Here is a 288,358-nt window from a genome sequence, read left to right as displayed (position 1 = left end):
ATGGCTTGGAAGCTGTGTTACCCATTGAATGCGAAATCCCATCACTTCAAATGGCTGTCGAATTACTCCCAGCTACTTCCGAAGAGGAGAAACGTTTATTATACTTAGCTCAATTAGATGAGACTCGATGTGACGCTGCATTGGCAATCGAGACTCACGCGAAGCGAATGAAAGCTCAGTATGATAGAAATGTGACCCCTCGAAGTTTTTCGGAGGGAGACCTAGTGCTATTATATGATCAAGCTAACGATAAGCTAGGTGCTGGAAAATTCGTTCCTATGTGGCATGGACCCTACATTCTAAAGCGAAAGCTAGCAAAAGGGGCCTATGAGCTGGTAGATTTTGATGGGGACTCTTTGGGTAAACCCAGAAATGGACTTTACCTAAAGAGGTATTATGCTTAAATGGTGGGTATGGAGAATTTTTAGTTAGGTTAGGTTTTCTTTCTAGCTAGTATGTTTGTTAGTTTAGATAGTATGCTTAGCTTAGAAAGTGTGTTTTTTCGTCGTTATTCTGGCTTATCTTGGTTTTACTCTTGATATTGCAGATGTCGACGCCTCTCCAAACGTACATTGGATTTTCCGATGGTGCTTGTCGTAGTACACGGAATATCTCTTTCGCAACTTGGGTTATCTATTCGCCCTCTGACGAGTTAGTTTCTATGCATGGGGTGAGCCTCGGTCAAAAAACGAACAACATTGCAGAATACAATGCAGTGGTTGAATTGTTGTCTGAATCTATTTCATTTGGAATTCGACGTTTGATAGTGAGGTTAGATTCTGAACTCGTTGTATTACAGCTTAATAGAGTATATGCCATTAGAAATCCTGTGTTATTAAGGTTGTTTTTGAGAGTGCGTCTCTTGGAACGTGAATTTGATTACATTGAATATCAGCATATTCCAAGGTCTTTAAATACATTAGCAGATGCAATTGCTTCTCGAATGTTGGACAGACATTTGCGATAATCATGCAAGTAAATTTAAAAACATTTCATCACATATGTTAAAACAAGATAAGCCGGTAATAATGATATATATATATAGATAGGAGTGTGTCAAAATATACATCGTCTTCGATCATAGGTTGAAAAACACCTTATGATCGGCAAAAATGATAAGTACAAAAAACCAAAAATGTCATCTGTGTCTACAAAAGTGACTAGCCAATCACTGGTGGTGCTCTCTATACGAGACCACTGCCCGCGCTACCCTACACAGGAACCTCCTAAAAGGTCCTGGGACTGCGACCACATAGCGCTGAAGTTGAATAGGAATGTCATCTATGGTGGTCTCTGGTATACCCGCCGTCAGACGCTCTAGATCCTGTTCCAGCTCGGCTAAGGTCTCTGCGGCCGCATCCCGTGGGGCTGGTGCTGGTACTGCTGGTACTCTCCTCTCAAAAGCCCGGAGGTTGGCCGGACGCGTGGACCTACATCTGCATTTTGGAAATTTTTGCTGTCAGTTTTGAGACGATATATAAAAAACAAAAAAAATAGATAATTTAAAAACTTGTGAAAAATGAAATACCTCTGTCGTCCCACTGTTCTCCCTGTGGAAGAACCATGTCCGGATCATTCCGAAAATCCATTCCGGCATAAGGAAAATCCTGAATAGCAAAGACCTGGCCCTCTAGCCAGTGAAAGTAACCATCAGGAAATCAAACAACTGTCGCGCCCTCATCAGGATGCCGGGCCATTACCGCAACCCATCTCGTCAACTTAGGCTCCCGAGGAGCCCCAACTGGAACAGTAAGATGCTGGGGGATCAACATTGGAACTCTCTCTAGGGCAAAGCTCACAACTAAAGGCCCATATCCAAAGGTATTCAATTGTCCGTTCTTTGCCCTGGTTAGTTGGCCCTTCATATTGGCCAACACAACATCGCACCAGTTGAAAATGGTGCCTCGGTAGCAATCTATTGCCATCCGCATTTGGGACCCGGTGGCAATGTGCAAGGCGGCTGCGCCGCAAAGTCTAGTAACAGTAAAGGTTATCACCATAAGTTCGGGCAGGGATATATACTTGATTTCTATCCCTTTCTCCTGGTTCTGATTGTTGCACCACTCTAGCCGGAGGCTAGCAAGGGATTGGCCACCCGGCCTAGTCCCGGACAGAGTCAGTTGCTTGCCCCTATTAGGCAAGCCAGAGAGAAAATATATGTCGGAGGGCTATATCTCGAGCTGGTTCTCTCCGATGTAGAAGCATTGATCCTGAATGTTCCACCTTTCAACCAGCCACTCAAGGAATGGCACCTGGCCCCTCATGCCAGGTATGGCCCAGTATTTGTACAGTCCTCATGCTTTTAACACATCAATAGAAGGTTGATGACCAATTGCGGCCAAATCAACGTCCTCGTGTTCTCTTTCTCTCCAATCTAGCATGGTGACTGCCCTACACACCAAAAAACAATAGTTAGAATTCATAAAATAAAATTTGGTTGGTTGAAATTGGAGTTTTGGGTTTCAAAATGCGTGTTTCACGGGGTATGCACCCCGTGTTCAGAACACAGAGCGGTGGTACGCAGCGGGTCTGAAGGCGGGCTACGTACCCCGACCTTTTTCTTGTATATGAAAAAGGTCGGGGTACGCAGGTCGCCCATGGGGCACCTGCGTACCCCGAGAAACATATCCTAAAACCCTAAACCCCCTAAAAAATCAAACTAAAACTTGAAATGAAATTCTAAACGGATGAAATTGAAGAGGAGGATGTTGTGGAATACCTGAAAGAGATGGCGCTCGATTCTGACGGTCAGATTCTCCGCAATGTCCACGGGAAGTTTTCTTGTCAAAAGCCCTTTTCTCAACCTCAACAGTAAAATGGTAAAAATGACATGGTAAAAAGTCTTTTTATAGGTTTTTTGGATAAATGAATGCTAAGTTTGTTTATTTTTCACCATGGAAAGATGTTTTTCAATGTATTTTTGCCTATCTTAAACAGGTATGAGTAATGTGTCGTTTTTGTGCAGGATAAAAGGATTTAGAGGGAAAATTGTCATTTTTCACGAACCAAAATGTCAGAGTCATCTTTTAAGCCATTTTCTGACTCCTAAAACATGAAAAGATTGCCGAGCGTTTCTTTTACACTCGTTAAAATGGAATTAAAAGACGGTCCCCTTATAGCTCTTTTCTGACCGTAAAAAACAGGAAAAGATTGTCGGGTTTTTGTCGTTTCAAACTCGATACTGAAATAAAACGACGTGTCCTTGATCGCTTTTTACTTTTCAGGTCAGTGGCACTAATCATGAAAGTACTCCTTGGTCGCAAGATCAAGCGGTTCTCCCAGGTATTATTTTATACTTTTTCGGGCTTGGGGGACACAAATTTACGAAAAAGTTCAACCTGGAGTCTTCTTAAGTTTTTCAGACTCTCTAAAATTGAAAAACGTCGAGTTTCTCCTATACTGGGCTCGTTAAAATTTCACAGTAAAGGGCCTGTTCAATTACAAATAGGAACGAACCACTCCTTCCTAGGGTTCGCATCAAAACTAGGTTGGACTCATCCGAAGGATGAGCTTATAATCAAGCGTATGTTATCCTCCTCAAGCTTGTAAAAAATAAAGAGGTACTTGCCAGAAATGGTGGGGGAAAAGAGAGAAGAATGAGCCTATTTGTTATCCTTTGTCTCAGAAGAAACCTTATTACCACTCTTGAACATGACACTTTTCATTCACGTGGGTTGGGAGATCCTTTGCCTCACAGTTGATCAAACCACATTGAAAGTCTTCAGCCGGGTTTTGGGGATTAACTTTGAGTCATTTGTTACCAAGCCATCTGTTGTGTCGTTATGTGTTCAAGATGTCTGCAAACAAAACTTTCATCTGCAAAAATACTTGTCATCCATTTGACCATCCCTGAGTCAGTCCTTACAACAACATTTCTTCAACTTGAACAATGATTTCGTGTTGTGGGCTTGCCTGCAACGGGTCGCTTTCTATCGACATCAGCACATTATCTAGAGAGATGACTTAGAAATCGTCAGTACCTTGAAGTCTGCATGCATCAATGGCAGGTTTCTCGCCTTTGACGTCAGTTTACATCATTGACTTTCGATCGAAGGATTCCGTGAAATTTTCGACATCAACTCATTCATTCACATCTCATGGATTGTACTGGGTACTTTGAGAACCATTGACATTACTGGTGGTCTCTCTCACACTTGTTAACAATTTACATCATCGACTGGTAATCAAGTGGTTTCTACCATGTTCGACATCAACTCATTTATTCGCATGGCTAGAATCGTACCAATTCGAGAAGTAGAAATGAAGACCCTGGATCTAGTTCCCACCATCCAGGCTGCGAGGAGTTTTGTATTCATTATACAGTAGACCAATTATAAACAGATGGTTGCGTCCATAATGTGTCTACAAAAGTCTATGATTATGATGTACTGCAAGATCATTCCTGTATCAGAGTAGTTAGTCTGTTAGTTAAAGTTTTGATCTGAGTATGGGAATGCCTACCTCAGCGATGATATAATCTTATACATGTATTTTGTGTTGAAAATTGCAGGTTCTGACCAGGCTCTCCACGAGATAATCCTTGAAATGATAAAGCGCCTCACCCTTCCTAGATAATACAGGTCCTTGGAGTTATTGAGGTATATCCTTTGTCTTAAGAAGGAGAAACCTAAGATTTAGAGATTCATCATTGGGTTGTCGGTAACATTCAAGGACAAGATTTATATTAATGAGCCTAGATCTTTGGAGGAAGCCATAAAAAAATTAAAGTGCGGTTATGAGAAATCGAAATATATGTATGAATCCAAATAGGAGTGTAATGGTAATGACAATAAAAAGGGAAAGTGGGATAAGAAGCGAGGAAGATTACTGGATACAAGCAACAAAGAGAACGTAGTGTCACACAAGAGGTTCAATACAACTAACAAAGGACAAGGATTTTAGTTTGAGGAGTAGAACAAGGGTGATGGCAAGAAGACTTTATAGTATTGGATTGGTGGCCAAGAACATCACATAAGAGATTGTGTGCAACATTAGGGTGGAATACTGCAGATTTACAGTGCTCAAGAAGCACAGACAGTTGGGGATGTTGGACAAAGTATTCCTCGAATTTATGCATCTTTGGATAATAATGAGATTGATCAGCATGCATATATTATTGAGATGGAAGGTAAGCTTTATAATCAAGTTGTTTCTATTTTGATTGACCTTAGATATAACTATAGTTATATTAGTCCTAACCTGGTGGATAAGAGTGGTTTGAATAAAGAAGTACATGCATATTCTTGGTTAGTGAAGTTAGCTACAAGTACTAAGAAATGATTTCAACATTGGGTAAGAGTTTGTGCATTTGAGCTGAATGGTATGTCTACATCAACGCATATGAATGTACTTCCATTGGGTTTGTACAGTATGCTTCTAGGTATGGATTGGTTTTATCTTCACAGCACTAAGGTGGACTGCTATGATAAGGCTACTAAATGCTTTGATGACAATGGAGAGTAGAGATTCTTGCACGATAAGAATAAGGCGACACGAGTTAGAATGGTTACAACTATGTAGGCAAAGCACAATTGTAGGAAAGGGTGTGTCTTATTTGCGGTGCATATTTCCAGTGACAGAGGTAAGGATGTTGAGGATGTTGAGGTCTTGAACAGGTACCCAGTTTTACAATAGTTTTGGGATTTATTCCCATCAAATATCTCAAATTTATTGCCTCACAGGGAAGTGGAATTTTCTATTGAGTTGGTACCAAGTGTAGCACCAACATCAAAGGCACTATACAAGATGAGCACTCTAGAGTTAGTGGAATTGAAGTTGCAGTTGAAGGAAATTCTTGACAAGGAATACATTAGGCCAAGTGTGTTCCCTTGGGGTGCACCAATGTTGTTTGTGAAGAATAAATATGGTGCCCTCAAGTTATTCATCAATTATGGGCAATTGAGTAAGGTGACGATTAAGAATAGGTACTCTTTGTTGAGGATTGATGACTTGTTTGATCAGCTGAAGGGAGAGGCTTTGTTCTCGAAGATTAAGGATTAGTTTTTAACCCTCGATCGAGCTTTTTTTTTGAGCGCCCAGATATGAATCGAGTGCTTGAATAGATCAATTGAGCCATTGTTTTTTCCACCAAAACATAACCTATTTCACCAAAAAAATTAACCCAGCTCCATGCTTTTGCCCATAATTGATATTAATACATCACTTTATATAATTGGCATGAATACATTAAAAGAATTGTCAAGGCCACCTCAATATAATGATCTTCATTTATGTGTTTGCTAAGAAAATCCTTAGGTAGCATGTAGAATCCCAATGAGGCATCAGTTAGTGGCTCTTAATTGAATGTGGATGGATTGATAGGATTGCAGTGAGCAAGTTGATGCATGGGTACAGTACTGTGACAAATTACATACCTTTGTGTATCTCTTAAAGTGTTTGTTTGCATGGGTTTCCTTGTAACAATGGTTGTCATGCTATTCATTACATGAATGTTCTCTAGGGTGGGGGGAGGGGTGTTGCCACGTCACATCAAGTCATCGGCTGATGGGTCAATAAAAACACAACCTCCCCCATTCCCCCCTCCCTTTTTCCACCTTAGTCACCCCATATGCAAATAGTAAATGTCTTATTTATTATTATTGAATAGTTTATTAATGTCAGTAAATTACATAGATCATAAATCTTAGGTTTCTATGTAATCATGTGATTCATGATGACTGTATGGATGGGATGGTCCATTGTGATACATTGATATTGTTGGGGGGTGATAACCCTTATATAAAACGATATCAAAGTAAGAAGAGCCTATGAAATGGGAAGAATAAAATAAAAATGAGGAAGCAAATGTTATGTTAACAGAGGATAAGATGATGTTGCATAAGGAAGATTTGTTGCTAGACTTGTTGGAAATGTAACTAGTTTTGGTCTTCATAATTATTGTTGTACTCATTTCAATATGTATTTTATGTAACGAATAAGAGAAGAAAAGAAAAAGTTATTATTTTAAAGCATAGGTTTCATGCTCATTATTGATGGTATTCTAGGTAAAGGCATGTTCTTCATGCTTCTAGGATTTGTTAGGTCATAGGAGTCACTGTCATGAGTCAAGAAAGTGAACATCATGTTTATAAGACCCTTCTAGGAAAAATGTAATTAAATAAGGAATTATTTTTTAGTCTAGAAAGTCCTGGAAACTCCAAAAGTACAAGTCGTCCCTGGCAGCTTCAAGTCAGCCTAAAGAAGGCAATTCAACCCCTTGGAAAGGCTATAAATACAAGTACTTCGACCCCATTTGTGACTCACTCACTCACAAGTTCAATTTCAAGAAGGAAGTTGGATCTGTAGGTGGGAAGCAAGAGAAAAAGATAGTGTAGGCCTAAAAGAAGAAAGGAAGGACAAAAATCTTGTGTTTGGGCTCTATCTCTCACATACATGCAAAGGATTAGGGTTTCTGTAGCTTCCAAGAAGGCCAAAATTGCAAGTTCGAGTTGCAGTATCAATTAGCTGGGAGAGAAAGATATTTTGGTTTGACTTTGTTGATCTTGGAAGGAGATGCCTTGATCAAGGAAGAGTTCTTGAAGCGTTCAATTAAATTTTCTACAACAACTACAGGGCTAAAGTTCTAGGTCAAAGCAATAGTACTAAAGATGGAAAGTCGAAGTTGCAGTTTGAAGTTGGTTGGTGCTAGATTATGGAAAGACATGACTAGAAGGGCTAACTTGGTACTTGGAGGAGGACTTGGTCTAGGGATTGGGTCTTTGCTATCTCATTTGAAGTAGATCCTATAGAAAGAGAATATTTTATTGGGTTTTCCCATTGGAGGGGTTTTTCCTTGGCTGAGAGCCTGATTTCTGTGTCCTCTATTCTACTATTTTTGTTCTTGATATTTGTTTGATAATAATATCTAAATAAATAACAACAAGAAGACTAACTAAGTTCACAATCAAATATTAAGGTTAAGGAAAGTTGGAATTAATAGCTGCCACTTTGCATTTTTCCAACAAAACTAAGAGAAGGGGAGGAAAGTACCATTCATGAGGTGTTGGACATGGAAGTTGTAAGATGTAGGAACAAGAGGAACCCATGACGAAAGAAATGGTTGAAGAATGAATAGACTAAAGAATGGTTGAGGCTACAATGCTCTTTAGCTTGACAACCCAATGATCTTTGAAATTAAGAAGAAGAAGGAATTAAGGCCCATTTTTTAATATCTATGTAGAAAATGATTAATAAATAAAGAAATTAGGCTAAGCACGTTGTTAGTGTTTTTTTCCTTTGAGTCTCCACATTTAATGTATCATGTTTATATGATGATATCATTATTTATTACAACAAATGATCTATTAATTATAGTTGTCCAAACTTAATTAACATGATTAAATGATATAGGTCATACATGTTGTTGAGGTTTTGTATAACCATGGGATTCATAAAGACAATGTAGAAGTAATTTATTATAAAAAATTGACATGGTAGGAAACGGTTTCTCTTACATCACTTTCTCATACCTACACACAATTAGCACTACCATTTCCTTAAAAGTTTTATATTAAATTACATTTGAAATTTTCGAAGTCACTTCATTAATTTTATTGAAGTAGTGGTTGAATTTCCTTGAATTTATGACATTTGTACTTAATTTAAAGAGATCATTTTCGTTTCTCTATTATTGCTTTTGAATTTTTCAACTCAGCTTTTTATAGTCTTCTCACATTTATACCTAAATTTTTGATGATATAAAAAGTATATACTACTAAAGTGGCTATATATATAAAATGGTTGGTACATATTGATAGCTTTAAAAACACTTACATTATGATACATCTCAAATTGCCAAATTTAAAAAATTCATAAAAAATAACTAAATTACAATTTTATTTAAAAAAAATCATTATAAAAAGATGTGGTATATGAGTTAAACATATATACATTTTTAAAAATAGGTAGCAAAATTCTTAATCATGGATATCGTTCCCCACTTTATTATGGAGATTCTTAACTTGTAAATTGATTTTGTTACAATACTATAGGCCAATACCGTGACTCACTAATACCACATTGCCTAAAAAATCATAACTAATGTTGATATGACACATGTTAATATGACATTTTTTTATTAATCATTTTAATTAAAAAAAATTAAGATAAATCTCAATCTTTATTTTGTGACTATTTTAAAATATTGTAAAAGTTAAAACCATATCATTCACTTATTAATTAAACTAGACTATTATAAACTAAATACACACCCTAAACCTAAGTAGTGAAATATATAAACTTAAACAACTTCATTCACTTAAAGATCGAAACTTACCTCTTTCAACCAATATTATTGTCTCAAGCTATCTAAAATAAATTAATTAACCCATTAACATTTATTTAAAAATTCAAATAAAACACGTTATTGTAATAATTCAAATAAAACACGTTATTGTAATAGTAAAATAAAATAAAAGTTGAAAGCATTTTGTTCTGAAAGAAACAAATAAAGACACATCACCACTTATTTTTATAATTTTTTTGAACTGAACTGAATATATATACATGGTTTTATTGTAAAAAGATTGATATTATAAAATGTTTTAGTGTCCCATCTTACGCGCATCTTTCCCTAATTTTTCCCACTCACGAAAAGACCGGAAGCATTTATCTTTCCACTTTCTCATCGCATTTTCTCGAATGGCATCTCTCATCGTTTCAGTCAAATTTTTAGCCACACGCACTCTGTCACGCCATTTCTCGTGACCTGTCACTCACCACCCACCTAGGACTCAATAGGTCGAGTTACTTTATATCTCCCGCTCTATACCGCACTTTCCGCGTTTTTACGGCCCCACCCCTGACGCTATATCTCCCGCTCTATAGGAGTCAATAGGTCTTTCTATCTCCCGCTCTATACGCCAATTTCCGTGTTTATCGCTGCAAGACCAGCAGTCAATACCTCAACTTCTTCCTTCACCCCTCCCTCTCCTCTCCCGCTCAATACGGCGATTTCTCTATCCCTTCCTTCCGTGTTATTGCAGTCAATACCTCCAATACGCCAATTTCCCGCTCTATACGCCAATTTCCGTGTTTATCGCTGCAAGACCAGCAGTCAATACCTCAACTTCTTCCTTGTGACAGCCGCTCTCCTTATAAATATGTACATATGTCTAGCAACACAACTCACTCAACTTTGCACGGCGTTTTGAGTTTCTGAGACGGAGAAATGGATCCTAAAGGCGTTGTTATTGTGATGCTACCCTGCTTCCTATTCATGGTGGCCACTCTAACTGTAAGTGCAGCAGCTGTTAATTTGAGTAATGATTCTGCTTCTTCTTCTGATGAATTTGCTTTTAATGGACGTGCTGTGCTGGACGAGAAAAGTGACAAATTCCGATCATCAATGGACCGTCACGAGAAAAGGGATATTGAAGCTCTTCTGGCTTTTAAAAGACACATCAAATCGGATCCATCTGGAATGTTGTCCAACTGGAAAGCAGAGAACTCACAGCAGGTGTGCTCCTGGCATGGTATTACCTGCAGGAAACACACTAGAAGAGTTGTCGCTGTAATACTTCCTAATACCAGATTCTATGAGGATGAGATTTTCAATGAGGATCACAGATTGAATGGTACCCTTTCCCCATTTCTGGCCAACCTCTCCTTATTGCACACGCTGGATCTCTCTCGTAACAATTTTACAGGAGGTATTCCAGCTGGATTCGGGCAGCTTAAAGCGCTGAGAATACTTGATCTTAGCGGCAATTGGAACCTGGGAGGATCTATTCCAAAAGCACTGTCTAATTGCACACGCCTCAAAAGGATGGACCTTTCAGAAAGCAACTTCGCAGGGACCATACCAGCAGACTTTGGTAGCCTGATCGAGTTGGAACAGCTCAGCGTCTATGATAATGATCTGGGTGGAAGTATTCCAACTTCTTTGAGCAACTGCACATCTCTCCGTACATTATCCATTGGAGGTAATTATTTCACAGGAGGAATTCCACCTGGATTCGGGCAGCTTAAAGCGCTGAGAATACTTGATCTTAAGATAAATCAGTACCTGCGAGGATCTATTCCCAAAGCACTGTGTAATTGCACACGCCTCAAAAGGATCGACCTTTCAGGGAGCAACTTCACAGGGACCATACCAGCAGAGTTTGGTCGCCTGATCGAGTTGGAACAGCTCATCGTCGAAGGTAATAATCTGGGTGGAAGTATTCCAACTTCTTTGAGCAACTGCACATCTCTCCGCACATTATCCATTTCAGGTAACAATTTCAGTGGTCCTCTCCCATACATGAGAAGCCTCTCTCATCTTTACCTCAGACATAACAATTTCAGTGGTCCTCTCCCTTCCACCTTAAGCTACATGAGAAACCTCTCTTATCTTTACCTCTCACATAACAATTTCAGTGGTGTACTCCCTTCCACCTTGGGTTCGCTGAGAAACCTATCTTGCCTTGACCTTTCATCTAACCATTTTAGTGGTCCAATCCCTTCGACTTTGGGTTACCTAAGAAACCTACGTTACCTTTATCTCCAAAGAAATTATTTAAATGGTCACATCCCTATGCATTTGGGCAATTGCACTGCACTTACGCAACTGCATTTATTTCATAATATTTTGGATGGCAGAATACCAAATGAATTAGGGTTATTGCATAACTTAGAGGGGCTTGGTTTAGAAGAAAACAAATTGTTTGGCACAATACCATTTCAATTGGGTAATTTGAGCAATCTTTTGTTTCTGACATTGCAAAATAATAATCTAAGTGGTGAAATTCCAAAGGATTTAGGAAATCTTCATTCCATCCAATATCTAAATTTAAATTCAAATAATTTAACTGCCATCCCATATAGTATAGGTCAATTAAAATCTCTTCTGGTTTTGCGCATAAGCGATAACAATATTTATTGCCCTATTCCTAATACTATTATTGGTCTAGTTTCATTGAGCATTTTAGATCTATCTCAAAATAGTATAGAGGGACCAATTCCTAAGGGCTTTGGCAATTACACTTCTCTACAATGGCTAGATTTAAGTGCAAATAGGTTGACAGGGGAATTGCCTAATCACCTTGCATTATTCCATAACATGGTGATATTAAATATTAGTTATAATAATATCCATGGTGATATTCCTAAATGGATTACAAATCTCACAAAGTTGAGTTACTTGAATTTATCCAACAATAAATTTAGTGGAAGAATGCCATTTCACCTTGAGAAACTTAGGGGATTTGCAACCAATGTATCTTCCCTTGGACAAAAAAATGAAATAGATGACACATTTCGATATTTATTATTCGAAACCTATACACTATTCGAATCCTATACTGGATTTGTTGATGTTTATGTGGAAAACACTATCTTTGATTTGTCTAACAACAATCTTGTAGGAGAAATACCTACAAGCATAGGGAGTATGAGCAGCTTGCGATGGCTAAATCTGTCTGGGAACCAATTTGAAGGGTCAATACCTACATCTCTTAGTAACATATCTGCTTTGGAGGTGTTGGACTTGGCCAAAAATAATTTGAGTGGAAAAATTCCTCAAGAACTCTCTAACTTACATTGGTTGCGGGTTCTAGATGTTTCATGTAACAGCTTATGCGGACCAATTCCAACAGGGACACAATTTTCAACTTTTGATGTGGCTTCATTTCAAAGTAATAAATGCTTATGGGGGTGTCCTATAGATCGATGTAGTAATCAAAAGGAAAACCCTATGATAGAGGGTAATAGTACTAGCAATAATCCTCATGTTAAAGTGGGATGGTTGAGTCGTGTAAATGAAAATATGTCATTGTTAGCATTGAGTATAGGAATAGGGATTGGATTTGGGGGAGTTGTTGCTATGTTCATATTGTGGGAGAAAGCTAGGTTTTGGGTGTTAGCTTTAACCCCAAAAAAGCCACAAGTCTTTTATGGAGTGTATAGACTCCCTACATAGTAAGTAAGACATTGTATCTCATTACATCAAAAGATGAATAAAAAGAACTAGTACCATGTGTTGTTATGTGCTATTATGAGATATATATGCTTGTCTGTTAAAATAGAAAATAAAAAAGACAAAATTGTAACTAATAAGCAAGAAAAAAATTCTTCCACAATTAAGTTATTGTGCAAATCATAATACATATAAAATTAGATATTTAAATTTTTCCAATTTAAAAGAAAAATAATTGTCATTTCAAAATACAAAATGATACTTATAAAACACAAAATCGTTCTCATTTTGATATTATATATAAATGTTTATACTATTAAATATAATATGGTCTATTTTTTTTTAAGAAATGAAATATATATACTTTAAATATATATTTTTGTTTCCCTCTAAATCCCACTACTCGAGCACCACTTTCTTCACCCTACACCATGCGCAGTTTCCATCCATTCTTTAACACTCACGCCATCTGTCTTTGTACGTTCACTTGACTTTTCCAACACACCCGTTACTGTACGGCTTACAACGCGACACCCACTACTGTATGGCTTTACAATTGTTTTCTGGCTCTAAAGGCCATTTTCATTACTCTAAAGGCCATTTTCAAGCCCCAACATATGCTGAGCTCCAAAGTGGCTCCCAAGATTCCACCTTTTGCCCCAACATATGCTGAGCTCCAAAGTGGCTCCCAAGATTCCACCTTTTGTATTTACTTGCAAAATGTTTTTCACTTAACAAAAAAATTAATATTTCAATCGCATTCACATATCGATTCCATAAACAAATGTCTGATTAACTGCCATCAAAATTAATTTATTGATAACAAACCGCACCAAAAAAATTAACATATTGTCTTTATTTATAAAGAAGCTCACAAATAATAACAAAACCTTAATTAAAATCTTGCGCAGTAATTTTTCTTAAAAAGATAAAAAATACAACAGAAAATGTAAGTAGAAATAAAAAAGTAGGTTTTAGGTAAATGTGTATTCATTGCTCTACAACCCAGCCTTTACCCTTGCGCAGGGATTAACAACGCAATGGAATAATTTTAAAAATATTGGTATGATGAAAAACAAGATGGAAAGGAATATCTTAATTACAATGATTTGTTTTGATTTTTAGATAGACATGATCTTTGCATAGAGACAAATCAATAGTGCAATATGAGAAAGATTTGCTTGATATCTTCCTAATTGAGTTCGATGTAACGACCTTCCGTAAAAGATGTTAATACATTGTTGAGAATATATGATTCATTTTTAACATATTTCAGAATATTTTACAGTTATTGAAGAGAAATATTACTAAAAATAACTTGAGTTTAAATATCTTTTAATAAATATAACTTGGGATTTTCATGTTCATCACAACTCTCTTTCTCTCTATATATATAATAAATAAGAAAAAAATTAACAATACTTTTTTATTTGGAACAACTCTCTTTCTATATATATAACAAATAAGCAAAAAATTAACAATATTTTTTTTTTTTGCTTTTTGGAAAAACCGCATTTGAACAAATTACATATAGAGACAAACACCAGCACAACAAAGAGATTTTGCAATACGTATTCTTAGGGCGGCCTGTGATGTTGATTTCTCTTATGTTGATAGTTGCTTGTGTCATTCTTTTACTTGATTGATTAAATTTGTCTTTTGCTTATTATTATTATGTCCTTCATCATAAAACAAATACCAAAACATGAAGATCATCAAAGACAATTACACACCAAATGTAGGCTATAAGTCAAGGCTAAAACCTCTCCTAGAGAGGAAAACCCAAACAAATCTCTTATTTTGTTCAGGAACCAAAAGAAATGAGACAACCAAGACCTTTTGACTAATAGTATGACCTCCAACAATCCACTAACTCAACTTCCAACGAATACTAGTCAATATCTCAAAAGTCAACACAATTGCATCTACAATATCCAAGTCAAATGGAGTTTCAGCCTCTTCTGCAACTTCTGAAGTTATAGGCCTATATCTTTAGTCCTACAACTTCACACATTTTCTTTAGTCGTTCCACACGTGTGGATAGACCAAGAATAAATTCTAATTCTCTTCCACTTCGCTAGCCTTGTTTATTCTTGTAATGGAGTAGACCTTCCTTTCTAAGCATTTCACACTTCTTTCTTCCTTAAATTGCAGATTGAATTACTTCACGAGATTGATGTCATACTAGTTATAAATCTCTACTTATATATAACCTATTGTGGGGTTGAATCATCTTTAATGGAGCCAACTTGCTTGATGAGGAAGCTGAGTTGCTTGATGAGGAAGATGACTTGGTGGAGGAGGAAATAGAAACATTTTGATACACATACATTTTTCTTTCTTCGACATAAAGAGCCCAAGAAGGTTCTAAACATGGAAAATAACTTATGAATCAACCCTATAAGCCTTCAATGGAGGCTTGAACTAGAAACAAAAATACATAAAGCATGAAACCCATGCTTACAAATAAATTTTCTTTTACAATAAATTTTCCTTTTTCTTTCTTTTGACAAATATATTACATCATGATCGAAATACAATTATGAAGATCGATGCTAGTTACATTTCTCAACACTCCCTCTTAACTAGGGAGGTATTCATAATTGTTCAATTCATACTAGGTTGATATCAATTTGAAATGTTCTTAAAAAGAGTACAACAACATACATAATGCTTGGGATACTATCACTACCAAGGTATCCTCTCAAAATGGGCTAAGGTGTCATCTAGGAAATTTCCACTATAGGTACCATCAGGCTACAACAATGGTATCCATCCAACAAGATATAGATACCATCTAGTCCTCCATGCCTTGACACCAACCCTTACAAGGATCCAGGTATTAGTACTAAACCTGAGCTCCACATGATACCCTCCCTCTGGGATCTAGACGTCAACTGAGATCTCAATATTAACTAGGCCATGCTATCCTCCCAAGTACCATCATACAAGCGGTTTTATGGTACTTCATCTCTCCTCTCAACCAAAGTAGTGATATCCACCAATCTGAGCATCCTCCTAAACTAAACTAACTTGTTGTTGGGAAGAGATTTCATCAACACATCAACTACTTGTTCATTTTTTGGCACGTACAATAGCTTCACGACCCCAACCAATATCAAACTTTATTGTATATGTTCTTGTATGCTAGCACAAAACTTTAGGGTCTTCAACTATTCTGATGTTACTTAGTTCATCATATTTTCACAAAATATTTCTTCTTCAACTTCTCCAACAACACCAAACTCAGCCTCAACACTTTTACAAAACATCTAATTCTTGTTCACAACTTCATCAATCACAAATTTATTAATCATGAATACAACTCATGAATTACCATCTGTAGTGTTGTAGCCTTTCTTTGATCTCACTCTTTCTCCAAGGTATTTACTATGGCTGTTACAATATTCCCTCCCTCTTAACTGGGGAGTTATACACTTTCTTTATCTGAGCTTCTTCTCTATTAGGGGATAAATCAATCAACAACTCAGCCACACATGCTTTATCATATATCATTAGATAACTTTCAACCTTTCGGAAGATCATTCCTTCTCACATGGAAACAAGGTCATCTATTAATCATCAATGTACACTTTAATGCTATCAAGATTCTTACAACTCCCTATTTTCATCATGCTCAACATCATCATCAATTCATCAAGTACGTGGTAAGCATCTTCCATATCTTGAAGACTATGTACCTGCAAATCTTCATCAACAAGTACAACCAAGAAGAAATATATAGGAGCATGAAAAGTCAAACTAAGATTATCAAATTATAATAGAGAGAGCATCTAGGGTTACCAAAAAAACTTTGAACTCTAAATATCAAGTTCTAAACTTAGATAGCAAAAAGAAAAGCAATCGACTAGGGTTACATTTTCATACCCTAGACTTCTCATAACAACCTTTGCTAGGGTTTTTGTCACAAACCCTAGATTCCATCATCAAAACTAAACTTTAGATATCAATAATTTATTTCAATCATAGTGAAAGCATTATTACATCTAGGGTTTCATTATCATTCCCAAGAGACTTATATCAATTTCTATTGGGGTTTTGACATAAACCTTATATATAATTGTCAAAGATACGCAACAACTCAACCAAGTTAGGGTTTCAATCATATGGAAGCATATACACCTAGTGTTTCATTCCTAGGTTTAACAATCACAAGGATTTTGTCATAAACCCTAATTCATCAAGCCCTAAAAATCTAGGGTTTCATCATAAAACATAGACAACAACAACAAACCCCAAAAAAATAGGGTTTTATATCAACAAATCTTAAACATCAAGAGATTAGGATTTCATTATATGTTCTAGATTTTATCAACAAACCCTAAGTAGGAGAGGGTTTTATAATGAACCCTAAATATTATGGTTTTACCAAAGTTAACAAAGGAGAGATAGTATGAGAAGGATTGATTTGATCTAAAGGTCAATTATCTTCAACAACATAAGAATATTTATAGTGAAACCTTGGACATGAAAGTTAGTAAAAGTAAAATGATTGTGTGTTTTTATATGAAGATTATCTGCTACAAGTCTTTAAGCATTCCTTGAGTTGTTCCTTTCACAAACCTTGTAGGGTTTCTTCTGCAACAAGGCTTCTTTCATGATACAAGACTTTCCTTTGAAATCTCCCTCTGAATCTAGCCATAATCCCTATACCTGCAAGTTTAGTCCTTCCAAGGAAAGGATAATGATCAAGTAACAAAGGTAAAGCTAAATATATACGAAATAAAAAATAATACTTATATATTATGAGAATGTGGAATATTCTACTTGGATGATTCCTTTATTACTATTTATATATCAACATTTCTATATGTATCTGCAATATTTACTTGACAAGTACCAAAAGTATACAAGTACAAGAGTATGATCTAACAAACTCCAAACCCTAAGATATCAATTCTAGGGTTTCAAATTCAATTCTATACTTACTAGGGCTTTTAATTTCTCCTGAGACTACCTACAAACCCTATAAACCAAAACTAGGGCTTCTATGAGGGAACAAAATAAAATAGGGTTAGGGTTTCTCAATCAACTAGGTTTTACAAGAACTTGGATGCCAACAACGTTTTCAATATTACAAACACTAGAACAAAAAAAAGAGATTTCAAAACCCTAATATAATAAGGATTAGATAATTATATAATAAAAAAAATTATACGTACCTCAAGGATTTCTTACCTGAGCCCTCCATGTCTATTGCAAAGGATTCTTCTAGATGCCTCTTATTGTTCTAATTTCATCCTTGAGGTATTTGTTCCAATCTTGATTTTTAATATGATCTTCAAGGTTCCTTGGTGCAATATGCTTGATGCTTCTTACATCACTTGATCCTTTTCAATGTTCCACAACTTGAATAATAAAGTTGATTTTAACCTTGATTTATGGTTAGCGCGATCCTGTAGGTGCTACTACAAGCCTTCAAATAGATGTCTTATTTTAGTGTTATAGATAAAGATTTAATGATATTCTTGTACTACTTTTGGAAATATATCTGATCCTTTTTCCGGTTTTCAATACTTCTCCAAACAAGTACAATCTTCTAGACTTGAAGTGATTAGTATAGAAATGAGGTTGTAAACCCTTCAGATAGGGTTCCCACAACCATCGAAATAGATTTCTCAAGTGGCCCAATATACTTTGCAAAAACACACTATGATTTTTCTATTATTCCTAGGATGGCTTCTCTGTCACTTATAGGCCTCAACCTCTTTATATATATCCACATTTCTTCTCAGATATTAGACCTCATATACTTCCTTTGCTGGTTTATGGAGCTATACTTTCAAATCCTTCAAAATATGCTTCCTATCTTCTTTAAATCCTTCGCTCCACTAGCTAGGTCTGCGACCCTAATCTTAGTGTTTATGACTTATGAAGATGCCCAGAATTATGTTTTTTGAGTTTGGTCTTCAAATATTATGAATCCAGTGGTCCTTTTGATAGATTTTGAAGTTTCTTGTTCTGCAAACGGTGATCTTCTAGCTCCCTTATTCCATTGACCTTAACTTTGATATATTGTTGGGAAATACCTAGGGAAACTTATTATGTTGATTTCTCCTAGCTTGATATTTTCTTGTGTCATTCTTTTACGTGATTGATTAGATTCTTCTTCTTATTATTATTGTTGTGTTCTTTATCATCAAAGACAAGTGGACACCAAATGTAGGCTATAAGCCAAGGCCAAAACCTCTCTTAGAGAGGAAAACCAAAAAAATTCTCATTTTTTCTTTAGGAACCAAAAGAAATGAGAAAACCAAGACATTTTGACCAATAGTATGACCTCATCCAATCCACTAGTTAGCTTCCAAAGAAGACTATTCAATATCTCCAAAGTCAACAAGAATCCATCTCCAATATCCAAGTCAAATGGAGTTGCGACCTCTTATGCAATTTCTGAACTTCTTGGCCTGTATATTTAGTCCCACAACTTCACACATTTTCTTTAGTCCTTTCACACATGTGGATAGAACCAAGAATAAATTTTAATCCTCTTACACTTCACTAGACTTCTTTCTTCTTGTAATGGAGTAGACCTTCCTTTCCAATCATTTCACACTTGATTCTTCCTTAAATTTCAGATTGAATTATTTCACAATATGGATTTCATACTAGGTCAAAATCTCTGCTTAAATATAGCCTTTTATGGGGTCAAATCATCTTTAATGGAGCTGACTTTCTTGATGAGGAAGCATACTTGGTGGAGGAGGAACTAGATACATTTTGATACATATATTTTTTTTCTTTGACATAGAGAGCCCAAGAAGGGTCTACACATTTACAATGAATTATGACTCAACCCTAAAAACCTTCAATGGGGGCTTGACCTAGAAACAAAAATACACAAAGCACCTGTGCTTATAAATAAATTTTATTTTATAAATTTTTTTCCCTTTTCTTACTTTTGCTAAATATATTACATCATGACTCAAATACAATTATGAATACTGATACTAGTTACATTTCTCAATGGTTGTTTTGATTGAAATTCTATCAAATAAATATGAAGCCTTTAGGAAACGCAAATTCAAAATATTCTTAAACATAATATGGATTTTTATAATCTAATAATATTTTTTATAGTCACAAAGATAAAGATCATCAGTCGCCAGTAGGCCATAGTATCTCTTAAAAGCAATCATTAAGCTTTGTGGATGTTTTAAAAATAATTAAATTCTTTTGCACAGATAAAGAGAAAGTGTTCAACCACCCAATTCACCAACAGAAGACATGTTCTTCTTAGGGTCTTTTGGTACCATCATATTCTAGTATGGAAAGATCGATCAATAAATTTTAATCTATTTTTACATATACAACACACAATTCAATGTTTTCCATGAAAAATCTCTCTTCTATGACGAAATTACGAAATCATCATTGAAGATAAAATTCATCAGATCGACAACCCATGGTTTAATCACCTGGTTATCAGCTATTCTATTTGGCATAAGAAAATATATATAGAGAAGGCATGTTAGGTCCCTATACTACTAGTGTAACCCCTTATTGTTATTAGTATAACCCCCTTATTATATTGTTGTGCCCATGTAGTCCCCATATTGTTATTATTGTGCCCCATAGATGCCCACTATTGTTATTATTATGCCCTTACATTATTATTGTTATGTCGGATCTGATTATATTATGACCCCTTAGACTCCTATATATAGAAAGGAGGTCTTGTCATTTGTATCATCCAAGAATTGTTCATTTGTGTAATGTAAAGGAGGTTGCCCCCTCGAAGAGGCTTATTTTGAAGGCATTTATCTATCTTTTCTATCTTTTTGTGAGTTGGTTTCATAACAAGGCACCTCGTCTGATGATGATCAAGCCACTTATCTAGGAAATTCCTATGAAATATATGATGGAAATTTCACAATTCTTTCATATGCTCCTTTTCCTCAAAGGAGTTCAAGCAAAAACCACACATGAGATCATCTCCTATTAATTCACATAATCTTTCTGCAAACTTCCTGAATGTAACGACAGACAAGTTGTGTCTAATTGTATTAGCATGGATCGAAAGAACAATCAAAGAGGAATTGATGTCCATACCTGAGCTATTTCCAGCAAGAGAACCACAACCAACAATAACCTCTCTAAGTCGCTAAACATGAAAGCCATATTGAGAAGTGACAAAGGATAAAGAAAACGAAGCAATAACTCATTGTTGTTGTTAGACAGAAGGAAATAATGTGTTCTATTGGTTTCATAATTGTAAAGCTCGAGAGCCATAGATATAGAAACAATAAAATCAAACTTATCTCTTGTACTAAAAATTGTCACGTATGAGCAAGTGGTAACATGAAAGCAGAGTACTTCGAGCAACTGAAAGAGTTATTGCAAAAGCATGATGATTGTAAATATTGGGCTAACAAAAGTTATCATTGACATGGGACATATGACACCAAGCCTAAAATAAAAGGTCCGATTTTTTGTCCAATTAAATGTTAACAAATTATTTTTTTCAATAATAAGAAAAAATAATTTATTCATTTCTAAAGTTAAATCTTATCATTTGCACTACTCAATGCTAAACAAATAATGATCAAAAGGTGAATAAATTGTTAGAGTCATGCCTAGGGAGAGGGACTGATAAGAAGGTGGTTGAAATGTCTAATAAATTTTCTCCTTATTCGTAAAGATAAAGATTTTTGGATATGTGGTATTAGTGAACCATGGTATTGGCCCATGGTATTGTAATAAAACATATTTATAAAATAAGAATCTTCGTGATAAAGTAAGAGTGAATCTCCATAATTACAAATCTTGTTACATGATTATTTTTCAATATACATATAACTCACACACACACACACACACACACATATATATATATATATATATATATATATATATATATATATATATATATTTCATAATAGCAATAATAATGATAAAATTTAATTTAATAAAAATAAATAAAACATCAAATATATCATAAAATATCTATTAATATTTATTGATTATTTAATTTATAATAATATTAAATATATATGAAAATATTATAACATTTTTAATCTTATAATATCAAATTTATGATATCTCTAATTGTATAAGTCTAATTTATGATCAATGGATGCATGATCATGTATATATCTCTTACTTTCCAAATATATTTAAGGATGACTGTGATGTGTATTTATTTGTTCGTGGAAAGCAAAATGTTTTTATTTTTATTTATTTATTATAATAATAATATTTTTTTTTGGAATTCAAAAAATAGTGTTAACGCGTTAATTATATTATTTTATATAAATTTGGAGAATAATATTGGATGAAAAAGTGAAACTTAGATTCACTTAGAAATGAGGTTGATTAATGTTTTAGATATAATAACTTAAGTTTAGTTGATATATTTATTTTATAATTTCTATTAAAAATGAGAATAAGAGAAGGAAATAAAAAATTTATATAAATAATGTCATCTTTTAATTTTAGTTTTATTTATTATTATTATTATTATTATTATTAGGTGGATGACATAAATTTAACTTTTATGAATATTTTAGAATATTTTTAGCACCAGTCACAAATTAAAGTTTGATAATTATCTCAAATGCAGTTATGCTCTTTTTCATTTTTAATTAAATTGATTAATTAAAAACAGGGTCAAATGAGCATATATCATATTAACATTAGTTATAGTTTTTGGGTATATATTATTAGTAAGCCATGGTATTGGCCTCATGGTATTATAACAAATTCTATTTATATGCTACGATTTTCCCTGGTAAATTTGGGTTGAATCCTTATGGTTAAGAATCTTGTGCTTCTTTTTTTTAATGTATATATGTTTAACTCATATATTAATTATTTTTATAATTAGTGATAATAATAATTTAAAAAAAGTTATAATTTAGTTAGTTCTTATGATTTTCTTAAAGTTTGGCAACACCAGAAGTATCATTAGGTAAGTGTTTTGATACCTATATATATTTTCCAACCTTTTGATTTATATAGTTACACTAGTAGTAAATGTCTTTTGATATAACTCTGAGAAAATCATAGAAAATTAAAGGAACTACTATTATAAAGGAAATTTTAAAGTGAGTTGAAAAATACAAAGGAAACCATAGAGAAAGGAAAATGATGTTATTGAATTAAGTACAAATGTATAAAATTCAAGGAAAATCAACTACTACTTAAAAATTATGAAATGACTTTAACATTTCAAATGTAACTTAATATAAAAATTTTAAGGAAATAGTGGTACTAATTATGTGTAGGTGTGAGAAAGTGATGTAAGAGGAACCATCCCATACAATGTCAAAGTTTTATAATGGACCACTTCTACACATTCTTCATGAATCACACGACTATACAAAAACCCAATAATAACTATGACCTATATCATTTAATAATGTTAATGAACTACGCACAAGAAAAAATGATAGATCATTTGTTGTAAATAAACAATGCTATCATCATATAAACATGAGAAATTAAATGTGGAGACTTGAAGGTAAAAAACACTAACAATGTGCTTAACTTTTTTTTTATTCATTAATCTTTTTCTACATAAATATTACAAATCTAGCCTCAATGGCATCTTCATCTAATTTTAAGATATTCTTGCTCTATCAAACCAAATACCATTGTTGTGATTGGTGCCTGTGCATGGTGTTGGAGCATCCTTTCAGTTGGAGCTGATAAAGTCAGGGTGTTGGAGCATGGACAATCAGTTGGAGTTGATAAACCAAGGGGTCAGAGCCTCCTTCTAGTCATTACTAGTAAACCAAGGGGTTAATGCGTCTTTTAATTGGTGTTGTAAATCTTGGAAGTTGGTGCTTCCTATTGATGTAATTTTTCAAGACATATATTAAAAGCATTCTGTGGTTTTTCTCCCGAGAAGGTTTCTACCTGAAAATTATTATGTACTATTCATGTCATGTGATGCTTATTTATGTTTTGATATGATGTTAATGATGTTTAATTCTATAAAGATAAAAATTAACTAATCGAATTGAAATATTGATTCACCCCCTCTTAGTATTTCGAACATAAACAAGTTGGCCAACAAGATTTCAAGGTCGCCCACATTAAAGATGACAACTTTGGGAGCTCTAATGCACATGGATTCATTCACCTATGATGCATATAAAGAGGCATATTCAGAGGATAAGGACTTCAAGGAGGTGTTTCAACAGTTGCAGAGTCAGAGTCATGTGCACAATGGTGACAAAACTGTTAACTACCATCTTTAGGACAAGTTACTCTATAGGTTGGATAAGTTATGTATTCGTAAAGGTGAAAGATTGTATCCAATTAGATAGGCTCACTCCTCCAAGGTTGTAGGTGTAACACCCCCTCCTCCTAGGTCTACCTAAGAAACCAACCATCTAGGGTAAACATGTGATGAGAGAGGCCACTATAAGGGATTCAACATCCTTGGTGACCTTAAGGAAATGGAATCAACAGAACACATCAACCAAACCCATCCACATCAACAACAACATCCTCAGGAGACATGTCAGCCACTTAGACATCCTGTCCCTGAGTCCCACTGATGTTTTAAACCTTTTAACCCCTTATCTCTCTCATGTTATAGGCATGACAATGTCTAGAACCCAAAGTCGCTCTCACAAGCCTATGTGCCAACGTCCATGGACTCTTTTCAGTAGACTTGTGCCAGCGTCCCCGAGATTTGAGCCACTTTTCTAGCCCAGAATCTCGCCCTTTGCCCAAAACTTGTTATACCCTCTAGAATCCATCAAAGACATGATGAAAATTCTAATATATCAAAATCGACCTCAGGATTAGGCCTGAGCATCCCCAATTGGGACTAACATTATGTCAAACACTTGTCATCAATGCAACTTATAGGTATAGGATACAAGAAAAAGCATGAATGACTTAATGCACTTATGAAATATAACTAGAAGGATCACCACCTTCTCCATTGAACAATTATAACATCAATTAGGTCTTGCATCCATCAATTTAGCAATTACAAGCAAACACATGAAATAACCATGACATGGACCAGTCATATAACCATGGTTATAACCATCATGAAACCATATAAATATCAGAGATGTGACAACCACTAAATCCATACATAAACAAGTGAAAAAGTAAGAGAACTTAGCTTTTATTAATCATAGGAAAATCTGACCAGGTTTGGGACTTCCACCTACCCCCCGACCATAGACATGGCTGAACCAAATCTCTCTTTCAGCAAGTCACCCTCGTGCCATATTCCAAGCATGAATGTGAGATCTCACAGAAGAACAAATCCTAGAATAACTAAGGGAATCCAAAGGTTAAACCATCTCCACCCTCATCAAACCATGATCACACCAAAATCTGTTCTCTGATCGCAACCAAACCAAACTTGGAATGCCATCTAGAATCCATCACTGTCCTTGAGGAATTTTCTATATCCTTGTCTCTTAGGCTTTACGACAATCCAATCCTGGATCACTAGGCATTAAATTGAGACTAGTCTCTTAGGGTTTACTGCAATCCAAACCCAGATCACTAGGTTGTAAATCAAGATTTCTCCCTCAAGATTTACCGTGTATCCCACCAAAAACGGTCAAGGGATTCCTAGGCCTTTGGGAATGAAACTTGAGACCACCTCCACCCCAAATTCTGAAATCCATCCGACAAACCAAATCTAAAAAAACGAAGTAAACATCCCAACACCATGGCATCCAGAAAAAAGAAAGGATAGGCTGAAAACCATTGTCATAGCCTGACAAAACCATGCCACCGACATCAAGAGAACCATACACCAACATGCAAAGACATGCATGTCCAAACCAGCTAGGAAATCACACATGTAAAAGGTTACCTACAAGTATTCTTGTTGAAGTTGTGTCATCCTTGTAACAAGCCTGGTGAAAATCCCATGTAATAAAAGTTAATGAATGAAAAATAATAACCACAGTTGATGGGACACTTATTACAATTCAAATGTTGGTAAAAATCCTAGTGACGGGATGACTTGTGATTGTTAATGGCTAGGGAGATTGGCAAAGGCAATGGCTAAGTTTTCGGAAAGGAAAAATGGCATCTTTGACACAATTATTTATGAAAATAATGGAAATTAGGAGAAAAAGGAAGTGAAAGGTCACAGGTTGCATGTGAGGAGGAAAATGAAGGAAAATAATGGAAAATAAAGAAAATAGAGGCCTCATCCATAAAAAGGCTTCTAAGGATCAATTGGTAACCTTTTGTCATTTCAGCGTTGGAGCTCTCTCTCATTATTTTCTCTCTCTCTAATACTCTTGGATACTTATAGTTTTCTTGGAGCACTCTTGCAGGGTGTGGCATACTTAGATTTTTGGAGTAAGAAGGCAAAGGAAGAGCAGGAAAGCACAAGAAGGTATTGAGATCAACATCTACATCATATTTGGTTGCAGGTACCAAGTTGCATGTATGATTTCTTCACTACTTTTGGCATGCATGGAATATGGATGTGGTTTCTTAGTTGTGATATGTCATTGGAATGGAGGATTGCCTCAATCAACAATGGATTGCCTAGCCTTGCAATTTCCCAGAAAGCCATGGTGATTGTGGGTTTACTTGTATTGTTTGTTGTTGGTTGGTTCTCATGTTTCCTTAGCTTGGGTTGAGTTATTAGTTCATGGAATCCCTGTAATAGTTTGGGTTGAGTTACTTGTCCTGGAAGCCTTGGTTGGAAAAATGGTCTGGAATCCCTTGGGGGGTTGAGTTACTAGACCTGGAAGCCTTGCTTGGACAAACACTCTAGAAGCCTGGCACCAGTTGTGGGTTGATTTACTAGCCTTGGAAGCCTTGGTTGGAAAAAACACTCTGGAAGTCATGGAAGGATTGGATGGAAACTAATCTGATGATGGTGTTGTGATGTCCTACTGTGAGGTGAAATCACTATTTGATGGGTTGAGGTGGATTTCCTCTGGAAGCCCTAGATGAGTTTTGATTGATGCATTCTATGAGGTACCACATTCATGCTTGGAATATAGCACGGGGGTGAATTCCCGAAGAGATATTTGGCTCAACCATTCTACAGTTGGGAGGAACGTGGTAGTCCCATCTCGGGTTGGTTCATTTTATTCATTAATGAGAAATTCATACCATTTATTTTCATGTGTAAATGTAATAATGTATATGTGGATTTGGATGGTTGATATGTTTATGGTATTTATGTTCTTATTATGCTGGCATTGACAATGTTGTACCCGCCAACATGTCAGGGGATATTCCTAGTAAAAAGTCCTAACTAAACCTCAGATCGTTTGGAGTAGGAGTCCCAGTAGTGGGTAGTACATTAGTGCCTTAATTGTAGTAGCGCGCAGAGGTAACTGTGATATCTTTGTCAGAAGCAAGTTTGTGACCTTGCGCCAAGTCAAGGGAGATGCATGGGGGGCTATGACACATGAAGGGGAAAAGGAAGTGTATCCCTTAGAAGCCTGTAATAGTACACAACCTGAAAGGAACACATGATTAGAAGGACATCACGGGCTGGAAGCAGAGTAGTCCACAATCCAAGGTGACGGGTTAAACCAACAACACGTCTCCAACAAGATTCATACAATCATATACAAAATAGTTCATAAAATAATGCGTAAGTTAAGTAACATACATTGCTAAAGCAACCAAAATAGTCCAAATACAATAACAACATATGCATGAAAACGTGCTGGCTCTGTTATATTATATAAAGTGAAAGTTCCATCCATACATACACCATGACAACCACTAACCCCAATAGTGGAACATTACAGTCAACACTACCTGCTCCTCCAAAGGGATGTACTCTCTCTGAACTGTGGATAAGGCAAGGCTCATCACAATACTCTCCAAGCCTTCTCTAAGCAATGCCTAGTCAAAATCTTGGCTCCCAAAAGACTCTACTATGAGTTATGAGGTTCTATATATAACAAAAGGGGAGACAATTGACATTCTCCTTTGACTCTTCGACTTACCTCATGACTCTTGTTGGGATAGGGTCCCATGGGTCAGTTTTGGGGTTAAAAACCCATGTCTTGATGTTAATTTTGGTAAAAAGAAGTAAAGTCTCCACAATTTGTGGATGCGCAACACATAGATAGTTAGAACTCAAAAGGGGTTTGTTATAGACATTTTTGGGCCCTACAACCCCAAGCATGAAATGTCCATAAACCAAGGGCTCATAAGTCCCTAAAAGTGTTGTTCTAACCCCTAAAGGAACAAGGTCAACAGATTACAGCTTCTCCCAAAAGTTCTCCATGAGAAACTGCTCAGAATTGGTCAAAATAGGATCATTGCAGCTGCTCCACTGGCTAAGTGCGTTGCATCTCACCCAAATACACTGTGAGGGTGCATTGCATTTCAAAAGTCCCTTCTGTGGGGTGTGATGGGCAAGAAATGACAAATGGCAGTGTCATTCCGTGAGGTGGAGAGGCAATGGAAGCTTCCAAAATCTTCTCCTGTGACACTTGCCTCACTGAATTCGACTAAGGATGAGTAAGAGGCCATCAGTCTCCAAGTGGAAGCAAGAACTATCAGAGAGAACACAATAATCAAATCACAAGCTGACTCATCCCCCTTACAGATATTTATATATGGATCCCTCATCTAGAGATCCAAAGGCTGGAATTTTGCATATTGTAAGGAATTGATGTTGGTTTCTTGAGACAAACATCAGATTGTTGGGTGATCTAAGCTTTGTTTGAGGTGAAGAGGGGCTTCTTTGCTGGGAGGTTGATGCTGGGTCAGAATAACCGGTTGTAACTCCTCTTGGCTCTTTTCTTGTTTATCAATAAAAGCTATTTGAGTTTTCCTCCATGCTTTTGTGTCATTGATGCTTGTTACATTTGTATGGTCAATTTACATCTGACCCTAAATTGTTTATGATTATAGATCCATGTCTTTGTATAGTGCTATGCTTCTGTGCTCTTACAGGTACTTTCTGAAGCTGGGCGTGCAAGGGAGCAGGTAGCTGAGGACTATCAAAGAAGAGAGGGATCAAATCAGGAGATTGGCGCAAGACAGAGGTTGGTCTTTCTGTTCCTCTCTATTTGTAATTCATAAAGGAAAAACGAAAGTAGCTTTTATCTGTTTGTTTCTAAGGCAGCTGTCACACCTTAGTGGGATAGAGCAGTTCTAAATAGACACTTTTCCCTGTAACAAAATGGCGACTCCACTGGGGAACTAATTAGTTTGTTTGTTTATCATTCTTTGTTGTTTGTTTCATAAACTTACAAGTAGCATTCAAACTGCATTTGCCATAAAAAATGCAAAGTAGACAACTGCTACTTCAATCCATCTACTGGATCTGTTTATGGTTTAAACAACTGATTCACAAACTATCTGATTGCCCTTATGGTAGCTCTTAGATCCTTCTTAGATCTACCCCTGATTATTGCATTACTGATTGCTTTTTTCTTGGCCAAGACCCAAGAACTAAACTGGAAACTGTGACTCGGAACCCGAACAAAGTCTCGTTTCTGGCCCAGCACAGGTACTGTTCAGAGATTCTGAATTTCAGCGCACTTCCCGAGTGGACAATCTGCGCTGCATTTCAGATTCTCTGTGTTACAGGTGCGCTGATCAGACTAGCTCTGTGCAGTTGTGGCTTATGTGATTCATTCTTTCCAGTTCTATTCCTGAATTTTGCTGCCTATGATCAGTATATGTCTGTTTGAAACTCCTTTTCCTTACTGTTATTCCGCCTCCTTTGTACAAAAGAACTGTAGATGTTTTTGTGTGTTTGTTGAGTCGTTTACAGTTCTCCTTTGCAAAAGTAGCGTAATTGTACTGTTGTCCTTTGATTTGAATCTGTCGCAAGTGTCAATTTCAATCGTAGGAAAGAGTTTGATTGCTGTTGATGGTCGATTATCTTGTTACTATTGCTTTTGGTCTGAATTTGTAATTTTTCTAGTGTCGAGAACAAGTATTCATTTCAAAATCGTAAGGTGTTGTAATCGTCTCCATTTTTTGATTTCGAAAAAAGCTTGTTGATATTTGTCGCTTGAAAAGAAATTCAGATTTGTGCATCAACTTTCTTTTTAGCATTCATATACTAAGAAAGTCGAAAACAAATACAAGCATGTGCATTTGCATATAGACAGTCTGATTGGCTTGATTTAGGAAAGTGCATTTAGAGTGTGCTCTTCGCTCTTTGTGAAAAGATTCTGTCTTTATTTTCCCTAGTAGCTAGGATTTTCATTGCATAAAAGAGATAAAAAGTTTGTTTATCATCTTAGATTGCATTTTAGGAATTACATCTACATCTCGTGGTGAACCCGAAAGGCAAACTTCATAAACAAGATCAACTTAAAATAAATTCAATGAATCTAACAACGCTTTGGAACTTAATGCAGAACATTTAGAAGTCTAGGCTAGAGATGTATTCCGGCGTCGTAAAGCCTGGTAACTGTTGTTCTCACTGATGGTTGGGTGATTCCTCCACTTTGAGACGATAAGTGCCAGTACAGACTTGTGCTCCCACATACCGTCGAGTATATTTTGGGAGACGCCAATAGGCTTAATCCTTTATCCATAGGAAGCCGTGTTTGCCGCCCTATCGATTGCAATGCACTGAACACAGTATTCAGGAAGATTGACTGCCGTACCGTAAAAAGTATTCTGCAGTTTTGCGATTGGTTTGGTAATCCCTCTACCTAGATTTCCAGAGCAGTCCCTTTCGTTCCTTTTCAGACTCCTTAACAAAAAAGGTCCATCTGAGCACTTGTCACTTCAGGCTCATTAAAAATCGAAGGAGACTAGAGTCATCTTTTGTTTTTTCTCGACTCTTAAAAATTGAAAAAACAAGCTGTGTCAAAGCATCTAAAATTTATTTTAAATGGAATATTCATTACCCTTTCCTATGTTGATCTTGGGTTGAGAAAATGGAATCCACCAACCAAGGAATTCCCCCTGGAGGAAATCCTGGTCCCTTCTCCTCTTGGGGAGATGTTGGTACACCCCATATGGCCACATTGTCGCTTCCAGGACTGACAATTGGTTTGCATGTATGGCTCTTCTCAATCTCTGTCGTTCAAAACACCACAATTCTTGAACAATCGAATCAGCAATTAGACGAGTCCAGAGTTACCCACCAACCTTCTACTTCCTCTAATTCTTCCTCTCCTCCTTCCTCTTCGCTTGATGGGGCTGGTAAAGCCAAAAGTCAAGTACCTAAGGAGAAGAAGGAAAAGAAGAAGAAAGAGAAGAAGAAGAAGGAGCCAAAAGCGAATGGGGGCAAACGAGTGTCGTCTAGTGAAAATCCACACACTGCACCGACCAGGCCTAAATCACCATGTGTCATTTGCAAAGGAGACCACTATCACAGAGATTGTCCTTGCATCCCTGGGATCTTAAAGGACATAAAATAAAAAACATAAAACTAACAAAATTATTTTTTATTTTAAATTATTATTATAAATTATAAAAAGAATTAATATATGAGTTAAACATATATACATTTTAAAAAATAGGTAACAAGATTCTTAACCATGGATTTGATTCCCACTTTATCGTGGAGGATTTTAATCTGTAAGGAGAATTTTTAAAAATATCATGGGCCAATACCATGGCTTACTAATACCACCTACCCAAAAAACCATAATTCATGTTGATATAAAATATGTTCATGTGACGTTTTTTTATTAATGAGTCTAATTAAAAGAGAAAAAAGAGCATAACTACTTTTGAGATAAATCTCAATCTTTGATTTGTGATTTTATTAATAATAAAAATTAAAATCATGAAGCCCTATTCCAAAATAAACATGTATATCAACATAATTACATTAAGAAAATAATCAAATAACAATAATACATCTTAAAATGATAAAAAATAATAAAATATAACATTATTCATAATTTAAACATTAAAAATTTTATTGCTTTTTAATATATTTCGAACATTTTTTAAATTTATTTCAAAACGTTGTAAACTAAATACAACCTTGTTAACGTGGACATTGACACACCTATGTCAACAAAGGAGAAACGACCCAGATCAAGGCTCTTCACAGATCCCCAACTATTTGGGATGGTCATTCTCGATGGGTTTTAAGGCTCTGTTAGCCTTTGGTCTCCTCCTCCTTATGAAGAAGAACACCGGTAAACTACCCTAAGAATATATCTAAGTTAATAGTATCTAAGCCTACCTAAATTGAAGAAATTTCTAGAATCCTAAATCTAGAGGAAATTTTAGCTTTCTATTATGAAATCAGTAATTATATTACAACATTTACAATATAATACAGAGAAAAAATAAGGCTAGAACATTAATGTAACTAGCACTATAAAAAGAATGAAATATAATCAATTGTTTTCAAGAAATTATAATCAATCTAACTACTAACAGAAAGAATGAATATTTCTTCTCTTAATGTGATAAAGAACAAAATGAACAAAAGAATTAAATCATGATACTCATATTGTTATATAAACATAACATTCAGAAAATATAAGAACTATTATAACTAGCCTACAATTAGCACTTGGCCAAGACTTATGAGAAAAAGAGCATCAAAAACAAATGATATCCTTTTAAGTAAAATTCATTCCTTAACTTATAATTAACGAATCAAATCAATTAATCATCAGATCAAGACTGAAATAAGTAATTAGGATAACATTTAGAATGAATAATCTACTATAGATTCATTAATAAAATATAGATAGTATAATTAGCTTGACAAATCTCTCAAACCAATGAACTATAGAAATCAATTTGTTCCTCTAAGGACACCAGTCACTAAAGACTAAAAAATTGATTAATGAAACAGATAAATCTGACTAGATGGAATTTTAAACAACAAAGAAATGAAACTAAGAGAATTCACTTGTTAATGCAAAAATACAATTAACAAACACAGATATATTTTGTAAACCAACAGATATTACGTAACCACAACAATGACTCATGGAAATAAAAATTTCAAACACTAGATATGACTCATGGAAATAAAAATTTCAAACATGAGCTATCAGAAAATATCATTCATTCCATATTCAAACACTTCTCTATTCTTAAAACAATCATTCTTTCACCCTACGGGTCCCTCCCCTTCTCTATCCAAAATAGGAGTTTTTTATACATTTTTTTTAACATTCATATTGAAATCCAAACTAAATTAAAAATGTATCTTTACAAAAATAATATAATCATTTGTTTTAGCCTCATCACCAATCAAGTAACCAAAACAATAATAACAGGAGCATTGGTGATAACGTGTTCCACTTTCAGGTAGATACATCTTGTGAGCGAAGTAATCGGTATATTTTATCAACAAATTCACCTGTGATAAATATAGACAAATGCTAAGAGAATAATATAACACAAAATAGGAATATTACAAAATTTATAATTTTGTAACATTATTTTGTTTTATTTTATAAAATTTGAAATGATAACAAGTCATAACTTATTAATAGTTCGCAAGCAATAACAAACTATGACTTTATTTATTGATCCTTGTGATATTTCAAGAGATTTGATTGATTTTTGCTACCTTAAATTTACATGACAGTTACAAGAGACTTTAATTTGGTAATTTTCCCTATTTATATGTTTAATTTGATGAGTAATTCACGGTACAATTATAAGATATTGTTGTTGTCAATAAAGGTTTAGCAAGGATTTAGAGGTGATTTTTTCTACTTTACAATTTGATTAAGGTGAAACATGCACATCACATGGACTTGAATGGTCGGTGGTGGTCTACAACTTGAATTTCTTAGGCACAGACTCCTCAAGGTCAACAATACTTTGATTATAAGAGGTTTTTTTCCTATACGCTAAATTCGAGAAATTTTGCAATTTAACAACTTATCTTTTATGTGAATTATTATCCTGCCTTGATTGATTGTGTGTATACTCATTTGCAGGTTCTAGATCAAAGGAATCTAGTTGGGGTTTGTCCTTTATAGGTTTATATTTTCCCCGACAAGTATATTCCTTTCGAACCTTGTTTTGCTTTTCAGGAATGCTTTCACGGCATAGTTCAATAATATGAGATTTTAAAACCTTATACCCTTTCTCAATAGAAAGGACTATTGCAAGTGTCGACTCAGGGTCACTAATGTGTGCATCATCACTCGAAGGCTCAACAAGAATATTACTAGGTATTAAACAAGGATTGGAAGAAGAATTACAATAAATCTCCTCAATAGGAGGGTTTTCGAGAAAATTGTTTCTTAACAAAAAATATTCCCATTCTAACCCTAGTTTACTCAATTTGTATTTAACCAACATAGCGATAAGACTATGATGAAATAGAGAGCGATGTGCATCAGTGCAACATTTCCGATATGTCAAGGACATCTTAACCAGAGACATATAAAGAAAGTATGGAAAATTTAATGGATACCCAAGAAAGATCTTCAATAACCTGATGTGATACCAAAAAACAAGGTTATATCTACCCTCGCAGGTAATATAACTTTGTATAAACAACATCATGTTTATCCATTAGGATTTTTTGCAGCTGCTACAACCATCCTCCAAAAGTTTTCTCGTACTTTGGTTTTGGAGCCTCCTTTCTGTCCATAAGAGCTAATATTTCACTGTCCTCAAATATTCATGTTGTGACCAAGGCTTATATTTTTATGTTGTGCTTGTGTTTTTTTTATTATTAGGATATGAACCTTTTAAGTCACAAGCAGACTTTTGCATTGACCTTTCAGCAATGTTGGGCTTCCCTCCAGAAACTATGCAATCATGGAGGGTAATCCAGCCTTCATAATGGAAATTGTGCAATCTAGAATGGAATCTCAACCTTGATCTTGAGAACTATGTAGTTCTAGATGGTAGCCTAGCACTAAGCTTAGAAATTGTTCAATGCACTGAGCTGAGAAGTTTCCTTGTCCTTAGAAACTAGGCAATCCTCTTTGGTAGTGTGCATGCTCGGTTTTACCTTAAGAAGTAGAAAAGAAAAAAACATCCCTAGAAAATAGGGAATCATAATTAGTTTCTTGAAGGTGACACAATTACTATTTTTAGAACTTTCTGCCATGTGTCTCTTTTTCCTTGATTTTAGGCATGCACGTCATAATCCCTAATCAATTCATATCTATATAAGAGACACCTATAGAGCTCATTTTCACATTCAATCTTGGAGCTATAACATTCCTAAGGAGATCAAGGAGCCTTCAGTGGAGTTTGCGCTACTTTCTTGGCGAGTTTTTCTTTTGTCACATTTTGCCGCTTTTTCTATCGCTTTTGTGAGTGTTGTTTTTATTGTTTCTCTTCATGGTTGCTAGAATTTTACTTTATATTAGTTTATACAAGCATTGGTTTGGTCTGTCATTTTCTTTTTACAAGTGTCGCATCAGTTTTCTTATTTTTCCCCATTATAAATTTGTCATTTTGGTGACCCTCCATGCATGTTTGTGGTGAAGCCTGGTATTGCACCAAGAATGTTGAAACTCCCAATGGTTCCTCAACTCAAATTATCAACCCAAGTTTCGTACAAAATTAGAGGTGACGATGTTATATGCACGACAAATTGGATTCTACTCAAGCCACCCTCGGTCATGACATTAGATCAAAGTGCTCAGAGACCATTCCTCCTACTAAACTATAGTGAAATCTTGTTGATGAAAGTACAATTGAAAGATTATTCTAGCTATGAAAGTGGAAATTCCATTTTCTCAACTTGTATATATTAATTAATCATTTCGTGAAAGGACAAGGGTTAATCTAGTTACAGAAAGAAAGCTACTTTATCTTACACAATTCATCAAACTACCTACATAATTGCATGTATCATCTACCTAGTTCACACTTGCCTGAAAATCAGAAACCTAACTTGCATCATACTTGTGATTAAAAAACTATTTCTACTCAGTTTTGCAGTGACTAAAAGGAATTACTAGAATGGCCTAGGAGTTCAATTCCTTGGCTATATTACAATGGATAAAATTATGGGTACTACCTGAAGCAATCAGCATTGTTACCTTTTTATTCTTGATATATCCTTCTATCTTGAGAGTTTGAGGATGGTAATTCCCACCAACACATTTGAAGATATGGTCGGATTCATTTATTCTTTCTCTAGGGTTGGTTCCTAGTGTATATCCTCTTCTTTTAATGTTTCTTGTTCATTTTCTTCCTCCTCTTCACAATCTATGTAAAATAATTTCTTCTCGACACACTTATGACCTTTAGTGTATTTTCTATCACAATTGTAACAAGGCCCTTTTTTTCCACCAATTGTTGTGGTGTCAACCTTGTAGGTTGTGGAAGGCTTGGAGCAGCATCACTTCCATCTTTGTAATTGTGGGAGGTAGAATTCCTTGTTGCCATAATTGTTCTTTCAACTTTTCTTGCCATCTTGAATGCTTTCTCTAATGAATCAGGTTACCAAAGGTGATCCTCATGTTGGATGTTATCCGTTAAAGTCCCTATGAAGAAAACAATCATATGCTCCTCTAGAATATCATTTACCTTGATATTCAATTTTTGGAAGTCCTCAATGTGCTCCACCATTGAACCATTTTGTTTGAGATTTATCAATTGGCTAAAGAAGGTGTTGCTCTTTGTATCCTCATAATGTGCTATCATTTATTCAGTAAAAATTGTCCAAGTGACAAGTGGTTTATGAGAACAAATCCATTGATACCATATAAATTGATTGGGTTCTAAATATAAATACGCAATGCGTACCTTTTGTGTGTGTTTCACATCATGTACATAAAAATATTCCTCCATATTTAGTATCCATGCTACTGGATCTTTTCCATCAAACTTACTCATATCGATCTTTGGAATGTGGTTGGTCTTCAATCTAAAGTTAGAGTCTCTAAAATCATGATTAAAATTCCTTTTGTTCTCCTCATGAGTTTTGAGAAATACCTCTTCTCCATTGGGAAGAATTTCTTGTAGCAATTTTTTCAAACCTTCCTTCAAACCTTCCATGTCTTCTTTTAAACTATTCTTCGAATCATCTATCTTAACTTCCATGTCAAGTTTTAATCCATCCTCCAAGCCTTCCATGTTGCCTTTTATTTTTTCTTCTAAATCATCCATCTTAGATTCTAGTTCATTTTTGGTTACTCTTTGCGAGATCAAAATTTGTTACACTTGGTCTCGTAATTTTGATATACATGTTGTTTTTCTTCCTCTTGTTCATGTGTCATAGTGGATCTTTCTGGTTGCTTACTAGGTGTGTCCATTTTTTTTTGAGGCATTTTGGAATCAAACAATGGTATATATGCTTGACTATTCCCTTTTAATCACTTCAAACTAATTTTTCAAACAAAAGTTACGCAAAATTTTAAAAAATACACACATTTTACTTGCTTTTTAGGAGCTCGATATTGAAATTGTTGTATTTCTATAATTTCGGATCTCCAAGGTCTAAAATTTCATCCTCTGGTAGCACTTTGAATCTTCTTTTGAACCGCAAAAGTCATACTAAGATTGTATTCTATAAGAAAGAATCATACCAAATGTCTAACAATGAACTCATTATAGATTGGTTCAATAGAGAAAATTTTTATGAAATTGCATGTGTCATTGTTTCGACCTTTAGTCCTCAAAATGATACAAAAAAAACTAATGTTCATGCACTTTCAGTCACTTTTTACGAAATTCAAATCCAATCCTTGGAGAGAAAGCTATGAAAATTTTCCCTAGGTCACCTGTTTGAGATTGAATTCTAGAGCCTGCAATAACCCTAAATTATTTCGGCCATTTTTCATAAACTATAGCAAACCAAGATCTGAAATTGTTACAAAAGTTTCACCAAGGTGTTGGCTCCACATGGTCCAAATTTTAGCTTCGGAAGCCTCATAGAAAAAAAAAAGTATAGCCAACATTCCAAGACGACCTCTTTGAAGCAGTGAAACCCTAAACTCTAAAGCTTTGACCAAGTGTTATGCAACCATATGACCAAACAGAAGGAAAGATAGATCAATGACTTGAAAATCAGCCTATGCAAGGGGGGAAACTCATTTACATCACATAAATGAATAATTCTTGGATGAAACACATGAAAAGAGCTCCTTGGTATATATATAGGAGTCTAAGGGTTGCAATATAATCAAATCCTACATAATAATAATAATATTATAAGGACACAAAATTAACAATAGGGGGCTACACTAGTATTATAGCAAACTAACATTTAATGTGTGTTATAAATCAAATATTTCATTTTGCATATTGAGTAAAATATTTTAACACCAAATGAGAAAGAATGAGAAACAATTTATTCCATTGATAAGTGGTTTCATGGAAGAGATATTTGTAATTTTCTCAATATATGGATAGATAAACCTTTAACATTTTAAAAAATATTAACAACAAAAATATTATATCCTATGGAAGTATGTTTTCTACTTCAAAATATAAAGAAACATGTATTAACATTTTAATGTGAATAATTTAAAGCATTAAAAAAAAACTCAATGTCAACTATACCTATATTCTATAAAATAAGTGGAAAAAAAAAAAAAAACTTATAGTTAAAACATTTTATGAGTGTGCTTCTCAAAACCTCCATAGATCCATTTTAACTCCATATTTACCAAGAGTCAATAGGAATTAAATCTCCGAGGTGCGCTCAAAAAGAGGTTTGCATTTTGAGCAATTTTATCCCTCTTAGGGCTTGGGGAATCCAGAGTTAAAACAAATATATTCTAATCATTTAAAAGTATGAAATCACAAAACTATATATATTAATATTTAAAATTTTTTTTCCAAGTTCATTTATATTAAATTATCTTAGTTTAGATACTTATAAATTATCAACAAATTTATGAAATCAATTCACCATATCAATAAAATTTTCTTTATTTTTCTATATTCTAAATTGTTAAATTTATATGCAATGAATACAACTTAATGCTTGAGAAAAACATATTTATGAATTATACAAATATTATAATAACAACTAAGAATATTATAATAACTAGTAGAGGAAATGACTCTACTATTTGTCAACAAAATGAGACCAAAGGAAGCAAGGAGATGATTACAATGTAAGCCAATGAAAGAGTTTCTTCTTGTAATAGAGATTTTATTCAGTTGGTAAGTCCTTTCATACGTGGGAGATTTGTAAATCCTTCAACTTTTAAAATGGAGTTGACACGTAACATTTAAAAAATATTAACAATAAAAAGATTTTATCCTATGGATGTATGTTTTCTACAACATTTTAATGTGCAGAATTTAAAATAAATAAATAAATAAAAATGTCAACTATACATATATTATATAAGTGAAAATAAAAAAATCTTATAATTAAAACATTTTATGAGTGTGTTTTTCAAAACCTGTATAGATCCATATTAACTCTAGATTTACCAAGAGTCAAGAGGAATGAAATATAGATCCATATTAACTCTAGATTTACCAAGAGTCAAGAAGAATGAAATCTCTTGAGGTGTGCTCAAAAATAGTTTTTCATTTTGAGAGATTTGATCTCTCTTGGAGCTTGGGAGATACAAAGTTAAAAGATGAAATCACACAACTATCTATATTAATATTTGGAATATTTTTCAAGCTTATTTAAATTAAATTATTTTTATTTAAATAATTAAAATTTATTAATGAATTTATGAAATTCCTTCACCATATCAATAAAATCATATTTAATTTTATACCTTTTAAGTTGTTAAATTTATATGCAATAACAACAACCTCATATGTGAGAAAAATATATTTATGAATTATACAAATATTACAATAACCAACCTAGATCCATCTTAACCCCAGACCTATCAAGCGCTGAGAGGGACGAAATATCTCGAGGTACAAACCCCTTTTTTGAGTGCAAAACTTGAGGAAAGGTTTTCACCTCGAGAGATTTGATCCCTCTCGACACTTGATAGAGTCGGGGTTAAAATGGATCTAGTATGATTTCAGTCATGTGCGGTCATACAAAATTTGTTGAACATCTAATTTTTTATTATTATTTTAAATATGCTAAATTTGTCTAAGATTAATTTGGTCATTTTAATTTTAAATTTTCTTAGATAGCTCAGTTTGTTGATGTTAGGATATTTCGACACATAGGAAATAATTAAGTATAACTTCGTCTAGTATATAGTTAGGTAAAGTGTGTTTCTTTAGTATGTACTTTTTGGAACTTACAATCTGATGGTCATGATATGTTCTAGACATGAAGTGATTTGGCGGTTCATTCTCTCCTTGGTATTACAGATACTTGATCTGTGGCTTGACACCTGATTGGTCCATGATCTCTATTTAAAGAGCATGGAAGGTCATTTTTCCGATGACCGTTTATGAGAGAAGCTTATGTAAATTTTATTTCTTTTTATTAATAATATCGTCTAAAGTGGCCGCCTTGTCTCAGGCCATGGAATATTTCCCTGTTTGAGGGTTTTAACCATGTCAAGAATATTGGTGTACTGATCTATGATATGTTTATGAGCAGTGTACTTTGGTGTTATATTTAAGGAATTTTCCCTATAAATTCCTACATGGTATCAGAGCCATTTGAGGGTCGCATCCATTGGTGATCCAAATCCGAAGTCGGTACAATTGTATCTGATTTTCGTTCCCTATATATACTATTTCTGACAACTTTCGAGACGAGAGGACTGCTCTATTGTGTTAGGAGCATCGGTTCTAGTGAGGAACCCCTTTCGTTTTACCTGAAAAGGTTTCCGATAGCCCTAGCTACATCATTTTTAAGATCTGGAGGTATACAGTCTTTATTTGCAGTTATAGTTATTTATCTCTCTGCTTATTTTGGTTTATAGTCATCTATAAAAATTTTTATTACCGGATATATACCTTTCATTTTTGTGTATATTCTTTGCCCCGTGGCTCTGTGCGATCTAGGCAAACCAGAAATAGAAAGAAAAGTTGTTTTCTCATTTGTATGCTCTTTTCCACTACGCCTTAGTGTGATCTCGGAAAATCATAAACGTTAGAGGAAAAGATTTAGTTTCCAGGGGACTAACCCCTAATCTAACTTTAAGACGTAAGGCTTGCATACTTTTTCTTGTTTGGTTGGTTTGTGTGGTTGTTTTTTTATATTTTGTAGGCAAAAGGGTGTTTTTTAAGCAAGCATGCACCCAAAATACCTTGGAATGATTGTCACTCCGGGTAAAAATTATGGGTTCTCACCTCCGAGCCACACAATTTAGTGATCCACACCCTTGTGCGATCCTCAGTCTCGATTGGGACACGTGGTGACACTATGACTTCATCTTGCGCTAGTCATCCCACTCCCTTCTGCCTTCGCCCCTTCGTGAATGCTCTCGGATGGATCTAATGGGATGACCTATCATGGGGGCCCGACTTTGACCAATCATGAAAATCCCAAGCTGACATGGCTTCGAGCTTATCCCAGTTAATTCCCATTGCCTCCCTTCATAACCTTCCATGTTAACCCTTCTGGGACACATCAACATTCTCGTAACCAATCACGTAAGGGAAAAATCGGCTATGCCAATAGAAGGCTTTCCTAGCTAGATTTTTGATCCGCGAAAGGACAAGGTTGCATGATCTTTTCTTATAAGTTTAGTTCTTGATCCCTTTGTGCTGCAACAAGTTTTTCTTTAGTCTCAGCCATGGTTCAGCCAAGGGACTTTGGTCCTCCCTTAAGTGAGGTTTTAGAACATGATCTTCGCAATCGCCCCAAAGGCAAGCTTTGTCGTTGCACAAACCTCTTTGAGTCAGTCTTATCGATCATACCTTCATATTAGAGTTTTGAAAAACCTAAGGATCAACGTCAAGGATTCACGTCGACACCAATAGTTTATTAAGGTTTATCATGGTGCTACCCCTCCTACTACAGGCTTGGTGAGCTCTTAGGATGTTTCCACCTCACTTTCCCCACCACAATAGTACTAGAACCCTTGTCGACCTTGTAAGTGGCCCTATGGAGATATGCAGAGCCTTCTGGTGCCTAGACAGTAACACTGGGACGCCATCATAAGATATCTAGCCTACTGAAAATGTAAGGTTGGGGTGCCATTTAGGTAAAGCTTATGGGCTCGATGAGCCCAAGGGAAACGACCCTTAACAACAATGTAATGCTTTCCATGTGACACAACTTGTAAATCATGCCAATAAGTTGATACCAAAAAATGAAGACCATGTTAAGCAGATGGTCTTCCATGTAATCTTTTATATTAATAAAAAGGGTCTCTGAGCCCACATTTTCAAGTTTCATTTCAAGTTCTTATGGCTTTGATAAGGCCTGTAACATGGCCTGCTATTTCTCTATTATTTACTTATGTGTTGCTAACATCACAATTACACATTTTTTCAAAGTAATGTTCAACTTAATAGTATAGCATGGTCCTCATTATCATGTGGTTTATTTACACTTTTATGCATCAAAGGTTTTGTGTTTAATTCCAACGAATTGATCACACAACATTTGTTTTCATTTTAGTAACTCGTATGGACTATTCATCAATGTCATTCATTCGAGAGATAACGCACGCACAAACACATTCAACACATCTATCAGTGACAAATTTGCATAAAGGTTTAACTACATGCTTAAGCATATACAACTCAAATAAAGTCCCTAAATCTAGAACAATGACAAATAACAATGCATCATGATTCACCAACAGGTAACAAGAATATACAAATTTTTATCTTTGAACTTGCAGGGTAACAGAGTCTAGGACAATGACTCTCCACCCAACCATAGACAACTTGAGCCACAGTCACTTGCAGTTATCACTCGCGAGCCAGATTCTTTCTTGAGAACTTGAATACAAGCTCCCAAATAAAACAAGGACTCTAAAGGACCATCTTCCTCAATCCCACTAGCTGATTAACACTTCTTTTCTCACATAAAGAGTCCAGAGGTACTCTACCTCACCCCTTGGTGCACGCATAGTGATTCATCCCCTTCCAGGGAGTCCATAATCCACTGCAATGATAATGTAGTCACCAAAAGTCTTCAACCAGGTCTTCCTTTGATGATACTTCAAGATGGCCTCTTCCAAAGCTGTTACAGGGCTGTAGATTCTGTTATCTCAACCCACAGCCTCAAAGGGACCAAATCTGTTACAGGGCTCCAGATATTCCATTCCAACCCACAGCCTCTAGGGACCCTAGTTGTTACAGGTATCCAAAGACCTCTGTCTCAACCCACATCCTCTAGGGAACAGACAACCAATGCCCTTCTCTTCTCTATAGAGATGCCTATTGAGTTCTCTCACTAGATGCTTGCATTCCTCTATCTTCTCTATATACCTCTAGTCTACATGAGTTTGAATGCCTCACTCCTTCAGAGCTACACTCCAATGGTCTCTTTCTTTTTTTCATTTACTATTGCATCCTTGTTGACTGCAATGTGCAATTCCTCTATTGGACTTCTTGTCCTATTTTCTTGTTTTTTTTTTTTCTCAAGCCACATGGGCCTGCATACTTTTTGTTTCACCCCATTTAATTTCAAAATCCATTTCATTCAATTCATGCACCAACTAGCCTTTAATGGTTTTCCAAACAATTCAGGTTTCCTACCGAAGAAACCACAACATCCCAAGCAAGCAATCCTCCTCCTGAGCTCTGGAATATGTGTCCCTTTGACTCAATCCCATTTTTCCCCTTTTTTATTTTAATATTGTGAAATATTTACATGTATTTTGTGAGAGGGCCATGGGTGGGTTTGTCATAGTCTCCTCCTTGTTGAGCGAACACTGCCCTCGGTGTTGATCTAACCATATGCAACACGAAACTAAAACACAACACATACTATTTAATGGAGATTTATACACACAACTCTATTCAATATTTACAATCATATACACAATTGTTTTAACTAGTAAACATGAAGGGATAATTAACACTCATGGCATTGTCTGTTTCCAATGTGGCCTTATTTGGCCCAAATTGCTTCCACTACACCTGGTCGGATCCTCTCAATGATCCGGATCTTGAGAGGAGGCCCCCAAGATCTAAAATATTGAATTGGATCTTGGGAGGAGAGACCCCCAAGATCTGAAAACTTGCATTTCCAGAAGAAAAATAAGAGAATGCCCAATAAACAAAACCACAAAGAAACTTTTTTATTAAAACCGATAATAACTGTAAAGGCTACATTGTGGCAGACACCCTGTCCTTTTACAAAATGTGACTTGTTACTTATAGTATTTTTCAGTTACAATACCACGGGTCAATTCCATGGGTGAATGAATACCATGGGTGGATTTTACAATACCACATGCAGATGCCATTTACAATACCATGGGTAAATTCCATGGGTGAATGAATACCATGGGTGAATGAATACCATGGGTGGATTTTACAATACCACGGGCGGATGCCATTTACAATACCATGGGTAAATTCCATGGGTCGATGAATAATATGGGTCGATGAGTACCATGGGTTGATGCCATTTTCCATTCGGATCATTCCTCCCTCCTTAAGAAGCAATGGTCCCCATTGCGTAAAGTTCCCTCCTGCAAAGCCTTTGTTGAATATGAAGATCCACTGAAGATAAGGGTTTTATGTGGTTAACCCAAAACCTTGAAGATCCGAGGATAGAGATACCCTGTAATGCTTGTGACCAACTGTGATTCTGACAGTGTGTGGCCTAGCAAATGGACTTCGATGAACCGTGGGTTTGTGGATGACCCACAACCATGATGTTGGTTGCTGATGAAGTAGCAGGTGCCTACATAGCCTGGGGTGGGAGGGCACATCTCCAAATAACCCAAGCCGATTGCTGCTATGTTGAAACTGATGAATGTGAAGCAGGTGCCTACTAAAGTGGGCTGGGAGGGCACGTCTCCAATGGAAACCCACTCCGAATGCTGCTCCAGAATTAAAATGGACATAACTCGGCCAATATAACTCAGAATATTTATTATAACCTGTTTTTGGAAGCAGAAAGACCATTTTGCATCTGCCCATATGATAGAAATCCTGATCCAGGCACTAGAATTCCAGATCTGCGCTGCAACTCTCCCGCCGTCACCAAAATTTCTGCAAAAAAGAGCTGATTTTAAATCAGCGATATCTCCCTCATCCGGACTCCGATACGACTGATTTTTTTTTTTAAGTTGGGTAGTCTTTCCAAAAGAATCCATATCTGCAATTAGATTTTGCAGATCTTGTACCGGGACATCTAGATCTGCGCTGCAAAATCGCTGCCCTGAAAATTGTCTGCAACCCCACTGATTTTTAAATCAGCGATATCTTCTTCATCTGGACTCCGATTCAACCGATTTTTTTTGAAATCGGCTATTTTTTCACCAGGAATACAGATCTGCAATTATATTTTGCAGATCTTGCACCAAAATGTACAGATCTGATCTGCAAAGTCGCCGCCCAAAAAAAATTCTGCAAAAAAAATGAGAAAAGAAAAATTCTTCCTGCTTGACCCAAGAAAGTGCTCTGTGGAGGTTGTAGCACATGCTTGAAGTTTGTTGAATATTGCTGCAAAATTTGAAATTGAAACATGCATCAAACCCTCGTTCCCATGGAATCATAACCTGCTCCGATACCACTGATCCGAATCTTGAGAGGAGGCCCCCAAGATCTAAAAGATTGAATTGGATCTTGGGAGGAGAGACCCCCAAGATCTGAAAACTTGCATTGCCAGAAGAAAAATAAGAGAATGCCCAATAAACAAAACCACAAAGAAACTTTTTTATTAAAACCGATAATAACTGTAAAGGCTACATTGTGGCGGACAACCTGTCCTTTTACAAAATGTGACTTGTTACTTATAGTATTTTTCAGTTACAATACCACGGGTCAATTCCATGGGTGAATGAATACCATGGGTGGATTTTACAATACCACATGCAGATGCCATTTACAATACCATGGGTAAATTCCATGGGTGAATGAATACCATGGGTGGATTTTACAATACCACGGGCGGATGCCATTTACAATACCATGGGTAAATTCCATGGGTCGATGAATAATATGGGTCGATGAGTACCATGGGTTGATGCCATTTTCCATTCGGATCACTCAAGGATCTCACAATTTCCACAATGTCATGGTGCGAACTTGGTGATGAGCCTCAATATTGCAGCAAGGATGTTGCAACTCCTAGGGTTACCAACTTTACTTTATCAACCCGAGGTTTCGTACAAACTTGGAAGTGACAATGCTATATACACAACAGATGCATCATTCTACTCATGTCACTTCTCAACTGGAGCGATAAACCATTAGGGTACTAGACCAATCCTCTATTGACTAGAAGGATTCTCACTATTGACAGTGAATGTAAATCTAGTTATAATGTAGGAAATGAAAGCTACTAAATGGGAAATTATATGAAATGTGATAAATCGTCTTGCTATGAAATAACACAAATCACTTGCAGAAAAGAACTATGGTAACCTTGCAATTTATCATCTAGCTAATAGGACTGTTTGAAAATGGAAAGTTGTTCTATCATTTTAGGATTCATACATACATGCACTAACTATCTCATTTTACATTTGCAGAAAAAATAGTCTTTTAATTGCTAAATCGAGAAATATAAATGCTATGCTATTCTGTTTGATCTTGCAGGAGGAAAAGGATTGGGAAGGTTGGTTTAGGTGGCACTGATGGGCATGGAATCCAATATGAGGGCCTAACCTACTCTTATACTAGGCTATCCTATCATTTCTAGTCAAAATAGGGTCAAACAGGCTGCTATAGGAGATCTTGTAGCTGCTACAGGAAACTGCTAAAGGAGATCTTGTAGCTACTATAGGATGTTCTCAATTTCTAATGGAAGTTATCTGAAGGGTTTTGGAGGGAAATAATAGTGATATGAGTTGTTGGAGAGGTGTATAACAATGGTAGAAGGTGTAGGGTAGGTGCACATTGCCCAAGGCTAAGCCCAACACTCCAAGGAGGTTGGATTCACCTAAGGTGGCTTCAAACTAATGGTTCATACTATGGGATGGTATGCCTCAGTAGAATGTGGAGAGGACCTAGGTGAAGCTGGTTGGATGAGTCCCTTCCTGCAGATCAACAATCACTGCAACAAAACCTGTTTTTTCTTTTGATTTATCAAAAATATCAATTGAATTTGAGGAAGTTGATCTATCTACTGTCAAGGAATAGATATATGAAATGGAATGCTTTTTAAGCTACAACAAACTTAAGGAAACAAGATAACAACTGCAGGTGCTTCCAAGAAATCATAAACAATGGTCTAGATAAGAATGAATCCTAATCTGTGCAATGATCAAAAAACAAACTCTGTTTTTTGGGCTGTGAGAGTGGGGTCCTCTAATCATGATCCCATGTGGCAGATGAGATAGAGGTCACTGTCACAATATTTTTTGGAGTAATTTGCTTCACTAAACAACACCACTGATCTATCTCTTCAACCTAGTGGAAACAAGGTTAAGCAACAATTCAAATACCTGTTAAGCTAAAAATAAATAAACTTCAACAACTAACTATCATTCTAAGCTAAGAATACAGATACAAAAGAGGAACTTTTGTTGCTAGGGTTGGGCCCTAACCCAAAATATTCAACCCTCTGAGTCAACTCAGTGCTGGATCAAGGTAGAATTTCTCATTATCTTCAAAATGTCAATCACAACATAACAATAACAGTCACAATGTTTCAGCTCAAATGGCCTCTTGGGTACAACAAAAAATTGAATCCTAATGAGTCCCTTGGCTCTCTTATTTATAAAAAATTGGAGCTACTAATAGCTCCCTAGAAAATAGGGATACTTGGCTCCCTAACTCGAGAATAACTTTTCCTTGATTGTCACTAGCTTGGCTACCAATGAACTCAGTTTTCTTGGATGCCAGTGACACTGAGCTAATGAGATATGGTGGAGGAATCTTCAAATGATTTGAGGAGTTAAGGAGGAATACCAACTCCTAAAATCTCTCTTGCTTTCTCACTTTGAATTCCTGCACTTAAGTCAACCCAAAACTGCTCCAATTCCTACATTTAACACACATTAGGCCACATGACATAGTAACTCACCTTTACTCTTCTCACTAACCAAAATATGACAAAATATGTAAATAAATGTGAGAAACGTCAATTTAATAAGCTGGAGAGTGGCATTGTGACCCATATAGTTTACCTATTGATGAGCCTCATCATCACCCCCCTACAGAATTTGTTGCTCATCCTCTGACCAACCTAGTCATCTATATCCATATCTTTCATAGCCCTGGTGGCCTCTCTGACATCCCAAGCTTTTGTGGATGGTATCACTTCTTGAGGATAGAACCCTGCATTTTTCTCTATCTCTTCCCACTACTTTCTTTCCTCTTCTTCCTTCCTACCTGTTATCCTCCACAATATCCCAAGGCTAAGAAGGGAGATCGAAGGAGGTAACCTCAAACCACTTAGGGTTCAACAACTAGCCCTGCTAAACTAGAGAGGGATCTCTCTATGAATTCACAGCCAATAATGACTAGAATGGGAAAATATGTTAGGCTAGATATGTTTTAGCTCTAGGGTTTTGAAGATTTTAGGGTTTTGCTAGATCAGGAGTGAAAATCAGGGAACTAGGTCAAAAGATCAAAGGTTTCAACTACAAGGGATATAGAGGAGCATGGTAGGTATGCTTTTGTGATACTTTGGGGTTTTTTCGATGTAGTGTAGGGCAAAAAAGCAGAGATCAAAATGAGCATGGAAAGCATGAATTCATTTATCAAAAGACAAGTGACATAAACATGAAGTTCCTAACAAAACAAAGCTTAAAACTAAGAATTCTATTTAAAACCTCTTAGGAAAATCACTGAAAAGCATAGACATGGAAAGAAGATGAATTTATCATTCATATAAAAATATAACAGAGAGAAAAAATTATCACAAAATCGCAACACAAGAATTCCTGAATAATAGCTGCAATTGTCCTTTGATTTTCTGTAAAAATGATGAAGTACAAGCTCCAAGAGTTCTACTCACTGATGTCCAACATGTTCTATAACTTAAAACCAGATACATGTAGACTAAAACCCATCTTCTCCTCTCTCAAGGTCCAATCCTTCAGTTTAGGAACTGATTACATGAGGTTTTCAACAAAACCCTAATGTCTAGGAAGGTTAAAACAAATCCTCCACTTAAACTTTGACTGAACTGCCCTCATAAATCAGGTCTAAATTTACATGAAAACAACCTAACAAGCTTATTTACCTTTCATTACATCATAATTAAATCAAAGACAAGTAATTACATCATGATAACTCGAATCTAGCTGATAAAACTAAGAAATAGGAGTTTCAGGCAAAAGCGCAGCGTGCCAGGAGAAAGTGCAGCGAAATTGGTAGAATTAACTTTTGGAGGTCTTCTGGGGGTCCAAATACTAATCTGAAGAGTTATGGAGATATCTTTGGATGTCTGTTACATGATAGAATCCTCAAGCACTAAAAAAGGTTGCTCATATCCCTCCAAAACTTGATTCTCCCAGAGGTACTCCAAAAGCGTAGCGAGCTCTTCAAAAAGAGGGCAGAGAGGTGATTTTTGAGTAGTTTTTGGCCTTTTCCACCTACTAGAACCTGCTAAAATTTTGTTCCCAAGGGAAAGAAGTGATGTAAAAGTGATGAAAAATATAAATATGCAAACCAAATGTCATTTGGAGCTCCCCATCAAAATCGTTTTTGACCTAGTGACTGTCTCAAAAATTTCCAAAATTTCACAAAAACCAAAATTTCTTCAAAATTGGTCCAGAGTTGCTCCATGAAGACCTGGAATTCTATGATATGCTATGAGGGAAGCATCAGTAAGAAAATCCAACTTAACCTTCTCTTTTTGCCTGATTAGGGTTTCCTTGAGTTTTTCCTTCAACTACTTGATCTTGACTTTGGAGACTTCATTCCTTGTATAGTAATGAACATCCATGTGTCTTTGAAATTTGTTGTCTCTGTTGGCCCTCTTAAGAATATTTTCCAAATGGAAATTTACTTTGTCAAGCCAAAACTCCCTATTTTCATTGATTTCTGCTGCAATTAGGTCAACTGAAGACATTTTCTCTTTTGGTGGAGATTGTTCTCTTTGTTGCTGAAGTGCCCTTTGGAGGCCTCTAGTCCTTGGCCTCTTCCTTGTCATATGCTCTTGATGCTCATCTGAATTATATTTTTCAACTACTTATTTTCCCTTTACATCTTCTTTGCTAACATCAACCTTATGCTTATCCAAGAGTAGTTGATTTACCTTCAATTGCTTATTCTCCTGCTCTAGGAATGAAATCATGAAATTGGCCTTAGACAAGTTGTCCTTAAGCTCTTTGATCTCAACATATTTCTCCATGATGACCTTCTCTACTACCTTATGCCCTTCATTAACCTTCAAGTACACTATATTAGGGTCAAGAAGGAATGACTCCTCATCTTGCAAAGGTGTCTCATGTTGTGATGGTGATCCTTGTTCTGTTGATGTAAGCTTGGCCCCTTCCACAATGTTTGGAGCAGACACACGTCTCCTTCCTCTCTGATATTTCTAAGTCACCTCAGTCCTAGGTGCCCTCTTGACTGACATTCTACTAGATGAGCCAATCTCCATATGCTTGGATGGTTCTGATGGTGTACTTTGGCTTGTAGATTGACTAGCAAAAGAAAAAAAGACATTTGACTGAATGAAAGTCTCCCAAGTGATATTATTTTGTGCAAGCTGATGAAATACAATGATTTTGATGAGGGCATGGTGAAAAAGGCTGGTTTGATGATCACTTTGTTTATGTTGCACCTTCTCTACCATTTTAGCCAAGCTCTTGTAGAGGTACTAGGGTAGGTTAAGTGGATTTACCCCTGTGAAATGCATGAGCAATCTAACATGATACTTGTACAATCTCGAAAATATGCCCTCACGTGTAAAATACTTCATAATGATCCTCATCGATGGAGAAAACTTCTCAAGGAGCTGTCTAAAAGGAAAACCTTTCTGAATGTTGTGCTTATAGTGACCTTTGATGAAGGGTTTGTAGTTTTGCACATCCAAGCCCAGGCTCTTAAACCACTTCTCTCCACTGTTTGGTATCCCTATGGTTGCTACTATGGCTTCAGTTGAAATGGTGAAGCTAACCCCTACAACAGTAACCTTATCTCTCCTAAGATTAGTGGCAAACAAGATGGTCAACCTAGCATGATACTTGACTTGTTGAACTTGCTCACAGAACCCTAAACACCCTACATTTTGAAAGCATTGCTTGGACAATGAGGAGGACATCATCTCATGGGTGTTGAGTGGTTCATACCTTGATATTTGACCTCCATTATTATAAGATTTATTTTCTTCCTCCATGTTGATAGTGTGCAAGAGAAAACCCTAGTGGAAAAAACAGGGGAAGTGAGTGAGGGGATAGGATGAAGGGTTTATGGAAGGGAAACGAGGGTAGGAAAATTTAGGGAAGTAGGTAGGAGTTTTAGTTAACTTTGGGAAGTGGAAAGGGATGAAATGGGCATAGGATTTATTCTAGGAAATTTTTATAGAGTCCCAGCTAGGAAAACTGCCAAAAACGCAGCGTGGGGATAAATGGAGGCTATTCACCATACAAAAAAGGAAATAAAGTTGATGGAGGTATCAAGGGACCTGAAATTACTTGTGGAATGTTGATGAAGACTTCAATTTCCCTCAAGAACCCCTGAAAACACGTTTTATTGTTGTTGGAGTGAAAATGCAGCATGGCTGCTTGGAATCACCTTTTCAAGTATCCTTTGGCCCTGAAAACGTTGAGGAAGTGGCTTTCTGGTGAGTGAGAGCTCTTTTCTAATGAAATGAGTGAGAGAAATGAATTGGTGTGGTCTCTTATAGCTTGTGGAAGTCAATTTCTTCATAGTGGTAGGGTGGCCCACCATGTGTTTTTCACTTTTGCTTTGAAAACTATGTAGCTTTGGCATACTCAATGCAGCTTTGGAACATTAGAACTTATTACATCATATTTAAAATAAATTACACTTTGAAACAAAAACTTTTTGATCAAATTCCCTATTACTACTCCTTCATTTGCCAGATTTATGAATGAAATGACAGATTTTGATGACTTTGACCCTAATGACCTAATGGTGACACTAAGCTGAATGAGGACCATGATGATATGACTGAGATGATGATGATGACCTTTTAATGATGGCACATCCAACTGAGTGATGGAAATGACCGGAACATGAAAATTTTGAAAGGTGCAGTAATAGACATAGACCCACCATGTTCCAAAGATCGATATGAGGAAGTTTGATGACAAGGATCTCGTAACATGGATACTACAGATGGAGAAATATTTCGATCTCCATAATGCACAAAACACACAAAAGGTACGCATTTCAACTTTATATTTGGAACCCAATCAGTTTGTATGGTATTGATGGCTTTGCTCTTGTAAAGAAATTATCACTTGGGAAATTTTTACAGAAGAAATGATAGCACATTATGAGGATACAAAAAGCAACACCTTTTTTTCCAATTATTAAATCTCAAACAAAAAGGTTGGATGGTGGAGCACATTGAGGACTTCCAAAAATTGAATATGATGCCGAGCTATACCCAACATCAACCATACTTAGCCAAAACTGATGCCAGGGTAACACTGCCCTCACAAACCCACAGTATGCATTTACTCAATGATGCATCCACAACTGTCCCAGGATATTTAACTCTGCAATGGAGTTAAATCTACAGACCATAAATGTCAAGAGGCCATTCCTCTATACCTGTATAATGGAACCCAATCACCCACCAATACTTCCTCTCAAAACTATATATGAAATCCCATATATCGACACTTTTATTCCATTTGTAATCCTTATACAAAGGATTAACACACAATAGGCATACTTTCCGCTGCGCTTACAAGTTTAACACAAACTTCGAGGTTAAAACCTTATCACAATCGGCCATCGCACTGTGCAGTAGTCATATATATATGAGCCACCACCTTTCTCCAACTCTGATCTCCGATATCAGAGCGATAACACATATTTTCGCTTTTAAAATCCCGCACCATATAAACTATCGGAAATATAATTAGTTGGGAATACAAAGGAATTCTCGCTCCTTACGGTTCTTCCGGATTCCAAACCTTATACATTCACATTCACGAATATCGTCGGGTCCGCCTTCCCTTTACACTACTCCTTCGGTCTCCGACACTCCGATATGTCCATCGCCGATATGTCCGATCGGCGATATTGCTTATTGGTGACTCCAACCTCCGATCACCGATTACATTGGGACTCCACCATGTTGATCGCCGATTAGATCAGAACCGTCGGTCTGGATTCACGATCCAACGATTGAGGTGTAATCGCAACATCGCATCACTATTTCGCTAACTGTTGGCCTTTATCCCCTCTGATTGCCGATATGTGATTTAATTGTGACCCTTGATCTGGCCACGATCCAATGGTCTACGATTAATCACCATTTACTCTTCGCAAATCTTCAAGGTTCCCTTCGATCACCTTAAAAAGGTCTTCGCCGATGCGACACGCTCTCAGTCGTTGATCTAACTGATCCAACCGTTGCTGAGTGTCAATACTTCTCCATTTATTCCTTTTACTTAGGAATTCCACTAAGTCTTAAGTATTTCCTCTGCGACATGGTTTCTTACAGGGTTCTGGACCTGTGTTACTTCACTGGGCACTATCTCTTCTGAGCTTAGACTTGCGCTCACACTCCTTTGATCTATGGCCTTCTTGTGGAACTCTGATGGAGCCAACGATCCATTATAACTCTCTGTTTTGTTGTTTCTCCAGAGCTTCACTCTGCTACTTTATTTATACACGATGAAGTATTTTGATTCCTCTGAATTGCTCTCCTCTCTCTCTATGCTTCACCCTCGACTGTGTTTCCTTACAATTATTTCCACCCTACCGTTCCACATCATAAACAATCACAGAACACGCATTTCATACGTTCTGACATAGTTAGGAAAGCTCTCCATATATTAATATGAAAGCACCAATTTACATTAAAGGCACTTCAGTCTCATGCACACATACACACAGGCCTGATTTTCCTCATTAGTGGCCTCTCCCCCTGTCCGTAGGCTTACATATGTTTATATGTAACTGGGATTGGATTACTGATCCCATCCCTTCCTTAAATCACTCAAATAAAGCTCTAAAGCTCCACATGCATGCATACATGGCAGAAAAGCCTCCTTGAGACTTTATTCCAACTTTTCTCTGTTTTAAAATAGAAAATCCTCCTCGGTCCACATCTATTCCTTTTATGCCTGAAAGCTCTCCCTTGCTCCTAGAATCATGGAACTACTCATGTTCTTATTTATTTATTTTGAGAGCATTTAATTAAATCACACTTAAAGGCCTAAATATTACTTTGACTTGGAACTTAGGAAACTAATTCCTAAAATGCATGACCCCTTATGTCTACTATTTACAATGATTTTCCTTGGGCTGAATTCTCCTGCATCAGACTCCCAAAGTAGAAAATATTCATGATCTCCTGATCATGTGTCTTCTGGTCTTGTGCTTCCTGGATCCCACACTTTGTTTTGTAGCTATCTAGATGCTTTATTCCTTTGTTGCTGCTGCATTTTTGCTGTCTTTTGCTCCATTTTCTTCTTCCTGTCAATCAGGTTCAACTTCTGATTGATCTTGCTTGTTGTTGCTACCATTTTCCTCCATTTGAATTGCTTCATCATCTGCTGCCATATTTCTTCAATTTCTATGTCCAGCATATCTTTGAATTGGTCTATCTTCTGCTTCTTACTTCTGTCTTCTTCTCTTTGTTTCAGGTTACTGTTGCAATCTTCTATGTTGAATTTTCTTTTACTTGCTTCATTCTTTGGTTTACTTGCTCTTGCTTTACTTGCTGCCATTTTGCTACCTCCCTATCTTCCTTACCCTCTCTCATGATTGAATCATGACTGTTCAGCATTTCCTCCAGCAATTTAATATCTTTGTTCCATGGATTGAATTTTTCCATGAAGTCTTCTTCGTTCATCTTTACTTGGCTCCTCACTTGTGCCAAATCTCCTCCAGCAATTGCAACAAAACCTGCATTCACAAAACACTTGTTAAAATTAAAAACATGATGCCTTGGTGCCTCTTCTTTCTTTGGCAACATTTCAGTTTGTTGCTCTATTTCCTCTTCCTCTGTCAGCATATCAGTATGCTGATTCGAATTCTCAGCAGAATTCATGAGGCTGTCCATTAGTCTTTCTTCCACACCATTTGTTCTAATGATGCCTTCCTGCTCTTGTCCACTGTAGTGAACTTCTCCTCCTTTAACCTGCTGCTGGTTATCTTTACTTTGAAATTGTTTGATTCCTACCACTTCTTTACCATCTTCAAACAATCTCTTCTCAATCTCTTTGATCACATACTCATACTCATTCATGCTTTTTAATGAATCTGCAAACAAATTACTGCGTCTTTCTGTCTCCATGCCTACTTGAGACACATCTTCTTCTTCAGAAGCTGTAACTGCAACTTCTGTTCTACCATCAGGTTCTCTCATCAGTTTCTCCAGCAATTTAATCTCTTCTTCACACTTAGCAAGCACTTCATCACAATGCTCTTTCCTTCCAGCTTCATCCTTCACATGTTGTGTTACAGTATTAAAATATTGTCTTCCTTCGACCCTTGTATTCTCAAGGTCTTTCTGTTGTAGCAATCCACTACTTCCCTCATTCAAGAGGTCTTCTCCATCATACTCTGTTCTCCTAGAGTACTCCTCCAGACTTTCGACATCTTCAAAAGTTTGTCCACCCTCTTCAAAACACTTCTTTGTTAGTGTCCTTTCCCCCTTTGCTAAGTCTTTTGCATAGACTTCTTCCTTCTTAACATCTTTTAGTAGATGTCCAGCTTCCCTACTGTCTATCTCAACAGTTTCCATGGCTATCTTCACTGTGCCTATCATCATAGTGAATTGATGATCCTTTCCTATGTTTTCAGCTAACATAGTCTCTTCCTCAAGTTTGCCTTCAGTCCCTGGCTGTTTATCTTCTCTGAAGATATCCTCGAATGGTTGTTTTTCTCCTGCAATATCTGCCATCATACATAAACTATCAGTTTTAAAAATATAAGACCCTATGATGATTCAGCCATCATATCTCCTTGTTGTTCTATATGAATCAGAAATTCTTTGATGGTCTCTTCTTCAATCTCCTCAAGCCCTTCACTTAGTTGCTTGACATCTTCCACCAGCTGTATATGAGATCTATCTACCTCATCTTCTTCCAGGATAGAATTTTGATTCTGCTGGTCTTTTTCCTTCTTCATGACAATATCAGCCAATTGTCCTTCACCTGCAAACATACAAAAATTGTCAGATTTAAAACCATGTGACCCTTCGGCCTTACTTGAAGTTTCAGTCTTCAAGTCTTCATCTTCACTATCTCCCAGAAATTCTCCTTGTTCTGGTTCACAAATGGATTCTTCCATTTCAACTTCCTTGAGTTTTCCCTTCAACCACTTCACTTCCTTTTGCTGCAACCTTCTCTACAACTTATGCCACTTTACTGGCTTCTTACTTAAGACCCAACCTAGTCTCTGGCTTTCCTCAAGCATTCTCCTTAATGCATTGAGTTGTTCTTTTAATTCAGCAACCTCTTTGTCAATTTCCTCTTGACTCATCTTCTTGCCATTTGCCTTGGTATCCTCTTTCTTATATCCTCTATTGTGGCTTTTGTCTAAACCTCTGTTATGACTATTAGTAGTCATCTTCTTCTCTTCTTTCTTCATGAGCTCCTTTGCAACAAGCCTCTGCAACAACTAGTCCTCCTGGCTGCAATCTTACCTCACTAAGCTCTCCTCACTCAGTATTTTGGTAAGCACGAGTCCTCTGTCTGGAACCTCTTCTTGAGAAACACCTTTTCTCCTTCTACGCTTCTGCAATCTCTCACTCTCTCTTGAGAACACTTCAGTTATCATCTCTATCCAATTTCTTATTGGATTCTTTGGGTTCATTGCCACTTCTCTATAAGAGTATTCTCCTTACTCTATCTTTAAGAACTCACCTGGTTCTTCTCTCACAGCTTCTCTTGCTATCACCTATGCATTAGCATAAAAACACACATTCTTAATTTAAAACAGAATATTCCTTCAAGATCTCAGCATGATCTTGTTCCACCCATTCTTCTGCACTTTGAATGGCTTGTCCTCTGGTTGGTTTCTCAAGTCCTTTTTCCTTCAGAACTTGCATTAAGAAATCTTGCTTTCTCTTTCCTTTAAGGAATTCTCTATTCCTGTTTGCTCCAATCCTCTGTTGGAATGCTTCAGTCTTCCAAGAACTTCAAAAGTTCTACTTTTACAAATTATAAATCTGCTCTGATACAAACTTCGGCTTTGATACCACTAATGATGCCGGGCTATACCCAACATCAACCATACTTAGCCAAAACTGATGCCAGGGTAACACCGCCCGCACAAACCCACAGTATGCATTTACTCAATGATGCATCCACAACTATCCCAGGATATTTAACTCTGCAATGGAGTTAAATCTACAGACCATAAATGTTAAGAGGCCATTCCTCTATACCTGTATAATGGAGCCCAATCATCCGCCAATACTTCCTCTCAGAACTATATATGAAATCCCATATATCGGCACTTTTATTCCATTTGTAATCCTTATACAGAGGATTAACACACAATACGCATACTTTCCGCTGCGCTTACAAGTTTAACACAAACTTCGAGGTTAGAACCTCATCGCAATCGGCCATCGCAATGTTCAGTAGTCATATATATATGAGCCACCACCTTTCTCCGACTCCGATCTCCGATATCGGAGCGATAACACATATTTTCACTTTTAAAAGCCCGCACCATATAAACTATCGGAAATATAATTAGTTGGGAATACAAAGGAATTCTCGCTCCTTACGGTTCTTCCGGATTCCAAACCTTATACATTCGCGTTCACGAATATCGTCAGGTCCGCCTTCCCTTTACACTACTCCTTCAGTCTCTAACACTTTGATATGCCGATCGCCGATATGTTCGATCGGTAATATTGCTTATTGGCGACTCCAACCTCTGATGACCGATTACATTAGGACTCCACCATGTCGATCACCGATTAGATCAAAACCATCGGTCCGGATTCGTGATCCAATGGTTGAGGTGTAATCGCAACATCGCATCACTATTTCGCTAACTGTTGGCCTTTATCCCCTCCGATCGCTGATATGCGATTTAATCGTGACCGTTGATCTGGACACGATCCAACGATCTACGATTAATTGCCATTTACTCTTCACAAATCTTCAAGGTTCCCTTCGATCACCTTAAAAAGGTCTTCGCCAATGCGACACGCTCTTAGCTGTTGATCTAACTGATCCAACCATTGCTGAGCATCAATACTTCTCCGTTTATTCCTTTTACTTAGGAATTCCACTAAGTCTTCAGTATTTCCTCTGCGACATGGTTTCTTACAGGGTTCTGGACCTTTGTTACTTCACTGGGCACTATCTCTTCTGAGCTTAGACTTGCGCTCACACTCCTTTGATCTCTGTCCTTCTTGCAGAACTCTGATGGAGCCAATGATCCATTATAACTCTCTGTTTTGTTGTTTCTCCAGAGCTTCACTCTACTACTTCATTTATACTCGATGAAGTATTTCGATTCTTCTGAATCGCTCTCCTCTCTCTCTATGCTTCACCCTCGACTGTGTTTGCTTACAATTATTTCCACCCTACCGTTTCACATCATAAACAATCACAGAACACGCATTTCATACGTTCTGACATAGTCAGGAAAACTCTGCATATATTAATATGAAAGCACCAATTTACATTCGAGACACTTCGGTCTCATGCACACACACACAGGCCTGATTTTCCTCATTAGTGGCCTCTCCCCCTGCCCGTAGGCTTACATATGTTTATATGTAACTGGGATTGGATTACTGATCCCATCCTTTCCTTAAATCACTCAAATAAAGCTCTAAAGCTCCACATGCATGCATACATGGCAGAAAAGCCTCCTTGAGACTTTATTCCATCTTTTCTCTGTTTTAAAACAGAAAAGCCTCCTCGGTCCACATCTATTCCTTTTATGCCTAAAAGCTCTCCCTTGCTCCTAGAATCATGGAACTACTCATGTTCTTATTTATTTATTTTGAGAGCATCTAATTAAATCACACTTAAAGGCCTAAATATTACTTTGACTTGGAACTTAGGAAACTAATTCCTAAAATGCATGACCCCCTATGTCTACTATTTACAATGATTTTCCTTGAGCTGAATGCTCCTGCATCAGAATATAAGGGTAAAAGATATTCCAGAGGAGCATAGGATTGATGTGTTCATAGGGACATTAAAGGATAACATCCAACATGAGGTTCACATTTGGGAGCCTGATTCATTGGAGAAGGCATTCAGGTTGGCAAGAAAAATTGAAAACAAAATTATGGCAACAAGGAAGCCTACCAATCACAACTATAAAGATGGAAGTGTTGTCCCACCTAGTCTTCCATAACCTACAAGGTTGAAACCAAAACAATTGGAAGAAAAAAGAGCAAAAAGGCTTTGTTACAGTTGTGATATCAAATACACTAAAGGTCATAAGTGTGCTGAGAAGAAATTATTTTACATAGATTGTGAAGAGGAAGAAGAAAAGGAACAAGAAACATCAAAAGAAGAGGATACACACCAGGAACAGCCTAGAGAAATAATAAATTAAACTGACCATATCTTGTAATGCATTGGTCGGAATAACCACTCCTAAAACTATCAAGATAGAAGGACATATCAAGAAGAAAAAGGTAATAGTGTTGATTATTTCAGGAAGTACCCATAATTTTATTCATTGTAAGATAGCGAAGGAATTGAATTGCTTCCTATATCCAACACCAGAGTGTCAAGCGATGGTTTCAAATGGAAGAACCATAAATTTCTCTGGAAAGTGCCACAATAACAAGCTATCCATGGGAGAATATGTGTTGAATAGTCCAATGTTTTCCATTCCAATGGGTGGTGTTGATGTTGTACTAGGAGCCTAATGGATACAACCGTTGGGTATGATAGATTTTAATTTTCAAGAAATTTTCTTGATTATTTTTTCAGAATGAAAGGAAGTTGAATTAAGGGGTATCACAGGGAAACCGGGAAAGATAATCAGCTCTAATAGCATGATGAAACTTCTAAATAAAGAACAACGTGGTGTAATTGCACAATTATGTTCGCTAGAGGTTCCCACGTCGAAATCATCTATTTCTCCATATCTCCAAAAAGTATTGGATAATCATTCCAAGGTATTTGAGACTCCCAAAGGCCAATGAGGAGGCAACAAAGGGGCCAGTTGTCGAGGTAAGCCCAAAATAAAGAAGCCAATGGGTAGCAAAACGTGGAGTTTAGGAACCACCAGGAGAGGGTGAGCAGGGTGACGTGTCCAAAGGGACCCACAACAAGTAAAGGAAATGACTCTATTATTTGTCAAGAAAATGAAGCCGGAGGAATTACATTGTGAATCAATAATAGAGTTGCTTCTTGTATTCTCTTATATTAGTGAATATTGAAGACTTTTCACATCCATTGAATTGTGATCAAAGCCTTGGGTATTTGTGGTCCCATTTTGTTACATAGTAATTGGTTTTGTAGAGCATGAACCTAAGCACTACAAAAATTTGAAGAAAGGGGACAAAACACATCACCTATCCCATATTCCAATGCTTATAAGAAAAAAACAATGTTTTTTTTGCAGATTTATCCCATATTCCGATGCTTATAAGAAAAAAGCAATGTTTTTTTTGGAGATTTATTTATACATAACATGAGTAGGAAAGAAAAATATCCGTGACATTGGATAAGGATGGAAAAATCATAAACATTTAATGCATTGCCTTTCATAAATTGAGAATACAAAATGTGAAAAATGTGGGAGAAGATAAATGTGGCCATACACATAATTTTCCAACCTTTAAATACTCTTAAAATGAAAAATAATAAGCATGATTATATAAATACTCTTAAAATGAAAAATAATGGGCATTGTTATATAATTACACATGAAATAATGAAAAAAAATGAGCAGTATTATATAATTAGGTAACTTATGATTAAATACATTTATAAACTATAAAAGCTCTACATGGTGGGAAGGAGCACAAAAAGAACACTACATTGTTATCAAAGAAGAATACTCTAGAGAAAACTCTGAATCACAAGAAATCGGGCAAGAAAGAAACAACTCTCAAGACCAGCATGGAAAAAGCCCCGCTCAGCAACAAAAAAGTGAACTCAACAACTCCTCAAGCATCAACAGTTATGAGGATTCGAATATTGCACAAAATAAATCTTCATTTAGCAGCAAAGTAGATCTCCTAGAACAAACTTCTTCTCCGTCTATCTTCAAGAGGACGAACACAATAGATCGCGAAGCTAAGACATCAATGTCCCAAGAACCAGAAGAGATGAAGGAGATGCAAGATAAAAGAAGTTGGAAGATTGTAGAGAAAAAAAGAAAGCTACTGCATCAATCTCTCCAAGAAAGACGAGGAGCCAGATAATTAAAAACTAAGAAAATTCAAGGTCCGATAGACCAATTTGGTCTCAATGGATGTTAACCATCATCATCATCATCACTAAATCTCTATCATACTTCTTTCTATCTTGGAACTAAAATGAAAAAAAAAAAAAAAACACTAATTATTTTGTTTCCAAATGGTGATATGGTTTATTACCCAAATTAATATTGAAATGCAAAATTCATATTTATATAAACTATATTTCTATTTAAGAATTAATTTTTATTTATATTATTTAAGAATTAATTTTTATTTATATTATAAAAATGTATGGTGTATTTTTAAATTTAAAAACCTCAGATTTCAAAAATAATAATAATAATAGAAATACAAATATTGGGGACGTTGGTTGGTGAGAAGATAATTAAGAATGAGTTTTACTTTCGGTGTCATTGTCGTCGTGTCGGATATCTGTCGCTCTAGTTGAGCAACTCTAAGGCTTAAATCGTTGATTAATTTATGCTTGATACAACTTTCCTGCAGAGATCTGCCAACACCTTCTCGAGTGCCTCATTCTCCATTCTGTCTCCTGCTCGTCCTTTCGATATGCCCTGGCCATCCCAGTAGTGAATGCGATCAGCCCCTATATGATGTTCTTCATTCGCCGGAACTGTCTCTGAGGAGGAGAGATCCAAGCCGTTGAGTTCTTCGCACTTATCTTCATTCTCCGACTTTTTCATAACCTCTTCTTTCTCGGGTTGCGTTTCTGGTAATTCAGGAGTACCATTCTTTGGGTAAGGCTGAGAATCCATTTCAGGGATATGCACATGATCACTCTTACCTGCCCCCTCCATAGACATAGATTTTCCTGCAATTATGGCATCGAGTGTCTCTTGCAGCTGAAACACTCGACGGTTTACAGTCGTCCTTGCCTCCCGCACAAATGATTTCACCCCTGAGCTTAAGTCGATTACATGAGTGCCATCAAAAAATTAACCGCCCACAGAAAAAGGAGCATATATTATTTAGTTAAACATAATGGTAAATGATATCATGTAATATTAAGGTTTCATACCCCTTTTAATTATTAAAGGCAGTCAAAATAAATACCTGAATCGCATCGAGTCTGAGAAAAAGAGACATGATCTGGTGGTCAAGTTTTAGTCACTCGTAATCATTTCCACGTATCAACTGAGTTTGTGTTGCAAGACGCCTCCTTATTTCATCAGCTTCTGAAATCACTTGCAAGACTTCCGAACACAAAACCCTCTGAACGTGGACTGTATTTTCACAGCGGCAACGACCTGCTCCATCCTGGGAGCGGCCACCTTTGCTGTTTTCGTAGACACAGATGGTGATTCGGTGCCTGCATCATAAACGGGAATCGAAATCACTCTCCCCTTTCTACTTGTAGTTGGTTCTGCGTTCTTCTTTGCTGGATGAGCGTTTGTAGTTGGTTCTGCGTTGTTCTTCTTTGCTGGATGAGCGTTGGTTCTACTTGTAGTTTGGGGTCATTGCGTGATCCGTGGCCGGGAACCTCGAACGGCCAGCCCCACGAGCTGTTCTCATGCACTGGTTGTGGAGGAGTTTGGTTGTTCGGAGGAAATGAGCTGCCTTGGTTCTGCGTTCTTCTTTGTGGAAATGGATGCCTATCACCTCGGATTGGATTCATGATGTACCTCGTTAACAGCAGGCCAGATATTCGCTTTTCAATAAACACTTTAAATCAATTTATGGTTGAGTCCAGGCATATACAATGGATGATAGAAAAGCACATGGTACTTGTGTTGTACAGTTAGATGTTATTTGAGATAGGTCTCATGAGGTGAGGTTAGTCTTTGTGGAAATATAACGAGTCATGAACCGATGAGGCTTCAAAATTCAGAAGAATATGGTCGGGTCACTTCATGTGAGACGTAATGCAAAGAGGAGTAGTAGAGCTCCAGTACTTATCCATATAGGAGTAGATTGTAGAAAAAAACGAGCTTAGTATGATGTTGAATGTCTCATTGGAAGAGAATGATGAGGCATTTGCAGGATTAGGCTAACCATCTCTTGAAGCCATAAATGAATTTGGTTGGGTCATAAAGGACTTTAACCAAGAGGAGATGAATACATTCACCTTTGAAGCTAGAAGGACTTGGCTAGGTCATAAAGGACTCTAACCAGAAAGGTGAATGGGCCAAGGCATTTACTGAGGCAATTATAGGATAGTGATGAGCCTTAGTATCTCAACAAGAATGTTGAGATTCCCAGGGCTACCAACTTTAATTATCAACCCAGGGTTTGTACAAACTTAAAGGATAGTAGGTCAAGCTCTACCCATGCCACCTTCAAGCAATGGACCAGATCAAGGCATACAAAGACCAGTCCTTCAACTAGCCTAGAGAAAGAAATTGCATGAAAAGAGAGAGTTCTACTCTATTTGCAGGAATGAAAACATTACTCTAATTGAAAAAATGAAAGTACTATTCATCCAAATGCCAAGACTAGATCTAGTTGCAAGAAAACTATGCTATTTGCATAAATGAAAAGTGTTATTCTACTTGCAGATTGTAAATCAATACCCTATTTGAAAAATGTAGAAAGTTATTGTGAAAAAGGAAAATTGATCTTTCCAACAACAATGTGTGTGACTAAAATCCTAAGAAATCATAAATTGAAGAATCATATATAATCTACTTTACATTGGTGAATCATCTTTTTTATCAGTGTGTTCAATGAAATTTAGCCTTGGTAACAGAATCCATGTTCAGTTCATAAGAAAACATGAATTTCTATTCAAATGTGGAAACTTGTCTTATAATTCTAATTGCATATTTGTACTTGCAGTGAAGGAAAGGTGTGTCTAGAGTGGTCTTTGGTCCTCCCCAGTCATGGATTCAGAGCCTGTGGGTCATTATTCAGTCCCAAGGGGAAAAAATCAAGCTCCTAGAGAAAATATGGTCAAGTTTGGGCAATGCTACAAGATGTTACAGGACTGCTATAGGATGCTACAAGATTTCCCTGTTTTGCTACATGATTGGATTTGTGAGCATCCTGAGGGTATAAAAAGTGTTTTGAAGGTGGATAAAGGTAGATGAAGGTGTATGAAGGTTATGTGAGACATTTTCCAAGCTTAGCACCCCTCAGAGGCCCATCTTGCACAAAATAAAATGCTCACGATGTCCTTCAATGACCCAGAAATGTAGTCTCGGTGGCAGAGTTTTGAGGGAAATGTGAGATGTCAAGGAAGAGGTTGATGATAACAAAAGAGATGTAGGATGAGTGTGCCAACCCTACAAGCCACTAGTAGTACTTGCATACCAACAATGAATCCCTTCTTGTTCTTGAAAAGAGTGTCAAACTAATGATCAAATTACCGCAAAACAAACTAAGCAAGAAAGGATGAGTCAAATTTTATGAAATAAAAAAAAGAAGGGTTTTATTTCATTATGAACTAATTCACCTTACAACATGCATCTAGCCTACATACATGAAAACTTGATAGAGAATATTTTAACTCCTATATTGCAAAAACAGAGTATCCAAGAGACAATGAACTAAAGCCTAGGAATTTGCAAAAGAATGCAACCACATATTTTTGGCTTGTTGATGTAGACTCCTCAACCACACTTCCCAAAAGACAGGTGGTAATCAAGCCTGCAACCACAATTTTTATGGAAAATAAACTTCTACTCAAACAAGGAAGGAAATGTTGCTACTAAATAATGTATAAATAAGATACATAAAGAGAGACTGAAGCCTCTAGGTTAGGCCCTAACTCAAGGGGACGCATCCATTTGCAACAAACTCAAATGTGAAGCAATAGTAGACCTTTCATTAACATAAAATGGAGTTCAAATACATCATGCAAATAAAAATGGAATTGACAGTCTTGAGCACTTAGATCTTAGAAGCTCTCCTTGCTCCAAAAGTTTGAATCCTAATGAGCTCTTAGGCTTGTTGATTTATACAAAGATGATTGAGGGGCAGCCTCCTTGGAAAGAGGGTTACTTCCATCCAAAATCTCGAGAAAAGTGGATCTATCTCCCCTAGATCCTTACAATTACTTGAGTTCATTGGCTGCCAGTAGACCTCGAGTTGTTGATGAGTGATTCTAGGGATCAAGTCAAGTTGAAGGAGGGTCAATGCAGGGGACAAGGCTCCTACATCTCCTCTAGATGCCTCCAATGTTCCTCTACATAGTAAATGCACTCAAAACTGCTCTTTGCCTGCACATTAACCACATTAGGCCACAAAGTATGACAAACACCCTTTAGTCTTCCTACTAAGCACATTATAGCCAAAGAGATGCTAATTAATGTGAGAAAAGGAGAATTTATAGGCTGGAGGATGGAAAAATGGCTTTATAATATACCTATTGATGGGACCCATCAAATACATTCACCTCTAAAGCCAAAAGGACTTGGCTAAGTTGACCAGAGGCGAATGTCCCAAGGAAATTATAGGATTGGACATATCTTCTCCTTAGAAGTCGGAAGGACTTGGCTGCCAGAATTTCATCAAAACTATTTCCTCAAAATTATTTCTTTAAATTATTTCATCTAAATTACAAAAAGTAGTTAGAAGGTACAAATAAACCCTACTCTAGCAATTCCATGAATATGATATTGTATTCAAGTAATAAGAAGAATATTTTATTTCATATAACAACCTTCAATTTATCAATGTTTTCCATTTGTATGAAGCATATACTTTCATCAATTAGCCAATATCTTATTCAATATGAGTTTCAGAGGTGTGGCGATAGAATTTATTTATAATAAGAGGTGTATATATTATATATAAATAAATAAAAACTCATTCTTTCAATTTTCATTGGGCATTAAGTTTGGGTTCTTATTATAGTCTCCATTCCTCCCAATGTATATTTTTCATGGGAAATATTATATTATCATAGCTCCTCTTGACATATATTTTTCATTGGAAATATTGAATTACCTAAAATTTTTAGTTTTATGGATTCTAGTATCAAGTTTTATGCATCCAAATTCAAATTTCTGTAATTTCAATTAACTCCTTTCACATTCAAACCAAGATCAATTAAATCTTTTGACATTCAATATGTTTTCACTGCCCAGACAACATTCCATCATCAACCAACACCTATATAATCACCAAGGAAATTTCAGCATAAAATTAGCCTCCTAGGAAAATAATAAAATAATAGTTAAAATAATAAAATAAGAGTTACGAATTTTGGAGGGAAAAGAAGAAAACTACTTTTTTTAATTGTATTTTTGGCTTATCTCTATATAATTTTACTCAAATTTCAAGTGTAGATACTCGTTGGATGCTAAATTAAATTCCACATCCAACGAGTACCCTTTATACATACTTCTCATAAGATACAAGTTGATAAAAATTGAAAATACATTAAGAAAAACATGTTCAACATATTTTTTTAATGTATTTTCATTTTTTATCAATGTAGGTTTTCTCAAAAGTATGCATAATGGGTACTCGTTGGATGTGGAATTTAATTTTGCATCCAATGAGTGTCTACATTTGAAATTTAAATAAACCTATAAGGAGATAAATCAAAAATACAATTAAAAAAAAAATAGTTTTTCTTCTTTTTCCTCTAAAATATTTATATGTAGCTCATTTAAATTTAAAGAATTTTGATTGGTTTACATATTATAACATGAAAATTTCATGGGCACCTTTAGGCTAAAATTTCCTCTGATAGGCTATTCATAACACTGATCAACTTACTCAAAGCTTGATCTACCTTGACTTACACAATGATTCGAGGGGCATTCAAAGGTCCAATTATAAACAAATCTGCAAATTGAGGTCTCCACTTTGCTCTTACCTTCTTTGTTATTGTTTATGCTCATGTCTTTGTTCATTGTAGATGTGTTGTTAGCTTTACTTCCACTACTACAAGCTATGGATTTGGTTCTTTAATGTTTGTGTGTCGATGTGGAATAAAACCACTAGTGAAACTACCAATGGTACTAGCTTTGTTATTGGTATTATTGGATATACTGCCACTAGTGTCTGTGTTGATGGTACTTTTAATGGATCTATTGTTGCATCCATTTTCTAAATTGTTTGAATATTTTTCTTACTCAATACCAAAAAACTAAAATTAATACTCCAAACCACTAAACTAACTAGAATGATTATACCATAAGACTAGAAACATACAAACAATATATTAAAGAACTATATGGCTCTTTTACCAATCAATTCTAAAAATTATTGTAGGAATTTACTGCTTCCAAATTCTAAGAAATTATCATCGAGATGTAGACCTATCAATTGTAGTATGCCTTTTTCTTAATCCTATGCAACCATAGAGAATATTAACATCATAAGGAATAACATTTTGTATGAAATATAGAACAACTTCAATTTATGGATACTTATTAATTACTATTATGGATTTAACAATAGCAACAGAAAACTAAACAAAATAATGATGAGTAGTGGATGGCTTAATTTCATTTCCTGCTGACACAAGTATTATTACATACTATGCTTGGCCTGCACAAGAAACCTACCTATGAAAGTGCAATGGATATCCTCTCTACTTTTTCACAATTTCTCCAATGCACATTCATTCTTCAACACCTTCACCTTATGGCCCAAACACCAAGAATCCCATCATTACATTCATTGGAGGAGGCCATCAACACTGGACCTCTAAAAGTATTCTCCTCCAATCCCTAAAACAAGTGATCATCAGGTTTCCCCAAAGTAGACTCCCACCATGCTTTTCTATCAGCATCTGCTCATTCTCTTAATAAATGTCCATGTTATGAAACCAGCTCACAAAAAGATAGAAAAGATAGATCAACACCTTAGAATTCAACCTCTTTGAGGGAGAAACCTCCTTTACATTACATAGATGAACAATTCTTGGATGATTAAAATGACAAAACCTCCTTTCTATATATAGGAGTCTAAGGACTCACAATATAACCAAGCTGACCTAACAATAATAATATAAAGGCACAAAAATAACAATAGAGGGATTCTATGGGGTACAGTAATAACAATATGGGGACAATAGGGGCACAACAATATTAATAAGGGATACAACTACAATAGTAATGGGGGCACCATTAGTATGATATGGACCTAACATGCCCCTCTCCTTCAAAAAATTGTTGTCCTCAACGCTTGAGTAGTTCTGGATGCTTCTATATAAAATTCTTATCCTCCCATGTGGAATCTTCAGCGGATAAGTTCTTCCACTTGATGAGATACTCCGAAATGAATCGATTTCGTAGTTGTCGAGTTCTTGTTTCTATGACTGCTTCAGGTTCCAATATAATTTTTCCTTCCTCATCAAGTTCTGGAAATATTGTTTGAATAGGGAGCTTGTCGCCTATAACCTTCTTTAAACATGAAACATGGAAAACTGGGTGCACTCGAGAAGTTGCAGGAAGCTCCAATTTGTATGCCATAGTACCAATCTTTTGCAGCACCTTGTACGGACCATAATACTTTGGTGATAATTTATTATCCTTCTTAGCTTGCTTGAGGGACATTTGTTTATATGGTTGTAGCCATAGGAATACCCAATCACCTACATCAAAACTTCTTTCGGTACGATGTTGATCTGCTTGTTGTTTCATTCTATTATGTTCCAACACAAGGTTATCCTTTAAGAGTTGGAGAACTTGTTGTTGATGCTCGATGTGATGTTCCACTACTTGAACCTTAGAATTTTCTCTTAAATATGATGTGATGGATGGTGGCTGATATCCATAAAGTGCCATAAATGGGGTCATTATTGTTTTAGTATGGAAGGAAGTGTTATACCACCATTCAGCCAGAGGCAACCATTTGACCCATTTTGTCTGTTTATTAGATACAAAGCAACAAATATATCCTTCCAAACATTTGTTTACTATCTTAGTTTGCCCATTAGATTGAGGATGATAAGTTGAGCTATGAGCTAACAGAGTACCAGGACAAGAAAATAATTATGTCCAAAAATTTCCAATAAAAATGGGATATTTGTCACTTACAATAATCTTTGGGTTTCCATGTAGCTTTTGAATTGTTTCCATAAATGAAGTAGAAACTGTATTGGCTTTAAATGGATATGATAATGAAAGAAAGTGTGCATACTTGGTAAGTTTGTCAACTACCACAATGATGACACTCTTTCCCTCAGACTTGGGTAAACCTATGATAAAATCCATTGAAACCTCTTCCCAACATTGGCTTGGAATGGATAAAGGTTGTAATAGACCTGGTGTCTTAATTGTTTCAACTTTATTTTGTTGGAAAACCAAACATTTCGTCACAAACTTTTGAATATCTGATTTATGGCCATCCCAAAAAAATTTCTTCTTAACCCTGTGGTAAGTTTTTAAAAACCCTGAGTGCCCTCCTAAGGGAGAAGCATGCAATTCCAGAAGAATATTTTGTTTGAGTTGGGAATTCTTACAGAGGTATAAGTGATCTTTGTACGAGAACGAATCATTTTTCCAGCTAAATGTATCAGATGTACTTGAATCTTGTTGTAACTTTCGAATAAGTGCCCACACTTCTTTTCCATTCTTCCATTCCCCCCTCGCTTCTTTTATCCAATTTGATTGGATAATAGAAATGGCACACAACAATGCTTCCACATCCTCATCCTTTCTTGAGAGTGCATTTGCCACAACATTTTGCTTCCCTTTTTTGTAGATGATTTCAAAGTCATAACCCAACATCTTTGTGACCCAATTTTTTTGTTCTTCAGAGGATAATCTTTGTTCTAAAAAGTATTTAAGGCTATCATGATCCGTTTTTACCTTGAAGTATCTTCCCATTAGGTAGGGTTGCCATTTCTTAAGTGCATGTAGTATTGCCAACATTTCCGTCTCATAAATAGCTTTGTGTAAATACTTTCCCTTGACTGGACAACTTTTGAAAGCAATGGGTCTTTCATCTTGCATTAAAACACCACCAATTCCATTTCCTGAACCATCACATTCCACAATAAAGGTTTTTGTGAAGTCTCGTGTAGCTAAGACCGGTGCTTGGCACATTGACTCTTTAAGATGTTCAAAGGCCTTTGTTTCTTCTGGAGTCCATGAAAATGCATCTTTATTCAATAATGTTGTTAGAGGTGCTGCTATTTTCCCATAATTCTTAACGAACTTGCGATAATACCCTGTCAACCCAAGAAATCCTCGCAAATGCTTTATGGATGTGGGGATTTTCCATTCCTTAATGGCTTTAATTTTGTTAGGGTCTGCCTTAACTCCTTCATGAGATACAATATTACCTAGATATTCCACCTCTTGTACTCCAAAGAAACATTTGGATATTTTTGCATATAATTGTTTCTCCTCCAATAGTTGTAGCACCCTGTCAACATGTTCAACATTATCCTTCTAAGACTTGTTGTAGATTAGTATATCATCAAAAAATACTAACACAAATTTTCTAAGGAAGGGTTTTAAAATGGAATTCATCAAACCTTGAAATGTAGAAGCTGCATTGGTAAGAACAAAAGGCATGACCAAAAATTCATAGTGACCCTCATGAGTTATAAATGTTGTTTTCAGAATGTCTTCAGTCTTCATTCTGATTTGATGATATCCTAAACAAAGATCCAACTTGGTGAAGTAAATTGGTCCATGAAATTGATCCAATAATTTGTCAATGACAGGAATGGGAAACTTATCTTTAGTAGTGAGCTTGTTGAGCTCCCTATAATCCAGACACATGCGCCATGATCCATCCTTCTTGTGCACCAATATTACTGGAGCAGAGAAAAAACTTTGGCTAGGTTGAATTATACCAGCCTCTAGCATTTTTGCAACCATACATTCAATTTCACTCTTTTGGGAATAGGGATATTTGTACGGCCTGATGTTTGGAGGAACACTTCCTGGAATCAAATGAATAGCATGATCATGATCACGAATAGGAGGGAGACCTTTGGGAGTCTCAAATACCTTTGAATGATTGTCCAAGACTTTTGGAGATCTAGATAAATAGATGATTTCGATGTGGAAACATCTAGCGAACATAATTGTGCAATTACACCTCGTTGTTCCTTTTTTAGAAGCTTTGTCATACCGTTAGAGCTTATTATCTTTCCCGGTTTCCCTGCAATGCCCCTTAATTCAATTTCCTTTCCTTCCGCATAAAATTTCATGAAAATTTCTTGAAAGTTAAAAGCTATTGTACCCAAGGATTGTAGCCATTGAACTCCTAGTACAACATCAACACCTCCCATTGGAATGGAAAGCATTGGGCTATTCAATACATATTCTCCCATGGATAGCTTGATATTATGGCACTTTTTAGAGCAATTTATCGTTCCTCCACTTGCAACCATCACTTGACACTCTGGTGCTGGATATAGGAAGTAATTCAATTCTTTTGCTATCTTACAATGAATAAAATTGTGGGTACTTCCTGAATCAATCAACACTATTACCTTTTTCTTCTTGATATGTCCTTCTATCTTAATGGTTTGAGGAGTGGTAATTCCAGGCATATACAATGGATGATAGAAAAGCACATGGTACCTGTGTTGTACAGTTAGATGTTATTTGAGATAGGTCTCATGAGGTGAGGTTAGTCTTTGTGGAAATATAGCGAGTCATGAACCGATGAGGCTTCAAAATTCAGAAGAAGATGGTCGGGTCACTTCATGTGAGACGTAATGGAAAGAGGAGTAGTAGAGCTCCAGTACTTATCCATATAGGAGTAGATTGTAGAAAAAAACGAGCTTAGTATGATGTTGAATGTCTCATTGGAAGAGAATGATGAGGCATTTGCAGGATTAGGCTAACCATCTCTTGAAACCGTAAATGAATTTGGTTGGGTCATAAAGGACTTTAACCAAGAGGAGATGAATACATTCACCTTTGAAGCTAGAAGGACTTGGCTAGGTCATAAAGGACTCTAACCAGAAAGGTGAATGGGCCAAGGCATTTACTGAGGCAATTATAGGATAGTGGTGAGCCATATTATCTCAACAAGAATGTTGAGATTCCCAAGGCTACCAACTTTAATTATCAACCCAGGGTTTGTACAAACTTAAAGGATAGTAGGTCAACCTCTACCCATGCCACCTTCAAGCAATGGACCAGATCAAGGCATACAAAGACCGGTCCTTCAACTAGCCTAGAGAAAGAAATTGCATGAAAAGAGAGAGTTCTACTCTATTTGCAGGAATGAAAACATTACTCTAATTGAAAAAATGAAAGTACTATTCATCCAAATGCCAAGACTAGATCTAGTTGCAAGAAAACTATGCTATTTGCATAAATGAAAATTGTTATTCTACTTGCAGATTGCAAATCAATACCCTATTTGAAAAATGTAGAAAGTTATTGTGAAAAAGGAAAATTGATCTTTCCAACAACAATGCGTGTGACTAAAATCCTAAGAAAGCATAAATTGAAGAATCATATCTAATCTACTTTACATTGGTGAATCATCTTTTTTATCAGTGTGTTCAATGAAATTTAGCCTTGGTAACAGAATCCATGTTCAGTTCATAAGAAAACATGAATTTCTATTCAAATGTGGAAACTTGTCTTATAATTCTAATTGCATATTTGTACTTGCAGTGAAGGAAAGGTATGTCTAGAGTGGTCTTTGGTCCTCCCCAGTCATGGATTCAGAGCCTGTGGGTCATTATTCAGTCCCAAGGGGAAAAAATCAAGCTCCTAAAGAAAATATGGTCAAGTTTGGGCAATGCTACAAGATGTTACAGGACTGCTATAGGATGCTACAGGATTTCCTTGTTTTGCTACATGATTGGATTTGTGAGCATCCTGAGGGTATAAAAAGTGTTTTGAAGGTGGATAAAGGTAGATAAACATGTATGATGGTTATGTGAGACATTTTCCAAGCTTGGCACCCCTCAGAGGCCCATCTTGCACAAAATAAAATGCTCACGATGTCCTTCAATGACCCAAAAATGTAGTCTCGGTGGCAGAGTTTTGAGGGAAATGTGAGATGTCAAGGAAGAGGTTGATGATAACAAAAGAGATGTAGGATGAGTGTGCCAACCCTACAAGCCACTAGTAGTACTTGCATACCAACAACGAATCCCTTCTTGTTCTTGAAAAGAGTGTCAAACTAATGATCAAATTACCGCAAAACAAACTAAGCAAGAAAGGATGAGTCAAATTTTATGAAATAAAAAAAAGAAGGGTTTTATTTCATTATGAACTAATTCACCTTACAACATGCATCTAGCCTACATACATGAAAACTTGATAGAGAAGATTTTAACTCCTATATTGCAAAAATAGAGTATCCAAGAGACAATGAACTAAAGCCTAGGAATTTGCAAAAGATTGCAACCACATATTTTTGGCTTGTTGATGTAGACTCCTCAACCACACTTCCCAAAAGACAGGTGGTAATCAAGCCTGCAACCACAACTTTTATGGAAAATAAACTTCTACTCAAACAAGGAAGGAAATGTTGCTACTAAATAATGTATAAATAAGATATATAAAGAGAGACTGAAGCCTCTAGGTTAGGCCCTAACTCAAGGGGACGCATCCATTTGCAACAAACTCAAATGTGAAGCAATAGTAGACCTTTCATTAACATAAAATGGAGTTCAAATACATCATGCAAATAAAAATGGAAATGACAGTCTTGAGCACTTAGATCTTAGTAGCTCTCCTTGCTCCAAAAGTTTGAATCCTAATGAGCTCTTGGGCTTGTTGATTTATACAAAGATGATTGAGGGGCCGCCTCCTTGTAAATAGGGTTACTTCCATCCAAAATCTCGAGAAAAGTGGATCTATCTCCCCTAGATCCTTACAATTACTTGAGTTCATTGGCTGCCAGTAGACCTCGAGTTGTTGATGAGTGATTCTAGGGATCAAGTCAAGTTGAAGGAGGGTAAATGCAGGGGACAAGGCTCCTACATCTCCTCTAGATGCCTCCAATGTGCCTCTACATAGTAAATGCACTCAAAACTGCTCTTTGCCTACACATTAACCACATTAGGCAACAAAGTATGACCAACACCCTTTAGTCTTCCTACTAAGCACATTATAGCCAAAGAGATGCTAATTAATGTGAGAAAAGGAGAATTTACAGGCTGGAGGATGGAAAAATGGCTTTATAATATATCTATTGATGGGACCCATCAAATACATTCACCTCTAAAGCCAAAAATACTTGGCTAAGTTGACCAGAGGCAAATGTCCCAAGGAAATTATAGGATTGGACATATTTTCTCCTTAGAAGTCGGAAGGACTTGGCTGCTAGAATTTCATCAAAACTATTTCTTCAAAATTATTTCATCTAAATTACAAAAAGTAGTTAGAAGGTACAAATAAACCCTACTCTAGAAATTCCATGAATATGATATTGTATTCAAGTAATAAGAAGAATATTTTATTTCATATAACAACCTTCAATTTATCAATGTTTTCCATTTGTATGAAGCATATACTTTCATCAATTAGCCAATATCTTATTCAATATGAGTTTCAGAGCTGTGGTGATAGAATTTATTTATAATAAGAGGTGTATATATTATATATAAATAAATAAAAACTCATTCTTTCAATTTTCATTGGGCATTAAGTTTGGGTTCTTATTATAGTCTTCATTCCTCCCAATGTATATTTTTCATGGGAAATATTATATTATCATAGCTCCTCTTGACATATATTTTTCATTGGAAATATTGAATTACCTAAAAATTTTAGTTTTATGGATTCTAGTATCAAGTTTTATGCATCCAAATTCAAATTTCTGTCATTTCAATTAACTCCTTTCACATTCAAACCAAGATCAATTAAATCTTTTGACATTCAATATGTTTTCACTGCCTAGACAACATTCCATCATCAACCAACACCTATATAATCACCAAGGAAATTTCAGCATAAAATTAGCCTCCTAGGAAAATAATAAAATAATAGTTAAAATAATAAAATAAGGGTTACGAATTTTGAAGGGAAAAGAAGAAAACTACTTTTTTTAATTGTATTTTTGGCTTATCTCTATATAATTTTACTCAAATTTCAAGTGTAGATACTCGTTGGATGCTAAATTAAATTCCACATCCAACAAGTACCCTTTATACATACTTCTCATAAGATAACGTTGATAAAAATTGAAAATACATTAAGAAAAACATGTTCAACATATTTTTTTAATGTATTTTCATTTTTTATCAATGTAGGTTTTCTCAAAAGTATGCATAATGGGTACTCGTTGGATGTGGAATTTAATTTTGCATCCAATGAGTGTCTACATTTGAAATTTAAATAAACCTATAAGGAGATAAATCAAAAATACAATTAAAAAAAAAAATAGTTTTTCTTCTTTTTCCTCTAAAATATTTATATGTAGCTCATTTAAATTTAAAGAATTTTGATTGGTTTACATATTATAACATGAAAATTTCATGGGCACCTTTAGGCTAAAATTTCCTCTAATAGGCTATTCATAACACTGATCAACTTACTCAAACCTTGATCTACCTTGACTTACACAATGATTCGAGGGGCATTCAAAGGTCCAGTTATAAACAAATCTGCAAATTGAGGTCTCCACTTTTCTCTTACCTTCTTTGTTATTTTTTATGCTCATGTCTTTTTTCATTGTAGATGTGTTGTTAGCTTTACTTCCACTACTACAAGCTATGGATTTGGTTCTTTAATGTTTGTGTGTCGATGTGGAATAAAACCACTAGTGAAACTGCCAATGGTACTAGCTTTGTTATTGGTATTATTGGATATACTGCCACTAGTGTCTGTGTTGATGGTACTTTTAACGGATCTATTGTTGCATCCATTTTTCTAAATTGTTTGAATATTTTTCTTACTCAATACAAAAAAACTAAAATTAATACTCCAAACCACTAAACTAACTAGAATGATTATACCGTAAGACTAGAAACATACAAACAATATATTAAAGAACTATATGGCTCTTTTACCAATCAATTCTAAAAATTATTGTAGGAATTTACTGCTTCCAAATTCTAAGAAATTATCATCGAGATGTAGACCTATCAATTGTGGTATGCCTTTTTCTTAATCCTATGCAACCATAGAGAATATTAACATCATAAGGAATAACATTTTGTTTGACATATAGAACAACTTCAATTTATGGATACTTATTAATTACTATTATGGATTTAACAGTAGCAACAGAAAACTAAACAAAATAATGATGAGTAGTGGATGGATTAATTTCCTTTCCTGCTGACACAAGTATTATTACATACTATGCTTGGCCTGCACAAGAAACCTACCTATGAAAGTGCAATGGATATCCTCTCTACTTTTGCACAATTTCTCCAATGCACATTCATTCTTCAACACCTTCACCTTATGGCCCCAACACCAAGAATCCCATCATTACATTCATTGGAGGAGGCCATCAACACTGAACCTCTAAAAGTATTCTCCTCCAATCCCTAGAACAAGTGATCATCAGGTTTCCCCAAAGTAGACTCCCACCATGCTTTTCTATCAGCATCTGCTCATTCTCTTAATAAATGTCCATGTTATGAAACCAGCTCACAAAAAGATAGAAAAGATAGATCAACACCTTAGAATTCAACCTCTTTGAGGGAGAAACCTCCTTTACATTACATAAATGAACAATTCTTGGATGATTAAAATGACAAAACCTCATTTCTATATATAGGAGTCTAAGGAGTCACAATATAACCAAGCTGACCTAACAATAATAATATAAAGGCACAAAAATAACAATAGAGGGATTATATGGGGTACAGTAATAACAATACGGGGACAATAGGGGCACAACAATATTAATAAGGGATACAACTACAATAGTAATGGGGGCACCATTAGTATGATATGGACCTAACATGCCCCTCTCCTTCAAAAAATTGTTGTCCTCAACGCTTGAGTAGTTCTGGATGCTTCTATATAAAACTCTCATCCTCCCATGTGGAATGTTCAGCGGATAAGTTCTTCCACTTGATGAGATACTCCGAAATGGATCGATTTCATAGTTGTCGAGTTCTTGTTTCTATGACTGCTTCAGGTTCCAATATAATTTTTCCTTCCTCGTCAAGTTCTGGAAATATTGTTTGAACAGGGAGCTTGTCGCCTATAACCTTCTTTAAACATGAAACATGGAAAACTGGGTGCACTCGAGAAGTTGCAGGAAGCTCCAATTTGTGTGCCATAGTACCAATCTTTTGCAGCACCTTGTACGGACCATAATACTTTGGTGATAATTTATTATCCTTCTTAGCTTGCTTGAGGGACATTTGTTTATATGGTTGTAGCCATAGGAATACCCAAACACCTACATCAAAACTTATTTCGCTACGATGTTGATCTACTTGTTGTTTCATTCTATTATGTGCCAACACAAGGTTATCCTTTAAGAGTTGGAGAACTTGTTGTTGATGCTCGATGTGATGTTCCACTACTTGAACCTTAGAATTTTCTCTTAAATATGATGTGATGGATGGTGGCTGATATCCATAAAGTGCCATAAATTGGGTCATTTTTGTTTTAGTATGGAAGGAAGTGTTATACCACCATTCAGCCAGAGGCAACCATTTGACCCATTTTGTCTGTTTATTAGATACAAAGCAACAAATATATCCTTCCAAACATTTGTTTACTATCTTAGTTTGCCCATTAGATTGAGGATGATAAGTTGAGCTATGAGCTAACCGAGTACCAGGACAAGAAAATAATTATGTCCAAAAATTTCCAGTAAAAATGGGATATCTGTCACTTACAATAATCTTTGGGTTTCCATGTAGCTTTTGAATTGTTTCCATAAATGAAGTAGAAACTGTATTGGCTTTAAATGGATATGATAATGAAAGAAAGTGTGCATACTTGGTAAGTTTGTCAACTACCACCATGATGACACTCTTTCCGTCAGACTTGGGTAAACCTATGATAAATTCCATTGAAACCTCTTCCCAACATTGGCTTGGAATGGATAAAGGTTGTAATAGACCTGGTGTCTTAATTGTTTTAGCTTTATTTTGTTGGAAAACCAAACATTTCGTCACAAGCTTTTGAATATCTGATTTATGGCCATCCCAAAAAAATTTCTTCTTAACCCTGTGGTAAGTTTTTAAAAACCCTGAGTGCCCTCCTAAGGGAGAAGCGTGCAATTCCAGAAGAATATTTTGTTTGAGTTGGGAATTCTTACATAGGTATAAGTGATCTTTGTACGAGAACGAATCATTTTTCCAACTAAATGTATCAGATGTACTTGAATCTTGTTGTAACTTTCGAATAAGTGCCCACACTTCTTTGTCATTCTTCCATTCCCCCCTCGCTTCTTTTATCCAATTTGATTGGATAATAGAAATGGAACACAACAATGCTTCCACATCCTCATCCTTTCTTGAGAGTGCATCTGCCACAACATTTTACTTCCCTTTTTTGTAGATGATTTCAAAGTCATAACCCAACATCTTTGTGACCCAATTTTTTTGTTCTTCAGAGGATAATATTTGTTCTAAAAAGTATTTAAGGCTATCATGATCCGTTTTTACCTTGAAGTGTCTTCCCATTAGGTAGGGTTGCCATTTCTTAAGTGCATGTAGTATTGCCAACATTTCCTTCTCATAAATAGCTTTGTGTAAATACTTTCCCTTGACTGGACAACTTTTGAAAGCAATGGGTCTTTCATCTTGCATTAAAACACCACCAATTCCATTTCCTGAACCATCACATTCCACAATAAAGGTTTTTGTGAATTCTGGTGTAGCTAAGACCGGTGCTTGGCACATTGACTCTTTAAGATGTTCAAAGGCCTTTGTTTCTTCTGGAGTCCATGAAAATGCATCTTTATTCAATAATGTTGTTAGAGGTGCTGCTATTTTCCCATAATTATTAACGAACTTGCGATAATACCCTGTCAACCCAAGAAATCCTCGCAAATGCTTTATGGATGTGGGGATTTTCCATTCCTTAATGGCTTTAATTTTGTTAGGGTCTACCTTAACTCCTTCATGAGATACAATATTACCTAGATATTCCACCTCTTGTACTCCAAAGAAACATTTGGATATTTTTGCATATAATTGTTTCTCCTCCAATAGTTGTAGCACCCTGTCAACATGTTCAACATTATCCTTCTAAGACTTGATGTAGATTAGTATATCATCAAAAAATACTAACACAAATTTTCTAAGGAAGGGTTTTAAAATGGAATTCATCAAACCTTGAAATGTAGAAGTTGCATTGGTAAGAACAAAAGGCATGACCAAAAATTCATAGTGACCCTCATGAGTTATAAATGTTGTTTTCGGAATGTCTTCAGTCTTCATTCTGATTTGATGATATCCTAAACAAAGATCCAACTTGGTGAAGTAAATAGGTCCATGAAATTGATCCAATAATTTGTCAATGACAGGAATGGGAAACTTATCTTTAGTAGTGAGCTTGTTGAGCTCCCTATAATCCAGACACATGCGCCATGATCCATCCTTCTTGTGCACCAATATTACTGGAGTAGAGAAAAAGCTTTGGCTAGGTTGAATTATACCAGCCTCTAGCATTTTTGCAACCATACATTCAATTTCACTCTTTTGGGAATAGGGATATCTGTATGGCCTGATGTTTGGAGGAACACTTCCTGGAATCAAATGAATAGCATGATCATGATCACGAATAGGAGGGAGACCTTTGGGAGTCTCAAATACCTTGGAATGATTGTCCAAGACTTTTGGAGATCTAGATAAATAGATGATTTCGATGTGGAAACATCTAGCGAACATAATTGTGCAATTACACCTCGTTGTTCCTTTTTTATAAGCTTTGTCATACCGTTAGAGCTTATTATCTTTCCCGGTTTCCCTGCAATGCCCCTTAATTCAATTTCCGTTCCTTCCGCATAAAATTTCAGGAAAATTTCTTGAAAGTTAAAAGCTATTGTACCCAAGGATTGTAGCCATTGAACTCCTAGTACAACATCAACACCTCCCATTGGAATGGAAAGCATTGGGCTATTCAATACATATTCTCCCATGGATAGCTTGATATTATGGCACTTTTTAGAGCAATTTATCGTTCCTCCACTTGCAACCATCACTTGACACTCTGGTGCTGGATATAGGAAGTAATTCAATTCTTTTGCTATCTTACAATGAATAAAATTGTGGGTACTTCCTGAATCAATCAACACTATTACCTTTTTCTTCTTGATATGTCCTTCTATCTTAATGGTTTGAGGAGTGGTAATTCCAGTCAATGCATTACAAGATATGGTTGGATTCATTTCTTCTTTATCTAGGATTTGTTCCTGTAGTATATCCTCTTCTTTTGACCTTTCTTGTTCCTTTTCTTATTCCTCTTCAAAATCTATGTAGAATAATTTCTTCTCAGCACACTTATGACCTTTAGTGTATTTGCTATCACAACTGTAACAAAGCCCTTTTTCTCTCTTTTTTTCCAATTGTTGTGGTGTCAACCTTATAGGTTGTGGAAGGCTAGGGGCAACAACACTTCCATATTTATAGTTATGAGTGGTAGGCTTCCTGGTTGCCATAATTTTGCTTTCCATTTTTCTTGCTAACCTGAATGCCTTCTCCAATGAATCAGGTTCCCAAAGGTGAACATCATGTTGGATATTCTCCTTTAAAGTCCCTATGAACACATCAATCCTATGCTCTTCTAGAATATTTTTTACCCTTATGTTCAATTTTTGGAACTCCTCAATGTGCTCCATCATTGAACCCTTTTGTTTGAGACTTATCAATTGGCTAAAAAAGGTGTTGCTTTTTGTATCCTCATAATGTGTTGTCATTTCTTCCATAAAAATTTCCCAAGTGATAATTTGTTTACGAGAGAAAAGCCATTGATACCATACAAACTGATTTGGTTCCAAATATAAAGTTGTAATGCGTACCTTTTGTGTGTTTTGCACACTATTGAGATCGAAAAATTACTCCATTTGCAGTATCCATGTTGCGGGATCCTTGCCATCAAACTTCCTCATATCGATTTTTGGAATATGGTGGGTCTTCGATCCAACATTAGAGTATATGAAATCATGATTAACATTTCTTTTATTATCATCATGAGTTTCCTTTACTACCCTTCCACCATTAGTGACCATTTCTTGTAGTAACTTATTCAAATTTATCTTCAATTCTTCCATCTTAGCATCCATGCCATTCATCTTAGCTTCCATGCCATTCATCTTAGTTTCCACGCCATTCATCTTAGCTTCCACACCCTTTATCTTAGATTCCACACCATTTATCTTAGCTTCTATTAGCTTTTGTGAGAGTGACATTTGTTGCACTTGGTCTTGTAATTTTGATATATCATGTAGCATTTCTTCCTCTTCTTCATGAGTCATGCTAGAGCTTTCAAGTTGTCTACTAGGTGTTTCCATTTTCTTTCTTCGAGGCATCAATTACCGATAATAATTCTTCACTATTCCCTTTGAATTCCTTCAAACTAATTTTTCAAACTAAGCTTATGCAAATATTAAAAAAAATAGACACATTTTTTCACTTTGTAGGCACTCGATATTGAATATGATGTATCTCTGTAATTTTGTATCTTTCAGTTATGAATTTATGACCTATAGTAGCCCTCTATGTCCTCTTTCCAATGCCACCAATCTGATCGAATTTAGATTCTCCAAGAAAGAGTTATGCACAATCTCCCAAGATGACCTGATTATATACCTTTTCAGAAGAACAAACTTGTATGAGGTGCCACGTGTCACTGTTTTGACCTTCAGGTCTAAAAAATATACACAGGAAACTACAGTTCGTCCTCTTTCTGTAACTTCTTATGCAATTGCAATCTGATGCTCAAAACAAAAGTTATTATGATTTTCCCAAGGTCACCTGTTTGGAATGTAATTTAGGAGTCTGCAAAAAGACCAACTTCCTCAGATCATATCTCCGCAAATATAGTGTGAAAAGCTCTGAAATTCAGATCTGAGGTTCAACACGATTTTGTTTCAAATGGGTTTTTTTGTTCGCTTTTGAAACGTCGCAGAAAAAGAGTTATGGCCAAAATGCCACGATGACCTATTTGGAGCAGCGAAACCCTAGAATCCAAACCTCTGATACCAAATTTTATGAAACTAGCTTACAAAAAGATAGAAAAGATAGATCAACGCCTTAGAATTCAGCCTCTTCAAGGGGGCAACCTCCTTTACATTACATAAATGAAAAATTCTTGGATGATTCAAATGACAAAACCTCCTTTCTATATATAGGAGTCTAAGGAGTCACAATATAACCAAGCTGACCTAACAATAATAATATAAAGGCACAAAAATAACAATAGAGGGATTCTATGGGGCACAATAATAACAATATGGGGACAATAGGGGCACAACAATATTAATGAGGGATACAACTACAATAGTAATGGGGGCATCATTAGTATTATAAGGACCTAACAATCCATGTCCCATGTAGGTTTCCAAAACGGATGGTAAATTATCTCAAATGTCAGAAATGGCGTAAATAAATTTTCTCTGATTTCTTAATCATTTGTCTAACAATTCCCCACCCTTCGAGCACCCAAAGAGCCTCGGGATTTAGAGCTCTTATTTTTTCACATACGAGACAACCTCTCTGCCTCGAGAAAGGGGACTTTGATTTCCATATCAAACAACAATCTTCCTCATGCTTTTCGATCCTAGGAGGAGATGAGTTGGTTCTGGTCTATGATCTATAAGGTGGTGCAGCTTGATTGGTCATCATGCTCTTAATGGTAGTCCTTGCAACCACCCGAGGTGACCAATCCATGGTTGAATCTGACAATGGGATCATTCAAAAATCCATTGACATCGCTAACTGGAATTTTCATCAATGTCCCTATCATGTTACACAACTTATTTTCATCCTCTACTACTTGAATGGCCTTATTTTCATTCTCACATAATCAAATATAAGAACTCTAAAGATGTACAAAATTTGATCATTAATACAACGATTTTCCATGGAATGTATAATTAATCAATAAAATATACATTGTGTACTCACAATTTGAAGCGTTTTTCTTGACATTGAAGACCGTGATGGGTTGGTAGAAGGCTCCAGTGTCATCTTGTTACACGTCATTTTGTCACCATGACACTTGACTGGTAAAATGGATCTCTCGTCATCCATAAACATGTTCCATTGCACTACCTTAGAAGTCAAATAATAAAAAACCCTTGAAGAAGATGTGAATTTTGGGTAAAATGGATTTTATAACTCATTAAGTATGACCTGCTTACTTTTCCTAGCCAGTTTCCATGCTTGTGTAGTTTCTACCCCTGAAATCTGCACAGAACTGCACTTTTTCTTCCACTATAGACTGAGCAATCAATTCAAAGAAAAAGAAAAAATAAAAAGTGAATTCCAAAAGCATAGTTGGGCAAATATATCCCAACTGAAAGCTTCTGAGGTCATGTCTATTCGAGCCATACCACTCAGGTCATGGAGCTAATTCCCTTTCATCAAGGAACGCTAATCCCCCAATTAGAGGATCTCATCATCCTCTTTTGGATCTGAAACTTCTTTCTCTTGGTCTATAAATTGACTACAGGTTAGAGGGATTAGATATTTCAGAGAAGACACACTTATGTTGTTGGATTTAGATTGGAAAGCTTATCATCTAAGGAGAGGGTTGGAGGCATTTGGGAGGAATCTCATGACATCAAGGAAGAAGTTATAAGGCTCTTCTTTATCCTTGAATTAATACAAATGAATCATTTCTTCCATTGTATTATCTAACTGAAATGATGAATGATTTGTCTCTTTTGATATTCATTAAGATGATTTCAATTTCTAATCTCCTTGATCATTAGATTTAGCTTGTTTGAATTGTTATGTTGCATATGCCTTTGATATTTCTTATGTCTGTGGTTGTAGATATTTTCAAGCATTGAGAAGCTACATCGAGACAAAGCAAGAATCTTCATCAAGCATTTCGCAAATAGATAAGAGGCTTATTCTTCTTCTCTTATATTTACAATTCAAATGAAGTAAGCTTAGGAAAATAGTTATTCAATTGTTTGTTTGTTTCTAGTTTCCTTTAGGATCTAAGGAGATCGGTCTTGTTAGCAAGAGGGATTTATCTGCCTAACACATCCTCTGAGTGCAAGGAAATGGAACACTTGAACATGGGCTGCAGAGTGAAGCTAATCTTGGATATGGCTCAAAAAAATTCCAGCACGAATATAGTGGCCTTGAGATATTCATCCTTCTCTATCAATTTAATGGCCTTTGCATACCCCTTAGACACATGGGCATAGAGATAACCAAGTGCATGCCCACAACATATTCGTTGATGGTAGAACCCTTGCCTACAAGGTCATTGCCATGGGCATCAGTTCTCACATACCCGGGGAGGATGTAGCCAAGAAGAAGTAGGTGAGTTCAAGAAGGCATCTCCCAAGAGGCATCTTATGTCAATTGCAGATTCCAGGAATATCTCATAATCTAACAGTTAATAGAGAGTTCAATTAAATAATTGACTCCTCTCCTCACTATCAAATTCTGAGATATTCCCAAAATCTACGATCCAAATAAGTTTAGAATCTCGGAAACCCATCCAATATCACCTAAATAACCTAAATAGTTGGAAGCACATGCAAGTGGATTATCTATTCACCTTATGTATACACACTTATACATGTTGGGTGTTAGAATTTGGAACTCATAAAAAGATGCATGTTCATCAAGTGACACATCCCCACTACCCCATGATCATCATTTGCTTATATGTTTGTTAGAATTGGATACCAGCTTTGTTGTTGGTATTATTGGATATACTTCCACTAGTGTCTGTGTTGATGGTACTTTTAATGGATCTATTGTTTCATCCATTTTGCTAAATTGTTCGAATATTTTTCTTACTCAATACCAAAAAACTAAAATTAATACTCCAGACCATTAAACTAACTAGAATGATTATACCATAAGACTAGAAATATACAAACAATATATTAAAGAACTATACGGCTCTTTTACCAATCAATTCTAAAAATTATTGTAGGAATTTACTGCTTCCAAATTCTAAGAAATTATTATCGAGATGTAGACCTATCAATTGTGGTATGCCTTTTTCTTAATCCTATGCAACCATAGAGAATATTAACATCATAAGGAATAACATTTTGTGTGAAATACAGAACAACTTCAATCTATGGATACTTATTAATTACTATTATGGATTTAATAGTAGCAACAAAAAACTAAACAAAATAATGATGAGTGGTGGATGGATTAATTTCCTTTCCTGCAAACACAAGTGTTATTACATATTATGCTTGGCCTACACAAGAAACCTACCTATGAAAGTGCAATGGATATCTTCTCTTCTTTTGCACAATTTCTCCAATGCACATTCATTCTTCAACACCTCCGCCTTAAGGCCCCAACACCAAGAATCCCATCATTACATTCATTAGAGGAGGCCATCAAGACTGAACCTCTAAAAATATTCTCCTCCAATCCCTTGAACAAGTGATCATCAGGTTTTCCCATAGTAGACTCCCACCATGCTTTTCTATCAACATCTGCTCATTCTCTTAATGAATTTCCCATGTAGGTTTCCAAAACTGATGGTAAATTATCTCAAATGGTGTAAATAATTTTTCTCTGATTTCTTAATCATTTGTCTAACAATTCCCCACCCTTCGAGCGCCCAAAAATCCTCGAGATTTAGAGCTCTCACTTTTTCACATACAGGACAGCCTCTCTACCTCAAGAAAGGGGACTCGGATTTCCATATCGAACGACAATATTCCCCATGCTTTTAGATCCTAGGAGGATATGTGTTGGTTCCAGTCTATTATCTATAAGGTTGTGCAGCTTGATTGGTCTTCATGCTCCTGATGGTAGTCCTTGCAACCACCCAAAGTGACCAGTCCATGGTTGAATCTGACAATGGGATCATTAAAAAATCCACTGACATTGCTGACTGGATTGTTCATCGATGTCCATATCATGTTACACAACTTATTTTCATCTTCTACTACTTGAATGGCTTTGTCTGCCTTCTCACATAATCAAATATAAGAACTCTAAATATGTACAAAATTTGATCATTAATACAGTGATTCTCCATGGAATGTATAGTTAATCAATAAAATATACATTGTGTACTCATAACTTGAAGCGTTTTTCTTGACATTGAAGACCATGATGGGTTGGTAGAAGGCTCCAGTGTCATCCTGTTACACATCATTTTGTCACCATGACACTTGACTGGTAAAATGGATCTGTCGTCATCCATAAACATCTTCCATTGCACTACCTTAGAAGTCAAATAATAAAAAAACCCTTGAAGAACATGTGAATTTTGGGTAAAATGTCTTTTGTAACTCATTAAGTATGACCTATGCACTTTTCCTATTCATTTTCCATGCTTGTGCAGTTTCTATCCCTAAAATCTGCACAGAACTGTGCTTTCTCTTCCACTATAGACTAAGCAGCCAATTCAAAGAAAAGTAAAAATAAAAAATGAATTCCAGAAGAATAGTTGGGTGAATATATCCCAACCGAAAACTTCTGAGGTCATATCTATTCGAGCCATACCCCTCAAATCATGAAGCTAATTCTCTTTCGTCAAGGAACCCTAATCCCCCAATTAGAGGATCTTATCATTCTCTTTTGGATCTGAAACTTCTTCCTCTTGGTCTATAAATTGACTACAGGTTAGAGGGATTAAAGAGTTCAGAGAAGATACACTTATGTTGTTGGATTTAGATTGGAAAGTTTATCATCTAAGGAGAGGGTTGGAGGCATTTGGGACGAACCTCATGACATCAATGCAGAAGTTGTAAGGCTCTTCTTTATCCTTGAATTAACACAAATGAATCATTTTTTCCATTGTATTATCTTACTAAAATGATGAATGATTTATGCCTCTTTTGATATTCATTAAGATGATTTCAATTTCTAATCTCCTTGATCATTAGATTTAGCTTGTTTGAATTGTTATGTTGCATATGTCTTTGATCTTTCTTATGCCTATGGTTGCAAGTCTTTTTGAGCATTGAGAAGCTACATTGAAACGAAGCAAGAATCTTCATCAAACATTTCACAAATAGGTAAGAGGTTTATTCTCCTTCTCTTGTATTTACAATTCAAGTGAAGTAAGCTTAGGAAAAGAATTATTCAATTGTCTGTTTGTTTCTAGTTTCCTTTAGGATCTAGGGAGATCTCTCTTGTCAGCAAGAGGGATTTATCTGCCTAACAAACCCTCCGAGCACAAGGAAATGGAATGCTTGAACATGGGCTACAGAGTGAAGCTAATCTTGGATATGGCTCAAAAAATTCCCAACACGAATATAGTGGCCTTGAGATATTCATCTTTCTTTATCAATTTAATGGCCTTTGCATACCCCTTAGACGTGGGGATAGAGATAACCAAGCACATGCCCACAACATATTCATTGATGGCAGAACCCTTGCCTACAAGGTCATTGCCATGGGCATCAGTGCTCACATACCTGGGGAGGACGTAGCCAAGAGGAAGTAGGTGAGTTTAGGTAGGCATCTCTCAAGATTCATCCTATGTCAATTGCAGATTCCAGGAATATCTCAGAATCTAATGGTCAAGAGAGGGGTCAATTAAACAATTGACTCCTCTCCTCACTATCAAATTCTGAGATATTCCCAAAATCTACAATCCAAATAAGTTTAGAATCTCAGAAACCCATTCAATATCACCTAAATAGTTGAAAACACATGCAGGTGGAGTATTCATTCATCGTATTGTTGAGATTTTCAGTTTTATTAAAATAGGCAAAAATCTCAGTAGGTGACAACAATAAGATTGAGTTGCTATATTAGCTCTATTTTGTTGGGAGAGAGTTAATGCAGTCTATATCTGTTGTAAGAGGATTTATGAGGTAGTTATATTCTCTTGGCTATAAAGCAGGTGTCCATACGGATTGGTGTGAGCATTTTGAGAGGAAATTGATTCTCTTGTAATCTCCTTTTTTTGATAATAAAGATTGTCGATGCCTATGTTTAGTGGACGTAGCCCAGAATGGTTGGGTGAACCACGTTAATCTTTTGTGCCTTTTGTGTATGCTTTTATGTTGTTGTTGTCTCTGGTTTTTTGCTGCGCACTGATTGCTCCAACAAGTGGTATCAGAGCATGTTGGAGGCATGGCAATTTACCAATTTACCTGTGTGCTGAATGGACCTGTCGTGGCGGTGGTTTGGTCTGGTGATGCTGAGTAGGAAGTCGATTTGAATGTGTGAACACATTAAAACGATTAAGTCTGTACATAGCGCTGGGCCTACGGTGGACTGTGAGACTGCATATATCCAATACTAAGCCCATTCACACACCACCAAATATACAATTGCTACGTGGACCTTGCGGTGGACCGGCGGTGGACCTGCAGTGGACAAATTGGCGTGTTGACATTGCTGCATGGACCAGCTGCGTGGGAGGATTAAAACCAAAAGTGACAGCATGTAACGTGGCTGTCAATACACTGCGCTTCCTAAATACAGTGCATGTGGCTATGTATGCGTGGCTGTCTATGAACTGCGGATGTGTGGCTGTCTATGGGTTGCGTATGCGTGGCTATCTTCACAAATCAATAAGAGAACTGGAATGTGTCAAAGGTCTCCTAATACAGTTCTAGAACACGTTGCATCGTAACCACACTAGCCAACGGTTTTTTAAAAAGACTTCGTATTGTGATGATTGTATACATATGTTGGGAGAACATACCATAAACAGACCTTGTGCGTACGTGGAGTAGCTGGTCAGTAAGTGCGTTCACGGTGATCGGTGTATTCTTTTTTGAATTTTTTTTTTTTTTGCGATCGGCGCGAGTTATGTCAAAACAGTCGCGCTAATGTAGAAAGGCGCAGATAAGATTTGATTAAGTGCGCCAATGCGCCAATTTCTTAATTAGTGCGGATACGAAGGGGATAGACGCGCCATTTTTCATACTCTAAGCGTTTTTGTTGCCGGCGCGGATTTGTTGGAGTGACGATAGTGCCAACGCGCCAATTTTGTTGGTAAAATATGCTGCTCAGTTTTGTACTGTAATTTGCATAGCAAAAAGTTTTTTTTTGAAAAGCAAAGGCAGTGTAATATAAGGCATAGGCACTTTGTAAATATTAACTTCTTGTATTTAAAAGTTGGATTTGGAGATTGTTTGTTTTAAACGAGATGGCGAAAACTCAGAGTGCCCGGTTTGAAATCGAGAAGTTTAACGACAAAAACAATTTCGAGATCTGGAAGGTAAAGATGCATGATCTCTTAGTACAACAAGGTTTGGCAAAGGCGCTGTCGGGAAGATCCAAATTGCCGTACCCGGTGACAGATGATGAATGGAATGAATCGGATGGAAGAGCCTTAAGCAGTATTTGACTGTGTTTGGCTGATGATGTTTTATTTAACATCGTGTCAGAGAAGACTGTTGCTGGTTTGTGGACGAAGTTGGAGAAGCTGTATATGACAAAATCCTTGACAAATCAGATTCTCCTAAAGCAGTAGCTATACAGTTTGCGAATGAAGGAAGGTACTTCCATTACTAATCATTTGAATGTTTTTAATACTCTAATGGTACAATTAGAAAGCATAGAAGTAAAATTTGAATCCGAGGATAAAGCCATAACTTTATTGTGCTCGTTGCCCGAGTCGTGGGATCATTTTGTTACTTCTATAAGTCTTAGTTCATCCGAAACCATTGAATTTGATGATGTTGTCGGAGCTTTGTTGTCCGAAGAGACCAGGAAGCGGTCGAATGCTGACACCTCTACATCAGAGGCAATGATGGCTAGAGGTCGTTCTATAGAAAGACGCTCTGGTAAGCACAGCGATTCGCGTTCAAAGTCAAAAGGAAAGAAGAGTAAAGTAAAGTGTTGGTTCTGCGGAAAATCGGGGCATTTGAAGAAGGATTGCTGGAAGCGACAACAATCTTCTAAAGAAGCTTCATCAATAGAAAAGAAGGAAGCAAACGCGACCGATACAGGTTCAGCATCTAGTTCAGGTATGAGCGACGAAGTCTTATCAGTTAATTTGTCAAATCATGATCAACATTGGTTGTTAGATTCCGGAGCATCAAACCACATGTGTATTCATAGAGAATGGTTTAAGACATATAGATCAGTTAATGATGGAGTCGTGTACATGGGTAATGATGTCACGTCTAATATTGTGGGAATAGGGAGTATACAGCTGCAAATGTTTGATGGGACAACAAAAATGTTAACTGATGTAAGACATGTACCAGATTTAAGGAAAAATTTAATTTCACTGGGGGCACTTGACACAAATGGATATAAAACTGCCATTCAAGGTGGAGTAATGAAAATTTACAAAGGTATTTGACTAGTAATGAAAGCTAAGAAAGTAGGAAATCTGTTTCAGTTAGAAGGAAGAACAGGGTCAGTTCATGTGTCTATGGTGTCTGAACATGACAGTAGTTCCATTCGCCTATGGCATCAAAGGTTGGGCCATATGAGCAAAAGAGGGTTAAATATTTTGGCTGATCGCAAGTTACTTCATATTCTAAGGTTTGGAAAGTTAGATTTCTGTAAACATTATCTATTTGGCAAACAAAGTAAAAAAAATTTAAAATAGGCAAACATACTAGTAAAGGAACACTTGATTATATCCATTCAGATGTTTGGGGTCCAGCACCTACAACCTCGTATGGTGGCTCGTCATATTTTGTATCATTTATTGATGACTTTTTTAGGAAAGTGTGGGTCTACATGTTGAAAAGGAAGTCTGATGTTTTTACAGTTTTCAAGCAGTTTAGAGCATTGGTAGAAAACATCACTGGTAGAACTATAAAATGTTTAAGAACTAACAATGGTGGTGAATTTACTTCCAAGGAGTTTGACAACTATTGCAAGGATGCAAGGATCGAGAGACATAAGACTACTGTTTATACTCCTCAGCAAAATGGAGTTGCTGAACGCATGAACAGGACTCTTTTGGAGAGAGAAAGGAGTATCCTGAGTAACGCTGGTTTGCAGAAGGAGTTATGGACAGAAGCGGTGGCTACAACTTGTTATGTGATAAATCGGTCACCTTCGATAGCGATAGGTTGCAAGATTCCTCAAGAGGTATGGAAAGGTCACCCTTGTGATTATTCTAAACTCAGAGTGTTTGGTTGTGATGCATATGCTCTAGTGCCTAAACATCAGCGAACTAAATTAGATCCAAAATCAAAAAGGTATATCTTTGTTGGGTATGGTGATGGAACAAAGGGATTTAGATTATGGGATCCTAATACCCGCAAAATCATCATCAACAGAGATGTAAAGTTTGATGAATCCTCTCTTGTACAGTTAGATGTAGATAATAAATTGAAACAAGATGATGTATCTGATTTTCAGCACATTCAGTTTGACAGCACTTCTAATGATAATCATGATGACCATAGTTCAGATTCTAGTCATGAACAGGTTTCAGAATCATATTATGAACAGGGTTCAAATGTAGGTCATGAACAAGTCTCAGATGGTGATCATGAAGAAGTTCCTACAGATGGTAGTCAGCCAATTGTGGAAGCACCAGAAACATCCTTAAGGAGGTCTACAAGGATCAAAAGTCCTCCAAAAAGGTATGATGATTATGTCACTTCAGTTGCATTTACCGCTAATGATGATGAATCTCTGCGCTATCAGGAAGCTATAGAAGGTTCGAAAAGTGACAAATGGAAAGCAGCTATGAAGGACGAAATGATGGCCTTAGGTAAGAATGGCACATGGGATCTGGTTGAACTTCCCAAAGGTAGGAAAAATGTGGGATGTAAATGGGTTTTCAAGTTGAAACGGGGTGTGAATGATACAGAGGACAGATACAAAGCGAGGCTGGTTGCAAAAGGGTTTTCTCAGAAAGCAGGCATTGACTTTCATGAGATTTTTTCACCAGTTGTTAAAATAGTTTCAAATAGAATTGTGTTAGCGTTAGTTGCTTTGCTTGATTTAGAATTACAGCAACTAGATGTTAAGACCGCATTTTTACATGGAGATTTTCAGAGACAGAAGCAATGGTAAGCTGTGGCTATCACAACAAAAGTATATTGAGAAAATACTTGTGAGGTTTGGTATGAACAATGTGAAGCCTGTGACAGTCCCTTTAGCTTACCATTTTAAGCTTTCTTCCAGTTTATGTCCTAATACAGATGAAGAAAAGGAATATATGTCTCGAATTCCATATGCCAATGTAGTAGGATGTTTGATGTATGCGATGGTTTGTACTCGACCAGATATTTCACATGCAGTTGGGGTTGTCAACAGGTATATGGCAAATCCGGGTAAAGAACACTGGTTAGCAATGAAATGGGTGCTTCAGTATTTGAGAGGCACAAGTAGTTATTGTATTACTTACAATAAGAGTAGTGAATCTGTTTGCGGGTATGTTGATTCTGATTTTGCAGGTGATTTAGATAAGAGAAGGTCAACTTCAGGGTATGTCTTTACTCTTGCAGGTGGAGCTATTAGCTGGATGTCAAAGCTACAAAACATTGTTGCTTTATCCACTACTGAAGCAGAATACATTGCTGCTTCGCATGCTTGCAAAGAAGCGGTTTGGCTGAGAGGTTTGCTTGGTGAGTTTGGTAGGTTACAGGACAACATCAAGTTACTTTGTGATAGTCAAAGTGCAATACATTTGGCTAAGAATCCGGCCTATCATAGTAAATCAAAGCATATTCCAATAAAGTACCATTTTGTAAGACGGGTTATCACTGAAAGGGGAGTCTCTCTTGAAAAGGTGCATACAAAGGAAAATTGTGTAGACATGTTCAGGAGACCAGTTTTGTTAAAGAAGCTGCGTTGGTGTTTGGCTTCTCTTGGCTTGCAGAAAAAATAAATAATAAAGAAACAGGGCATTAGGCTAATTGTTGTCAAGGTGGAGATTGTTGAGATTTTCAGTTTTATTAAAATAGGAAAAAATCTCAGTAGGTGACAACAATAAGATTGAGTTGCTATATTAGCTCTATTTTGTTGGGAGAGAGTTAATGCAGCCTATATCTGTTGTAAGAGGATTTATGAGGCAGTTAGATTCTCTTGGCTATAAAGCAGGTGTCCATACGGATTGGTGTGAGCATTTTGAGAGGAAATTGATTCTCTTGTAATCTCCTGTTTTGATAATAAAGATTGCTGATGCCTATGTTTGGTGGACGTAGCCCAGAATAGTTGGGTGAACCACGTTAATCTTCTGTGTCTTTTGTGTATGCTTTTATGCTGTTGTTGTCTCTGGTTTTTTGTTGTGCACTGATTGCTCCAACACGTATGTATACACACATGCTGGGTGTTAAAATTGGGAACTCCTAAAAAGATGCATGTTCATCAAGTGACACATTCCCACTACCCCATGATCACCATTTACTTATATGTGGTAGTCCATGCAGACAGATCCGAGGGGAGTCACAAAGAACATAAAATTTATTATTTGCATCTTTCACTTTGGTATAGAATCTAGGGACTCACACCGCTTTGCTTAAGATGAAACACTCATGGAAATTTTCTATGATGGCTTGGTAAAGCTCTAACCTAGGCCCTTACCAGAGCAAAACATCCCAATTCCAGTGAAACCATAAAAGAATACACATCATATGCAGGGGCCATCGACCAAGATCAAATTAGTTGACGTTGCAAACCATTTTGGCATGCTATATCCAAGTGCGTAACTTTTGAGGTTCTAACTTGTATAAAAATCCTCTTCTTGTAATGGTCTATACACAATCTCTCATGTTATCCTTATACCGGGAGATAATTCCAAATAATACTAGTTCTTTCCAAGAATTTCCTCATTTAATATTCAGATCTCTTTTCAAATGTGTTTTGAATTTTTATTTATCCTTTATTTTCAAAACTGTGTTGCATTTTTCTTAGTCATTCCTGTTTAGATTTTATGTTTCACTGGCCCTTGTCATGTTTTTATTTATTATATTTTTTTTTGTGATTTATCCAAAGGTTTAGGACAGTTAAAGTCACCTATCATCCATATCATCGCTTATTATTCAAAAATTTACTTTATTCTAGATATGCTTACAATGCTAACAACTTCATCTTACTAAAAAAAGAATTCCCTATTGTCGTTGGTGCAGTGTGACCCTCAGAAATTGCAGAGTCTCTTCCTGTGCGAGATCAGTTCATCGAGGTAACAAGTTCATTGGCTCTGTTATTGTTTATGAAATTCTGTTGATGGTATCTCAATCAAGCTTTCACAGACTCATTTATTGTTTCTTGGAAACCCTTTTTACATACTTAGAGTTCATGGATCTAAGTTTTCATTTTTATTTTTTGGATTAAATCTCCAACAAGAGATTCCTCCACTCTATTTTTCGACTAAGCACATTAACTCTGAAAACAGGGCTATGTTATTTTTTTCACAATTAATAAAAAAAAAGCAAATACAATAGAGTAATCAACCAAGCATGTAACAACAACTTCTAAACAATATGATCATTGGAATTAGGACCAGTATATATTTATCTTAAGCACCGATTTAACAAGAGTCGAAAGAGATCAAATTTCTACATGTGAAAACTTATTTTAAAGTGCAAAAAGTAATATGTAATTTTTTATTGTTTAAATTGTATTCTTAAATGCTATATATTTTTAAGTATAGGTCAATATTAATTTATATTAAAATATGTTATTCATAACTTACATTGCATATTTTATTATATACAACATTAAACTATTTTCTTTTAGCATTATTTTCTACATATAGATATATATATGAAGTTGATATTTACATAAGTTATTTAACACAGATCTTAAAATAATGCGTCAAAATATTTTTGAAAAGTACAAGGTTTAAACATCTTATTCACTTACATTTTTTAGTTTTAATTATTTTACATGAAATTATATAAGGTCATATAGACAATTAATTAAACATGCATAGCATATTTTTTTTCTTTTTTATTAGAGTTGACATTGCTTTTCTATTTAGTGAATATTTTACTTTTATTTTATTTTAAGAGGGACATGTGTCAACTCCAAGTTGAACACGGGCATACTTACATATCGCCTTCACAATGGACTTTAAGAGGCACACCTATTAGGACACATGTTAACTCCAAGTTGAGCACGGACATTCTTACACATCACATTCATATTGGGTTGTAAAATGAGTCTCGGCTCAAAAAGCTTTTCACAATCATATTAACATTGAACGAAATCAATTTTACAATAAATTAGCAAAAACTTTGTTATGAAGTATTGTGTAAACTATGTGATTAGAATTTCAAATCTACATCCATCAAACCCAAAAACAAACATGAAAAAACATCACCTTATATATGACTATGACTTTGGCACCTATGACTTTGTATTAATCACATTAATGGAAAACAAATTATGTTTATTTGAATTTATTCCTAATAACACACACTTGGGATTTGAGGCAAAAGTAAATTTTTTGGTTTTTTTTCCTCGGGCCAAATTACTCATGCAATTTCATTTCCTATACTTAAAATTAAGAGTAAAGTGCAATTTCATTTCCTATACTTAAAATTAAGAGTAAAGTGAAATCTCATTCAAAAATGTAATTTATATTTCTTTTAAATAGATTTAGTTAACTCGTCAAAACTCCAATATTAATATTTAGGAATCAAAATGACTTTGAAAAATTCAAAGTCAATCTCTCGCACAGAAAATCTCCATAAGTAGCAACTAATTGTGATTTCTCTCGCACAGTATCTGAATTATAGAAACTTAAAAATTCCTTAAAACTTTCACACAATTGAGGATATTTAACAAAATAATTGCATCAAACACTTGGATATGCCATGTCTTCAGTATGCAGACTTAACTTTAAACCAAGGTATAATCGCTAGCATCCTGGATAGTACTTTTAATTTAATTCTTTTGGCATGGTTTAATAATATATGACATACAATTTCAATTGGCTTTTTGTAGTGGGTATAAAACAGGTGGAATTAATTTTGATAGTAGAATTTGTAACTCTAGTGTCCATGTATAAGGAAATTGGGTAAATTTATTTATTATTTATGATTGTGTGAAAGTAAAGTTAAGTGTAAAAGTGATGACAGCACAAGTGTTTTTAAACACAGTTTATTAAATGAGAAAAAAATTACCAATTCATATTAAAAAATAGTGTTTTCATGAAAATACAAATTTTAAATAATTTCATCATATTAATTTCCTAATCTAATTATGTTCTATAAAACTTATCATATAATGATATGAGTATGACAAGTTTCTATTTACTTAAATAAAAATAAATAAATAAATTGATAGTATAAAAAATTTTCATTCATTTTAAATAAAAATAATAATAATAATAATAATAATAATAATTAACAATATTTTTCTAAATATATTATCTAAATTAATAATATTTAATCTAAAAATATCGTAATTACAATAAAATATTATATTAACTTAAATATATTTAAGATCTTAATCTCTAATCGTTAAGAACATCACCAATTGAAAAAACATTCACATCTCTTACTATTTGGTAGTCAATAATATGTTTTAGATTCTTGCATTCTAACTAACATTTACACCTCTTACCATTTGATAGCACCAGTTAACTAGCATCCCTTCATGTACCATTCATTGGGTGTCCAAGGTCCATGCAAATCTTGTAAAAATATCAAACGAATATGGAACAACGCTGAGAGAAGCCCATGTATATGGTTAAGGCAGATTCTGCAGTGAATATAAACTTTTCCAGAGTCATCAGAAACAACACTACTGCAATAGCACTTATTTAGACAATGTAATTATTTCTTTTACAGTTTTAGTTTTTGTCATATTCCATTTGTTGGAAATCATTATTAAAGAGATCATGTATAAACTCTAACACCAACCAATATGTTTCTATTGATGCTTTGGAAATTAATTTTGGATAATACCATTTAATGTTGCTGATAATACTATTGATATTTTGATCAATGTAATGTTGCTTATAATACTATCTATATTTTGATTAATGAAAGGAGAATGCATTTAATCTATCTATTTAATTAGGAATTATTATATAATATAGAATGTATAAATTACATTGAATATTTTTAGTAAGTTTAGATTGTATGGGAAAATGGAAATTTTTATTATAATTTACATTTATTTAATATAAGTAATATTTAAAATTGGAAGTTGGGTGGACTCTCAGGTACAAGTTTTGTGACTCTGAATATATGTGAACTAGGGTTTTCCTCGTTGGATTAGGAGACTACTATAGCGAGTTCGTCCTCCTCTTCATTCACGTTTATAGAGCTATGTTGGAACTTATGGAGGAAGAATTGATTGATTATTCGGAGGACCTATATGAGGGCCTCCAAATTTGGTCCCATTCAGGAGTTTATGCGTCACTCTTACACTTGTCAATACCTAGGAAGACCCCTATTACAAGTTTGCACTCTCCTCCTGGTACAACTCTCTTCGTTGACCCCACGCCTCTTATTCTCATCACATGCACTTCCAGTTGTGATCCTGTTAGCCCTCCTCTTTCCTCCATTCCCTCTTGGACAGAGGGCCCCCACTCTCCCCACCTTACTCTAGATCTAACTTTACTTGTTTCTTTCGTAGAGTTGGACCTTGCTCTTTCGCCATTCGCAATCTTTCCTCAAGTTGTCTCGAAATTGGTAGAACCATCTACTCTCCCCACTTTCACGTCAATAACTACCTACGACACCCTCCTTCTCCTTTCGATTTTTTGTGCGAACTCTTCACGTGGGAAATACAAAGTGGGGATTTTTCACATTCTAACTGATCATCATCTCCCTAGCTGGAAGTAAAGGAGGCTTCAAAACCTAGCAAAAAATGCATTAAGTGAAAAATGGAGGAACCTAACCTAGACCTGGGATCTAGAGTTAAGCCAAATGACATTGCAAAAATGGAGGAGACTGTTGTGGTCGGACATTTTGCCAATAAAAAGATGGTCATAACAATTATGAAAAATTGGATGAGTAAGCACTTCTCTCTTATTTTTGGATACTTTCCTTGCTACCTTATCTTGGCCAAAGGTTGGATGGGATGGCTCACGGAATCAAAGGAAGATGTGAAAAATCTCCTTTAACGTTGTTGGAAATGGAGAACATAGACTTTATTTCTGAAAAAATGGTCGGTCGATATTGATGCCAGAACTAAAAGGCTCTTGGTGATTCCCATTTGGGTTTCCCTCCTGACTATTCCATTACATTTCTACATGGAATAAGTTTTTCAAGAGATTGGAAACATCTTTGGTTTCTTTTATGAAATGGACACATCTTACAAAACAACGTGATACATGGCTATTGCAAGGATCCTTGTGGGAGTAAATATGACTTTTGTACTTCCAGACTCCATCTCAATTCAGGTTGGCTCCAATACCTAATGTAAAAATGATCTTGATTATGAGGATTTTCCATCTAAATGTGTGGGATGTCACTCTTATGGACATATTAGGGAAGATTGTCTCCACGAGAATGCCAAAAAAAATTGGGTCAAGAAATCTTTAGGGGGAATTGTTGGGTCGTTAATATGCCATTATTATTATCACTCTTGAACACTTATTCCACCCATTTCTATTATTCTTCATCATGTCATTTATTATAATTTATCATTTAAATCCATTTTATAAATGATTTATGCTCTCATGGATGAATATTATTTATTCTCTTTTATTTCTAATAAATTGATGATTATGCATGATTTTATCAATGATAGTTTTAATAAATCAGTTGTAACATTATTCGCCATTTTTAGCCTCCAAGATAATTTCCAGATTGAAGATTTGATAATTAAAAGTGCCAACTCATAAATTCGCTGGAATAAGAAGTGACGGTTTTGCGGTTGAGATTCTGAGCAAATGAAGCAGAATCTGGAAAATCCGGAACATGGGTTTTGTCCAGAACGGGCCCAATTAACTTTGTCAAAGAACGGTTTGCCCAAATTCGGCTTACTGGGAGAAACGTAGGGTTCTTTGAGCACGATTTTCTGAGATTTATTGTTGCGGACGTCCTCCAAATCTTAGCTGCAAAGCCAAATTCGCCTTGTTCTTATTGATCAATTGGTTAGAAGAAAACCAATTTTGTAATAGAGATCATGTTGTACTTATCTTTATTGTAACTGCTATCTGATCTCTCTTTATTTAAATCAGAACAGAGATCAGAGATGGAAAAATTCGAATGATGGAAGAATGATAGAAAAATGATGAAGAATGATGGTGGATTATCCATGATAGGATAGGGATTGTTGCATGCTGTAATTCTCAAGCATTTGTTGTTGTAATGATTCCACAATTTGCTGATTAATACATGGTTTGGGAGTTGCTGTTCATTCTTTTCCTTCTGAAGTAACCCAGCAGTGTCCGCTGGCAGCTAAGGGCCCAACCTCTGGTGGAGTACGCTGTTGCTGCTACTGTATATTATATTCTTTTGATTTCTGCGTGGTTTGCTTATCTTTATTGATCGGTAATCTGACATGCTTTTTCATATGCTATTCCATGCTCTGCTACGATTAATTCATTAATGGTTTCTTCAGGAAATTTATGTAGTGACTCTGTATTGTATGAGTGAATCTTTTTAGAGTTGATTGCATGTTATTTGTCTAAACCATCTATTTCTGTTACAGAGCATTTGTACTGAATATTACTGTTATTGGATTCATTTGAAATCCTGATTATTGGAATCCGAAAAGTGATATTATTCTATTTGGAAACATAGTCGTATTCACCTTAATCGTCAGATTACCATATTAGTGTGTCGTGTGTATGTATGGTTGATTCTTGCTAATTCATCAGTGAGTGTTGTTCCATAAAGTACATTCCATCCAATTTTCCTTAAGAAAGAAGATTTCTATTTTATTGCAGAATGTGAGTTTGGTTCAATAGAGCAAGTTTAGTTCTGACTCGCGAGACTTAGTTTATTTGATTGTTGTTCCATTTACTGCTGTTCCATTTTAGACTTGCTGTTCCATTTTACTTTCTGTCGTTCCATTTACTTGCATTTTCTTCTTTGGTGTGAGAGAAGGTCTAAGGCTGTAGTGAGCCTCAGCAGTCGCTGCCTAGCTCCCAGACCTATGGTCCATGCTCTAATTTCCTTTCCATTAGTTTCTAGAGGAATGGGTTATTGCTACCGAACCTTCGACTGATGCAATGCTTGGTGTGATTTAGCCTTTTGAAGTAGTTAAGTTGTAGACATGCACCCATTTACTTTGTTGTTCATTTCTATTGATTAATTGCACTAGTTTTCTTTTAATGAGTTTTCCTAGTTTACTTTCAATGGCAGCTTTAGTTCAAGTTCGATTTCCTTTTGATTGCTTTAAAGCAGGACTGTCAACTGTAGAGAACATTGGTTATTTCTTCCTCGTTCCCAGATTGATTTTCTTGTTCCAGTTTGATTTCAATTGCATCAATATCCAGAGGAATGAGTTATTGCTACTGTATCCTCAATTGATGTTTGTTGAGTGAATAGTTGGATTTCAGAGTATTTGAGTTTATGTTGTTGTTATATTTCTTTTTCAAGCTTTCATTTACTTTTGCATTTTAAGCACTCTACTGCAAAACATTACTCTTGATTAAATAGCCACCTCAGACTGAGTACACTCTTGAAATAAAAAGTCGTCAACTGTAGAGAACATTGGTTATTGCTTCCTCGTTCCCAGATTGATTGTCTTGTTCCAGTTTGATTTCAATTGCATCAATATCCAGAGGAATGAGTTATTTCTACTGTATCCTCAATTGATGTTTGTTGAGTGAATAGTTGGATTTCAGAGTATTTGAGTTTATGTTGTTGTTAGATTTCTTTTTCAAGATTTCATTTACTTTTGCATTTTAAGCACTATACTGCAAAACATTACTCTTGAGTAAATAGACGCCTCAGACTGAGTACACTTGAAATAAAAAGTCATCCCTGGGTTGATAATCAATGTGAAGGTAATTAGGAGTTTAAAAGACACCTTTTTATCGCTCCACATTTTGGCGCTGTTGCCGGGGAGAGTGTAGCCATTTCTAAAGAGTAGTGTGAATCTGATGAGTGCCTGTTAGGGAAGAGTTGGATATTAAAAACGGAAGGTAAGAACCTGCGTACGGAGCATGTAAAAGCCCTGCTCCACTGTCCACTTTCCTAACATATTTGCTGTTGCTTTCTTGTATAGAAATAGATGTTTGAATTTTTGTGTGAATGACTAGGAAAAAAATAGAAATTTTGAAAAATAAATCACATAATTTCACTCAAGTGGTGATGTAAGCACCACCCATTTCACTAACTAATTGACAGGAACATTGGAAGGAGGAGCTTCGAAGGAACACATGAAGAACATCTTCTGTTATGGTAAGAAACTGCCCAACATTTTTTGAATTTCCTGCTCAACTAATTCCACACCTTCACCGCAATAAACCAGTACAACATGCTTACAGTGTTGAACTGCCAAATTTACCCACCCTTCCCACCCATTCTATCTCACATGCGCTATCAAAGAAAATTTACAATGAGATTCAGAATGTTTTAAATTCAAAAATTGTAGAAGCTATGGAAGAAAATGAGGTTTCTTGTAGGTTGCACCAACAAACCATTTTAAAAGCTCAAGAACTTCATGGTATGATGAGAAATCAAGAAATTAACGGATATATTGAAGATTTGTTTCACTCCATCACGTGTTTGCATCATCACTCCATACTTCAAAAAATTTTGAAACCATCTTTTCAAGGGAAGTTGGCTTCTCATACCCTAATTTTTATCAACATGCATTTTTCGAATTTGGGTATGTGCATACATGAGGCCTTATTTCTAACATGGTTCCACTGGAAATACTCTTATACATAAACATATTCAATTCTCAAAGAAGAGTAGGATAGTGGAGAAAATAAAATAAATAAATAAATAAAACAAACAATTTTTTTTTTATGTTTGTAAAACTAGTTTTTTTGTTGCAACATGCTATGCAAATCAACATCGGTGATAATTTTTTTTAAATCATTTGTGTATGTAGATGAATCATAATGGAAATAATAAATTCTACAAACACTCATTTTTATTTTTATCACCAATTTGAAAAAATGCTTGAATATCATTTTTTTGGCTTGCGGGCTTGATGAAATTTCTGGAAAAACAGTCGGGACAGTCATGTTTTGAGGGACCAAAAGTGAATATTTTTAAAACCTGTTTCTACCCTAGGTAGCCCTTGATGTCTACTTTCTAACCCAATTTGAACCACTCAATTTGGATTTGAAACGAAAAAGTTAGAAACAAAACATTGACAGGGTGTCTAGTGGGCAGCTCAAGAACAGAGTTGGGACAGTCAGTTTTCGGAGGCCTAAATGTTTGAATTTTTAAAACCTGTTTCTATGGTAGATTCCCCTATGAATCTTATTTCTCTTTTGATAACATTATGGATGAATATTATTTATTCTCCTTTATTTCTAATAAATTGATGATTATGCATGATTTTATCAATGATAGTTTTAATAAATCAGTTGTAACATTATTCGCCATTTTTAGCCTCCAAGATAATTTCCAGATTGAAGATTTGATAATTAAAAGTGCCAACTCATAAATTCGCTGGAATAAGAAGTGACGGTTTTGCGGTTGAGATTCTAAGCAAATGAAGCAGAATCTGGAAAATCCGAAACATGGGTTTTGTCCAGAACGGGCCCAATTAACTTTGTTAAAGAACGGTTTGCCCAAATTCGGCTTGTACTGGGAGAAACGTAGGGTTCTTTGAGCACGATTTTCTGAGATTTATTGTTGCGGCCGTCCTCCAAATCTTAGCTGCAAAGCCAAATTCGCCTTGTTCTTGTTGATCAATTGGTTAGAAGCAAACCAATTTTGTAATAGAGATCATGTTGTACTTATCTTTATTGTAACTACTCTCTGATCTCTCTTTATTTAAATCAGAACAGAGATCAGAGATGGAAAAATTCGAATGATGGAAGAATGATAGAAAAATGATGAAGAATGATGGTGGATTATCCATGATAGGATAGGGATTGTTGCATGTTGTAATTCTCAAGCATTTGTTGTTGTAATGATTCCACAATTTGTTGATTAATACATGGTTTGGGAGTTGCTGTTCATTCTTTTCCTTCTGAAGTAACCTAGCAGCGTCCGCTGGCGACTAAGGGCCCAGCCTCTCGTGGAGTACGCTGCTGCTGCTACTGTATATTATATTCTTTTGATTTCTGCGTGGTTTGCCTATCTTTATTGCTCGGTAATCTGACATGCTTTTTCATATGCTATTCCATGCTCTGCTACGATTAATTCATTAATGGTTTCTTCAGGACTGTCAACTGTAGAGAACATTGGTTATTGCTTCCTCGTTCCCAGATTGATTGTCTTGTTCCAGTTTGATTTCAATTGCATCAATATCCAGAGGAATGAGTTATTGCTACTGTACCCTCAATTGATGTTTGCTGACTGAATAGTTGGATTTCAGAGTATTTGAGTTTATGTTGTTGTTAGATTTCTTTTTCAAGCTTTCATTTACTTTTGCATTTTAAGCACTATACTGCAAAACATTACTCTTTAGTAAATAGCCGCCTCAGACTGAGTACACTCTTGAAATAAAAAGTCGTCCCTGGTTTGATAATTAATGTGAAGGTAATTAGGATTTTAAAAGACACCTTTTTATCACTCCACAGGAATCGAACTCTGGAAGCTCACCATCGTAGAATTTAGCTGGAGGTGCACAATGATCGAGAAAAAGGGACTTTCCCCCTCTTCTAAATCATTTTAACCTAGACTAGATCAAGTGAATGCACCACAGGGCATGCTGACAATTCCTTCTAGGCCAACCCCCAAGTTCAAGGATTCACACAAATCGATTGTAGTGGCTTCCTCGAAAGGTATGAATTCCCCCCCTCCCCACACCCCCCATCCATTCTTTTTCTTTTGGTGTTTTAGATTCTCTTTTCTTCTCTCGTCCCCTCCCTGTCATGACTACATCTTGTCATTGTCCATTATCTGAACTACAAAATATTTCCTTCCCCCCATCCCCCTTCCATTACCTCTTGCTCTTCCTCTATTCCTTTTAAACCCTTAACTCCCTTATCGAACCTATCGCTTATCCTAATCGAAAACCTCCCTCCTCCTGCCTTTATTTCCCCTCACATCTATAGGTTCAAATCACAATCTTCTCTTCCTCTTGATTAAAATATGCCCCATCAGGTTTTCGCTCTAAAGACAAGAGGGAATATCAAAATGTGGGATGATCAAATTACTTATAACTCTGATCGAGGAAGGAAGCCCCTTATTTCCATAACCATGAAGTATGCCTCCTTGGAGGTAAAGCAGGGAAAACAAAAATCCATTATCCAAACACTTAGAGAATCAGCCCCTGCAAAGGAGTTGGGATGAGAGTTATTTCTCTCAACATAAGGGGTTTGACCAACCCTTCCAAAACTATGGAACTTTGAAGATTGATTACTACCCTTTCTCCACAAATTATTCTCCTTTAAGATATTATGATCAAAGGCACAAAGTCCTAATCTATCCTTTCATCCCTTCTTCCATTCTAGTACTTTTAACATACAGATGCTTCAGGAAGATTAGGAGGTCTCATATCGAGAGGGAAAGCCTCCCATCTGCATTGCACTCAAGCTTGGTCCTCCTAGTATCGTTTGGTAACATATTTTACCCAAAGGGATATTGGTTTATCCTTCACTATTTTGAATATATATGGTCCATATCTAGAGATGAAGACCTTCTAGAAAAACATCTTCAATTTTCCATGTTTTGGATAGGATCACATCTATCTTACAGGGGAACTAAACTTTATAGTTTTCCAATCTGAAATATGGGGGGCCTTTTCTCACTCAAACTTAATGGAAGATTATTTTGTGGACAGTCTTGAGACTTTCGAGCTGGTGGACATTTTTCCTATAAAGATCCTTCCCACATGGACAAACAATAGGATTGGGAACACATATATAACTAAGAGGCTAGATCAATTTCTTATTTTGGAATATTTATTGGATCAGAATCTACAAATCTGGTAATGAGTTTCTTCAGGAGGCTATTTTGATCACAAGCCAATTATTCTAGATATGGAACTAGGGCCTCCTAAACCTATGGGCCCTTTCAAGCTAAATCCAAGATGACCAGATCACCCTTCCCTCATGGAAAAAATTAAGGAGGCTTAGGTCGCTTATCATCCTTCTCTTAGATCCTCTCCTCCAATCCAGTTCCAAGAAAACCTAAAAAAGGAAAAGAAAATCATTTTCTTTTGGGCCAAAGAGAATAAACTACAAGATGAAAGGCTCCTTATTGAGATTGAGGACAAGCTTCAAGATCTTCTCTCTAACTCAAATCACTCCTCGGATGAGCAAAAATCAATACTCAAATTTCTATAGGAGAAAAAAAAATGATGACTAAGAGTAGATCTCTATGGCTCAAGGTTGGGGATGATAAAACAAAATTATTTCAAAGAATTTCCAATCATAAGAAATCCATAAATACCATTTGGGGAATCACAAAAGTAGATTGATAAAAGGCTACTACTTTCAATGATATTGCGGAGAAAGGATGCTCCTTCAAATCCATTTTCAAAAGGGATGACAAAGTAAATATAAATAAAATTATCCATATAGAAGATTACTTCCCAAGATTTATTGATGAGGATTGAAATGAAGATATGATGAGAGAAGTAACGAAGGAAGAACTTAAAATGGTGTTGCAAATCTTTCAAAAAATACAAAAGCCTCAGTCCATATGGTCTCCCCAGTGAGTTTTATCAAACATGCTTTGATTTTTTCAATGACTATGTGTTGGGAATGGTAGAATATTCTAGGAAAAATGGGAGGATGTTAGCCCCCTTTAACTCTACATGCTTGGCTCTCATCCCCAAATCTGATAATCCTCATCACCAAATCTAGGATGGGAAGGCTTGTACTATGCAAGGCGGTTCTAGAAGCAATTCCAGTTTATTGGGCATATTTATCTTGGATACCAATGGGCATCCTCAATAAAATTAATCAAATATTTCCAAAACATCTATGGGTTGGAAGAAAATATCAAAGACCATTTGATTTAACTGCATGGTCTTCCATTGCTATCCCAAAATACTTAAAATAATGCGGATTAAAAAATCTTACATGGTTTTCCAAAGCATTGGCAGCAAAAGGGGCTTGGAAACTTTTAAAAGGCAATGATATTTGGTCAGGGGTCATGAAAAAAATATATCTTTCATTTCTCAATCTTGAGTGGCTCAAATCCCCCAAGAAATATTCTTTATATGGATCTATTGTTTGGAAGGTTATCATTAACTCGGTGGACATCATCACAAAAGGCCTCAGACGGAAAATTGGAGATGGAAAAAATCTCCTTATTTGGAAAGACTTGTGGACTAGGAGTAAGGATACGCATTCCCTTTATGACCAATTCATTCAAATAGTAAATAATCAAGGAATTTTCTATCTACATCAAGTTTCAAATATGATGGGTTACATTGGGAAACAAACTTGGAAAGGGGCTCGAACTCTACATTTAGAGGGAGATCTAGCTATGGAATGGTCACACTACTAATTCTCTACAACAAAGTCTCATCTCTATATCCCCATCAGAGGATCTCTTGGTTTTGTCATATGCTCCTTCAAGTTTCTATAGCCCAAAATTTGGGTACCTTTCCCTATATTAGCATCCAAATGCACATCCCCCTCCTTGGTGGGCAAAGTGATTATGGAAATTGAATTTCCTGCCAAAAACAAAGAGTTTCATGTGGTTATTGTTAGAAAATAAAGCTCCCACCTGGTACATACTCTAGAAAATATCCTTTTATGGTCCTGGCCTATGATCTCTTTTCCTTGAGGACGTTAAACCAATTTCACACTTAATTATTCATTTCCCCTTCTCCAAAAGATTCATATGGAATGAAATCTAAAAATTAAAGGAGTGGAATATTCATGGAAGAGGATTACAATAGAGGATTTTATAAAATCTTGGCTTGGAAAAAAACCAAAATCTAAGTTAAAATCCCTCCCTTTGGTCATTTGTTGGGGCATTTGGCTTAAGAGGAACTTTGTTGCTTTTTAAGAACAATGCCAATCCTTCATCAAGGTGGTCTGCAATATCCTTGCTTTACTATATTCTCTCCCCAAAAATTTTCCCACTCAATCTCAACAAAATCGCTCTAGAGAAAACATTCAAAAAGACAAGCTTTGGGATTTCTTTGATGGAGCAGCCTAGCAAAATCCTTCCATTGGTGGAGCAAGATGAATCATTCATTTACCAGATACACACCTCTACTCTTTTTCATATAACATCGGATTGGAAACAAAAAAATGTGTTAAATTATTTGCACTGGAACTTCTTCTAGAATTAGTTGAATTTCTAGAAATCAATGACATCACACTACAACAAAACCCTGTGATTAACGTCCCTTTTTTCTTCCTTTTTTTGCTTCTAGAGCCCATATTTGGTGCTATTTGTGTCCATTTATCAAATATGGTGCAAAAATTGATGTAAAGTTTGCACTGAGTTTTGCACCAAGTCTTACACCAAGTTTAGCACCAGATATTGTAATAGGTTTTGCACCAGGTTTTACGCCAAGTTTTATGCCAAGTTTTGTGCAATCCTTTGCACCATGTTTTGCATCAAGTTTGGCACCTAATTTTGTTTCACCAAATTTTTCATCCTCTATTGCATCCACTTTTTGCGCCTACACTTGCATCAACTTTTGCATCATCTCGTCCATCATCTTTTGCATCATTTTTAAATCATTTTTTGCATCCATTTTTGCATCATTTTTTGCATCCCCTTTGCGCCAAGTTTTGCATCGAGGTTTGTGTCTAGTTTTGCATCTAATTTTTCATCTACTTTTGTTGCATCCACTTTTACATCTTGTTTTGCATCCATATTTACATCCTCTTTTTCATTTGTTATTGTGTCCACTATTGCATCCAATTTTCTTGTGCCATAATTTGCACCTAGTTTGGCACCTCCCTTTGCACCCATTTTTGCTTCTAAATTTGCATCCACGATTGAATCCTCATATACATCTAGGTTTTCATCAACTTTTACGTCTATTTTTTCATCCCTTTTTGTATCCAGTTTTGCGTCAAGATTTGCATCATGTTTTGTGTCTCATATTGCATCTACTTTTGCATCGAATTTTGTTGCATCAACTTTTGCATCCATTGTTGCACCCATGTTTACATCCACTTTTGCATCCATTTTTTGCCTCTTATTTTGCATCTATCATTACATCCACTTTTGTTTTGACACAATTTGTTCATGTTTTGTACTTACTATTGTACCCATGTTTGCATCCAATTTTGCATCCATCTTAACATCTTCTTTTGCATCAAATATTGCATCTATTTTTGCATCCACTTTTGTGTTGGGTTTCGCGTCTCATTTTGTATATTATTTTGCATCTAATTCCATTGCCTCCATATTTTGCATCCAATTTCATTTCTCCTATTGTACCCATGTTTGCATCCACTTTTACATCCCTTACTGCATCTTGTCTTGCATCTTTTTTTGTGTCTATTATTACATCCACTTTCTCATCCACTTTTATTGTGCCACAATTTGTGCCTATCGTTGCAACCGACATTTTCTTCCACGTTTGCATCCTCTTTTCTGTCCAAGTTTGCATCAAATATTTTTTATGTTTTTTGCATCCCATTTTGCATCTACTTTTACATCCACTTCTGATGCCTCCAATTCTTCATCTAATTTTGTGTCCACTATTGCACCCATTTTTACATCCCTTTTTGCATCCAAGTTTGCCTCCTTTTTGCATCCAATTTTGTATCTTTTTTTGCATTCGTTGTTGTATCCACATTTGTTTCACCACAATTCATGCTATGTTTTATGCCTACTATTGCACCCATGTTTTTTTCCACTTTTTTATCCATGTTTGCATCCTATTTTGTGTCCATGTTTGCATCAACTATTGCATCTACGTTTTCATCCAATTTTGTGTCAATTTTTCTATCTTTTTTTGCATCTACTTATGTTGTGTCCACTCTTCATTAAATTTTACATCTATTGTTGCCCCCATTTGTTTTGTTCACTTTTGCATCCCTTTTCCAACACTCATCATATTTTTTGCATTGATGATATTTATTATGACATTGACAATTATGAACAACTAATGACAATGTCAATAATTATGACGATGATGATAATGAAGATGATGATGATGACATGAATTGTGATTATTATGATAATGACAATGATGATAAAGATGATAGGGTTACAATGACAATGATGATGATGTTGCTAATGACCTTGGCCAATTTTACCAATTTTTAAATGTTGTCATGGTAATAATCATAATCATTATCTTTTGTGTCATCTTCCAAGTCATCATCACCTGATCATAATTATCATTATTTTCATTTTGTTCATTGTTGGTGTTCATATATGAATCATGCAATTCAACTAATTCCACATTAGTTGTAAACCCAGGGCTCTACGAGTTATTTCAAGGCTATCATGCAAAGTATATGCAAGCCACAGTTTCCATACTCAGTACTGAACATTCAATTATAAACTTAGCAATGTGCAACAACAAGCAACAACTGTAACAACAAATAAGAGTAATAGCGAGTAATGACTATAACAGAAATAAGAGTAACAGCAAAGCAGACTCATGGAAACACATTGATAATCATTCACAACAATAAATAAATTAACTGAAATAAACCTATGCACACATCTATCCAACAAAACCTAGTCAGGAGAGTGGACCCAACTCCCTGATCAGGGTTGTGGCAAGATCAAGAAGTCATGAAATGCTTAGAAGATCAGAATTTCATTAATCAAAAGGAATTACAATGTATGCTGCTATAGACTCAAAGTTAACATAATTATCTGCAATCTTAACTCCCGGTTTTCACAACCTCATCACTCTACTTATACAATTTGTTAACACTAATAGCTCCTAGAATTACAGTAGTTGTCTGCCTACAATTACATAGTGGTTTCTTAAGCAAAACAAAATATAAATATAGTAGTGCGTTGATTGAAAGGTTGATCCACCGTTGCAGCTGATGTCTCAAGATAGTGTTGTCAGCTAGATGGTCACCATTTGTTGAACCGTGGTCTTGATCATACTTCCTCCAAATCTACAAGAATAATCGAATTAGCAAGCCACTTAGGCAACAATCCCCTATGACTATGATTCATTGATTAATGATTCATAATGACATGACAAGAGGTATACCTGTGCGGTTTAGAATGTAAATTGACCAACAATGGTGTAAAATGGATACAGGAAACAAGGTAAAAAGGTGGGTAAAAACATGAAAATTCAGCCACCAACATCTCCCCCCAACTAGTCTTTTTTCATGTCCTCATGCAGCCCGTCGCCTGCATAGATCTAAGTTGGAGTTGCGATGATTAGCATGAAGTTGTGTGAGATCATATTTTGCATCCATTTCTATCCCTAAAGGCTTATATCCCTCTGTCTGGAGGACTTTCTTCCACCAATCCTCGCCTACCTTGTAAGCTAGAGTATATTGATTGGATAGCAGCCATAAAATGGGGAACTGGAACCTCAAACCCATCCATCGAACCCCACGAAGTTGCATGCATGAAATATATCGAGGTACTCTCTTTAAAGCCTGAGCAAAATTGGGGACCCCAAAAGGTTCACGTATCCTGACGGCTAATGACGATAGCGTCCACCGTTTCTGGCAGTTGTCCTAGGCCTCCTCTTGACAAGTAAAAAATTATTTTTTTCATATGTCAACACACCATTTCTGGGTTGCCAACATCTATCCTTTTTGTCCTTCAATCCCTAAGAAGGTTTGGCGTCTGTTATATACATTCATAGACTAACAATTCTCCATCCAAAGGACAAGTGACATATTTTCTTGATTCTATTTGAATGTTTCAAAGGCCTTCTTCCATTTAACCTGATTAACTGTGTAGGAGGTAAAGGCTCTTAATTGAATATCTCCCATGGATGGAACTATGTTGAATGATTGATCATCGCCCAGAAAGTAATCATGCATATAGAGTTCACACATCAAGTGTTGATTCAGAATATTGTGGCTTCTCAAGATGCACAAAAATTGTATCGGGTAGTCTATCACATGACTGATTTCCTGACAGACGCTTTCTAAACAAAAGAATAGATATTGTTCATGGAGGAACAGAGAAGAGATGTGGGCAAGGGGTCGGAAATCCATTACCTGTTGTGCCAGAGAAAACATTTATTCCTTATTAGCCTTTAGTAGTTGCACCTGCCCTTCTAGTTCCTCGATTTTCTTTTGCTGCTTCTCCTGCTTTCGTCTCTCTTTCTCTATTTTCTCCATGTAATCGGTAACTATTTTCGCGGCTTGCTCATGAACTTGTTGGGTTGTGTTATATTCTTTCCACGACTAGCCCATGTAGTGAACTGGGGGATTAGAAGGGGGGCAGATCCCCCCCTTCGTTGTGCTGATTGCATAGAGGGGGGGGGGGGTCACAGGGAGTTTCAGGGGTGCAGGTAACCCCACTCTATGGGGTCTGGGTGGAATTTTTTTTTTTTGGATGCTATATTAGGTTGGGCGGACCTACCTATGGTTTTGTGCATGATTTTTCACACATGGTTTTGGACACAATGGTTTTCGGTCCATGGTTTTGGATGGGATGGTTTCGGTCCATGGTATTGGATGCTTCAGCATGTATAAATATGTATTGTAACATTGAAAGGAACATAATGAAAAATCAATCTAGTAGTCCCGATTTTGGGATCCATGGGAAAATCTCTATGTATATGTGTTTTATGTGTTATGCTCTCGCATTGTTTATTTTCTATGTTTTAGAATTCGTATGCAGGTAATTTCTATACGGGGTTAAAACCTACATTTGGTATTAGAGTCGTTTTGGCTTCAAGGGGATGCCTTTGTTGTTGAGGGGTTTCGCTCGGGCCTGTGGTAAACCTTGTTCAGTGGGAGATCTGTGGGAACGATTTTGGTGGTGAAAGAGGATGGAGAGCAGTGAAAAGATAGAGATCGAGAAATTTAATGGTCAGAGTTTTGAGTTATGGAAACTCAAGAAGGAGGATCTGTTGGTGGATAAAGATCAGTGGGTCACGGTAGATCCAGGTACTAAACCAATGGGAGTGTCCGATGAAGAATGGAAGAAGTTGGATCGGAAGGCTAAGAGCATAATATGATTATGTGTCTCAAATTCAGTATTGTTGAGTGTATCAGGGGAAGCTACGGCAAAGGCTTTGTGGGACAAGTTAGGGACTTTGTACCAATCTAAGTCTCTGGTGAATAAATTGTTCCTATGGAAAAAGCTGTATAACCTGAGGATGAAAGATAGAGACTCGGTGACAAAACATCTGAACACATTTAATACTATGGTAAGTCAGTTATTATTTGTTGATATTAAAATTTCAGATGAAGATAAGTGCATCAGTTTGTTGTGTTCTCTACCAGATGCGTGGGTAGTCTGGCTATTGCAATAGGTAGCAATGCAACTGCCTTGTAATTTGATGAAATAGTCTCATCCTTGTTGACGGAGGAGATGAGACAGAAAAATATGGAAAGCCAGAATGGTGATGCCTTGTTTGTACGAGGACGGTCCCAGAATAGAAACAAAAATAAGTCATCGAGTGGGAGATCTAAATCTAGAGGGAGATCTAAATCTCCAGGAAAACCTGTAAAGGTGGTGTGTTGAAAATGCAAAAAGAAAGGGCACTACAAAAGGGATTGTAAATCTAAAGCTCCTGAAAAAGGAAAGGGATCTGATGATGCTCCTTCTACAAAGTCGAAAACCACCTCAGATGAAGGTCGGGATGTGTACTTGGCTTCTTCAAGTACCCATGTAGATCATGAGGCATGGTTGATTGACTCAGGTGCATCCTTTCACTTCACTTCCCATAGAGAGTGGTTCTGCGAGTATGAGAAATATGATAGCAGTGATGTCTTCTTGGGGGATGACAGGAAGGCTAGAATCATTGGTCGTGGAAAAGTAAAGTTGAAGTTGCAAGGTGGAAGGGTTAGAACACTTCCAGGTGTTCTGCATATTCCTGCATTAGATAGAAATTTGATTTCTGTAAGCAAGCTGGATGATGCAAGTGTAAAAACAGTGTTCGAGAAGGATACCTACAAAATGGTTCGAGGAGCACTCGTATTGATGCGGGGAGTTCGGATTGGAACTCTGTACAAGCTGCAAGGTAGTGCTATTATTGATGGGTGCAACAGTTCTGTGGTTCTTGAAAGTGGAGTAGAAAATATAGTGGTCTCTAAAGAGAAGACCATGATGTGGCATCAAAGGCTTGGACATATTGGAGATAAGGGCCTTCAAATAATTCATGGTAAAGGTATGGTAGAAGGTATGAGTAATATCTCTCTAGATTTTGATTTCTGTAAAAATTGTGTATATGGGAAGCAGAATCAGGTGAGTTTCCCCTCTGGTGGTAAGAGGGCGAAACATATATTAGAGCTTCTGCACAGTGATGTGTTTGGACTTGTGAAGGTTCCATCACTGGGTAAGTTTGTGTACTATGCATCATTTATAGATGACTTCTCAAGGAATACGTGGATCTATTTCCTTAAGAAGAAATCTGAAGTCTTTGAGAGGTTTAAAGAATTTAAGGCTCTGGTGGAAAACTAGACAAAGAAGAAGATAAAGGTGTTGAGGACAGATAACGATGGAGAGTTTTGCAGTAAGGAATTTGAAGAATTCTATAAGAAGTGTGGTATAGCACAGTAGAAGACTACTCCATATACACCTCAGCAAAATGGAGTTGCATAAAGAATGAACAAGATGTTGATGGAAAGAGCAAGAAGAATGCTCAGTGGTGTCGGGTTAGGACAAGAATTCTGGGCAGAGGCGGTGGAGACTGCATGTTACCTGGTCAACATATCACCTTCATTAGCATTAGAAGATAAGACTCCACAAGAGGTATGGACTGGTAAGAAACCTTCTCTTTCACATCTGAGGGTATTTGGATGTGATGCATATGTACATGTTCCAAAGGAGAAAAGAACCAAGTTGGATAGTAAATATGAAAAGTGCATCTTTATTGGGTATAAGGACGGTTTAAAGGGTTATAAGCTTTGGAACGCACTAACAAGGAAGGTTGTGTACAGTCGAGATGTGGTGTTCTGAGAGGTGAAAGATGTTATTAAACATGAAGTCCAACCAAAGGAACCTGAGAAGATAGAGTTTGAGCTAAAGGAGGAAGAATTAGACTCTACAATAGAGGAGGAATCAGAAGATGAAGAGCCACAAACTCCGAGTGTGAGAAGATCAATTCGAGAAAGAAGGAAGCCAGAAAGGTATAGTCCATTTGCTTTCTGTTCAAATTTTGTTTTATCTATTACTGATGATGATCCCAGAACTGTGAAGGAAGCAGTAGATTCAGAGGATGGAAAACTCTGGAAAGAGGCCATGGTTGATGAAATGGCATATTTGCACAAAAATGAGGCTTGGGATCTAGTGGAGTTGCCATTTGGAAGGAAACCCATTGGTAGCAAATGGGTGTTCAAGAAGAAGACAAATAAAGAAGGAAAGGTGGAGAAATACGAATCTCGGTTGGTAGCAAAAGGTTATTCCCAGGTGTCGGGAATTGATTTTGGTGATATTTTTTCTCCTGTTGCCAAGGTAACTTCTATTAGATTACTTTTATCTGTTGTTGTTGATTTTTATTTTGAGGTAGAACAGATGGATGTGAAGACGACATTTCTTCACGGGGATCTGGAAGAGGAGATCTACTTGAAGCAACCTGAAGGTTTTGCAGTGAGGGGTAAGAAAGAACTGGCATGCAAGTTAAAGAAGTCTCTGTATGGGTTAAAACAGTCACCAAGGATGTGGTATCAGAAATTTGACACATTTATATGGAGATGTGGCTTAACCAAAAGCAAAGTAGATCATTGTGTGTATTTTAAATTAGTTGGCGACTGTGTTATTTATCTTGTCTTGTATGTGGATGATATGTTGCTGGTTGGAAATGAAAAAGAAATTATCTAGGATTTGAATACCCATTTGTCCTCCAAATTTGACATGAAAGATCTTGGTGCTACAAACTATATTTTGGGCATGGAAATTAAAAGATATCGGACAAAGAGGAAGCTCTGGTTAAACCAGAGGAAGCATGTCAAGACAATATTACAAAGGTTTAATATGCAAGATAGTAAACCAGTGAAGGTTCCTATTCCTGTAGGTGTAAATTTATCTGCTGAACAATGTCCTAAGACACAAGAAGAGGAAGAGGACATGTCCCGTGTTCCATATGCAAGTGCAATCGGTAGCCTGATGTATGTGATGGTTTGTACTAGACCAGACATTGCACATGTAGTGGGAGTATTGAGCAGGTTTATGTCAAAACCAGGGAAGGAGAACTGAACAGCAGTGAAGTGGGTTTTCAGGTATTTGCGTGGCACTAGTGATTATGGTTTGTGATACCAAGGAAGACTAGGATTTGACAGAGTGTTGGATATTCATGGCTTTTTTGATGCAGGCTGGGCTAGAGATCTGGATCATAGAAGATCTACAAGTGGGTATGTGTTTAAACTATTTGGAGGTGCAGTTAGTTGGATGAGTAAGAAACAATCTGTAGTGTCACTATCAACTACAGAGGTAGAATACATGGCAGTCACTCATGCAAGAAAGGAAGCAGTTTGGTTACAGAGATTTGTTCAAGTATGGGGTTAATACAGGGAGTTATAAGGATAGACTGTGACAGCCAAAGTGCAATTTTCTTGGCAAAGAACCATGCATATCATTCAAAGACAAAGCACATTGATTTTCAATATCACTTTGTGAGGGATATATGATAGAAGACAAAAAGGTCTTGCTGGTAAAGGTGGACGCTTTGAAGAATATTGCAGATGCATTGAGAAAATATGTGAGCTCTGAGAAGTTCTCTTGGTGTAGAGAAACAACGGGCATTGCAGTACTAATCTGTCTTGTGCCCCCCTATGTAAAGAAAACAACAAGTGGGAGAATGTTGGCTTTTGTTATATTCTCTCCACGACTAGCCCATGAAGTTAACCGGGGGGTTAGAAGGGGGCGGAGCCCCCCTTTGTTGTGTCGATTATGTAGAGCGAGGGGGTCACAAGGGGTTTGAGGGGTGCAAGTAACCCCACTCTATGGGGTCCAAGGCAGCGCCTCAGAAAATTTTGTTCTTGGAACCTATATTAGGTTTGGCGGACCTACATATTGTTTTGTGCATATTTTTGCACATGGTTTTGGACGCGATGGTTTTCAGACCATGGTTTTGGACACTATGGTTTTCAGTCCATGGTATTGGATGCTTCGGCATGTATAAATATGTATTGTAACATTGAAAGGGACATAATGAAAAATCAAGCTGGTAGTCCCAGTTTTGGGATCTAGGGGAAAATCTCTGTGTATATGTGTTTTATGTGTTATTCTCTCGCATTGTTTATTTTCTATGTTTTATAATTCATACGTAGGTAATTTCTATACGGGGTTAAAACCTACAGAACTCACTTCACTCCTTCCTGGTGGGCTTCTAAAGGAATGGTCGCACATTGAAGGCAAGCTGCAACAGCTTTCCACTTCTGAATTTATGTAGTCATGAAAAATTTATGTGCCTCAATCACATGCAAAAATGACTCGTTCTGCGTAGCGACGAAGGTTGTGGGCCTATCTTCAGTCTATACTACTGCTGAAATGGTTTCAGCCCTAGGTTTTGTAGCATTCTTCTTATGCCTCCTCACTTTCCTTCGTAAGTGTAGTACCTACCTCCTTAGCTTGACGATTTCCATTTTTAGCTGCATGTTTTCTCTAAACTGCAACTGGTACTTTTCTTTAAGAGGAGGCCTTCTTTTTTCACATTTCTCAATGAATTATTGTTTGACAGCAACCTCCTCGACTGGTCTCGCAGTTGGTGTGGGGTTTGGTGTTTTGACATCGACAAAATCGTCAACAGACTCTTTCTTTACCCTGACTCCCTTTGTTTGTTCCTCCACTTGGGGAATAGTCCCAATGTCTTCTCCTTCAGGTCTTGGAATATCCATATCTTCCCTTGGTGGTTCTAGATTCACTGCAAGCCCTTGCGGAGTGGTGTCTTTGACACCCTTTTCTTGTGACTGCTCTGCTTCCCAATCGTTTTCTCCTTCGGGTCTCAAATCCTCCGCACCTTTCTTTGGTGGCTCTGTAGCCACTGCAGGTCCCTGCGGGGTAGTGTCAACATCAACATTCTCCTTTAATGGCCCTGTGGAGACAGTATCAGCCATAATCTCTTCAGTTTTTTCTTTGGTCGGCACTAGTTCTTATGTGGCAGTGTCGATCACCAATCCCTCAATTTGTGCAATTTGTTCACCAGTCAACACTGGTTCTTATGTAACAATGTCAATGATGGTGCCTTTAACTTCCCCAACAATTTTTAAGATCAGGGGAGAGGCTTTTTCCTTCACCAGGCGCCTAGGGGAACAAAACTTCCTTGCCCCTCTTGGTAAGGATGTAAGAAGTAGAGAACAAAAAATTCTTTCTTTAGTGTCCATTCTCTTAGTGCCTACTAACTTAGGTCCTCCTTCCTTTGTGCTCATTAGCTGGTCTATGCCCCCTTTTTATTTTTCTACCTATGCTTCTTATATTTTTTCCTCCTGCTCAACAGTCGACACTGGTTCTTTTGGAGCAATGTTGATTGTAGCCCTTGTTTCTTTCAAGGGTTCCTTAATCAATTAAGCAGGTGATGTTGGTTCTTGTGTATCAGCACCACTTGCAACTTGATCCAAAGGTTCCTCATTTTCTTGAACAGATGATGTTGGCTCTTGTGTGTCAGAACCACCTGCAATTTCATCCAAGGGCAGCAATTCTCTCCTAAAATTTGCAGTCACCGCTGGTTCCTGCGGAACAACGTCAACTGCATTCTCTTCTATCTCCATTTCTTCTACTCCCATTGGCCCAACATGTGATGATGGTTCTTATTGAGCAGCCTTATCTGTGGCATCTTCTTCTTCTTCCATCAATTCTTCCTCATCCTCCCTTGCAGGTATCATAGCCCCAAGTTCTTCCTCTGTTAGCTTGGTGAATTACGGCCAAGCCACAAAAGTTCGAGACAGAGCATGCACCCCTAATAATATGGCCAATCCAATATTTGTAAGGACTGTTAATTCTGGTTGAGACTGACGAGTAGACTGTGCCATTAGCTAAAGACTCTTCCATATAAAATATGGAATATCTAGAGAATGAATCTATGCATGCTGAAACCGAAGGCATGCAAGAAGCTTGAAATGATACTTAAACAAGGTAGCAAACTGGCCTTCACAAGTAATGTACCTTATGAAAAAATATGCAATCTCAGCCCATGGGTGGGGCAAAGCATTTCGATCATACCCCCTACCCTTCTGGACCATTGTTTCTCCAACCTGCAGAACAATTCCGGGAACTCTGGAAAAGGAAATTTCCTTGAAAACCATTTATGCCTTCCTTACGGAAATCCACTGACAGTCGAAATTACTTCCTTTTTGACGGAAATATCCAACCCATGAACTCTGGAATGGTTTCCATCCAAATTCAATGTGAATTCGACTGTGATAGCTTCATCAAATCCATATACCCTCTCAAAGTACAAACTCCATCCTACATCTAAAAATACCTACCATATGTCTGGATTGCTTCGGACCTGTATTGCATTCTCTAGTTTGTGCCTAACGACTTTCCCACCAATTCTGCAGTTTCTCTATAGCAGCCATTAAACAACAAGACCGTTGAGGAGGAGTGTCGGCAAGTAAAATTGCAGTGATAGGGTTGTGGTGGTGACGGGGTGCGATGATAGTGAAATCCAAGAAGATAATGGTAAAATATGGAAAAATCCATTACATATTATGGTAATAATGAGTGATAATTATGGTAATCATTTCAAATCATTGGAAAGGGTCATCCATTAACACAATCGTACTAATTTCAAGTCTTGGTGCATATAGATAACTGTGTGAGGTATGGTGGGGGTCGTGGAGTGTACGCATTTAGCACATGGTTCAATGGTGATACAACAAGTGATTACTACATTTTAATTATGGTATCTTCATATTTATTATAATACCCCCCCCCCCCAACTAAGGGATGACCGTCCATGGTCATATCGAGTCATGTCAAATGAATTATCGATCAAATCCACAAAGTCAATTGGGGACATACTTGGTGACTTACCTTGATGGAGTAACAGCAGCGGAGGAGTAACAGCATCGGAGGGAGTAATAGCACCCGAGGAGTAACAACATCGGGGGAGTAACAACATTGGAGTACTTAGTCGAAATCACCACGATGAAAGTAACAACAATGGGGGAGTAACAACACCAGTGAAGAATTTGACAAAATCACCATGATCAGAGTAACAACACCGGGGGAGTAACAATGCCAGTGAAGTACCTACAGGAAAAAAGATGATAGAGTAGCAACAACATTTTATTATATTCTATATATATATATATATATATATATATATATATATATATATATATATATATATATATTAGATCAGAGGTGCAAAGGAAGAGTTCTTTGCACTAATAATTTCAAAACCAAAATTATCATAGAAAAGTTTAATAAAAGAGTCTTTAGAAGTTGGATGATGATACAGTCTGAGGCGATGTCCATTTACAAGTAGAGGAGTATGTGCGTCCTCAATTGTTATAAGTCTAACAGTCCTATTGTAAAACACCTTGTCAACTTCACATGGTCCCATCCATCTGGAGAAAATTTTTCCTTTAAAATATTTGAAATGGGAGTCATAGAGAAATGCCCAATATCCCCTTTCAAACACCTTTTTCTTGATAAATTTGTCATGCCATTTAGTTCACTGTTGCTAGATTGCAGCAGTATTATGGATAGCTACCAAACGAATTTCATCCAACTCATTTAACTGTTCCAGTCAGTGTTTTTTCTCTTCTAAAAGATTCAAACCTACTTCAAGGGTTTTCCTAAGCGTCTTAATTTCAAATTCTATCGTAAACAAAGAGGACTTCCCATAGACAAGATCGTATGGTGAAAATCATGTTGTGTTTCACCATGTTTTTCTATATGCCCACAGTCCCTCAGGAAGTTTTTTAGCTCAATTTTGGCAATGATTTGCTACAGTCTTTGTAATAATATTTTCCAATACCTTGATTGTGCTCTCGAATTGGCCATTCGCCTAAGGGTGATATGGAGATGTTACCCTATTCTTGATCCCATATTTCTTCATATATAATCCTTGACATCAAATGTGATGTAAATTGTGCCCATCCATCCGAAACTATCTCTCTAGGAGCTCCATACCGAGAAAAAAATTAACCAAAGAAGAATTATGAGACAACCTGTTATGTTGCTTTCACAACAGCCTTCGCCTCCACCCACTTGGCCACATAATCTGTGCAAACTAGAATGTGAAATTTTTTATGTGAAGGCGGATTGAATGGCCCAACAAAATCAATAGCCCATTTTTCAAAGGGCTCAAGAACTAGTTGAGGTTGTAGCAGCATCTCATCCACCCAACCAGGCTGACCCATCCGTTGGAAACTATCGCAACCTTGAACATATTTCCTTGCATCACGAAAAATAGAAGGCCAATAGTACCCCATTTGCAACACCTTATGACCTGATCACTTATCTGTAACATGTCCCCTGTAGGAGCCATCATGAGCAGCTTGCAAGACATCATAGATGTCATCCTCACTTATGCAGTGCCGTATTTGTTGGTCGGGTCTTGTGTAAAAGAGATATCCTTCTATCCATGAATAGAGGGCACTATGATGGATAATCTTTCGATGTTCTTTATAAGGTAAGTGTTGAGGCACTTTTCTTGTAGCAAGATAGTTAGTAATATCTGCATACCACGGAGTGTGAGTAGAAATTACAAAAAGATGTTCATCTGGAAAACTATCCTCTACAGGGGTACCTTCATCACTAGTATCCATCCTAGACAGGAAATATACAACTACATTATCTTTTCCCCGCTTATCTACAATGGTAATATCAAATTCTTGAATTAACAACAACCATATTGTAATACGACTAGGGGTTATTGGTTTATTCATCAGATACCTGATAGTTGTATAATGTCGAAACTTATCAATAGCATAAATACAGCCAAGAACTTATTTTTAGTTACTGTATAGTTCAGTTCAACAGAAGTCAAGTTCTTGCTCACATAATAGATCACATATGATTTCTTATCCTCCTATTGCCCCAGGACCGCCCCTACTGTTGTTTGAGAAGCATCTGTAGAGATGTGAAATGGGAGCTTCCAGTCAGGACCTCGTAATATCAGAGCTTTACAAACTAGTTCTTTGATTTCCTTAAAGGCTGCTTCACATTCATTTGTCCACACAAACTCTACATCTTTAGGTAACAATTGAAAAAGTGGGAATGTTGTCTTAGAATTTTTTTATATAAATCATCTGTAATAGACAGCATAACCAATAAAGTTACGTACCTGTGTCAGTGTCTTAGGTGTAGGAAAATTCAATATTACCTCTACCTTAGCAGGATCAACCTAAATTCCTACCGCTGAAAGCAGGTGCCCCAGCACTATTCCTTCCTCCATCATCATATGACATTTTATTGTACTAAGATAAACATGTGTCTGTATACATGTTTTAAGTACTTTCTCTAATTTTTCTAGACATTCTTCAAAAGAATCCCCATAAGGGGTGAAGTCATCCATGTAGATTTCAACACTATCATTGATCAGATCATAAAACATTCCTATTATTTCCCTTTGAAAGGCAGTAGGTGTGTTACAGATACCAAATGGGAGGACTCGGTAGGCAAAGGTCCCTCAAGAACATGTGAAGGTGGTTTTATTGTGATCCTCAAGAGCTATTTGTATCTGGTTGTATCTGCTAAATCCATCTAGAAAGGAGAAAAACTTCTTTCCAACTTATGTATCAAGGACCTAGTCAATAAGGGTAGGGGAAAATGATCTTTTAAAGTTGCTTTATTTAATTTCCTGTAATCCACACAAATCCACCACTTTCCATTCTTATTAGGAACAATTATCAGTGGGGAAGCCCATTAACTATCTGATATCAAATAAATAAAACCCACGTCTAATAGCTTCTGTAATTCATCTTTGATAATGTTTTTTAATGTAGGAATCATTCTTCTTTGTGGTTGCCTAACAGATCAACATTCTTCTTTAATGTATATGCAATGATTGCATAAATTAGTAGGCATGCCTTTCATATCTGTATACTCCTAAGAAAAGGCTTCCATATGATCCCGAAGTACCTTTAGTAACCGTTCAGTTTGGGAGGGGGAAAGGCCAACATTAATAGCCAATGTTTTCCATGGTTCAATTTCAATAGAAATGTTGTCACGGGGTACAATTACAGGAACATTTTCAACCTCTGTTTCTGGTTCCATATTTTTTGGAATGTTGCAACTCATGAAAGATTCAAATAGTTGGCAGGTTGGGTCAGAAATGGAGTCGGGACTGTTGAGAAAGGTGTTAATGGCTTCATCCTCTGTTTCATCCTTGAAACAAAGAGCTTCACTGATGGTAAGGATAGGTCTAACTTCTTCATTCTTAGATTTGGGCTCCTTCATAGGTAGATATTTTTGCATCAAGGTAAATCATGGTTTATCTGACGAACTTGGTTAGGCAGGGGGTAGAGGATAAGATTATTTCTAACTTCCCCATTGGATATTACCATATTTCCAGACCAACACCCAGTGTAACCATCTATAGTCACAAGCCAAGGTATTCCTAAAATAAAAGGACATCCACTGGCTGGGGATTGAGTATGTAAAACTAAAAGATCGACAGGGTATTGCCATGAGACTACTGAAATAGTTATATCTTCCATCTTCCCTACCATCTTATAGTAGGCTGATCTGACAATTCTAGGACGGTGGGAGTTGGTTTAAGGTTTCACAGACCCAAGGTAATCATAGTTGCATAGGTTATAACGTTAAATTTTGTCCCCAAATATACCAGTACATTTTGGATATCAACCCCATTAATTTGTACTATCAAAACCAGGTCCCCTGGATCCCCGTATTTAATAGGTATAGGCTTCCCCAGCATTATGTCTAATAATTTTCCCATAACGTGAATAGTGAGTGGATCCTTTGGTTTTCTACCAGGTTTCTTAGAGAAATATTCTTTAATTGTTTTGGCATAAATCGATACGTCCTTCATAGCCTGAAGTAATGGGATTTTGACAAATAAATTCTACAATTCCCCTAAAAAGTCAAATTCAGGATGAGGACTTTGTTTGCTCAATGATAATCTCTCAGCGTAAAGTGGACTAGTTTGACATCCTCTAGTAACAATAATTTATGAAGGGGTTTGTTGTTTCATAGGAATTTGTATTGACTCATCCCCAGTTGTTCTACTAGAATATCTAGGTTCTAGTTCTAAGACTTCATCATTGTTATGTTCAACAATTATTGGTGAAGTCTGAGTATTCACCACCCGACCGGATCAGAGATTCAATTCGTTACATTCCGCGGTGGCAATACTATATGCAGGGAGGTTGAGTGTCAACCTGTTGAGCCCCTCTATTGTTTGGATTTGGATTGGATTGAACATGAAGTTGAGGACGAAGAGGAGGATTACTAGTGGATGCATTAGAAGGCATTTGTAACTGTTGTTGTGGCATAGGTTGGGAAATTAGTCGTGAAGGAGGAGGAGAAGGTCCACGCCAATTCTGGGACCATGAAGGGTTTGGACTAGATTGAGGGTACCATGGTTGTCAAGGCATTGGATATTGATAATATTGTGGCCATGAGGGTGAAAAAGGTACAAAATGAGGCCCAAAATTCATATTATTAAAATGCATATTATTATGTGGTCGTCGTTTCCATGGTTTCTTTGATCCCATAAAATACAGTTGATCTATTTCTTCATTTGTTCCCTGAAAAATTGTCATCAGCCCAAGAAGAGATGGACATGTGCCAGTGGAATGACTATGTTCACATATCACATAAGTATCGATGGAATTCAATGGGAATTCCTTCAGCGGATGCTTCTTCTTGCATTGAGGATAGAAAATGGACATAGCCTTCTCTGCTTCTATCTGCTTATGTTTCACCTATAACACATCCAGTTGTGATGACAGTGTGCTCAGGATATCGGTTCTCAAATTGTCCAGCAAGTTCCCAATATCTACTTTTGTAACTCCACTGTTGGATGTCTTAAGAGTTCGGATCCCCTACTTATGCCTCGCAGCCCCTCGTGAACACTTGATGCATAATTCATAGATGGCATCAAATTCCTCTTGTGATATGTCTCCTTTCCCTACTACATTCAATAGTTCCAAAGATTCCTCCCTTAGTGCTCGAAGAAATATTATTTTCAAAATATTCTTATCCAGATCACGATGGCCTAATCTCTGCAAACTATATTGAAAGCACTCCACAAAGTCCTCCATGTTCTCATCCTCTTTCTACATAATCTTAAAGATTTATTCCTTCACATCTCGGGATTTGCAGTAGTCTTGATATTTCTTGAGGAAAATCATCTTCATATCGTCCCATGTAGTAATAGATTTCCCCCCTAAACCCATAAACCATCTCAAAGTTGTGCCCTTCAAAGTAGTAGGGAATATCTTCAATTTATGAGCATCAGAAATATAATCATACCCCCGACAAACAACGTCGAATTCAAAAAGGAATGTGTCTGGATCCTCGGAAGAAAGACCATGGAAATTAGGTAATGTTGTCAAAGGAATAGGCTTCATAGGCGCATCACCTCTGATATCTCCAATTGGAAATTTGATCAAAGAAGTTGCAGGAGCCATGAATATCTGCCAATATCCACTTGGAATCTCAACAGGTTTTGGCTCTGGTTGTTCTATAACAGGTGGTTGAGATTGTTTAACAACACTCCCTCAATCAAATGGCGCAGAGAATTCTCTCAAATGGTGCAGTGTGTAGTTCCTTATATCCTCTACTTGCTACTTCTTCTTACCTGAATTGCACTTCTGTTATTGGGGAGGGTTCTGGTTGTGAAACTGATTTCCCTCCAAATCTCGTATGAGATCTCACCCTAATAGCAGCTCATGATGATGCTCCTAACTCATCTCTTGAAATGATCTCTTGGATGTAGGTATTTCTTCCTAGATATCTCCCTCTTCTTTTCAAGGGTCTTCCTCTACCCCTTTTATTTGTATATTTGTTCATACAATCAAGAAATAAAAGGAAAAGATTCAATAAAATAAAAATCTCAGGACCTAGAGTAGGGTAAAAACTCCCTCCCGAGGACGAGAGAGTGCCCCCAAAAAAGAAAATCAAAGGAATAAAATAAATCAATCATAAAATTAAGCTCAGGACCTGAAACAGGGTGACATAAAAACTTCCCTTCCCAGGATGAGAGAGTGGTTCCTATGAAAAATAAAACAAGGCAATCAAAGCAACAAAAACAATCTAATGCTCAGGACCTGGAGCAGGGTGAAAAATTCCCTCCCCGTGATGAGAGATCAGTCCTATGGTCAATACTGGTTGTACTTTCACACCCTTGATAGCCTCCCCGACAACGGCGCCAAAATGTTGGTGTTCAAATATGAATCATGCAATTCACCCAATTCCACATTAATTGTCAACCCAGGGCTCTACGAGTTATTTCAAGGCTATCATGCAAAGTATATGTAGGCCACAGTTTCCCTACCCAGTACTAAACATTGAATTATAAACTTAGTAATGCGTAACAACAAGAAACAACTGTAACGGCAAGTAATGACTGTAACAACAATAAGAGTAACAAAAAAGAAGACTCACATCAACACACTAATAACCATTCACAACAATAAATAAATTAACTGAAATAAACCTATGTACACATCTATCCAATAACACATGGTCAGGAGAGTGGACCCAACTCCCTGATCAGGGTTGTAGCAAGATCAAGAAGTCATGAAATGCTCAGAAGATCATAATTTCATTACTCAAAAGGATAATACAACATATGTTGTTATAGACTCAAAGTTAACGCAATTCTCTGTGATCTTAACTCCTAACTTTCACAGCCCTGTAACTCTACTTATATAATTTTTTAACACTAACAACTCCTAGAATTATGGTAGTTGTCTGCCTACAATTACATAGTGGTTTCTTAAGAAAAACATAATATAAAGATAGCAGTGCGTTGATTGAAAGGTTGATCCACCGTTGCAACTGATGTCTCAAGATAGCGCTGCTAGCTGGATGGTCACCATTTGTTGAACCATGGTCTTGATCATACTTCCTCCAAATCTGCAAGAATAATTGAATTAGCAAGCCACTTAGGCAAAAATCCCCTATGACTATGCTTCATTGATTAATGATTCATAACAACATGACAAGAGGTATACCTATGCGGTTTAGAATGTAAATTGACCAACAATGGTGTAAAATGGATACAGGAAACAAGGTAAAAAGGTGGGTAAAAACATGCAAATTTAGCCACCAACAGTCATCATCAACAATAATAATGGCATGAATGATGATTATGATATTCATGACAAAGATGACAACAATGATGATATAAATTTCATTAATTATGATGATGGGGATGATGAAAATTATAATGACGATGATAATGGTAGTGATGATGATGATCATCGATCATCTCTCAAAAATAAATTGTTATTTCTCTTTCATATATCAGGTGTCCTAACAACCCTTTTCGATCACTCGTAACATTTTTTGGGTTGATGATATTTCTTACGACACCTATAATTATGAACAATTGACGACAATGTCCATAATCATCATCATCATCATGACAACGACATGAAAGGTGATTATGACGATAATATAATGATGACAATAATAATGACGATGATGGTGGTGATGATGACGATAATGAAGATGATGACACTCCCTCTAAACTAGGGAGGTACTCATAATGAGACAAAAAAGTACTCTCAAGTTGAAATATTCATATAAGAAGGGATCTGGATTGATAAGCATCAACGATGATTTACATCATCATAGCCAACATTGTCAAAATATCAAGGCCTTGACTAACAAGTTCTATCTCTCCATTAGATCAGAGCACAATGTTGGGAGGCATAAATTTTGACACCACTGCCTCTCTAGACACTTACCCCACCAAGATGTTCACCAGGTATGTCCTCACATGATCATTTCCTAATCCATTGTCATAATATTTGACACCAGGAAATGTCGATCCTCATGACTATTCTTATCTTGGATTAATGTACTTGACTTATGACGGTTAGTCCTCGTCAAAGTAAAAATTCTCAAAGAATATTGGTCCCAGATGTTTATCCAATCCTCCATTCTCCCTACTGGTGTCTTTACTAGGCTTAAAAATGTTAGTCTTAGCCATAGTACATGACACAAGGATAATATGGTGTCCACCCTCACTCCCTCTCAACCAGGGAGGAGACATCCACAAGCATAAGCTTTCTCAAGAATACCCAACATTTTCATAGAGAATAACATAATTAATTTGTTTTCATCACATGAGGCCTTTATGATTAAGAATTCATAGATTTGTGGCAAAATATTTCCCCTTTTCTCATTTGTGGTGAAAGAAAATCAAAAAGTGAAAGCCAAAATCATTAAAGATACACTATAATGATTTATCTAAGTCTAAAATCTAAGGTTGAAGTGAAAATTCATGTAAATTTTATATCCATGAGTTGTGTCAAACTTATGAAAACCTTAATCCCTAAGTCCTATATATAAGAAAAATAAAAAGAAACAAAAATAAGGCCCAATGAATATATACACTCCTCTTTGGAAAACATATGAATATATATACTCCTAGTCACACTCGGTCACATGTTTGTGATGGTTAAATCATGAATTCCTCTTTTCCTCTTGCATTTTCACTTCATCATTTAAGTACCTAATTTAGGATCTAGGGAATGATTGTTGCCTAAGGGTTTCATGTCTACTCTTGGTTTACTTATGTCACACTAGGTAAATTTATGTGACGGAGTGAAATACTTAAGTTTGTGGATATATTAGAACAATGTATTAAGATAGTCACCACACGCACATGTATTACATCTCATTGATCCACATGTGTGGGTTGGAGACTCTTTGCTTGAGAAATTTAATGGAGGCTACTTTAGGGCTTTGATGGTATAGCTTACAAAATATCTTGGTAAACATTATGATTCATCCTTTCTTTTCCTCGAGACACTTGATAATATTGAAGTCACTCCCAATAATACATGGAGATGGGGAGTATAAATTACTTGTGCTAGAAATAGAATTGAGAAATAAAGGTTTTCCATTTGCAATATTGGAGTCTGTTGACGGTGTTGGACCCGCCAAAATTCAAGGGATCACCCCGGTATGAAGTCCCAACTATACCTCACACCATTTTGTGTGGAATCCCATCCAGTATGATGGCCCGATTGCCATTATCTTAAGGATTTTCCTCAACTCTTTCTTGTCAGCACAGGCGAGTGGTTTGCTTTGTCTTCAAGAAGTGAGGTTTGCGTGCCCGGTGAGTGTAAGTGTACTTGTGTCAATGGTTCTTTCACTGTGAGGGGAAAAAGGTGAAGATGAGTTCTAGGTTGAAAGGGATCAGTCCCAACTCAGCTAGGAAAACACACAACGCAAAGGACATACACAGCTTCCGGCGGAGCAGTCCACTCGGATCCTATAGTCAAAAGATACAAGGTAAGATAACACATACAGCACTCATGGATCATTCTGAGACGAGTGCAACAGTAGTTACAACAAGGTTCGAGTGAAAATTTTGTCTTTGACACAAACAAGACAACATTAACAGCATATACAACACATTTCCATTAATAGATTATGCATTACAACAAATGAATCAGTTCAGATGTAGAACACATGGTTAAAGAAACATGCATTACAAGTATTAAAGATGAGTCTTACAGCAAATACAATACATGTGTGAAAACTTTTTGGCATGTTGACAGGCTTCTGAATTAAGCGAAAGTTCCAAGACACATCATTCACCATACATCACTAACCCCATCAGCTGGGTGTTGGAGCCACTACTTACTCCTCAAAGAAGAGATTATAGACTCTCTTGGCTATGTGGAAGGAGCTGAGGTGAAAATTCCTTTCATGTACAAATGAGGGGGGTATTTATAGCCAAGGGTGAAATTGACCCTTATGGTTGTTCGACTACCCTCATGACCATTCGACTTCCATGACTTTTTGACTTACATGACTCTATGTTCAACAATTGAGTCACTTGATGAAACTCTAGCATGTTGTTCCTTGCTTTCATGTTGGAAGGCTTGACAGACTCACTTGTTCGTGAAGGTGCATGTTCATCGCATTCGTCCACTTCACATGCTTCGTTCGCCCGTCCGTTGGTGAACCTATCCATATACATGTTTTCCCTTCGTTCATCACGTTCGTCATCTTGACATGTTTGTTGGTGTACCTATACCTGCAGTCACTCATGACGAGACGACATCAAATCCAAAACCTCCTAGTCTACCATGACAATTGATCATTTGAATGGGTGATCAGGAGAGGCAGTAGGGCTATGATGTAGGATGATGGCTCCAGGAAACTGCTGATGAAAACTACGCAAGAGTCATTGAGGGATGGAGACAGACAATATGATTCAACAATGACTGTCTGCAAGGTCTGGCTCGACTGGGAGGAAAAATTGCGCAAATTTTGGGAGGGATAATCCGAGCTGCAGGAGGGAAAGGTAGGCATGCTCTACGCATTTTCTATAACGAACAATCAATAGGAATTGGACAACCAGATTTGTGCAATTTTCCATAGGAACGGGCCGAGCTGCATGAAGGGTCAGCAGGCAGGGATTACACAGTTTTTCTAGGGAACTACCTGGGAGACTGGCAGCTAGAACTGCGCAATTCCCATAGGGAAATGCCAGTTAGCTGCTGGGGTCACTGGCAGCCAAACTTGCGCAATTCGTAGAGGGAACTGCTAGTTGGCTGCTGGGGTCACTAGCAGCCAGACTTGCACAATTCCCAGAGAGAACTACCAGTTGGCTGTTGGGGTCACTGGCAGCCAGACTTGCACAATTCCTAGAGGGAACTACCAATTGGTTGTCGGGGTCACTGGCATATAGACTTGCAAAACTCCCAGAGGGAACTGCAAGTTGGATGTTGGGGTCACTGGCAGCAGAAACTGTGCAATTACTAGAGGGAACAGGAAATCTGCTGGTGGGAGCTTCTAGTTGGGAAAATTGCACTAAGGCCGCAAGGCCGGTTTGCTGATCATCTTTGTGCAATTTCTTAGATGAGTTGACTGATGGGTAGTGGGAAGCCTACTCATGAGCACTACGTAATTTCTGAGATGAACAGTCGGTCGACTATCCATGTGGCCAGCATTTGTACTGCTTGAGTTGCTTGTAGGCAGCGGTACTTGAAGGAACTAGCTTGGTGCTTTTGCATTGTTCTGGTTGGCAGTCAATTAAGTCAAAAGTAGGGTTATGGTTCGACTGTCAGTGAGGAGTCTGGTCGTCATAACTTCTGCAAAAATGACTAAGTGTGTAAATAGTATAAAGATGCATAGGTGATCATACAAACACACACTCGCACGACTTGACGACGTGTGGTGCAGATAAATTCTCAATGCGGACACAAACAATTCCTCTAGCCTGAGAGAGCGGTTCTAGCCACAAACAAAAAATCTATGGAAAATATCCTTAATCTAGAATCAAATAAGAGGGCCTACCTCTTAGAACGCTATTCCGCTTGGTGATGATATTTCTTCCTTACTCCAGCTACTTTCTATTTCCTTCCTTCGAATACCTGAAACAAGCAAACAAACAACAACAACAAACATGATAGCATACAAATTGCATTCAGCCTACTTAACAGGTCAAGGAATATTAAGCCATCAAATGTAAGATAACATTTCAATGTAGGAAATCAATCAATAGTTGTATTCATATATATTCAGAAACAAATTACAACCAATGCCTTGACGTTGTTGGTCTCCTCCGACATATCTGGGTTCCCACACTTCTGCTAACATCTCATGGATAGCCCCAACAATGGAAGTTTTAAGGCCTCTTCCCTTTAGTCTCAAACCAAACCAAACACACTATTCTCCCTCAAAAATAAACTAGAAAGCTACAAGCTATAGATATCTTGCTGATTATTCAAGCTCCAAAAATTCCAAGACTGAAACTAGTGAAGCTTGTAAAAGGAGGGGTTTATATAGCTGGGATAGAAAGGAGATGGTTCCTCTTATCATGGGAGAAGGCTTTATCTCTTGGGTTGGTTACATCCTAATAGGGGAAAGGAGCCCAAACTAACTTCCTCAGCTCCATCCAACCCAACCATTTAACAGACTTATGTTACAAATATTCTAGAACTAGAAGCTTCGACTCCATATTTAAAAAACTTGCCAAAAGAGGATTAGCGTGACTGAAAAAAGGCTTAGTAGCATCGTACGACACTATTCCTGGTTTTAATCTCTACAAATTGGCGCGAGGAGAAAACTGGTCAGTAGCATCGATCTTGTAAACTGGGGTTAAAGGAATATTCTTAGGAAATGATGCAAAAAGGAATCATTCTGCTCATGAAGAGGGACATAATGGGAGTTTCTTCATGATGAGAAAGCATGTAGGGTTCACTGTAGAGGTGCTCTAGGATATTGGATGGGGAGTACAGGGACAGTGACAAAATCTTGTGTAACAGATGCCCCCTAAAGCATGAAGGCCGAACTAGAGTGAGGGGTGAAATGCTTTACAAGTAGATGCGGGGAACCGGAGTCCATCGTTGGAAAACCTGCAAGAAAGCATAGATACATATACATCACTGAAAACTCTGAGAAATGATACATGAATCATTGTATGGATGCATCCATCTAGATAATGATCATGTAAATGGATCCAAGGCATGGGCACAACTATCCAATAGAGAGGATCATAATGAAACCAAGGTATGGTCGCAGCCATCCAATAATAAGAAGGATCACATATAACACCTCATGGTATGGTCACAACCATCCATCTGAAAGAGACATGTACATCAACATGATCATGTCACATTGCCTTGCAACTTGGACTTGTGTAATATGAGCCTAGGGTCTTTCGCTCCAAAACGACCCGATCAAAGTACAAATTCTAACATGTGAATGAATGTGTTGAAGTCAAACATGCTAGAAAGTCGCTTGATTACCGGTCAATGATGTGAACCATTAACAAGTGCGAGAGAAACCACCAATAATGACAATGGCTCTCAACGTACTAGTAGAATAGTTCATGGAATGTGAATAAAGGAACTGAAGTTGAACACCCGTGAAATCACCTGATCAAAAGCCAATGATGTGAACTTATCGTTGAGTGTGAAGAACTTTCCATTAGGGCATGCAAGCTCTAAGGTACTGGAAGGGAGTCTCTCGGCCAGCTTCTTGGATAATGAGCTGGAGTTGACAAGAAGCGACAGTGTTGAAGGAGGACCGTGATGTATCCCACATCATTAACCCAAGACAAAGGGATACAATGATTTCAGATGATACAGAAAATCAGGGGTTAGTGTAACTATAGAAGGACTAACTCTTGAACATATCGGTGACACAACTCCAGAGTTTGGCAGCTTTTGGATCCATAGGATCGGTGGTCATGATGACGTGGCAGAGATAAAAAAAAAAATGAACGGCCCAACCCAGCAAGATCACTGATGAAAAGGAGGATATCCCAACCTAACATGAAGCAGAAAGTGTCATGTTCAATAGTGAGCTTCCAACACAACTGATAGAACTTCCCTTTTTCCCCCACCATTTGTAATAGGTACCCCAAATCTATGATCACATCCATGAATGGAGACGTAGACACCGCTTGATTAAGTTTGAGATTGTTGATCAGTTGTTGACCAAGTGGTTCACCAAATCATTCGTCAGCAAAATTGTTGAGGACATTACTATGGGTGGATGCGTCACTAAGGAACAAGCCATCATGCATGCCCAGTATCTAGACCTCGTCTATTCACAATCTAGCATGTTATATGATATGTTACTCGATGTGCCCAAACCATCATCTGATTTGACGACATCTAAGTCTCCGGCTACACCTCTTGTTGATGGAGTAATTGGTTCAGTGACTCAAACCCCTGCAAAATCTTCTTCCAAACAGAAGTCAGTCTCTAGCACTGCTCCCAATGGTTCCTCTTGCAATTCATCTAGCCCTGGTAAAACCTTAGAGGTTCACGTTGTCCAGTCTACCGCAACGGAAAAATCCTCTAAAGGTAAGAATAAAGGCAAAGGCAAGGGTAAATTCGATGCCCTGAAATAGGGCCCTCCTAAGTCATCTGTTGGTGATGCTTCCCAATGGAAGCCCAAATATCCATGCCTCATTTGTGAGGAGGATCACTATACTAAGGATTGTCCCAGATGATCTGAAGTTAGTCGTTTACTCAAAGGGACCCCAGTTGTCCTGAAAGAGCCCTTTCCGTCCCAGAAGAACCAAATGGTAGACCAGCCTCAATCATTTGCTTCCTTAGGTTCACAAGTGTTCATGATGAATACACTGATTAATGTGGCTACCAGGTCAAAATATTATCAAACTCCTACCCCGTCAAAAGGGAAAGAAAAAGAAGGTACCCCTTCTTCTTCTACCCCATCCAGTTCTGGTCCTCTCCATATAGAGTGACCTAATTCTGGTTCCACCATTCGACCACCTTCTCTAGGTGTGCTCTGAAAGTCCTCGTACAATCCGAACACTCGAGCCACTCAACATTATAACAATGTTGAAGATTTGGCTCAAGCACGATCAGCTATGCCTGCTCTCGAGGTCCTTAAAAGATGTCTTTCTTAGTGGAAATCATTACTGTCGACTATTGAGGGTATTGATCCAACTGACTCTAATCTCATTTGTTTTGATCTCGAAAACCACATTCCACGTTTACCTCATCAAATTACATTTCTCGTTCAGGTGATCATCAATGAGAAAACCATTCATAGGACCGTCATCGATGAACATGATTCTACCCACATCATGTCTGTTGCTTTTTGGAAGGCAATTGGTTCTCCTACTCTGAACCAATCCCCTAACTCTTTGGAAGCTTTTGATGGACGTGATTTGTGACCATTCGGTGTCCTTCCCAACCTTTCCATCACTTTGGAGGGAAGACAATACACGTCGAAGTAGATATCTTTGATGCTAATCTTAACTATAATCTTCTACTTGAACAGAGCTGAACCCATGCCATGCATGTTGTAGCCTCCTCAATTTTTTGTGTGATTCATTTTCCCCATCAAGGAAATATAGTCACAGTTGACCAACTATCCTTCTTTTCCTCTTCCTCCTTGGATGGAAATGTTCCTTATGTAAAGCACACTGGTGCTCCTTATGAGAGTGTGGGGGCAGGACTCTTTAAATGGGTATTTTTCTGCTCCCACCTCCTCATGTTGCCTTTGTCAACATGATTTTGGTCAATTCTGATCCTTGGGTCATTCCCTCCTCAGATCTTGTTGATACATGGGGCGAGGTTATGCCATTAATCCTTGCCGAAATTAATTATGTGGAAATTGTTTTAGCTTCGCCTTCAGTATCCTTTGATCATTCTGTTTCGAGAACCTCTCTTGATGCATATTCTCAATCCCTGTGGCTTGGTTCTTCAGAATCTCCCGATCCCTTAGCCAAGACTTTTCTTTCTAACAAGAGTATCATGGAAGTAATGTCTCTGGAGGAAGTACCTTGGAACAACACTCATCATCGTTCCTTGTTCTTTCCTGGCCCGACGATCATGTCTACTTGTCTCAAGAAGTTCTCTTCTCAGTTCCTGACCCTACCACATTAGACATCGATCATGACTCATGAAGTTTGGTCGGAAGGGAACATGGGTAACATTACCCAAACAATGCCAATTCATATTTCTATCAAGCATAGTGTCGTTGAAAATGTCCATATCGGGGTAACTTGTTCTCCATATGAGATCAAGCTCTATACTCATATGTTCCAATAGTTTTGGGATGTTTTTGCATGGCCACATGAAGAAATGCCCAACATTGACCCAAGTATAGTCGTGCACGAGATTCCAACTTACCCTCATGTGAAGCTTGTTCGCCAACGGCTTTGCCCAGTGCACCCTAGAAAAGTGGCCGCCATCAAGGGTGAAGTTAAGAAACTTCTTAAAGCTGGATTTATTTATCCAATCCCTCTTATAGATTGGGTGTCGAATATTGTACCGATGACAAAGAAACAAGGCACTATTCACGTTTGCGTCGATTACCATGATCTCAATCATGTCTATCCTAAGGATAATTACCCCACTCCCTTCATTGACCAGATCATTGATGAATGTGTTGGGAGTGAATTCTTTTCCTTTATGGATGGTTTTTCTGGTTACAACCAAATAAACATTGCGCCGACTGATCAAGTTAAGACAACCTTTATCTATCCGTGCGGGACCTTCACGTATAAAAATTTCCATTTTGGCCTTAAGAATGTTGGGGCTACATTTCAGAGAGCGGTATCTTATGCATTCCACGACATTCAAAACATCGTTCAACCTTACTTGGATGATCTCCCTGCTCATTCTCGTAAATGCCATGATCACCTTGATCATCTTCGGCAAATTTTTGTTCGTTGTTGACACTATAACATTCGGTTTAATCCACATAAATGTGTCTTCTGCATCGAATCTGAACGACTCCTCGGCTTGATTGTTTTGAAAGAAGGCATTCACCTTGATCCTCTTAAATTCAAGGCCATTGTTAATTTACCCCCCTCCATCTTCGTTGCACCAATTGCAGAGTCTACAAGGAAAAGAAAATTTCTTCTGTCATTTCGTACCAAACTATGCTAAGCTAGCTTCAAGTTTCACCCAGTTGCTCAAGCAAGGAACCCCATTTGTTTGGGATGAGGCTGCCCAAAAATCTTTCGATGACCTAAAAGTTGTCCTCATAAATGCTCCTTTTCTGCACCCTCTGAACTATCATCATGATTACTTCCTTTATCTAGCTGCAGCCTCTAGTACCATTGTTATGGTGCTGGTACAGGACGATGACAAAGGAAATGAACATGTTATTTACTACCTCAGTTGTAATCTCCTCAACACCGAGACGCATTATGCTCATGTCGAGAAGTTGGCTTTGGCTGTTGTACAGGTTGTTTAGTGCTTTTGGCATTACATTCTCCTCCGCACTACCACTGTGATTTTTGAATGAAACCCCATGACCTACATCCTGACTCGTCAGTTGTTGGGGGGCAAGTATTCGAAGTGGATTTTCATCCTCCAAGAATTCGATTTGGTTTTCACTACTACCAAATCTAAGAAATCACTGGTCTTCGTTGAATTGATGTGCTCTTTTCCCTCTACTTATCTTCTTATTGGTGCTAATGAGCAGCTCCCAAACAAGACACTTTTCCTAATTAGTACTCTCAACCCCTGGTACGGTGATATCATCATGTATCTCCAGAAATCCACCTTCCGGTCTGTGTTGACCAAGCATGATTGTGGATGCATCCAGCATCAATCCCAACCTTACCATATCATTGGAGATACTTTATACTGCATCGATGTCGATTCAATTCTTCACCACTGTCTCACTCTCGAGAAGGCTAAGAGAGTCTTGAATGACTGCCATTCTAGCACATGTGGCAGTCACCTGTCTGGATATGCTACTGCTCAAAAAATACTTCGTGTTGGTTATTTTTTGCCCTCTGTCTTCAAGGATTTCATCCTTGATGTTCGCAAGTGCCATGAGTGCCAAATTTATCAGCGAAAAATGTGTGCCCCACCTGCTCACCTACACTCTGTTATTACCGTTAGTCCTTTTGCCAAATGGGGCAACGACTATATGACCTGTAACCCTCGTTCAGCTGGGGGGCATGGGTATATTATCATTGTTGTGGATTATTTCACCAAATGGACCAAAGCGATGCCTACATATTCTGCAGACGGTAAAATGGTGGCTCAATTTCTATTCAATCACGTTATTTACAGGTTTGGCGTGCCTCAGGCCATTGTCACTAATTATGGCTCCCATTTTTTAAATTACATGATGGTTGAGCTGACTTCTATGTTGGGTTTGCACCACGATGGCTCAACCCCATATTACCCTTAGGTTAATGGCAAAGTTGAAGTTGTGAACAAGTCTTGGTTATGATGCTTCAGCGCACCATTGGGATGCAAAAGTCAAATTGGCATCTCATGTTGTTTTCAGCTCTGTGGACTTACCGAACATCGACCAAGGATGCAACTAGATTCACATTGTTCCAGCTAGGCTTCGATCTAGAAGCAACTTTATCGATTGAGTTTGAAATTCCATCCCTCAAGCTGGTTGTTGAACTTCTCCCCGAGACCTCACCTCAGGAAGAGTGCCTCTTGTATTTAGAACGAATGGAAGAGACTCGTCGTCTTGCTTCTTTGGTCATCGAAGCATAGAAAAAGTAGGTCAAGTCCCATTTTGATCAGTCTATCTCTCCTCGAGATTTTTCTAAGGGCGATTTTCTTCTTCTGTATGATCAGGCTAATGATAAGATGGGGGCAGGCAAGTTTGAACCCATGTGGCATGGGCCCTACTGATGAGCCCCATAAATGGGTAATTATATGGGCTCATTTTGCCTTCTAACTTAGCTTAATCCACCATTCTCATTAGTCTATTGCATGTTTTTTATTATATCTATGCTAATAGAGTGAGTTGGGTTGGTCATTATGCCTTGAAGTCTAATGTGTGCTTAATGCAGATTTTTGGTTAATTTTGGAGACAAAGTCAAGGATTTAATGAAAATTTGGCAGCAAATATTTGAAGAAGAAAAGGGAGAGGATTTATAGGAGGTTTTCCCCCTCATTTATGACTCTCTACTTCGAATTCTCCTTCAGAAAGCTTGGAGCACAAGCAGCCACATCAATGCACCAAAGAGGCAGCCGAGCAAGTGGAGGATAACTACTGTCTATCTCAAGTTTTGGGAGCCAAGCCTCCCTGATTTTAAGGGAGTTGTTGGGAGCTCCAGTTGTATAAGTAGAGAGGCATAGGGCCTCATTAGGTTGTTGGAAATTAGTCAAATTTTTGAAATTTTGTTGCAGTTTTGCTCTCCTCAACTTCGAGCCTACTTTTGTTGACAGTTTCATGTAATGCTACTATTATTTTGATAATGAAGATGAGATCTTGTTCGAGCTAGCATTGAGTTACCTCAGAGGGCTGAAGATCTTGGGTTAGGGCCCAATCCAAGTAGCCAATCTCCTCTTGTTTTGCATTTGTATGTTTTGCTTCAGTTTATGAATTAGTTGTTGTTAGATAGATTTCTTTCTTAGTTAAGAATAGGTTGCTTTTGGTCATTTAAAAGGTTGTTTCCATTTCAGTTTGTTGTAGAAGGTTGAACAGTGATAGGAAAAATATACAAAAATGCCATCAACAAAGCCTTGGCTTCCTTTCCTCCCTCTGGGACCATGAACTGAGGCCAAGACCCTTTTGTTGTCACAAAAAACACAGATTTGCCTTTTCCATAGGATTTATAGTGTTGCAGTTTGTTAGAAGGTTCATGAGTTTGCTGTAGATCTATTTCACCATGTTCATTTCTATCTTTGCAACAAATTTCCTTCCATGCTCTCTTTCCATATAGCATTGTTTAGCATTTACTTTCCTAGATCAGAATTTAGACTAGCTTGATGAACAGTTCTGTTTTTTTTAGTGTAGCTAGTTTCTTTGCTTGCTTAGTCTCAGTGTTTGATTTTCAGTTCTCTTGCAATACATCTCTGCTCACAATAAGCCAACCAATCAGCCATCATCATCTCTCTTTGATCCATGTTCCACAAGTCATCCAAAGTCCCTCACAAATCTGCCTTAATTTTCTGCACTTTTCTCATGAACTTTCCTCTCTATCCTTGAACAAGTCCAACCATATTTATCTTTCCTAATCCTCCTTGATGAACCTTAGACACCTTAACACATTCTCCTAGCCATCAGCTACCCCTTCCACCCATTTTCCCACCTTCAAAACCTCTAAAACAGCTCTCGGCATCCTCCTGTAGATCCCATGCAGCCTCCTATAGATTTTCCTATAGTTGTATTTTTGAAGTCCGATTGCAGGAAAAGCCTCTAGAAGGCCATATAGGGCCTCCTAGGACCCCTCCACACCTTCCCACACCTATGAAAACTCCAAATTCACCCTCCATCGCCACCTAATTGTTGCAAATTCACAAACCAATAAATTACATGCATGACAATTTCACCTAAAAATACATAAAAATCCAAAAAGATGTTTTTTTTCTCATTCCCTTCTAGAAATAGCTTGAGTAGATGTTGTTTACTTCCTAGATTAAGTAATGGCATTCATTTCATGGTTTTTATCTCTCTTTCTACAAAAGTAAGATTAGTTGGTTAATTAGGGTTTGCTAGGTTTACCTTACATTTTAGTCTTTTTCTCTTTTCTACAAGTAGAGTAGCCTCTGTAGAGTAAGCTTTCCTTTCTTTCATCACATATAAAACTTCTTATGGAATTCATAGAAGTTGGCTTCAGCTCCTAGTGATCTTGTGTCTGTTGACCAAGTGACAGCCTGCAGTAAGAACTAGTACTTGTGCATATAGCACCATCGCTTCCAAGTTTGTTACGAACTACCGAGTTGATAAAAGTAAAGTAGGAAGCCCAGGAGTTGCAGCATTATTGCTGTAATACTGGTGCTCACCACTTTTTAGCACCGTTGCTGGGGACGGATCAAAGTATTTTGTGATTACTACTTTCCTCTATTTTCTACTGCAACATTCTGCTAAGTAGTTTATTTCAACAAAAGTAGATTAGTCATTTCCCTGCGTTCCTTTCAATTTTGCAATTTCCATTTCAGCAAAAGTAGATTAGTCATTTCCCTGCTTTCCTTTCAATTCTGCAATTTCCATTTCAGCAAAAGTAGATTAGTCATTTCCTTGCTTTCCTTTCAATTCTACAATTTCCATTTCAGCAAAAGTAGATTAGTCATTTCTTTGCTTTCCTTTCAATTCTGTAATTTCCATTTTAGAAAAACTAGATTAGTCATTTCCTTGCTTTCAGTTCTGCATTTCATTTGCTTTCCTTTTCAGTTCTGCAATTTCATTTCAGCAAGTTCATTTCAGTTAGTTGCAATTTGTTTGTTCAATCAATTTCAGTTTTGCAGGTACTATCAGTGTGGGGAAAAAGAAACAAAAACCAACCAAAAATATTTCCTTTCATGCCTCATAGGAATAGAGATAATTTAGGAAAATGTTTGCCCAACACCCCCACTGCTTCACACAGCCAACCTTCTCTCTTCTTCGGTGGCTGCAATCAAGAAAAACCCTTAGGTAACAGCTAGACATATTTGAAGAACCTATAGGGGAAGAAGAAGAAGAAAACATTCCTCTAAAGCCAATGGCTAAAAATAGAAATGTTGGGAGTGGTACCTTCTCTTCCAATTCATCCATTAAAGGTGAAATTGGAAGTATGCTAGAAGACCTCAAGAGTGAGATGCTGCAGATTCTTGCCATGAAAATGGATGCCTTACATATCAAAATAAAACAAGAGGAAGCAGAGAGGGTGTTGGCCATTTTTCCCTAGATGCACTAGGAGGCATCCTAGGAATGAATGCCCATTGAACTCTATAAGGGTTTGTTCAGTCTGCGAATAAGATCATTCTATAGATAAGTGCCCTTCCTTGCTCGGACTTAAAGTTGTATACCAAGGGGTCGAAGGAGCCACTGAATAGATCTATTACATAAACCAAAGGAGGTCGCATGGACCTAGACCATATCAACAGGGGATGTAACGGACATCTCAGGCATACTACAACCCCAACCAAGTCACATTCATACCTTCTTGGGCCCCCCCTGCTCATCCTTGCTAGTCCACACCTCCTCCTTGGTCCTTCACATCTCCATATCATGCCCAACCAGCCAACCATTCATTTCAATCGTATGCTCAGGCACCACCTCAGTGGAATGCATCTCATCAGGGGTGGAGGCCCCAGTACAACTCTCCTCCCGCTCTTTTTCCTCCACCACTTGCTCAACCATTGCCTCCTGCTCCACGAAGGCAACCCCAAATGCCTACCCAGTTGAACCCGAACCTGAACAATAGACAGGCTCAGCAAGTATATAGTGGGGAACCACCTGCCTAACCACAACCCCATCCACATCCATTTCAAATATACACTCCCACTCAACTACCCATACCACCATTTCCAAACCCGCACATTGAAGTAGCTCAACCCAATTACAATGCTGAGGTACAACACTTCCAAACAACTCCTCTTGAGCTCAATGATATTCACCATAGCTCAGGAAGAGTATTGCAAAAAAGAGATTATATTGATATCATTGAAGGACCACATCCAGCAGAAGAAGATTCAAAAGAGAAGATCAAATAACCATGGGCTGCACTTGATGAAGAGAAGACATCAAAATCAGAGATCGAGAGAGCTCCCTCATGGTTACCATCAAATCCTCCATGTATTCAAGAGAAAAATCAGCAAAAAGAGGAAGATATGAAGGTCATGGTAGAAGAAGACATGAAGAATGATCCAGATTAGCAGAAGGGCCAAGGACATCACAACTATATTGAGATATGGTTCCAGACAATCACTAAGTTGCAGCATCACTCTCTTCCTCAACTATGCTTGATCCCTTCAAAGTCAAATCATTTGGTCTTTGAAATCTAGATATATGTCAAAGCATACATTTCCAGCCTCCACATCATTTTGTCTATTATCTTGATGCGCACATGGCTCCATTGGAAGTATTCTTATACTTGAAAGTGATTTTTTTTTTCAAGTAGGGTAGGGTAGAGAAAAAAGAAAAAAGAAAAAAAATGAAAAATAAGAGAAAAAATAAAAATCTAAGGTGAAAACCTCTTTGGAGGCGCCTCAGATTGGCTCATTGATTGAAAACCTCCATGAGGCGGTTAATGGGTTGGAAAGAAGAAAAAAGAGGAAAAAGAATAAGACCCCTGGGTGAAAACTTTCCTTTGAGGCGCCCAGGGCAAGCAATTAGGGTGAAAACCTCTCTGAGGCGCCCTAGTTTTTTTCAAAAAAAAAAAGAGAAAAAGAAAAAGAAAAATGAATTTCCAGTTGTATTGCAGGTGTAGGAGGACTATAGGAAGCCACAGTAGGTGTCAAGGAAGCTCTGAAACCAATAACAACACCTATCCTACCTTCCCTCACTTTCTCCAACATTCTTGACATTCTTTTCACCTCACTATGCTTCTTTTTTGAAAATTGTGTTTTCTACAGAAGGCTCCTGTAGAAATTACAGAGAGCCAGAAATGGATTTTAAAAGCATTTTGAGGAACAGGGAAGCTTCATAAAGGGTTTATAAATCCTCCTGCGGTCTTCAAACCTCTCTTCCATCATCTCCAAGCCTGCATCACACCCCAAGCTCATTTTTCTTACTGTCCAAAAAACTGCAGGATGCTCTAATACAAAAATACATAGAGCAGAAATTTGTTTTTTCCCTAACTTGAAAACCATGCATCCATTTAAAAAACCGTTTCATGGGGAGTTTCATAGGGATGATGGTAACATGCTCAAGCAATTTCAACAACTTCAAGTGCACGGTTAGTAAGAAATTGGCCTCCATCACCTTCAGCCATTTTTGCATTTTCTCAATATCCATGCATCCATTTAAAAAATTGTTTCATGGGGAGATGCATATAGATGATGGTAACATGCCCAAACAATTTCAACCAATTCTAGTGCACGGTTTCCAAGAAATCAACCTCCATCACCTTTAGCCATTTTCAATTTTTCTCGAAATCCATGCATCCATTGACCAAAATTTTCCTATGGGAGGTGCATAATGATGATGGAAACATGCTCAAACAATTTCAGGTCAATCCAATCTACCGTTTGGGAGATATGGACAAAACAAGTCACTGTTCCATTAAAATCTAGCATCAGTAGCATGAGGGTGCAAATCTGAAGGTTGAAGCAGACTCCTGAAGATCAAATCCAACCAGAGGATACCTACACAAGACAAACAGCCACACATCAGAAAACATAGACATGCAGCAAAGGAAATACAAGCATGCAGCAGCAAAAGGAACCAAAATACCTCACAGCACATACATTCGACTCACAGGTAAGTCACTAACCCTCTCCTCTATTGCATCTGTGTAATTGAAAGATATGCATAAGCGAATGAGATGGTTAGGGTTGAACGAGAAAAGGTGGCCAGTTAACTGAGCCACCTTCATCCAGTTGATTACACTCATCCGAAGATGTCACCACACGTGCACATAGTCAACTCACAGAAAATCCAAAGGACAGGTAGTGGAGGTTATACAAACTCTGAGGTAATGATGGGAAGTGATTGTGGGAAGGAGTCATGAAGAGCGATGATGACAGAGCAATGGGGGCCAACGGTCCGAATTTGGCAACGTACCTTTTTGCCAGCTCACCCCATCACCAGAAATATCTCAAAGAAGACATAAGTATTCCTCCTCGAAACTCCTTCACCACCTTTTCCTCCATTTCATCCTCATCCACTTAGCTACAGCAAGCTCTACACCACCTCCATAACCTCGAAACCACTATTCTCTATTGCTTTCAGTCATCCTTCTACTATCGGGGTTCTACAAGTGCAGGAACAGATTCTACAGGAGCACCTACAGCCAGTTCTACAGGAGGGGCAGTAAGCAATTTTTTAGGAGGAAACACGAGGTTTTTGCTCGAATTCTGGCTTGAAGAGGTAGGTTATGTACAAACCCACCTTGAATATTAATATGTGCAAGAAATGATACAATTTTAAGGAGGAGTTAAGCCTGTAGAAGGAGAGGAATTCCATAAAAATATTTCTGCCTGTTTTCTAAAAACAAAAACACAGTTTTTCTCTGTTTCATGTTTCTTCAAAAAAATTGTCTCCATCTCTACTTGGGGTGTTCCAAAGGGGTATAAGAAAAATGAAAAGGGTATTCATGAGGACGGAACCCACAAATTCAGTTAGGCTCCATGAACATCTCGAGGTGGTAGCCATTTTCACCAAATCAAATTGGATGCCATTTTTAAAAAAAAATCGAGGGTTTGATGAAGAAGTGGCTCAAGAGTTTTCCCTTTCTTTAGTACCTCACTCGAAGACCCATGCCACTGTTACTTTCAGAGGTCTCACCATGGAAATCATCCCAGAATTTATCAGTAGGGTTACCAGCCTTCCGCTTGGATTACCTTGGAGCAAAGATGAAAAGCCAATGAGACAAGTTTACAAGAAAACCTTCTTCCAACCAAATGAACATCCTGTAAAAGACAAAAATGGCATTAGAAGAACAAGCATACCTTACCCTTGGGATGAGGTCAGTTACCAAATCATCAAGTATATTTCCTATGAAGGGAGGTATAGCATAGTTTATGGCTACCATTTTAGACTTCTCCATGAGATAAGATATGGCATGGACACTCCCACACCACAAAAACTCAACATCCCCTATTTTCTCCTGCAGTCCCTCATAGACTCCAGCATCAAGTTGAAGGTAGGAGGTCTAGATCAGTTGGATCACCATGGGTTGATTAAACTATTAGTGGAAGAAGCCCTCCACACCTTCACAATCCCCATAGCATGGGAAATCTTCAGAAATATGACAGGAGAAGATGATATAAAGTCCCTCACATATGACCACAGTCCTTCTGAAAGTGAGGGGGAAGAGAAACAAGGGGAATAAGGGGAGGAAACTAAGGAAAAAATAGAGGAGGAAGACACCAAAACATAGAAGGAGGAAACTAAACCAGAGGAGGAAGAAACCAAAAGAGAACAAGAGGAAACAAAACCAGCAGAGACAGAGAAGAAAAAAGGAGAGGAAAAAGGGGCAGAAAAGATAGAAGTGTCTCTTGAGACCCTAGAAAGGGAGGCAGCAGTTGTTCTTGCTGCCCTCAGCACCCCAGTTAAACCCAAACAAAAGAGGAAGAGGCAAACATCAATGTATTTCAGGGCTCGAAAAAGCACAAGGATAAAAACAGGAAAACCACAGCCTTCTTCAAAAGTGCCTATTGTAATTGAATATTCACCCACTGATAAAGAGGAAGAACCTCTCTCTAAAACCCCCATCACATATGAAAGGGGAAGTCCCAAATCTTCCACCTGGAAGGAAAGAGTGCAGCTACAGGACTCAAAAATAGCTCTACAGGAGGCACAGATTGTTCTACAAGAGACCCTAACTAAGCTACAGGAGACCGAAAAACTGGAGAAAAGGGTGGAAGAACAGCCAAAAGGGAAGGAGGAAACAACAGAGACTCAAGAACCTAACCCCCAGCCTAGTTTGGGCTCTTACTACAATCTTCTTGAGGGGGGAAAAATCACTCCACAAAAATTTGTAGCCCCACTTTTCTTTGAGTTTGAGAAAGAAAGGATAAGGAGCCATAGATGGATGCAAATTTCCAAATCCAAGGGGGTAGAGGATATTGGCCACATGGAGAACCAGCTTAAAGAGATGGGCAGGGAGCTAAGTGTTGTAAGACATAGAGAGGAAATCAGAAGAACTCACTTGGAAATAGAAAATGAGTTGCTAAGAAAACAGTTGCAAGAAAAAGAAACACAATTAGAATCCATGGCCAGCTGGTCTATGGAGGCACTACAGTGTAGAACACCAGCAAAATCATATGGAGTATACCTCAAAGACCAGTGGATATAGTTTCAAATCAAGACTTTGGCACAAAGAGGCACAATGCCTTTTCAGGATTACAAACAGTTCATGGACCTATGTGACCAAAGTTCAGCAGAAGACAAGGCAAAGATAGCAGAGTTCTATTTGCATAACATGGCCCTCACCGATATGAACCTATGGGATCCCAATGCTAGGCCAGGGGACCTGCAGTTAATGGCCATGGCATCATGGATGAATCATGAGGAATTAAGGGCAGCAGAGATAAGAAAGGTGATGATAAAAGAGAAAAATGAACCCTTAATGATCATAGCTGAGCCATCAGACCCCATGGCTCTCATCAGTGCACACCAGCTGCTTGCAAATCATCCTCAAAGTGCCCCTAAGTATATCAATGATCAGGCTCAGGCCATTGCACATTTTGAGGACATGGAAAGATTACTTGGAGATGATTGCATTCATGCTTGTATGAGGAGGTGGAATACACTGCCACATAGCTTGCAAATAAGGGAGTATCACTCCCCAACAAGGATGAAAGAAGCATTGAGGAGAGTGCCATTGTACAAGCACTCTATGCAGAGTTTGAAGGTCAATTGGATTGGCCTCAAACTAAGCCCCCCACTGTTGCTAGGACTGCTAGAGGGTAGAAAAGAGGAAGAAGAACAACAGCAGTGGGAAGAAGTGGACAGAAAGTAAGGATTCCATGACAAAGAATTGGACCTCACATCAAAAGCATGGGATGTTAGGGAGGCCATCAGGGCCATCAAAGATGAGGAGATGGACTAGTTGCTTAGAGGATGAGCAACACATTCAGTAGGGGGGTGATGATGAGCCCCATAAATGGGTAATTATATGGGCTCATTTTGCCTCCTAACTTAGCTTAATCCACCATTCTCATTAGTTTATTGCATGTTTTTTATTATATTTATGCTAATAGAGTGAGTTGGGTTGGTCATTATGCCTTGAAGTCTAATGTGTGCTTAATGCAGATTTTTGGTCAATTTTGGAGACAAAGTCAAGGATTTAATGAAAATTTGGCAGAAAATATTTGAAGAAGAAAAGGGAGAGGATTTATAGGAGGGTATCCCCCTCATTTATGACTCTCTACTTCGAATTCTCCTTCAGAAAGCTTGGAGCACAAGCAGCCACATCAATGCACCAAAGAGGTAGCCGAGCAAGTGGAGGATAACTATTGTCTATCTCAAGTTTTGGGAGCTGTTGTGGGGAAAAATGCCTATGCAAGACGATCCTATCCACCTAAGGTGTGACAGTGCCTTAGCAACAAATGAGTACAGCTATACTGGTTTCTTCCTTTATGAAATGTGAAAGAAGAGAGATCAATAGACTTACCAGTGTCTTCTGTTTGTCCCTCGATCCAGATCCTCTTCTCTTTGGATGTTCACAGCTACTTGCCTCCTCGCTCGCTCAAGAGAACAGCGACTTGATTCCTGTGATATCACAAGAGAACAGCTACTTGCGACAAGAGAACAGCTACTTGCGACAAGAGAACAGCTACTTGCGACAAGAGAAGAACACAACACAAAGGCAAATATTCATATTCATAAATGATTCAGGATTAGAAACAAATCAAATACACTAATGCAATCATACATCAAGAAAACATCAGCATATAGGAGAAACCAAGATAGCTTTATTGATGAATAACAAGGTTCAGGAAGAGATACAACCCAGAGGGCTCCAATCCAGCATCTCCTTCCCAACAAATGGAATTCCTATCTTCAGCCCCTTCAAAGCATTAAGCACCCAATGATTCCAGTCTCAAACCAACAGCAATTCTTTGCAATAACAAAATTCCAGCCTCTAGATCTCATGGAGGAGAGATCCATACATAGATGTTTGGAGAGAGGATAAGTCAGCTTGAGATCTGACTAGTGTCCTCTCCCTCTGTCGGTTCTTGAGTCCACTTGGAGGTTCTTGCTTCCACTTGGAGATTTGGAACCTCTTACTCATCACCAGTCGAATTCCCTGAGGCAAGTGTCATTTTGGAAGCTTCCTGGGTCTTGACACCTTGAGAAATGAGCCTGCCACTTGTCCATTCTCGCTCAGCGCAGGTAGCCTTTGTTCCAGTTGACATTCAACGCAGGTAGCCAGTGGAGCCATTGACATTCAGCGCAGATGGTCAGTGGAGCAGTTGACATGATCCTGAATTGACTTGTTTTTGAGCAGTTTCAGGTGGAGAACTTTTGTGAATTGCTGTGGTTTGTTAGCCTTGTTCCTCTAGGGGTAGGAACAACATGTTTAGGGACTTTGGATCCCTTAGATTATGGACATTTCATGCTCAATGTTGTAAGGCACAAAAATGTCTATAACAGTTGCCCCCTAAAGTATGAGGTTGTTTATCGGGCGAAATGCTTTATCAGGGGGATCCGAAGTTCATCCAATGCTGGGAGGGAGACCTGTAATACAATACAATACAATACATTATTTTTCATATTGCTTTCATGATCTAGCTGAGGCGGGCATTCCCATGCTCAGCTTTATAAATTCATTTTTCTGTACATAGAACAGACAATCGTCTGATGATAGACTGATAATTTTGATGAAATTATCATCCTTTGAGTAGGATGATTATCTGCTGCAATGATGTACATGTCAATGTCTTTATCTTTCCTGAATATATATCGCAGCCCGGATGGATGAAACTAGATCCGGGGTCTTCAAACTCGTTCGATCTTCACTCTAAGTACAAGTCGATCCATGTGAGAAATGTTCTGAAGTCCAACATGGAAAGACATCGCTTGATTACCGGTCAATGATGTAAATCGTTAACAAGCGCGAGAGGAATCACCGATAATGATGATGACCCTCAAGGTACTGCAGTACAATTCATGTGGTGTGAATAAAGGACTTGGTGTTGAACACCACGCAAAATCTTTCGGTCGAAGGTCATTGATGTATACCTGTCACCGGAAGTGAGAAACTTGCCATTGTGGCATGCAAGCTTCAAAGTACTGAAGGGGTTGTTCCTAGATCAACTTCTTGGATAATGAGCTGATGTCAACAAGAAGCGATCCGTCACAGGAGGGCCTTGATGAATCCCACATCAGTGACACGGAACGGAGCTAATGATTTTAATGGAGGTGAAAACGATCTGTGACATATGATTCAGGGTGGTGGTCATGAATGGATGAAGGATAATGTATGGCAGTGGATGGGACACGGTTGACTTTTTCTGAACGACTTCTCTTGAACATATGGCGACACTGATACGATGGATCGATAGCATTACCCCAAATATGGATGGTATGGCGAGACCATGGATGTGACAGGTGAATGAAACAACCCAATCCGATTGTGGTACGGAGGAAAAGTGTCATGTTCAAGAGCGACTTGCTACCATCAAAGTTTTCTTTAGTTTCTCCCAATTTTTCCCCAGTCATTGCTGACCAGTACCTCTTTATTTTTGTCAAGCTTGATGAGGATAACATATGCTTGTTCTATAACCTGCCCTTCGGGCAAGCCCATCGCTATGTTTTAACGAGCCTAGCGATAGTGAAACTCGTTCTCGCCTAAAGACAAGTTTGTCGCTATTTAATGATTTTAACGAGTCTAACGACAAGGATAACTCGGTCCTTTTCATTTTTAGAGAGTCTGAAAAGGTACATAAAGTTAACTCCAAAATTCCTTTTTCGTCATCTAATCCCTTAAGCCTAAAAAAGTATAAAACAATACAGAAGGGATGAGTTTTCGATATTTTTAACGAGCCGAATAAAACAAGCGCTCGATCTTTTTGTGCAATAATCCCTCAGGTCCAAAAAGATTAAAATCTAGAGGAGGGATAGCTCTTCCGGTCACTTTAACGAGCTGGAAGGCCAAAACTCGGCAATCTTTTCATATTTTACGAGTCAGTTGAAAAGAGCTTAAAGAAGACTCGTCTTTTGAGGAACGAGTGATAAACAGGGATAGCAGCTGATTCCAGGTACAGGTTGGAATTTTCCAATCACGGCAGTGTCACAAGGATGGCTAGGTGAAATCACTCTTCGCAGTTGTTCCTCAAAATGGGTAAACAATCATATGGAGGTGAACGATCGGCCAAATGAAAAGTGGAGGTGACAGGTGCAAACACGACCAAGGCTTTAATGGCTGATGATATTACATTCACAGTGGTTATTTACCAGGATAGTTCATTTTTTAACGAGCTTAAACACGGGTGGAAACATTTGCTCGTTTCTTATGTTTATTTTTTAACGAGCATGAAGTCCGCGTTAAAACTGCTCGGATCTTGCGTTTATTTTTTAACGAGCATGAACTTTGTGCTAAAACTGCTCGATGATAAGTTTGCATGCCCCCAGCATAACAACGCAAATCGAGGTGCATGCCCCCCAAGCTTCATTGCATTCAACTTGGTGGTTGGAATGAAGGTTTACCTTTGAGATTTGGAAAGGAGATTGTTTCATTTTTTAATGAGGTTGACACAGTAAAAGGACTATCCTCATGACTCCTTGTTTCATTTTTTAACGAGGTTGACACGAGATAAGAACTGTCCTCGGAGTCCAAATCCATTAGATGTAGAAGGTTTCATATTCCACTGTGGCCACTTCCGCCAGATTATTTGGAGGTGGTAGGGCAAAAGTACCCATTAAAGCAGGGTCTTTTAGGAGACCTACTCCGATATTTTGGAGCGAATGATTGCTTCCATGGATCATTGGAATGCTTCCTGTAACTTATGAACTATTGGGGAGAAAAGTTTGTTGGTCAACGATTGTAATTCCTCCTTGGAAGGGAAATGCAATCTTCCTGAAGTAGGTCGACACAACTGCGGCCATGGCATAGATCCACGGTCTTCCTAGTAGGATGTTGTAATCAAGATTCCCATCGATGACTTCAAAATCTATTTCTATTGTTTTTCCTCCTAGTTCAACTTTCAAGTTACTTAGGATACCATATGGGGTATATGTCTTTCCGTCGAATGCTTTTAATGTCGTCGAAGATCGCGACAAGGTTGGAGATCCTAAATTTTTCCAGCAACTCATCGACATAATGCATGTAGATGCCCCCTCATCAATAATTGTTCGATGAACATTTTTGTTGAGGGCTTTCACTTGAATAAGGAAAGCTAGTTGAGCTGGTAACTGAGGGTCATATCCTTTATGATCAAAGGCCACAAGATTGGAATCCATTGGGTCAATCCCACCCATTGCTGATAATAAAGCTTGCTCTTGGGAGAAGCAATTTTGCGGTACCTCAAGTGTCGACATAGCGGACGGCGATTGGGCCAGGTCCTCTATCTGTGCTATTTTCGCACAAGGATTAAATGTTGATTTATGTACTGCTCCCTTTTGCGACTTTATCATTGGCTCAGGAATGATGGGTGGCACAACTTCGGTCAAAGTTGTTGTCGAACTACTAGGTTGTTCATTAGCCTTGTTGTTCGACAGCTTCGGATTTCTGTAATCTTTATTCCTCGTCAAAGCATCATTTTGCTGCTTTGATACAGACAACATAAGCACTTGGGATCGGGAATCATTTTGATTAGCAACCAGTTCGGTTCCCGGGCTTGGAAACGGATCAGTCAACACAGTTGAGGTTTTCGAACTCTTAAAGAATCTTTTAAGCTCAGCTTTGTATGGACAATCTGCTGTCCAATGATCCTCGTCGCATATATGACACCCCGCAGGGGGTTTCCTTTTTCTCCCTTTCTTTTTCTTCTTTCCCCCTGGTTGTTTCCGTTGTTTGCCCTTCTCGGTCGACACGGCATTTACTTCCGAGGCAAGAAGTTCCTCATTTGCATTTAGACTGGAAATCTTACGGGCCCTTGTAGATGTAGCCTTTGTCGATTTCGTGTCTGTCGTGCCAATCATGCCATCGATGGCATGAGAGTCATTGTTTAATTTAGGAGGAGGAGGAATTGAGAATTTCGGTCTAGGGGCGTCAGGTATTTTGTCGTAGAGCGTGCCAGACTGAGTATAGACCAAGTCTAGATATTGCGCACGAGCGATAACTTGCTCTTCCGTTACGACTCCCCCCTTTGCCACATCTTCCGTTATGGCAGGGAGTAACGACTTGATAAACCATTCAGCTAATAGCTGATCGAGAACATATGTTTTTACCATCCTACGACGACGTCGCCACTCATGTATATGATCAGATATGTGAGTGGCCGTTGTCTGTTTGAAATTGGTTAGGAGTTCCGTTCCCGTTTCATACCTTATCGGTAATTGAAAATGGGTTAAGAAAGTCGTGGCTAAGGTACTAAAGTTTTTGAACGAAGCTCTAGGAAATTCAATATACCATTTTGCTGCTGGACCCGTTAACGTCCTCTGAAAAAGGCGAAGTCTTATCGAATCATCATTCAGGGTGTTTGATGAACACCACAGATGAAATGTCATCACATGATTCGACGGATCTTCACCCGGATTTCCATTAAACTTAGGAATATCTGATGGAAGTTTATGTGGAATCGCTAGCCACCAAGGGGCATAAGAAATTGGATCATTCGTCAGCCGGTTTAGATCTGGTAATTCTAGAGTTGCTACAAAGGGCAACTGTTGATTCAGGTTAGGCGAAGCATACCCAGGATAAGATGGAATCGCCTGAGCAGTGGGTCTTTGTATACCAGCATAATGTATTTGATGCTGGCAACTTTGACAAGGTTGATGGGCATAACCATTATAGTATGGTTGTTGATTACCGCTTTGGAAATGCAATTGCCCATTACTTACAAAGACTTGTTGCTCAGGCCCTCGATATGATTGCTGGAATGGAGGTTGTTGAGTTTGAACCAGCTCTGGTTGTTGAACCATTTGGTATTGACCAATGCTGGATGATTGACCAAGATGAGGAGTCACAGTACTTGTTTGATCCTGAGTCGCTCCAGATAAGGAGGCACTAACCTGAGGTTGTGATTGAGTTGTCGAGACAAGAGGCTGTTGTATGGCAACCTGAGAAACTTGGGGTTGACATACAACAGGTAGCGCTTGTACTTGCGACGCAATCACCATACCAGGTATAGTGGCAACATTCGACACAGGGTGGACTGGTTACATTGAATATGCAACCCTTGGTTGCTGAGGCAGTATTGGTACCCAACCGCTGGATGTAATTCCAGTTTGACCTGAACTTTGTTGTAAACTCCCATATGGTTGTTCTCCGGGAGGGAGCAATGAAAAGGCATACTGCCCTCCATATGGTGGCAATCCAGTACTAAAAGGGCAGATTGGCCTTTGAAGACACATTGGATCAATTTTTTGAGTTTCAACATAAGAAATACCATATGATAATCCGAATGAAGAAATAGGAACTAACCATGTTGTCGAAACAGTCTCTGATTGGACTCCAGCTTGTTGTTGACAATTTTCCGGGACAGATGGTATACCAGCGAACATCGTTGGAGTAGCAGCAAGAGGCTCTGCCGCTGATGTGTCGGATGACACAGTCCTGGATGTCGACGGTTGTTCAGACATATTTCATCTATCCAAAATATTTCCTAGCGATTCTACAAGAACTTTGTGATGAAGGTAGACTAACTTCGAAGATCAACGAGGGAAAGGTGATGATTATTCCGTTTAAAATAAATTTTAACGACGCTTTAGACACAACTTGCTTTTTCAGTTTTAAAGAGTCGAGAAAAAGCTAAAGATGAATCTAGTCTCCTTCGATGTTTTAACGAGCCCGAAGTGACAAATGCGCGAATGGACTTTTTCTGTTATAGAGTCTGAAAAGGGCCAAAAGGAACTGCTCTGGAGTTCTAAGCAGAGGGTGTGCCAAACTTTTTGCAAAACCGCAGAATACTTTTTAGGGTATGGGCGGTCGATCTTCGTGAATGCTGTGTTCACTGCATTGCGATCAGTAGGGCGGCCGACACGGCTTCCTAAGGATAAAGGATATATTCTTATAGGGGTCTCCCAATATATACGCGACGGTACGTGGGAGCACAATCCGTACTAGCGCTATCTTCCCTCGGGAGGAATCACCCACCTTCCACGAGATCGACAGTCACTAGGCTTAACGACGCCGGAACACGTCTCTAGCCTAGACCTCTATGTTGTGCGTTATGTTACAAAGCGTTGTTAAGTTCATTCAGTTTATTTTAGGTTGATATTTTTAAAGTTTGCCTTTCAAGGTTCACCTCGAGATGTATGATACAAATTCCTAAATGCAGTCTAAAGATGATAAGCAAGCTTTATATCTTTTCAACTTTGAAAATCCTAGCTACTAAGGGAAAAGAAAGACACCATCTTTTCTCAAAGAGCAATCAGCACACTCTAATGCACTTTTCCTAAATCCAACATGCAAACTATCAAATTCAAAATGCACAATGCAGGTGTTTGTTTTCCACTTTCTTAGTATTGATGCCTACAAAGAAAGCTTTTTGTACAACTTTGAATTTGCTTTTAAATGATCAATACAAACAAGTTCACTTTTCGAAATCATAGAAGATAGAAGAGATTACAACACTTAACGATTTTCGAAATAAAGACTTGTTTTGACACTTCAAAAGAGACAAATCCAAACCAATAAGCAAAAGTAAATGTATAATCAATCTGTGAACAGCCAATGAACTCTCTTCTAAGACCACAATTAATCAGATCTGAATCAAAGGCTACAGGATGACTATTTTACTCATGCAAAGGAAAACTGTAAATGATGCCACAAACACATAAAAACACTCACAGTCTTTTTGTACAAAAGGAGGTGGAATTTAAGCAAAGAAAAGGAGTTATCTGACTGGTACCTATGCTGGTTAAAGGCTGCAAAAAACAGAGATCAAAACAGGGCAACAGAGAGCAGAGAACCCCAGCTGCTCAAGGCCAAACTGGTTCAGCGCAACCTCAACACTGAGGGCTTGACATTCAGCGCAGGTAGCCTTCACGGGACCTGCGTTGAAATGCAGACTGCCTTCAAAGCAGTAGCACTGAAGGAGAAACTCTCGTTTCTCCTGGGTTCTGGGTCACAAATTGCTCAAAAATCAACAGTTTCAGGCCAAATCAGAAACACAAGCAAGGTATAATCAAAGGGATACTTTGAAGGCTACTAAGATCTATCACAAGGATCATCAAATCATTTGTGAATCCATTGTTAAGATCATAGACAAGTCCAGTAACTAGATCAAAGCAGCAACTTTCTACTTTGCATCCGGGAAAGATGCAGTTTGACTGTTGCTGTCAAGTCTATGAAGTAAACAAATGATAGAAACACAAATGAAATGAATAAAAAAATCTTCCCCAGTGGATTCGCCAATTTGTTGTGGGGAAAATGCCTATGCAGGACGATCCTATCCACCTAAGGTGTGACAGTGCCTTAGCAACAAACGAGTACAGCTATACTGGTTTCTTCCTTTATGAAATGTGAAAGAAGAGAGATAAATAGACTTACCGGTGTCTTCCGTTTGTCCCTCGATCCAGATCCTCTTCTCTTTGGATGTTCACAGCTACTTGCCTCCTCGCTCGCTCAAGAGAACAGCTACTTGATTCCTGCGAGATCAGAAGAGAACAGCTATTTGCGACAAGAGAACAGCTACTTGCGACAAGAGAAGAACACAACACAAAGGCAAATATTCATATTCATAAATGATTCAGGATTAGAAATAAATCAAATACACTAATGCAATCATACATCAAGAAAACATCAGCATATAGGAGAAACCAAGATAGCTTTATTGATGAATAACAAGGTTCAGGAAGAGATACAACCCAGAGGGCTCCAATCCAGCATCTCCTTCCCAGCAAATGGAATTCCTATCTTCAGCCCCTTCAAAGCATTAAGCACCCAATGATTCCAGTCTCAAACCAACAGCAATTCTTTGCAATAACAAAATTCCAGCCTCTAGATCTCATGGAGGAGAGATCCATATATAGATGTTTGGAGAGAGGATGAGTCAGCTTGAGATCTGACTAGTGTCCTCTCCCTCTATCAGTTCTTGAGTCCACTTGGAGGTTCTTTCTTCCACTTGGAGATTTGGAACCTCTTACTCATCACCAATTGAATTCCCTGAGGCAAGAGTCATTTTGGAAGCTTCCTGGGTCTTGACACCTTGAGAAATGAGCCTGCCACTTGTCCATTCTCGCTCAGCGCAGGTAGACTTTGTTCCAGTTGACATTCAACGCAGGTAGCCAGTGGAGCCATTGACATTCAGCGCAGATGGTCAGTGGAGCAGTTGACATGATCTTGAATTGACTTGTTTTTGAGCAGTTTCAGGTGGAGAACTTTTGTGAATTGCTGTGGTTTGTTAGCCTTGTTCCTCTAGGGGTAAGAACAACATGTTTAGGGACTTTGGATCCCTTAGATTATGGACATTTCATGCTCAATGATGTAAGGCACAAAAATGTCTATAACAGGAGCCAAGCCTCCCTGATTTTAAGGGAGTTGTTGGGAGCTCCAGTTGTAAAAGTAGAGAGGCCTAGGGCCTCATTAGGTTGTTGGAAATTAGTCAAATTTTTGAAATTTTGTTGCAGTTTTGCTCTGCTCAACTTCGAGCCTACTTTTGTTTACAGTTTCATGTAATGCTACTATTATTTTGATAATGAATATGAGATCTTGTTCGAGCTAGCACTGAGTTACCTCAGAGGGCTGAAGCTCTTGGGTTAGGGCCCAATCCAAGTAGCCAAGCTCCTCTTGTTTTGTATTTGTATGTTTTGCTTCAGTTTATGAATTAGTTGTTGTTAGATAGATTTCTTTCTTAGTTAAGAATAGGTTGCTTTTGGTGATTTAAAAGGTTGTTTCCATTTCAGTTTCTTGTAGAAGGTTGAACAGTGATAGGAAAAAGATACAAAAAGGCCATCAACAGAGCCTTGGCCTCCTTTCCTCCCTCTGGGACCATGAACTGAGGCCAAGACCCTCTTGCTGTCACAAAAAACACAGATTTGCCTTTTCCATAGGATTTCTAGTGTTGCAGTTTGTTAGAAGGTTAATGAGTTTGTTGTAGATCTATTTCACCATGTTCATTTCTTTCTTTGCAATAAATTTCCTTCCATGCTTTCTTTCCATATAGCTTTGTTCAGCATTTACTTTCCTAGATCAGAATTTAGACTAGCTTGATGAATAGTTCTGTTTTTTTAAGTGTAGCTAGGTTCTTTGCTTGCTTAGTCTCAGTTTTTTATTTTTAGTCCTCTTGTAGTACATGCTCACAATAATTCAACCAATCAGCCATCATCATCTCTCTTTGATCCATGTTCCACAAGTCATCCAAAGTCCCTCACAAATCTGCCTTAATTTTCTGCACTTTTTTTATGAACTTTCCTCTCTTTCCTTGAACAAGTCCAACCATATTTCTCTTTCCTAATCCTCCTTTATGAACCTTAGACACCTTAACACGTCCTCCTAGCCATCAGCTACCTTTCCACCCATTTTCCAACCTTCAAAACCTCTAAAACATCTTTCGTCATCCTCTTGTAGACCTCCTATAGACCTACTGTAGATCCCCTGCAGCCTCCTATAGATTTTCCTGTAGGTTTCTTTTTAAAGTCCGATTGCAAGAAAAGCCTCCAGAAGTCCACCTTGGGCCTCCTAGGGCCCCTCCACACCTTCGTACACCTCTACAAACTCCAAAGTCACCCTCCATCACCACCTAATCATTGCACATTCACAAACCAATAAATTACATGCACGACAATTTCACCTAAAAATGCATAAAAATCCAAAAAGATGTTTTTTCTCATTCCCTTCTAGAAATAGCTTGATTAGATTTTGTTTACTTCCTAGATTAAGTAATGGCATTCATTTCAAGGTTTTTATCTCTCTTTCTGAAAAAGTAGGATTAGTTGGTTAATCAAGGTTTGCTAGGTTGACCTTGCATTTCAATCTTCTTCTCTTTTCTACAATTAGAGTAGCCTCTGTAGAGTAAGCTTTCCTTTCTTTCATCACATATAAAGCTTCTTCTAGAATTCATAGAAGTTGGCTTGATCTCCTAGTTATCTTGCGCCAGCTGACCAAGTGATAGCCTGCAGTAAGAACTAGTACTTGTGCATACAGCGTCGTCGCTTCCAAGTTTGTTACAAACTACCGGGTTGATAAAAGTAAAGTAGGAAGCCAAGGAGTTGCAGCATTATTGCTGCAATAATGGTGCTCACCACCTACATTGTTAAACGTGTCTTACAGAAAGGGACCGATGAGCTGCTTGATTATGAGGGAAATCCCTTAGACAAGCCTCGTAATGGGCTTTATCTCAAAAATTACTATGCCTATGTCATCTTGCATGGCTACTTTTGTACAATAGTGTGTTATTCATTTTTGTGCAGTGTGGTTTGGTGTGTTGTTTTGCAAGCAGCTTTCCTGCTTATTATGTTTCTACCTACTTTGCAGATGCCAGTGTCTCCTCACATCGGTTTTTCTGATGGTGCTTGCCCTAGCACCTGGAATCTATCATCTGTGGCATGGGCCAGTTATGACCCCCACGGTGAGTTGATTGATCTTCAAGGTATTTTTTTAGGTCAAACAACTAATAACATTGTTGAGTACATTGTAGTTATCGAATTGTTGTAAGAAGCTATCGCTCTTGACATCTAGGAATTAGTTGTCAACCTTGATTCACAACTTGTTGTTCTCCCACTCAACGGGAAATATTCCGTCAACAACCCTCAAATATTGAGAATGTATCTACGTATTTGTCAATTGGAGAGAAATTTTGATTACATTAAATATCATCATATCGCTAGGCACATGAATACATTGACAGATGCATTAGCTAATTATGTGTTGGATAGACATTTGCGAAACATGTGAAAATAAAAAACAAAACATTTGTTCCATAGTAAGCAAGAAAATATAACATATATATATATATATATTCATACATCAAAACCCCAAAAAAAATAATATGTGTGTTCAAATACATCCATGGCTCGCAGGCCTTATACATCTGTGGCTCGTAGGAATAAAAAATGTGGAATGCTAGACCTATGAACTAATCGGCATGGTTCTCATGGTAGCACGTAACTACTCGTACTACACGAGTCAGTGGTCAGCGGATCTAGTCTGATACCCCCACTATGTGCCTCTGATACTGGTGTGGGATGTAGCCCAACTTGGCATACTCAGGGATACCATGGGTCAATCCCTCGAGGTTTCGTGCAATATCCTCCTCATTATCACTTCCTTCTTGATAAGGAGTGATATCGAACTACGAGCACAGCGCTTGGCAATCGGGGACATCCCAGCAGGATGCTCTGGTCCCACATATGCATTTACAAAATTGACATGTCATGAATTCATGTATTTCAAAAAAAATAAAAAATCAAAATTAAAATTGTTTGTTTTTACCTCCATCATCATAATCCTCTCCCTCTGGGAGCGGCATATCTGGATCACCGTGGAAGTCAGTACCACTATAGGGCCAATCCTCTACTATGATCAGTTGTCGTCATAGCCACAAGAAGAAGGTGGGCTTATATGACATCTGTTGGCCCCCAGTAATCCTAGGCATCAATGCACTCCAACAGACCATCTATGGGTCTCGTGGCAATGGTAATTCCACCTCAGCAAGATGGTAGAGAAATAGTAGGACCCGCTCTAGAAAGAAGGTCACTAGAACAATACCGTAGCAAAACTACTTCAGTTTTCCCGCCTTGGCTTTTGATAGTTGGCGCTTCATGTTTACCTTCATGGACTCCACCTAGTTGAAGATAGTTGATGTCGTACAGTCGATAGCATATTGAAACTTTGACTTGTTGGACTCATGTTGTGCTTGATCCCCAACCACTATGTTGATGGTCAACAACAGCACTTTCAGCACAAGATCCTGAACACTCATGATCTCTATCTTACTGCTCTTCGATTTTAGTGCTTCTGAGCAGTGTTCTGCGAGAAACATGTTCACACTTGCCCCAATAGGCCTGGACCCGTACAGATTAACTGGTTCCCCTCTTCGGGATAGTCCTGTGATGAACTAAATGTCGGAAGTTTCCAACTCCAATTCTTGGTCCCAGATCATAAAAACTTCTCAGTTGACATCTCAGAGACTGATTAGATACCATAACAATTTCTATTGATCATGTAGACCTGGTGTGAGGAATAATTTGAGGAGCCCATAGTTCCTCAAGGAATTCAAGCAATTTGGGTCTGCCATTGCTTGTGTATCAATGTCCTCATGCTCACAATCCTTCTAATCAACCATTTTACCGATGGTTTCCCTGCAACAAACATAAAATCAAGTCAATAATCATCCTTGGCTCAAGAAATTTGGATCAAATTAGATAAATTAGGAAAAAAATTGGAAATTTTATGTTCACGGTGCTAGCATGACTGTTTTAAAAATAGTAGCACCGACAACACACTTCACAGTTTTATAACCCTTGATCGGTAAGATTCCGTGCCTAGAAATCGTGCTGACCGAGGGTGAAATGTTTTGCTAAAACCTCCTCAATAAATCCAAAAAATTATTAAAATAAGGCAAAACAAGCATGAAAATGAAGCTAAAGGTCTTAGCTCTTACCTACAACTGACGGATCGTCGAATGGCCTCCCGAATCTCCTGCAATCTACTCCTGAAAAACTAGGGCACAAATGGGTGAAAAGTTCTCCACACAAGGTAAAATGGTAAAATGGTAAAAATTAATTACTTTTTCCTCCTTTTATTCATTTTTCATGAAATATTAGGTTTTTTTAAGTACTTTTAACCTATTTTTTCCTCAAAAATTGGATAATGCATTTACCTTTTGTGCAGCGACAGGTGATAGATTACTGATGATAGTACTGGAGTCACATTTAAGCTCTTTTCTTGACTCGTAAAACTCAAATGAAAAGATCACCGAGTATTTTTCCATTTTTGTCTCGTAAAAGAGAATAAAAATGGGGGATCCGCTTTCAAGCTCTTTTCCAACTCTTTAAACATGAAAAGGTTGTCGAGCTCTTGTCGTTTTGAACTCGTTAAACATTGTGAAACGTCATTTACCAAGTATATGTTTACCCCTTTTTCAGGTTGGGATAGACTATTTACGAAAAAGGTACTCCTTGACTAAAATGGTCAAGCGGTTCTCTCAAGTATCGTTTTCTACCTTTTCGAGCTCGAGAGACACAAATGTATGGAAAGGGACCATGTGGAGTTTTCTTTTCCGTGACTTTTTCAAACTCTCTAAATATGAAAAAGATACTGAGTTACACCTCTATCGAACTCGTTAAAACATTAAACGACATTGGATTTGTCACCATGATAGACATGAGCTTCTCCTTCCTAGGGCTTATTAAACATACTAGGTCGAATTCGTTCAAAGGATGAACTTATAGTGCAAGCACATGCTATCCCCTTCAAGCTTGCAATAAAAAATAATTGGGTTACCTGCCACAAATGGTGGGGGAAAATTGGAAATTATATCAGTTGTGTCGGCAGCTCACTCTTGAACATGACACTTTCTACTTCGTGTCGGGTTGGGATGTCCTCCTTTTCATCATTCACCTTGCTAGGTTGGGTCATTCATTTTTTCCTTCCATTTGATCTCTACCACATTATCATGACCACCGATCCTATGGATCCAAAAGCTGCCAAACTCCGGAGTCGTGTTGTTGATATGTTCAAGAGTTAGTCCTTCTGCAGTTACACTTACTCCTGATTCTTTGTATCATCTGAAATCATTGCATCCCTTTGTCTCATGTCGATGATGTGGGATACATCATGGCCCTCCTTCAACACGGTCGCTTCCTGTTGACTTCAGCTCATTATCCAGGAAGTTGGCCAAGAGACTCCCTTCCAGTACCTTAGAGCTTGCATGCCCTAATGGAAAGTTCTTCACACTCGACGATAAGTTCACATCATTGGCTTTCGATCAGGTGATTTCACGAGTGTTTGGCTTTATTTCCTTTATTCACATTCTGTGAACTATGCTGCTAGTACCTTGAGAGCCATTGTCATTATTGGTGGTTTCTCTCGCGCTTGTTAATGGTTCACATCATTGACTGGTAATCAAGTGAATTTCTAGCATGTTTGACTTCAACAAATTCATTCACATGTTATAATTTGTACTTTGATCGGGTCATGTTGGAGCGTAAGACCCTGGGCTCATATTACACAAGTCCAGGTTGCAAGGCGATGTGACATGATCATGTTGATGTCCATGTCTCTTTCAGATGGATGGTTGTGACCATACCATGAGGTGTTATATGTGATCCTTCTTATTATTGGATGGTTGCGACCATACCTTGGTTTCGTTATGATCCTCTCTATTGGATGGCTGCGTCCATGCCTTAGATCCATTAACATGATCATTCTCTAGATGATTGTGTCCATACCACCATTCATGTATCATTTGTCAGAGTTTTCAGTGATGTATATGTATTTATGCTTGTTTGCAGTTTTTCCAACGATGAACTCTGATTCCCCACATCTACTTGTAAATCATTTCACCCCTCACTCTAGTTCGGCCTTCATGCTTTAGGGGGCATCTGTTACATAGAATTTTGTCACTATCCCTATACTCCCCGTCCACGATCCTAGAGGACCTCTACAGTGAACCCTAAATTCTTTCCCATCATGAATAAACTCTCATTATGTCCCTCTTCATGAGCAGAATGATTCCATTTTGCATAATTTCCCAAGAATCTTCCTTAAATCCCAATTTACAAGACCGACGCTACTGACTAGTTTTCTCCTCATGCCGATTTGTAGAGATTAAAACCAAGACTAGCGCCATACGATGCTACTGAGAATTTTCTCAGTCACGTTGATCCTCTTTTGGCAAGTTTTTTAAATATGGAGTCGAAGCTTCTAGATCTAGAAGCTTCGTAACAGAAGTATGGTAAATGGTTGGGCTGGATGGAGCCGAGGAAGTCAGTTTGGGCTCCTTTCCCCTATTAGGATGGAACCAACCCAAGAGATAAATCCTTCTCCCATGATAAGAGGAACCATCTCCCCTCTATCCCGGCTATATAAACCCCTCTTTCTACAAGCTTCACTAGTTTCAATCTTGGTATTTTTGGAGCTTGAATAATCAGTAAGACATCTATAGCTTGTAGATTTCTAGTTTATGTTTGAGGGAGAATAGTGTGTTTGGTTTGGTTTGAGACTAAAGGGAAGAGGCCTTAAAACTTCCATTATTGGGGCTATCCATGAGATGCTAGCAGAAGTGTGGGAACCCAGATATGTCGAAGGAGATCAGCAATGTCAAGGCATTAGTTGTAATTTCTTTTTGAATTTATATGAATACAACTATTGATTGATTTCCTACATTGAAGTATCATCTTACATTTGATGGCTTAATATTCCTTGACCTGTTAAGTAGGCTAAATATAGTTTGTATGCTATCACGTTTGTTGTTTTTGTTTGTTTGCTTGTTTCAGGTATTCGAAGGAAGGAAATGGAAAGTAGTTGGAGTAAGGAAGCATGACCATCACCCAGTGAAAAATCATTCTAAGAGGTAGGCCCTCTTATTTGATCCTAGCTTAAGGAGATTTTCCATAGATTGTTTGTTTGTGGCTAGACCCGCTCTCTTGGGCTAGAGGAATTTTTTATGTCTGCAATGGGAATTTACCTGCACCATATAAAATATCCTTAAGCTATAATCAAATAAGAGGGCCTACCTATTAAAACATTATTCTGCTTGGTGATGATCTTGCTTCCTTACTCCAGCTACTTTATGTTCCCTTCCTTCGAATACCTGAAACAAGCAAACAAACAACAACAACAAATGTGGTAGCATACAAATTACATTCAGCCTACTTAATAGGTCAAGGAATATTAAGCCATCAAATGTAAGATAACACTTCAATGTATGAAATCAATCAATAGTTGTATTCATATAAATTTAGAAAGAGATTACAACCAATGCCTTGATGTTGCTGGTCTCCTCTGACATATCCGGGTTCCCACACTTCTACTAGCATCTCATAGATAGCCCCAACAATGGAATTTTTAAGGCCTCTTCCCTTTAGTCTCAAACCAAACCAAACACACTATTCTTCCTCAAACATAAACTAGAAAGCTACAAGCTATAGATGTCTTGTTGATTATTCAAGCTCTAAAAATACCAAGACTAAAACTAGTGAAGCTTGTAAAAGGAGGGGTTTATATAGCTGGGATAGAGTGGAGATGGCTCCTCTTATCATGGGATAATGATTTATCTCTTGGGTTGGTTCCATCCTAATAGGGGAAAGGAGCTCGAACTAAGTTCCTCAGATCCATCCAGCCCAACCAATTACCATACTTCCGTTACGAAGCTTCTAGACCTAGAAACTTCGACTCCATATTTAAAAAACTTGCCAAAATAGGATCAACGTGACTGATAAAAGGCTCCATAGCACCGTACGATGCTAGTCCTAGTTTTAATCTTTGTAAATTGGTGCGAGGAGAAAACTAGTCAGAAGTGTCGGTCTTGTAAACTGGGGTAAAAGGAAGCTTCTTGGGAAATGATGCAAAAGGGAATCATTCTACTCATGAAGAGGGGAATAATGGGAGTTTCTTCATGATGGCAAAGAATGTAGGGTTCATTGTAGAGGTCCTCCAGGATCGTGGACGGGGAGTACAGGGACAATGACAAAATGATTTGTAACACGACGAAACGACCAAACCATCCAGGCACACATGTTCAACACGACTGACCGACGGTGCAAGTGACAAGTGCGACACTCGTGATTGATCATTCATGATCAAGACGACGCTTGTGCGATAGTGAATGTGACTCCATGTGTGAGTGTGACAGATGTTTTCATGGTGAACACAACAAACACATACGAAGCAAAGACTTTGAGCATAACCAAAACATGGTCGCAAGCATGACTTAGACATCAACATGCAGAGAATTGAGTGCAATAAACAAGCAAGGCAAATGTAAAGACTCACATGAGCTCACTAAGTGAACCCGGATGTGTGCATTCATCAAGTGAAACTCTTCAAGGGAGGCTCCGAAATTGATGCAGGCCAAAATTGTGGAGGGTGGTTATAGCTTCTACAATACTTGGCAACAAACTGGTAGAACTCCAGCTTCTCTGTTTTGGTTCGTTGCTAGCATATGGACTTGGTCTTTCGGGGAGTATTGAATCACTGTGTAGGTTACTTCAGTTTCCCCACTTACCCCATGGACATACATAGTTCACCCTTTGCCAAATCAGTAAAACACAATCAAAAGCTCATCTTATATCTCAGTGTTTCAAATCCAAGAAGGATAGTTTGGTTCGCGAGTTGAATATTTTCAGAGCATAATTTTTCATCTCTAGTGTTTCTCCGTTGCCAGCAGGCCTGAACAGTACCCCAACGGAGTCACGTAGGAACACACACATTGCTCCATTGCCAGCGAGCCTTGTCAGTACCCCGGTGGAGTTGCATGCTTCACCTCTTGGTGCAGAAAGCCTTTCTCTTCTTTCACCTTTGTATTTTTAAAGAGAACTGTGCATAGGCACTTATTTATTTTTGGGGTGGAAGATTTTGTTCCTTCAGAGAAGCATGTAAGACCTATGACATAGGTTTGCTCGTTTATATTTTTCCCCTTCTCCGTTTCTACTAATTGGATTAGCTTCAACACACAAAGTGGAAGGCTGAGTACAGGAATGGGGTTTCCCAGTGTGGACATAGGTTCACAATTGGACCAAATATTCCCTTACAGATGGTTCATATTTTCTGTCATGACTTCATCGGCCAAATATTGTAACCAAGCACAAAGAAAGTGGACACAAGACTGGCCAAGTGCTGCAATGTCACAAGTATCTTCAAGTTTCAACCACATACTCTATTCAAAATCCAGAACATAGTAGTTGGTAGCACTTATCTCCGGAAACAAAAATAGTAATATATCAAACAAACAAAATGCACATGAACAAAAAAATAGTAAGCAGAATAAAACAAATCAAAAGCAAAGATAATAAGCAAAACAAACCAAATGAAACAATAAGAAGCAAGCAGACTATGTACAAGGCACAGGAGCAGCCCAACCTACTGAACTAATGTTTGAGGACTTGGCTATTTGACATTAATATTATCAATCCTCCCGTCAAGTGATTGCAAATGATACGTGTGTAAGCCAAGTTTCTCATGGACCAGTGCCGGTCCACCAAGCCCTGCTACCAGAACCCAATGGCATTCCAAAAAATCTTGAAGTGAAAACAACACTACTTTCTCAGGTATTGTGTTCAACATGGGCTTAGATGATGGCACGGGATAATTGTTTTTACTCCAGGAAAGGTTCAAGTTTCTGAAGTCAATGCGTAAGCAGATCTTCCTAGATTTCTTATGTGCAAGACTTGAATTAGAAAACCAAGTATGATGAAAAACTTTGCAAGTAATCCAAACACTTAAAACGTTAGTCAATATTTTTGGCAAAAGGAGGACAAACAACATGTATGTGTTGCTTGTTCTTTGTTGCAATGGCTTGTATCCTCCTTTACCTAGAATCTCACGTTGGATGGTTCGGGTGCAATGGGTACTCAGGTCATCATCTACTCGTGCAGATCCATCTTGGTACTGTTTGATGAAGTGGTCAACAGTCAGTTGTTGCTGCAGTGTGTAACTTGTACCGATATTGGCCATCTTCAGATCATAGTGGGTTCCCAGGTTGCTTTATTTGTTCATGGTGTTGGTCCTTCGTGTGTTCAGCACGAGTGATTCAGCGTCATAGTTTGTGACTTCGGTCTTCAAAAAACTTGAAATCACGCATGGTTCATTATTTTGGATGGTTGAGATACACTCGTTCCTTGAGCCATTATGTGTTCCTGATTTGATAAGACTCATGGCCCCCAGCTTGTCTGTACATGGACCTTGTGGCGTGCTGGTACTGCTGCTACTACCGTTGTTGCTACTACTACTACTAACAGAAAAACAAATTGTATAAGTTTCATTATCATCAGTTGGGCGAGGAAGGATTCCCAATTGCTTGCCTGACGATGTTGAAGTAGGCCGTCCAGGATAACACTCCAATGTCTTTTCCAGGAGGCAGTTGCCAAAAATGAGTTCTGCGAAGGCCAATGGTTCATTCTCACCGTCAAGGGGAGTGACATTGTGTTTCATATACCTCTCGGATAACACCTAGATTTAGTTGCATCTACCCTTGTATGGAAGCCATAGGTGAGACCAGTCTGTAGCAAAGTATCCATCTAGCTTGCTGGACCAGTTTCTGCTAAGCAGCAGACCATATGCTTCCTGTATGTCCATAACAACTATGTTGATGCACTGGTGGACTCGACTGTCATGATATAGTTGGATGATTATGTCTCATAGTTCACCAATGGCTAGTATCGATGTTCTATCAAGTTGGATGATTCTCGCAAATGTTTCTCTCCATCGTGCATTGATCTTCTTAGCAATGGAGAGCGGCATGACATTTGTTGCCGCACCAGAATCAACCAAATAATTGTGGACATTGTAGTTGAAAACTTCGAATGAAAGCAGGAATGGGGGGGAACTTGAGTTTGCTTCTTCCATCCAGAGTGTATTGAGCACAGTGGATAGTGACCCGAGAGGTGTGCATGCTCCCTTGTTGGTAGAGGTCGCACTGTCTGTTTGTTGGGTGTGGAGCCTGCTTATCTTCTATAGTATCGGCATATTGGACCCCAGTTCAAAACCCGTAAAATAATTGCTGCCATGGGGGGTCCAGGGGGGGCGGCAGCGACTTTTGGGAGCCTCCCCTGGTGGGGGGTTTCGGGGGCAGTGCCCCCAAAGCTAAAAACAGCTGTAAAATTGCCTTGTAAAAGTATAGTAATTTCTAGTCAATCTGGGCCGTTCATTAGGCGGATGATCTGACGGTAGAACTTATGTTTAGTTTAGGGTTTTTTTCCCTAGAAGGCAACCCCTCTCTTTATATGAGGGCATTGTATTTGAGGCTGTGATATAGGTGTGTATTCGGTGAGCGAGAAACATAGAGGTGAGACTGTGAGAGAAAACAGAGGATATTACAGTGGTTTTGCTATAGGTTGTATCTCTTCATTTTGCTGGATAATAGAAAGGAAGGACTGGCTGTTCGGGGTGGACGTAGCCCAAACTGGGTGAACCACGTATATCTGTGTCTTTCTTGTTTTGTGCATTTCCTGTGTTTATATGTCTGCAATATTTTATGTGTTCCATTGCTCCGTAATATATAATTTTCTAACAACTGGTATCAGAGCCGAAGGTCTATTTGGCTGATAAACTCGCAGGAAAGAAGGGTTCCTGGTTCGAGTGGGAGCAATGGCGGAAGATGGTAAGTTTAGGATCGAGAAATTTAATGGCCAAAACTTCTCGCTGTGGAAGATGCAGATGGAAGATTATCTGTATCAGAAAGATCTATACCTACCATTGGGCGGAAAAACAAAGATGCCGACGGGTATGAAAGACGAAGAATGGAACCTTCTCGATAGAAAGGCACTCGGAACAATACGGTTGTGCCTTGTTGCGTCAGTCGCTTTCAACATTTCGAAGGAAACCACGACAAAGGGTTTGATACAGACGTTTTCGAAACTATATGAAAAACCCTCGGCCTCAAACAAGGTATTTCTTATGAAACGGTTATTTAATATGAATATGTCGGAAGGTGGATCTGTTGCAAACCATTTGAATGATTTTAATACAGTTACAAGTCAGTTAAGTTCTGTAGGGGTAAACTTTGATGATGAAGTTAGAGCTTTGTTATTCTTGTGCTCATTACCAGAAAGTTGGAATGGTTTGGTAATGGCCATTAGTAACTCTGTTTCTGGATCTAGTACTTTAAAGTTTGATGATGTCGTCGGTGCTATCCTTAGCGAGGAAATGCAACGGAAAAGCTCCGATGAGACATCGGGAAATGCTTTGAGTGCAGAGTCTAGAGGAAGAAAAATGGAAAGAGGAAAGAGCTCAGGATATCGCAGTAAATCAAGGAAAGGCAGATCCAAGTCCAGATCGGGGATAGTGTGCTGGAAATGTGGAAAGAAAGGACACCTAAAGAAAGACTGTAGATCTCGGAAGGGAAAAGAAGGAGATGCACAGCAAGAAAACAATCATGAAGCAAATGTGACAGGTGAGGTATTACAAGATGCTTTGATTCTTTCTTTCAAAAATATTATTGATTCCCGGGTGGTAGATTCAGGGGCTTCTTTCCATGCCACACCTGATAAGAAATACTTTCATGACTATGTTCAAGGAGATTTTGGACAAGTTCGTCTAGGTGATGATAAACCCTGTAAAATCGTTGGAATGGGTAAGGTTCTTGTAAAACAGCAGAATGGAAACCAATGGCTACTAAAGGAGGTAAGGCATGTTCCAAATCTAAAGAAAAATCTGATTTCAACAGGGCAGTTAGGCAGTGAAGGTTGTGTGACAACTTTCACAGATAAAGCTTGGAAGGTCACTAAAGGAGCCCTGGTAATAGCAAAAGGTGAAAAGGTTGGTACATTGTATTTATACAATGGTATTTCTAACTCTGTTAATGCTTTAACTTCCAGAGGAGCAGATGCAGCATTATGGCATCATAGGCTCGGACACATGAGTGAAAAAGGGATGAAGATTCTTCACTCAAGGAATTTGTTGCCAGGTGTGAAGAATGTTGATTTGGATTTCTGTGAGAACTGCATTTATGGAAAACAGAAGAGAGTCAAATTTCTCAGAGTTGGGAAAGAAAAGAAGAACGAAAAATTAGAGCTTGTGCATACAGACGTATGGGGACCTGCTCAGGTATCATCTCTCGGTGGCTCTCGTTATTATGTTACTTTTATTGATGATGCAACTAGAAAAACTTGGATTTATTGTATTAAGAATAAATCTGATGTATTTGATATTTTCAAGAAATTGAAAGCTTTGGTTGAGATTGAGACAGGAAAGAAATTGAAGTGTCTTAGATCAGACAATGGAGGTGAATATTGCAGTAAAGAGTTTGATAGGTACTGTTCAGAGCATGGAATTCGCAGAGAGAAGACAGTTCCAAGAATACCACAAGAAAATGGTGTGTCAGAAAGGATGAACAGAACAATCATGGAGCGTGCAAGGTGCATGAGATTTCATGCAGGATTGCCTTTACAGTTTTGGACAGATGCTGTAGATACTGCTGTTTATTTAATAAACATAGGACCTTCAAGTTCCTTGGATGGTGGTGTTCCAGAGGAAGCATGGACAGGGAAAAAGGTAAACTACTCTATTTTAAAACCTTTTGGTTGTGAGGCCTTTGTCCATATTGATAAAGAAAATAGAACAAAGCTTGAGGCAAAGTCAAAGAAATGTACCTTTATTGGATATGGTGTTAATGATTTTTGTTATCGCTTATATGATTATGAAAATCACAAAATCATTAGGAGTAGAGATGTAATATTCAATGAAAAGGTCTTGTATAAGAATCAGTTGCAGGAAAAGAAATAAGAAAAAGAAAACAAGGAATACACAGATCTTAATGAAATTACTGAAAAAGTAAAGGTGCCTGAAAATAATAATAATCAACAACCACAACGACAACAACCATCACAACAACAACAGGCACCCCAAACACCTGAAAGTGGTGTTAGAAGATCTACCAGGACAAGTAGACCTCCTGAACGATACTCTCCTTCATTACATTATTTATTGTTAACTGATTCCGGTGAACCTGAATGTTATGAAGAAGCAATTCAGGTTGAAAGCAAGAAGAAGTGGGAGGTAGCCATGGAAGAAGAGATGGACTCCTTAATGCATAACCAGACTTGGTATTTAGTCAGGTTGCCTGCAGGAAAAACTACATTGAAGAATAAATGGGTTTACAGGCTGAAGGAAGAAGATGGAGGAAAGCAAAGGTACAAAGCTAGACTTGTGGTGAAGGGGTTTGCACAGAAGAAAGGTATTGATTTTGATGAAATATTTTCTCCTGTTGTTAAAATGACTTCAATCATAACTATTTTAAGTCTTGTAGCAGCTGAAGATTTGCATCTTGAGCAGTTAGATGTAAAGACAACCTTTCTCCATGGGGATTTGGAGGAAGATATATATATGCAGCAGCCACAAGGATATGAGGTGAAAGGGAAGGAGAAACTTGTGTGCAAGTTGAAGAAGAGCTTGTATGGTTTAAAACAGGCTCCAAGGCAGTGGTATCTAAAATTTGACAAGTTTATGTCTGAACAAGGTTATACTAGATGTCACTCTGATCATTGTGTTTATCTGAAAAAGCAAAATGATGGCAGCTATATTATATTGTTATTGTATGTAGATGACATGCTTGTTGCAGGATCTAACATGCAGGAAATAAATGTGCTCAAAAGAAAATTGGAAAATTCATTTGCAATGAAGGATTTGGGTGTTGCAAAACAAATCCTTGGTATGAGAATAACTAGAGACAGGAAAAATAGAAAATTAACATTGTCTCAGAATGAGTACATACAAAAGGTGTTGAAAAGATTTAACATGCAAAATGCAAAACCAGTTAGTACACCTTTTGCTAGCCATTTCAAACTTAGCAAAGAAATGTGCCCAAAGACCCAAGAAGACATGGATTATATGTCTAAAGTTCCATATGCATCAGCAGTTGGAAGTTTAATGTATGCAATGGTCTGCACAAGGCCTGATATTGCACATGCAGTGGGAGTTGTAAGCAGGTACATGAACAATCCAGGAAAGGAACATTGGATGGTAGTGAAATGGATTCTTAGATATTTGAGAGGTACCACAAATTAGGCATTATGCTTTGGTGGTTCAAACATATCCCTACAAGGATATGTTGATGCAGATATGGCAGGTGACAGAGATAATAGGAGGAGCACTACAGGATCTGTATTTACTGTCGGAGGAACAACTGTCAGTTGGGTTTCAAAAATCCAAAGTGTTGTTGCACTCTCAACAACATAAGCAGAGTATGTTGTTGCTACAGAGGCTAGTAAAGAAATGATTTGGTTACAAAGGTTTATGGGTGAATTGGGTAAGGAGCATGATATGGGCACGTTATACAGTGATAGTCAAAGTGCCATTCATCTTGCAAAGAACTCAGCATTTCATTCCAGGACAAAACACATACAACTCAAGTACCATCTCATACAATCAGTGTTGGAAGATGGAGAGTTGAAGCTGGAAAAGATACACACTAGCCAGAACCCTGCAGATATGCTAACAAAAGTTGTAACCAGGGAGAAACTGAGAATATGCTCAGTTTCAGTTGGTCTTCAAGGATGATGATGAAGATGAGAAACAGCCAGGTCCAAAGAGGAGTCATTGTCCAGCAAATGGAGCAGCGGTGGAGTTGCTACAATCAGTCTCCAAGTGGGAGATTGTTGGGTGTGGAGCCTGATTATCTTCTATAGTACTGGCATATTGGACCCCAGTTCAAATGGGGCTGCAACGCCGCCCATAAAATAATCGCTACCGTGGGGGGTCCAGGGGGGGGCGGCAGTGACTTTTGGGAGCCCCCCCTGGTGGGGGGTTTCGGGGGCAGTGCCCCCGAAGCTAAAAATAGCTGTAAAATTGCCTTGTAAAAGTATAGTAATTTCTAGTCAATCTGGGCCGTTCATTAGGCGGATGATCTGACGGTAGAACTTATGTTTAGTTTAGGGTTTTTTGCCCTAGAATGCAACCCCTCTCTTTATATGAGGGCATTGTATTTGAGGCTGTGATATAGGTGTGTATTCGGTGAGCGAGAAACATAGAGGTGAGACTGTGAGAGAAAACAGAGGATATTACAGTGGTTTTGCTGTAGGTTGTATCTCTTCATTTTGCTGGATAATAGAAAGGAAGGACTGGCTGTTCGGGGTGGACGTAGCCCAAACTGGGTGAACCACGTATATCTGTGTCTTTCTTGTTTTGTGTGTTTTCTGTGTTTATATGTCTGCAATATTTTATGTGTTCCATTGCTCCGTAATATATAATTTTCTAACACTGTTTTTGTTTGTCCCAAAGTGCACAGAAGGATATATCGTTGGCTCTGGACCTTGGCTAACTTGAACAAACTAATGTTAGCTCAATTCTTCTTCATGTCATCAACTATGTTGTAATACAGAGGTGGTATACTCACAGAGTTGTCCAGGGTGGAATGGATGCTCGTGCTGTCTAGCGGATTGTTCTGCAACTTGCTTCTCATGGATGTGTTCTTATCCGTCGTTGTCTTCCCAGACTTGCTTTATGTTTGTTGCTTTGAGGCAACTGGTGGATCGGCCTTCTTTATCAGCCATCTCACTTTCTCTTGCATCTCCTCAAGTGTCAGGGGAGCCCCTTTACTCCTAAGATTGTAACGATCATTTTTCTTTTGGGGCTGCTTCTCGGTGTTCATCTTCGAGACTACTTGTGAGCACTGATATGCATTCACCACATGCCCAGAACTTGGTGCTTCATCAAGTGCAACCTCTTCGTTATCATCAGTGTCTTATGGTTGCTCCTATATGTCTCCATCCACATCAAGTGTATGAGTACATATAGAGGTACCTATTAGAGTCGGTCTGGTCATCCCTCCATCAGAGATCAAAACTCTTTTTGCATTTCATTTTTAGGTGTCCCATCTCGCTCTATCAGTTTCATTTCGTTAGAAGCATGCCATAAATATGTTAGAAGGGCTTTGTCATTCATTCCCCTCATGCTTTGCACTGCTGGCTCAGGTCTGTTCATCAAAATCAAGTTTTCGTGTCTTTTGATCAGCAAGAGTTATTTTCAGTCACTAGGTCTAGGGTTTCATAAATTGTGTCTTCACAATGTCCAATAAAGCCAGCAGGCCAAAGGGAGGTTCTTAAAAAGTTGTCATTCAAAGATTTTCATCATCATATGGATGAATTATCACTATTTTTCAAAACTCTATTTTGAAGAAAAGTCAACATTTTGTCTTTTATAATAATTTTCAATAGTTTTTCAGTTGAATTCTTCAAGCGCCACCCTGGTCTCCTTTGCCAAATTCCATGTCAGCTATCCCTGCAAAAAATTGCCAAGAATTTCATCATTTTAGTCAAACAATCAAAAAGGAAATTTAAAAACAGAGTTGTATTAAAATGGAAAAAGTGCTAATGCCAAAACATTACAAAGATGGGTCTTGGAGGGTCAAAAATCTAATCCATGTCTTTATAAAGATATTTTCATGAAGATCAATGCCATTGGTATGCCAAGACCAAAGAGAAGCCATTCAAAGCAAATTGGTAGAGTTAGTGTGCGATTTGGGTGAATTTGGAGGCAATTTGGTCGGCGCGGCGCACAGAGCAGGTGGCACGGCACACTGGGGAGGCGCGGCACACTGGGAGAAATTGTCCAGTGTAATTATGAACAGGCACAGCGCACTGGGACGGGGTGGTGCGTTGGGTATGCGGCGCGGCGCATACACCTGAAAGCTAGAAAACATTTGAAATTTCTCCAAATTGCAATTTGTTTGCGTGGATTTTCCAGGTAGGGTCGACATCTTAATGTTTCATCCATTTTTGTGATGAGTGATGGTGGTTTATGGATGCTAATGATTGAAACAAAAATTCAAACCCTTTCATTTTGAATCCCTCACATGTAAGCTGTTGCCTAGGGTTTCAAAACTTGTTTGCCACCAAGATTACTCTTTTCCATTATTTCTCTTGTCCTTAATTCCCTTTGTTCCTTGACTCCATTGTTCCCCATCCCCTAAAATTACTAAACCCCTATCCCAAATTCCCTTTCCCAAACTTTTAAATGTGAAAATCCTAAACCCTATCCCCACACTAAAAATCCTAAACCCCCTCCCATATTTCCCAAACAAATCTCTCCCAATAATTCCTAATCCCTTGATATTATGTCCTTTTCCTAACAGTCCCTGTGTCATTGGTTTTCCCCTTTGGTGGCAGAGTTGGCACACATTACTAAAAGAGCAATATAAACAGTTTTCATACACCATCATCTTCATCTCCAAGGAAGTTTGAAAAACGGCAGTCATGGCATCTGAGCATTCATCGGACTATGAAGTGGAAACCCAAAGTGACTCACCCTTGGAAGAACAGGCACCCCGGAGGCCTCATAAAAGTGGTAGACATGTTAGAGAAGAACCGACCACCCTTACAGAATTGCAGGCCTGCCCTCTTGCTATGTTGTGTTTCTAGCATCAGTCATGCTATGAGTTTTGTCAAAAGGTGGCTAGTGTTCAATTTCATCATGAGCTGGCTCGTCTATTCGTGCTGCACTTACATGGAGATCAAGCTATCTTAGCTGGTGTCACTTTCACACTTACACCAGAATCTGTCTCATTAGCAACCGGCATACCGAACATTGGAGAACCATGGAACAAGAAGTAGAAGATTGAACGGCAGCATTATGAGCCATACATTAAAACCAGTTTCTTGAGGCAGCTCAAGAGAGTGTTTCCATTCCGATATCTGAAAGATGAATATGCTCCACTAATGAAATTGATCATGAAATATTTCAGCTGTGAGGGATGGTTCTCTCATTTATACGCTTATCACATCAGGTTGCTCATGCATTTCACCAGGGTATGGATGATTAACATTCCATATTTCATTTTCCGGAACATAGAGAGGATGATCACCCTTGTGTAGCACAAAACACCCTAGCAGCAACTTAACAGTGTTTATCATTTTGCTCTTATTAAGATTTTGGTGGTTCATCAGCTTGGATTATAGGGAATCACTTGGGATGATTTCATCTCACGTGACTTCTTCAGAGCTTCACAGGGATTATTAGAGGTTAAGCATGAAGGTGGACCTTCTCATTAGTATGAGCGCCATGAGACTGCCAGTGTGCCGGTATTCATAACATATCAGAAAGGCACTAGACATTTGTTTGCAGCAGCAAAGCGAGTGTTATCTCCACCCGGGGTGGAAGGGGCCTCGTTTCCGACATCAGCACCACAGGTATAGGACAAAGGCAAGAGGCCAATGCAGGATGAGGGGCCATCAAGTGAACAAGAGACTGACTTCATTCTCCTTCATGATGATGATACAGATACGATCCCGCAAAGTGCGTAGCTTAGAGAGATCATCCAGGAGCAGCAAACAGAGATCCAAGCCTTATCCCTTGACTTGGAGAGAGCTAAGTGGACTATGTAGTATTTGGAGCAGAGGAACAAATAGCTTGAAGATCAGCAAGCAATCATGGAGTTACAAAACATCCGCGAGAATCGCCCAGCTGCACAAAGGAGAAGAATTGAGCTCATGTCATTGGAGCAAGAAATTAATGAGGATCGGGAATCTAATCTCGAGAGATTTAACATGCACTTATAGAGACTGTTGGACAAAGCCGATAAGGACCGTGCATTGCTGAGACACTTGGCTTTCCACTACATGGCGTGGAACAAGGTCTGCAAGGCACGAATCAGGAATTTAAAGGCAAAATTGAGGAAGGCAATAAGGAAGCAAAAGAGGCAAAGGGAGTTGGATCATCTTCAGATATTGGCCAAAGACTCTTTAGCTCAGCATGGCACTTAATGAAGAAGCTCCAGCCCAAATTTCAAGAAATTTGGGGCATTTTTGGCATTTTGACAAATTTTGGTACAAAAAACAAGGTTTTTCTCCCTTTGCGCCATGCCACGTGGCGCACACTTTTGCTAGGGAGCTCCAAATTGCAAAAAGTTTACATTGTTGGATTTTTCATGAAAAATCATGACTGTTGGTGCATGGCCAAGAAGTTTGGGCAAGTTTTGAATTCTCAGGAGGTTAAAAACGCATCAAAAAATGACCTCACTACCCCTATTTTGACACACAGGAAGCAGTCTTGGGAGATTGAAGATTTGGAGGGGAAAATGACATCGAAATTCAGAAATTCCACTTGGGTTGGAAATTAGACAGGAAAGGCTTTCCAACAAGAACACTTGGGCTCAATTTGGACTTCTGGAAGTGCCTCAAACTCAGCCTCAAAGTGGTGCGATGCATAGAGGATTTTGCGCGGTGCATAAAGGATTTTTGCTCAATTTTTCACCTTCCAGCTCAGAAATTCGGCCAGTTTGACTAGTTTTGCTTTTTGATGTAATTTTTGATCTATCTTGATGTAATTGGATAAACATGATGTAATTTCGGCACTTATTTACTTGTTCTAGAGGATTCATTCACTAAAAAGTGAAAATTTAATGAATGAATCAGTTTCCTACCTTATAGTGGCAAGTTGTTTTGATTGCCTAGATTTTAGTGCTTTGTTTAGAATTGGTTGAAACAGCTCCTAGAATGATGAGCTTGACCCCTAGAGGTAAGGGAATGGGTTGGGCTAGTCTATATCATCTAATTTCTAAGTCATTTTCAGGGTTGGACATTAGGGATTGCTTTGGCATATCATTGTACATTCTATCTCTGCGTTTTTGGCTAAGGAAAGACCAGGGTTTTGCAGCACTGTTTGGGATCCATGTGGCTTTATGTTTTGATGGTGTTCTTCTCTAAGTAATTATAAGTTCATTAGTGTTATGTGTATCATTTTCCTGTCTCTTCTTCTGAATTTGAACAAATGAGTGATTAAGGTAGAATCCATTAACTACTATGCTCTGCCTTTGAATTTGTTTAAATTTCCATGTTTTCATCTGTTTAAGGAGAATTCTTGAGACTCTCTTGCTCTCCTTAGCTCCTCACCAGTCTGATCTATCCATTTACTCACTTTAAAGCATCAAAACGATTGCCTTCCGTGCCCCAATCAGAACTCTGTTGAAATTGTGCCTCATCCCCGAGCCCAATTTGCCTTTCCTTGTTTCTAACACAAAACCCCCAAAAACTCAAAACAAATCCTTGTACTTCATACCTAGCCTAAAATTAGCTTTTATTTCAGTCATCTCGAGCCCCATCGCTTGTATTTTTCCGAGATTGACCCGGAGAGAGCCCTCTCCCGTCCTCGTAGGGCTAGCTACGAGGCTGAGTGTGGTTTAAGTTTAGAATTTGAAAGGTTGAACATGTTGTTTATGTTCCTTTGATTTCTGGAAAATAACACGCTGGCTTCAAAAAGATATACCAGAGCTAATCCAGATCCAAATCCTCCCCCTTTCTATGAAAATCCCAATCTGATTTCAAGAATTGTTCGTCAAGAGAGCTCTGTGACTCCCGTGTTTAAATCTCATTCATGTCCCGCAATTTTTAATTATCTTGAAGAGCTTGATTTTTATGAAAAGTTTGAATTGTCATTGTTTGAAACCAAATCCAAAAACGCTCTTGAGTCTATCGTCCCAAATCCGGACTTTCTTGCTGCTCTAGAAATTGAAAAATCCAATAATTCCATTGAGAATTTCATTCTAAGACAGCTCCAAACTGACATTGAGGCTGCAAATATCATTGATTTCCTAGAAGTTTCATCTGCAACTCTTGGAGCTGTCGTAACTCCATCTAGCTCAAGGCTTCCCACTGAACCACCTTTCGTTCCCTCAATCCCTGTGCAGCCTATTGTTACATATCAAAGGTCTGAACTAAATTCGCCTCCAGCTACTCCTTCTACCTCCAAAATTTCTTCACCTCTGCATACACCTCCCCATACACCTCACACATCAGCTGCACCTTCTCCCCCAACATCTCCAAGGCCGATTGCAAATCCACCAAGAGCAATGGCTGCTCGGTTTGCACCTCTCGCGCTGCCTCAAGTTTTGGGTGACATGCCCGTAGATTATCAGAGTAAAATTCCTTTGTTTGATGGCACTCCTCAAAGTACCACAGCTCAGCAACATGTGGACAAGATGATGGATTTCTTTGAGCTTCATGAGATTGATGTAGAAAACGTGACCATGAGATTATTTGTGCAGACTTTCGCAGGTGAGGTGAGAAAATGGTTCAGAGCTTTGACAGCTAGAAGTATTCCCACATTAGAAGAGCTTCAAAGACAGTTCTTGGATCACTGGGAAGTCAAGAAAGATCCTCTTCAGATCACTTCTGAATATACCAAGATCAAGCGAAATGTTGGTGAGTCCGTGCAAGACTATTGTACTAGATTCAATGCGGTTTATAATGCAATTCCTAATGATTTAAGGCCAACGAGAAAGTCAGCTTTGCTAAAGTTCCCAGATGGTTTTCATCTGGACATGGCTTATCAATTAAGAGAGAGAGAGAGATCCAGCTACCTTAGAAGAAATGCAGAAACTCACCGTTAGTGTTGAGGCAAATTTGAATGACAAGCGAGCTAGATTGAAAACCGAGAAGAGAGTTTCAATAAAGGAAGAAGCTTCTACCTCAGATCAGGTGCTCCGCAAGGTAGAAAAGATGATTGAAAGGTTAACACTTGATAAGCCTGAACCGTAGATCCGAAATCCTAATTTCCATGGACAACAGCAACCTCAATTCAGGATCAAACAACATGAGCAGCGAGCACAAGAAACGGCATCACAACAGCAGCAAGTAAACACACCTCTTCAACAGAATTTTGTTGGTCCCGAATCTGATGATGAAGATCATGTAATAGGAGAAGAAAATAACTTCTTTACTCCTGATTATATGCCCACCTTTATCACTGAAGATGATGAGTATGCAGAAAGTTCAGTTGTGCAGCAGGATGCACATTTCATCTTGGCAAATGATACAGCTCTTGAAGAGGAGTCGGATGAGTATCAAAGAGGTTATATGCATGCCTTGTCCGCCTAGCAGCGTCAGTATTCATTAAGAAACAGAAATGTCCCCATCAATCCAATCCAGAAGAGAAAGGAAGGTCCAACATCTAATAATGAGCCACCTGTTGCACCAAATAAAGGAAAAGAAGTTGCTGATCCTACTCCTAGCAAATCTCCATCAGCAAATGAACGAGTCAATCAGCTAATTGTATCAAAAGATAAAGCTAAGAAGAAGGAAGTTCCAGCCAAAGAGGTAGAAAAGACTTATGTTTTTAGTTTAGAAAATGAAATTTCTAAATTGAAGGTATCCATTCCCTTGACTGAACTGATGAGGAACAGCAGTTATAGAGGTCAGGTTTCCAAAATTTTGAACTTTGATCCAATGTCTGATATGGTGAGTGTGGAAGATGATCAACCTGAACTGATTTTTGGACCAGCATTGAATGGTGAGTCTCCGGATAGTGATGTGCCTCCTTTTTATATCAGTTTGAGAGTGCATGAGTTTGTGTTACATAATGCTATGTTTGATTCCGGCGCCTCCCACAATCTTATGCCGAAGGCTATCATGGAGAAGTTGGGTTTGGACATCACTAGGAAATACCATGATCTTTATTCATTTGATTCCAACAGGGTGAGATGTATTGGGCTTATTAAAGACTTGGTGGTCAGTTTGGATCAGATTTCAGCAAAAAACGTTTTGATGGATGTGGTGGTGGCGGATATACCTCCTAGGTTTGGAATGCTTCTTTCCAGATCTTGGGGAGAAAAGATCAAAGGAACTATGCAGCTTGATTTCTCCTATGCAACGATTCTTGTGTTTGGCCAAATGAGAAAACTTTATCAGGAGCAGAAAATGAAATACATGATTACAAGCAAGGAGAAACCAATTAATCATCCGATTAATTATGTACATACAGATTTAGAGTCTTTTGTTTTGTATTCAGATAGTTTCAATGAGATTGATAGTCAGTTAGTTGCAGCAGATGATATTCCAGAAATAGCAGAGAATTTCAGAGAAGTTTTGAATAAAGAAGGACAAAAACAGCAGAATACCGTTGAGCAATCAACCCAAAACAATGGACAGCAAGCAGGAAAAACAGAGGTGACAGAGTTTCAACATTTGGAAGAGGAGGAAGATGGCCTGTGGACCATGGATTTCGATGGAGCAGTGGGAAATGATGGTGCTGGAATTGGAATTTGGGTACACAGTCCTTTTTCTGCTCCAAACAAAGTGCCTAGTAATGTGTGGGTATGTTCTTATAAACTTGCTTTTGATTGCTCAAACAATGAAGCTGAGTATGAGGCTTTGATCGCTGGCCTAAAAATCCTAAGAAAGCTGAATGCTAAGAGGATTTCTGTATATGGCGACTCCAAATTGGTGATTAAGCAAGTTAAAGGCGAATATCAAGCTAAGCATCTTCGGATGCGGGCATACCAAAATGTTGTTCTAGACATTTTGAAGTTGTTTTCATATTACACCTTGACATGTGTGCCTCGCATTCAAAATAGTATTACTGATGCACTTGCTAAGGCAGCAAGTAATTTGAAGATTCCTATGAAATCAAGTAATAAATTTGAGATCCATGTGAAACACCATCCGACTGTCCTGGACAATCAGAGATATTGGCAAGTTTTCCAAGATGATGAGGAGATTGACGATTTTCTGCAAAACAAAGGCAAGTTCAAAGATACCTCAATTGATGTAGAACATGATGACGGAAAAGATGATGTGCAGATCAATCAAATGGAGGTGTTGCAGCTTAAGGATAACGTGATTCCTAAAGGCTTGATACCTTTAGAAGAACTCTTTGATCATGATGACATAGCCCGCAAACCAACATTGCAGCCAACAGAGAAGGGAGTCAAAGAGGTGAATATTGGAACAGTCGAACATCCGAAGATGGTAAAGATGTCCAAAACATTGCCACAAAAGGTAAAGGCCAAATATATCATTTTTTTGTCATCTTTTGCCGATGTGTTTGCTTGGGACTATTTTGATTTGAAAATGTATGACACTAATATAATTCAGCACACAATTCCTATTAAGCCTAATCAGAAACCTTTCAGACAGAAGTTAAGAAGGCTTAATCCAAAATTGCTGCCATCGCTTAAGAAGGAGGTAAACAGGTTGTACAAATCAGAAATCATTGTTCCCATCCGATTTTCTGATTGGATATCTAATTTGGTGCTCGTACGAAAGAAGACAGGTGAGATTCGTTTCTGCATTGATTTTCGGAATCTCAACAAAGTCTCATTGAAGGATAATTATCCACTGCAAAAAATGGATCACATACTTCAGCGAGTAGTTGGAGCATCTCGCATGTCACTACTCGATGGTTATTCCGGATATAACCAAATTTTATTCCATGAAGATGACCGAAACAAAACAACATTCACCACTCCGTAGGGGACTTTTCATTACGCTAAAATGCCTTTCGATTTGAAGAACGCGGGTGCCACTTTTCAGCAAGCAATGGACTTGGCTTTCGCCAATGAAAAGGATGTCTTTTTGGTTTTGTACCTTGATGATTTGACTGTGTTTTCCAAATCAGATGAAGAACACTTGTATCATTTAAAAATTGTCTTTCAAAAGTGCAGAAAATATGGTGTGTCGCTGAATCCAAAGAAGAGCTTGTTTTCCATGGATGAAGGAAAACTACTTGGGCACATTATCTCAAAGGATGGCATTCGTATTGATCCAACACGTGTGGAAGTGATTCAGCAAATTGACCTGCCCCAGAATAAGAAGGAGATTCAATCGTTTAATGGTAAGATGAATTTTCTGCGCCGCTTTGTTCCTAATCTTGCTGAACATCTAAGAGAGATTACAAACATGCTTAAGAAGGACAGCCAAGTGACGTGGACGGAAGAGGCTGTAAAATATTTCAATTTAGTAAAATTGGCTCTTTCTTCAGCCCCGGTTCTAATCAGCCCGGATTATACTTAGGATTTTATATTGTTTTCATTTGCTTCGGAGCATACTATGGCAGCTGTATTAATGCAGAAAAAAGATGAGCATGAAAGACCCATTGCTTTCTTCAGCCAGACTATAAGAGATGCTGCTTTGAAATACAACATTATTGAGAAGCAATCTCTTGCACTTGTAAAAGCACTGAAAGATTTCCACGTGTATATTCTGCATTCCCATATTTTAGCTTATGTTCCTAACGCTGTTGTCAAAGATGATTTGGTCCAGACAAATCCTAAAGGAAGACGAGGCAAGTGGATTGCAACAGTTTTGGAGTATGATGTGGAGATAAGGCCCACAAATCTTGTTAAAGGACAGGGATTGGTGAAGTTAATGGCTAAATCAAATCTGCATGTCTTGGACATAAACCTGATCGCTGCTATGTCTGATGAGAATGAGGAAGGTTCGTCAATTCAGGTATTTGAAATGTTTTTTCTTTCTCCATGGTATTCAGATATCATATATGTACTTCAGAATTTATCCTCGCCACCTGGTATGGCTAGAAACAAAGCTAGAACTCTTAAGTTAAACGCTGCTAAGTTTTGTATTTTGAATTCTGCACTTTATTGGAAAGATCCTGGTGGTGTTTTGTGGAAGAAGAAGCAAAGCAAGTCATGGAGGATTTCCATAAAGGCGATTATCGCGGTCACCTTTTTTGGAAAACAACAACAAATAAAATTCTGAGGTATGGATACTATTGGCCGACATTGTTTGCTGATGTGTTCAAAACTGTCAAGAGCTGTCATAACTGTCAGATTTTTGAAGGAATGCAGAAATTACACCCTTTGTCACTTAATCCCATTGACGTGAGTGCCCCTTTTCAGCAGTGGGGGTTGGATTTCATTGGTGAAATTCATCTTGATTCTTCAGGTTAGCATAGATGGATCCTCACGGTGACAGATTATTTCACGAAGTGGATCGAAGCAATTCCCACTAGGCAAACTACGGATGTGGTAATAATTTCATTCCTTGAGAATAATATTTTATCTCGTTTTGGTTGCCCGAATAAGTTAATCACTGATAACGCATCAGCTTTCAAGTCAAAAAGGATGGTTGAGTTTTGTAGTAAATATCACATTACTTTGGGGCACTCAACCACCTATCATCCACAAGGCAATGGATTGGCGGAGTCTTCTAAAAATATTTGGTTAATATCATTAAGAAGATGTTGGAAATAAACAAGAAAAGTTGGCATAAGAAGTCGGTCCATGCACTTTGGGCAGATCGAGTGAGTCAGAAGAAATCCATTGGTATGTCCCCCTTTGAGTTAGTTTATGGAGTTGATACAGTGTTCCCTACCTCTCTTGCAGCTCTAGTAGTCAAACTTCTTCAGGAGGCTGGTAGTGAAGATGACCCAATGCAGAGAAGACTAAATCAAATGATCCATTTGCAGCAGACATGGGAAGATGTTTTTCAAAACACATTCAAGTTGTAGGAGAGAACTAAAAAGATTTATGACATAAAAGCAAAGGCGGACACATTTCAGTTGGATGATGTGGTGTTAAAGTGGGATGCAAGGAATGAGGAAAAGGGCAAGCACGGTAAGTTTGAAAATATCTAGAAAGGTCATTTTAAGATTGCAGCATATCGAGGTCAGAATGCCTTTCTTTTGAAGGAGATGAACGGGGAAGATTGTCCCGGAGAGCCAGTCAATGGTCGACTACTCAAGCGGTATCATTTTTGAGTTATTTCTGTTATTTACATTGTCATTGTAAATACCATTTTATTTCAGTTTCATTGCAAGTGTGTGCTATGAACTTTTCTTCTGTCTGGGGCCGGAAGTGAAGGCTATAATTCTGAAGAAAGATTTCAGTTTTGAGTTTAGTTTGTCGAGTCAGTTTTTCAGTCATTTCAGTTTCATCATCGAGTCATTTTGAGTCAAGTTTCGGTCAAATAAATTGAGTCAGAGTCTTGTGTTGTTTGTCGAAATAATGACTCCATAGCCTAATGGACGAAGGCACTGTCTAGCTCTTCTAGTGATCTGCCATTCTTGGCACCTCCAAGGAGCTACCATCTCCATTGGAGCCAATGTTAGAGTCGGTCTGGTCATCCCTCCGTCAGAGATCAAAACTCTTTTTGCATTTCATTTTTAGGTGTCGCATCTCGCTCGATCAGTTGCATTTCGTTAGGAGCATGCCATAAATCTATTGGAAGGGCTTTGTCATTCATTCCCCTCATGCTTTGCACTGCTGGCTTAGGTCTGTTCATCAAAATCAAGTTTTCGTGTCTTTTGATCAGCAAGAGTTATTTTCAGTCACTAGGTCTAGGGTTTCACAAATTCTATCTTCACAATGTCCAATAAAGCCAGCAGGCCAAAGGGAGGTTCTTAAAAATTTGTCATTCAAATATTTTCATCATCATATGGATGAATTACGACTGTTTTTCAAAACTCTGTTTTGAAGAAAAGTCAACATTTTGTCATTTGTAATAATTTTCAAAAGTTTTTCAGTTGAATTCTTTAAGCGCACCCCTGGTCTCCTTTGCCAAATTCCATGTCAGCTATCCCTGCAAAAAATTGCCAAGAATTTCATCATTTTAGTCAAAAAATCAAAAAGGAAATTTAAAAACAGAGTTGTATTAAAATGGAAAAAGTGCCAATGCCAAAACATTACAAAGATGGGTCTTGGAGAGTCAAAAATCTAATCCATGTCTTTATAAAGATATTTTCATGAAGATCAATGTCATTTGTATGCCAAGACCAAAGAGAAGCCATTCAGAGCAAATTGGTAGAGTTAGTGTGCCATTTGGGTGAAGTTGGAGGAAATTTGGTTGGCGCAACACATAGAGCAGGTGGCGCGGGGCACTGGGGAGGAGCGGCGCACTGGGAGTAATTTTCCAGTGTAATTCTGAACAGGCGCGGCGCACTGGGACGGCGCGGCGCATTGGGTATGCGGCGCAGCGCATACACCTGAAAGCCTGAAAACATTTGAAATTTCTCCAAATTTCCATTTGTTTGTGTGGATTTTCTAGGTAGGGTAGACATCTTAATGTTTCATCCATTTTTGTGTTGAGTGATGGTGGTTTATGGATGCTAATGATTGAAACAAAAATTCAAACCCTTTCATTTTGAATCCCTCGCATGTAAGCTGTTGCCTAGGATTTCAAAACTTGTTTGCCACCAAGGTTACTCTTTTCCATTATTTCTCTTGTCCTTAATTCCCTTTGTTCCTTGACTCCATTGTTCCCCATCCCCTAAAATTTTTAAACTCCTATCCCAAATTCCCTTTCCCAAACTTTTAAATGTGAAAATCCTAAACCCTATTTCCACACTAAAAATCCTAAACCCCCTCCCATATTTCCCAAACAAATCTCTCCCAATAATTCCTAATCCCTTGATATTATGTCCCTTTCCTAACAGTCCCTGTGTCATTGGTTTTCCCCTTTGGTGGCAGAGTTGGCACACATTACTAAAAGAGCAATCTAAACAGTTTTCATACACCAGCATCTTCATCTCCAAGGCAGTTTGAAAAACAGTAGTCATGGCATCTGAGCATTCACCGGACTATGAAGTAGAAACCCAAAGTGACTCACCCTTGGAAGAACAGGCACCCCGGAGGCCTCATAAAAGTGGTAGACATGTTAGAGAAGAACCGACCACCATTACAAAATTGCAGGCCTGCCCTCTTGCTATGTTGTGTTTCCAGCATCAGTCATTCTATGAGTTTTGTCAAAAGGTGGCTAGTGTTCAATTTCATCATGACTTGGCTCGTCTATTCGTGCTACACTTACATGGAGATCAAGCTATCTTAGTCGGTGTCACCTTCACACTTACACCAGAATCTGTCTCATTAGCAACCGGCATACCGAACATTGGAGAACCATGGAACAAGAAGCAGAAGATTGACCGGCAGCATTATGAGCCATACATTAAAACTGGTTTCTTTAGGTAGCTCAAGAGAGTGTTTCCATTCCAATATCTGAAAGATGAATATGCTCCACTAATGAAATTGATCATGAAATATTTCAGTTGTGAGGGGACGGTTATCTCGTTTATACATTTATCACATCAGGTTGCTCATGCATTTCACCGGGGTACAGATGATGAACATTTTGTATTTCATTCGCCGAAACATAGAGAGGATGACCACCCTTGTGCAGCACAAAACACCTCAACAACAACTTAACAGTGTTTATCATTTTGCTCTTATTAAGATTTTCGTGGTTCATTAGCTGGATTACAAGGCATCACTTGGGATGATTTCATCTCCCGTGACTTCTTCAGAGCTTCACAAGGATTATCAGAGGTTAAGCATGAAGGTGGAACTTCTCATCAGTATGAGTGCCATGAGACCGCTAGTGTGTTGGTATTCATCGCATATCAGAGAGGCACTAGACATTTGTTTGCAGCAGCAAAGCGAGTGTTATCTCCACCCGGGGTGGAAGGGGCCTCATTTTCGACATCAGCACCACAGGTATAGGACAAAGGCAAGAGGCCAATGCAGGATGAGGGGCCATCAGGTGAACGAGAGACCGACTTCATTCTCCTTCATGATGATGATACAAATACGGGCCCGCAAAGTGCGCAACTTAGAGAGATCATCCAGGAGCAGCAAACAGAGATCCAAGCCTTATCCCTTGACTTGGAGAGAGCTAAGTGAACTATGAAGTATTTGGAGTAGAGGAATAAACAACTTGAAGATCAGCAAGCAATCATGGAGTTACAAAACATCTGCAGTAATCGCCAAGTTGCACAAAGGAGAAGAATTGAGCTCACGTCATTGGAGCAAGAGATTAATGAGGATCAGGAGTCTAATCTCGAGAGAGTTAACATGCACTTAGAGAGACTGTTGGACAAGGCTGATAAGGACCATGCATTTCTGAGACACATGGCTTTCCACTACATGGCGCGGAACAAGGTCTGCAAGGCACGAATCAGGAATTTAAAGGCAAAATTGAGGAAGGCAATAAGGAAGCAAAAGAGGCAAAGGGAGCTTGATCGTCTTCAGATATTGGCCAAAGCCTCTTTAGCTCAGCATGGCACTTAATGAAGAAGCTCCAGCCCAAATTTCAAGAAATTTGGGGCATTTTTGGCATTTTGACAAATTTTGGTACAAAAAACAGGGTTTTTCTCCCTGTGCGTCGCGCCACGTGGCGCGCGCTTTTGCTAGGGAGCTCCAAATTGCAAAAAGTTTACATTTTTGGATTTTTCATGAAAAATCATGACTTCTGGTGCATGGCCAAGAAGTTTGGGCAAGTTTTGAGTTCTCAAGAGGTCAAAAACACTCAAAAAATGACCTCACTGCCCCTATTTTGACACACACGAAGCAGTCTTGGGAGATTGAGGTTTTGGAGGGGAAAATGACATCCAAATTCAGAAATTCCACTTGGGTTGGAAAGTAGACAGGTAGGGCTTTGCAAAAAGCACACTTGGGCTCAATTTGGACTTTAGGAAGTGCCTCAAACTGAGCCTCAAAGTGGCGCGATGCATAGAGGATTTGGCGTGGCGCATAGAGGATTTTTGCTCAATTTTTCACCTTCCAGCTCAGAAATTCGGCCAGTTTGACTAGTTTTGCTTTTTGATGTAATTTTTTATCTATCTTGATGTAATTGGATAAACTTGATGTAATTTTGGAACTTATTTAATTGTTCTAGAGGATTCATTCACTAAAAAGTGAAAAATTAATGAATGAATCAGTTTCCTACCTTATAGAGGCAAGTTGTTTTGATTGCCTAGATTTTAGTGCTTTGTTTAGAATTGGTTGAAATAGCTCCTAGAATGATGAGCTTGACCCCCTAGAGGTAAGGGAATGGGTTGGGCTAGTATATATCATCTAATTTCTAAGTCATTTTCAGGGTTGGACACTAGGGATTGCTTTGGCATATCATTGTACATTCTATCTCTGCGTTTTTGGCTAAGGAAAAACCAGGGTTTTGCAGCACTGTTTGGGATCCATGTGGCTTTATGTTTTGATGGTGTTCTTCTCTAATTAATTGTAAGTTCATTAGTGTTATGTGTATCATTTTCCTGTCTCTTCTTCTGAATTTGAACAAATGAGTGATTAAGGTAGAATCCATTAACTACTATGCTCTGCCTTTGAATTTGTTTAAATTTCCATGTTTTCATCTGTTTAAGGAGAATTCTTGAGACTCTCTTGCTCTCCTTAGCTCCTCACCAGTCTGATCTATCAATTTACTCACTTTAAAGCATCAAAACGATTGCCTTCCGTGCCCCAATCAGAACTCTGCAGAAATTGTGCCTCATCCCTGAGCCCAATTTGCCTTTCCCTGTTTCTAACACAAAACCCCCAAAAACTCAAAACAAATCCTTGTACTTCATACCTAGCCTAAAATTAGCTTTTATTTCAGTCATTTCGAGCCCCATCCCTTATCTTTTGCCGAGATTGACCCGGAGAGAGCCCTCTCCTGTCCTCGTAGGGCTAGCTACGAGGCTGAGCGTGGTTTGATGTGGACCTAGAACCTTGTCTTTTCAGCCTGAGGAAAATCTAGGCTCTAATAGTACCAACTCGCTTCCAATCTAAATAAGAGTTCTCAAGGTGAAATTTTTCGTGGAAGGAACAATACTTAGGATCAACGCATTGATCGAGTTGGAACATAGGCTTCTGCGTAAATTTGGAACCAAGCCGACTGTTGCTTGATGAGTCGTTTAATGAACTGCTTGCCTATCTCTGTCTGGGTAGATCACTGTTCTTGAATGTGTCCATCTTCCTTTTCTTGAGCTCGTACATTTCGTTGGTCAAGTTCTTGACAAGGCGAGTGAGGGTCTTAATGTCAGTTGCTTCCTTGTATTTTCCTTTGCTCGTCGTTGCTTGGGGCTTTCTGCTCGCATCCTTCGAGTCTTTCATTGATTCATCATCCTTGATGGCTCCAATGGTGTTCAAGTCTTTCTCAACAGCAATAGCCTCTTCGTAGCTTTCTAACAGTGTTGGCTTCGTAGCTCGCTTGACGAACTTCACAATGGTGGTTAGCAGTGCAGATGTGTAATAATTGACAGTGATGGAGTCATGAGTTTGGTGTCTGCTGCAAACTTGTTCAAGATACACGTAAACCTATGATTGAAATCTTTCACTTTCTCTTTTCCCTCCATCTTGAGGCTTCCCAATTCTTTGAGTAGCATGGCTAGAGTCTTGTCATCGGCAAACTTTTCAAGGAACATATGTTTGAAGGAACCCTATTTTTGTATAGAGTTGGGTGGAAGGTTGTGATACCAAGCAGCTTCTTGGCCAGCCAAGGCACATGGAAACAATATACATGCTACGTCATCATAACTTACCTCAAGGGTCTGCAGTTGTAGGTAGAATTTGTCTAAGTGGTCTTCTGCCTTCACCACACTGTCAGGGTTAAACTTGATGTTCATTCTCTCTACTTGCTTTGGCATCTTGTGCATAACATCTAGGAGAGACAATGGTCCTTGAGTCATCCATTCAAGATTTGGGTCAGCAATCTCTTTGTCCTATTCATCCTATTCGTCTTCTTCCTCTCCTTCAGAATCTAAAGGTTCTGGATCTGAGTCTATTGGTTCGTCTCTACCTCCACTTCCTCTGTTTCCTTCCCCTCCGCCTCCTATACCAGAGTTTGATCCCAAGACTACAAGAGTTCCTTGTTCGTCTTCAAATAATATTGGAGGTTCCTCTCCATCTCCAATAGCTTCTTCCAAATCTTCAAGAGTAGCAAGGATTGCTTCTTCCACCGATGATACAACAACCCCTGTGGAAGTGGCTTTTGGCTTCTTCGATGCATGTGGAAGATACTGTATGCCTCAGATCAGTCTAATTGCTTTCACAAACTGGCAAGTGATGGGATAGATGGAGCGAAGGTGTTGATATGAAATCTCGTATTCAATTCTAGGAGGTGAGGAGTAACCAACTACTGAGTCATGAAAGAGGGAGTGCGAGTTACTTCCTTGACTAGATGGTTGATGAGTGAGTGTGAGGGGAATTTCATACATGTACAACTGGATTCCCTCCTTCTAATACCAGAAATGTTGACAGTGCTGGACCCACCAACATTCAGGGGATCACTTCGGTATGAATTCCCAACTAGACCTCTGACCATTTGGTGTGGGAGTCCCATCTGGTATGATGGCCCTGATGCCATTATCTTAAGGATTTGCCTCAACTCTTGCTTGTCAACATAGGAGAGTGGTTCACTTTGTCTTTGAGAAGTGAGGTTCACGTGCCTAGTGAGTGTAAGTGTACTTGTGTCAATGGTTCTTTCACTGTGAGGGGAAAATGGTGAAGATGAGTTCCAAGTTGAAAGGGATCAATCCCAACTCGGATAGGAACACACAACAGAGAGGACATACATAGCTTCCGGTGAGCAGTCCACTCGGATGTGGCAGCCACAACATACAAGGTAAGATAACACGTACAGCACTCACAGATTAGTGCGAGATGAGTGCAACGTTTGTTACAACAAGGTTCATGTGAAAGGTTTGTCTGATTTCCGGTAGAGCAGTCGACACAGACGAGACAACATTAACAGCATATATAACACATTTCCATTAATAGATTATGCATTACAACACATGAATCAGTTCAGATGTATAACACATGGTTAAAGCAACATGCATTACAAGTGTTAAAGATCAATCTTACAACAAATACAATACATGTGTGAAAATGTGTTGGCCTGTTGAAAGGATTTTGAATTAAGCGAAAGTTCAAAGACACATCGTTACACCATACATCACTAACCTTGTTAGCAAGGTGTTGGAGCCACTACATACTCCTCAAACAAAATATTATAGAATCCCTTGGCTATGTGGTAGGAGCTAAGGTGAAAATTCCTTTCATGTACAAATGAGTCGGGTATTGATAGCCAAGGGTGAAACTGACCCTTGTGGTTGTTCGACTACCCTCATGACCGTTCGACTTCCATGACTTTCCGACTTACATGTCTCTATGTTCAACAAGTGGGTCTTTTTGACTTCCACATTACATCACATTGATTTACAACATGCCCATAGTAGAGATGTGGGCAACATGACTCATGACTTGACATGACAATGTTGGTACATTTGTGCTGATGTTGGAGTGCATGTCGAGCTACAATGTTACTGAGTGATGGATGTCTTCATGGTGTATCATAGCTTCACCTCCGCATGGCGAAGTGCACAGATTCTTTGATGGTCCTTGGGTTGCTTGATGAAGCGCTAGCATGTTGTTCCTTGCTTTCATGTTGGAAGGCTTGACAGACTCACTTATTTGTGAAGGTGCATGTTCGTCGCATTCGTCCGTTTTGCATGCTTCATTCATTCATCTTTTGGTGAACCTGTCCATCTGCATGTGCTCCCTTCATTCATCTCATTCATTGTCTTTACATGTTTGTTGGTGTACCTGTACCTGCAGTCACTCATGATGAGACGACATCAAATCCAAAATTTCATAGTCTACCACGACACATGATCATTCGAATGTAGGTGACTAGGAGAGGAAGTAGGGTTGTGATGCAGGATGATGGCTTCATGCAACTACAAATGAAAATTGCGCAAGAGTCACTGAGGGATGGAGACAAACAATCTGATTCAACAATGACTATCTACAAGGTTTGGTTCGACTGGGAGGAAAAATTGTGCAAATTTTGGGAGGGATAGTTCGGGCTGCAGGAGGGCAAGGCATGCATGTTCTGCACATTTTTTGGAATGAACAATAAGCAGGGGCTGGACAGCCAGATTTTCGAAATTTTTGTAGAGGAATGGGTCGGACGGCATGAATGGTTAGTAGGCAAGGATTACGCAATTTTTCTGGGGAACTTCCCGGGAGACTGGCAGGAAAAACTGCGCAATTCCCAGAGGGAACTGCCAGTTCGCTACTGGGGTCACTAGCAGCCAGACTTGTGCGATTCCCAGAGGGAACTACCAGCCGGCTCCTATGGTCACTAGCATCTAGACTTGCGTAATTCCCAGAGAGAACTGCAAATTGGTTACTGGGGTCACTGGAAGCTAGACTTATGCAATTCCCAGAGGGAACTGCCAGTTCGTTGCTGGGGTCACTGGCAGCAGAAACTGCACAATTCCTGGAGGGAATAGGCAGTCTTCTACTGGGAGATTCTCAGTGGAAAAACTACACTAAGGCCAAAAGATCGGTCTGCTAATCATCTATGTGCAATTTCTGACCTGAGCTGACTGATGGGCAGCGGGAGGCTTGCTCATGAGCACTGCGCAATTTCTGAGATGAACAGCCAGTCAACTATCCAGGTGGCCAACATGAGTGCTACTTGAGTTGCTTGCGGGCAGTGCTGCTCGAAGGAACTAGCTTGGTGCTTTTGCGTTATTCTGGTTGACAGTTGATCAAGTCGAAAGCAGGGTGATGGTGTGGCTGTCAATGAGGAGTTTGGTCGTCAGAACTTCAAAAAAAATGACTAAGTGTGTGAACAGTGTTATAGACATTTTTGTGCCTGGCATCACTGAGCATGAAATGTCAATAATCAAGGGATCCAAAGTCCCTAAACATGTTGTTCCTACCCCTAGAGGAACAAGGCCAAGTAACCACAGCAATTCACAAAAGTTCTCCACCTAAAAACACTCAAAATAAGGCAATTCTGGATCATGTCAACTGCTCCACTGAGCATCTGCGCTGAATGTCAACTGCTCCACTGTCTACCTGCATTGAATGTCAACTGCAAAGAAGGCTACCTGCGCTGAGCGAGTTTGGACAAGTGGCAGAGTCATTCCTTAAGGTGTCAATGCCCAGGAAGCTTCCAAAATGACACTTGGATCAAGGAATTCGACTGGTGATGAGTAAGAGGTTCCAAATCTCCAAGTGGAAGCAAGAACCTCCAAGTGGACTCGAGAACTGAAGTGGGAGAGGACACTAGTCAGTTTTATACCAGCCTAAAGCTGACTCATCCTCTCTCCAAAACTCCTATATATAGATCTCTCTCCATGAGGTCAAGGGAGGCTGGAATTTAGTATTTGCAAAGAATTGTTGTTGGTTTGTGGCTAGAAATATTGGGTGTGTTATGCTTTGAAAGGAGCTAAAGAAGGAATTCCATTCTGCTGGGAAGGAGATGCTGGGTTGGAGCCCTATGGGTTGTAACTCTTCCTGAACCCTGTTACTTTCAATAAAGCTATGTTGATTCTTTCCTATATGCTGGTGTATTTTGTGTAATTGCATTAGTATATTTGATTTACTTCTAATCCTGAATCATTTATGAATATGTATATTTACCTTTGTATTGTGTCCTTCTCTTGTTGCAAGTAGCTGTTCTCTTGTCACAGGTAGTTGTTCTCTTGTGATCTCATGGGATTCAAGTAGTTGTTCTCTTGATCGAGCGAGGAGGCAAGTAGTTGTGGACATACAAAGAAAAGAGGATCTAGTTCGAGGGACAACCGGAAGATAACGGTAAGTCTGCCGATCTCCTCTCTGTCATATTTCATAAAGGAAGAAATCATGATAGCTGTATTCGTTTGTTGCTAAGGCGCTGTCACACCTTAGGTGGATAGGATCGTCCTAAATAGGCATTTTTCCCCACAACAAATTGGCGACTCCGCTAGGGAATAACTTGTTTATTCATTTCATTTGTGTTTTCGTCATTTGTTTACTTCATAGACTTGACAGCAACTCTTGAACTGCATCTTTCCCGGATGCAAAGTAAAAGTTGTTGCTTTGATCCAGTGTGTTGGACTTGTCTATGATTTAAACTAGATCCATAAATGATTTGATTGATCCTTGTGATAGTCTTTAGTACCCTATCAAAGCATCCCTCTGTTTATACCTTGCTTGTGTTTCTGATTTGGCCTGAAACAGTTGATTTTTGAGCATTTTGTGACCCAGAAACCAAGCGAAACGAGAGTTTCTCTCTTCAGCGCAGGCACTGTGAAGGCAGTCTGCATTTCAACGCAGGTCCCGAAGGGGCTACCTGCGCTGAATGTCAAACTGACAATGTTGGACCTGCGCTGAACCAGTGTGGCCTTGTGCAGCTGGGGTTCTTTGTCCTTTTTTGCCCTGTTTTGATCTCTGCTTTTGCAACCTTTAACCGAGTATAGGTGCTGGTCTAATAACCATTTTCTTTGCCTGAATTCCGCCCCAATTTTTGTACAAAAATATTGTGAATGTTTTTATGTGTTTGTGGCGTCATTTACAGTCTTCCTTTGTATGAGTAAAGTAGTCTTTCTGTAGCCTTTGATTCAGATCTGATTGAAAGTGATCTTAGAAGAGAGTTCTTTGGCTGTTTGCTCAGATTGATTATACTGTTACTTTTGCTTATTGGTTTGAATTTGTTCTTTTCAAAGTATCAAAACGAGTCTTTATTTCGAGAATTGCAAAGTGATTGTAATCTCTTCTACCCTTATTGATCTCGAAGAAAGTGAACTTGTTTATTTTGATCATTGTAAAAGCAGATTCAAAGTTGTGCAAAAAGCTTCCTTTGTAGGCATTTATACTAAGAAAGTGAAAACAAACACCTGCATTGTGCATTTTTCATTTCATAAGTTTGCATGTTGGATTTAGGGAGAGTGCATTAGAGTGTGCTGATTGCTCTTTGAGAAAAGATAGTCGCTCTCTTTTCCCTTAGTAGCTAGGATTTTCAAAGTTGAAAGATTGTAAAGCTTGCTTATCATCTTAGACTGCATTTAGGAAGTTGTATCATACATCTCGTGGTGAACCTTGAAAGGCAAACTTTAAAAAGATCAACCTAAAATAAATTGAATGAACCTAACAACGCTTTGTAACATAACGCACAACATAGAGGTCTAGGCTAGAGACGTGTTCCGGCGTCGTTAAACATAGTGACTGTTGATCTCGAAGAAGGTGGGTGATTCCTCCTGAGAGTCGATGGCACTAATACGGATTGTGCTCCCACGTACCGTCGCGTATATATTGGGAGACCCCTATAGGCATATATCTTTTATCCTTAGGAAGCCGTGTCGGCCGCCCTACTGATCGCAATGCAGTGAACACAGCATTCACGAAGACCGACCACCCGTACCGTAAAATGTATTCTGTGGTTTTGCGAAAGGTTTGGCACACCCTCTGCCTAGATCTCCAGAGCAGTTTCTTTTGGCCTTTTTCAGACTCTATAACATAAAAAGTCCACCCAAGCATTTGTCACTTCGGGCTCGTTAAAACATCGAAGGAGACTAGAGTCATCTTTAGCTTTTTCTCGACTCTTTAAAACTGAAAAAGCAAGTTGTGTCTAAAAGCGTCGTTAACCATTTATTTTAAACGGAACAATCACCCTTTAATCCTGCATTGATCTTTAGGTTGAAAAGATGGAGCACACCAACCAAGGAGTTCCCTTGGGTGGAAATCCTAGTCCCTTCTCCTCTTGGGGAGATGTTGGTGCGCTTCCAGGACTGACAATTGGCCTACCAGTTTGGCTCTTTTCGACCAATGTCATTCAAAATACCACCACTCCTGAACAATCGAGTCAACAGTTAGATCAAACAAGAGTTGCCTCCCATCCTTCCACTTCATCTTCCTCCCCTCCTTCATCTTCACTTGATGGAACTGGTCGATCAAAAAATCGGGTTCCTAAGGAGAAGAAGGAGAAGAAGAAGAAAGAAAAGAATAAGAAGGAGCCTAAGGCGACTGGGGGCAAACAGATGTCATCTAACAAAAATCCACATACTGCACTTGTAAGGCCTAAATCGCCATGCATCATATGCAGGCAAGACCACTTCCATAGAGATTGTCCCTGTATCCCACGGATACTAAGAGACTGGTCCCCCCGTTTGCACAATTCGGGAGCATCGACCTCTGATAGCCATGTCGATTGCTCACCGTCAACTAGTGGGAGTGAAGCTCCAGGACAGAATGGGAGAGTTAAATTTCCCTGTAGACTGTGTGAAGGTGATCACGCCATCCACCGTTGTCCCTTCTTAGACGAGGCAAAAAGAGTTCTGGAAGATCGCCCGATTTTACGAGCGAATCTTCCTCCTGGATATCAAAGACTCCTGCCAAGTCCCTCACTAGTTGAGAATCCAGCTGAGCCACTTAGATGGTCAGCCGAAGCACCTGTCATTGAAGAAGAACCGTCTGGATCCATGCCTGACGAAAGGAAAAAGGTTGATACGGCAGTTGACCCGGTTTTGCCTTCAGAGGCTCCATCTTTGAATGACACCATCACAGAGGAGAATACAGACGACACTGTCCAAGTTCTCTTCATCAGCACTGACTCTGATGATCAAGGGGGCAATGCCACCATTCCTTTGTCGCAGGAAGGAAGTTCATCAGAGCGCTATCCGGTCGTATATTCGGTCCCACCACCAAGCAACCTGGTTGTGTCCTTTGATTGGAACCAACTAGGCAGAGCCCGGTTGCCAGCCAGTGTACCATTCAGAATTATTTGTCAAATATACAGAATGGTAATGGCTGGCACTATCATTGATGAGGGGGCATCTATGAGTATCATTTCCTCTATTGCTTGGAGAGCGCTTGGTTCGCCAGTACTCTTACCTGAGATGAGAAATCTATCAGGTTTTGATAAAGGAACCAGTCGACCTTTAGGGATCCTCCCCAATGTGCCTATAACATTGAAAGGGAAGACCGTTCAAATGAACGTGATGGTCGTCCAAGGACCCTTGGATAATAACCTACTCCTTGGACGAGACTATATATATTGCATGGGAGCTGTAGTCTCCTCACTCTTTAGAGTAATGTGTTTTCCGCATGAAGGAAGAATGGTCAAGCTCGTGGACCAACTTTCGTTTCCCGGATCACACATCGCAAATAGTCATGTGCCATCCCTAAATGGTCTATTCATGCAAGAAGTGTTTCAACCCACGGTCCGTCCTCCTAATGAGCGCGAGTAATCCGAGAGGATATGACTGGAACCCAGGGGGCATGCATCCTGGCCTACTTCGGCAGGGAAACTTTGGGTATAAGGTAGGTTTCTGCGGGAGAATATGACTAGTCCGTACCCCGTCCATGGATGGAAGAGGGGTTGTTCTAGAATAGGATTCTTTTGTCAAAGTTACGTGTTTGGCACTAGTCATTCACCTTTGTCTGCTTCGGTAGACATTGCCGAGGAAGTGTTTTGTTTGAAAGATTAACGAGACAATCTTTGGCTAACCTGAAAGAGGTAAGCCTCTCTCGATTTAAAACAAATGTTTTGGCGGAGGATAAGTAGACTTAACCTTGAAACTCTGTTTTATGCCTGGGGGCATGCAAACCTTTTGGAGTGCAAGCAAAGAGCGGTTATTTATCTATTTTTTTGGGTTAGCTGTTTCCTAACTTGTATAAAGAAAGGATGGGGAGCAAAGCTTAGTGATATGAAGCTCCATAAAAAATAGAATCTTGATGAGACACTCTTATCAAAAGACTGGGTAAATCGAGCAGTTTTAGCATAAAGTTCATGCTCGTTAAAAAATAAACGCAAGATCCAAGCAGTTTTAACGCGGTCTTCATGCTCGTTAAAAAATAAATATAAGCAGTGAGAAATGTTTCCTCGAGAGTTTAAGCTCATTTTTAAATAAAAAATGAACCTATCCCGGTAAATAACCGCTGTGATCGTAAATTTATCAGCCATAAAAGCCTTGGTCATGTTTGCACCTACCACCTCCACTTGTCATTTGGCCGATCGTTCACCTCCATATGATTGTTTACCCATTTTGATGAACAGCTGCGAAGAGTGATTTCACCTAGCCATCCTTGTGACACTGTCGTGATTGGAAAATTCCAACCTGTACCTGGAATCAGTTGCTATCCCTGTTTATCACTCGTTCCTCAAAAGACGAGTCTTCTTTAAGCTCTTTTCATCTGACTCGTAAAATATGAAAATATTGCCGAGTTTTGGCCTTCCAGCTCGTTAAAGGACCGGAAGGGATATCCCTCCTCTAGATTTTAATATTTTTGGACCTGAGGGATTATTGCACAAAAAGATCGAGTGCTTGTTTTGTTCGGCTCGTTAAAGATATCGAAAACTCATCCCTTCTGTATTGTTTTATACTTTTTCGGACTTAAGGGATTAGATGACGAAAAAGGAATTTTGGAGTTAACTTTATGTACCTTTTCAGACTCTCTAAAAATGAAAAGGACCAAGTTATCTTTGTCGTTAGACTCGTTAAAATGATAAATAGCGACAAACTTGTCTTTAGACGAGAACGAGTTTCCCTATCGCTAGGCTCGTCAAAACATAGCGATGGGCTTGCCCGAAGGGCAGGTTATAGAACAAGCATATGTTATCCTCCTCAAGCTTGACAAAAATAAAGAGGTACTGGTCAGCAATGACTGGGGAAAAAATGGGAAAAATTCAAGAGAACTTTGATGGTAGCAGGTCGCTCTTGAACATGACACTTTTCTTCCGTATCACATTCGGGTTGGGTTGTTTCATTCACCGGTCACATCACCATGGTCTTGCCATACCATCCATATTTGGGGTAATGCTACCGATCCATCGCGTCAGTGTCGCCATATGTTCAAGAGAAGTCGTTCAGAAAGAGTCAACCGGGTCCCATCCACTGCCATACATTATCCTTCATCCATTCATGACCGCCACCCTGAATCATATGTCACAGATTGTTTTCACCTCCATTAAAATCATTAGCTCCATTCTGTGTCACTGATGTGGGATTCATTAAGGCCCTCCTTTGACGGATCGCTCCTTGTCGACATCATCTCATTATCCAAGGAGTTGATCCAGGAACACCCCCTTCAATACTTTGAAGCTTGCATGCCTCAATGGCAAGTTTCTCACTTCCGGCGACAAGTATACATCAATGACCTTCGACCAAAAGATTTTGCGTGGTGTTCGACGCCAAGTCATTTATTCACACCACGTGAATTGTACTGCAGTACCTTGAGGGTCATTATCATTATCGATGATTCCTCTCACGCTTGTTAACGGTTTACGTCATTGACCGGTAATCAAGCGATGTCTTTCCATGTTCAACTTCAGCGCAATTCTCACATGGATCGACTTGTACTTAGAGTGAAGATCAAATGAGTTTGAAGACCCCGGATCTAGTTTCATCCATCCAGGCTGCGATATATATTCAGGAAAAATAAAGACATTTGATATGTACATCATTACAGCAGATGATCATCCTACTCAAAGGATGATAATTTCACCAAAATTATCAGTGTACCATCAGACGATCATCTGTTCTTTGTACAAAAAAAAAATGAATTTATAAAGCTGAGCATGGGAATGCCCGCCTCAGCTAGATCATGAAAGCAGTATGAATCATAATGTATTGTATTTTATTTTATTACAGGTCTCCGCCCAGCAGATGGATGAACTTCGGACCCTCCTGGATAAAGCATTTCACCCGATAAACAGCCTCATACTTTAGGGGGCAACTGTTATAGACATTTTTGTGCTTGGCATCACTGAGCATGAAATGTCAATAATCAAGGGATCCAAAGTCCCTAAACATGTTGTTCCTACCCCTAGAGGAACAAGGCCAAGTAACCACAGCAATTCACAAAAGTTCTCCACCTGAAAACACTCAAAACAAGGCAATTATGGATCATGTCAACTGCTCCACTGAGCATCTGCGTTGAATGTCAACTACTCCACTGCCTACCTGCGTTGAATGTCAACTGCAAAGAAGGCTACCTGCGTTGAGCGATTTTGGACAAGTGACAGAGTCATTCCTCAAGGTTTCAATGCCCAGGAAGCTTCCAAAATGACACTTGGATCAAGGAATTCGACTGGTGATGAGTAAGAGGTTCCAAATCTCCAAGTGGAAGCAAGAACCTCCAAGTGGACTCAAGAACTGAAGTGGGAGAGGACACTAGTCAGTTTTATACCAGCCTAAAGCTGACTCATCCTCTCTCCAAAACTCCTATATATAGATCTCTCTCCATGAGGTCAAGGGAGGCTGGAATTTAGTATTTGCAAAGAATTGTTGTTGGTTTGTGGCTAAAAATATTGGGTGTGTTATGCTTTGAAAGGAGTTGAAGAAGGTATTCCATTCTGCTGGGAAGGAGATGCTGGGTTGGAGCCCTATGGGTTGTATCTCTTCCTGAACCCTGTTACTTTCAATAAAGCTATCTTGATTCTTTCCTATATGCTGGTGTATTTTGTGTAATTGCATTAGTATATTTGATTTACTTCTAATCCTGAATCATTTATGAATATGTATATTTACCTTTGTATTGTGTCCTTCTCTTGTTGCAAGTAGTTGTTCTCTTGTCACAGGTAGCTGTTCTCTTGTGATCTCGTGGGATTCAAGTAGTTGTTCTCTTGATCGAGCGAGGAGGCAAGTAGCTGTGGAAATACAAAGAAAAGAGGATCTAGTTCGAGGGACAACCGGAAGATAACGGTAAGTCTGTCGATCTCCTCTCTGTCATATTTCATAAAGGAAGAAATCATGATAGCTGTATTCGTTTGTTGCTAAGGCGCTGTCACACCTTAGGTGGATAGGATCGTCCTAAATAGGCATTTTTTCCCACAACAAACAGTAGAAATATGCATAGGTTATCATATGAACACACACTCGCATGACTTGATGATGAAACGAGCGAACCATCCAGACACACATGTTCAACACGACTGACCGATGGTGCAAGCGACAAGCGCAACACTCGTATTTGATCGTTCATGATCGAGATGACGCTTACACGACAGTGAATGTGACTCCGTGTGTGAGTGCGATATATGCTTTCATGGTGAAGACAAAAAACACATACGAAGCAAAGACTTTGAGCATAACCAGAACATGATCTCCAGCATGACTTAGAAATCAACATGCAGAGACTTGAGTGCAATAAACAAGCAAGGTGAATATAAAGACTCACATGAGCTCACAGAGTGAACCGGGTGTGTGTAGTCATCAAGTGAAACTCTTCAAGGGAGGCTCCGAAATTGATGCATGCCAAAATTTTGGAGGGTGGTTGTAGCTGCTACAATAGAGTCATAGACATTGGATACATGGTAGTAGTCCTCAATGTCAATTAACTAAAATTATATTTTCATAATGCGAAAAGAGGTAAACATGTTGGTAACCTTGATGTCCTTATCATTCCAAATAATAGACATTCCACCCAAGTATCTCTAAGCATCAATCACTACTACTTGGAAATTCCTCCCCCATTTGCTAATTATATGAGGTAGAACCTCACTTAATATTTGTGTTTCTTATATCAACATTATTGATGGGTGCTTTGCATACCATTTTTCTTTTAGGAGTCTTTATTTTCCTTTACTATTGAGGCCCCTCATGTTCCATGAGACTATTTTCATGGAGAATTTACATAGAAAGGAAGTATAATGTGACTAAAAAAACATGTTTCAAGATTTAAGTGCTTGGACAATGCCCCTTCATGACTCCTATATTTCCTTAAACTGGGACCGAATGGTGAACTTGATGGCTTGAAGGGAAATTGACCAGTGAAAATTTCAAAAAGAGGTGACTTTTGACTTGATCACATACAAGTTAATTTACTAAAAAAATATCCATAACAATTTCATCAATCAATGAATCATTAAAAACAAGTATCCAATGAATCATTACATCATAAAATACAACCTATAAACTTTTTGCTAAACCATTCTCAAAACCAACATATTTAATATTAATATTTAACAATAATATGGACAATAACACATTTTCATAAATTAAATAACATGTTATCAAGACTAAGAAATGTCACTAACAGAAAACTAAAAATCATGCAACTAATGAGAGTGACCACTCAAGGCCACCATAAGAAAATTAATCTATTAAGACCAAGATTAATGGGGACAAAGATCTACAAAGGATAAAGGCAAACATATTTTAACTTTATTGTTTTATTAGGTGCAAGTTCAACATATCAAGATATAATGAAAAGCAGAATTAATTTTATTGCATTAAGAAAACTCAAGCACGTTCTATAGCTTATCAAGGAAGAGATGTATAATACCCATCTCAACGGCACAACACATGGCATTAAGTTACTTTTTATATATAATTTAAACTTATATCATAGAATCACAAATTTAGCATGAATGGAATGTTTAAAATTCATTTTTATAAAAACAACATATAACTTTTGTTATAAAAAAAATACCAAAAACTAAATATATTTTTTTAGAAAATAAAAAAAATAGTAAAACTAAATATATATTAAAAAAAAACTAAAACATAATAATTTTTTTTAATTTAAAATAATTTTTAGACTTCTTTTAAACACTTCCCTCCATTCTAAGAAGCAAAAATAATAATCGAAATAAGGACAGACCAAAAATCTTCCTTTCCCTTGTAAGTTTTTCCCATTGTTCATTCCACTCACTCGAGTTATTTCATAAAACATAGATAAGTGTTATTTCACACTCTTTTGGCAAAGCCTATTGAGCTTCGTCTGTGATATATCTATTCCTTGATCAAGTCCTTGATCTATTGATTAAGATTTGATTCCTTGGAGATTAATTAGAGAAAATAAAACATGAGTACTCTTAATTCCATGTTCAATGCCTCTAATGGTGGACACGAGGTAAGGGAGGGATTGCTATCATGGTCATAACTCCAAGTTCACTGTCTCTGATGGTGGATGAGGCAAGGGAGGGGGTTGCGGTCATGGTCTTGGAGTTTTCTCTTTTACATTATATTTAGGGAGTTCAAAGCAATTTGAATGGAATCATTGTCGTCACTAGGTATAATGGATTAAGTGTGATAATGGATAAAATGAAGTAATTATTTCTAACCATTTGTTCTTGAATGAACATTAGGATCCATTTTATCATAGAGAAAAGTACATGCATTAAAAATAACTCAATATTTCATGTGACATTCATATTGTATGCGACTTATTTTTCATTAAAAACAATTTACTTTTTCATGTGATATTCTTTTTTTGTTAAAATTTCTTCTATTTCTAATCTGAATTACAATTGTAATTTGAAATAAAGCTTCTAGTAACTATTAATTTACCAATCATGTATGGACATCATAAGAAACATCCACAATATAATATGAAGAACAAATGAGTACCTACTTCATATGCATTAAAACATGCTTCTACTACTTAATGTGAATTACAAGTGTAATCTTAGTTGGATCTCCAATATATCTTAAACCATATTTTCTTCTTTTTTTTAGTACTAATTAAAAAGTATTATGTCCTGCATCATTTTATGGTTAGAATTGTAATAAAAATATGCATTGTGCTATAGAATTAGTACTAACATGTAATATTGATTGTTTTCCATAATGCTACAGGTAATGACCATGAAGATGATGATACAGACTATGTTTAGATTACATCATATATCAAAGACGATGATGATGAGGATGGCGATGACATTGTTGATGATTATGTGGATGATATTATCAGGATGGTCAGGATGATGATCATGGAAGTGATCATGAGGAAGATCTTGACTATGATTGCGTTATTTTTTATATTTAGTTGGGATGTCCTAATATGGTAATAATACATTTTAATTTTAGTTGATTCAAATAATGATGATGATACTATCGGTACTATCTTGTTACCTTATCAATATGTTGAAATTTGTTTACATTTTTTTATGAAGAATTATTGTGTCTACATTTTTTTCATGGATGTTATGAATTTACCTTAGAATAATGATATCTATGAAACATTTTCATTTGGTAATCATACATTGACTTTTAGTTGATTTGATTAAATATGATGATGATATTATAATTTTGACCTTGTTATTTTATGTATATATTGAAAATTATCAACATTATTTTGATGGAGAATTATTATGTATTATTATATTATTATCTTTTAATGGATGTTGTGAATTTACCTTAGAATAATGGTGTTCATGAAATATTTTGACACACATTTTAATCTTAGTTGATTTGATTAAACATGATGAGGATATTATTAGTATTATCTTGTTACTTTATATATGTGTTGAATAATGTCAATGCTTTTTGATGGAGAATCATTATGTATGATGATATTACTATTTTTCAATGTAATGTTGTGAATCTTCCTTGGAATAATGATATTTGTGATAAGTGTTGATTTAGTAGTCATATATGTATATTGAAAATTGTCAATGATTTTTTTATGGAGAATTGTTATATATGAGGATATTACTATATTTTTTATGAATGTTTTCAATTACCCTTAAATTTGTTAACAAATATTAAGTTATCAATTTGAATCATGATACCTTCTTAAATGTTTTATACATGAAAATACCTCCTCATCATCTTGGAGGAGAATACTATGTTGTTGGTTGAAATACCCCTTTCTCCTAGACTATATAAGACTATAATACAAGTTATTTACCATGAGGACCATGTTATCCTAGTCTATAAAAAGTTGTCCCCTTCATCTAAATTTTGTTACCAAAATTCTCACTCAGTCACGAGGAAAAAAGCTCGAGTTAACTACAATTTGACACTTTTGTTCACTTTCTGAAACTCATATGGTGGAATGTGATCTCTTTATCCTCATCTTTAGAATTTTGCTAAAAAAAGCATGTAAAAGTGGGAAAGAGACATAAAGCATGGGGAAGCTTTTTCCTAAGCACAAAATCATCTAAAAAGTGGAAAAGGACATTTTTATATGAGGAAAAATTATTCACCCAAAAGCTTTTGCCCAAATTGAACTAATGAGGAATTTGGGAAATCTTCATAGCCTTCACTTTCCTATATATTGGAGGCTTTTCCATTGAGAAAAGGATTGGAATTTTTGTATTGTCACACTGCTGAGATCTATCTTGAGAGGGAGAGTTTTGGAGCTAGGAATTGGGGGAGGTGTTGCTGCAACTTCATCTGATGGTTGTAACTTTCCTACAACTCCTTTATTAATATATATCAGTTGTTCTTCCTTACATATGTTGCTATTCATTCTTTAATTATTCTATTTAACTAATGAATGTACAGTATTTTGGTTTATATGTATTTATTCAGTAATATTTATATGTTTCTGATAGTTTCAATTATCAAAATATTATGTTGTGAAGATTGTTTTGTTCTCTCTCTTATGTGTGGGACCATGATGTGGATCTAGATAGGAGCGCTTCCTTGATATACTAAAAACTCCAACAAGACCTACATGCAAGGAATCACAAGAATTCCTTATCTTTTTCTTAATCTATACTCTACATCTTGATCTTGTTATGAAACCAGCTCACAAAAATATAGAAAAGATAGATCAACGACTTCAAAATCAACCTCTTCAAGGGGGCAACCTCATTTACATTACACAAATGAACAATTCTTGGATGATACAAATGACAAGACCTCCTTTCTATATATAGGATTCTAACAGATCATAATATAATCAAAGCCGACATAACAATAATAATGTAAGGGCACAACAATAATAATAGTGGGCTTCTATGGGGCATAATAATAGCAATATGGGGACTACTTGGGCACAACAATATAATAAGGGGGTTGCGCTAATAACAATAAGGGGTTACACGAGTATTATAGGGACCTAACATGCCCCTCTCCTTCAAAAAGTGTTGTCCTCAACACTTGAGTAGTTTTGGATGCTTCTGTATAAAATTATCGTCCTCGCATGTGGAATATTCAGCGGGTAAGTTCTTTCACTTAATGAGATACTATGAAATTGATTGATTTTGTAGTTGTCAGGTTCTTTTTTCATGACTACTTCAGGTTCCAATATGATTTTTTCTTCCTCGTCAAGTTCCAACAATATTGTTTGAACTGGGAACTTCTCACCTATAAGCTTCTTTAAGCATGAAACATGGAAAACTAGGTGCACTCGAGAAGATGCAGGAAGCTCCAAATTGTATGACATAGTACCAATATTTTATAACACCTTGTACGGACCATAATACTTTGGCAATAATTTATTATCCTTCATAGCTTGCTTTAGGGACATTTGTTTGTATGGTTGTATTCGTAGAAATATCCAGTTACCTACATCAAAACTTCTTTGGTTATGATGTTGATCTCCATGTTGTTTCATTCTATTCTACGCCAAATTGAGGTTATCCTTTAAGAGTTTTAGAACTTGTTGTTGATACTCGATATGATCCTCCACTGCTTGAACCTTAGATTTTCTTTTGAAGATGAGGTGATGGACAATGGATGATATCCATAAAGTGCCATAAATGGGGTCATTTTTGTTGCAGTATGGAAGGAATTGTTATACCACCATTCAGCCAGAGGAAACCACGTGACCCATTGTGTATGTTTATCAGATACAAAGCAATGAAGATATCCTTCCAAACATTTGTTCACTACCACAATTTACCCATCATATTCAAGATGATAAGATTTGTTATGAGCTAACTGAGTACCCAAATATTCCACCTCTTGTACTCCAAAGAAACAATTGGAGCTTTTTTCATATAATTATTTCTCCTCCAATAGTTTGAGAACCCTGTCAACATGTTGAACATGATCCTTCCAAGACTTGATGTAAATTAGTATATTATCAAAAACTACTAACACAAAATTTCTCAGGGTTTGAAAATGGAATTCATCAAATCTTGAAATGTAGAAGGTGCATTGGTAAGGCCAAAAGGCATGACCAAAAATTCATAATGACCCTCGTGAGTTATAAATGTTGTTTTTGGAATGTATTCAATCATCATTCTTATTTGATGATATCCTTCAATATTAAGCTTGTTGAGCTCCCTATAATCCGGACACATGCGGTATGATCCATCCTTCTTGTGTACCAATACCACCGGAGAAGAGAAAGAACTTTGACTAGGTTGAATTATACCAACCTCCATCATTTCTGCAACCATATTTTCAATTTCACTCTTTTGGGCATATGGATATCTATAACGCTTGATGTTTGGGGGAACACCTCCTAGGATCAAATGAATAGCATGATCATGATCATGAATAGGTGGGAGGCCTTTTGGAGTCTCAAATACCTTGGAATGATTGTCCAAAAAATTTTGGAGATCTGGAGAAATAGATGATTTGGATGTGGGTACCTCTAGTGAACATAATTGTGAAATTTCACCCTGTTGTTCTTTCTTTAGAAGATTTGTCATCCTGTTAGAGCTTATTATCTTTCCCGGTTTCCCTGCGATACCCCTTAATTCAACCTCCTTTCCTTCCCAAAAAAATTTCAAGAAAAGTTCTTGAAAATTAAAAGCTATCGTACCCAAATATTGTAGCCATTGAACTCCTAGTACAACATCCACACCACCCATTGGAATGGAAAGCATTGGACTATTCAAGACATATTCTCCCATGGATAGCTTGATATTATGGCACTTTCTAGAGAAATTTATGGTTCCTCCATTTGCAACCATTACTTGACACTCTGGTGTTGGATATAGGAAGCAATTCAATTCCTTGGTTATCTTACAATGAATAAAATTATGGGTACTACCCGAATCAATCAACATTGTTACCTTTTTCTTCTTGATATGCCCTTATATATTGAGAGTTTGAGGAGTGGTAATTCATGTCAATGCATTATAATATATGGTCATATTCATTTATTCTTTCTCTAAGATTGGTTCCTAGTGTATATCATCTTCTTTTGACGTTTCTTGTTCCTTTTCTTGCTCCTCTTCCCCATCTATGTAAATTAATTTCTTCTCAGCAAACTTATGGCCTTTAGTGTATTTTCTATCACAATTGTAACAAATCCATTTTGCTATTTTTTCTTCCAATTGTTGTGGTCTCAACCTTGTAGGTGGTGAAATGCTAGGAGAAACAACACTTCCATCTTTATAGTTAAGAGTGGTAGGCTTCCTTGTTTCCATAATTATGCTTTCAATTTTTCTTGCCAACCTGTATGCCTTCTCCAAAGAATCAAGTTCCCAAAGGTGAACCTCATGTTAAATTTTATCCTTTAAATTCCCTATGAAGACATCAATCCTTTGATTCTTTGGAATATCATTTAACCTTATATTCAATTTTTGGAAGTCCTTAGTTGATCCGAATTAGATCCATGAAAAATAATTAAAGAACCATGATTGTGTCAGATCGGGACAGACTTCAAAGAATTAAGAGCAGCGATCAAAAACACCTCTAAATAGTGGTAGTTAGCAACTAGTATGGAACGATGAGGACCTCAGTCAAAGTGCATTGACCGAGGCGCATGGAGATTGCGCGGGAGGCAAAACTAGCCCCTGGGAAGCCGAGATCGGTGAAACTAGCTAATCGCGCATCGCTGGGCAAAACCCCTTGAGAAGGAGAGGCCCCGAGAGCAAGGTCCGGTGAGAGCTGGGAAAACCATCGGGAAAAGGCTAAAGGCAAAGGCGGGACCCGCACTCCAAAACCAGCAGTATTCATTGGGGGCACCCTTGGGCGATAAGCAGATTTAACAAAAAATGAGCGATTCCACTCAGCGCCTGACACGTGGCAAGCGGAGGAGAGAGAAAACTGCCGCTCATCACGTGCTAATAGTCGAGCGAGTCAACCGCACGAAATGTGCGAATGGCATCGGATCTGGGGGCTCCAGATCTAACGGCTGAGATCTCACCCAATGGAGAAGATGGAATTGACAAGGGATTAAGCCACGATACATAATAATTTGAAGTCCGATTTGATGCGGAGGTGGCGGATGAGTCATTTCCACGACGTAACCGAAGAATTGAACCGACGAGGGAAAAGCTGGCGCAGTTCGTAGGAGGACAAGTGGCCACTCCCTGTGAGCCTGATGATGATGCCGAGACAGGGAACTCCAAGCGAAGCTGCAGCAGGCGATCCGATGGAGGTGGAAGGGGAATCGAACAACCATGAGATCGAATGGCCTTAAAGCCATGAACAGACAAAGCAGAAGACACAGAACTCTGAGAGGAAGACAGAGAGGAAGAAGAGGAAGACAGAGAAGAGAAGAAACAACAGTGAAGCAAAAAGAAGGAAGAAGACAGAGGGCCGAGTTGACCAAAGGCAGCGTCGAGCACCAGAGAGCTTGAGAGATTCAAGCCATCCCTGAGGGGATCTGTCATGATTGAGCACCACATTGGGCTCCTTCCATTAAATACCAGAGAGCTCAAGGGTTGGTAAGGAAAAGAATTTGTGCACTCTAGTGGCTTGGGGAATCCAAGAACCACCCTGCCAAGCAAATCCTGTTTCAGGAAACTCATATTGAGTTCTTTCATTGTAATCCTCTGCTTCAAGACACAATAAAGAAGGCCACCATTGAAAGCTGGACCGGAGATGTAGCCCTGGAGGATAGGGTGAACTCCTTATTAATTTCTTGTGTTCTTGTATTTTCTTACTATGTTTCTATGTTGTTTTCCATCTTTCAGTGTCTGTGTATTTGCAATCTGATCAATCCATTGCCTAAATAACATAGACACACACTAGCACATGAGTCTGTAATACCTTCATTCAAATAATTCTTAACTGAGATGACTCATAGGGTGATTTGTAGATCAAGTGGTATCAGAGCTTTAGGCTGTAAGGTCAGACAAGCTTGTGTTGGTTTAGCTATTGAATGCTCACTAGATCAAAGCTCAAATTAGGAGAAGGAGAGTTGTTCGAAACTAATCTTGAAACTGGGAGAGTCTATTCTTGGAAGACAATGTTAGAGGAAGGTTCTATGGGGCCAGACCCTCAATTCATAGATAATTTCCTAGCTATAAATTCCATGGTAGAAGAAATGTATAGGGACTTTAGAAAACATAAGGAGGAAGATTCATCAGGCTCTAAACAAGACAAAGAAGAAGATGAGTCTCACTTCCATGACCACTCCAAAGGAAAAGAGAAAGAGGAAAAATTTCTCACACCTCCTAATAGCCCTGTGCATAACAACAAAGCATCTTTGATCAAACTAGATGATAAATTTGACTTGCCTAAATATGATGGAGAGTTAAATGCAGAAAAGTTAGACAACTGGATTAGAAAAATTGATGTTTATTGTAGAGTACAGAACATCGACTCAAACAAAATCAAGATTCAGCTAGCAAGCCTACACCTAGGAGGCACTGCGTTGGTTTGGTGGGAAGGTAGAACCCACACTGATATGAAAAGACATGGTAAGACTATCTCTGTCTGGATTGAATTTGTTTCTGTAATCAAAAAGCAGTTCTATCCATTGGCCTACATGTAACAAGCCATGATGAGTTGGCAAACTCTTCGGCAGTTGAAAGGGAAAAGTGTGCAAGGGTACACTCAAGAATTTAGAAAGAGAGCATTGATTCTAGGAATCTCATTAGACTCACCAGAAACTCTGTTGAAGTACATTGGTGGTCTACACAGCTACATGAGGCATACCGTCCTCATGTTTAATCCCACTAGTATAGATGAGGTATTTGTACAAGCTACTCATCTAGAAGCTAGAGGAAATAATGGAAATCCAGAAGTTGGGGGACCATCCCAACCCACTGCGAGCAAGACCAAGGAGAAAAGAAAGCAAAAGTGGAAATCAAGGAAGGCTAACATTGCACAGAAAAGTAAAGCTTCATGCACTCACTGTAAAAAGGATGGACATGATGATTAGCATTGTTGGATTCTGCATCTAGAGTTGAGACCTAAGAAGTTCGAGGGCAAGAAGAAGAAGACTATTGCAGCTATTCATAAAGATTTGGGGTCAGACTCGGGAGATGAAACAACCATTGCAGTCACAGGTATAAAAGGTAATAATTCTGAATCATCTACTAGTAATTCTGCTCAATCTATTATTGATGAAGAGAATGAGAGAAAAAGACATGAGCTTTTCCATATTCGAGTTGTTTCCAAATATCAAAATATTGATACTTTGTTTGATAGTGGCTCACAAATAAATTTAATTTCTGAAGCTTGCTTTAGGGACATTTGTTTATATGGTTGTATTCGTAGAAATATCCAGTTACCTACATCAAAACTTCTTTGGTTATGATGTTGATCTCCATGTTGTTTCATTCTATTCTACGCCAAAGTGAGGTTATCCTTTAAGAGTTTTAGAACTTGTTATTGATGCTCGATGTGATCCTCCACTGCTTGAACCTTAGAATTTTCTTTTGAAGATGAGGTGATGGACAATGGATGATATCCATAAAGTGCCATAAATGGGGTGATTTTTGTTGTAGTATGGAAGGAATTGTTATACCACCATTCAACCAAAGGAAACCACGTGACCCATTGTGTATGTTTATCAGATACAAAGCAATGAAGATATCATTTCAAACATTTGTTCACTACCACAATTTTCCCATTAGATTCAAGATGATAAGATGAGTTATGAGCTAACTGAGTACCCAAATATTCCACCTCTTGTACTCCAAAGAAAAAATTGGACCTTTTTCCATATAATTATTTCTCCTCCAAGCCCCAAGAGTTAGCTCAATCGGACAAATCAAGTGCCTCGCCAATGGGAGGTCACAGGGTCGAATCCCGAAAGCTCTTGGGGTTAGGTCAGTAAATAGGCTGAGGGGTGTTGATTCCCTTCGGGTGGCGTCCACTCAGTGTTTAAAACCCTGGACGTAGCGGCTAACCACTGACCCGGGTATCCGTGAACCAGTAAGTGAAAAAAAAAAATATTTCTCCTCCAATAGTTTGAGCACCCTGTCAACATGTTGAACATGATCTTTCCAAGACTTTATGTAAATTAGTATATTATCAAAAAATACTAACACAAAATTTCTAAGGGTTTGAAAATGGAATTCATCAAATCTTGAAATGTAGAAGGTGCATTGGTAAGGCCAAAAGGCATGACCAAAAATTCATAATGACCCTCGTGAGTTATAAATGTTGTTTTTGGAATGTATTCAATATTCATTCTGATTTGATGATATCCTTCAATATTAAGCTTGTTTAGCTCCCTATAATCCGAACACATGCGGTATGATCCATCCTTCTTGTGTACCAATACCACCGGAAAAGAGAAAGAACTTTGACTAGGTTGAATTATACCAACCTCTATCATTTCTGCAATCATATGTTCAATTTCACTCTTTTGGGCATATGGATATCTATAAGGCCTGATGTTTGGGGGAACACCTCCTAGGATCAAATGAATAGCATGATCATGATCATGAATAGGTGGGAGGCCTTTTGGATTTTCAAATACCTTAGGATTATTGTCCAGAAATTTTTGGAGATCTGAAGAAATAGATGATTTGGATGTGGGTACCTCTAGAGAACATAATTGTGCAATTTTTCCCTGTTGTTCTTTCTTTAGAAGATTTGTCATCCTGTTAGAGCATATTATCTTTCCCGGTTTCCATGTGATACCCCTTAATTCAACCTCCTTTCCTTCCCAAAAAAATTTCAATAAAAGTTCTTGAAAATTAAAAGCTATCGTACCCAAAAATTGTAGTCATTGAACTCCTAGTACAACATCCACACCACCCATTGGAATGGAAAGCATTGGACTATTCAAGACATATTCTCTCATGGATAGCTTGATATTATGGCACTTTCGAGAGAAACGTATGGTTCCTCCATTTGCAACCATTACTTGAAACTCTGGTGCTGGATATAGGAAGCAATTCAATTCCTTGGTTATCTTACAATGAATAAAATTATGGGTACTACCCGAATCAATCAACATTGTTACCTTTTTCTTCTTGATATGCCCTTATATATTGAGAGTTTGAGGAGTGGTAATTCATGTCAATGCATTATAAGATATGGTCATATTCATTTCTTCTTTCTCTAAGATTGGTTCCTGGTGTATATCATCTTCTTTTGACGTTTCTTGTTCATTTTCTTGCTCCTCTTCCCCATCTATGTAAATTAATTTCTTCTCAGCACACTTATGGCCTTTAGTGTATTTTCTATCACAATTGTAACAAATCCATTTTTCTCTTTTTTCTTCCAATTGTTGTGGTCTCAACCTTGTAGGTGGTGAAAGGCTAGGAGCAACAACACTTCCATCTTTATAGTTATGAGTGGTAGGCTTCCTTGTTGCCATAATTATGCTTTCAATTTTTCTTTCCAACCTATATGCCTTCTCCAAAGAATCAGGTTCCCAAAGGTGAACCTCATGTTAAATTTTATCCTTTAAATTCCCTATGAAGACATCAATCCTCTGATTCTCTGGAATATCATTTAACCTTATATTCAATTTTTGAAAGTCCTCAGTTGGTCCGAATTGGATCCATGAAAAATAATCAAAGAACCATGACTGTGTCAGATCGGGACAGACTTCAAAGAATTAAGAGCAGCGATCAAAAACACCTCTAAATAGTGGTAGTTAGCAACTAGCATGGAAAGATGAGGACCTCGGTCAAAGCGCACTGACCGAGGCCCATGGAGATTGCGCAGGAGGCAAAACTAGCCCCTGGGAAGCCCGGATCGGTGAAACTAGATAATCGTGCATCACTGGAAAAACCCCTTGAGAAGGAGAGGCCACGAGAGCAAGGTCACATGAGAGCTGGGAAAACCATGGGGAAAAGGCTAAAGGCAAAGGCGGGACCCGCACTCCAAAACCAGTAGTATTCATTGGGGGCACCCTTGGGCGATAAGCAGATTTGGCGAAAACGGAGCGATTCCACTCAGCGCCCGACACGTGGCAAGCGGAGGAGAGAGAAAACCGCTGCTCATCGTGTGCTAACAGTCGAGCAAGTCAACCGCGTGAAATGTGCGAATGGCATCGGATCTGGGGGCTCCAGATCTAATGGCTGAGATCGCACCCGATGGAGAAGACGGAATTGACAGGGGATTAAGCCACGATATGTAAGAATTTGAGGTCCGATTTGATGCGGAGGTGGCAGATGAGTCATTTCCATGACGTAACCAAAGAATTGAACCGACGAGGGAAAAGCTAGCACAGTTCGTAGGAGGACAAGTGGCCACTCCCTGTGAGCCTGATGATGATGCCGAGACAGGGAACTCTAAGCGAACCTGCAGTAGGCGATCTGCCGGATGTGGAAGGGGAATCGAACAGCCATGAGAGCGAATGGCCTTAAAGCCATGAACAAACAAAGCAGAAGACATGGAACTCTCAGAGGAAGACAGATAGGAAGAAGAGGAAGATAGAGAAGAGAAGAAACAACAGTGAAGCAAAAAGCAGGAAGAAGAGAGAGGGCTGAGTTGACCAAAGGCAGCATCGAGCACCAGAGAGCTTGAGAGATTCAAGCCATCCCTGAGGGGATCTGTCAAGATTGAGCACCACATTGGGCTCCTTCCATTAAATACCAGAGAGCTCAAGGGTTGGTAAGGAAAAGATTTTGTGCACTCTAGTGGCTTGGGGAATCCAAAAACACCCTACCAAGCAAATCTGTTTCAGGAAAATCATATTGAGTTCTTTCATTGTAATTCTCTGCTTCAAGACACAATAAAGAAGGCCACCATTGAAATCTAGACCGGAGATGTAGCCCTGGAGGATAGGGTGAACTCCTTATTAATTTCTTATGTTCTTGTATTTGCTTACTATGTTTTTGTGTTGTTTTCCATCTTTCAGTGTCTATGTATTTGCAATCTGATCGATCCGTTGCCTAAATAACATAGACACACACCAGCACATGAGTCTATAATACCTTCATTCAAATACTTCTTAACTGAGATCACTCATAGGGTGATTTGCAGATCAAGTGGTATCAGAGCTTTAGGTTGTAAGGTCAGACAAGCTTGTGTTGGTTTAGCTGTTGAATGCTCACTAGATCAAAGCTCAAATTAGGAGAAGGAGAGTTGGTCGAGACTAATCCTGAAACTGGGAGAGTCTATCCTCGGAAGACAATGTTAGAGGAAGGTTCTATGGGGTCAGACCCTCAATTCATAGATAATTTCCTAGCTATAAAGTCCATGGTAGAAGAAATGTATAGGGACTTTAGAAAACATAAGGAGGAAGATTCATCAGGGTCTAAACAAGACAAAGAAGAAGATGAGTCTCACTTCCATGACCACTCCAAAGGAAAAGGGAAAGAGGAAAACTTTCTCACACCTCCTAGTAGCCCTGTGCATAACAACAAAGCATCTTTGATCAAACTAGATGTTAAATTTGACTTGCCTAAATATGATGGAGAGTTAAATGCAGAAAAGTTGGACAACTGGATTAGAAAAATTTATGTTTATTGTAGAGTACAGAACATTGACTCAGACAAAAGCAAGATTCAGCTAGAAAGCCTATGCCTAGGAGGCACTGCGTTGGTTTGGTGGGAAGGCAGAACCCATGCTGATATGAAAAGACATGGTAAGACTATCTTTGTCTGGAGTGAATTTGTTTCTGCAATCAAAAGGCAGTTCTATCCATTGGCCTACATGTAACAAGCCATGATGAGTTGGAAAACTCTTCGACAGTTGAAAGGGAAAAGTGTGCAAGGGTACACTCAATAATTTAGAAAGAGAGCATTGATTCTAGGAATCTCATTAGACTCACCAGAAACTCTGTTGAAGTACATTGGTGGTCTACACAGCTACATGAGGCATACCATCCTCATGTTTAATCCCACTAGTATAGATGAGGTATCTGTACAAGCTACTCATCTAGAAGCTAGAGGAAAGAATGGAAATCCAGAAGTTGGGGGACCATCCCAACCCACTGCAAGCAAGAGCAAGGAGAAAAGAAAGCAGAAGTGGAAAGCAAGGAAGGCTAACATTGCACAGAAAAGTAAAGCTTCATGCACTCACTGTAAAAAGGATGGGCATGATGATGAGCATTGTTGGATTCTACATCTAGAGCTAAGACCTAAGAAGTTCGAGGGCAAGAAGAAGAAGACTATTGCAGCTATTCCGGAAGATTTGGGGTCAGACTCGGGTGATGAAACAACCATTGTAGTCACAGGTATAAAAGGTAAGAATTCTGAATCATCTACTAGTAATTCTGCTCAATCTATTATTGATGAAGAGAATGAGAGAAAAAGACATGAGCTTTTCCATATTTGAGTTGTTTCCAAATATCAAAAGATTGATACTTTGTTTGATAGTGGCTCACAAGTAAATTTAATTTCTGAAGCAATTGTAAAGAAATTGGGATTAGCAACTACACCTCACAAGAAACCATACCCATTAGGATGGTTGAATGATAAAGCACAACTACAAGTGACTAGATAGTGCAAACTCAAGTTTTATTTTGGGTCAGCATTTGTAGGTGAGGTTGAGTTAGACATAATTCCTTTGGATATATGTGGAATTGTTTTAGGAAGTCATTACTTGTATGATAGAAAAGCTATTTTCTATAGAGCTGAGAACAAGTATCTGCTTGTTAAAAATGGAATCGAATATTTTGTAAGAGCTCATAAGATCAAGAATAATTATACTCTCATAAACTTAGGGCAGATGAAAAGAATGATAAATTCATGCAAACAATTATTACTAATGGTTGTTGTTACACAGTAATTTGTCACTGTCTCCCTGTCAGTTACCCTACTGTGTCAAGAATTCACAATAATCAAGTTCATGCCTTCTGAACTGGCCCAAAACCCACTTTTCCATAGTTTTCCTCATCAGCGCGTCTGTTTCTAAAATATCCACGTTGGCGCGTCTGTCACTTTTCCATAGTTTTCCTCATCAGCGCGCTTTATCCGTGTATTTCCGCGCTGACGTCGCAAAGTTGCTACGGGACCCCTCCCGTCAGCGCCGAGTTGCTGAAGGCCACCCGCGCTGATCCTGTAAAACTTGATTTTGTCCAGATCAGCCTCCTGAACTTGTTGCTTTAGCTTTCCCCTCTTCTCTCCACTTGGTTTGTGACTTGTTTTTCATTATCTGAACTCTAAGCTGCTTGCTTGCGAAGTCTTGTTCCGCAGGGTTTCGTTTTTGCTCATTTTTCGGGTTTGCATATACCTTCCTTTTCGCTTTCGCTGCTTGGATTGTTTTTCCGCCATCACTTTTACAACTGCTGGATTGTGTTGGATCTCTATTTGACTGGTTGAGACTCTTATCCTCCGGGTGTTTGCTTCTCTCCATTGATTTCGCACTCTAGCCCTAGGGCATCTAGTGGCCGTGTGTGTGTCAAGCCTTCCGTAGGGATTTTGTTTTCTTGTTTGACCAGCCAACTTCAGATTTGTTGTTGCACTTGTTCAGTGATTGTTGAAGTGTTTTTGGTTGTGTTTCCGAGTAGTTTTCGCTTCCTCCTTGTTTCAATCCTTGCTTGTCGTGCCGAGCTTAGATCACATAGCTCGTGCGGAATTTGGTTTTCCTTTCGATTTGGAAATCTTTGTTGGGTGTTTTGGGAGATTTGTGTGCTTTCACTAAGTGATTGGCTTGGTGTTCTCGTTCCTCCAAATTCATTTAGATGCTTTGTGTCACTGAAAGAAAATCAAACTAGTAGCTTTGCTTTTAAGAATTAAGAAGGAAAAGAACGTTTCATTGATTTGCATTTTCAAGAGAAAAGTTTCCTTTCCTTGCTTTTAGCTGCATTAGGTTGTTTGATTGTTTGTATTCGTTTTGTTTGGTTGAAAATTCTTTACCTTCTCATAGCTAGAATTCATTGAACAAAATGAAATTCTTTGGCATATAGTTTGCATCTAGGTAATTGTGAGAGAACATACGATAGAGCCTGAAATCGAAACTTAACTCAAGATTAACCATAAAATGAACCGAATGAATCTAAAAACGCATTGGAACTAAACGCAAACATCTAGAGGTCTAGGTTAGAGACGTGTTCCGGCGTCTTTAAACATATTCATTGTTGTTTCACATTATGGTTGGGTGATTCCTCCTTCTGTGACTCGATAGTGGTCTAATACTGACTGCGCTCCCACGTACCGTCGCGTATATAGGGAGACCCCACTAGGCTTTTATCCTTTATCCATAGGAAGCCGAGTCTGCCGCCTTGTGAACCGTAATGCACCGAACACAACATTCGGGAAGATTGACTGCAGTACGGAAAGTCCTTGGCTCTCATACGATTGCTGAGGTGTATAAGCAGTTTTACGGGTTGCTTGGTAAACCTTATACCTAGAGTCTCCAGCGCAGTCACTTTTGATCCTTTTCGGACTCCCTAAATGAAAAGGTGCCTGTGAGCGTCTTGTCACTTCGTGCTCATTAAACATTCGAAGGAGACTGGAGTCATCTTTTTGTCCTTTTCTCGACTCTCGAAACATGAAAAGTTCAAGTTTGGTTCTTGTGTCTTAAAATTAATTCGGCTACGATAACATCACCTGTTTTAGATCTTGTGTGCGATAGTTTTGAGTAGGGATTTTATCGTTAGTTTGTTCTAGGATTTCTAAGGGGTCTTATCATCCTGGCTGACCCGTCAACTCCCAGTCCAAGTAATCAAAGCTTTCCGTCTTCTGTTGCTTCAGAGGTACCAGTTGTAAGCAATACTCTTCCCATTGATCCGAGTATCTAGCCTATCAACGTACGTGCCCCAGGCGACGAGGATTACATAGAAGATTGGAATCCTATCTGGGAGCCTGATTATACCCCTCGTACCCCTCGTACTCCTCTCGGTATGTCGTCTCCAATGTCTACTTCCCCCATGGATGAGATAGCTTCCAGCACCGGTGAGACGCCCGTGGTGACGGACATTGAGACTCCAATCCCGGCTTCCTCTCCACTCCCTCCACGATATTCATCAGTGAGGGACAGGATAGCCGCTAGAACTACTTCTACGACTATATGGGATCCTAGTCTTATTGCCACCACCGGGCCCTTTGTTTCGCGACCTCTTAGTACACCTCTTACTTCCGGGCTTGACACGCCCGTTACCTCAGTTCCCACTAGACCCACCGTTTGTGTAGCACGTTCGACTCCGGTCGTCAGTGCTGTACCGGCATCCTCATCTGCAAACCCTGAAGCTGGCCCCTTTTCTGGTGGCATTCCAGGAGCAGGGCCGTATGATGCTCATGGGCAACCCATTATGGACCCAGATTACGAAGGTCCCCTCTTTTATTATGATGAGAACGGTGAGTACCTCGAGAGCATTTCGATCCTTCCTCATCGTCCTTTCGAAGAGAACCAGGAACCGTTGGATATCACATATGATCCTGCTACTCACATTTTTCATGGGGCCCGAGATCCTTCCGGACCACCCAATCAAGGCCAGCCACTCTATGTGCAAACCCCTCAGGGGCAACCACTTTATGGCGCGCCTTACCCAGGACAATCTGGGGGCCCACAGGGACAACCCTACCAGGGTCAACCCTCGGGCATTGGAGGTCCATCGTATTCATATCAAGGTCAACCTACTGGATATCTAGGGCAACCTGGTACCCAGCAAGGTTACCCAGCTGGACAACCTGGGCAGCCTTACATTCAACAAGGCCAATCCAGCTTCCAGCAAGGGTACCCATCTGGACAAACTGGGTCAGTTTATAATCCTCAAAATCAACCAGCAGTCCAGCAGGGATATCCTCATGGGCAAGGGGGGCAACCCTACTTACAGCAGGGCCAACCTACTCCCTAGACTGGTCATCTTTCTGGGCAGGGTGGGCAACCCTATGGTCAGCAGGGTCAACCCACTGCTCAATCTACGAATCCTTATGGGCAAGGGGGGCATCCTGCTATACAGCAAGGCCAACCCACTGCTCAGCCTATGCACCAAGGAGGGCAGCCTGCTACACAGCAAGCCCAGCCCTCTGCTCAGTCTGTGCATCCTGGGGGGCAGACGGGCCAACCTTCTATGCATCAAGGTCGACCCGTTGTCCGCCTTATTCGTTTATCTGGACAAACTGGCTGACCTCAGGGCCGACCAGCTGTTCAGTCGGCTCAGTCATCTGTTCCGCAAGGACAAACCTTGGTGGCACATGGACAACCTGGTGCCCAGCAAGTCTATCCTGCTGGCCAACCAGGTCCATCTCAAATCCAACCAAGTCGACAGATGGTTCAACCCCAGCCGGTTCAAGGACATTACTCTAGGCCTCAAACTCAAACGGGTTATCAAATGCAAGGTGGGCCACAGCCTCAACCTTCCTACCAAACGCAGCCTGCCTATCAGGCTTCGTATGGGGCCCAGCAACCATATGGCTACCATCAACCCCAGGGGCAAAACCAATTTGCTCCTTATCAAAATTATTAGCAACCACAGGTCACTCCTTACCAAAATTATCAATATGGTGCACCTGCGGGGCAAGCTGCTAATACATGGGGAGCTGGGGGGCAGACACAGGGACAGTCGTCCACATATGGCCAGAATCCGTACGGACAGAACCGCTACGGACAAACCCCCTATGCGCCAGGCCCTTTTGGGCCAGGCCCATCAGGACAAAGTTCCTATGCGCCAGGCCCTTTTGGGCCAGTCCATCGGGACAAAGTTCCTACGCGCCAGGCCCATCCGGACAAAGTTCGTGGGGGAAACCACCATCTGGGTGGAACCCTAATGTCGCCTCGAATCCACAGCCACAAATGTCCTTTAACCCGCAGCTACCATTCTTAGCAATGTTGGAACTGCCTGATGTGTCCAAATTAACAAATGATCCTATTTTGCATAATCCGTATTGGCCACCGGTTCCAACCAAAATACCAGGTGACTGTCCAAAGTTTGACGGCAAAGCCGGTGAAGACCCTCAGGCCCATGTAATGACTTATCACCTTTGGTGCTCATCGAACTCATGGCTTGATGATTCTATCCGGCTACGCCTCTTTCAGAGGACTCTCACTGGTTCAGCTGCTAAGTGGTACATCGAACTGAATCGCGGCATGTTCCAAGATTTCAACTCATTGGCTATGGCCTTTTTGACTCACTTTCAGTTACCCATTCGGTACGAGACTGGGACTCACCTTCTCATGTCTCTCAAACAGGATACGGCTACGCACATCTCTGATCATATACATGAATGGAGAAGGCGTCGTCGCTTGATTAAATTTTGGATCCCTGATCAACTCCTGACCGACTGGTTCACGACTTCCTTTGTCCCTAAGATTGCAAAAGATATCGCAATGGGAGCGTGTGTAACTGAAGAGCAAGCGATTGCGCGAGCTCAGTACCTTGACTTAGTGTATTCTCAGTCAGGTACTTTGTATGAGTATTTGCCAGATGCCCCGAGGCATGGACAGCCCAAAGCTCCACCAAAGCCTTCTATTGATGGAGTCATTGGTTCTGTGAATGCACCATCAAAGAAATCGGCCGCGAACCCTGGGAAGCAGAAGCAGAATACCTCTAGTGAAAATGCCCCTCAGGGCCAATCAATTTCTGGGAGTACCTCCGAGGTAAACGCCGTTCAGTCAACCGTGGCGGACAAATCCTCGAAAGGGAAAAATAAAGGGAAAGCTAAATATAAATCTGGACAGCCTAAGCAGGACCCTCCTAAACCTTCTTCCGAGGAAGGAGCTAAATGGAAACCTAAGTATCCTTGTCTCATCTGCGATGAGTATCACTATACCAAGGACTGCCCAAGGTGGTCCGAGGTTAGTCGACTCTTAAAAGGTGCTCCGGGACCTCCTGCTGTGCTAAAAGAGCCTTTCCCTTCCCAGCAGACGCATCAGGTGGCAGATCCTTCTCAATCCTCTTCCTCGTTCAGTTCTCAAGTGTTCATGGCTGGAACAATCCCCATCCATGTTTCAACTCGAGCGAAAGATTATCCATCTCCAGCCGGGAAAGAGCCGGAGGTTACCTCCAGCGCTCCTCCGTCCAGTTCTGGTCCCCTTCACATCGAACGGCCCAGCACTGAGACGATCCCCTGACCCCCTCCCAAAGGTGTACTGAGGAAGTCATCTTATAACCCCAATGCTCGTGCTGCCCAGCACTATAGCATTGTCGAGGACCTAGCTCAGGCTCCCTCTGCTATGTCTGCATTAGAAGTCCTCCAGAGCTGCCCCTCCTAGAGGAAGTCCCTGCTATCAACAATTGGTGGCATAGACCCGGCAGATTCGGATTTAATTTCTTTTGATCTCGAGGGTTTCACACAGAGACTGCCTCATCAGGTAGCTTTCCTTATACAGGTTCTCATCAACGGCAAAACGATCCATCGTACAGTCATTGATGAAGGTGCCTCAACCTGCATCATGTCAGTTGCTTACTGGAAGGCTATCGGTTCTCCTGCTCTGAGCCAGTCTCCTATGACCCTGGAGGCTTTCGATGGAAGAGAATCTCGTCCATATGGTATCCTCACGTGATTGCCTATCTCTTTAGAAGGGAAAACCATGGAAGTGGAGGTTGAAGTTGTCGATGCTAATCTCACTTACAACCTCCTTCTTGGACGAAGCTGGACGTATGCCATGCAAGCCGTGGCTTCCTTCTTGTTCCGTGTCGTTCGCTTCCCCCATCAAGGAAGAATCGTCACGGTAGACCAGCTGTCCTTTTTTTCTTCCTCTTCTGAAGGAAATGTGCCATTCGTAGAGCATACCTCCAAATCGTTAGTGAGTGTGGGTGCTGGATTATTTAAAGATCCCTCCTTGATGGGAGTCTTTCCCCTCCCACCTCCGAATCTCGCCCCTGTTAATATGATTTCAGTGCGTTCTGATCCATGGGTTCTTCCTCCCTTGAATCAGGAAGACTCTTGGGGTGATATGATGTCGTTGAGTCCTGCCGAGCTCAACTACATCGAGATTGTCACTGCATCGGCTCCCCCTCCTGAACCTGCTTTTCCAAGCAGCGTTCCCGATTCATATGATCACTTCCCTTGGTTGGGAGATGAGGCCACTTCGGATCCCCTGAAGGAATCATTCCCCTCCAATGAGGCTATCATTGAGACTATGTCTCTCGAGGAGCTCCATTGGTTAGATCACCACCATCGCTCTTTGTTTCTCCCTTCGCATTCGGAAATGGTCGCATGTCTCGCGCGGTTTGCTTCATGTGTCCCGTCTCCGCCTCTCCAAACACCTGTTCAGCTATATCAAGTTTCTTCAGAAGGCAATATGGGTAACATCACGCAAACCTAGGCTATTGACATCTCTGTTAAACCAGGGATTGTCGAGAATATTTTCATTGGAGTCACATGCACTCCTGAGGAAGTTCAACTTTATACCGCTTTATTTCGTGAATTCCGCGATGTCTTTGCATGGTATTACGAGGAAATGCCTGGCATCGACCCTAGTATTGTGGTGAATGAAATACCTACTTATCCTGGCGCTAAGCCTGTTCGTCAGCATTTACGTCCAGTGCACCCTCGAAAGGCTGCCGCTATCAAGGCCGAAGTTGAAAAGCTCCTTCGAGCTGGTTTCATCTATGCCATTCCCCTCACGGAATGGGTATCCAATATAGTCCCTGTGAATAAAAAGCAGGGTACTATCCGGGTCTCTGTTGACTACCGCGATATTAATCGTGCCTGTCCAAAAGATAACTTTCCTACACCTTTTATTGATCAGCTCATTGATGACTGCGCAGGAAGCGAGATTTATTCGTTTATGGACGGCTTCTCTGGTTATAACCAGATCAACATAGCCCCTGCAGACCAGCATAAGACAGCTTTCATTTGTCCTTGGGGCACCTTCACTTATAAGAAGCTACCTTTCGGTCTCAAAAATGTCGGTGCCACTTTCCAGCGTGCGATGTCATATGCTTTTCATGATATCCGACACATCGTACAGCCTTACCTGGATGACCTCCCAGCTCATTCAGCTGAACGTCAAGACCATCCATCTCATTTACGTGAAATTTTTCTCCGCTGTCAACACTACCGTATTCGACTCAATCCACATAAGTGTGTCTTCTGCGTAGAATCTGGCCGACTGCTCGGGTTCATCGTCTCCCGGGAAGGCATCTGCTTGGATCCCCTCAAAGTCGAGGCCATTTTGAATCTTCCTCCCCCTGCCTCTTTGCAACAATTGCAGAGCTTGCAGGGTAAAGCTAATTTTCTCAGACGATTCATCCCGAATTATGCCAAAGTGGCTAAAGGCTTCACATGGTTGTTAAAGCGAGACACGCCCTTTCGCTGGGACACCATCGCCCAGGAGTCTTTCGAGCGCCTCAAAGACCTTCTTGTCTCAACTCCGCTCTTAAGACCTTCGAATTACCACCGTGACTACACTCTCTATCTAGCTGCCGCTGACACCACTATCGGCATGGTTCTAGTGCAGGATGACGATGCTGGCACTGAGCATGTTATCTATTATCTTAGCCACAACCTTTTGGATACGGAAACTCGCTACGCCTATGTCGAGAAGTCGGCTTTGGCAGCTGTTTGCGCCGTCCAACGATTCTGCCATTATATCCTGTTGCGCACAACGACCGTGATCTCTGATTGCAACCCCATGACCTACATTTTGTCACGTCAGCTGCTGGGGGGAAAATACTCGAAGTGGATTGTCATACTTCAAGAGTTTGACTTGGAATTCACTGCAGCCAAGTCGAAGAAATCTCTGGTCTTTGTTGAACTGCTCTGTTCCTTACCATCTCACTCCGCACCATCTCGCTCGGAGGAGCATATTCCAGACGAAACACTGTTTCTCATCAGCACCCTCGACCCGTGGTACAGGGACATTATCGTATATTTACAGACGTCTTCCTTCCGTCCGAATGTATCGAAAGATGCTCGACGGCGAATTCGTCACCAAGCTCAACCCTATCGCATTTTGGGCGATACCCTGTACCGCCTTGGCGTTGACTCTGTTCTCCGCCGTTGCTTGACTCTCGAGGAGGCTGAGCGAGTGTTGAATGACTGCCACTCCGGCGCTTGTGGCGGCCATATGTCCGGATATGCTACCACCCAGAAGATCCTCCGTGCTGGTTATTTCTGGCCTTCCATCTTCAAAGATTGTATCCTTGTTGTATGAGCATGTCATGAATGCCAGGTTTACCACCGGAAGATGCGTGCACCTGTTGCACCACTGCACCCTGTTGTCACCGTAGGTCCATTTGCCAAATGGGGCATCGATTACACGTCCTGTAACCCTCGTTCGGCCGGGGGGCATGGGTACATAATCGTTGCCGTGGACTATTTCACCAAGTGGGCCGAAGCGATGCCTACATTGAACGAAGACGGTTACACAGCGGCGCAGTTTTTATTCAATCATGTCATTACTCATTTCGGAGTCCCGCAGGCTATTGTCACGGATCACGGAAAGCATTTCCGTAATCACATGATGATGGAACTAACATCCCAACTAGGCTTGCGTCAGGATAGTTCGACACCGTACTATCCACAATCTAATGGTCAAGTCGAAGCTGTGAACAAAGTTTTGATCACTATGCTTCAACGCACCGTCAATACGCACAAGTCTAATTGGCATCTGATGTTGTTCCCAGCCTTGTGGGCCTACCGGACTTCCGTGAAGGACGCCACCGGCTTCACTCCTTTTCAATTGGTTTATGGGCTGGAGGCTACCCTTCCCGTCGAGTGTGAGATTCCTTCGTTGAAACTAGCTGTCGAGTTGCTTCCCAACACCACTCCGGTGGAGGAACGGCTTCTGTACCTAGAACGGTTAGACGAGACTCGTCGTTTAGCTTCTCTGGCTATCGAAGCGCAAAAGAAGAAAGTCAAAGCTCACTTTGACCAGAATATTCATCCTCGTTCCTTCGTTGAGGGAGATTTAGTACTGCTCTACGATCAAGCTAAAGATAAGCTGGGGGCAGGAAAACTCGAGTCCATGTGGCTAGGTCCCTATATTGTGAAAAGAGTTTTACAGAAGGGCGCATATGAGTTGATTGATTACGAAGGAAATCCTCTTGACAAGCCCCGCAACGGGCTTTATCTGAAGAAATATTACGCATGACTTCGTGCACTCAATTTGTACATACGCGTGTTTAGTGTGTTTTGTGTGCATGATTTCGTGCTTTGCTTTGGTGTGAAGGCGTGTCTGCCTCTTATTGTGCTTTCTTCTTCTTGTGCAGATGTCTAGTGCACCTTATATTGGTTTCGCTGATGGTGCCTACCGTAGCACCTGCAATTTGTCTTCTGTGGCATGGGTGATCTACAATCCTCATGGAGAGTTGCTAGATCTTCAAGGAGTCTGTCTCGGTCATACCACTAATAATGTTGTTGAATACAGTGCCGTAATTGAACTACTAGCCGAAGCAGTTGATCTCGGCATTCGAGCAATGATAGTAAACCTAGACTCCCAACTGGTCGTTCATCAACTTAACGGGCGATATTCCGTCAGAGACCAACGTATCCTAAGGTTGTATCTACGTGTTCGATTGTTAGAAAGGAATTTTGACTATATCACATATCAACATATTCTGAGACGATTAAACACGTTGATTGATGCATTGGCAAATCATGTGTTAGACAGACATTTGCGAAATAGATAACATCATACAAGAAGACATAGAAAGCATAATAGAGTAAAGCATATGTAAATATTTTCTCAAGCATAGTTTGCATGTGTGTTGTGTGTGCTTTTAAGCTTGCATTAAAAACATTAAAATACATGGGTCATGTGTTGTGCAATTCATACATAAGATCACATTTGTACTGAACATTTGCATAACATAAGCAAAAACATCATCATATGTAAACGAGATCCATCCAAAAATTGGTATGTATATACATATATATATATATATATATATATATATATATATATATATATATATCGTGTGGCGCACTGAGGCGCTCAAAAATAAGTGTATGTGTCAAAAATAAAAGAGTCACTGTTCTCCGTACAATCGAGACATATGTCTCACAAAACATCAAAAAGAAACCTAGGCGACTACTGTGCTGGGTTGTGCTCTCTGTAGCACACAGCCGCTCGTGCCACCCGCCTCAACAAGCAGTGCACCCTGGGTACCACCCCCACTGTATGGATTTGGTGCTCTATGGGAACCTCCTCGACTCCCTGATAGTCTGGCACACCCTCCAGCAACCCCTCAAGGTTGCGAGCTATGGTCTCTGAAGTATCAACTCCTGGAGGGACCAAGGCAAGGACATTAGCTCCCTGCCCCTCTCTCCGTGCCTCTGGGGCTAAGGCGACGGGTCTGACAGGTCCCACAACTGCACACGGCAACATTTGTTAAGACATATACATTAAAATCAAAAAACATTAAAAAAATCAAAGTGTCATACCTCCATCATCCCAGTGGTCTCCCGGCGGCAGTGGCATGTCAGGATCGTTGCGGAAGTCCATACCCGCGTACGGCCAGTCCTCAACGAAAACAACCTGCTGCTCCAACCACTCTCGAAAAATCACTCCCCAAGTAGCTGGCCGGCCACCACCCCCGCGTGGCATAATGCGAGCCCACCGAGAAGCCCTCGTCTCCCGAGGACTTCTAGGGGGATCCACAGCCATAGTCTGCAGCCGCATGGCTGGCACCCGCTCCAGAATGAGTGGGAGTAGGAGCGACCCATAGCCAAACTGTTTCGACTCTCCGCGTCGACAGTTGCTGAGTTGCCTCTTCATGCTATTGGTCACCGCAGTGGCCCAGTCAAACACAGTAGGCTGTAGGCAATCAAGAGCTAGCAGCAGGTGGGTCTTCGAGGCCTCATGGTTGGCCAAGCTTCCCGCTGCCCGGGTCACCATAAAAAGGATGGTGCGCAGAACTATGTCTCTCACCGTGGGAATTGACACCTTCCCACTCCGCGTTTTCTCTGCCTCTGGACATACTCGAGCCATGAGTTGGTCGAGAGTCTCGCCGCTGGGCCGCTGCCCCTCCAGAATGGGCCTCGCGCCCCGGCGCGACAACCCGATCAAGAAATATATGTCCATATGATCAAACTCGATGTCTTTACCACGGATGGTAAATTTGTCGTCTATTGGGTTCCATGACCGGATCAGGAACTCAAGTAAGTCATGGTGAGCTCTCAAGCGTGGAGTCAGGAAGAATTTTAAAAATCCGCATGCCCGCATGGCATCTCGGCAATCCGCTCTTGCAAAAGCGGCTATGTCCTCAACATCGTGAGCCCTCTCTTGCCACTGGAAGGCCATTGTGTCCTGCATGAACATTAAAAGCAATTAGAATGCCGGCTAATGAAATTTTCACGTTCAAAATATCAAAAAATGAAATTTAACTGCGCCAGCGCGGCTGTTTCTAAAACAGCCGCGCTGACAATGGCGGCCCCTTTGTATTTTCTTCAGGTCAGCGCGGAAGAACACGGGTTTTCCGCGCTGACCCGAAATTTGGTACGTGTAATTTTCATCGGTCAGCGCGGTCCCGAGCGGGAAACCCGCGCTGACCGAGAGCGCACCAATGGCTCAAAAAATCGCCCAATTGGGCCAATCCCACCGTCAAATTGCTAATAAAAGGACTCAAAAAAGGGCGCGTGGCAAGAGGAACCTACCTGGAGCAAGCCGTTCGCCAAATGGTGTCCGCACGAGGAAGAATTGGCTCCGTCAACTTCACAGCTCCACAACGTTCTCAATGGCTCAATTTGGTAACAATGGTGAAAATGACTATTTACCTTTCTATTTATAGCAAAATGGCTTAATTGACTATAATTTTTACGAATATGGGTTTTTGGTCATACTTTTACCATGGATCTAGCACTTCTGTAACATTTTACACATGTTTTAATATGTTTTTAACATGTCGAACGGATTTATGCGGGTATTTTTATTGTGCAGGTCCTCCGAAACGGTGAAAATCCTAATGATCCTCAAATCACTCGGTCGCAAACGATGTCGTCTTTGAGCTCTTTTCCGACACAAAACAAGAAAAGATGGCCGAGCCTCCTTTCAGCTCGTTAAAGGGAATGAGAGGCGGTCATTTTAAGCTCTTTTTCCGACCGTATAACTTAAAAAGATTGTCGGGTGTTTGTCGTTTCGCACTCGTTATCGGCTCTAAAACGACGTGTTTTCAACCGCTTTTTTACTTTTTCAGGTCGAAAGCACTATTTACGAAAAGTACTCCTCGATCGTAATGGTCGGGCGGTTCTTTCGGGCATTGTTTTATACTTTTTCGGGCTCGAGAGACACAACTCTACAAAAAAGGACCCCCCTGGAGTCTCCTTTTCCACTATCTTTTCAGACTCTCTAAACAAGAAAAGACGCCAAGTTTTTCCTTTGTCAGGCTCGTTAAACACTTGATGACATCGGACGTTGTCGAAATGACACTCTTCAAGCATATGCTATCCCCGTCAAGCTTGTCATCCAAAAATAACCGGGGTACCTGCCAGAAATGGTGGGGAAAATGGAACTGCAATAGTCATGTCGGTAGTATGTCGCTCTTGAACATGGCACTCCTCTGCTTCGTGTCTGGGTGGGACCATCTCATCTTGCTTTTTCACTGGCCTCCGTGGGTTTGGGTTATCCCGTTTGACCTCTCATCTGCTCATTGCCATCGTCACCATGCCCTTTGCTCATTTGATGTCAAATACTGCCAAATCCATTATAGTGCCGTCGATATGTTCAAGAGAAGTTGACCTCTGCAATAATACAACCTCATCTGCAATCTCACACAAATCATGTTCCCTCTGTCTCGTGTCGATGATGTGGGAAACATTATGGCCCACCTTCAATCAAGGTCACTTCCTGTCGACTTCAGCTCATTATCCAGGAAGGTGACTTAGAGGCTCCCTTCAGGTGCCTTAGAGCCTGCATGCCCTAATGGCAGGTTCTTCGTGTTCGACGCGAGGTTCACGTCATTGGCCTCCGATCGAATGATTCCGTGGGTGTTTGACGCCAGCTCATTGATTCACACGCCGTGGATTGTACCTATAGTACCTTGAGGGCCATTGTCATTATTAGTGGTACCTCTCACGTCTGTTAACAGTTTTCATCATTGACTGGTAATCAGATGATGTTCATGCGTGTTCGACTCCAGCTCATGTATTCACACGTTTGAACTTGTACTTTGTTCGGGTCGAGACGGAGCGCAAGACCGTGGGTCCCTGTCTGTTATGGTCAAGGTTGCGATTTTGTGGATGATCATTACATGACTCATTGATGGATGGCTGTGCCCATACCTAAGTCTTCATGGATGGATGCGACCATACCTTATCATTATTCTGGTCTCTTTAGCTGGGTGGCTGCGTCCACTCCACGGACCTTTTTCGCATGTCTTTTGGATGGTTGCGCCCATGCCTCGACTGCATGTACTTGATTATCAGAGATATTCGGTCCTTCCTGGTAGTGTTCCAGTTCGGCAAAGTGTTGTAAAGCATTTCACCCCTCCCACTCTCTCGATCTTCATGCTTTAGGGGGCATCTGTTACACAGTAATTTGTCACTGTCTCCCTGTCAGTTACCCTACTGTGTCAAGAATTCACAATAATCAAGTTCATGCCTTCTGAACTGGCCCAAAACCCACTTTTCCATAGTTTTCCTCATCAGCGCGTCTGTTTCTAAAATATCCGCGCTGACCGGCGGCTCTTAGTGTATTCAGTGCGCTGCCAGCGCGGAAGCACATCACTTTTCCGCGCTGGTCGCATTTTATGAGCCAGCGCGTCTCTCCTTTGTATTGGGTCACGCTGACATGACTTTCCCAGTTATCGAGGCACGACGTCAGCGCGTCAGTTGCCTTATAATCCGCGTTGATCCTGTTTGGGCGAATTTGTTCCAACAGCCAGCCTTCCAGATCACTCCAGGTTTGGTTGTTGGCTTTGTGAGTATCGAATCCCTTCTATGGCATGTCTGTTCGACCCTTTGCAACCACTTCCCTCAAGGATAAGCTCATCCTTCCACCCTTTTAGGAGGCTCCTTCTCCTATATAAACTTCCACCATTACCATGAGCAGCTAGTTTGGAATAGCTTGGATTGTGTAGAGCTTATAGTGCTCAGATTGCTGCTACTATAGGTATTTGGTGTGCTAAGTGTGGAAGTGATTGATAGCTTAGGGAAGGTTGTTTTGTGTTGCTTGTGTGAGAGAGAGTTTCTTGTCTTGGGAGAATCATTTCCAAAGGTGAATGCTTGAGACGCTTGCTGACTGGCCCCTCCTGAGAAGGATACCGACGTCAGAACATTTGGTTGTACTCTTCTCTATTTTGATTAATAATAGATGACTGCTACTATTGTTCCATTCTCATTTGTCTATGCAATGGTTAAATGTGAATTACATCTTTTCTGACTGATGTATGGTTGCTTTTACTAGATTTCACGCTTGTGTTTGTTTCCTCTTCGTGTGTGCAGGTGTCTATTCGCGGGGATCGCGGAGGATTGTGACCAGCCAAAGCGAAGGAGCGAAGGCAACATCTCTTCATCAAACGACAGCGCTGGAATCCAAGTAGGTGCTCTTTACCTCTTGTTTAATTGTAATTAGGAACATGCATAGCAGCATTGTTTGATTGTTGCTAGACCCTTGCTGGGCTAGTAGGGATCGCCTCTATCCGTAGAGGGGATTTACCTCTCCAACAATCATGTTCCCTCTGTCTCGTGTCGATGATGTGGGAAACATTATGGCCCACCTTCGATCAAGGTCACTTCCTGTCGACTTCAGCTCATTATCCAAGAAGGTGACTTAAGGCTCCCTTCAGGTGCCTTAGAGCCTGCATGCCTTAATGGCAGGTTCTTCGTGTTCGACGCGAGGTTCACGTCATTGTCCTCCGATCGAATGATTCCGTGGGTGTTCGACGCCAGCTCATTGATTCACACGCCGCGGATTGTACCTATAGTACCTTGAGGGCCATTGTCATTATTGGTGGTACCTCTCGCGTCTGTTAACAGTTTTCATCATTGACTGGTAATCAGACGATGTTCATGCGTGTTCGACTCCAGCTCATGTATTCACACGTTTGAACTTGTACTTTGTTCGGGTCGAGACGGAGCGCAAGACCCTGGGTCCCTGTCTGTTATGGTCCAGGTTGCGATTTTGTGGATGATCATTACATGACTCATTGATGGATGGCTGCGCCCATACCTGAGTCTTCATGGATGGCTGCGACCATACCTTATCATTATTCTGGTCTCTTTAGCTGGGTGGCTGCGTCCACTCCACGGACCTTTTTCGCATGTCTTTTGGATGGCTGCGCCCATGCCTAGACTGCATGTACTTGATTATCAGAGATATTCGGTCCTTCCTGGTGGTGTTCCGGTTCGGCAAAGTGTTGTAAAGCATTTCACCCCTCCCACTCTCTCGGTCTTCATGCTTTAGGGGGCATCTGTTACACAGTAATTTGTCACTGTCTCCCTGTCAGTTACCCTACTGTGTCAAGAATTCACAATAATCAAGTTCATGCCTTCTGAACTGGCCCAAAACCCACTTTTCCATAGTTTTCCTCATCAGCGCGTCTGTTTCTAAAATATCCGTGCTGACCGGCGGCTCTTAGTGTATTCAGTGCGCTGCCAGCGCGGAAGCACATCACTTTTCCGCGTTGGTCGCATTTTATGAGCCAGCGCGTCTCTCCTTTGTATTGGGTCGCGCTGACATGACTTTCCCAGTTATCGAGGCGCGACGTCAGCGCGTCAGTTGCCTTATAATCCGCGCTGATCCTGTTTGGGCGAATTTGTTCCAACAGCCAGCCTTCCAGATCACTCCAGGTTTGGTTGTTGGCTTTGTGAGTATCGACTCCCTTCTATGGCATGTCTGTTCGACCCTTTGCAACCACTTCCCTCAAGGATAAGCTCATCCTTCCACCCTTTTAGGAGGCTCCTTCTCCTATATAAACTTCCACCATTACCATGAGCAGCTAGTTTGGAATAGCTTGGATTGTGTAGAGCTTATAGTGCTCAGATTGCTGCTACTATAGGTATTTGGTGTGCTAAGTGTGGAAGTGATTGATAGCTTAGGGAAGGTTGTTTTGTGTTGCTTGTGTGAGAGAGAGTTTCTTGTCTTGGGAGAATCATTTCCAAAGGTGAATGCTTGAGACGCTTGCTGACTGGCCCCTCCTGAGAAGGATACCGACGTCAGAACATTTGGTTGTACTCTTCTCTATTTTGATTAATAATAGATGACTGATACTATTGTTCCATTCTCATTTGTCTATGCAATGTTTAAATGTGAATTACATCTTTTCTGACTGATGTATGGTTGCTTTTACTAGATTTCATGCTTGTGTTTGTTTCCTCTTCGTGTGTGCAAGTGTCTATTCGCGGGGATCGCGGAGGATTGTGACCAGCCAAAGCGAAGGAGTGAAGGCAGCATCTCTTCATCAAACGACAGCGCTGGAATCCAAGTAGGTGCTCTTTACCTCTTGTTTAATTGTAATTAGGAACATGCATAGCAACATTGTTTGATTGTTGCTAGACCCTTGCTGGGCTAGTAGGGATCACCTCTATCCGTAGAGGGGATTTACCTCTCCAACAGTTGTAAAGGACAAGAAACCTCATAAAACCAATGTATTTGAGGGTTGTAATGCTAAACAACAAGTTGATCTAGAAAGGGTTGTTTCAAAGTATGATGTCTTGTTTCAAGAACCTAAAGGTCTGCCACCCAAAAAGGAAATAGTACATGATATTATTTTGCAGCAAGATGCTCCATTGCCTAACATTGGAATTTACAAGTTTTCTGCTTTAGAGAATGTTGAAATCAAGAAGCAAGTGCAGGAGTTGCTCGAGAAATGGTTCATTAGGCCTAGCATATCACCATGTGGGTCACCAATCGTTTTGGTGAGAAAGAAAGATGGCTCATGGAGAATGTGAATTGACTATTGAGCACTGAATAAGATAACAATTAAAAATCGTTATCCCCTTCCTCTCATAGATGATCTCTTAGATCAATTGAAGGAATTTGTTTATTTCACCAAGCTAGACTTGCACAGTGGATACCATCTGGTCAGAGTTGCAAAACAAGATGCATGGAAGACTGCTTTCAAAGCAAAGTAGGGATTGTATGAGTGGCTGGTTATGCCTTTTGGCTTAACTAATGCTCTTGCTAATTTCATGAGATTAATGAATGATGTACTCAGACCTTTTCTTGATGATTTTGTTATTGTGTATCTGGATGACATTCTGATTTTTAGTAAAATGTGGGAAGAACACTTAAAGCATGTTAAGAAGACACTAGATGTTTTGAAAGGAGAAAAACTTCATGTTAAACTCTCAAAATGTGAATTTGGCAAAACATCTCTAAATTATTTGGGTCTTATAGTAGGGGGTGGTGAATTGAAAATAGATCCCTCTAAAGTGGCAGTCATTGTAAACTACCCTTAACCCAAGTCTGCTATAGAAGTGAGAAGCTTCTTAGGAGTAGCACAATATTGGAGGAAGTTCATTTCTAACGTTTCCTCAATTGCAGCTCCCTTACATGCTTTAACAGGATTGTACAAGGTTTTTCAGTGGGGAGGCAAACATCAAAAAGGCTTCGACACCTTGAAGGAAAAGATTAGTACAACACCTGTACTAGCACTGCCTAATCTGCAAATACCATTTGAGATCCAAACAGATGCCAGTGACTATGCCATGGGAGCAGTGTTGACATAGCACGGTAAACCCATATGTTATCATTCTGAGACTTTTAATCTTGCAATAGTTAACTATCCTACATATGATAAAGAATTGTATGCATTAGTTTAGAGTGTGAAGAAGTGGAAACATTATTTAATGGGCAAAGAGACAGTAATACATATTGATCATCAACCACTTCAATATCTACACTCCCAAACTAAGTTGTAGCAATCAAGACACTACAGATGGATGGGTTTTGTACAACAATTTCATTTAGTCATCAAATATAAAAAGGGCATGCATAACAAAGTTGCAGACATATTATCTAGACCCATTATAAATGCATCTACTATACTTAAGCATAATTATGTGCTACATGAAAGCTACATTGAACAATATGCTCAAGATATAGACTTTAAAGATGTATATGCAACTTTGAGTCAAGGAAAAAGAGTAGAAGAATTGGATTATCATGTAAAGGACCAACTCTTATATCATTGTGGGAAACTCTGCATTCCACAAACTGAGAGAGTAAAGATAATTAGAGAAGCACACACTTCTCTGATATCAGGTCACTTTGGGGTAAGTAAAACAGTTGCACAACTGCAAAGATTTTGTTATTGGCCAAAAATGAATGAGACAGTTTCTAGATATGTAAGAGGATGTACTATGTGTGTTAAAAGCAAGCCCAGCAATAGAAAACTAGGCTTGTACACTCCATTACTAGTTCCTTCTCACCCTTGGGAAAGTGTTTCCATGGATTTTGTTGGAGGCCTGTCTAGATCTAGGAGAGGTCATGATTATCTGTATGTTGTGCTGGATAGGCTCAGAAAAATGTGTATTTTGATACCTTGTAATAAACAGATTACAGCGTCCCGGATGCGAGTGATCTCGTTGTGCGATAGGCATGTGGCTCGTCACATGGGCAAGTGTCAGCCCGGACGAGCCACGAATAACCAGGACGCTGGCACAGTTAATACGCCGGAAGGTGAAGTCATTTGGGTTTTAAGGCCTGTCTATTCGGCATTCAATGCGCAGCAGAGAGCGAGGATGATGGTGCTCCATAAACTTGAACCCCCTGCCGCTTTCCTGCATTCCCTCAAGCTGTCCGAGCAAACGCTGGCAGAGAAGGAACATTCTATGGTTCAGCGTAAGATTTCTCAGAGGAATTCTTGTATGGAGATAAATTGGGAGATGCAGAGAGAAAGGTCCAGAATGAGCAGTCGTCGTGGCGGTTCCAGGGTTCGAGCCGCAACACAGCGGCCAGTCACTTCGCCTTCCTCCTCGGTGGAAATCACTTCTGAGCAGAATAGGAACCCGAGCAGACTTGCAGGCCGCAGCAATGTGTGTGGGCGGGGAGAAATCATGGATTATGGTCATGTGGAGCATCCGGTTGTTCACTACCGGATCCCCTGCACTCTGGAGAACAATACTCTCATTGTCTCTGTCTCGGTGGAACATTGCAGCAGTCTCAGGGGGCAATTGGAAGACCTGAATGTGCCAGTGGTTGACATGCAAGTTCCTCTGGTAGATATGAGGCGGCCAACCAGAGAAGACATTCCCCCAGCCACACAAGCAGCTGATGCAGGCCCTAGTGAGCCGGGGCAGAGGACTTTGCTCTCGGACTCGGACGAATCCTAGAATCTCAAATGTAAAATGAAGGATGAACCATACACAACTGATGATGAATAGCTCAGCCATCAATCTGATCTTCGCTGCCGGGAAAGGAACACAACTCTCTATTCGTCTCTTCTGCTCTCTATGTCTGTTTGTCATTCTGTCAGTTTATGGGTCCACTATGTCGGTTTATATGTCTACTGTGTCTATTTATATGTTGTCTATGTCGGAACTATGCACCGTCAAAGGTCGCAATGCTAGTAAGGGTGGTAAGCTGATCCAATTTTTGTAACTGCGTTGCTCTGGAAAGGTCCAATATGGGGAAAATTCCAATCTCTCTGGAGATGCAGGGCCAAGGCCCTGATGTAAAAAATGTTGTAATTTTTGATATTTTGTAATATAAATAGCATAGTCTTACGTAGAAAAAAAAAAAAAACAGATTACAGCGGAGCAAACTGCAAAATTGTTCTTTGAACATGTATGGGTTCATTTTGGATTACCCACCTCTATTGTATTTGATTGAGACACCCGATTTGTGGGGAAGTTTTGGTCAAGTCTATGGGAACTAATGGACACCCAACTGAAGAAAAGCATAGTTTTTCATCCACAAACTGATGGCTAGACAGAAGTAGTTAATAGGATAGTGATCCAGTTACTCAGAGGATATTGCAGCAAACATCCTAAGCTTTGGGATGAACATTTGTGTTATGTGCAGCATGCTTACAACATAGCAAAACATTATTCTACACAGAGATCTCCTTTTGAGACCTATTTTGGTTTCACACCAATGTCTCCTTTGGATTTTGTCTTTGGTAAAGATACCACAGTTGATGGTCACAGTGATGTGGACAAGGAAACTAGGTTCATTGAACAAATCCAGGAGATCCACCAGGTAGTACAGGAACAGCTGGAAAAGAGCCAAGCCAAATACAAGGCTAGGCATGACAAGCATCAGATGGAGCGTAGTTTCCAAGTTGGTGACCAAGTCTGGCTATATATCAGCAAAGACAGGATGCAAGGTGAAGGTAAAAAGCTAAAGCCTATCAGGTATGGACCCTTTAAAATACTTGAGAAGATTGGTGAAAATGCCTTTCGCCTTGATCTACCAGCTTACATGCACATCTACTCAGTCGTAAATGCAAATTGCTTGAGATTGTTTGAACCTTCAATGATTGAGGATCTTGAAGAGCAAAGTCAATTGCCTTCTATTGATGACCTGCTACCTAAATATCTTAATGAATTGCAGGAAGACACAGTTTTAGACAGGAAGGTGAGGACGACATGCAGGGGAGATGTTGAGTACCTTAGAATTGGACTCAAGGGTTCAAAGCCAAGCAGTGCAAAGTGGATTGAGATTGGACAAGTGATACAACAGTACCCTCATTTAGTCAATGCTTGAAAACCAACTTTTGGTGGTCGAAAAGCTTTCTCAATGGGAAGGTCGTGATCCGAATTGGATCCATGAAAGATAATTAAAGAACCATGACTGTGTCAAATCGGGACAGACTTCAAATAATTAAAAGCAGTGATCAGAAACACTTCTAAACAGTGGCAGTTAGCAGCCAGCGTGGAACAACGAGGACCTCAGTCAAAGCGCGCTGACCGAGGCCCATGGAGACTGCACAGGAGGCGAAACTAGCCCCTGGGAAGCCCGGATCGGTGAAACTAGCTAATCACGCATCGCTGGGCAAAACCCCTCGAGAAGGAGAGGCCCAGAGCGCTTAGTCGCGTTAGAGCCAGGAAAACGGTGGGGAAAAGGCTAAAGGCAAAGGTGGGACCCGCACTCCAAAACTGGCGGTATTCATCGGGGGCACCCTTTGGCGGTAAGCAAATTTGGCGAAAACGGAGCGATTCCACTCAGCGCCTGACGCATGGCAAGCGGAGGAGAGAGAAAACCGCCACTCATCGCGCACTAACAGTCGAGCAAGCCAACCATGTGAAATGTGTGAATGGCGTTGGACCTAGGGGCTCAAGATCTAACAGTTGAGATCGCGCCCGATGGAGAAGACGGAATTGACGAGGGATTAAGTCGCGATATGTAAGAATTTGAGGTCCGATTTGATGCGGAGGTGGTGGATGAGTAATTTCCACGATGTAACCAAAGAATTGAACTGATGAGGGAAAAGTTGACGCAGTTCATAGGAGGACAAGTGGCCACTCCCTATGAGCCTGATGATGATGCCGAGACAGGGAACTCCAAGAAAAGCTGCAGCAGGCGATCCGCTGGAGGTGGAAGGGGAATCGAACAGCCATGAGATCGAATGGCCTTAAAGCCATGAACAAACAAAGCAGAAGACACAGAACTCCAAGAGGAAGACAAAGAGGAAGACATAGAAGAGAAGAAACAACAGTGAAGCAAAAACCAGGAAGAAGACAGAGGGCCGAGCTGACCAAAGGCAGCGTCGAGCACCAGAGAGCTTGAGAGATTCAAGCCATCCCTGAGGGGATCTGTCAGGACTGAGCACCACATTGGGCTCCTTCCGTTAAATACCAGAGAGGTCAAGGGCTGGTAAGGAAAAGAGTTTGTGCACTCTAGTGGCTTGGGGAATCCAAGAACCACCCTGCCAAGAAAATCCTATTTCAGGAAACTCATATTGAGTTCTTTCATTGTAATTCTCTACTTCAAGACACAATAAAGAAGGCCACCACTGAAAGCTAGACCGGAGATGTAGCCCTGGAGGATAGGGTGAAGTCCTTATTAATTTCTTGTGTTCTTGTATTTTCTTACTGTGTTTCTGTGTTGTTTTCCATCTTTCAATGTCTGTGTATTTGCAATTTGATCAATCCATTGCGTAAATAACATAGACACACACCAACACATGAGTTTATAATACCTTCATTCAAATAATTCTTAACTGAGATCACTCATAGGGTGATTTTCAGATCATCAGTGTCCTCTATCATTGAACCCTTTTGTTGGTGTTGCTCTGTGTATCCTCATAATTTGCTATCATTTCCTCCATGAAAATTTACCAGGTGACAATTGGTTTATGAGAACAAAGCCCTTTATACCATAAAAATTGATTCGGTTCTAAATATAAAGATGCAATACATACCTTTTGTAATAGTTGCACATCATGTAGATCAAAATATTTTTCCATTTGTAGTATCCATGTTATAGGATCCTTGCCATCAAACTTCCTCATATCGATCTTTGGAATATGGTGGGTCTTCAATCCAATGTTAGATTCTATGAAATCGTGATTAACATTCATGAGTTTCCTCTACTACCTTTCTTGTAGCAACTTTGTCCCACCTTCCTTCAAACCTTACATGTCTTTCTTCAAATATTCCATGCCTTTATTCAAATATGCTTCCCTACCATTGATATTAGCTTCCATGGCACATATAAAACTATTTATCTTAGCTTCAATTGCATTCTTCAAATCTTCCATCCAATTTTGCTTAGTAGGTGTTTCTATTTTCTTGATTCGAGTCATTCTTCTTCTTGCTTTTAGCAGCTCGAACATGAATCTGTTGTATCTATCAAATTTTGGATCTCCAAGACCTAAAATTGTGACCTGAAGTAGCCCTCTATGTCCTCTTTTCAATGCCACCAGTATTATCAAAATTGGATTCTCCAAGAAATAGTTATGCCCAATATCCCAAGATGACCTTCTTATATGATTTTTCAGTAGATCAAACTTGTACGAAGTTCCATGTCTTACTATTTCAACCTTCGAACCTAAAAACAATATACAAAAAATTACAGTACGCCCTCTTTCTGTATCTTCTGATGAAATTTCAATCTAATTCTCAAAGAGAAATTTATGACGATTTCCCCCAGGTCACTTGTTTGGGATGTAATTTGACAGCCTGTAGAAACCCTAAATGTCTTGGACTGTATCTCTGAAAATATAGCGAAACAAGATCAGAAATTCAGGCCTGAGCTTCACACCATTTCTTCGAAAATGAGTTTTAATTTCAAAGTCTAAGCCTTCATAGAAACAAAAATATAGTGAATCTTCCACGATGACCTGTTTGAGATGGAATTCTGGAGCTTGCAAAAAACCTAACTTCCTCATATCATATATCCGAAAATATAGTGAGACAAGATATGAAATTCAGACCTGAGGTTTAGAACGATTTCGACTCAAATGGGTTTTTTTTTTATCTTCAGAAAATTCGTAGAAAAAAAGTTATATCGAAAATTCCACGATGACCTATTTGGAGCAGCGAAACCCTAGAATCCAAAGCTCTGATACCAAATGTTATGAAACCAGCTCATAGAAAGATAGAAAAGATATATCAACGAGTTCAAAATTAGCCTCTTCGAGGGGGCAACCTCCTTTACATTACAGAAATGAACAATTCTTTGATGATACAAATGAAAAGGCCTTCTTTCTATATATAAGAGTATAAGTGGTCATAATATAATCAAAGTCGACATAACAACAATAATGCAAGGGCATAACAATAAAAATAGTGGGATTCTATGGGGAAAAATAATAATAATATGGGGACTACATGGGCACAATAATATAATAAGGGGGTTGCACTAATAACAATAAGGTGTTACACTAGTAGTATAGGGACCGAGCAGATCTAATAAGAATCATGAGCCTTAGAACAACCTTTCTCTTAATCGATCTGTCCTAGGTTTCCAGGATAAACTGATAGGGTTTTATGTTCATATAAATTTGCATTAAATCCTACATCAAAATGATATTTAGAAACTGTAATAGATTTCACTATGTAATTGAAATTAGTAAAATGAACCCATAAAGGGGGTCATAAATGGAAATAAAAGTAAAACTCTAAACAAGAAGACAAAAGTGGATGTAACCATGGATGCAAAATTGGGAGTAGAATTATATGTTAAACTAGCCATCAAAACAAGATGCAAATAATCAGACAAAAAGGGTTTTAAAGTAGAATTAAAAAAGGGTGCAACACTAGACACAAAGAAGGGAACAAAGTATGGCATACAAAAGGATACGAAATTGGGCACAAACAAGGATGAAAAAATGGACACCAAAATGAGGATTCAAATAATGGTTTAAAATTAGGATGCAAAATTAGGATGCAAAATTGGGTGCAAAAAGGATGTAAGAAAATACACAAAACAAGATGAAAAATAGGACTAAACAATGGTGTAACCAAGGATGCCAAAAATGATGCATAACTAGATGAAAATTCAAACTAAAATCTAGGTGTAAAATGATATGCAAATGTGGACACAAAGTCTGGCAAAAAAAATATGCAAATTTGGATGCCAAAAAGGATGCAAAATTAGACACCAAAAAGGATGAAAAATTGGACATAAAAAAATGTTGCAAAATTGGACACAAAAGTAGAAAAAATGGTGCAAAAATTTGCATAAAAATGGCTCAAATTTGGATGTAAATTGAGATGCAACATTGGATGCAAAATGAGGTGCAACAAATTATTCAAAACTTGGTGCAAAAACAAATGCAAAAGTAGACGAAAAAAATGGCTCAAAATTGAATGTAACATTAGACACAAAATGGGATGCAAAGGTGGATGCAACACATGGTTCAACATAGGATGCAAATTTAGATGCTCAAAAGGATGCAAAATTGGATGCAAGTAATGGTGTTAAAAATGATGCTAAATTGGATGCAACAAATGATGCAAAATATGGTGCAAAATAGGATGCAAAAATGGGAGACAAATAAAATGCAAAAGTGGAAGCAAAAAAAAGGTGCAAAAATGGATGCAAAATTTGGCACTAAATTAGATTTAACATATGGTGCAAAATTGGATGCAAAAAATGGTGTAAAAAAAGGCAGAAAAACTGGTGCAAAAATTGATGTAAAAATAAGTACAAAATTAGAAGCAAAAAATAGCATAAGACTATATGCAAAAACTGGCACAAACTGGATGCAAAGAAAGGCACTAACTCAGATGCAAAAGATGGTGTAAAACTCAGGCAAATTATGACACAAAACTAGAAGCAAAGAATGGAACAAAATAGGAAGCAAAATAGATGCAAAAAATGGCACAAAACTAGAAGCAAAACCTATTGTAAAACCAAATGCAAATCTTGGTGCAAAATATGATGCAAAATTTGGCGTAAAAAAAGATGCAAAATTTGGCGCAAAAAAGAACGCTTTAAAATTGTATAATAGAGCCAGATTTAGCACCAGGCTGCTCATCCCAATTGAGAAAAAAATTCACTAAAATCTGGTGCTAAATCTGGTGCAAATTGCCTGTTTTGTTGTAGTGGATCAACATCTACAAAGATTCTATGACTATTTTAAATTGGGTGATCAGAAAATAAAAACTAAAACTCGCACTCTTCTCCCTCTCTATCAGAATATCACTTGCCAATTCAGGAGTTTCTCTCATATTTCTTTCTCACACGTTTATAGGGAAAAAAACTAAGAAGTTGACCAGCTTTCAAAAAGTATAGGCACTGGCTGAAGGTCAATGGGAAATCTAATAAAACAGTGAATGCAAGCTCTTTTTTCTCCATCTATTCACATTGGCATAAGTGAACATCTCTTTTGATATTAGCAGTTATGTTTATGTATATAAGATTATGTTCTATGTTGTGGTTAGAATAGGTCATGTATTTTAGATACTCCAAAAGAATCCTGAAGGTTTGAATAAGTTGGATTTACAACTTCAGTTTTGGAAAAATGGTCCATTGTTTAATATGGACACTATCTATTGGATATAGGAACTGGTTTGAATTTTCACCTACATGTGGCTCTCTTTTAATGAAAAGAATAGTTTATAGCTTGAAAATTATGGCATTTCCATGCATAGGGAATGTCCTAATTTTGAGTGACAAATGGAGGTCAAAGGGAGTACAATTATGTTTTCTATTTAGAGGATCAATGGTGTTTTTTTATCCTTAGCAGTCTTTTTTTATTATACTTTACAAGTGACACGATCAGTGGCAAGAAATATATGAACATTTCTAAACAATTCCTTTTGAGGAACTTTGATCGGATATGTAATGAATATATAGTGATAAAATCTTTGGGATACATGCCATGTGAATGCTATAAGCATATGCATCAATGTATTTTATTTTTCTAGTAAATAAAATACGTGCTTTTTTTCTTGGGAAAAAAATATATATTTTAAATTATTATTGTGTAAAAGGAAAATAAATAAAAGTTTATTACTTATATAATTTGAAACAAATTAGTTCAACAAGTTAGTTAGAGTGGTTAAGCATTCTAAATTACAAGAAACAAGTCACATGTTCAAGTCCTTGGGTTAATTGTCTTTGTGAATATTGTGGCCTGATTTGATGTCCATACTGGGTTAGATAGATCAGATTCCAAAACTACAATTGGTTGGTTTAACCTAGATGCCATGCTCAGAATAAGAGGAAGTATCCAGTCAACTTCCCTAATATATGCATTTCATATGAATTGATGGCATGAAATAATTGTATTGTTATGAGGAAAATGCAAAAATATATTTATTTATTTTGAATAAAAATATTTTATTAGAATTATAGTTGTTTTGATTCATGTTTTGAATATTTATTTCTTTGTTGAATATTTTATGGTTTAATTATTTAAGCAAATCATTTGCAAAATCTATTTTTATGCACAATTCAACATAGGTTGTCATGTTGCTATTGCTATTTTCTAGGGAGAAGAAGTGAAATTTCACCTAGGAATTCTTGATAAGGGTCAAAGATTCATATATCCAAAAATGTAAATTCAAATTGAAAATCCTAACTCAGAATGGATCTAAGGTTAACATGTTGATAAATGGGGTTGAAAAATAGAGGCGTGTGTACATCCCATGAACCAAGGATCGTAATGAAGTATACAACATGTATCCTCGACATTATCAAACTCAAAATATGAATAACTTGTAACCACAAGGATAAATATAAACTTTTAAAGGATTCCCAAACTTGAGAGATCCACTAAAGAAGATTTATGATTCAAGATGGCAATTAATTAAAACAATGTATTATTTATAAGTTGTATTGTATGATCTAGAGCTTCTTCCCCATGTAAGAAGGAATGAGAAAAACAATGCAATGATTAGGGAATAAGATGGTTTTGGGTGGAGAATATGCCCCAAAATAAAGTCAAAGTAAAAATCCATGGAGTTGGGATATTCAAGCCAACAAGAGTCACGATAATGAAACCATCAAATAAGGGAAATAAATATGGTAGGAGATGACTAGGACCAATCCCTAGCCCAAGCAACACAAGATATTCACTTCACAGTTTTATTTGACCAAATACTCTAGCCTTGGAGATCCAGTGATTCAGTATTGTATTACGAACCTTGAATATAGAGATGTCCAATACCAAATTTTCAACGTGGCAATTTTTATACGTATTATGTATTATCAAATATTTGTCAACATCATCAACGCATAAAAGTGAGCATGGTATTAATCACTCAATTTTATTTGAAAAAAAATAAAAAGTGGGAAATAAAAAAGGCCTCTTGAGTGTGTGTAGATCAAATCAAGAATTACCATGTCTAGAATTTCATTATGTATGTCAGGCCAGGGGAGTAACTCCACGAATCAATTGTGTTTTTGCATTAAGAGAAAACATGGATATATACAAGGAGAGGGAGATTATTGGGATTCATCTCCCAATGTTTCTTCATCTTCCAACGTCCTTTATTTTCTATTTACAATATTTACATAATTTTTCCTAATCCCATTTTCAATCCATGCATGAAAGTTCTTAAATGTTTCAAAAGCTTTAGATTTATTCTTCGGTAAATAAACCCATCACATTTTGGTGTAGTCATCAATAAATGTCATCATATATTTATTACCATTTTCAAAAGGGACATGCATTGGGAAACATAAATCAAAATGAAAGAGTTCAAGTTTTCTATATGCTCTGGAATGAGAATCATGAAATGGTTGTTTGTTGTGCTTTCCTAAGATATAAGCATAACATTGTTTAAGTTTCCTAGGAATTGTGGGAAAACCAGTAACACCATTTTTCTTCAACAAATGAAGGTCGTCATAGTTCAATTTCCAAATCTAGCATGCCATAAAAGACTTGATGGAAGTGTGCCTTCATCATAGTGAGAATTGTATGAAAAGTTGTGTGCACGAGCAGAGGTTCCTTGCAGTCTTAGAAGTATTTATTCCTATGTCCCAGTCGTGACAAGTGAGTGATCTGATGCTTTTCCGACCTCAACTTTTCCATCAAATATGTGAATGGAATGTCCTTACTGGCGGATGTGGACCAAAGACAACAATTTTTTCCTTAACTCTGAGAGGTATAGAACATCATGTAGAAAAAAGTCTGGAAGACCAAGAAGTTTGAGCATGATTGTGTCAAGCCTTAATGGATTAAGTTTTGACTTCTCTGTAAAGTAGACTGCTCCATCAACATTATCAGTGAATTCTTCAAATAAATCTCTTCTGAAATTCATGTGGCAAGTTTCTCTTGAATCAAGAAACCAAGCATCTTTCCATGAAGCAAGTGAAGCATTAAATAATATTCAGTTACTCCAACGTTGCAATGTGCCACAACATAATGAGCGGACTTGGGTGCTTTTCCTTTCCATTTATCTAATGATTTTCCTTTCTCTTCATCCTTTTCTTGTCTAATCTTGTCCCATGAAAATTTACATGTGGAAGCATCATGACCATTTTTGTTACATCGTATGGAATGAAGGTCAGACCTTTCTCCTTGAAAATGTTTTCCTCCCATGCCTCTAAAATTATTCTTTCCACATCCTCTTCTGCTACCTCTTCCTCTAGAAGAATCATGTGCATGATTCTTCTCTTTCTGTGCAAGGCACACAGCTTCTTCAGAAGATTGAGAAGTTGTATTTTTCCCATCAGCAATCTTCTTCTCAAGGGAGTCAAAGGAAATCTCCTTAAGTTTGTCACTTGATTGCAATGACTCAAGATAATGTGAATAAGTTGGATATAGTGTCTTGACATAGGTTGTGAGAGGAACATCTATTTCAACACCAGTGGCTTTTATGTCATGCATAATGGCTCTTATTTCTGATGCTAAGGAAATAGGGTCATCATTTTTCAACTCAAGATTAAACAACTTGATCATCAATTGAAGAAATTCAATCTCGTGAGTATGAATCATATAATTCCTTCAACTTCTTTAAAGCTTCAAAAGCATTTGAAAATGGTGAAATATGACGACTCACCTCATTTAATTACGTTGCAATAAAGGCATAGATCTTATTGTTCTTGTTTTCCCAAATGGAAAGCTCCTTGTCTAAAGTGGGATTTTCAAGAGGATTGCCTCCTCTTTCACAAACTTATTTCCACAACTCATTGAAAATAAAGGTGTGTTTTTTCTTCCTGGACCACTCTTGGTAGTTCTCTTTTCCAGTGAGAACTACTCTGACTATGCAGATGAGTGAATGCATCATAAAAAAATTGAATTGAGACCAAAATAGTAACAATACTTGCAACAGAAAATTGATGTCTTTACAATAAAAATAATTGACTATTTCTTCAAAAAAAACTTCAACTCAAAATGTAGGCTCTCAATATACCTCCAATATATACCTTCCATATACCATATATATAATTTTATATCATATGTTATATGGCCATTAAAAAAGAGCTATGTGAATTTCATATGCCATTATTCATATGCCATCATATATGGCTTATAAAAAACTTTGAATTATGCAACCCACCATAGAGTATATAACAACGAATTGTTGAAAATGCATCAAGAAAATCTCAATTTGACTTTTCCTTGGTCAAACTAGAGAAAAATTGAATTTCTATTTCAACAGAAATATTGGAGGTAGTTAACTCATGTGACATGGAACTTTTCACTCAGTTAACACAGTTAACTCAATTTGGGGAAGCTTGAGTTCATTTTAGTATGTTTTATTGCTAATTTGTGGCAATCCATTTCAGTTAATTTGAGTTATTGTCAGTTTAACTAGTTCTAATTGTCAGAAGAACTAGTGGAGGTCAAGTTGTGGAAGTGGAACTTCAACCACACTCAGTGATAAACCATTTAACTAATCAATCAGCCCAAAATAATTTTTGCATGCAGAGAATTCAAGTTACCCAATTGAGATGGAGATTCTAAGGCAGTGTACTATCAGTTGTAGCATATTCCAATGTGTACAGGTGGTGCATGCAGTCAGAGGAAAGACCCTAGGGAATTGTGCAATACAATAGTGGTAAAATCCTAAATAATAGGGCCCAATTTCCCAAGGGAACAATGCAAGGAAATAGGAGCTTGGAGGACTTGAAAATTGGCTAATTTTTTTCCAGAGTTAGTCAATCAGGAAGAGGGATATATGATACCCTTGCAAGGTGTGCTCAGGCTTGAGAAAGCATATGTATTTCATCTATATTCTCCAATTAATGTAATATAGATAGTAGAGTAGCTTCAATTCTTGTGATTTAGTAAATTTCATGAGCAATTTTGAATATACACATTAATTTCTACATGGTATCAAAGCTAGGATCACTGTAGAACAGAGATTTTGAAGTTGTCATTGCAACAGGTTCGAATTTGAAGATCAGTGTTGCAGGTTTTCTTTACGATTGAGAAGATGGCTTTCAGTGGACTCAGGCTCGAGTATGCCTTAGAAGGCACCTCAAACTTTCTTGCTTGGAAGAACTGCATGGAGGCAGTATTGGATGACAATGGGCTAATAGAATACATCAAGACAGATGTAGCAAAACCCCAAGAACCTGATGCCTAGAATATTTCTCAATGGAAGAAATATGTGGCCAAAGCAAGGATAATCATATTGGAGGGAGTAGGGATCATATTATCTCGAATCTCCATGGAAAAGAGACTTTTTTTAGCAATATGGAACGCATTGACTAAATTGTTTGAGAATAATAGTGACCACGGAAAGTTGGCACTCAAGGACAAGATTTGAAGTATCAAGATGTAGAAGAATGACACAATTCCACAGTATATGAGCATGTTTACATAGTGTCGTGATGAAATTGGCAGCGTCAGTGTTAATTTCCCTGAAGAATACTTGGTATCTCTAGCCCTTTTGGGCCTTCCCAAGAGCTGGAATAACTATCAAGATTCGATAAATGGTAGGGAGAAACTACCAAGTTGGGAGCGTTTATGATCTGACCTGGTACATGAGGAAATAAGGTGGAATACCAAAGACGAGACTTCATCCAAGGGTGAGGATGAAGATAATTGTGCCTTGGCTAGTAAGGCAAAGAAAGGGAAAGGGAATAAATCCCAATCCAAAGCAGAATCTAGTCAAGGGGGCAAGAAGAAAGACGGTCCATAATCAAGTGCTTTCACTATCATGAATTCGATCACTTTGCCACGAAGTGTTCAGACAAGCAAGAAGACCTTAGGAGCAGGAGCGGGTGAAGCTTTCGCTTCACAATTCGAGCTTGATTTTACTCTCATTTCATGCATGGCCAGTACAGTGATGGGAAGTGTGTGGTACCTCAACAATGGTGCCTATGATGGGAAATAGATATTTTTTTAGTGATTTGGTGGAGAAGGATATCCATATGCACATCGATATGGGAGTTGATGGAAGGTACAGCACGACTGGGATTGGTACAGTCACCTTTCAGAGGGACTCGATCTCCCCTCTCAGGCTCAAGGATGTGATGTTTGTTTCGGGTCTAAAGAAGAATCTTTCCTTCGTTGCATTTTTGGAAGACCGTGGTTACGATGTGATCTTCAGCAAAGGAAAGGGATTCTTGAGACACATAGCCATGGGACTGGTGAAGCAGATCAGAGTTTTTTTGAAGAACCTCTACATGCTACATGCGGAGGATTTTGCTACATTGAGCACAAAGGTAGAGAAGGTGTAGAGTTGCGATGTCGATGAACTTTGGCATAAAAGACTTAGCCGTTTGCATCCTGGAGCTTTGAAGATCATGCAGCATATTACCACATACCTCCCCAAAGGAGCACTAGAGAAGTAGGATACATGTAAAGGGTGTACCTTGGGGAAGTACACAAAAGCCACTTTCCATGATCGGGATAGTAGAGCATATGCAGTCTTTGAAAGGATCCACTCTGGTGTTTGTGGACATTTCTCAACATCCTCCACTACCAAGCACAAGTATTTTGTCATATTTATAGATGACTGCTCATGGAAGTGTTGGATATTCTTCATGTGGAAGAAGGATGATACTTTCTCGAAGTTCTTAGAGTTTAAGGCATTGGTGGAGAAAGAAACATGTAAGAAGGTGAAGGCCCTGAAGAGTGATAATGGAGGTGAGTGCGTGTCGAATGAGTTCAAAAAATATTGTGCAAAAGAAGGAATTCGATGAGAGTTAACAGCACCCCATAGCCCATAGCATAATGGGGCGGCTGAGAGGAAGAACCGAAGCATTGTGGGAGCAGCACGGGTGATGTTTCATGACCAAATCCTACCTCTGCACTTGTGGGTTGAAACATGCAACACAACGGTCTATTTGCAGAACAGGAGTCCTCATCAGATTCTTGGCATGATCACACTAAAGGAGGCTTTCTTGGAGAGGAAGTCGGATGTGTCGCACTTCATGATTTTTGGAGCCTTTGTTTACTACCATGTCTCCAAAGAGTCAAGGAAGATGTTAGAGTCAACAATGGAGTTGGGGGTATTTGTGGGTTACACAAAAACTCCCCATAACTACCATGTATATTTTCCATCCCTCAGAATGACAGTTGTGCGGTGGGATGTCAAATTTGATGAATATAAAGCCATGCAATACTCTCTTGAGAAGGAGCTTTGGATTCCACCAAAGGAGGAGATATTAGCTTCAAAGGAGGAGCCTCGGAATGTTGTGGAGAAGCCAAAAGTTGAGGAGCAGAGAGCGGAGATAGTCACTCAAGCAAAACCATCTAGAGAAGGCAAGAAGACAACCAGAGAAGCTAAAAGACTTGTGTAGGATGTTAGGGAGAATGTGGGTGCTCCTTCAAATCAATGCAAACAAAGAAGGTCACCAGATAGGTACACTGGCTACATGGCTCTAATGCCTGAGGTAGTAGAGACGAAGCCATCCTCTTTCGAGGAAGCAATAGAGCAACTTGTATGGGTTGATGGAATGGTGGATAAGTATGAATCCATTGCGAAGAATAGTGTTTGGGAAGTGGTCCTGGGACCAGCAGACAAATCAGTTGTGGGTTTGATATGGATCTTCAAGGTGAAGAAAGCCACATACAAAAGCATATAAAAGTACAAGGCCAAATTTGTGGCCAAGGGGTACTGTCAGGTGGAGGGGATTAACTATGAGGAGACATTTTCTCCTATATCAAGGTACTCATCTATCATATCAATCATTGCTTTGGTTTCACATATGGGTTGGAATATCCACCACATGGATGTGAAAATTGCATTCCCCAATGGAGTTATTGAGGACAAGGTGTATATCAAGAAACCAGAAGGCTTCGAGACTTTTGATCGAGAGTATAATGTGTTCAGACTCAAGAGAGTGTTGTATGGTCTCAAGCAAGCACCATGTGCTTGGTACACCAGGATCGATAGTTATCTCACCGGTTTGGGCTTCACCAAAATTGAAGCCGATGCAAATCTCTATCATATTTTGGTAGAAGATAAATGGTTGATTATTGTTTTATATTTTGATGACTTTATCTTGACTGGTTATGAGTAGTTGATCAGATCTTGTAAGGAGGACCTTGTAAGAGTGTTAGAGATGAATGACATGGGTCTCATGCACTACTTCCTTGGATTGTAAGTATGGCAAGGTGATGGGAAAGTATGCCAACGAGCTACTTTAGAGGTTGTGCATGGACAATGAAAACCCATGGAGACTCCTCTAGTGACCAATTGGAGGAAATAGGATGTCACTTCAGGTGAGGAAGTGGATGCGACTGTTTACCGGTAGTTGGTAGGTTCACTCATGCATCTTGTGAACACAGGACCAGACATGTGCTTTGTTGTAAATTAGTTGATTCAAGTTATGGTCAAGGTAACCAAACTATTTCAGAGGGAATTTAAGCATGTTCTACGGTACCTCAAAGACACTACAAATTTTGGACTATGGTACAGACAGACAGAGGGAGTGAATTTTTGTGGATTCACAGATGTAGATGGGGCGGGAAGTCCATCAGAATGGAAGAGTACATCAGATGGAATTTTCAATGTTGGTTCCGCAGCAGTTTCTTGGTACAAAAAGAAGCAAAGGTATGTGGCACTCAGCTCGACAAAAGCAGAATACAGGGATGCAAGCCAAGCAACATGTGAAGCGATCTGGATGAGAAAGATACTTGTTGGATTTTTTGGTTAGAAAATGGATCCTACTGTGATTTATTGTGATAGTTAGAGTTGCATAAAACTCTCTGAGAATCTTGTTTTTCATGATCGATCCAAGAATATTGATATTTGGTATCACCAACTACGAGATTGTTTGTAGAGGAAGATTATGTTGTTGCAGTACATTCCAATAGAGGAACAAGATGTTGATATTTTGACAAAGGCCTTGTCAAGTGGAAAGTTTGAGTTCCACAAGTGCAGGATAGGAGTTATTGATAATCCCTTTCTTGTTGAGAGGGAGTGTTGAAAATGCAGCAAGAAGATCTCAGTTTGACTTTGCGTTGGTCAAATTAGAGAAAAAATGAATTTCTATTTCATTAAAAATCTGGGATGTAGTTAACTGAGGTGGCATGGCACTTGTCGCTCAGTTAATTCGAGTTAGGGAAGATTGAGTTCATATCAGTATGTTTGATTGCTAATTTGTAGAAAAATATTCAGTTAATTTGAGTTATTATCAGTTTGATTAGTTCTAATATCAGAAGAATTATGGAGGTCAAGTTGTGGAAGTGGAACTTCAACCACACTCAGTGATCAATCAGCCCAAAATAATTGTTGCATGCAGAGAATTCGAGTTAACCAGTTGAGATGGAGATTCCAAGGTAGTGTACTATCAGTTGTACCATATTCCCATGTGCGCAGGTGGTGCATGCAGCCAGAGGAAGGACCCTATGGAATTGCATAATTCAATAGTGGTAAATTCCTAAATAATAGGGGCCAATTTCCCAAGGAAACGGTGCAAGAAAATAGGAGCTTGTAGGGCTTGAAAATTGGATAAGTGTTGGCCAGATTTAGTCATTCAGGTAGAGGGATAGACTATACACTTACAGGGTGTGCTCAGGCTTGAGCAAGAAGCTTTATTTCATCTATATTCCTTGATTAATGCAATACAGATAGTAAGGGGTTTTGAGCAGTTTCTTTCCCCTAGATAAATATTTGTGCATGTGTGATGTTTCATTTTGCATGTCTATGATTCTTATTCTAAATGGTGAATTAACTTCTGGAGATGAGTAGAGTAGCTTCAGTTCTTTTGATTTAGTGAATTTCATGAGAAATATTGAATCTACACATTAATATCTACATGGTATCAGATCTTGAATCACTATAGAGCAAAATATCAAAGTTGTCATTGCAGGAGGTTTGAATTTGAAAATCAATGTTGTGGGTTATCTTCATGACTGACAAGATGGATTTCAATGGACTAAGGATCAAATATTCCCTTGAGCGAAGCTCAAATTATGTTGCATGGAAGGACCGCATGGAGGCAGTATTGGAGGATAATGGGTTGAAGGAATTCATTGATAATGATATTTTGAAACCAACATATGATGCTAAGGATCTAACAAAATCGAAGAAGTGTGTGGCCAAGACAAGGAGAATCATATTGGATGGAGTACGAGAACATATTGTCTCAAATCTCCACCGGAAAGAGACTTCATATGCAATGTGGCAAGAACTCACAGATTTTTTCCAGAATAGTAGTGACCACAAGAAATTAGCTCTCAAGGACAAACTTCGAAATATCAACATGTAGAGAAACGAGACCATTCCATACTATCTGAGTAGGTTCACACAATCTCATGATGAAGTTGGTCAAGTTGGTCTTATTATAATAGAGGATGATTTGGTGAACCTAGCCCTTCTAGGCCTTCGTAAGAGCTCGCACAACTACCAAGATTTGGTGAATGGGAGGGAGAAACTACCAAATTGGGAAGGCCTATGGTCCACTTTGGTACAGGAGGAAATGAGGCAAAATACTGGAGACAACACTTCATTTAAGGGTGAATATGAGGAGAAATGTGCCTTGGATAGAAAGGCAAATAAATGGAAATGAAAGAAATCCCAATCCAAAGCAGAATCTAGTCAAGGGGGCAAGAAGAAAGACTTGTCCAAAATCAAGTGTTTTCAATTTCATGAATTCAGGAACTATGCCATGAAGTGTCCACACAAGAAGACAAGCATGAAGACCTCAGGAGGAGCACCAGGTGAATCTTTGGCTTCACAGTTCGAACTTAATTTTATTCTCAGTGCATGCATGGCCAGCACAATGATGGGAAGTGTGTGGTATCTCAATAGCATTACCTCATTCCATATGACGGGGAATAGATATTTTTTCATTGATTTGGAGGAGAAGGATCTCTAGATGCACATCGAGATGGGAGATGATGGAAGGCACATCGTGACCGGGATTGGTATAGTCACCTTTCAAAGGGAGTTAGACTCCCCTCTCGGGCTCAAGGATGTGATGTTTGTTCCAGGTCTAAAGAAGAATCTTGTCTTCGTTGCAGTTTTGGAAGACTATGGTTATGATGTGATATTCAGCAAAGGAAAGGCATTCCTGACACACATAGCCATGGGACAAGTGAAGCAGATCGGGGTTCGTGTGAAGAACCTCTACAAGCTAGATGTGGAGGATTATGTTGGATTGATCACAAAGGCGGAGAAGGTGTAGAACCATGATGTCAGTGAACTTTGGCATAGAAGACTTGGCCATTTGCATCATGGTGCTTTCTAGATCATGCAGCAAATTACGACATGCCTCCCCAAAGGAGCACTAGAGAAGTAGGACACATCCAAAGGGTGTACCTTGGGGAAGTACACAAAATCCACTTTCCATAATAGAGCACATGCAGTCCTTGAAAGGATCCACTATGATGTTTTTGGACCTTTCTCAACAGCCTCCAGTGCCAGGCACAAGTATTTTTTCATCTTTATTGACGACTTCTCGTGGAAGTGTTGGATCTTCTTCATGAGGAAGAAGGATGAGACTTTCTCCAAGTTCTTAGAGTTCAAGGCACTAGTGGAGCAAGAAATGAGCAAGAAGGTGAAAGATCTCAGGAGCGATAGTGGAGGTAAGTACGTGTCGAATGAGTTTAAATTTTTTTGTGCAAAAGAAGGAATTCGGCGAGAGTTGACAACACCCCACAACCCATAGTAGAATGGGGTGGCTGAGAGGAAGAACCAAAGCATTGTGCGAGAAGCATGGGAAATTTTACATGACTGAGGCCTACCACTGCATTTGTGGGTATAAGCATGCAACACAATAGTCTATTTTCATAACTGGAGTCCTCATCAGATTTTGGGCATGATTACACCGGAGGAGGCTTTCTCAAGGAGAAATTAAGATGTGTCGCACTTCAAGATTTTTGGAGCCTCTGTTTACTGCCATGTCTCCAAAGACTCAAGGAATAAGCTTGAGCTAACAAAAAAATTGTGTGAATTTGTGGGTTACACAGAAATGCCTCATAACTACCATGTGTACTTGTCATCCCTCAGAATGATAGTTTTGCGAAGGGATGTAAAATTTGATGAGGAGAAAGTGATGTGATGCTCTCTTGAAAGGGAGCTTCAGATCCCACCAGAGGAGGAGCTTTTAGCTCTAAAGGAGGAGCCTCAGGAAGTTGTGGAGAAGCCAAAAATTGAGGAGAAGAGAGTGGAGACAACCACTCAAGCAGAACCATCTAGAGAAGGCAAAAAAAAACTAGGGAAGCTGAGAGGCTTATGCAAGATGTGAGGGAGAATGTGGGTGCTCTTTCAAATTTTCACAGGCAGAGAAGGTCACCTTATCAATACACTAGATACATGGCTCTAATGACTGAGCTTGTAGAGACTGGGCCATCCTTGTTTGAGGAAGTAGTAGAGAAACCTTTATGGTTTTATGCATTGGTGGAGGAATACGAATCCATTGTAAGGAACAGTGTTTGGGAAGTGGTCCCAAGATGAGCAAATAAATCAGTTATGGGTTTGAGATGGATCTTCAAGGCTAAGCAGGCAAAAGACGGAAGCATAGAGAAGTATAAGGCCAAATTTGTGGCCAAGGGGTACTCTCAAGTTGAAGGAATTATCTATGAGGAGACCATTGCTCTTGTATCAAGGTACTCATCCTTTAGATTGATTCTTTCTCTGGTTGCGCAGATGGGGTGGAAGATCCACCAGATGGATGTGAAAACAACATTTCTCAATGGGGTTATTGGGGAGGAGGTGTATATCGAGCAACCAGAAGGTTTTGAGACTTTTGATCAAGAGTCTCACATGTGCATACTCAAGCAAGTGTTGTACGGTCTCAAACAAGCACCTCGTGCTTGGTACACCATGATCGATAGCTATCTCACCAGTTTGGGCTTCACCAAAATTGAGGCGGATGAAAACCTCTATCATATCTTGGTAGAAGGTAAATTGCTTATTATTTTCTTATATGATGATGATTTAATTTTAACTGGTGATGATCAGTTGATCAAATCTTGCAAGGAGGACCTTGCAAGAAAATTTGAAATGAAGGGTATGGGTCTCATGCACTACATCCTTGATTTGGAAGTATGGAAAGTTGATGGGGAACATTTTTTCTCTCAAGGCAAGTATGCAAATGTGATACTGCAAAGATTCCACATGGAGACACCTCTAGCGAACAACTAGAGGAATGAGGATGCCACTTTAGGTGAAGAAGTGGATGCTACCATTTATCCACAGCTAGCGGGTTCACTGATGTACCTTGTGAACACATGACCAGATATGTGCTATGCAGTAAACCAATTGATCAAAGATATGGTTAGGCAAACCAAATTTTTTTGGAAGGAAGCTAAGCATTTTTATAGTACCTCAGAGGCACTACCCAGTTTTAACTATGGTACAGAAGGACAAAGGGAGTGAAGCTATGTGGCTTCACAGATGCATATTGGGCGGGGATTCCATTAGACCAAAAAAGTACATCAAGTGGAATTTTCAGTGTTGGGTCCACAGTATTTTCCTAGTACATCAAGAAGCAAATATCTATGGCGCTCAGCTCGGCAGAAGCATAATACATGGTTGCAAGTCAAGCAGCATGTGAGGCAATCTTGTTTAGAAAGATACTTGTGGACTATTTAGTCAGATGATGGATCCAATTATGATCTACTGTGATAATCAGAGTTGCATCAAGCTCTCTGAGAATCTTGTATTTCATGATCCATCCAAGCATATAGATATATGGTATCACCTTTTACGTCACTGTGTACATAGGTGGATAATGTTGCTTTAGTACATTCTGATAGAGGAACAAGATGCTAAAATTTTGACAAAGGCCTTGTCAAGAGGGAAGTTTGAGTTCCACAGGTGCAGGATAGGGGTGGTTGATAATCCATTTCTTACTGTGAGGGAGTGTTGAAAAATGCAATAATAAATTCTCATTTTGATTTTGCCTTGATTAAATTGAGAAAATTTGAATTTCCACATAAGAAGACAACTTGGATGTAGTTAACGAAGGTGACATGGCTCTTATCATTCAGTTACGTCAGTAAATTTGAGTTGGAGGAGTTAGAGTTCAGTTAAGCATGCGTGATTGCTAATTGTAGCAATCAAGGTCAGTTATCTCAAGTTGTTTTCAGTTAAAATAGTTCTAACTGTTGGAGGAACTAGTGGAAGGTCAGTTAAACAGTGGGACTTAAGTCAAACTCGGTGATCATCCAGTTAACTGATCAATCAACCCAAAATAGCTAGTGCATGCAGAGAATTCGAGTTCCCCAACTGTTGTGGAGATTCCAAGGCAATGTAACATAAGTTGTAAACTATTCTTGAGTGTACAGGTGTCAATCAGATGATCAGCCTTGGGAATTGTGCAAGCCATTTTGGAAAAATTCCTAAATAATAGGGGCCTAATTTCTCAAATTACACAAGAAAATAGGGGCTCAAGCAAAGGCAGAAATTGACTAAGTCTGGGTTAGATCTTCTGAGTGATAAGAAAGATAGGTTATTCACTTGCAAGTTATGCTCAGTTAAGAAAAGCAATTGTAATACATATCTATTGATCAGATTAATGTAAGGAGGCATTTGGGTTTTTAGAAGATTGCTTTCCTCGGAAAAAATGTTGTGTGCATGTGTTATTTCTCATTGCATGTTTTTGAATTATGTTCTAAATTTTGAATTGAATTTCGTAGAGCAACAGAGTAGATTTGTGTCTTGTGATTTTGATTAAAATTTCATAAGCAGTTGAAAATATACATCATACTTTTTACACATGCCATCAACCTCGATCCTATATCAAATCCATTGGATACAACACTCTTTCCTCTAGGGAGGAGCCAATCTGGGGAAAAATAAATAAAAGGTCCCTAGTTGCATGGGACAAACTTTATTTTCTAAAACTAAAAGGAGGATTGTGCTTGCGTGACTCCACCAGCTTGTAAAAAGTATTAGGAGCCAAAATATGGTGGAGATGGATACAAGGAGGCTTAGTTATATGGAAATTCGCATGGAATTGGAAATATGGCCCTCACACCCCTCTTTGACATCTCATCTGAATGCATTTTCCCTTCTTTGGCTCATTCATATGGACTTTGGCCAAAAAAGGAATGTGCCTAATTCCATAAAAATGATTTTGGGATGTAAAGGATGGGAGCACCACTCTATTCTCGGATGATTCATGGCAACAACTCCTAAGCTTTGAGATCGGAAACAACTGGATGACTTACACCTACAAATGACTACACAAGGTCTAATAACAATAAATGATTATTAGAAATGCCTTGACACAAGCCAATAGTTGAGGCTATTGCTACCAAAATAATAATGGCATCCCAATCTAAAGGAGGAATAGTGGAATTAGTTTTGGTGTAACCCCAATGAGCATTAATCCCATGCTCCTCCCAGCTGGGTACTCAAATGGGGCTATAGTTTAACCAATTTGGTCTCAGTGGACGTTAACCACCACCATCATCATCATCATCAAAATGCTCCTTCAATATCTTAGAAGCATATCATCTAGGAGTGGGGCATCAAGAAATACCAGTGGAAGGTGTCTACATCAACATTTGGAAACAAAATATTTGGCCAAAAATTTCCTTCTTTTTATGGTTCTAAATCTAAAAGTATTGAACATCTATTTAATAGTTATACCTATTCGAACTTCCTCTAGCTTCGATTGGAAGGTTTTCTTAATTGCTTAGATCGAGACCCTCTTAGCATTCCAAAAACCATTGCTCAATATAGGAATCATGGCTTCTCCAATCCTATTCTCAATTGCATCTGAACACTCTCTCTCATTTTTCTGCTATGGGCGAGATGGAAGGAATGTAATCGACACATTTTCAAAAATCCCTCTCTTCCTCTTCACTTTCTTAGGAGCATTATCCAAAGGAACATTAGTGAAACCATTATCACTCTCCCTTGGTCCCCTCAATATTGGGAAGCAGATGGCCATGAAGCTAGGCTCCTTAATAATTGGAACCTTGTTCCAATTTCCCCTCTCTCCCTCCTTTTTTTGATTGCCTACTTCGGCTATCACATCCTCATGGTCCTTGCTACCCCTCTCCTTTCTCAAACTAAATTTTGATGCTACTTCAAAAGGAAATTCTTTTCCAAGTGGCTATGCTGGAACCTTTAGAAATCACCTTGGCCTTCCACTCTTCATATATTCTGGGATACTTGGTATTAATAACAAAAATGTTGCAAAACTTACAACCCTCATCAAAGCACTAGAAGTAGTGCAAAAAGAAGGCTTATCCATGCTCTTCATGGAAGGAGACTCCTAGCTCATAGTCAATATGCTCCACAAACTCTAGAATGGTACACTTTTGTATAAAGTTTCCAAAAGTTGGCAATTCGAAGAATTACTACATTGAATCTCCTCTCAAATTTCTAATATCTTGGTCATCGTTCCCACCCACATCCGAATAACAGGGAACAAGGTTGTATAGATGTTGGCTAACCATGGTTGTCGCGACTCCTCGCCCAGGATATCCTCCATGTAGCATCTCCTAACAGACTCTCCTCTCAAGAAGGTTTTCTAGCAATTTATTCACAAGGATCTCCAATCCCCAAGAGGGGTGTTTTGCATGAAAGAGGGTGGGGGGCGAGCTACAAACAAGGACTCGATCTAGGTTGCAGGAAGATTCCTCTTCCCAATCTCTTGTTATGTCTTTAGTTTCACAATTTCATATTTACTTGGCTTGCTTTGATGGCCTTAAAAGTATGAATTTTAGCATATGTATGGTATATTTTGAACTCACAACCTTTTGTCTTCCGCCTGGCCTCTCTTAGGACAGTATATTTTTGGATATAGTCAAGTTTTCCAACTATGTTGTAATGCAACTTTTTAATACTTATATGTTTATTTTAACTTCGCTTTGATTACGTGACAACTCGAATGTATTATCCAATGTCCAATTACCATCTTATGCGACTTACAGTGCCGACATAAAGCTTATGCAAGGGAAACCAAAATTTCCCTAGCCATAGGCCCATTAATGTGGTCGGGTTGTATATGCCCGACCATTAAATTTAAACAAATATAAATATAACAATAAGCATATACAACCTAACCACATTAACAAACCTATAGCCTGGGAAATAAACCTCACCCTTATGCAAGCTAAATGAAGCCAGGAGTCTACAGTACGCCACATAGGGACAAGTTAGTGCATCTCTATCTTCTTCCAATAATTTTGGATGAACCATTACTGGAGAGCATCGAGGTAGGCATGCACAAACAGCTATTTATGTAGGGTATCGAGGTAGGCGGACATTCCAAAATTGCACAACGCACATATTGATTTGGTAGCACCCATAAAATCATCCATGCGATTCGCTTCAAGAAGCAACGATGAGACTGCGATGCAAATGAAAGAAATGTGCAGCAAGATTTGGGATTCGGACATTCCTTCCAAAAAAAAAAAAATCATGAATAACCAGAGAAGCCCATCCTTACATTGGATTTTGTGAATGGATTTCTGCACAAATAACTAGAGAAACCTGTCATAAATTTTTATAATGTTCATCTAACAAAAAGGGTCACTACCAGTTGATTTAGGCATCTTAGGGTCACTATCAATTTTATTTGTCCTAAGTTGATGTCCTTGTTTTCTCAGCATACAATAGTCTATGTGGCCCACTTTACTTTTGGTATTGTCCTCGGAATGAGGGGAAGTGATAATTCCACAAATTACAAAATTCAATAGCAAAGTATTCTACCCTCACCACTTGTGAACGTTTATGCAATTGTGATTGTGAACACCCCCACCTCCCAATCATCAATAGGAGACACTATCCCTTAGCCTATCCACATACAATTTAGGATTAAGTGAATAAGAAACCATGTGCAATGGCAGGTTAAAATTGTCCTACCTCTAAATGACAAGTAGAATCCATTGTGTATAACTCTTATCAATTGCATAAAACGTTGTTTACCCATTTTATTCATCAACATGCATTTTCAATTTCACCATGTGCAATGGCAAGTTCAATTATCCTACCACTAAATGAAAAGTACAATCCATGAGAGAATTAATGAAGGAAGAACTTAAAATGTTGTTACAAAGCTTTCAAAAAATACAAAAGCCTCAATCCATATGGTCTCCCCAGTGAATTTTTATCAAACATTCTTTGATTTTTTCAATGACGATGTGTTGGGAATGGTAGAATATTCTAGGAAAAATGGGAGGATGTTAGCCCCCTTTACCTCTACATGCTTGGATATCATCCCCAAATATATGATGGGAAGGTTTGTACTATGCAAGGCGGTTCTGGAAGCAATTCCAGTTTATTGGTCATATTTATCTTGGATACCAATGGGCATCCTCAATAAAATTAATCAAATATTTCCAAAACATCTATGGGCTGGAAGAAAATATCGAAGACCATTTGATTTAACTGCATGGTCCTCCATTGCTATCCCAAAATACTTAGGACAATGGGGATTAAAAAATCTTACATGGTTTTCCAAAGCATTGGCAGCAAAAGGGGCTTGGAAACTTTTAAAAGGCAATGATCTTTGGTCATGGGTCATGAAAAAAATATATCTTTCCTTCCTCAATCTTGAGTGGCTCAAATCCTCCAAGAAATATTCTTTATATGGATCTATTGTTTGGAAGGTTATCATTAACTCGGTGGACATCATCACAAAAGGCCTCAAACAGAAAATTGGAGATGGCACAAATCTCCTTATTTGGAAAGACTTGTGGACTAGGAGTAAGGATACTCATTCCCTTTATGATTAGCTCATTCAAATATTAAATCATCAAGGAATTTTCTATCTACATCAAGTTTCAAATATGATGGGTTACATTGGGAAACAAACTTGGAAAGGGGCTCGAACTCTACATTTAGAGGGAGATCTAGCTATGGAATGGTCACGCTATACTAATTCTCTACAACAAATTCTCATCTCTATATCCCCATCAGATGATCTCTTGGTTTTGTCGTAAGCTCCTTCAAGTTTCTATAGCCCAAAATTTGGGTACCTTTCCCTATCTTAGCATCCAAATTCACATCCCCCTCCTTAGTGGGAAAAGCGATTATGGAAATTTAATTTCCTACCAAAAACAAAGAGTTTCATGTGGTTATTGTTAAAAAATAAAGCCCCCACCTGGTACATACTCTAGAAAATATCCTTCTATAGTCCTGGTCTATGCTCTCTTTTCCTTGAGGACACTAAATCAATTTCACACTTACTTATTTGTTTCCCCTTCTCCAAAAATGCATATGGAATGAAATGTAAAAATTAAAGGAGTGGAATATTCATGGAAAAGGATTACAGTAGAGGATTTTATAAAATCTTGGCTTGACAAAAAAACAAAAATCTAAGTTAAAATCCCTCCCTTTGTTCATTTGTTGGGGCATTTGGCTTAAGAGGAACTTTTCTACTTTTTAAGAACAATGTCAATCCTTCATCAAGGTGATCTGCAATAGCCTTGATTTATTGTATTCTCTCCCCAAAAATTCGTTAACTCAGTCTCAACAAAATCACTCTAGAGCAAACATTCAAAAAGACAAGCTTTGGGATTTCTTTGATGGAGCAGCCTAGCGAAATCCATCCATTGGTGGAGCAAGATGAATCATTAATTTACTCTTTTTCATATAACATCAAATTGGAAACAAACAATTTTGTTGAATTATTTTCACTGAAGCTTCTTCTAGAATTAGTTGAATTTCTAGAAATCAATGACATCAACATCTACAGAGATTCTATGATTGTGTTAAATTGGATGATTGGAAAATAAAAACTAAAACCAAGACTCTTCTCCCTCTCTATCAGAATATCACTTGCAAATTGAGGATTTTCTCTCATTTTTCTTTCTCACACGTTTATAGGGAAATCTAAGATAGCACTAGCTAGAGGTCAATGGGAAATCTAAGAAAACAGTGAAGGCAAGCTCAGCTTTCTCCATATATTCCCATTGGCATAAGTGAACATCTCTTTTTATATTAGCATTTTTGTTTATATATATAGGATTATGTTTTATGTTGTGGTTAGAATAGGTCATGTCTTTTAGATACTCCAAAAGCATCCTAAAGGTTTGAATAAGTTGGATTTACAACATCAGTTTTGGAAAAGTGTTCCATTGTTTAATATGGACCCTATCTATTAGATACAAGAACTGGTTTGAATTGGCACCTACATGTGGCTCTATGTTAATGAAAAGAATAGTTTATAGCTTGAAAATTATGTCATTTCCATGCACAGGGGATGTCCTAATTTTGAGTGATAGATGGAGGTCAATGGGAGTAAAATTATGTTTTCTATTTAGAGGATCAATGGTGTTTTTTAGCCTCGACAGTCCTTTTTTATTATACTTTACAGGTGACATGATTAGTGGCAAGAAATATATGGACATTTCTAAACAATTCCTTTTGAGGATCTTTGATCGGGTATGTAATGAATATATAGTGATAAACTCTTTGGGATACATGCCATATGATGCTATAAGCATATGCATCAATGTATTTTATTTTTCTAGTAAATAAAATACATGCTTTTTTTCTTGGGAAAAAAATAAATTTTTAAACTGAGACAAACAATGAAATGATTATGGACTAAGAGGGTTTTGGGTGGAGAATATGCCCCAAAATAAAGTTAAAGTAAAAATCCATGGAGTTGGGATATTCAAGCCAACAAGAGTCACGATAATGAAACCAACAAATAAGGGAAATAAATATGGTAGGAGATGACTAGGACCAATCCCTAGCCCAAGCAACACAAGATATTCACTTCACAATTTTATTTGACCAAATACCTTAGCCTTGGAGATCCAGTGATTCAGTATTGTATTATGAACCTTGAATATAGAGATGCCTAATACCAAATTTTCAACGTGTCAATCTGTATACGTATTATGTATTATCTAATACTTGTCAACATCATCAACGCATAAAAGTGAGCATGGTATTAATCACTCTATTTTATTTAATAAAAAATAAAAAGTGGGAAATAAAAAAGGCCTCTTGAGTGTGTAGATCAAATCAAGAATTATCATGTCTAGAATTTCATTATGTATGGCAGGCGAGGGGAGTAACTCCACGAATCAATTGTGTTTTTGCATTAAGAGAAAACATGGATATATACAAGGAGAGGGAGATTATTGGGATTCATCTCCCAATGTTTCTTCATATTCCAAAGTCCTTTATTTTCTATTTACAATATTTACATAATTTTTCCTAATCCCATTTCCAATCCATGCATGAAAGTTCTTGAATGTTTCAAAAGCTTCAGATTTATTCTTCAGTAAATAAACCCATCACATTCTGGTGTAGTCATCAATAAATGTCATCATATATTTATTACCATTTGCAGAAGGAACAAGCATTGGGCAACATCAATCAAAATGAAAGAGTTCAAGTCTATATGATCTCGAATGAGAATCATGAAATGATTGTTTGTTGTGCTTTCCTAAGATATAAGCATCACCTTGTTTAACTTTCCTAGGAATTGTAGGCAAACCCCAAGCACTTGATGCCCAGAATATTTCTCAGTGGAAGAAATATGTGGCCAAAGCAAGGAGAATCATATTGGAGTGAGTAGGGATCATATTATCTCGAATCTCCACAGAAAAGAGACTTTGTTCTCAATATGGAAAGCATTGACTGAATTGTTTGAGAATAATAGTGACCACGGAAAGTTGGCACTCAAGGACAAGCTTCAAAGTATCAAGATGCAGAAGAATGACACAATTCCACAGTATCTGATCATGTTTACACAATGTCATGATGAACTTGGTGGGGTCAGTGTTAATGTCCCTGAAGAATACTTGGTATCTCTAGCCTTTTTGGGCCTTCCCAAGAGCTGGAATAGCTATCAAGATTAGATAAATGGTAGGGAGAAACTACCAAGTTGGGAGCGCTTATTGTCTGACCTAGTACAGGAGGAAATAAGGCGAAATAACAAAGATGGGACCTCATCCAGGGGTGAGGATGAATATTATTGTGCCTTGGATTTTAAGGAAAAGAAAGGGAAAGGGAAGAAATCCCAATCCAAAGCAGAATCTAGTCAAGGGGGCAAGAACAAAGACGTGTCCATAATCAAGTGCTTTCATTGTCATGAATTCAGGCACTATACCACGAAGTGTCCACACAAGAAGACAAGCAAGAAGACCTCAGGAGGAGCAGCGAGTGAAGCTTTGGCTTCACAATTCAAGCTTGATTTTACTCCCATTACATGCATGGCCATCACAGTGATGGGAAGCGTGTGGTACGTCAACAGCGATGCCTCATTCCATATGATGGGGAATGTATATTTTTTTAGTGATTTGGAGGAGAAGGATTTCCATATGCACATCGACATGGGAGATGATGGAAGGTAAAGCGTGGCTAGGATTGGTACAGTCACCTTTCAGAGGGACTTGGGCTCACCTCTCTAGCTCAAGGATGTGATGTTTGTTTCAGGTCTAAAGAAGAAGCTTTCCTTCATTGCAGTTTTGGAAGACTATGGTTACAATGTGATCTTCAGCAAAGGAAAGGAATTCTTGAGACACATAGCCACGGGACAGGTGAAGCAAATCGGAGTTCTTGTGAAGAACCTCTACAAGCTAGATGTGGAGGATTTTTCTACATTGAGCACAAAGGCAGAGAAGTTGTAGAGTTGTGATGTTGATGAACTTTGGCATAAAATACTTGGCTATTTGTATCATGGTGCTTTGAAGATCATGCAGCAGATTACCACATGCCTCCCCAAAGGAGCACTAGAGCAGTAGGATACATGTAATGGGTGTACCTTGGGGAAGTATGTTATAGACAATTTTGTGCCTTACAGCAACAAGCATGAATTGTCAATAATCCAAGGGATCCAAAGTTCCCTAAACATGATGTTCCTACCCCTAGAGGAACAAGGTCAGCAAACCAACAGCTCTCAGATCAGTTCTCCACCTGAAAACACTCAAAAACAAGCAATCCTGAAATCAAAGCAGGTGCTCCACTGGGTTTCTGCGCTGAAACACAACTGCTCCATGGTGTACCTGCGTTGCAAAGCAGGCAGAACAAAGCCCACCTGCGTTGGGCGAGTTTGGACATGTGGCAGAGTGAGTCATAGCTTTGGAATCTTCCAAAATTGACACTTGGATCAGGTATTTCGCCTTGTGATGAGTCAGAGGCTTTGTTTCTCCAAGTGGAAGCAAGGTTCACCAAGTGGACTCAAGAACTGAAGATCAACTAAAGATTAACTGAAGAGAGAGAGGACACAAGGCAGCTACACATCAGTTGCAAGCTGACTCATCCTTTCTCAATTCATCTATATATTGAGCTCTCTCCTATGAGCTCAAGAGGCTGGAATTTTGTGCAAAGTAATGATATGCTGTTGGTTTCATTCTTGAGTTATTGGGTGATTGTTTGAGAGAGGTGAAGAAGAGCAATTCTTTCTGCTGGAAGGTGTTGCTGGGTTGGAGCCTGCAATGGTTGTAATCCTCTCAGAACCTTTATTTCTGCATTAATAAAAGCTATTGAGGTTCTTCTATGTGCTCTTGTTTCATTTGTATATTGTGATGATTGCATATTTGGTTTACACTAATCCATGAACCAGTTATGATTGCACGCCTCTTGTAGTTTCCTTCTTTGTTGTTTTGCAGGATCTCATTGTAGCTGGGCGAGCAGAAGGACAAAGAGCTAGGAGCAAGCTGCCAAAGAGTAGAGTTTGGATTCGACATTAAGCGCAAGGCAACGATTAGTGCTTTCTCCATTCTCTTTTGCTTTCATAAAGAAGAAAACCTTCAGTAGTTTGCTTTACAGTTGTTGCTAAGGAACTGTCACCCTTAGAGTGGGTTAGGGTCATCTGAGTTGGATACTTTTCCCTACAACAAACTGGCGACTCCGCTAGGGATCGTATCCGTTTGATTATGTTTGTAGTATCTTTTCTATTCATTTCCTGAAGAAAAGAGTACCAAATCGAAAAGCTTTTGACTATATCAAAAGCGAAGTAGAGGGGCTGCTACTCTTGCTCATTGTCTGAGCAGATTCATGATTTGAAGAGCTGATCTACAAAGATCCTTGTAAGCTCTTAGTGATGGCTTTGCACCTTCTAAATCATCCCTTTGAGTATGCTTGACTGAATGCTTCTGATTTGAGCAAAAACCGTGCATTTTTGAGAAAATTATGACCCGGAAACTGTGAAAACGCAACTCTCGTTTTCCAGAGCAGGTAGTACACAGGCTACCTGCTTTGCAACGCAGGTCCCGAACTAGCTACCTGCGCTGAGAGCCAGTTTGACTGTGCAGAGCCTGCGTTGACCCAAATTTGCTTAGTGCATTTGGGGTTTCCTCCTTTCTCTTGCCTGTTTTCACTTAGTTTTGCTGCTAGGTGTCAGTCTTGTGCTTGTTTTGAAACCAATATTACTTGCCATCATTCCGCCTCTGTTATATAACGAAATTGTAATTGTTCTTTGTATTTCTTGCTCATTTACAATTTCCCATAACGAAAAGTAAACTAGTCATGCTTTTGGCCTCTTAGATCTGAACCTGTGTTAGGCGTTTTGCTGGTCTAAAGAGTTAGCTTGTTTGCTGTCCATAGCTGATTGGTCATTTTACTTTCGTTAGCTTGGTTTGATTTCATGTATTTCCCGTGATTAAGAAAGTGAATCTTAAGGTGTCTTTTGATTTTGGACAAGCTTGTTTACTTTCGCTTTAAATCGAAATCAAAGTTATATAACCACTTTCTTTTTGTATCCATCCACATTAAGAAAGGGAAAAGAAAATACATGCATTGCGCATTTTGCATTTGAAAAAGTTTGCATGATGATTTAGGAGAAAGTGCATTAGTTTGTGCTGTATTAACTGTGTGAAAATAATTTTGCCTTCTTTCTCTCTCAGTAGTTAAGATTTTCATCAATCAAAAAGATTTGAAAAAGCTTGCTTCTCATCTTAGGCTGCATTTAGGAATTTGTCATATACATCTCGTGGTGAACCTTGAAAGGCAAACTTTAAAAAGATCAACTTAAAATATACTGAATGAACCTAACAACGCATTTGAAACATAACGCAAACATCTAGAGGTCTAGGTAGAGACGTGTTCCGGCGTCGTTAAACATAGTGACTGTCGATCTCTACGAAGGTGGGTGATTCCTCCTGAGAGTCGGTGGCACTAATACGGACTTGTGCTCCCACGTACCGTCGAGTATATATTGGGAGACCCCTATAGGCAATTATCCTTTATCCATAGGAAGCCGTGTCGGCCGCCCTACTGATCACGATGCAGTGAACACAGCATTCACGAAGATCGACCACCCATACCGTAAAACGTATTCTGTGGTTTCGCGAAAGGTTTGGCACACCCTCTGCCTAGATCTCCAGAGCAGTTTCTTTTGGCCCTTTTTCAAACTATATAACTGAAAAGGTCCAACCGAGCATTTGTCACTTCGGGCTCGTTAATACATCGAAGGCGACTAGAGTCATATTTAGCTTTTTCTCGACTCTTAAAACATGAAAAAGCAAAGTTATGTTTAAAAGCGTCTAATAAAATTCATTCAAATCGGAAACACAAATTTTCCCCTTTATATTTTAGTTGATCGAGTAATCCGCAATCGTGGAAGAAAGTCAATTGAATATCCGTCATTCTCAGAGGCTTGCGAGTCAACCGTCTTTGTCTCCGGAATCGAAAACTATCCAGACAAAGCGAGCTCGTCGAACCAGTTCAAAATCTCCTTTAAAAGTTAGAACAAGCGTTCCAACAACATCTGAGATTCTGGTCACTCCAAACATTTCCGGAAACCCTGCCTCAATAGAAGAAGTTCGATCGCCACGAGGGGACAGTAATACTGATCCTAGTCTGGGGGCAAATACTTGTATGACTGAACCAGTTCCATCTGTAACCGGTCCAGAGAGTTTTGTTCCTCAAACATCCGTCGCGATCGATACAACCCCTTCTTCGGCACCGGAAATCTTTTACGGACCTGACGGTCTTCCTCTTCCACCTGGTCTGATTGCAATAGAGGAAATTATAGAAGAACCGCAAGTATCCACTCCAATTCAATTTGGAGTAGGGGTCGCTCTATTTCCTGCTACAACAGAAGTTTGTCCATCACCAGTGGAAGTTCCTGTAGAATCACTAGGTGATCAATTGGATAGACTAAAAATGACTGAACAACCGTCGACATCTAGGACTGTGCCGAATGACACGGCGACGGCAGAATTACCTGCTGCAAATCCAACAATGTTCGCCGGCATACCATCTGTCCCAACTAGCTCGGAGTCGCTAGAAGGAGTCCAGCAAGAGACTATCTCGACAGTATGGTCTGTTCCTGTTTGTTCCGGAGTAATGTCTGGTAACTCTCATGGTGAGGCTCATCAAATTGACCCTTTTGGGAATCTAATTAGGCCATCCAGTCCTCCAAGGCAGGCAGTTGCCTTGAGTTCTGGGTTGCTACCGTATGGGGGGCAGTACCCATACGGAAGCTCTCAACCTTATTCAAGTTATGGCAGAATTGCAACGAGTAGTTGGGTACCTGTGCTATCCCAGCCACCGAGAGTTGTATATTCTATGCAACAGTGTGTACCTGTGACAAACATCCCAACTACACTGGCTATTATGACCGTGTCGCAAGTTCAAACAATGCCTGTTGTGTGTCAACCTCAGATTGCTCAGGTTCTCATGCAACAGCCACTTGACCCTGCGACCCAACCACAATCACCTACTGGTGGGACAACACAAGTACAGTCGGGTACAACTACCCCGCATCTTGGTCCAATGGTTAGTGTAGCGCAACAACCCATGGTGTCGCAACCGTGGATAATGCAATACCAACAGCCGCAATTCCAACAAGTGTACCAAGGTTCTGAACAGCAAATATTTGCGAATACTGGACAACCATATATTCAAAATGGTCAAAATCAACCACTTTATAGTGGTCAAGTCCATCAACCGTATTCATCATACCAACATCAACTCCATTATGCTGGTATGCAAAGACCGACTGTTCAGGCGATTCCATCGTATCCTGGTTACGCTTCACCTAACTTGAACCAGCAGTTACCATTCGTGGCGACTTTAGAGTTGCCTGATTTACATCGGTTAACAAACGATCCAATTGCTTACGCCCCTTGGTGGCCAGTGATTCCACACAAACTCCCATCCGACATTCCTAAATTCAATGGAAATCCAGGTGAAGACCCGTCGAATCATGTGATGGCATTTCATCTATGGTGTTCGTCGAACACTTTGAATGACGATTCGATAAGGCTTCGCCTCTTTCAGAGGACATTGACAGGTCCAGTGGCAAAATGGTATATAGAATTGCCTAGAGCTTCGTTCGACAATTTTGGCTCCCTTGCCACGACATTTTTGACCCACTTTCAATTACCAATAAGGTATGAAACAGGAACAGAGATATTGACTAACTTCAAACAGACAACCGCAACTCATATATCAGATCATATACATGAGTGGCGACGTCGACGAAGAATGGTTAAAACATACGTTCCTGATCAGCTTTTAGCTGAGTGGTTTATAAAGTCATTACTTCCAGCTATAACGGAAGATGTAGCAAAGGGAGGAGTCGTAACAGAAGAGAAAGTTATCGCTCGTGCACAATACTTGGATTTAGTATATACTCAATCCGGCACGCTCTATGACAAAATACCAGACGCCCCTAGACCAGAGTTTTCAATCCCTCCTCCTCCTAAATCAAACAGTGACTCTCATGCCGGCGATGGCGTGATTGGCACGGCAAACGCGAATCCGAAAAGGACCAATCAAAAGAAGACCCGTAAGGATTCGAATCAAAATGCGCATGAAGAAGTTCTTGCTTCGGAAGTAAACGCCGTATCGACAGATAAGGGCAAAGAAACCAATCAACCAGGAAGCAAGAAGAATCAAAACAAAGGGAAGAAAGATCAAAGAAAGTCATCTCCTCGAAAAAATCCTCGTAGAAAGGAGAAAACACCTAGGAGATGTCACATATGTGACGATGATCATTGGACGTCAGATTGCCCATACAAAGCTGAGTTTAAGAGATTCGTAAAGAATCCGCACACTCCAGCCGTATTGACTGATCCATTTCCCGACCCAGGTCAGAATCTGGTTGACAGTGGAAATGCTTCCCCATCGCAAGTTATGATGTTGTCAAGTTTTAAGCGCCAAGATGATGCTTTAATTTCAACATTAAACAAAAACCATGGGAATTCACAGCCGTTGAATAGCGAAAGAAAAGGTCGACCAGGCAGTTCGACAACAACTTCAATAGAAGTTGTACCGCCATCCAACACAAAAAGCATTCCATCGATCCATGGAGGCAATCATCCTCTCCAATATATCGGAGTAATTTTCCTAAAGGGCCCTTCTTTAATGGGCACTTTTGCCCCACCACCGCCGAGTAATCTTGCGGAGATGGGCGCAACAGGATATGAAGCCTTTTATTTTTAATGGATCTAAAAGTTTCGAGGATAGTTCCTTTCTCAAGTCAACCTCGTTTAAAAAATGAAATAAGGAGTAAAAGAGGATAGTTCTGTGCGATGTCAACCTCTTTAAAAAATGAAATGTCCCCTTATTATTTAGGGGGCATGGGCCTCATCTGCATTATTATTATGCTGGGGGCATAATCGAGCAGTTTTGGCAATGTTCATGCTCGTTAAAAAATAAACGCAATCATCGAGCAGTTTTTGTGCAGAAGTTCATGCTCGTTAAAAAATAAACGTAGATTGTGAGCAATCTTTCCCTAGCAGTTCAAGCTCACCCAGAAAAAATGAACCGGTAAACAACCTCGAGAAATGTAACCTTTGAAAGCCATATTAAAAGCCCTTGGTCGTGTTTATATGCCATCACCTCCATCTGTTCATTTGGCCAATCGTTCACCTCCATATGTTTGTTTACCCATTTTGAGGAACAACTGCGAAGAGTGATTTCACTTAGCCATCCTTGTGACACTGCCGTGATTGGAGAATTCCAACCTGTACCTGGAATCTGCTGCTATCCCTGTTCATCACTCGTTCCTCAAAAGACGAGTCTTCTTTGAGCTCTTTTCACTGACTCGTAAAATTTGAAAAGTTTGCCGAGTTTTGGCCTTCCAGCTCGTTAAAGCGACCGGAACGCTATCCCTCCTCTAGATTTTAATCTTTTTGGACCTGAGGGATTATTGCACAAAAAGATCGAGCGCTTGTTTTGTTTGGCTCGTTAAAGCAACTGAAAATTCATCCCTTCTGTATTGTTTTATACTTTTTCAGACTTAAGGGATTAGAAGACGAAAAAGGAATTTTGGAGTTAACTTTTCGTACCTTTTCAGACTCTCTAAAAATGAAAAGGACCGAGTTTTCCTTGTCGTTAGGCTCGTTAAAATGATTAAATAGCGACAAACTTGTCTTTAGACGAGAACGAGTTTCCCTATCGCTAGGCTCGTTAAAACATAGCGATGGGCTTGCCCGAAGGGCAGGTTATAGAACAAGCATATGTTATCCTCCTCAAGCTTGACAAAAATAAAGAGGTACTGGTCAGCAATGACTGGGGAAAAATTGGGAGAACCTCACAGTATTAATGGTAGCAAGTCGCTCTTGAACATGACACTCTGTCCTCCGTCCGCATCGAGTTGGGTTGTTTCATTCACTGGTCGCAGAATCATGGTCCTCGCCACACCATCCACAATTGGGGTAATGCTACCGATCCATCACATCAGTGTCGTTATATGTTCAAGAGATGTGGTTCTGTAAAGAGTCAACCCTGTTCCACCCACTGCCATACATTATCCTTCATCCACTTCATGACTGCCACCCTGAATCATACATCACAGTTTGTTTTCACCTCATCATAATCACTAGCTCCGTTCCGTGTCACTGATGAGGGATTCATTAAGGCCCTCCTTTGACGGATCGCTCCTTGTCGACATCAGCTCATTATCCAAGGAGTTGATCTAGGAACACCCCCCTCAGTACTTTGAAGCTTGCATGCCTCAATGGCAAGTTTCTCACTTCCTGCGACAGGTATACATCAATGACCTTCGACCAAAAGATTTTGCATGGTGGTCGACGCCAAGTCCTTTATTCCCACCATGTAGATTGTACTGCCGTACCTTGAGGGTCATCATCCTTATCGGTGATTCCTCTCGCGCTTGTTAACGGTTTACATCATTGACCGGTAATCAAGCGATGTCTTTCCATGTTCGACTTCAAGAAATTCTCACATGGATCGACTTGTACATCGAGTGAAGATCGAAAGAGATTGAAGACCCCGGATCTAGTTTCATCCATCCGGGCTGCGATATATATTCAGGACATAAAGACATTTGATATGTACATCATTGCAACAGATGATCATCCTTCTCAAAAGATGATAAATTCGGCAGAGAATTATCAGTGAAGGATGATAGATTCGGCAGAGAATTATCAGTCTAGCATCAGACAATCGTCTGTTCTATGTACCAAAATGTATTTATAAAGCTGAGCATGGGAATGCCCGCCTCAGCTAGATCATGAAAAATGTATGAAAAATAATGTATTGTATTGTATCTTATTACAGGACACTTCTCAGCAGATTGAATGAACTTCGGATCCTCTCAATAAAGCATTTCACCCGATAAACGACCTCATACTTTAGGGGGCATCTGTTATAGACAATTTTGTGCCTTACAGCAACAAGCATGAATTGTCAATAATCCAAGGGATCCAAAGTTCCCTAAACATGATGTTCCTACCCCTAGAGGAACAAGGTCAGCAAACCAACAGCTCTCAGATCAGTTCTCCACCTGAAAACACTCAAAAACAAGCAATCCTGAAATCAAAGCAGGTGCTCCACTGGGTTTCTGCGCTGAAACACAACTGCTCCATGGTGTACCTGCGTTGCAAAGCAGGCAGAACAAAGCCCACCTGCGTTGGGCGAGTTTGGACATGTGGCAGAGTGAGTCATAGCTTTGGAATCTTCCAAAATTGACACTTAGATCAGGTATTTCGCCTTGTGATGAGTCAGAGGCTTTGTTTCTCCAAGTGGAAGCAAGGTTCACCAAGTGGACTCAAGAACTGAAGATCAACTAAAGATTAACTGAAGAGAGAGAGGACACAAGGCAGCTACACATCAGTTGCAAGCTGACTCATCCTTTCTCAATTCATCTATATATTGAGCTCTCTCCTATGAGCTCAAGAGGCTGGAATTTTGTGCAAAGTAATGATATGCTGTTGGTTTCATTCTTGAGTTATTGGGTGATTGTTTGAGAGAGGTGAAGAAGAGCAATTCTTTCTGTTGGGAGGTGTTGCTGGGTTGGAGCCTGCAATGGTTGTAATCCTCTCAGAACCTTTATTTCTGCATTAATAAAAGCTATTGAGGTTCTTCTATGTGCTCTTGTTTCATTTGTATATTGTGATGATTGCATATTTGGTTTACACTAATCCATGAACCAGTTATGATTGCACGCCTCTTGTAGTTTCCTTCTTTGTTGTTTTGCAGGATCTCATTGTAGCTGGGCGAGCAGAAGGACAAAGAGCTAGGAGCAAGCGGCCAAAGAGTAGAGTTTGGATTCGACATTAAGCGCAAGGCAACGGTTAGTGCTTTCTCCATTCTCTTTTGCTTTCATAAAGAAGAAAACCTTCAGTAGTTTGCTTTACAGTTGTTGCTAAGGAACTGTCACCCTTAGAGTGGGTTAGGGTCATTCGAGTCGGATACTTTTCCCTACAACAAAGTACACAAAAGCCACTTTCCATGATCCGGATAGTAGAGCACATGCAGTCTTTAAAAGGATCCACTCTGGTGTTTGTGGGCCTTTCTCGACAACCTCCACTGCCAAGCACAAGTATTTTTTCATCTTTATTGATGATTGCTCAGAGAAGTGTTGGATCTTCTTCATGTGGAAGAAGGATGATACTTTCTCCAAGTTCTTAGAGTTTAAGGAACTGGTGGAGAAAGAAACATGCAAGAAGGTGAAGGATCTCAAGAGTGATAATGGAGGTGACTGCGTGTCGAATGAGTTCAAAAAATTTTGTGCAAAATAAGGCATTCAATGAGAGTTGATAGCACACTACAGCCTAGAGCTGAATGGGGCGGCTGAGAGGAAGAACCGAAGCATTATGGGTGCAGCACAAGTGATGTTGCGTGACCGAATGTTACCTCTACACTTGTGGGTTGAAACATACAGTCTATTTGCAAAACAGGAGTCCTCATCAGATTCTTGGCATGATCACACTAAAGGTGGATTTCTTGGAGAGGAAGTCGAATGTGTCCCGCTTCATGATTTTTGGAGCCTTTGTTTACTACCATGTCTCCAAAGAGTCAAGGAAGAAGTTAGAGTCAACAATGGAATTGGGGGTATTTGTGGGTTACACAAAAACTCCCCACAAATACCGTGTATATTTTCCATCCCTCAGAATGACAGTTGTGCGACGGGATGTCAAATTTGATGAAGACAAAGACATGCATTACTCTCTGAGAGGGAGCTTCAGATTCCACCATAGGAGGAGCTTTTAGCTCCAAAGGAGGAGCCTCAGGATGTTGTGGAGAAGCCAAAATTTGAGGAGCAGAAAGTGGAGACAGTCACTCAAAAAAAACCATCCAGAGAAGGAAAGAAGAGAACCAGAGAAGCTGAGAGACTTGTGTAGGATGCGAGGGAGAATGTGGGTGCTCCTTCAAATCAGCACAACCAGAGAAGGTCACTAGATCGATACACTGGCTACATGGATCTAATGATTGAGGTAGTAGAGACTAAGCCATCCTCTTTTGAGGAAGAAATAGAGAAAATTGTATGGGTTGATGCAATGGTGGAGAAGTACGAATCCATTGTGAAGAATAGTGTTTGGGAAGTGGTCCCGGGACCAACAAACAAACGAGTTGTGGGTTCGAGATGGATCTTCAAGGTGAAGCAAGCTGCATATGGAAGCATAGAAAAGTACAAGGCTAGATTTGTGGCCAAGGGGTACTCTCAAGTGGAGGGGATTAACTATGAGGGGACATTTTCTCTTGTACCAAGGTACTCATATATAATATCAATCCTTTCTTTGGTTGCACATATGGGTTCGAAGATCTACCATATGGATGTGAAAATTGCATTCCCCAATGGATTTATTGAAGAGGAGGTATATATCGAGCAACTAGAAGGCTTCGAGACTTTTTATCGAGAGTCTCATGTGTTCAGACTCAATCGAGAGTTGTATGGTCTGAAGCAAGCACCAAGTGCTTGGTACACCAGGATCGATAGTTATCTCACCGATTTGGGCTTCACCAAAATTTAAGCGAATGAAATCCTCTCTCATATTTTGGTAAAAGATACATTGTTGATTATTGTTTTATATTTCGATGACTTGATCTTGACTAGTGATGAGTAGTTGATCATATCTTGTAAGGAGGACCTTGTAAGAGAGTTAGAGATGAATGAAATGGGTCTCTCTTGGGCATAGGATCCCCCACGTAACATTTTTGGGGCTTAAAGCCCACAATTTTGGGTAGTGGTATTGTAACAGCTCCGCGAAGTGTGCAGAGCACGAATTGTAATGAGTCAAGTCAAAGGGTTGTTCGCCCAAAAATAATGTAAGATAATGAAAAGTGAGTCGGCCTACCCATGGTCCGTGGACCATGGGAAGGTATAAATAGAGCGAGGCTCTAAGGATAGAAGTCAATTCTTGGTTAATCTTGATCTGAAGTGATATGGGTTGTTGAATGTGATATTCGCTCTTAGTCTGTAAGTCTGAGTCATGGGTCGTAGTAGTAGAAGAGGCTCTGCAGCTGTGTGCGCAGAGGCCTGGTAGAGTCTGCAGTTGTGTGCGCGGACCCCTGCAGCTGTGCGCACAGGGTAGGAAGTGGATTGTAACAGGAAAAAGCATTAATAAAGATAGGTTGGTTTTGGAATATCGCGTATCTGTTTCTATGTTTCTGTTTATGCATATGTTTACAATTTATGATTGCATGCATGTCTATGTTGAATGGTAAATGGAAGTATTGGGCCCACTTAATTTAATTCAAGATCTATAATACTAATAAGCATAGTAAAGGGTAGAGAACATTCGCGCTCACCGCGCGAAGGTAGTTGCACTGAACAGGCAGCTGCGCGGAAGTAGCGCAGCGCGTAGGATCGGTTTTCTAACTTTCCAAACCTCATCAAGACATCCCTAGGGTGTGGAAACCTGGTTCCAGCACCCTCCCATACTACCTCGGGTTAGACCTCAGTCCGCGCTCTGCGGACTTTGGCGGAAAGGGCCGGTAGTTTCGGGATTTGTTTGGCTAACTCACAACTAAACCTAGGTCAGGCCCCAATAAGCCAACAAATGGTTCCGTTGTTGGGACCGGGATTTGCCTAAGGGATGTATGATGTCAGAACACTGGAACCCTATGAAGAAGGAATTTGAAGATTGGTTGGATCAGAAGCTTAACGAGTTCATAACACATGAAAACAGGACTCCACAGATATCCGAGAAGAGGTGGCTAGATCACTACATATATACATAAATCCACGAGATCTTCTTCATGACCTTCTCTTCAGAGCTGTATGATTGGATCGTGAGGTTAGCCGACAGCCAGGGAAGGTACAAGCTCGATCAACCGATAGTGTGGACTCCGGAGTTAGTGCGCAGACTAGAGGCATCAGAAGATAATATCACGCGAGCCGTGGACCATTGGCTTGACCGAATAATAGGAGGGTTTATCACTGAGTTCGCGATAGACACAACCGTGAGCTATAACGAAGCATAATGACATTTTCTCAAGGGAATGCGAGGTATGTACATCAAATCCTTGAATACTTAGATTAAGATGCTGTTATGTGAAAAGCGGGTTATGCGAATCCATTAATGAGTGGAGCAACGCAGAGCGGAAAGATCTACAAAGGGATCGAAGGGTTAGGGAATAGTCCTTTAATTTCACCTTCGCGAGAGAGCAAGGAAGAGCGTGCTCGGGTTTCTCCGAGGAGTGCAGTCAGTTTGATAAGGCAGTGCATTCTGTAGCTATCACCTCCCCTTACACCATCACTCACTTCACCTACTTCACCTCCATCTTCAACCACCCCACCTCCACCAAACCCGCAGTTCAGCATGGTGAGTGTGATCAAGCTACCCATATTCAGAGGAGTAGGGAACGAGGACTCGAATCAATTCTGGTTCGTGGTAAGAGCAGTGTGGGAAGCACACGGGGTCACGGATGACAACATTAAGAAGGCCACACTGGTAAGTGCACTACAGGATTGCGCATTGAGATGGTACATAAAGCACTCAAATGATCATCCAAATGTAGGAATAGCGGAGATCCAGAATGCGCTAAATAGAGAATTTAGCCGGCCGAAACCAGAAACACAATCGATCATCGGATTTAAAGATATCGTGATTCTTCCAGGTGAGACCCCCTAGGATCTGGATCAGAGACTGAAAAGTACGATCTGCGAGGCTAATATGACGCTAACAGATGCACAGCACCATGTGTGGTTTGTGGCATCTTTGACACCACACCTGAGGATAGCGTTGTTACAGCAGAAGCTCTCAACCCAAGAAAAAGCGTTGGAAATGGCGATGAGGTTGCATGAAACACTAATACAGGATTTGAGGTGGGAGTCCAACAAATCCACTTGTAGCTGCAGAACCTATGCTTGGAGTTGCAGAGTTTGAAGCAGGATAGGGCACCCTGGCCGGAGGCGCGTGAATAAGTGTGGTGCATAAAATGTAAAGGCCATGGCCATGATAAGGATCTTTGTCCAGTATTTGAAAACTATTTGGCAAGAGAGGGACCAATGCCATTAAGACCAGAGGCACAGGCGGGCCCATGTGTGGCACCCGCGCTCTGGTGCACGATCTATCAGGTGGGAGGAAAGCACACGATGGACAACTATCACTTGTTGCAGAAGTATACACAGACTCCGCAGCAACTGTTTTGTAATTTATGTAGATCAGTGGGCCACGATGAGCGAAACTGTCGAAGTTATGAATTGTTGATGGATCGAACACCAGCATACAGAATGCAAACGAAATCGTGAAGCCTTGACCCAGCTGCAGGGATGGCGCGCGGGGGATTTCAATGGAGAGGGCGAGGACGAGGAGGAGTGGGACCCGGACAAGGGCGGGGACAATTAATTTGCTATAATTGCGGAGGACCTGGGCACTACGTGCATGAATGTATGAATCCGACTAGAACATGTTGTCTATATTGTTATCAGTTTGATCATGAAGCAATAGATTGTCCGACGTTGATTGCACAGATGCACGAGAAAGGGGTACTACAGCCTACTCTGACTCAGAATATCCAAATGATGAGGTTTGAACCACGTGAAGAATACCCCAACATGAACATGGTGCTCAGAAGCGGTGCAACCATAGGGGAAGATAAGGGAAAGCAACCCGAGGACGATACATGGGTTCGCAAGGCTCCTACGAAGGAACCTGAGTTTGACTTGGAACGCGCAAGAGAAACGTTTATGGAAGCTAAGAAGAGCTTCAAGGAGGCCTCTACTTTAGGTAGTAAGGATCAACCAAAGCCAGGAATGGATCCTTCTATGCTTACTACCTTTTTAGAGACATGCATGAAATTGTTGCGCAACAATAAGGCGGTTAAAGGATTACAGGAGTTGATAACTAGGTGCGCAAGGTCAAGGGAACCGCGCGTAGTTCGGAAGCTAGGAAAGCATGCCTTGCACACCGAGAAGGAAATGCAGTTGATGGCTCAAATTAGTGAATATGAGATGGATCAGGTAATCCTAGACCTAGGTTCAGACGCGAATGTGTTACCAAAGCAAACATGGGAACACATGGGCAGGCCCGCATTACAATGGTCTCCTATTCAATTACGAATGGAGAACCAACAAAAGATTTTTCCCATGGGAAGATTGCAAGGGGTAACAATGGATATCGAAGGTGCGAGCACGCAAACAGACTTTGAGGTAATAGAGATTGTGGATGACATTAACCCTTACCCTGCGTTTCTAGGAATAGAATGGGCCACGGATATGAATGGAGTCATCAACCTGAAGAAGCGAAAGATGATTTTCAAGAAAAAGTCCCTACGCATAGTAGTTCCGCTAGATCCAGTCGAAGGAGCGCGCTACACTGAACCTGTGCACGAGGATGATAGCGACGATGAGCTTGCATTTACCAGATAACGGCGCAAGACCAGGATTGGGTGAACCCGACTGAAGATGGGAGAATCTCATGGGAGCGTGACAGTTCTTGTACTTTGGATTCAGATGAAGAAATAGAATGCTGGCAAAACCAGTTTCACGAAGTAACAATGCTAAATTGCAACATGATGATTAGATCACTGCAGTGTGTGATGACCAAAGCAAGGGAACTGCCAACATATGATGGGGAGACAGGCATGGATGAATTCTTAGACAAATTCGAAAGGGCAGTGCCAGAATAGCAATGGTACGGTGCGATGGAATGGGCGTTACGCGCGACACCCGCATGATGGTGGAAGACACACCAGAAGAATATTGGGAGTTGGCACAAATGCAGAAGACAGATGCACTTGGTTTGGAAGTCCCCAACATCGAACGCGAGCCGAGTAGCCAGGGTGAAGCAGTTTGCGTGCCCACCTGTGTCGATGGGTGCAGACGTGTGTTGTGCAAGCACATCCCAGGCTAAGGATCAAAAATCAGAACCCGACATGGCAACAGGAAAAGAGACGCACACCACAAGTACCCCACATCGGAGCATTCACAAAGCTACACGGAATCATGAATAGAGTTTACCAGGCGGGACGAACGGATTGGGACCTGCGCGTACCAATGGTTCGATGGGCCTATAGGACCATAAGCAAAAATCAGAGCGCGGAAATGACCCCAACAGTGACAAGAAGAGAGGAAACCAGGAGGATAGAGAAGAATCCCCAGACCACAGCTCCCACAGTTGGGACAGGATGCGAGGACCTGGGTAAAGGAATTAGGCAGTTGCAAGAAGCCATTCGGCGAGGGAGCATGAAACTTGGAAAACTCGATGACAAGTGGGCACGGCTGAGGAAGAGAAGTGTGACATTAGACAAAGAAATCAACGAACTGGATACCGAAGTCACGCAAGTGGGCCGCAAGAAACTAAGCATGATGGGATCAAGTCTCGCTGACCCTACTACTGCATTAGAAAGAGTTGTGACCCTACTATCATGGCTATGACCGCACCTTACTAAACAAGGGAGCATACCATACAAATAAGAACGCGATGCACTAGCAGACGCAAGGGTATTTGAAGGGTGCCCGCAACCCGGGCTAGCAGGAAAATGGAAGCCTTGCACAGGGGATGCGACCACCTAACTATCTGTAGGAAGCACAGTCTCAGCGCTCCAAGCAGTTGAAAGAAGGAGTGGGACTATAAATGAGTCTGCAAGAGAGCTATGCGGAAAGGAGGTTCCGCACAAGGCTAGTATGTCACAGGGATCGCGGTCGCGCATAAGAGGCTATGCTGTTGCGCAGGTAGGCTGGGAGGTGACCGTTGATGTCACTGTTCATGAAAAGAGGTCTAACTTAAGGCAGAAAGGAGTAGGCAGTAGGCCATTAAGATAGGATTTAAGAGCTAGATTTAGGATGATCTGCTGCCAAGAAGGTATTAATGACTCGGAAGTGGAGGGAATGGGCAAATTCAAATTCAAATGTTACTATAAAATCCCTTGGGGAAGCCTCGAAGAAACACTTGGTTGCTTGAGATTTGAGCCAATACAGAGCATTGAGCACCAAGATACCTTGCCACCCGTAAGTATGCGACCGAACAAATCCAGTGTAGAAACAATGACAGCTACAAGAACCAGAGTGTGATTCACGGAAGTAACCCCAGAGCCCCGTGTGACCCAGGAGGAGCCTGGAGAGGCAGTAGTTGCACCAGAGGTTCCAAAGTCCCCACGCACACCGTGACCATAGAAAGACAAGCAGACAATAGGGCCAGTCTGGGTATCACCACAGAACCCACGATTCAGTAAATTGTCAATGACAGAGAAGGGAAAAGCTATCACCGTCAAAACCGAGGAGGAGGAGGAAGATTTACAAGCCCTGATCGCTCAAATTGAAGCATAGGACGATGAGGTGGAAAATGTTTCCCAAGTACCTTCGGCGATAAAGTTACCCCCCTACATGGCACCATGGAAAGGGATAGCCAAGATATCGAAGGACTTGGAGGCCACAAAGAGTGCGCTCCAGACCCCGCTTCTCCGGTGAAATAAGGTTTGACGACCCGCCGCTGGGACGGGTACTAAATATAAAGTTCGAAGACTGCAACCTCGTGGACAGTGAGAAGTTCCCACAGCTGGCCGCGGAACAATTATTGCAGCAGAAATGGTTACGCGGTGTGGAGAAGGCTGGATTACTACATCTGTGGTGGATACCCCACTACCACCGCGTGCCCATCAAAATTTTTGTCATCCGACAACTACTGTGTCTAGTACATGATGGGTATCTCTGGCTGGAGGAGCCAATTCCCATCATAACCGACTTAATTCACTGAATTTCTCGGCTGCCCATCAAAGGAAACAATCCCGCAGCCGTAGTAGGAAAGAGCAGCGACTTGGGCCTCGCAGATGCTATGAAGGCCAAATATAAGTTGGAGAAGAGGAAGCGAGGGTATGTCATAGCAAGCATCAAGGACCAAGGAGTGCGTGTCACCACCCAACTGCTGGCTGGAAATCTCATGAGGAAATGTTGTGCAGACGAGGTGCCAGAGTCTATAATCGTGTTGGCAGAGCAGTGTGCAGAGGGGGTCCAGTTCAACTGGGCGCAGTTTCTCTGCGACGAATTTCTGACAAATTGTAGGGAGGCCCAGGAGCAGGGTAAGACCTTCCACTATGCGTGGTTGCTCTTATCCATCTTGTTGGTTGCAGGGGAGCTGTTGGAGGACAGCCAGTTCCCCACCATTGAGAAGAACCTACCCGAAGCCGTGAGGTACACCTCACTCTGGGCGACGAAAGACGCAACGAGGGTTCGCAAGATCAAGGTGATTTGGGTGTTCATGGAGGCGCGCATCCGAACATGGATCAACCACAGGCCACGATTGTCCCCAACAGTATACAACACTTTGCAAAGCGCAGCCGAATTCAAGGCAGATATGCATAATCTATATATCCGAGTGTGAAAGGATCCAGCCCGAACATGGATGAAGCTTCCGTTCATTGCAACGGACGATGCAATATTCGATGTAATGGTGGCATGGTCTCTGGAGTGGCATGCTCCAGACTTGGAAAAATTAGAAAAAATTGTAGCATAGCAATGGAAGAAGGAAGCCACGTTGCGCATCGCGAAGTTGGCGAAAAGAAAGCGCCAGGAACACGAAGTGGCCATGCAGTGGAAGGAGGCTGAGGTAGCAACGACTACGCGGATAGCAGAAGCCACAACTACGCCCACCTCAAAGCCCGAGGAAGGTCAAGAAATTTCCACAGAGTAGGACATATAGGGGGAGGTTGAGGCAGAGGAACGCACAACACAATCGACCCAACTCAAGAAGCTGCGCGTCCAGGAGAAGCCAACCGCACGGAAGAAGACAAAGACAACGAAGACCTCAGGATGATTTTGAAGAGTTGATGACAGAGAAGACCACTGTGTTCGGGGCGCTCAGACCGTAGTTGCAGGAATTACATTTGCAACCCCCAGGAGTGATGACACTACACCTTGCAGAAGGTGTAGCTGAAGCTGAGCAGATGTTGCACGCACGCACAACGAACACTTTAGTGTTACCAGAAGGCATTGTATTAGCAGAAACCGAAGGTGACATGAGGGGCTGGGGATTGAATTTGGCCACCCTTCCTAGAGAAACTCTATAGCTGCAAGATGGGGTAACTACTGAGCTTCACGCCAGAGAGGGCCACGCTCTCCAAGTCTTGAGATAGCAGAAGGTAAAATTACAACAGCTCAGCCTACAACACGACAACCTGGTCACACAAAACTAGGGATTAGAACAGGCCGTAGAGGAAGCATGTAGCAGCAACCCGGAGTTGGTCATGCCGGCGGCACTCCCCACTGCAGAAAAGATTCACCAACTTGCAGCTAGAGTCCGCGAGACCCAGGAGGAGGCCACGAAGGTTCAGTTGGATCTAAACTTGCAGATCGCAGAGCTGAAACTGAAGGCGCAGCCCTCTACACCCCCGAAATTCATAGAGCAATGCCACCGCGCCATTCAATCGGGGTTGAAAAAGATAGAGCACGTCGTACAGGACTGCACAGGATTGTTGGACCAGTCCCTCTTCACACTCACTTCACTACAGGAGAACCCAACGTTGTAGAAATTAGAGACAAAAGCGCAGGCACTACAGCAGGCCTATGACAATGTCCGGGGGACCATGCAGATGGTCGCCCTTACTTAGCGACTAGCCAAGATGAGGGAGGCCCAGGCTTTGAAAGAACAGGTGGACACCACACGCCAGAAAGAAGCAGGGCTTAAAGCACACATCCAGCCTTGGCTCGAGGAAGCATTCATGGTCACCGCCATGATTGAGGGGAAGTTGGCCCAGATGCAGGACACATATGCACAAAGGCAAGAGGGTGCCTCTGACAATGATGCATCAGAGAGTCGCGCACAATTGATTTAGCAGACAGTGGAGGAATGTGTGGTAGACGTCCGCGAAGTGCAGAAGTTGCTGGATGGACTCCGAGCAAAGATTGCCACACTAGCGGGGTGACTCGAGGGCGAGTCACGATGTTTGTGTTGGGGGCCTGTTGGGCAGCGGATCCCCTACGTAATGGTTTTGGGGCTTAAAGCCCACAATTTTGGGTAATGGTATTGTAACGGCTCCGTGAAGTGCGCAGAGCATGAATTGTAATGAGTCAAGTCAAAGGGTTGTCCGCCCAAAAATAATGTAAGATAATGAAAAGTGAGTCGGCCTACCCATGGTCCGCCGACCATGGGAAGGTATAAATAGAGCAAGGCTCTAAGGATAGAAGTCAGTTCTTGGTTCATCTTGATCTGAAGTGATATGGGTTGTTGAATGCAATATTTGCTCTGAGTCTGTAAGTCCAAGTCGTGGGTCGTAGTAGTAGAAGAGGCTCTACAGCTATGTGCGCAGAGGCCTGGTAGAGTCCGCAGTTGTGTGCACAGACCTCTGCAACTGTGTGCGCAGGGTAAGAAGTGGATTGTAATAGGAAAAAGCATTAATAAAGATAGGTTGGTTTTGGAATACCGCGTATATGTTTCTATGTTTCTGTTTACAGTTTATGATTGCGCGCATGTCTATTTATGTTGAATGGTAAATGGAAGTATTGGACCCACTGAATTTAATTCAAGATCTATAATACTAATATGCACAGTAAAGGGTAAAGAAAATTCGTGCTCGCCACACGAAGGTAGTTGCACTGAACAAGTAGCTACGCGGAAGTAGCGCAGCACGTAGGACCGGTTCGTGAACTTTATAGACCTCATCAAGACATCCCTAGGGTGTGGAAACCTGGTTCCAGCACCCTCCCATAATACCTCGAGTGAGACCTCAGTCCACGCTCCGCGGACTATTGCTGAAAGGGTCGGTAGTTTCGGGATTTGTTTGGCTAACTCACGACTAAACATAGGTTAGGCCCCAATAAGCCAACAATCTCATGCACTACTTCCTTGGATTGTAAGTATGGCAAGGTGATGGAAAATTTTTCCAACGAGCTACTTTAGAGGTTGTGCATGGACAGATGCAAACCCATGGAGACTCCTCTAGTGACCAATTGGAGGAAATAGGATGTCACTTCAGGTGAGGAAGTGGATGCAACTGTTTACCGACAGTTGGCAGGTTCATTCATGCATCTTGTGAACACATGACTAGACATGTGCTTTGTTGTAAATCAGTTGATTCAAGTTATGGTCAGGGCAACCAAATTGTTTCGAAGGGAATTTAAGCATGTTCTACGGTACCTCAAAGACACTACAAAGTTTGGACTATGGTACAGACGGACAGAGGGAGTGAATTTGTGTGGATTCACAGATGCAGATGGGGCGGGAATTCCATCAAAATGGAAGAGTACATCAGATGGAATTTTCAGTGTTGGGTCCGCAGAAATTTCTTGGTACAAAAAGAAGCAAAGGTCTGTGGCACTCAGCTTGACAGAAGAGGAATACATGGCTACAAGCCAAGCAGCATGTGAAGTGATATAGATGAGAAAGATACTTCTTCAATTTTTTGGTTAGAAGATGGATCCTACTGTGATTTATTGTGATAATTAGAGTTGCATCAAACTCTCTGAGAATCTTGTTTTTCACGATCGATCCAAGAATATTGATATTTGGTATCACCATCTACGGGATTGTGTGTAGAGGCGGATTATGTTGTTGCAGTACATTCCAATAGAGGAACAAGATGTTGATATTTTGACAAAGGCCTTGTCAAGTGGAAAGTTTGAGTTCCACATGTGCAGGATAGGGGTGATTGATAATCCCTTTATTGTTGAGAGGGAGTGTTGAAAATGTAGCAAGAATATCTCAGTTTGACTTTGCCTTGGTCAAATTAGAGAAAAAATGAATTTCTATTTCATCAAATATCTGGGAGGTAGTTAACTGAGGTGGCATGGCACTTGTCGCTCAGTTAATTAGAGTTAGGGAAGCTTGAGTTCAGATCAATATGTTTGATTGCTAATTTGTAGCAATCTATTCAGTTAATTTGAGTTATTATCAGTTTAATTAGTTCTAATATCATAAGCATTAGTGGAGGTCAAGTTGTGGAAGTGGAATTTCAACCACACTCAGTGATCAATCAGCCCAAAATAATTGGTGCATGCAGATAATTCAATTTAACCAATTGAGATGGAGATTCCAAGGTAGTGTACTACCATTTGTACCATATTACCATATGGGTAGGTGGTGCATGCAGTCAGAGGAAGGACCCTAGGGAATTGCACAATTCAATAGTGGGAAATTCCTAAATAATAGGGGCCAATTTCCCAAGGAAATGGTGCAAGAAAATAGGAGCTTGGAGGGCTTGAAAATTGGCTAAGTGTTGACCAGAGTTAGTTAGTCAGACAAAGGAATAGACTATACACTTGCAGGATGTGCTCAGGCTTGAGCAATCATATTTATTTCATCTCTATTCTTTGATTAATGCAATACATATAGTAAGGGGTTTTGAGCAGTTTTTTCCCCTAGATAAATATTTGTGCATGTGTGATGTTTCCTTTTGCATGTCTATGATTCTTGTTCTAGATGGTGAATTAACTTCTGCAGATCAGTAGAGTAGCTTCAAGTCTTGTGATTTAGTAAATTTCATGAGAAATATTGAATCTACACATTAATTTCTACATGGTATCGGATTTGGAATCATTGTAGAGCAAAAATCTCGAAGTTGTCATTGCAGGAGGTTTGAATTTTCAAATCATGTTGTGGGTTATCTTCACAAATGAGAATATGGATTTCAATGGACTAAGGATCGAATATGCCCTTGAGGGAAGCTCGAATTATGTTGCATGGAAGGACTGCATGGAGGCAGTATTGGAGGATAATGGGTTAAAGGAATTCATTGATAATGATATTTTGAAACCATCAACATTTGATGCTAAGGATCTAACAAAATGGAAGAAGTGTGTGGCCAAGACAAGGAGAATCATATTGGAGGGAGTATGAGACCATATTGTCTGAAATATCCACGAGAAAGGGACTTCATATGCAATGTGGCAAGCACTAATAGATTTGTTCTAGAATAGTAGTGACCACAAGAAATTGGCACTCAAGGACAAACTTTGAAATATCAAGATGTAGAGGAACGAGACCATTCCACAATATTTGAGTAGGTTCACACAATGTCATGATGAACTTGGTCAAGTTGGTCTTACTATAACAGAGGATGATTTGGTGAGCCTATCCCTTCTAGGCCTTCCCAAGAGCTCGCACAACTACCAATATTTGGTGAATGGGAGGGAGAAACTACCAAATTGGGAACACCTATGGTCCAATTTGGTACAGGAGGAAATGAGGGGAAATACAAGAGATGATACTTCATTTAAGGGTGAAGATGAGGAGAAATGTGCCTTGGCTGGAAATGAAAATAAATGGAAATGGAAGAAATCCCAATCCAAAGCAGAATCTAGTCAAGGGGGCAAGAAGAAATACTTGTCCAGAATCAAGTGTTTTCAATGTCATGAATTTGGGCACTATGCCATGAAGTGTCCACACAAGAAGACAAGAAAGAAGACCTCAGGAGGAGGAACGGGTGAATCTTTGGCTTCACAGTTCGAGCTTGATTTTACTCTCATTTTATGCATGTCTAGCATGGTGATGGGAAGTGTGTGGTATCTCAGCAAGTGGTACCTCGTTCCATATGATGGGGAATAAATATTTTTTTAGTGATTTGGAGGAGAAGGATCTCTGTATGCACATCGAGATGGGAGATGATGGAAGGCACATCGCGACCAGGATTGGTACAGTCGCCTTTCATAGGGATTCAGGCTCCCCTCTCAGGCTCAAGGATGTGATGTTTGTTTCAGGTCTAAAGAAGAATCTTGTCTTCGTTGCAGTTTTGGAAGACTGTGGTTATGATGTGATTTTCAGCAAAGGAAAGGCATTCCTGAGACACATAGCCACAGGACAAGTGAAGGAGATCAGGGTTCGTGTGAAGAACCTCTACAAGCTAGATGTGGAGGATTGTATTGCATTGAACACAAAGGCAGAGAAGGTGTAGAACTGTGATGTCAGTGAACTTTGGCATAGAAGACTTGGCCATTTGCATCATGGCACTTTCTAGATCACGCAGCAGATTACCACATGCCTCCCCAAAGGAGCACTAGAGATATTACCTTTTTGTACACTCATTTAAATCATCAATATCAAGTTACAATTTCATGATATGATGGTATGTGGTAAATTTATATAGTTCTGATGAGAGGTTAATGATGTATATGTGGTGCTTATTTATTTATTTGTTATGATAATGATGTTTAATGCTCATGATGGATATGATATGCATAGGGATCATGATGTTATGACATGATGTACATTGACATGCGGTTCATTTATTATGTGATGTCAGACATATAGTTAATGCAAATACGTTGATGTTATAACTTATGAGGGTATTTTATGATGTGAAGCATGTGGTAATCACATGCATGATGTTGTGATAACAATGATGTTATGTTGTCATGATAGCATGCAAGATTTGGCATATGGATTATTTTGTTATGATGTTATGTTTATAACTAATGCATTGGATGTATGTTGAGATGTGGTGATGGACAGGAAATCCAAAAATGGGCCGAGAGGGCTGGTTTATTTGATGATCTTGTGGGAGCCCATACCTACGAGGGAGAATATGTAACACCATATGGGTTGGGGACATACTCAATCAACACTACATATGTAAGTGGTTCCTTTGTCTTGTATAGCTCTTGATAAATAGCTCTTGAGGGGCTATGGGAGCATCTTGAGGAGGCCAAGTGCCTAATATTGTAGGCTAGGTGCCTAGTATTGGATTTGGATGTTGAAGTCTAGTGGGGGTGTAAGGACTTCGATGCCTAGGGCTGTGCGCCTTACTAGTTGTGGAGGGAGTGGGCCAGCCTTGTGAGATGCCTGGAGTCATGTAGTATCGTACCAGATGTCTGCCTTGTGGTAGATGAGGTTTGAGTCAGGCGCGAGCCTTGGGGACAACCTTGGACTAGGAGACAAACCGATGAGGCTTATGCCTGGTTCCGAAAGTGGGAAAAAGGACAAATATTCATTGAGATTTCCCGAGTGTTGTGAAAACTTTTGATGCCTACTGGTTATACTAGTTTAGCAGAGGGTGTAGGGCAAACATGAAATAATAAATAACTAAATAAATAAAATGTTAAATGATTCAATTTAACTTCGGGACGAAGTTCCTTAAAGAGGGGAAGTATGTAATGTCCCCTAATAATAATAATAATAATAATGATAAATAATATAATATTAAAATATAAATCAAATAAATAATAAACAATAAAGAAAAGATAATAATAGTAAATAGATAATAAATAATGAAGAAATATAATAATAACAAATAAATAAAATAGTAAAGTTTTAAATAAGTATATATATATATATATATATATATATATATATATATATATATAAGTAAAATATAAAATAGTAACAGTAAGTAAAGTTAACAAAATGTAAAATAAAATAAGAAAGAGTTAACTAAGAGAACTATAAAAATAGTAAAATAAATAAAGTTATAAAAAAGTAAAAATGGATAAAAATAAGAAAGGAATAAATTAAGAGAAAATTTTAACTTAAGTAAAACATAAAAAAAAAATAAACTTAAAATAAAAGTTGCATGTTGACGCATGAAATGTGTGCATGCGGTTCCCCTTCCAATATTTGGTCTATTTAATAGAGGATGAAGAAGATGAGAGATCATTCCATCATCCATTCTCTTGGGAGAAAAGTGTTGCAAGACAAAGGATTCTCTGGAAGTAGTTACGTTGATTGAAGATACACCTTTCG

The sequence above is a fragment of the Pinus tabuliformis genome, chromosome 2_1 (genome assembly GCF_031772625.1).
Source record: "Pinus tabuliformis cultivar Carrire ecotype Pingquan chromosome 2_1, CPIR1, whole genome shotgun sequence".
In the NCBI taxonomy this organism is placed as follows: Eukaryota; Viridiplantae; Streptophyta; class Pinopsida; order Pinales; family Pinaceae; genus Pinus; species Pinus tabuliformis.
The sequence above is the reverse complement of the archived record's forward strand: the minus strand, read 5'-3'. Positions refer to the sequence as shown.